The 272,058-nt window shown below is 41.4% G+C and overlaps 14 protein-coding genes across 36 annotated transcripts in view; 9 read left to right on the forward strand and 5 right to left on the reverse strand.

Annotated features, from left to right (window-relative positions):
- The first annotated feature begins 1,641 nt into the window (after positions 1–1,641).
- On the forward strand, positions 1,642–14,131 carry rrbp1a (ribosome binding protein 1a). Of its 5 annotated transcripts, none has more exons than XM_019266281.2 (28): positions 1,643–1,882; positions 3,887–4,650; positions 4,699–4,952; positions 5,931–6,085; positions 6,224–6,346; positions 6,843–6,995; positions 7,189–7,307; positions 7,480–7,633; positions 8,430–8,568; positions 8,718–8,899; positions 8,998–9,032; positions 9,122–9,197; positions 9,292–9,329; positions 9,428–9,494; positions 9,597–9,637; positions 9,738–9,816; positions 9,909–9,998; positions 10,123–10,209; positions 10,302–10,391; positions 10,480–10,572; positions 10,681–10,731; positions 10,823–10,903; positions 11,499–11,582; positions 11,792–11,869; positions 12,391–12,474; positions 12,590–12,688; positions 13,346–13,489; positions 13,598–14,131. In XM_019266281.2, exons 2-28 carry the CDS (start codon positions 3,905–3,907, stop codon positions 13,634–13,636), a joined length of 3,381 nt encoding a protein of 1,126 aa, XP_019121826.2. In that variant the 5' UTR covers positions 1,643–1,882; positions 3,887–3,904; the 3' UTR covers positions 13,637–14,131. The 5 variants fall into 5 exon arrangements, with proteins under 5 accessions (XP_010728326.3, XP_019121826.2, XP_027133224.1 ...); XM_027277423.1 differs by having other exon boundaries at positions 3,887–4,646; positions 4,695–4,952; XM_010730019.3 differs by having other exon boundaries at positions 3,887–4,952.
- Positions 14,132–15,807: 1,676 nt separating this feature from the next.
- cfl1l (cofilin 1 (non-muscle), like) lies at positions 15,808–18,088 on the reverse strand. Its single transcript, XM_010730036.3, has 4 exons — positions 17,945–18,088; positions 16,646–16,932; positions 16,484–16,560; positions 15,808–16,334 (listed from the first exon to the last, which is right to left on the reverse strand). Exons 1-4 carry the CDS (start codon positions 17,945–17,947, stop codon positions 16,213–16,215), a joined length of 489 nt encoding a protein of 162 aa, XP_010728338.1. The 5' UTR covers positions 17,948–18,088; the 3' UTR covers positions 15,808–16,212.
- Positions 18,089–21,769: 3,681 nt separating this feature from the next.
- On the reverse strand, positions 21,770–28,646 carry LOC104918337 (calpain-2 catalytic subunit). Its single transcript, XM_019266216.2, has 21 exons — positions 28,319–28,646; positions 27,736–27,805; positions 27,012–27,130; positions 26,791–26,924; positions 26,537–26,705; positions 26,358–26,441; positions 26,126–26,211; positions 25,115–25,189; positions 24,854–25,014; positions 24,572–24,741; positions 24,461–24,472; positions 24,157–24,368; positions 24,017–24,053; positions 23,861–23,926; positions 23,730–23,787; positions 23,563–23,627; positions 22,691–22,759; positions 22,508–22,586; positions 22,250–22,366; positions 22,104–22,162; positions 21,770–22,016 (listed from the first exon to the last, which is right to left on the reverse strand). Exons 1-21 carry the CDS (start codon positions 28,553–28,555, stop codon positions 21,993–21,995), a joined length of 2,103 nt encoding a protein of 700 aa, XP_019121761.1. The 5' UTR covers positions 28,556–28,646; the 3' UTR covers positions 21,770–21,992.
- Positions 28,647–28,981: 335 nt separating this feature from the next.
- LOC104918327 (calpain-2 catalytic subunit) lies at positions 28,982–37,889 on the reverse strand. 2 transcript variants are annotated; one of them, XM_010730048.3, is made up of 22 exons: positions 37,780–37,889; positions 34,443–34,862; positions 33,913–33,982; positions 33,562–33,680; positions 33,049–33,182; positions 32,788–32,956; positions 32,614–32,697; positions 32,254–32,339; positions 32,084–32,158; positions 31,760–31,920; positions 31,502–31,671; positions 31,397–31,408; positions 31,078–31,289; positions 30,868–30,904; positions 30,641–30,706; positions 30,491–30,548; positions 30,344–30,408; positions 30,149–30,217; positions 29,973–30,051; positions 29,497–29,613; positions 29,334–29,389; positions 28,982–29,239 (listed from the first exon to the last, which is right to left on the reverse strand). In XM_010730048.3, the coding sequence occupies exons 2-22, from the start codon at positions 34,677–34,679 to the stop codon at positions 29,216–29,218; spliced, it is 2,100 nt and encodes a 699-aa protein (XP_010728350.3). In that variant the 5' UTR covers positions 34,680–34,862; positions 37,780–37,889; the 3' UTR covers positions 28,982–29,215. The 2 variants fall into 2 exon arrangements, with proteins under 2 accessions (XP_010728350.3, XP_027133925.1); XM_027278124.1 differs by having other exon boundaries at positions 32,614–32,956.
- LOC104918347 (calpain-1 catalytic subunit) lies at positions 37,841–46,526 on the forward strand. 2 transcript variants are annotated; one of them, XM_019266301.2, is made up of 23 exons: positions 37,841–37,979; positions 39,205–39,222; positions 39,998–40,244; positions 40,760–40,829; positions 40,912–41,030; positions 41,130–41,263; positions 41,409–41,577; positions 41,727–41,810; positions 41,894–41,979; positions 42,102–42,176; positions 42,605–42,765; positions 43,678–43,847; positions 43,973–43,984; positions 44,095–44,306; positions 44,389–44,428; positions 44,554–44,619; positions 44,807–44,864; positions 44,972–45,036; positions 45,150–45,218; positions 45,311–45,389; positions 45,490–45,603; positions 45,694–45,752; positions 45,837–46,526. In XM_019266301.2, exons 3-23 carry the CDS (start codon positions 39,999–40,001, stop codon positions 45,861–45,863), a joined length of 2,115 nt encoding a protein of 704 aa, XP_019121846.2. In that variant the 5' UTR covers positions 37,841–37,979; positions 39,205–39,222; position 39,998; the 3' UTR covers positions 45,864–46,526. The 2 variants fall into 2 exon arrangements, with proteins under 2 accessions (XP_019121846.2, XP_019121845.2); XM_019266300.2 differs by lacking the exon at positions 39,205–39,222 and having other exon boundaries at positions 37,842–37,979.
- Positions 46,527–46,911: 385 nt separating this feature from the next.
- mrpl14 (mitochondrial ribosomal protein L14) lies at positions 46,912–49,265 on the reverse strand. 3 transcript variants are annotated; one of them, XM_010730098.3, is made up of 3 exons: positions 49,147–49,265; positions 48,623–48,716; positions 46,912–47,485 (listed from the first exon to the last, which is right to left on the reverse strand). In XM_010730098.3, exons 2-3 carry the CDS (start codon positions 48,700–48,702, stop codon positions 47,119–47,121), a joined length of 447 nt encoding a protein of 148 aa, XP_010728400.2. In that variant the 5' UTR covers positions 48,703–48,716; positions 49,147–49,265; the 3' UTR covers positions 46,912–47,118. The 3 variants fall into 3 exon arrangements, with proteins under 3 accessions (XP_010728400.2, XP_019121847.1, XP_027133927.1); XM_019266302.2 differs by lacking the exon at positions 49,147–49,265 and adding an exon at positions 48,943–49,140; XM_027278126.1 differs by lacking the exon at positions 49,147–49,265 and adding an exon at positions 48,803–48,925.
- A 101-nt stretch (positions 49,266–49,366) lies between these two features.
- On the forward strand, positions 49,367–70,451 carry tmem63ba (transmembrane protein 63Ba). Of its 4 annotated transcripts, XM_010730136.3 has the most exons (25): positions 49,367–49,651; positions 55,622–55,843; positions 56,043–56,122; positions 57,643–57,687; positions 58,884–58,974; positions 59,090–59,127; positions 59,237–59,379; positions 59,692–59,743; positions 59,851–59,959; positions 60,057–60,127; positions 60,693–60,773; positions 61,039–61,162; positions 61,801–61,934; positions 62,057–62,194; positions 62,515–62,668; positions 62,831–62,937; positions 63,073–63,159; positions 63,254–63,319; positions 63,586–63,748; positions 64,951–65,056; positions 65,234–65,401; positions 65,551–65,666; positions 65,784–65,855; positions 67,725–67,866; positions 68,125–70,451. In XM_010730136.3, exons 2-25 carry the CDS (start codon positions 55,646–55,648, stop codon positions 68,133–68,135), a joined length of 2,496 nt encoding a protein of 831 aa, XP_010728438.1. In that variant the 5' UTR covers positions 49,367–49,651; positions 55,622–55,645; the 3' UTR covers positions 68,136–70,451. The 4 variants fall into 4 exon arrangements, with proteins under 4 accessions (XP_010728438.1, XP_010728412.1, XP_010728429.1 ...); XM_010730110.3 differs by having other exon boundaries at positions 67,725–70,451; XM_010730127.3 differs by having other exon boundaries at positions 57,646–57,687; positions 67,725–70,451.
- A 389-nt stretch (positions 70,452–70,840) lies between these two features.
- On the forward strand, positions 70,841–74,376 carry LOC104918407 (zinc transporter ZIP9). The gene is made up of 7 exons (XM_010730156.3): positions 70,841–71,787; positions 72,024–72,129; positions 72,365–72,529; positions 72,639–72,695; positions 73,012–73,097; positions 73,189–73,323; positions 73,416–74,376. The coding sequence occupies exons 1-7, from the start codon at positions 71,692–71,694 to the stop codon at positions 73,686–73,688; spliced, it is 918 nt and encodes a 305-aa protein (XP_010728458.3). The 5' UTR covers positions 70,841–71,691; the 3' UTR covers positions 73,689–74,376.
- A 1,725-nt stretch (positions 74,377–76,101) lies between these two features.
- Positions 76,102–77,772, reverse strand: LOC104918783 (coiled-coil domain-containing protein 177). The gene is made up of 2 exons (XM_027278496.1): positions 76,834–77,772; positions 76,102–76,788 (listed from the first exon to the last, which is right to left on the reverse strand). Exons 1-2 carry the CDS (start codon positions 77,770–77,772, stop codon positions 76,102–76,104), a joined length of 1,626 nt encoding a protein of 541 aa, XP_027134297.1.
- A 1,016-nt stretch (positions 77,773–78,788) lies between these two features.
- On the forward strand, positions 78,789–83,739 carry nsmce4a (NSE4 homolog A, SMC5-SMC6 complex component). 4 transcript variants are annotated; one of them, XM_027273912.1, is made up of 12 exons: positions 78,789–78,941; positions 79,293–79,333; positions 80,100–80,326; positions 81,262–81,342; positions 81,610–81,740; positions 81,999–82,150; positions 82,328–82,427; positions 82,731–82,821; positions 82,907–83,001; positions 83,092–83,140; positions 83,238–83,323; positions 83,440–83,738. In XM_027273912.1, the coding sequence occupies exons 3-12, from the start codon at positions 80,122–80,124 to the stop codon at positions 83,503–83,505; spliced, it is 1,056 nt and encodes a 351-aa protein (XP_027129713.1). In that variant the 5' UTR covers positions 78,789–78,941; positions 79,293–79,333; positions 80,100–80,121; the 3' UTR covers positions 83,506–83,738. The 4 variants fall into 4 exon arrangements, with proteins under 4 accessions (XP_027129713.1, XP_010728469.1, XP_027129716.1 ...); XM_010730167.3 differs by lacking the exon at positions 78,789–78,941 and having other exon boundaries at positions 79,189–79,333; XM_027273915.1 differs by lacking the exons at positions 78,789–78,941; positions 79,293–79,333 and adding an exon at positions 79,578–79,601 and having other exon boundaries at positions 83,440–83,739.
- Positions 83,740–84,658: 919 nt separating this feature from the next.
- Positions 84,659–134,020, forward strand: tacc2 (transforming, acidic coiled-coil containing protein 2). 6 transcript variants are annotated; one of them, XM_027276809.1, is made up of 26 exons: positions 86,403–86,539; positions 88,081–88,281; positions 89,057–89,125; positions 93,065–93,312; positions 94,295–94,405; positions 96,280–102,636; positions 103,445–104,032; positions 108,182–108,484; positions 119,953–120,059; positions 120,673–122,086; positions 122,292–122,327; positions 123,689–123,746; positions 123,837–124,050; positions 124,477–124,526; positions 124,681–124,790; positions 125,050–125,203; positions 125,620–125,766; positions 126,137–126,229; positions 129,504–129,641; positions 129,725–129,801; positions 130,815–130,858; positions 131,457–131,465; positions 132,204–132,364; positions 132,478–132,584; positions 132,842–132,962; positions 133,063–134,020. In XM_027276809.1, exons 2-26 carry the CDS (start codon positions 88,249–88,251, stop codon positions 133,126–133,128), a joined length of 10,815 nt encoding a protein of 3,604 aa, XP_027132610.1. In that variant the 5' UTR covers positions 86,403–86,539; positions 88,081–88,248; the 3' UTR covers positions 133,129–134,020. The 6 variants fall into 6 exon arrangements, with proteins under 6 accessions (XP_019121805.2, XP_027132615.1, XP_027132610.1 ...); XM_019266260.2 differs by lacking the exons at positions 86,403–86,539; positions 88,081–88,281; positions 89,057–89,125 and adding an exon at positions 84,659–85,360 and having other exon boundaries at positions 94,298–94,405; XM_027276814.1 differs by lacking the exons at positions 86,403–86,539; positions 88,081–88,281; positions 89,057–89,125; positions 94,295–94,405; positions 96,280–102,636 and adding an exon at positions 84,666–85,360.
- Positions 134,021–135,303: 1,283 nt separating this feature from the next.
- ly6pge (lymphocyte antigen 6 family member pge) lies at positions 135,304–138,011 on the forward strand. Its single transcript, XM_010730217.3, has 3 exons — positions 135,304–135,379; positions 137,057–137,173; positions 137,759–138,011. Exons 1-3 carry the CDS (start codon positions 135,319–135,321, stop codon positions 137,947–137,949), a joined length of 369 nt encoding a protein of 122 aa, XP_010728519.1. The 5' UTR covers positions 135,304–135,318; the 3' UTR covers positions 137,950–138,011.
- A 77,945-nt stretch (positions 138,012–215,956) lies between these two features.
- On the forward strand, positions 215,957–261,895 carry unc5b (unc-5 netrin receptor B). 3 transcript variants are annotated; one of them, XM_019266230.2, is made up of 17 exons: positions 215,957–216,774; positions 246,832–247,062; positions 247,318–247,461; positions 247,863–247,966; positions 249,103–249,283; positions 250,645–250,812; positions 251,314–251,478; positions 253,455–253,487; positions 255,684–255,878; positions 256,305–256,643; positions 256,739–256,826; positions 257,188–257,362; positions 257,458–257,697; positions 258,388–258,537; positions 259,050–259,214; positions 259,332–259,510; positions 259,995–261,895. In XM_019266230.2, the coding sequence occupies exons 1-17, from the start codon at positions 216,687–216,689 to the stop codon at positions 260,158–260,160; spliced, it is 2,811 nt and encodes a 936-aa protein (XP_019121775.1). In that variant the 5' UTR covers positions 215,957–216,686; the 3' UTR covers positions 260,161–261,895. The 3 variants fall into 3 exon arrangements, with proteins under 3 accessions (XP_019121775.1, XP_019121774.1, XP_019121776.1); XM_019266229.2 differs by having other exon boundaries at positions 215,959–216,774; positions 256,278–256,643; XM_019266231.2 differs by lacking the exon at positions 253,455–253,487 and having other exon boundaries at positions 215,959–216,774; positions 256,278–256,643.
- A 3,331-nt stretch (positions 261,896–265,226) lies between these two features.
- Positions 265,227–272,058, forward strand: part of slc29a3 (solute carrier family 29 member 3) — an 11,744-nt gene continuing 4,912 nt past the window's right edge. The window contains exons 1-4 of one of the 2 annotated variants that reach the window (XM_010730228.3): positions 265,227–265,369; positions 266,265–266,384; positions 266,478–266,904; positions 267,902–267,984. In XM_010730228.3, coding sequence (XP_010728530.2) covers positions 266,581–266,904; positions 267,902–267,984 — 407 coding nt within the window. In that variant the 5' untranslated portion in view covers positions 265,227–265,369; positions 266,265–266,384; positions 266,478–266,580. The remainder of the gene's footprint in view (positions 265,370–266,264; positions 266,385–266,477; positions 266,905–267,901; positions 267,985–272,058) is intronic. The other variant, XM_019270224.2, reaches the window with a different exon arrangement.

Genomic DNA, 272,058 nt, shown 5'->3' on the forward strand with positions numbered 1-272,058 from the left:
CTGAGTGCAATTCATATTTCACTGCTGTTTATGCAGTGATGTTTGAGTAAGGTTAGTTACAAATACTGGAATGAGATGAGCAAATTTGACCATTGCTGAACTTCCTGTAGCAGCCAAACTGCAGAGGCAGTGTGAGAAAAGGGAGTGAAAATGCCACATGTCAGTTACAGCAGCAATGCAAAGTGAAGACAACATCTTTCACCTGAGTCTGGCTCATGTGCATCAGACAAAAAACACTAGCTGTAAGTTTTGCCTGTGGCCAGATAAGGAGTTCTATGGTTATTGGTAAGACATAAGTAATTTTCAGCAATAAATGATTAGACCTAAAGCACAAGCTGATAAGTATTGTGAGGTTTGCGTGATGTTCTTACAATACAGTTTGTTGCTGGCATACAAGGACACACTCACTAGACTTGAGCAACAAGTGCCTCCACTTAAGAAACTGTTTCATGAACTGGTTTGAGGAGAGGTTGTCTTAAGGATGCCTAAAAATATTCTCAAGTGTATGAGCTGAGGTGTGGACAGAGAAATGTTCTATTGTTAGTGCATAGGAGCCACATGTTTCATTGGCAATTATCTGACATATGTCATACAGAATGCATGTCTTAACAACGAATTAAGCCTTTAAATTGTGTTAATGTATCTGATTAGTACAATATCATTATCTCCCTGTGCTGGTTTTGTGACGCTGAAATAATATAAGGTGTGGTAAGGTTTCCAAGAAAGACTGTCAGAACTTCAACGTCACTAATTGCAACATTGTTATTGTGCAGGCGTTGCTAGGAACAATTCATTTCAGGAATGCCTGTAGCTTGAAAGTTTATTTTTGCATGATTAGTAGGAATAGGATTAGTAGGAGTAGAGAAGACGAAAATGTACTTATGGTAAAGCGGCAACACCATGATGCAGAATGAAAAAATAAAGTATAATAAAGTATGAGTCCTACTTTTAACATATGAATTGGTTAAAAAATAAAATGAGTATAGTATCAGAAAGTATACAGTGTATTTATGCATCAATTCTGCATTAAAATACTTATTGCAAATAACTCCCACCTAATGAGTGTTGCTCAAACGCACAGAGCTTATATTCAATTGAAGATACCAAACTGTCCCTGTCAGGATGCACTCTGGAGAAATGTGTAGTAAAAAAAAAAACTAATGATCTGTGTGAAAACATCATATAGCTTTAAGAACAGAACACACTGTTACATAATATACCTACATGATACAGTCACATAGAACAGTATGGTTTTAACAGCCTAATGACCTGAATATGGGACAGTTTTTTTTCTTCTTGCAAACAAACCTACTACTGTTACTACTAGCTGCAATGGAGCAAAGAAAAGTTCTCTTTGATGAAAGACGTCTCACAAAATATCTAAAAACACAAAATAAAAGCTCCTTAGCCGATGTGGAGAGATTTATTTCAGCACTTTACTCCAGTAAATGTACTTAGATACATTCCATTTCAAACAAACCACTTTTGTTTGACTAGGGGGAAAAAAAAAAAAAAAAACCTCTCGGTCTAAATGAGCCTTTTCATGTAGGTAAAAGACTACAATCCCAGCATGCTCATTTCCGGCTTGAGTGCATCTCAGCCAATCAGCAGCCTCCTAGGTTTATGGTAGCTATGTGGGGCACGGGGCCAGCACGTCTAGCCAGCTAGAAGTGCCACGACTTCACAGCGGACCACGGACTCTCCAGCGGAGTGAGGGGGAGCGCACTGGAAAAGAAGAAAAAAAAACGCTAGTTAGCCACATAGCTGGATAGATAGATAGCTTCGCGTAAAAGTCACTTCATCTACAAGTCCAAGCTTTTTTTTTTTTGCCCTCTTCTCCGCTCCCTTTGAAGCAAACAGGCGTCGCTCCATCCTCAGCGAGGTAAGACTGGGAATCCGGGAATTTCTTTATTCATTTAGCCAGCCGGAGCTAGCCTGGGAAGCTATCCACCGCTAACTCCCCTAGTCCAGAAAGACAGTCGGTTAAAGTTATCTGAAATGAATCAAATATTTTTACACCCCTCCGGCTATGTCGTTTGCAGTTTTATTGTCGCCGCTGAAGCGCAGTTTCGTAACGTAGACCGACACTTTATGTCATAATGTGCAGGAAGATAGCCAAGTTCATTGATTCACACTGTTAGCCACGACGCTAGCTCGCAAGTAATGATTTAAATAAAATAAAAAAAAAGACATGTCGTTAATTATAAAACAGCGGATTAAACTGCTCTTTATTCGTTTTCATGCATGTTTGAATGGAGATGGGTTTCTCTCTTAGAGCCCCCCCTTTTTTCCAGCTGGGATCATTTTAGTGTTAGTCTGATGATAGATAAAGTATGATGCAAGTTGTTGAAAGTTTGTGTTAAGGACGGTTCTTATTGATACAAACTTAATGAAATGTCTTAATAAAGTTACCAGAGGTTCAGTTCAGCTGAAGGTAAGTCTGTACTAATGAACTCTCTGCACGTAGTCTAATGCTCATGATTAGTCAGATATTTTTAATATTTTTAGACGTTCAGGGCATAAAGTTTGTGTTTAGTTGAAACTAAATTAACTTGATCTGACCGTCCTGAGGAGCGGAGATGTGCTTCAGTATTCAGAGACTAACTGTGCGTGAGTTTTTCTTCAAGTCCTCTTTTTCACTGACGTGTGACACCGCAGATCAGGAGGCAGTACAAACTCTCCCCTCTCGCCTCTAGCTTTCAGACCCTGCAATGAACGAGGACTCTGGACTCTTGTTGTTTCGATTACACTGAAGCAGCTCAGAGGTTTCACTCAAGCCATACACACTATAGTGTTTGTTTTAGTACAATAAATCTATTTTTTTATTTTGATACGAAAAGATTCCCATACTACATGGACATAAGTGCTGAAAGAGTACATGAAAGAGTTTTAATGTCCCAGAGCTGCTGCTCTCTGCCAACTTTCCTCCCCTGCAGGCTAAACATTCTGGTTTTGTGACAAGCGCCTTTAAGAGCCTTAAAGGGATAGTTAAAAGACCCTTTAAGGGATGTTATTTTTAATTAATTTATTTATTTTAAATACCAGGCAGGAAATGAACACTAACCACCAGCCAACTGCTGGACATGTTGTCTGTTGCTTTTTGTACTTTATCCACTTCCGTTTGCTTTTTGTTTCTACGGCTTGGGTTTCTATCCCTGCCTCAAACTCCTTATTCTCTATCTGTATCATGTGTCATAGTTACATTCCTCAACTCTTTGTCAATGGTTAAGTATGAGTATATTCGCAGGTCACGCTCACGCTATGATCTGTACGACACAGATAAATGTATCTTTTTTTGTAACTTGTAAAGCTTGTGTCTGCGACTCAAGATACAAATTGACATTTCCTGGTGTTTTTGTTTCTAAAAATATTTTCTCTTGTTTTTTAATAATGCACCCGGGGTAATGGATCTCTATTTTAGTTTATCTTGTTCCACCTATAACAGCAGTGTAATAATTCAAAATGATCTTAAAGTGATAACTATTACATGAGACACATTTGAAACAAAATAAAATAAATTCTTTTGAGCGGAATCATAGTTTATCATTGGGGGCGGTTAAATGGAAAGTGGGCTGTGAACAGCTGTTAAGTCTATTTGTCTCACAGCTGATAAGATTGCTGGTCTACATTATTTAGTCAGGCTTAAGTCAAGCGTTTATGGGGATAACAGTGACACCTTGAGGCCTTTGATGGTAAATGATGCAGTTGGTCTCCATAAGGCATTAATAAACAGCTCCTTTTATTACCGCTCCTGTCAGTTCAGTTTCGTTTTGCCAAGGCACAGAGACAGACGGTAACCTATGAAGTAGTATATGCACGTCATAAAAAATCCCTCGTCTTTGTAAGTAATTTATGTTGTTAACTGTCTGCCACTTTTTTTTTTTAGGTTAACTGAAATTGAACAATGGATATCTACGACCCCCAGACCCTTGGGATAATGGTGTTTGGTGGATTCATGGTGATCTCTGCTGTTGGGATTGCTCTTGTCTCCACCTTCTCCATGAAGGAGACCTCTTATGAGGAGGCCCTGGCTAAACAACGCAGAGAGCTGGGTAAGCCACAGTCTGCTCGCACAGACAAAAAGAAGAAGGACAAAGTATCTGAGAAGAAGAGCCGTGGGAAGAAGAAAGACGAAAAACCCAATGGAAAGATCCCAGAGTCTGAAAAAAATCAAGAGGAAGCTGAAGCTGAGATAGTCATTGAGCCTGCCGCTGCTGCCCCAGTTGTTGCTGCTGCCCCTGCCCCTGCCTCTGCCCCTGCCCCAGAGCCTGTCCCTGCTCTGGAGGTTAAACCAACTGCAGCCCCAGTGTCAGTAGATGCTCAGCCCAAGCCTGCAGCTGAACCAAGCCCTGCTCTGAGTGACCCATCGCCTGCACCCTCACCTAAAGAGAAAAAGAAGAAGAAGCAGGTGGCCAAGGTAGAGCCCGCCTCCGCGCAAACAGCTCCACCAGTGGCTGCCTCTGCACCAGTCAAGTCTTCCGCAGCCCCCGTGTCAACCCAGGCTCCTCCCCCAGCCAAGTCTGCCCCAACTAAAACCACAGCTCCATCCTCTGCACCTGCCCAAGCTAAGGCTGCTCCTGCATCCACCAAGTCTGCCCCTGCCCCTGCATCAGTTAAGTCTGCTCCTGCCCCTGCAGCCACTAAGTCTGCACCTGCATCAACTAAGTCTGCACCTGCACCTGTTAAGTCTGCCGCTGCCCCTGCATCTGCCAAATCTGCCCCCGCACCAGCAAAGACGGCCTCTGCACCGGCAAAGTCTGCTCCAGCCCCAGCAAAGTCTGCTGCAGCCCCTGGCAAGTCTTCGTCAGCTCCATCCAAGAGTGCCCCAGTGCTGGAGGCCGTCACTAAAGACGTCCCAGTGATGGCAGTGCCCCCAGTCGGATCTCAGCAGGCTCCTGCAGGAAAAGCCCAGGAGCCCAAGAAGAAGGCCTCCAAGAAGAAGACTGAGCCTGGTAAGCAGATGTGTTTTTAGATGCTTCTGACATATTTGTACATTTTATTTTTGTACATAATATTTAGATTATTTATATAGCCTTTAAGTGGTTATTTTCCAAAATGTTGTATTTGACATGTGAAGATGATACACAGAGCTCATCCATCTTGTCAAGGCTGACCAAGGCTCTGAAGGGTATCACATAACCTGCAGTTTCAAGTGTGGCCGCTATGCCAAAACCACAGCACAGCTCTACACTATGTTTAGGTGGTTGGTAACTTTCCCTCTGTGAAGTTTCAGTATACTCACACTGATCTTTGAGACTTATTATGCAACTAATGCAAGTGCACAATATTTATAAAATATCTCTCAAACCCTTCTCTGCATGTCAGGGATCAAAGCCACTGTGGTCTATCAATACGTTATTACACTTGAACCATCACTGTTAAAAATGAATCTTCTCATTTGTGCAGGAAATGGTTGGTTAGACATCAACTACATTAGCCATAACACTGGTGATAGTATCTGAATGTTTTGGAGGTGGCGTGGGGGCATGTCTGTACAGTTTAGTCGCACACTCAGTAATACCCTGTCAGTGCTGATGAACTTCTAGCTGTGTATCCGTGGAAAGTAGTGCCAATGACAGTTGTGGGTAATGTCTGGCACTCCGCTCTGAAGGGCATAGAGCACGCCAGTTTGTCCAAACACCACTGCCCTGTTTTGTTAGCTCACAAAGGCTCTCAGTGCCCTGACAATGGGTAGGGAGGGGGGGTGGAGTTCTCCTTTGCCTGAGGCTTGTCTCCGCCTGGTGCCACAGTGCCCCATCATTTTGCCATCCGAAGCTGCTCAGGGCTCCAGACCCAAAGGACAAGTCGCAACCTTGTCCCTTTCCTGAACCAGTGTTGGAATTCAATGAGCTATTTTTGTTTTATTAAACATGAAATAAATTCTGAAGTCCTTATCTCACTGTGCTATTGTGTGCCTTTTTCCTCTTTAGTGGCAGCGGTGGATTCTGCTGATGCTCCGCTGTACCTTCCCTACAAGGCTCTGGTGTCAACCATCAGCAGCATGGTGTTCAGTGAGGGAGAGGCTCATAGGCTCATCGAGATCCTGTCTGAGAAAGTTGGCATCATTCAGGACACCTGGCACATGGTATGAGACACCGCAGAAAACAATGTTTAAAAAAGACACCTGTTGACAGCCTGTAGCTGGGGCGTACAGGCACCTGATAGTTCACTGAATGCATGCCAAACTTGTTGGGAGACCCACTTTATTTTTGCTGTCTTTCAGGCCACTCAGAAAGGAGACCCAGTGGCCATTCTGAAAAAACAACTGGAGGAGAGGGAGAAACAGCTGGCAGCAGAACAAGAGGATGCTTCTGCAGTGAAGAACCGTCTCAGAGAACTCACCAAGGTTAGATTTACAAGTGTCTCTCAGGTCAATACATCCACATATGGTGCAAAACTCCTGCCTCAATACAGTTGTTGGATGTTTGCAATTTGTAGATCATTTCTGCTGTTGTGCAGTTTGGCCTGAAGATGGCAGCAGAGATAAACAAATGTTTTATAAAGGGTTAACTTTCTGAACCTGAACACGTACTGACAGTTGGACCACGTCTTCTTTAACCTTTGTCCTGAAGATGGCACTAGAGGAACGTTAACAAGGAGACACGAATACACAGCCCCCATGCATTCAGAAGTATAAACACTGAAGTGTTTTGTCATTTTGGTGGCACTAAAATAAATTAAATTAAATTAAATTGATCCTCTGGCGGTTGGTGTATGTCTCAAATTGAATTTCATGACGATAGTTGTGGAGATGATCCACTCCCAAATGGCTCTTTGCTCTTTTGCCACTGACCCAATACAGTAAATCTGAAAGTGCTCTCTTCCCACATTGTTTGTTACAGGAGCTGTCAACTGAGAAGTCCAAGGTGGCCAGTGTGGAGACGAGGCTGAGTTCCCAGCTGAGTAAGAGGGAGCAAGAAATGATTGCTCTTCAAGCTCGCATGCAGGCCAGTTACCAGGACCATGTGGCGCAGACCCAGGGGCTCAATGCAAAGGTCAGTTCTTTTACACAGATACTACAATTCAGATTACTCCTGTTGAGTTTGTGTATCTCCCTTTTTGAAAAGTGGTTTAATACAGCTGTGCAAAGTGCAACAGTCAACGTGGCTGTTTTTTTTTTTTTTACTTTTATTTTTTAAACATTAATAATAATTTTAATAATACAAAATTATAACAATAATTTTACAGATCCTCAGCCTGCAGGACCAGCTGGAAAAAGGCCCCAATGCTCAGCTGGCCCGTCTACAGCAGGAGAACTCTATTCTCCGTGACGCCCTCAACCAAGCCACAAGTCAGGCTGAGAGCAAGTGAGTGTCCAAGATCCAATGACCCATAATGACATGCATTTTACCTTTTTATGCTGTGACTATTTAGTACAGTGTGTATACATTCAAAGCCATGTCTGTACCTGACCTGAAGGTTGATGTGTCAGGTCCTGACTCTTTCTCCCTGTGTCTGCCTGTTTTATTCCGTCCTCAGACAAAATGCGGAGCTGGCAAAGCTGCGTCAGGAATGCACAAAGTTAACCAAGGAACTTGGAGAGAAGACAGAAAGTCTGCTTGCCGATGAGCACATCAGGAAAGGGCTGGAGGCCAAGATCTCCGCTACCGAGAAGCAGCTGTCCCTGCTGCAGGTTGGCCTGGCCTGTGGGAACACCACATAATCTCTACTTTAAATGGCAGTCAATGTGATCAAGCTTCCATGTGGAAACACACATTGACTCTAATTTTTTTTTTTACTTCTTCTGTAAATGCTGTTTGTAGTTTAAAGCAGCCAGTCTCTACAAAATGCGAGTCCAGACATTTTTCCCACCTACTCCCAACCCTCTAATGTTATGGGACGTTTAATTGCCTTGTAATCATAGAGCCCAGGGCAGAGCTGGAATGCAGCCATACAATAATGGTGCTGCAGGGAAAATGCTGCGAATGTGTGCGTACCCAAGCACCTCTCCTGGCCATCCATCTGTAACAGGCCGTAAAAGAGCAGGAACAGCAGTTTGATGCTATTTACAACGGGTGACTTACAGATAGCACATCTCTGTCTCACATGGTCACTCGCTGATGACATGTGGTTGGTCTAAACTATTATTGGTCATTCAGAGCATGTCAGCCATAAATTCCTGACCATCAGTGTTCATTTAGATTGGTTTTAAAAAATCCCCTGAAGTTCAAAGCACTTCCTTAAAACAAATTACATGCTGTTAAAATGTCTGTTTTTATTTTCCTGTTACACAGCCTCAAAGCATAGGGTACTCGGATTAACCCATATCAGTCAATATGCCATTATATCATTTGCTCTGAATGTGTAGACCTCTGAGAAATAAGACAGTCACCATGCGCTGCCTTGTGAATCAATGCTGCCGAGCAGGATCTTTTTGTGAACCTTTGCTGCCCCCTGTTGTTTGACACGTTTATCAATTCTGTTGCTAGGCCAGCCGTTCGGAAAGCGAGCAGGCGTCGCAGAGGAGACTGGAGGAGGTGTCCGAGGAGCTCAGAAAAACACAGAGCAAAAACAGCAGCCTGCAGGCCGCTTTGGACAAGACCCAGCAGGACAGCAGCGCACTGTCAGGTCAGAGAAAGGGGGAACAAGGTCTTAATGGTTGCCAGATGTTAAGGCCTAATGCTTGATCCTTGAGCTTTGGGAGTAGTTGCCACAGAATATAAATTATGGAATAAGTTATGAGTGCTGTATTTTGACAGTGGTTTTTGTCCCTGCAGAGTTTCAGGTGCGTATCGGGGGACTGGAGGCTGAGCTCAAGGAGCGCTCTGCTCAGGTGGATGCCCTCACTACCCAGCTGGAGGGGACACAGGCAGAGAAAAGCCAACTTGTACAGCAGGTGGCTTCCATCAACTCACTGTTGGAGGCCAGTCAGACCAAAAAAGAGGAAGATAACAATCAGGTAGGACCTACATCATCAGTTTGACTTCTCTAGTATGGCCAGATGCCTGACCACACACGATCACCTCTAAGAATGTTTATTGTGTCCTGGTTGGGCAGGTGAATACAGCGGAAGTGGAACAGCTTAAGCTCAGGTAAGTGTTTGAGCATCCTTTTGTATGACACAACATCAGACCCAGAGCTGTTCTGTTGATTGATTTGCAATGCTATGTCCCCGTTGCAGCCTTCAGGAGAGAGACAATCAGTTGAGCACACTTCATGATGAACTGAAGCAACTGCAGGTGAAGCAGGAAGCTGCTGTAAGTGTTGTAAACATCTGTTACCACATAGGACCACTCCTTGATTAATTCACACACAGATGTGCTAATCACAAATATTGTGCTGTTCTTACAGGAGAACACTATTGCTGAGCTAGAGCAAAAAAATAAGAGGTATTGTATTTTTTTTTCTGTACCATCTATCTGTTTGACTCAGATCTTTCTCCCATTTGTGGTTATTTACATTTAATCCAAATTGTGTGTCTCTTCAGTGTCACGTCACTTCAGGATGAACTTAAAAAACTCAAAGAAGAAATGGTGCAACTTAACAACGCACCAGTAAGTGCACTTCTTTATGTGCTGCGTGATTCTACTTCTAAAGTCGCCCTGCAGAACAAATCATTATCTCGGTGACTAATTTGCATGCGCACTCTGTTTCAGCAGTCAGATAACGCGGCAGAGCTCGGAGTACTACAGAACAGGTAAATGAGCCTTGACATATGGAAAAAAGGTCGGTATCACATCTTGTTAGGTCTGTTATAGATCTGTCTGACTGTTTTTTTTTTTGGTTCTTTGCCCTAGTCTGACTGAGAAGGATGCCCTTGTCACATCACTACAAGAGGAGCTGAGGGAAGTGAGAGAAAAGCAGAGCAATGATGCAGTAAGGCTCCATTAACACACTAGTGGCTTATCAGTTGAGACTGCTTTGCTCTGAATTGCCTTCCTGATTATGTCATCCATTGTTTTTTGCAGAGTGTTACGGCAGAACTGACAGCTTTTCAAACTGAAACCAAAGAAACTCTGCAGACACTCTTCCCACAGATACCCATAGAGACAGACCAGGTAAGAAATTTCACTGGTTGGACCTTTTTGTTTTGTTTTTTCATTCTGATGATTTTGGTCATCATTCCTTAAAAAGATGTGCACATTAAGTATTTTATTTATCTCTGCTTTTCTCCTCACTTAGTCCAACTGGTTACAAGTATTTACCCAGAAAGCTCAGGAGGCTCGTAGCCAGCAGAGCCAGGAGTCTCAGTCAAGCACAGCGTTGCCTGTAAGCCACAGCTTTATTCTGCTACCTGTTCGCATATACTTGTTTGAATTAGCCCAGCGTCAAAGTTCTAAATGTGTTTTTCTTTGTTTCAGGAGTTGCTCGAGAAACTGAAGGAGGCTGAGGAGAGCCATGGCTCACTGCAGGCTGAATGTGAACAGTACAGGACAGTCCTGGCTGAAACGGTACGTGACTGACATAAATAAATAAATGAATGTGAATATGGAGTAAATTTATGCAGCTCATCTCATCCTGTTTCCTTTCTTATTTTAGGAAGGAATGCTGAAGCATCTGCAGAAGAGTGTGGAGGAAGAAGAGCTGGTATGGAAGTCCAAGATGGCTAACTCAGAGGAACAGCTGAGGGTGGTAAGTTATGATACCTCCTTGAAATCATGCTAACTTTTTCACCATGTGTGGCTCCCCTTTCCTCGTGTCTCGAAAAACCTCACACTAGTCTCTCTCACTCGTTACTAGGCTTTGGAGAAGGCAAGCAAACTGGAGGCAGAAAACCAAAGTGTAGAACAGGTGAGGCCATTTCTACACTTATTTGAGGTAAACTAGCAGGTTAGAAATGTGTTCTGCCATGTAAAATTGTTCGTTGTGGTTCTCTCTCCAGTTGAAGGAGCAGATGATGCTTCTGGAAGCCCAGCTGGAGAAGCAGTCAGACAACCAGGAGGTCTCAGAGGAGATGGAGCAGGTACATGAGCAGGTCTAATCTACAGATGACTGGCACTGCTGTTAAATTATTGTGTTTTTATAAGTAAGTTCACCTGTTGGGGAACTAGCAGCTTCTTCTTCTTCTTCTTCTTCTTCTTCTTCTTCTTCTTCTTCTTCTTCTTCTTCTTCTTCTTCTTCTTCTTCTTCTTCTTCTTATTATTATTTATTATTATTTTTATTATTATTATTATTATTATTATTATTATTATTATTAGATTACTTATGTTTACATAGGTGGTAAATATAAGTATTTCTTATATTTGTTTGTTGGGTTAAACTCCTGGTTACTTTGGTACTTTTTGAGATAAATACCCAGATTCAGGCAACATTTCAGGACATATTTCTAGCTTTTTATTAATTATTGATTGAATAATATGATTAAAAACTTGTTTTTTCTTTTTTTCTGTGCTTAATTATGGACTATTTCAGTGGTCAGTGTAAATAATTAACAATCCATACTGTGTGTTAAGAGATTTTTATGAAATCCCAGAAACCTGTTTTAAAGGTACCGACCTTTTGATCATTTTAAAACCTGTCTAACATCTGTTCATTCCTTTGCCGTACTCTGTATTCAGCTGAAGCTGCAGCTGTCTGAGTGTCAGAGCCAGCTGGATTTGGCCCAGAAGGAGGCCCAGGCACACAAGGAGGAGCTTGCACAGGTGATTTCAATGGTTTTTAACCTGCTTCCCCAACGTCCAGAAAATATTTCCATTTATTTTATAATATTTAACTATAGAGAGAGTTGTTTATGAAGTGCAACTCAACCTCCTTTTAACCTACACGGCCGACCAAGTGACGTGTGAGACACAAAGTGGATTCATCGATGGGAGGTGATATAACTGGTGGTGTTGACGACTTCCTGTTTCAGGTCAGAGAGCAGCTGGGCGAGATCACGATGCGGGCTCACCAAGAACAGAATGGCCCAGCTGACGCTCAACCCAGCCAGGTCAGGGTGCAAACGTCACAGGGCACCCTTCACTTCCTGTCAGAGAGTACTGGACAGTCACTAGGATATTGTTTGTTTTTAAAAATACTTAATTAAACTTTCAATTTTTTTTTTATCTGGTTGTGGCTATGGTACACGGATACTGAGTAACACTAAAGAAGTATTTCCAGTCTGTCCAGTACTCTTTCAGCACAGCGGCTGTTTATGCTTATCACTGTTTGCATTGACTGAGTGGACATAACTCTAACCACTGCTTTTTCTCACCTTTCTCCGCATGCTCATTTCTCCTCCTTTTTAATTTCAGATTTTTCTATGTTTCTTAACAGCAACACAGTTTTTTTATTTTATTTTTTTGGTTGTTGTTGACTGTAGCTGTTCACCTGAAACAGTCTAAGAGGAAACTAACTTGGCATACAGGTCAAGCAGCTTTTTGTCTTTGTGTGTGTGCGTGTGTGCTACAAGAATGTTTGCATAGACACGCATGTGTGTATTTATCGTGTGTCATTTCTGTTTGCTTTCAGGTTCAGAACGACTTGAGTCAGACAAATGAGAAGCTGCACAGAGAGGTGGCTCAGAGGCAGCAGCTTTTGGAAGAGTTTGAGCAGGTAGCAGTCTTTGTCGACGCACTGTTCTGTTTTTTTTCCTTTTTGTGTCACACCGAAGGATGACTCACAAACTCTCAGTGGATAACATCAGTGTACGTGTCTTGTCACCCTCCAGGCCCAGAAGACTATAACAGATCTTCAGGCTCAGCTAGATCTTCTAAGTGTTCCTGCAGAGTCACCACAAGCTGATATAGAAGATGTCGCTCAGATCAAGGTGTGGTAACTGATGAATGCTTTTATTCATTTATTTTTGTCAGTCCTGGATGATTAACTGTTTCATACCCTGCAGAGTATCTCACAGCGACAGGTGGACCTGCTCTTAACAGGAATAAAACAGTATCCCTTGATTCAAAACAAGTTGTACCAATCACCTTTCTGGAGACTTAATTTATGGAGGCTCAAGTGTTCAATATTAAATGAAGAATGCAACTCTATAAGATAAATAATAATAAAGGTTTAAATTTAATTCAAGCTTATTTCAAATGTCCTCTTTCCGTCTGTTTTTTACCTCACATTGTTTTTCCTAATGACAGTTATATTTCATAATGCCACTTTGCTGTTGTGTCAGACTGAATGAGTCATTCACTTAACAGACTGATGAAGACTGTGATGACAAATGGTATGAAATAGAATGGTCTTTTGGGAAAATGGCACTGTGAAATAAACAGCCTTTTAATGACCTGCTATAAACTTTTATTGTGTGTGAAAGAACCAGGGAGAAGTAACACATAAGAGCTTGGAGTTTAAAAATGCTACTGAATTGTTTTGCCATTGTATGGGTACAGGATGTAGTTTGCATTCATTTCATGCCTGATTTTATTTGAACCATTATTGAATGGAAGTGAAGTAATTGTTACTGCTGTTGGAACAGGAGCGTCTGGAGAAGGAAAAGAAGCTGTCCAAAGACCTGGGCCAGGCTGCCACCAAGCTCCAGCAGCTTCTCAAAGCCACTCAGGAGCAACTGACCAAAGAGAGGGACACAGTGAGAACACTACAAGAGCACCTGGAAGGCAAGGTAAGACATGTCATGGTGAGATTACACATGCAGTACATTTCTGAGCACAAATAGTTTTAGTGTGCGTGTCGATTTTGATGCAATCTTTTTCTTATCTCTCTTTTCAAGGGAGAATACGTGGAGCTGAAGGAAGGAACATCCGTCTAAGAGGAAGTTCGCTGCAGACACTACAAAAAAAAAAAAACTGCCAAATATGCCTTATGATTACCATAGTTATGCATTCCAAAACTATTCTTTCTTGTACTGTAGTCGATTGCATTTGTTTCAACTGTAGGAATCAGATGTTTGATATTCATGAGCATTTCAAAGTAAGATTAGGAGGAGATAATCCTGATACAATCTTTATTGAAACCCACATTCCATCAACAATTCTGGCTATGTCAGAAGTTATTTATCCCCCTGCCTTTATATACCAAACATTTCCCCATAGTTCAGTGTTAAAAAGGGAAACCGATTGTACGTCAAACGTACATCAACCTGTGCAATTACTTTGTATGTCTTTTCTATGTGGTTGAATGATAGGAACATTTTATGGTTCAATGTTTCATTACATTTAGGGCCTGCTTTCCTCTGTAGCCGGCTGCCAATAACATGCATCGAATTTGTATGAATGAATAAACTACGGTGTAGCTCTATGTTTAATCCTGTTCCGTGTCTCTGTGGCATTTGCTGTACAACAATAATGGCAGGCAGGAAGCACAGTATAAATTTAGCTAATGTGAGCATGTGATATTGTGACACAGTTAAAGATGCAAAGAACCAAACCACAAATGTGTGCTCTACACTATTAAGTTAACAGAGTTGACTCAGGATGATTACACTGTCATTTCAAACTTGCACCATCTTTTAAAAAAACAAACCGTTCCTGACAGGAAGTATTACAATGTGGCATCATCCTCAGTATATCATCTAATATGGAGGGATAAGATTTATTTATTTTCTCCATTGCACACTACTCTGTCTAGTTATTCTTTTGAAAGTACGACTATTGTTTTGTAAGACTGACATCGCATTGCTAAATGCTCTGCAAAAGTAATATTCAGGTTACATCAGTGGGTATAAGATAAAGGAAGTGTATTACAAGATGGTGTTCGTTTGCGGGGTTTTTTTCTAACAGCCATGTATGGTTGTGTTTCGGGTATGATCTCTCCATCTGTCATGTTGTCATCCCCTCCCCCTTCTGCAACACGCCCACATGGCTGTCTCAGTAAAAAGACTGAACGGGTGTCATGAACAGATTCAGTGTCGGATGCGGAGTGCAAGGCGGGAATGACTTTCCTAATGCAGCAAACAGCCATATATGAAAGTAAAGTAAAATCAAAATACAAACCCAGTTCATATTTGATATAAATTGTATGTTTTTAATATAAAGCAGCAGCCAGTAAGCCTAGTTTTTCCTTAAGACAGGTAAAGAGCTACATAAACTTAGTTCCACCTTCCAGCACCCCTAAAGTTCACTAATTAACATGATTGTTTATTATCTTAAAATCAAAGTGTAACAATTCACTCTTTCATAAGGGGTGATATAAGCCGTAAGAATAAGATTTCATGCCCGGGTCCCTGCTGGTTGCCTGGACACTGGATTCTTCTACCTTTGGACAAAGCTGAGCGAGCTATTTCCACCATCTACCATCAGAAATGTATTAATGTTCTCATCTGACTCACTAAGAATGTGATTGTCACCAAAGCTTTATGGCTGCAGCAAGAGAAAATTAATAAAGACTGGAATGATTTTAATTAAACAATTTTATAATCCTAAAAAATATTTACCTTTTTTTGTATATACAGCTGTATTATGGACAGTATCACTTGCTGTTTGGTTTAATTCAGGCTACATCTTAAAACCTTTTAAATTAGAAGTCAACTAAATTAATACATGAATATTTTGAAGTTAAAAAAAAAAAAAAGTTCTGGCTAACCCAGTTAATCTGGCTTCCTGAGTCCAATGCTGACAGCCTATAGGGAGAGAGAATCCTTGTAGCATACATCCAGGTGCTAAGTCAGTCCCCAGCTGCATAATTAAAGCCTTCATCCATACTTGATTTTGAAAGGGTCCATTTACACCTAATAACTAGATACCAACAGTAAATATGGGCTATAATGTAAATGGCTGTTTTTCAAAGATTCTCATGGCACTGACAAAGGCCAGAATACTAGAAACATTTTGTCAGTCATGAAATAAACACTTTAAAAATTGAGATTTTGAAAGACTCAGAGAACTGATTAGTAAGCCAAAGTTGCCCAACAGTAAACAAATACTTTTATTCTAATTTTACTGGTAAATCAGAGAGAGAGAGAGAAAAAAAAAAAGCACACTGTTTTGGTTGCGCTGAAAATTTATTTGACAATACTCTGACAGTGCAACAATTGCTGCATTTTCAGTGAGACTAAAATTGTACTATTTATAGATGGCCATCAAAATGTAACAGTCTGGAAAAACATAATGTCCACATGTCATTAGTAATCAATCCAAAAAAGGAAGACAAATGGTTTATACTGGAGTATGATTGTTTTTTAAGCCACGTTTAAGTACATAAACACTTTAGAAATATACATGTACCTATATGTGAATGTATAGATAAGTCAAAGAATGAATACAAATCTGAACAAGCCTAGTTTCACAGCCAGACTGTTGTGACTGATTAGTTTATTAGAGCACAAACCCTTTGTTGAACCAATCCAAAACACAAAGTCTGCTTTAATTGTGATTGTCACACTGGGACTCAAGACATGGGATTAACTGCTGTGCCCTCAAGTAAGAGAATGTCTTTTGATAATTTTTCAGCAAAACAATCCCTGCTTTCGAAATCCGCAGGGTCATTCAGCTGCAGATCGTGCTTCACACCTAATGGAAACACAAAAGTGAATTAGAACACCAGTCAATTATCTTTTACTTTACTAGTTACTTTAATACTTACTCTACTGTTAAAGTTCTAAAAAAGTCTGATTAATGTGAAAAAAATAAATAAAAATGTAACAAATATGAAAACGTACCCGTAATGACCTTCTTAAGAGCAACCTTTGAGCTAGCGTAGGACATTTTTTCTTTGATTTTTGCAGTTTCTGGACACCTGATGAAGAGAAATCATTATCCAAAAGTGTCCCACAACAAATGCATTGACACAGACAGACAGACAGATGGACAGAAGGACCTACCACACCACTAAGACCAGTTCTTCCTTTTTGCTTGATTCCTTGGTTTCATAGTGGCAGTCATACAGCACGTAGCGGCAGCTATCGGGTGGCAGCATAGTCTGGAAAAACTTGAAGACATCCTGGCCCACCAGATCTTCCTCAAGGTAAACCTTCTCCACGTCAATGTCATTGTTGATGAAGCCAAATACCACCAATCGAATGCGTTTGTTCTGATCAGCATCATTTTTGACCACTTTCATTTCATTGTAGATCGATTTCACTCTGTCAGTGCATTTAGCTCCGGACGCCTGTTTTGAGAAAACACAAAACATAAATGTCATTATTTAGTACAAAAAAAAAACACAAAAAAAAACACAAAGGCAATCAGACCCACAGTCTCTGACTTGTTTTGTTGGCACAATGACATTTTATTGATGTACTTTTTTTAAAGTACTAATCCCAGATGTCACATGTGATGTTGGAGATCTAATGAATTCAAAATGCATCTTATGTTCCACCCATTTTAGGTTACATAATGCCTTAAGACAGAACAGGAGAGAGAAAGAGAGAACACACACCAAGACAAAAAAAAAAAAAAGGATGCTCTTACAATTGCTTTTGTAACTTCACGACCAAGACCAATTTGCCAGTTAAGTGTAAAAAGTCTTGTAAAATGCAAAAATGACTGTCACAGTATGAGCACTTTTGGTGAGATTTAGGCCTCATATATTGAGCATATGTTGTTCACTAGTACTTTGGTTTGATGACAGAAAGCAGAACTAAGATGTAGAAACAGGAAGTTGTTCAAAACTAGACATCGGCGAGAAGCGTTAACACTATTTAAGCAATTCAATGTGCAAATATTCCACCAGCTTTTAGGCAGTAACATGCTGTGGGTGTAGCCTACCCTATGAGCCTTTGGCACTGTCACATTCCAGTCATTGTGGAACAAGTTAGCACAAGAAAGACCGCCCTAAGGGATTCTTTCAGAACAAGTTTGAAGCACGAACAAAGCTCCCTCCATTTTGGAGGCAAAACCACACCTTGAGCAAGCCCTTTCAAACATGAAACTCCCTTTTCACTCAGCAAACTATTTCGTCAAAGAAACATCCAATGAAAACCTTATACTAAATATAATGACAACCAGGCTTCACTGAGTTCACCCATTTTTACACATGTTGTTAAAATGAGGATGTGGCACTTCAAAGTTTCTGCAATTTTAGATTACATTTCCTGTGGTGCACTCAAATCACAAAGAAGAAGTTGTTCACTGACAAAGCGTAAGTCAAACCAGCCAAATTCTTTGTTAAAGCTACTCACCATTTTGCTTTTGATGTGTGAAGGAAACAGGCAGCAGAGAAAAATGGCAGCAGCAGTTAAAGTGCTGAAGGGTCATAAGGAAGGAGAGCAGGTTGACTCATAGAGGAGGAGCTTGGGTAAATGAGCACACCTCCAAAAGTAGACCCACCCCTCTCTTCCCAGGTGTGACACAGTTTGATCTGCAACCTCAGTATTTGCATTTAATCACATGACATTTAAAACCTAAATCACAATGGATATATGTGCTTCATTGTCTGGTACAATGCGAAAAAAAAATGTTTTCTCACAATTCCCATCATATTACATTTAGTAAAGGTCAAGATCTTTCTTTTTAGGAAAACCCCCAGGTGAGCTTCAGCCAGTCATAAGTGGGAGCGGCACGTAACACCCTTATATGGACAACAAACCTGTCTGCATTTTCAACTCATCTGCTGCTGAGATCCCGTTCAGTGGCCTTATAAGGTAAGAAAATAGGATACGTGCATACATGTGTCAAAAGGATTTATCTACCCATGAGGTGAATGTTACACCACCTTCAGATTCCAGTAGTCATAGTCAATAGCTAAATGTACAAACACATTAGTTGCAATTCCCAGTATTTTATTTGATACCCACATATACCACCTAAAGAGGATCAATCTGGTCAATATGATCTTCAATTGTAAATTCTGTTTTGAACTATTTGGGTTTCTCTAGTCACGTTGTGAAGACTGATGAGTCAGTGCAGTTTATATGATTCATTAAAAAGTGACTCTGGTGTACTCAGAATTAGAGTGCAGCCCCGTTTTTCTCTCAACGTCACATGGGAGAGCACATACATGGAGCGTAATCATCCATACATGACACCAGGTGTTATGGAATTTTCTATCCTTAGGTTAGATGGGATCACGTGTGGGCCTTGGGGTCCTCGGCAGTAGTAGGTGTTTGGCTTTGCTTGAGAACAGTAGTTGCCAGCCTATCTCTTTGCAAAATGTATTTGCTGGAAAAACAAATCTAAATTGACTTACAGCTATGCAATACAATTTTCCAGTTTTTTACATTTTTTCCCCCTAAATCAAGGTGAACAGAGACAAAACAGACAGACAAACAAACAACAACAAAACAAAAACAAACAAACAAACAAGACAAACAAACAACAACAAAACAAAAACAAACAAACAAACAAAAAACCCAGTTGCCAGCGTCTCTCAACACTGTGGTGGCCAGGGTCGAAGAGACCTAATGTTGTCTTCCTTGACCTTTCTTTAACATAAACAGACAACAGTGTCTCCAGATTAGAATGTGCTGACGGTAACACTAACATGGGTAAATCCATTCTCTTTGACTATTTCTGGGCGCATAGTATTTGTGGTGTTATCTGTAGGGGTTTAAAGTCTGACCACCAGCATGACTTTCTTGCTTCTGATGTACTTTGAGAGTATCTCTAATCCTCCTTGGCGAAGCTTCAGTAGTTACCTGAACGCTTTCTTCCCTCCTGACCTCACCAGGCTACTGGAAAAGTACATCAATTCAAAGGATATACAAAATATGAATGATACCAAGCCTGTCTTTGGGATAATACAATTTGGAACTTCCTCTGTAAAATCCAGGGGTGTAGCTAGGAATTAGGGGCTCGGTTCACAGGAGGAGAACCAACATGGCCCCCTGCCACGTTCCTGTGATCTTACACCACAGCTTTTCCAGTGATAGAATGTACATTTACTCATGCATGCCATTTAGGTATGAAATCTTGTGAGCAATGATTTTGGAATATTTAGAGATTCACACGTCGCAAGCAGGCACACGTGATTTTCTCAGCACTTTTGTGAGTCTGTAATTTATCGCTGCTGTAGCATCATGCTTCTACTGTGGAGGCACTAAATGGAAAAATATTGCAACTAACAGTGACAATAAAGTTATTAGCTGTGTAAACTACTAAAGAAGCTTACTGGCAAATAAAAGAATCGTTTTTCAGGCATATTAGATCTTTGCTTCAGATGCTGTGCTTCAGCGTCACAGTGGCTTTGCTTCCTCTCTGTGGATTAGTGGTTTACAGAGACTCAGAGTCCCGCCCCACATCCGCACTAGCTTCTGTTCCAAATAGCAGGGTGCAGCACACGTCACAACTTGCCTGCCTTAACACTGTCTCACCCATTTATATGCGTGTATGTATATCTATCTCTGTATCTGCACATATACTGTATATTATACTGTACCTTACTTATATGATAAATGGTTGACAGTCTATTTGCAAAAGTATGATAAAATATGATAGAGTTAGGTACAGAAAGCTCTCTAGTGGCCTGGGGGTTGTTTCTTTTAAGGTTCGTTGTCATAACTGTGATAAGGTCTGCCGACCAGGCAGCAGAAACTTTTCAAAGTAGTAAAAAGGGAAATGCAACTCTGAACCACACAGAACAGGAAATGGCTGCTGCATAACTCTTTCAGTTGAAAACTTAATGCTGCTGCAAGCACATTGCAAGTTTGGCCACAGCCTAGTCAGTGACGTCAAAGCATCAAACCCCAAAACTTATGGGAACTCTGACATCTACTGGTAAATTACAGGCACTGGATAGGAACATCTGTGTTTGTGGAGAATGACACCACCTGCCACCAAAGGACGGTGCCAGTATATATGGAGAGTTCAGTTTGTGTATCAAAATTGTCAACGAAAGACAACACATAAAGAAACATTTGGCAAATTAAAGTGATTCGAAAGATCTCAAAAGTTGTAAACGTTGTACATTTTAATGAACATATTTTAGAGGACTTCCTCAGATTGCTCTTACTTAAAATGGTTTGATCTTTCTTTAACAAATTTAAGATTTATATGAATATTATTTCAGTTCAATTTATCTCAGAATCTTCCTCCTGATCATAGTTTAGATGTCTTTTAGGCAGGGTAGAACACCACCTATTGTACATTCACACTACTTAATCCTACACACTGGTCCTGTAAATAATATTAAGCAAATCAAGATGTTGTTGACATAACTTTGAGTGAAATAACCCATGTAAGCTCTCTTCTTGTATGCTAAAGCATATATAATTTGGACACATTTTATGATGGGTAGTCTTAATTATGTCATTGTTTGCATGAAGCTGCGATGCAGAGTAATCACTTCAAAGGCCAAGCATCGGAGCTTGAGGATGGCATTTTGGGTGCTTATTTTGAATGACTTACTCATTTAATTCACTTCAGTTGACATTTAAGGTCCACATTTAAACTTTACTGAAGTTGCTTTTAGCTTCTTAATACCTGTAGGCAAAAAGTCGTTTTCTACCAAGATACTACTTTTTGATTTATAAGTCAAAGTAAGACCATTCTTGAACTTTACCCATAGATGCGATGCTTCACATAGATTTGGGCTGCTCTGTAAAAAGAAACTGTTCACTAAGTATTGTATAGAAAAAAACAAACATTGTTGTGACCTTCAGAGTCAGTTGGATCACCGTTGGGTCTGATCAGCACACTTAAAAATACACAGAGGCGAGTTTAATCTTTATCTGCTTGCCAAAAAGTTGCTACCAAAGGAAAGGGACCACAAGCAGCTGGTTAGCTTGGTTTAGCTTAAAGCAGGATACTGGTAACAGGAAAACAAACTAGTCTGTTTTTTTCAAACATATAAAAATCTGCACCCGATTATAAATTCTTATGCCAAGCGAACTAGCTGCTGGCACTAGCTTCATATTTATGGTATATGAGAGTGGCAACAATGTTTCCGTGTACCTGTCCGCAAGAAAACAAATAAGCCTATTTCGCAAAATGTTGAACTACTCTTTGAAGTTAGTACTTGAAAAAAAACAGTGAGGAATATTCAGATTCAGATATCTGATGTATTGAATGCTAAATAAGAAGATCATTTGTGGGATATTGTAGCTTTATTATGTTTGTGGGCAATCAAACTCTTTATTAAAATCAGCAACCTTGATTAAAGCAACCTTGATTAAATTGATTAAATTGTACACAAGAGATAAAGTGACATTCCCTTGAAAACATACAGGATATTCAGATATGATGACTCTTCAACACAGGCCTGGATTCTTCAACTGATTCTTCAGTTCTTCACTACAACATCGCCACACTCAGCCACTGGATGACAACACAAGCACCAATCAATATGTGGTCCATAAACCATAGCTTTATATTTTTGCATCATTATCACATCTCTACTCTTACCTCCAGAAAACCCAACTCTATCTGACCAGAATCATCCTTGTCCAGGGTCTTGAAGGTTTCTGTAAATCAAAGAAAGTATTATAACTCTACATAATGCCTGCATGGCTGTATATGATAGAAATGTGGTCAAGAAGACACAAACTCACTGAACATTAACTCTAAGCGGATCAGGCTGCCCACAAAGTTGTCAAAGTCAATGCTGAGGTCTGATTCACTGTAGCGGGCCACAATTATCTGATGCAGAGGGTTGTTGAGAGAGAAGCCTGTCGAAATGCAAAAAGATGAACTCAGAGATAATATCGAACAGCATGCAATGGAAAAGATCAAACCAGCATCCTCAACCCCTTTGTCCCTCTAACTTTTTATGAGAGTCGTAGAAAAATATTGGGAAATGGACTCCTCACCAGCAGCCTCAACAGCCAGCCGCATCTCAGAGGCGCTCATACAGCCACTTTGGTCTACGTCTCTCTCTTTGTACAGATCCTAATGGAGAGCCCAACAAGTTAGTATGTGCTATCACCATTCATTACTAATAAACTATGTTACACATGGTATGTTACGTAATTATAAACAAATAAAGAACAGACCAGGAACTTCTCGATCTTTGTCCACAGGATCTTAAATTCTACCACTCCCAGCTTTCCGGTTCCATCTTTCTTTGAAGAGTACGTCAAGGAAAATTGTAACATGCTCCACACATAATAATGTGTGCCAGATTCTGGTCTTCTATTAGACATGACCTTGTTCATTGGTAAACTCATAATATGAAGCCAAACTTCATCTTACTTCATATACACAGAACACTGTAGTAAAGAGATCCAGAGATCTCAAATCTCCCATTTGATGGAAATAGATGTAAATAGAGTCTTTTATTTTTACCCAGTGTAAACATCATGTACTGCAGCATTGCTGAAAAGTTGCTAACATGCTAATTTCTAAAATCATCTAAATAAATCTATCTAAAATATTTTTCTGGCCTTACAGGAAATATGATCACATATGCTCACTTTCTTGCAGAGAGTTAGATATAAAATGATGCCACTTTCATTACTGTATGTTTTATATATATGGCTTCAGCAAGCCTGACTTATTAGCATATTGTATCTTATTGGTTTAACCCAAGTGTAAAAACAATAAATTGTGATTTTATTGGGGGTTATTTGTCTGAATATTTCTGAGAACACTTAGCGCATCACATAATCCCCTGCAAAACCACAACTTGTCATAGGTCTTGTATGGATTAAATAAACAAGATAGAATATGTTAATTATTGCCAGACAAGCTGTTTTTCCGTGTTTTCAGGCGTTATGTTAAGCTAAGCTAAACAGCTGTCAATAAAGTGCATTTCCCCAAAATGTCACACTATTCCTTTAAAACTCCTAATTGGAAATAAGAGGGGATTTCAAGAGGTTAATGGTAAATTTTCTTAGATTTCTACTGACATAACAAAGAAGGATACATCCAGCAGATTGATCATGTTGCGACAAGTCACCAGACTAAACCCATTGGTTTTGATGTCATCTCCTGAAAATGAATGAAACAAAATAAATGGCTGTGAGTGTCAGGATCACATACATGCACATGCTGCACTCGATGAGAAGAGAAGAAATAAATTATTTCTCTTACTTTTCACCACCACTCGGTTGAGGATTTTCTGCAGCTCAAACGCGGAAATCTCCACATCCTAATAAACACGACAGTTTTATACCAACTATTTGAGACAGTAAGACAGTTTACCAAATTTTGAGCATACTTACGTGTCCGGCAAGTTGTCCAAACAGTGCCTTGAATCTGTCACTGATGTCATCTTTATCGATATCAATCTAGAGATGACAAAGTAATCACTTTTCCTTCTTTGTTAAAATATCAAAATTAACCTTCAAATACATATATATCAAGGGATATGATGTTACCTCCTCAACATGGCAGTCTACAGGATCATCAATCTCTCTAAAGATAATGAGAAGTCACAGTTGTATGATCATTTTTGATGCTAGGATTATTAATACTGTTTGTCATCATGAAATGGCACAGATTTGCGAAAGGAACATACTGGAAATCCGTCTGTTTCTCAGAGAACACCCGCACATAAAAGTCTCCGTTCTTGTTGGGTTCAAAGGTGGAAGGGATGATGAGGTATTCTCCAGGGGGAAGACAGAAGTGGTTACACACTTCTCGCAGGTTGATGAAGGTCTCAGAACGCGCTGCTGAACAGTTGCGCAGGAAGAAGTCTCTCTTCAGGTGTACTTGCTTTAGGCCAGAGTACTGGAAAATGACACATGCAGTAAGGCTACATGAGGGTGCCCTACACCTTCCCTCTGATGTCCTATTCTGTGTCATCGTCTTTGTATACATACCTCCTCAGGCAGCTAGAAAAAGACAAAAACAAATCAAATGTCAGAATACGTGCAAATGTTGCAAATATGAGTATGAAAACTTACATTATCATCTTAAAGGGCAATCTTTACCTCATAGATGGCAAAGCCGATGGTCTCCATGTCCTGACCCATTTTCCTCATACGGCGCCTGTTCTTCTGCATCAAGCCCACAATGAAGGTGCAGCCCTCCTCACCATCATCAGGGTCATCATCCACCTCATGCAGCTTTATGACAAACTGAGGATTCATCCAGAAGGAATCTAAGAAGGGAAGCAAAGGTTAGCAAGCTGTGTGTTACTTTATTACACTCATACACCAGTAAATGTATGGATGGATGCACATCTGGAGGGAAGATTGTGAAACTGGGCGTACTTGGATAGTTTCTGCAGCCACCAGCTGACACGCCCCTTCTCCATGTGTCTTCAAACTCTGACTCTGCCCATTTCTTGAACTCATCGCCTGTGAGTGCATCAGGGGTGAGGTTGCAGATCTCAAGGCGAGAATATTGGCGCAGGAAGTCCGAAAATGACATCCTGTGGACAAAACAGTACGAGGAAAATAAAACTTTTCTGCTTGAGTATCATCATGAAATTCAAATTTCAGATTTTTTTTATTTTTTTTATCACGCTTTACCAGAACTCCCCATCCTCAGAACGGTTGGTCAGCCTTGCTCGATCATCACCACTCACATATCTCCACTCAGAAGAACTAGAAAAAAGTGCCAATACATTCTTAGTTAGTGTGATTTGGTTAAAACACAGCAGATATAAACTGCAGGCCTACACATAACTCACAAACACTCCACCCACACCTTAAGCTTTAAGCCAAGTCTGTGTAACAACCTTTTTATGACAGGATTTACCAGCTATTCCACTGGGTGTGTATGTCTCTGTGTGTTACATGCTTGACAGAAAAACATATACCCAAACAAAGGTGTTGATGTCCAAACAAAGGAGGGAGATATTTCAATTAGGTTGGGTCCTCTTATGAACAACACAAGGGGCGTAATTGGGAAAGCCCATTTATAAAAAACAAACAGTTGAAAACTATTTAATTAAACAATTGAGTGTTTTATAATCAGTCAACAGTGTCAGTTGTCTCTAGGCCATGGTTAGCATGATTAAAACCTTTAGATCATAACAACGATTACTGTGAGACTGTTGAGTTGTTCCAGTCTGGACCAAAAGTAACCTTTGTAGCTGTGAAGTAAAGCCAATGCAAAAATGCCAAAAACTGCAGTCCCTCAAATGGTCACTTGAGGCTGGCTACAGAACTATTAGATCTCCATAAGCCCCCATACTAAAATACTAAACTTCACAGCAGAAATAAACATGTTTAGTGTTAAGTTTTGGTCTCTCCGCTGATTTTCTGTCACATTCTGAGCTCCTCAGAATTTTATGGGTGACATTACGAATACTACATCCATGTTTTATACGGTTTATGGTCTGGACCAAAATAGTGGACTCACTGACCAACCTACATCTGCAACCTTAAAACCACATACAGCTATAACTTGACTACAAACTATAGCAGTACTCTGGAATATCTACCAAAAATAACTACTAGAGCTAATAACTTAAATGTATGACCAGCATATTTGTTGCATTTTCTGCCCTTAAAACTCCTCAGATGCACGGTACTCACTTGTCACTCCAGGCACCATTCCACTCCACCTGACCCCATGGGTTTCTAATCCTGATCAGCTGCACCGTGTCTCCGTTATGCTCCACCTGAAACAGTATAAGGAATCAATTACACAAAAAGGAGAGCCCTGAAAACGATATAAAAATAACAATACAAGGGGTAAAACTGGTAAATTGATATACAGCATGCATGGTAGTCTCTGCTGCTTCAAACTGTACAAACGTTTCCTTACCTGGTCTGCACCTGTCACAGAATAGGCATGGCCCTTCACCAGCTTGCGGTGTGTGACAGCTTCTGAGTCGGCCGAACTGGTAATCTGGGATGGAGAAAAAAAGCTTGTGAGGCAAAAATTACCAGATACTATGAGGATACCAATTTTATTAAATCAGAGCGAAACAAGCTTAAACAAACATCAATGGAGCAGCCCAGAAGAGAGCCTCTGTCCAAGGCCTTTCTAATGATTTTAAAGAGGTGGGGATCTGGGTTGCTGAGGTCATGTCTCTCTGCAATGCCTCCAGTGAAGTCCTCAAAACCTTCAGTGGTGCTGCCTCCAGAAAGAGCCTCATAGCATCCATTTATCCTAAAGGGAAAATAAGTTCCATTAAAACCAAAAAATGAGAGACCGAAACAAAAAGAAAGGTATCCAGATGTTCATTCCTCCATACTTGGCATAGGCCTTCTCCAGCAGTGCGCTCCAAAACTCTGAACCCTCTGCTGAGTGAACAAACAGCAACTCTCCATCTCTGGTAGGCAGGCGGTCATCAACCACCACATCCACCCACTCACCAAACTGCCAGAACTGATCGCCACAGGGAAGACACAATTAGTCAAATAAAACTTTAACTCCAAAAGATTGAGGCTGTGGTGTGTGTTAAATGTACTGTACCTCAAAGTGAAAGATGCCAGCATAGTTCTCCTCAAAGCTTTGGTCATGAGGGACAACACGAGCCAGAACCTCTTTGTTGAGAGTCAATGAGGCAATGGCTGCGAGGAGCCAGCAGTCACCTGAACACAAGTATTCAGTGTTAGGAAGATTATTTTGGCATTATGACACATCTTCAAAACATATGAAGTATGCAGGTCATGTGCACACGCCTCAGTTGTGTAAAGTCACGGTTATTGTCTCATCTCCAACTGCTCATCAGCTGCAGGCAACGGCTACAGTAACACCCACAAGGACATTCTGCCAGACAGGGTGTCGACAGAAAGGAGTTGTTACAAAACATTTTGTACACAGTGACAGCTGATGTCAATGCTTAGGCGTTCACTGGCAGTCATGTCATCTTTCTATATTTCAGTGGTGTGAGGTTACAAAAAACTAAGCAGGATGATATTGAAACACAGAATAACAGTGTCAGAGGAGTCAACATGAGCAGAGCTACATCAGTGTCATCGTTTCTTCACATCTTCTAACTGTGATATGGAAGAGCATGCAAAATCACTCATTCAAATGGCGGAAGATAAAAATATAATGCATGTTGAATATGATTCAACAGGAAAATAACAAAGATAAGTTATAGAAGTCAGTTTAAAAGGGTGATGAACAGACTGCTTGAAGAATGTATGAATGTCTGTGTGTGTGTGTGTTTGTGTGTGTGTGTGTGTCTCACCAAGTGCTCCTTGACAAATGTCAGTCCTGGTGGCATTTTCAAATATGAACTGTGGATTGTCGCATAATTCCTGAGAGGGAAAAAAAGAGAAAAAAAAAATATGCGTAAAATGTAGCTCTCCCGGCACACTGCAAAAAAACACTGTTGACTTTAGATGCAGACTCAATAAAAACAAACTGACTCACACCCATATTATGTCTCTAACATTGCAAACATTACACGCTGCAGTTTGAAGTTTCTTATCATCACTTTTTCATTATTGGTTAATAAGATCAAAATAAAACCTCAACAATTTAATGTGTGCAAACAGGCAGGAACAAGCATACATGAAACAAACAACAGCAATTATCTTTTAATTGTCTGTTAAAGTGTGCAGCCTACTGAGTGACTCATGTGGAAAGTATATGTATATGACAAAATATTATAAATAATACTTCTACAAGCCATTCAAATGAAATATATTCAGACATAAATTATGCAAATAGGGAACATTCCATCTTGAGTGTATTTTTAAGCATGTAAAGTAACTGCAGCCACAAGCCTGCACTTGCATCAGATGTTTCCATCTACCTACAGTTCTTACCGTCGGTCTTTTCCAGGTGACGCCCCGAACTTTGTATGAATTTGGTCCAAGTTCATTGAAGCCTAAAGACGAGGGAAGAGGCTCGAAGCATTCATCCTCAAACAGTCGTCCTCTCTCTAGACAGCTTGCCCTCAGCGATTCAAAGTCCTGGTTCATGTATTTTACAGCTTGAGAGTGGGATCCAATCCCATGGGATTTATCTCGGTTGTGCTGAAGTTTAGCTGCAATGCCAGACATTTTAAAAGATTGTAGGATTTTCTGTCTGTCTACAATTTCTATGTCTCCTCGTATGTGTGTGTGGTGAGACAGGCTCTGGGTTATATGTGCAGCTCAACTGTCTCCACGCCCTCTATTGTTCATGCTAGGCAGACCTGGCTCACCTGTTTCATCTACCCTACTCTTTATCTGTTTATTTGATTGATGGCCCATGATTAGCCCCAGATGTAGCCCACATGGATGGATGGGTAAACTGTATGCCACCTGGCCTTACTAAACATCACAGTTACTGCAATTGCATTAATAATTTTTTTTTTACCAACAATCATAACGAGTGAAAACAAACAGAGACTACAATACTTCTTCAGATATATCTCAGACCATTTAATTTGTGTGAAATGTGCAACATTTTATAAATACTGATAGTCCAGAAGTAAAACTTTTTTTATTTTCTTTATTTTCAATCATTTTACAGCTAAAAGAGCAAAAACACCAGCTAATAAGACCCTGTTACCTTTGAAACAAAAGGAAAATACATGTGATACAAAATATCGGCAAACATTTAGAAAAAATATTTTTTAGACATGTTTAGCAAATGTCATATTCTACCTAAACATTTTAGCACTTTGTATGGGTTTGGAATAATATGAAATGTCTTGGGTGCTTGTCTTGTCTCCAGAGTTAGTGGATTGCCAGGCACAGCCACTGGAAGAGAAAACACAATTATACAACAAGCTGTCTAAACTAGAAATGATGATGAATCAGCTTTTGGTTTTGCTTTTGTTATTTTCTCACACACCTGTTGCATATCCAGCGCGATTTTTCCGTCAGGTCTTTCCAAAGCCTTAAATATTTCTGGTTGAGAGGCAGATCAAATATAGTGGTAATGTAAACAGCTCTCAGATCACACAGATCAGTGTGAGATGTACTGAAGTGATACTGTAGTGTTTGCTGACACTTACTGAAGAGCGATTCCAGTTTTATGAGACAGCCTACAAAACTGTCAAAGTCTATGGCATACTGAGCGTCCGCATAACGACTGACAACGGCCTGCAGAACAGCACTGTTGACGCTGAAACCTGGGGAAGAAGAATAGCCTTCAATTATCAGCACCTGTTCTCTGGTAGTTTCATAGATGTGGATTATTCCTGATCCTGTGTTTTTAAAAGGTGCCTGATAATACAGAAGCAATGACAGACGTGTTATGTTACACTGCCTCACCCCTGCTTGTTTTGTTCCTGTAAGGTATACATGAACAAAATTCATCTGTAGGGGGAAGTCCTTAAACTGGCTTATCCAGTCTGCCAACTACCTTCGCGTGTTATAAACACAAAGAGTTGAATGTGGGTATTTTATTTTACTATGAGATATGAAGATTATAATTGTATCTGTATGATTATATGTGACAATTAAACTTAACTCGTAACTTGCATGTTACCTGCTTCGGTGGCGGCGCCTCTCATCTCGTGGGAGCTCATGGTGCCAGAGTTGTCTGAGTCATGATGTTTGAAGATCTCCTATACAGTCCAGGCGACAATGTGTTGCATTAATAGATACAGCCAGGCGTTTCTACATGACCAATACTCATTTTAAACCACATAAACCAAAACTTACCAGATATTTCTGGATTTTGTTCCAAAGCAAGTGAAATTCTATCAGTCCTAACTTGGCACTTTCATCTTTCTGGAGAATGTTAAGGTGAAAATCATATAAATCCTTTTATTATTATTCATTTAACTTATCATTCACAAGTTTCAAAACATCAACTGGGAGGCGTGAGGACAATTTTTCATTCTTTAAAGAGGATACGTCCAGCAGACTGACAATCTGGCGACCTGTCTCAAGGCTGAAGCCATTGGTTTTGATATCACCCCCTGCAGGAATGTGACAAAAATAAAGCTATCGCCAACTGTTAAGTCAAAGAAAATATGTCAACATGTCAATATATGTACTCACGGTGAGAGACAACATTGTTCAGAATTCTAACCAGTTCAAAGACCGACACCTCCATGTCCTGTTTGAATATAAAAAGAAATGCAGACATTTAAATTTTAATCTAGGTTAAGAGTTCTTTATGTGCTGTCAGCGCTCATGTTATCTACTTACATCTCCAGCAATCTGCTTGAAGAGATGCTTGAAATGAGGATCCACATCACTCTCAGATACCTCCTCCTGTGAGAGAAAGACATAGATAACACATAATGTATAGTATGTATTAAGCAACATGCATTTAAAATGTAATGTGACATATTTACTTCAATCTCACTACAAAGAAGTATCTATTTCACATCAGTGCATCCAAAATTGTCTTATCACTCTGTAGACTTTCTTACCTCCTCTATTTGAGCATCAATGTCCTCCTCCAGTGGACTAAAAAAATAAAAATACATAGCTTGAGCACATCCTAGTGGCATGCAGGGAAATGGCATTTACAATAAGTTTTGACTGTGACTCTTCCGTCAAAAGAAGGAGCTGGCTACTTGTCCACTAGATGGCTGTATAATCTCAAGCTGGAGACATACATGAGCATGAGTATCAGATACCTTGTTGCAGCCTGTTTCTCTGAGAACACCCTGAGAATGAAGCTGCCATTCTTGTGAGGCTGGAAGGTCGAGGGAATAATGGCATATTCTCCTGGAGGAAGTCTGAAGCGGTCACACACCTCCCGTGTGTTGATGAAGTTGCTGCTCATGGCCACAGCTCTCTGTCGCAGCAGGACATCCGGGCCAAGGTGGACATTGCTGCGGCCTTTGTACTGAAGATTAATATATGATTACTGGCATGTTTAACAATAGAAATTCACAAGACAATCAAGCGATATTTGTGACGTTTACTACATTTTTATTAAAGGATCATACAGACCTGATCTGGAACCTGGAAAAAAGGAAACAGATGACATATTTTAGAATATCGGTCAAATTATTTAAAAACTCAATAACTAGGATATATAAAATAGTTTGGACACACCTCATAAATGGCAAAACCAATAGTCTCAAGGTCACGGGCAAGCCTCTTCTTCTGCCGTCCACCCTTTTGCATCAGCCCCACCAGAAAGGTGCACCCATCTTCCCCATCCATAGGGTCATCATCCACATCTTCCAAACGCACCACAAACTGAGGGTTGGATGAAAATGTGGCTGGAACACAGCAAAGTATAATCCTTTATATGAAGTAGTGTAACAGGACTTCTTGTTGAGACATACAGTACATATGGTTTCTCTGTACCTGCATGATTGCGGCAGCCACCTGCCGTGGAGCCGACCCTCCACATGCCTTCAAACTGGTAGCTGTTCCAGTGGCCAACATCATCACTCAAGAGCGTGTCTGGGGTTAAGTTGCAGATCTCTAGTCTGGAGAATTGCCTGATGAAATCTGAAAAGGACATCCTGAGCAGAGGAACAACTCGTGATCAATTTCAGTCTGAGCCTTAATTTGTTTTAGTTGAGTTGTCTTAGTGATGTCGGAGATTCATATTGCAGCTTTAATTATATGTATACAATTATTACCTTTATTGTAATATGAATAAAAAGTTAAAGACAATAGGTTTACCAGAACTCTCCATCTTCAGCTACATGGTTCAACTTTGATTTTTCATCATCACTGACATAGTCCCATTCATTGGATCTAATTGTAATCAAAGAAAATCATGCTTTTAGGAATAATCATGGAAATAACCAAAAGTAGCTGATGGTGCACAGATAAAGAACATCATTATTTACCCATCACTCCACGGACCAGTCCACTCCACCTGGCCCCATGGGTTCCTGATGCGGACCAGCTGAACGAGCCTGCCTCGAAAATTAACCTGATTGAGAGGGAAACAGTGTGTAATGTAAATTGCATGCAGTAAAAGAACAACAAATGCTAGGCAGCCATTTCGATCAGTGGTTTAGGACACCGGGGGGGAGGCAGTTTTGGTCACAGAGGAAGTGGTTTGAAGCAGTTGCATGCAAGCAGTTAGCAGCAGTTATTTACATAGCACTGATGTGCATTTTACTCAATAAATAAAAATGGGTCTGTGATCCAATTTGAGTCCTGACTATAAGTTTTGGACACACTGTTTTGGCTGAATCGTTTACCTCTGTTGCACCAGTGACTGAGTATGCATGTCCTTTGACAAGTTTGCGAGCTGTCACTGCCTCTGTCTCATAGGAACTGGTGATCTGAAAGCAAGAACAAACAACAAAGTATTCAGACACACTGCCAGCGTGTCTGCAGCTCTGCATGCAAAGCAGTATGAAAATAATACTCACATCAATAGAACAACCTAGCAGCGAGCCCAGGTGCAGGGCCTTCTGCATGACTTGGAAGAGGTTTGGTGGAGCCTTGTCTAAGACGTATACTTCTGAGATTCCTCCTGTGAAATCCTCAAAACCCTCAATAGTGCTTCCACCTGAAAGGGCTTCATAGCAGCCATGAACCCTGTCAGGCACAGAGGTAAGTGAACAGGATGACTAACTATAAATTGTACATTTTCACTGCATTAATGTTTTAGGAAGAGGAATGATCCACACTTTGCATAGGCCTTCTCCAGCAGTGCACTCCAAAACTCAGAGCCCTCAGCTGAGTGAACAAACAGTAGCTTTCCATCTCTGGTGGGTAGACGGTCATCGACCACCACGTCCACCCACTCACCAAACTGCCAGAACTGAGAAGAAAATACTCCCATCAGTAAACTTAAATACTTCTTAAACAGTAGAACAAGGAGATACTTTTGACCTAACTCATTTATGATTTAATTAATTGACCACAATATATTACTAGAACATGTACTGATGTGAGGAATTTAGCAATAGAGGTTCAGCAGTTCTTAAAACAAGTTCTGCTTTGAGCTTTTGTCTGATGGTGGATTGAAGTATTGGTGTCTCGAGTTCCCTTGTTTTTCCTTTACTAGTGTGCATGCATTCATTAAAATAACTCATTAATATCATGTTACTGTCTGACATAGCAGGAAAAAAGAAAACACAAGAGGAGAAAAGAAAAAAGGTCCATAGTGGAATATCAGGTGACAAAGGCCTTTTTCTGACCTGGAAGTGAAATATCCCGGCATAATTTTCAGTGAAACTCTGTCCTTGAGGCACGACACGAGCCAGGATCCGCTGATCAAGAGTCAGAGAGGCTATTGCAGCCAGTAGCCAGCAGTCACCTGCACAGAAGTTGCACAGAGATTGAGAAATACGTGTTTGCCACAGTATAGCAAGGATGTAAATAACATGTGCAACAAACTCCCTCCATGATAATTCCTTCTTACAAGACGAAAGGGTGGAGGGTTTCCACACAGGGATGTTTGTGGTTCCTTTCCTAAAACCAAAAGACCCACCCATTCATCCACCTGTCTGTTCCTGCAACCATGTCCCCACCCTCTTAGCCTCACTCACCTAGAGCTCCTTGGCAAATGTCCGTCCTTGTCGCTCCGTCATCAATGAACTTTGGTTCTGAGCACAGCTCCTATAAAGAGCACCAGACAATCACACGGTGATGGTATGGCAAACACCATTTAAATTATTTTGAATTGATGTATGATGATGTTAGAGTCACACATACAGCAGTATTGGTATGATCCAACACATTATTGCCCATATACTAAGTCAGAAACCTGTGCAACCAGTGTGTCTGATCTCTAGTAGGCAAATCAGCTTGTTTCATTTACACAGCTGTGTAGGTCAAAGTCAGAAGAGGAAGAATAAATCCTCACAGACATATTGTATTAATAACATTCATAGCTTGTTTGATTACCTTGATCATTACTATAGTAAATGAAGTCTGATCCAGATGCAATTGGAAAGTAACTTGTTACAGCTACTACTTTTTAAAAGTATTATCTTTTAAGACGAAATAATTGCAGCCATATACAAGTTTAGTAACAGTTTAATATTACAGTATTGTGTGTTTCTTTTCAGTCTCTTACCTTTGGTCTTTTCCAGACAACACCCCGGGTCTTAGATGAGTATGGTCCCAGCTCATTGTAGCCCAGTGATTTGCTCTCAGCTGGAAAGCAGTTGTCCTCAAACAGGTGTCCATTCATCAGACACTGTTGATGCAGAGTCTCATACTCCTGGTTTGAGAACTTCACTGCACGCTCATTGCTGCCAATGCCTTCTTCACCCTTCTGCTGATGGGCCAGTCGACCTGCCGTGGATGTCATCCTTAACTATCAAGAGTAAAGACTCCCTTGGTGATGATTTCCCTGTTTGTGAGCTGAGCTGGTGTCGACTTGTGAGCTGATCTTCCACCTGGTGAACACAATCCAGGAGTGTCTTTGTCTCATCCTCCTTTATAGCTGCAGCAGGTGAGGGGAAACAGGGTGGGTGCACAGACAGGGAGGGGCCTGCAGTGAAACAATAGCAACACTAAGCAAATGACCAAGAGATGGCTGCGTGACTACAGGAGGAATACAAACAGGGACACACCTAGAAGCAACTGGAAGCACTCTCATTGCATCATTTTAATTTTGTGTTTCTGATGATTTATTGCAATTCATTGTCCACTTACTGATGGGTGCATGTCAAAAGCAGGTTTAACAAACTCTTTGCTTGATTTTCTCCAGAGTTATTAGCAAAGGATTACATGTAGAACATATAACTGAGTGTTGTGAAAGGGAAGCTTAAACATGTGTTCAACTGAGCAAGGATAAAATGGGATATGACTAACATTGCAACACTGAGCCTGGAGGGACGTCCAGTCAGTATCCTGTAGTTACGTCCTCCATGCTAAATTGAGCTCATCCTTAGTCAAACAGTTTTCAGTCAGTGGTTTGGTCAGGACATTAGTGTTTCAGCTGTTTGTTTTAAAAGAATATGATTAATATGAGCTGCAAAAGTACCGCTTATATTTATGTTCAACATGGATATGCATAAAAGGTAGTTAATGGTGGTGAATCCACCCTTGTTTTACGTCAGAAAGGAACTAGACACACAAAAAACAGAAAAGACAATTACTGTAACTGTCACTAAACTACGTGATGAGCTGCAGGTGTAGTGTGTTACTGCTCAAAGTAAAGAAACTGTTACTATCTATGTTACACAGTCTTACAGTATATGGACACGAAAAGATAACAAGAGCATTATGCAGAGAAATCCTTTGTTTTCAGCAGATTTTTCTTGGTTTTAGGTCTAAAGTAGATGTATCTGTACAACACATGAGCCACATTATCGAATGTCAACCTTCCACACCCAGGGTACATATGAGTATCCTCTTAAAAACAATGCTGAGGTTATCCATACTGCCTCCAGCACCAGGTGTCTTAACTTTTGTGGAGATATAGAAGAAGGGCGTGTACACTGTGTGTGTTTTGTGAACAAACAAGCACCAATAAAGCATACCGCTCTGCTTTTAATCTTTAGATTCAATACGTCTTTTTATTTTCACAAAGGAGAATACCTACAGGATGTGCACTGTGACCACTGAACTGTGCACGAGACACAAAAAGGACATGATTCGTTTCATTTGTAGTACACATTCAAGTAACTTTATTCTAACATACAGGCCAAGCAGGAAAAACATTCTTGGTTATCGATCTTTGGAGGCAGTTTGCTGACGTACTGCACAACAACTACTATCAGTCAGTGATTGATCAGCATTAGAAAACATCAGTAATGCTCTAATGAAAGCTTATAATGAGTTGTAACAGCCCTATTACAATTTATGCCTCCTCTTAATCTAAGCTATTATGTAGTATTGATAAACAATATATCATTACTGGGCTTAATACGGTAATAAATGATGTATGTACCAATGTTTTTATCAGATATCTAACAGACATCACCCATTGTCATTATGTACATAAGTAAAAGCTATTGTTAGCCTGAAGTAACACTGTGTTGACTGCTACATTTCCCACCTACTCTGAGTAGATTAGATAAATCAGCAGCTTTGTATTCAGATAGTTTGAAGATGTAGCACTATTCTTTTGGAAATAAAATCCTTTGTCTACAATGTTAGATGCATCAGTTAATAAACGTGGCTCTAAACATTGACAGAGGTTAAAATGTCATTTTTTTGTTTTAATTTTAGGGTGTACATTTGACATTACATTAAATTACAAGATTACAAGATGTTTTTAGGTAATTGGGCAGATTGATAAACTTCAACTGATTCCCGTGACAAGCCAATGCTAATATTTATTCTTTTGGATAGTGGGCCACATCAATCATTCAATCATCAGTCAGTTGAATCATCTGCAAACATTGTGACAGTGGGAGGGTCACTTTTCTTCTAATTCAATCAACTCATACGCTGAATTTGAATGACTTAAAGACATGCTCTATTCAACTTTTAAACAAATATTTAATATAGCATCTAAATGCATAATCAAACAATGGATTGTAACATCTGCAGCTTTGTCTCTCCTCAGAGACTGGTAGATGTGGTAGCTGGTGACCTTTAACCTTTGCAGTTCTTTACTGCACATTATCTCTCAGGTGACACGCAATTGTTTCAGTTTGCAGGGATAATCAAGAGGATTGACATAGATTAGAGTTGATTTTTACCCCTGTGGCAATAATATATGACTATATGATTCATTTTTATAGTGATCATATTTTATACCGATCCTGTCAAAGGTATAGTTTCTAATGCTTTTATTGGTTTTGTTTGTTCTATGAGAACTGAAGACAAAATACTTTTTAGTCTGTTCCACTGTATCTTATTAAGACAAATATTTGCAGTCGTAACACATAAATAAGAAGAATTCAGCCACCTCTTTGGATTGAGGTGGAATTTATCTGCTATCCCAAATACAATACATACAGTATGTGATATTGGGACAGCCCTCTGGCTCGCTTGGATGCTTACCTGGCAAACATCAGCATGAGACATAGGACATGGGAATGGTGTCAACTTATTAAACTCACTGTCTTTGGGTTTGTGTTGAGTCAATAAATGACTCTTCTGTTTCATCTTAAATATTTAGCTTGGACTCCCTGCTTGTCACGTTCTTATTTATTCACTATGTACATACATAACCCCAGATATTCTAAAACATAGCTACAGTAGTATATTGCATATGGTATTAGTTCATTTAATATATCAGTTATTCATATATTTATTGCAGTATTTAGTTTATGCATTCAGGACTACTGTACAAAAATGCTGGTTCAACATGGGGAACTCTGTTGATGAGGACCTGTAACATCTGTGGCTCACTCTTATGGAACAAAACATGATGATTGTTATTTTTAGTTATGAATATTATATTCCATTTCTGGCATATTGTGTAAGAGCCCCTTAAATCTCACACACTGGACCTTTGACAGGGTGATCCTTTGCAGTCTTCAGCACCTCTAGTGGTGCAGCGTGGAGCCTGTGCGCGGTGGCCACTCCTCCGATAGGGGCTGGTCTGTTCTGCAGTGAAAGAGGGCTTGACGTGCCCCCCTTGTAACAGATTTACCCGATTATCACAATCCAACTCATTTTGAAGGAGCTGCAAGTCGCTTTTAAATCGTCGGTGAGTCGATTTCTTTCTTTTTTTTTTATTTCACTGCATGTTTTTAAATTTTCACAGCTTGAGGTTAACGGTGTTTTTTTTTAAATCTTATTGTAGTGTGTAGGCCAGCGTGCTGTTCATTTGATTTAACGTAATCCACGCTGTTGCCCTAATAATAGTCAGCAAAGTTACAGCTGTCACATTCAGACACACAGATTTAAATTCAGATCTTAGATCAGGTGTTGTTGTTAAACGTCTATTGTTGTTAAGAAATCTTTGGAGCAGACTGCAGGCCATAAAAAGGCAGGCCTGCCTGTACTGATGAACAGGTGCTGTAAACAATCTGCGCCTGCATTACATGCCTGCATTACACACTGTGGCTTTCTGATGGTAACAGATCTATGGATTCACAAAGCAACCAACAAATGTGCAGCAGTATTCAGTCTGTTTGGAGTGGAGGGTACCTCAGTGACAGAGAGGCTTGGTTTGGGTTGTTTTACGTGTGACAACATCATCACAGGAATAGCTGGATCAGCTTTTCTCTGTTGTGGGGGTGAATACAGACATCCTTTTGATCAATAGCAAGCAGTAACCTCTCTTTAGGCAAACAGACGGACATTCCTGCACATTTCACAGGCATATGGGGGCCTCAGTGTGGGGAGCTGTCCCTGTAAACAATGCCCTTGCCTGCAGAAATGTTTCTACCAAAAGCATCGTCTGTTTTCCATACATTGGAACCTGTTTTGTTTTCTAGCTCATTACAAAGATTCAACTCAAGCCTTTTTCCCGCAGTCCCCCCACCACTGCAGCTCCAGCCACTCTCCCCTCTTACTTTCAGTGTCTGCTGAACTGAGCTCAACAAGATTCCTTTCCCGTGGAGCACAGTGGTATAAAGGATCGTGCCGTGTCCCAGTTTTTCCAACACTGATTCAGAAAGACAAGTAATAGCTTTAAATCTACCAGCCAGCCTTTTTACTGATATTAAATTAGTTTTCTCACTAAGCTATTATGTTCTCCCTGGGGACTGAAAGTTGTGAAGTTGTACGGCATAGAAAGGCATTCAGGAAGGGGAAAAAGACCATCCCCACTGAGCCGTAAACACTAAGGTCCATTAGGGCCTCCTTTCATGGCTGCAACTCAGGGTGATTCAAATTATTTGAAAGGGAAAACACTTTAGCAGTGCCAAAACTTGAGTGAATGACCTTTCTCTCACTTTTTTTTTGTCTCATTCTCCCTCTCTTCTCAGCCCGCCCGTACACACAAGGTATCATATTCCTAAGTTTTGTTTTGTTCTTCTCATGTTGCTGGGTTGTCTCGCTGTTTTTCTCAGTGATTTGCTTTTAGTTCTGTCAATGCTTACTATAATGACTGCTGGGCTTTTCTTTATTAAGTTAAGATCAAGTTTCCATAGCAGCACATTTATTTTACTTTATTTACATATACTTAACCGTTATGTTGGTGTGACCTGTTACATGTTATTTACTCAGTTAACACTCATTTATATTTGTCATTTCCAAGCATGAGGATGAAAGTCTCCACACTGTCAGGAACAAGATTCAAATGCAGAATCCTCTGTTCATTTATGGTTTTGTTGGCCTAAAAGTAGTTAGATATAAACATATAATACATAATAATAATAATAATAATAATAATAATAATAATGTATCACCTTACAAAATACCTATTATGTGTGAGTTTGTAATTCTAGATTGTAAAATACCTTCAGGTTGCTAAACCTACAAACATAACAGTACCTGACCTCAGTTTGGTGACTTTTTGTTATTTTGGGTTTCCTTTAAAGCTAACAGCATAATGTAGCATCTGTGTGGAATCAAACATGTGCTTCAGGCTAATCAGTTTAAGGCGGATTCAGTCTAACCGGCAATAAAAAAATCTGTCTTTATCACTACTTTCTGCCACACCCGATTGCTGTGCTGTAAACCTTAGACAAGTGTTTGCCGCTGAAAAGCTTCCTGCTATTTATAGACATAACATGTGCATGCATACCCAACCAGCTCCATATTTTTATCTTGCACCAGTATGTATCCAGTTGGAGGGATCTCCGAAAGCATATACGCCAACAGGCTACGGGCAGAGGGCATGGGCTCCAAAGAGCAGGCCGTGCACTTCTCCAACCAGGACTATGAGGCACTGAAGCAGCAATGTGTTGAGTCGGGCTGTCTGTTTGAAGACCCATGTTACCCCGCTGAGCCTCCATCCCTGGGCTTCAAGGAGCTCGCCCCTTATTCCTCCAAAACTAGAGATGTGGAGTGGAAAAGGCCCACGGTAAGAAAACTTGAGAGGGAAAGTGAATTATAAGCATATTCAGGGATTTGTTAATGACTTACAAACTATAAGACAGAGTCCAGACTTAATGCTACACATCAAGCAATTAAGAAATACCTCACTTATGATTCTTCGGACTACTTCCTCTGTCATATTTCGCAACAGCCATATGGTTTTGACTCCTGCCGGTGATGACTGGCACTCAACAGACAAACATATAAACAAACATATCAATGACGCTGTCTTGTCCGTGTCTGGAAACTCAGACAGAAAAGGACAAGTAAAGGCAGGAACTTCTCAGGCCACTGCAGCTGTTGGCATGGTATGGCATTCTCTGACTGCTCCCTGGCGTCAACATTTATTTACAGTGCTTCATTAAAACACAGGAAGTTCACACATAGATGCAAGGCTAGCTGTGGTTTGAAAGAGGTGTCGCCATAAAGGAGATCGTAACATGTGTTACTAGTGTGAATTCTTAGAATATGTCTTCAACCAGACGTTTATTTGTTCCATAGGAACTGACAGACGACCCTCAGTTTATTGTGGGTGGTGCCACCAGAACGGACATCTGCCAGGGAGCTCTGGGTGAGCCTTTGTTGTTATTGAAAATGTTAATAAGAAGACAGAATTAGATAAAAGTTGCTAAATGCTTCTTTTCCCCTTCAAGGTGACTGCTGGCTCTTAGCGGCCATCGGCTCTCTTACTCTGAATGACAAGCTTCTTCATCGGGTTGTTCCACATGGGCAGTCTTTCCAAGATGACTATGCTGGAATCTTTCACTTTCAGGTTCTTTGTTCTTATCTTCTACCCTTTGCCCTTCTGCCATAAAGTCAAAGTCAAGCAATTTAGATAGATGGCGTTCTTGTTTATTGCTCTGTGTTGCAGTTCTGGCAGTTCGGCGAATGGGTGGACGTTGTGATAGATGACAGATTGCCTGTCAAAGACGGGGAGCTGATGTTTGTCCATTCTGCTGAAGGCAATGAATTTTGGAGTGCACTACTGGAGAAGGCTTATGCCAAGTAGGTTTTGAAAACCCTTCTCAACCGCTAAATAATTCAGCATCGGTCTACTTAGCAGGAAGTTGTAAACCGCATTCTCAAGTGCTGATGTTGATGGCAATCAAACTGAAGTGTTTTTTTTGTTTGTTTTTTTATGTGAAATCAGGCTGAATGGCTCCTACGAGGCTCTGTCTGGAGGTAGCACCACAGAAGGGTTTGAGGACTTTACGGGTGGTGTGTCTGAGATGTACGAGCTCCGCAGCGCTCCCAGAGATCTTCACAGGATAATCAGCAAGGCTCTGGAAAGAGGCTCGCTGCTGGGCTGCTCTATTGATGTAAGCGCTGAACACACACTAGCATACCACCAAGACAGACAGATCAATGTTGCACCGTCTCGAGAAAGCCAATAATATTAAAAGCATTTCTATTTATTTCTGCGCTTGACAATTCATACTGCAGTAATCTTGTTTTCATTTTAATACAGATCACCAGTGCCTTCGACATGGAGGCTGTTACATTCAAGAAGCTTGTGAAGGGTCACGCCTACTCAGTCACTGGATTAAAGGAGGTCTGTCTCTGTGTGTTGTCTTTAATTGGTGACCAATATGAATGATATTAAAAGTATTTACCATCACTCTGCTTGTTATGTAGGTTGATTTTCGTGGCAACATGGAACGTCTAATCCGAGTACGTAACCCTTGGGGCCAGGTGGAGTGGACTGGTGCCTGGAGTGACAAGTGAGTGTATCAGAGCATCATAAATGTCCCTGTGTACACGATTTCCATCCCTAGTTTTATTTGGTTAATATCTTATTTTATTATATCTCACTCTGGATGTTTATTTTGGGCTATTTGTGTAGTTCCCCTGAATGGGATGAGATTGACCCTTCTGAAAGAGGAGACCTGCATCTTCAGATGGAAGATGGGGAGTTTTGGTAAGATGTCCTGTGTGCTATAATACTGGATGGCAGTTTTATGTACTGTAGGCATTTTAAAAGTTAAGTTAATAGTTCTGCATTTTGGGAAACTCACATTCACTTTCAGATGAGAAGATTTATAGCTTGCATACAGAGGAACTATTTGCTATGTGGTATCTTATAAGTTTCCTTTAGTGAAGTCACCTGAGCAGGATCAGTAAGGGCTGAATTTGAGAGTGAAAAAATCTGGTAATGTGGAGGTAGCCTCATCTCTCAGTTTGAGGCAACGTGGGTAATGTCAGTGCAGTGCACAATTACGGTCATAAAGACTACACTGTTTTCAGTTTATATTTTAAGCTAAGCTTGACTACTGGCTTAAACTTTTAAACTATTTTTAAAAATCTGCATTTGGGTTCCTGCCCTAAAACTTCATTTTATTCTTCCAGGATGTCCTTCAATGAGTTTAAGAGGCAGTTTTCTCGACTAGAGATCTGTAACCTGACCCCTGATGCTCTGAACGATGACAGTCTCAGCCACTGGAACACCATGAACTTTTACGGCTCGTGGAGGAGAGGCAGCACAGCTGGAGGCTGCAGAAACCATCCCAGTGAGTCTAAACCATATATTCACAGGAAAAATGCCTTTTATGTAAAAGTACACACACTGACATAGATAAATATATCAATAATCAAGTGATAACATTTCTCTTTTAAAGCAGCATTATGTAGTTTCACAGTGCCATACCGCTGTCGTAAACATGGACAGATGTACACGTGCATTTGTTATGATTATATTACTTAGAAATTAAAAACTAGTTTGTGAACAACTTTGCTAAAAATAAACAACAACACGACATAGTGGCTTGCTAATATTACTGACTCGTCCAACAGCAAGAAGCCCAGCTTGGTGTCTGTCTGTCAGACTTTTATTTCACAACAGTCTCGCCAACTACTAAAACTCAGTCTCAGATTTACTCTTGTCCGGTGGCTTCTTGTTCAGCCATTCTCTTTTTAGCTCACTCCATCAACGTCTCTTTTGGTTTCTTAGCCTCTGCCATAATGTCCATAGAGGCTCAGTTACATTGTCCATTTACCCAGCTCTGATTCTGATTCCTCACTGGTTCTGCTCCCCATTAGCATTTTCCTCCGCCCTCGGTCTGAAAATCTTTTTAGTAGTCCAAAACATCTGTGGTACTAATATAAATGCTGACTCTTCCCCGGTGCTCTGAGCTCACAGTCTGGGCAACCTGGCAAACAAACTGAGCTAACATTACCTAACAGCAGCTATAGTTTGCAGCAGTTTAGTTAATAAATCACAGAATGTAATTTCGGAGCGGTCAGAGGAAATCATAGGAAAAACCTTTACTTATTGTAAAGTGTGACATAGTTTTCAAGTTCTCAACTGCAGCAGCATCAGAAATACTTTAATTCTAATTTAAAATCTGTTATTTTATGGTAGAAAAGTTGTGTTGCGTAATCTTACAGTGCAGCAGTCTAACACAAATGCACCATCTCTGTAGACACATTTTGGATCAACCCTCAGTATAAGATCACGTTGCTAGAGGAGGATGATGACCCAGAAGACGATGAGGTGGCATGCAGTTTTTTAGTAGCTCTCATGCAGAAGGACCGCCGCAGATATCGCCGCCAAGGTCAGGACATGCACACCATTGGCTTTGCTATCTATGAGGTGAGAACAGGAATGTAAAATATTGTCCCGTTGCCCTTCTTATAATTTGACATGTAAATATTACTATTATTTTGAAGAATTATGTCTCATTAATTTTATTTTTTCCCTTATCTTATTTTATGCAGATTCCAGAAGAGGTAGGCTTTTAATTTTTTGGCAGTGATGTAAAGTATATATGATTTCAATTAAATTGATCTAAAACCTGCAAATGCATCTCAACCCATGTATTGTTTCTTAATGCCCTTAGTACAAAGGCTGCCAAAATGTCCACTTGAAGAAAAATTTCTTTTTGAGCCATTCATCGTGCGCTCGCTCAGAGACCTTCATTAACCTGCGAGAGGTGAGCACACGGCTTCGTCTGCCTCCTGGAGAGTACCTCATCGTCCCCTCCACCTTTGAGCCCAGCAAAGAGGCTGACTTTGTCCTCAGAGTCTTCACTGAGAAGCAATCAGAAACAGAGTATGTATGCTTTGCATGCAATTTTAATGTCAGTTTCTGAAATTGAAATCTCATGCTAATGTGATAATTGTGTCCATTGCAGAGAACTGGATGATGAAATATCTGCCGATTTCGGAGAAGAAGTATGTATCAGTGACGTGATTAACACCGCAGGAAAAATTAAAATATTATAGTATATAAATAGCAGGATATAACTAGGATCCTGATTATAAACCATTATCTTTTTAATATTTGTGTTTTCCTACAGGAAGAAATAACTGAAGACGACATTGATGACTCTTTTAAGTCCATGTTCGCTCAGCTCGCAGGAGACGTAAGACCTATTTTACTGTTTGGAATCTTTTGAACTACTGCTTAAATCATTTAAGAGAATATTGGTAATAGTAATTGTTGTATTATTTTGGTATTTTCATCATCTAAACAACATCTAAAGCTTAAGAAATTCAAAATGGTATCACCTATGTTACGGTGGAGACAATAAATTCTCTTTTCTTCTCTAGGACATGGAGATCTCTGTTCGGGAACTTCAGACCATCTTAAACAGAGTCGTCACCCGGCGTGAGTTTTATATTAGTAATACATCTCCCATTGCTGTATCAGCCATCCATTTCCTGGTCTGTGAAACTACGTCGACCTGTTTCAGATGAGTGTTTTTGCTATTTCAGACAAAGATCTGAAGACCGATGGCTTCAGTATGGAATCGTGTAGGACCATGGTCAACCTGATGGATGTATCCTCTTGAGTAATCAGCCATGAATAGATCACAATCCATTAAACAGAAAGAACATTTCTGTGCCAGTGTTGTCTCTGTGTAGTTTCACTCCTTGACTCAGTGTTTACCAGAAAGATGGCAGTGCCCGTTTAGGAATAGTGGAGTTTCAGATCCTCTGGAACAAGATACGAAATTTGCTGGTAAGACGAGGAATTGCTTTACGAAGAAAAAGTAAAATAATGACGTCAAAGAAACATATAAATATATTTAAATATCTGTCCCTGTCTTCCAGGTCATTTTTAGACAATTTGACCTTGACAAGTCAGGAGCCATGAGCTCATACGAGATGCGTCTCGCTGTGGAGGCAGCAGGTATAATACTCCTGATGATCACTCTCAATTATTTACAGAATGCACACTCACGGGTGGAAAATGTGACCCTTTCTTTTATTTTGATTGTCTTCCTGTGTAGGTTTTAAACTGAATAACAGATTGAATCAGATTCTGGTCGCCCGGTATGCAGAGAATGAGATGATTGACTTTGACAACTTCATCTGCTGCTTGGTCAAGCTTGAATCCATGTTCAGTGAGTATTATTATGATAGACGTCATTCTATATGTATGCTGTATGTTTTTAGGCTATTAAGCATTGATAAATTGTCTAACCGTTTTACAGGGTATTTCCAGCAGTTTGACAAGGAGGGGTCAGGACAGGCTGAGATGAATATCACAGAGGTGAGTTTTGCTTTTAAAAAGAAAATCTCCGTACACTGCGTCAATCATTTTTCTACATCTAATTTTTGTTTCTCGTATGGCTAGTGGCTTTACCTGACAATGTGTGGTTGAAGTGGACCATCTTTACTGGAAGAGGGTAAAGTGCCTGCAGACTGCAATAAACCTGTAGCCCTGAAGATCCCTCAGCCTTAGTTGACCCGCTGATCTTTTAACACATCCCACCTCAAAGTACCTAGAGTAGCAAAAGAGCTGTGTAACAGAAAACCAAACCAACCCAGTTAAGTGTCTCCCGGCTAAATTTGCTACGCGACTATGCAAAACCTACAGTATGAAGCAGTCACTGTGCCACGAAAACAAGGCCTCTCTGTAAAAACTGCATGTGTTTGTGCACGACGAAAATAAATAGTTGTAACTTGCACTGTAAATTGATTTTACAGTCGTGGCCAATATCTATCTACTATGTCATCTACTGGCTCCTTCAAAATCCAGACCTCAAAAGCCTGACCTCACCTAAAAAGGTCAATATTTTCCAGGTATTATAATAATTCTGGCCCCGACTGTATATTTCTACATTTTAGTTTTGCTAGCTGTATGAATGTCAACTTATTAACAAACATTAATTTTTACCATTTTTTGTTTTGAAATCTCTAAGTAACACAAAAGATAGATGGAGGAATATGAAGAAGTCTTTTAATGTAAGTTCTTATAGTTTTACTGTTATTTGATTATTTTACCTCTAGGTGGCGGTACAGACCTGCTCTAACGTCAGTGTTTTTTTTAAACATTTGATACTGAAGTTTATCCTGTTTTTACACCAACCTTTTTCTTTTAGCTTAAGTTAAGCAACTGAGCTTTTAGCTCTTTAGCGTTTTGCACTGACATTTTAGTTTAAGGAAGCTGCCAAGTGAAGTCACCTCAACTTAGTGAGAAATACTGTATGAGTCCATTCAATGGACGTTTACAGGGATCACAATTATGCCTTATACATGACACCATGACCTGAATAACTGCTATTAAAATGTGCTAGTCTTGTTGTTGTCTTGTGAATGTATGTTGTGCCTTCAATAAATACTTCCCGGATACTGTGTGTGTTCATGATAACATGAAAATGACCCACATTTGAATGCTCAAGGTGCACCAGGAACTCCTATGCTGTACGCTTTAGGAAAAGGTTATGTTTATTGTAAGCATAGAGGCCTCAGTAAAATGTCAAACATGTTGACGACTTGAGTCCTACATAGATTTAGTAACAAAGGAATATTGTATAGAGACAATCAAAGCTTACTGAAGAACATAAAAGTTCATATATCCCCAGCAGATGTAAAATTTACAGTAAATCTCAAATCACAGTTGAATGATGCTGTTATTAAACAAATGAACTAGCAATTGCTAGGACTTTAGAGTAATCTCCCTCCATTTTACGTAGATGCGTAGGTAAAGGGACCTTAATCCTTGTTCCTGTAGGGTTCCCATTGTCCTCAATCAGAACAACATTGTTCGAATCAAAGCGTGGACTCATGCGTTTTCCAGGCATTTTGTGTCCAACGATAAGTGCTTTCTTCTTCTGCCCTTTGAGGGCAAGCAACACTTTGTCACCAACTTTTCCTATGCCATTCTTGGTGTAGACGTGGATCACTCTTGGCGCGCGATGATACGGTGTATTCCCAAGAGAGCTGTTGTCGACCACTCGCACTCTCGTCATTTTTTGAATGGCTGCTGCAACGGCGGATACACTGACGAGACAAAAGAGGGAAATTTGTCATCTTCAACCTATGGTAGTCTAAAGTACGGCTCTCCTCCACTTACCCCTCAGTCAGCAGTCATCCAAGAAATTAACTTTTGGGGCCAAGTTTAAAGCAAAGCACTCTTTAATAGAATAGATTTGCTGCTGAAGCTGAATATCAGAGACTGTGGTCATGATCATGTCATATGGAGACAAATGCGAAAGTAAATTATGGAATAATTTGAGGACATGGAATTTCATTAACACCAATAACGTTATTAGATTAAATCAGGAAATTAAATTGTATCATATGTCATGTGTGCAGAGAGAGAGAGAGAGAGAGAATTACTGCTGAAGATACCACTTAAAAGAAACTAAATATACTTGGCTTTAATCTACAGTTCAGCTCTAAGACTGGGCTGAAATAACTCAAAAATGGTGACTTTACTGGGATACAGAATATATATATATATATAATATATATAGATATATATATAATATATATATAATATATGATTATATATAAGTATATATATAATATATAAATAAATAATTAATAAATAATGAGTGTGAAGTGATAAACAGTTTTCCATATCATGAATATAAATCCTAGAGATCAAAAATTTGGTCATGATATGAAATTAAAAAAACACATTTAAATACTGTTGAAAGCACATCTACTCATTCTCCCTTCCATAATCTATAAACATACAAGTTTGTTGTTTATTTAAAAAAGTTTAACTACTGAATGCATTGACGTGCACTGGAGGCTTCAGGGTGTTTATGTTACATCTTGGACCCACAAACTAGTAATGATGTTATCTGGTTGGTGCATCCCATGGAGGGATTAAGTAAAAGATCCACGTCTTAGAGTCAGACTTAATGTGACCACAGAGAAACTTTACCCATGTGGAAACAGACTTCTGGTGTCAAACTCGCTTTTGTATGATTTTTTGCACAGTGAAGGTCAAACATTAATTTTAAGCTCCACAAGGGCGATTTTAATAGATGGCTGAGAAATCCTGCAGCGTGTCACTTCTTAAAACATGTTGGTTTAGTCACTTGAATTAATCAAATTGACACATTTCTGTCCAGTCTTGACTTGTCACAACATTGAGCTCTACGTTTGACAGACAAATCATCTTACCTAAAGGCCCTCTGATGAATTATGGACGACGTCTCTACGAAGAGCCCAGTCAGGGATCTTGCCAGTTGAGGAAGAGCCATAACTATAGCGAATACTGTGAGAGAGAAGAAATAAACAATGTTAGCAGCTATTAAGATGAAGGGTCTGCTAATGATACCGCTAGCATATGCTAACAATCACATGGCGGGGCGTGCGAGTCCCAACACGAGCCGGATCATGCTGGTTTGTAGTCATGACGCAAATACAACAATGTTTCCATTAGACAGAGTTTAACATTAAATCAGGGGTTGATATTAAAGCGTCTATCTTGCTCGTGTTACCCTTCTGTCGCGGTCCATGCCAATGTCAAAAGTAAACGCGTCAGCAACAGGCGACCGACCGCCTTTAGCCGGGACAGCTGACGATAAACACGACACGCATTAAGCTACGCGAAGCAAACATTCGTCTTTGTAAACAAGAAGGCGCACTTTGATTTAACCACCAGTGTTATATATCAACGTGTGTGCTCGCAGACGCTAAAGTACCTAAAGAAACCGTGAAAACCGGCTACCGGGTCCCGGTTAGCTTTTGTTGCTCTCTCTCGACGTCAGGCAAAACGCGCCGGAGACACATAGAAATATGAGCGCATAGAAGCGACGCCGCGAAGATGCGGATGGCACAGAGCGCGGCGCCGCCTCTCTATGTGCCGTACGTCTATTTACGTCACGCAGTAATCCCAACGGGCATCGCCGCCTCCCGTTGGACTGGTCGGGTTAGCGAGAGTTGTCCAACTGGCTGACAGGCGCAGCCGGAGCAGCTTAAAGACTTTGTCTGTCTTTACTTTAAACAGCCCGACAGTTTGACAAGGACAGGCCCCTCACCTGGTTAGCTTTGGCGCTGTGGCCAGGGAGGGTGGTGGAGGAGGTGTAAGTGTAATTTAACCAGGTTGAATAGTCTCCACCTGTTATTCAGCACATCGAGCGGCTAAAGTCGGCTAGCTCGCGTTAGCCGCTTGTGTCAGTTGGTGCCGCCGCTGCGTATCATAGCGAGGTAAGTTGTTTTTCTCCCTCTCGTCTCTTATCAGCTCCGACCCGCTCTGCGTGTGTCGGCCTATCAACACGTATGTGTGTGGCTGTTTTTGTACAGTTAAGTCTCTCTCTGTGGTGAACTCGGTAACTCGCTGTCACGGACAATAAAGCGGTAAACACTTTTCCGTTATCATTAGCGTCGGGGCTAACTGACTGAAAGTTGACGAGCTCCAGCAACAGTGTGGTTAAAGGGTAATGTGGGAATAGTATCACCTAATTGGTGAAAGTTATGAACCAAAAAAACAGTCGAGTTAATATCTAGTTTTTATTTTAAAATAGGGTGACTGTTACACATGGATATTCTACCCGAGCCCCACATTACGTTAGCCTGCTGCTCCTGTTTGGATGTTTGTTTGTTTGTTCCTGTTTGCGGATCATGTTCTGCTGCTGCTAATAACGAGGTGTCCGAATATTTAAATTCAAATAATCTCCAACTGTTTGGACCTTTTTTATATGTCTTCTGGGAGATTGTGCATGAACGCAGAGGAGATATTAGACAATTATCATGGTTTAATGTCTGCCTATTTAGCCAACGTGATATGACTCAGGCCTCCAAGTCTGACTTTTTATTTTTTTAGATAACAAGCAGGAGATCAGGTATCCAAGTCAGCAGTTAAGCAATGCTGTTATCCAGAGATCTAGGTTAAACTGTGCTGGATTCACTGACATGAGCTTCATCATGGGCTGATGACTAGTTAATTCTCTAAGTGTTTCCTTGAGCATAGCCCAAAAAGAGACGAGCAGTCTTAATGTTTTGTTCATGAGCCATGCTATGCTTCAGTGACATCAATGAATATTGATGGAAAGCCTTCCAAGAAGAGTCATCTGACATACTTCTGGTCATAGTCATTACAAACAAACAAACAAAGTGTCCCACTTGCTTGCCTTCTTACCGAATGCTGAGGGTATTTGTGCTTTTCCTACATGGATAATGTTTTTACATTTTTGGCTGAGAGCATCCGATTTGAATATTTATTTATTTTTTGCAGCATCACTCACTATTAATATGAACCACAATTCTGAATTCTCATCACAAGCTGAGTGCAAAGTGATGTCCGAACAGTCTGAGCGGCCGCCCGAGTCTTTTGAATTTATAATGACCATGAAACAGATGATAGAAAGCCGCTCCTCGTGTTACACTTAGCGTCACATTCATTAGACTGCAACCACACAGTTTGCGGTATTATGACTTTATAAATCACTTATTGATCAGTTCAACTTTTCCTGGTCTTTTAGATTTGAAAGAGCTCAGGCTTCCCTTCCCCAACCCCCCAATCAAAGGATTGGATGGATCACACGCAGCTTAGTCTTTTTGAAAGGTAGAATTAAGTTACAGTAGGAAGTTACTTTTACAGAGATACAAAGATTGATTGGATTTATATAAAATCTTGTGTTGTTTTGTTGATTTTAGATGGGAAGTGATGCTAATTTTAGCTCTCCTCTCTGTCCATTTGAGCATTTTTTTTTTTAAGAAATGCTGAGCACGAATCTGACTCAGCAGAAGAGATATTAGCCCAGATATTTTAACACTAATGAATGTTTGCGGTGAAATTAGTTTGAAACCCCTCTCTGACATCATCACAATCAGTGATTTTTCAAGCTCGGACTCTGAGCAGTGGTTAATGATTCACAGGCTAATATGACCAATCAAATCTGCGTTATGAGTCATCAGGATTGTTTGAGAAATCTCAAGCTTATGTGACAAAATGTAAAGCAGCTGGCTGAATTCACAAGCACGACAGTCCTCATAATGGATAAAAACAGTGTTTATATAAAGTATTAATCATTTTAGATGCACAAATAGTACAAGAGCACAGTTTGATTACGTTTAAACAAATCTATGTGGATATGTGTAATTATTGTACACATAGATCAGGTGTTGTTTGGACCGTCCTTTTTACGGTGTCCGCTAATTCACAGTTGTTTTCACGTTGCTGATAAGTTTATCACCAACCCTTTATTCGCTGATGATGTGTGTTGTGAAAAGAACGTACAATCTGTCTATCTAAAGGTTTTATGAGCTGATTGTTTCGAACCAACACTCAACACTTGTTAATATCTGTCACTGAGTTGTTTTTGTTTTTGTTTAGTACAAGTGGTGAGAGGTGAAACCTTTAACGGTTGCATCTTTAATATAGGGATTACACACACGTTTTCTATGTAAAGGGAGTGGCTGGTTTTCATTTATTATCTGGATTATAGGCGAGTGCAAAAAAAAAACAAAAACATAACAATTCAACTTACCGTTGGCAACTAGTGCGAGTCCCTCCTTTGTCAAATTTGGTTATTATAATTATTTGGTTGGGACAACAAGATTGAGCATGTCAAGTTGGTGGTGCTTGACTGCGAACCTAATTCCTAACCCATTTTTTAAGCATTGAAGAAAGCCTGTTCAAATATTTATATGATGAAGATTAAAGCAATGACTCACACACTGAAGAAACAATGTAGATTTAAATGCACAAGGTCATGAATATGTGAGCTGTTTCCTGATTGTAGACAAAAAGTATTTTCAGAGGCAGATTTCTCAACGGTTTGCTTCTGTATTAGTAAAATGTAATGAAAATACAGATGCATGGATTTGGATGAGGCACAATGCTCTCACCGAACTTTAAAAAACAAAACGTATCATTCCAGACAATAAGACAATCCACATTGTTTTGCCTGCCTGAGCTGTAAAGCAAACAGCAGACTCACTCTGGATCGAGTTTCAAATGGACAAGCATGAGATTTTCTCCCCCACCGCCTTCATCCTTTTAATGTTTATTTGTATTTTGAGAATGTGTGCCAGACTGATGGTACCATAGCAACTCGCATCAGGTGGAAAGGTGGCACAGTATTTCTGTGCCGCTGAGTCATGCTGTAATTCCACAGTGCTGCTGGAAATTGCTCTAGGTGGCTGCAAATTATGATCAAATCAAAATGAGTTTTAGTCTCAGACATTGTTGTTGGCTGTTACACTGAAGTCAGTTACATACAGACTGAGTGACAAAAACAACACTGAGCGTCTTAGTAAGGCAATGGGCCACTGTGTGCCTCCAAGGCAGCTTTAATGTGCCATGAAGGGTTGAACAGCATTCTTCCCTCATGTGGTGAACTTAATGGTAGTGGTGATGGAGAATGTTGTCTAGCTTTTCAGTCCAAAATCTGCCAGAGGAAGAGATTACTTCCATCAAGATAGAAATGTTTCATCACAGACCCTTCCCTCTATGGCAGGGCCCACTGGTAGGTCATTTAGCTGCTGCAGGTGGCTTTTTGTTTTTTTAAATGCTGTTCTCCTGACCTTTAATTCACTAAGATTCAACTTGGATCCCCTCTGATCCATTTTGCTTCCTCCATAATTGTTAATGATTGATAAATGTGTCACTTTTTTACACATCTCTGTACACATCCTCTCTACATAACTGTTCTGCGTCCTGCATTCATTCATTCAACATTCAGAGTTGCTGTTTTTCCTTACATATCGCACTAATGCACGAGCATCACTGTCATCAACCGTTACTGATATCTTTCCTGTCGATCTAATTGCAGAAGTCGCTTCAGTCACTGTTCCAATTGAAACATGAGCCAGTATTTGTGACCGAAGCTCCCGACATCCGTGCCCCATCAATGACCCCAAAGTCACTTAGATGTTTTCCTCTCACTATCTTGATACAAAAATCAGAAACAACTGGGCCTGTTCAGCATTTTTAACATGCCACACAGCATGATTGGATACTAATTGCTGTAACTGTACCATACAGCGCAGCTGTGTGTTATGGCAACAAAGTTAAGAAATAATCATAATAATACTGGAAAATAATTTTGGTGTGCAGCCCACAATAGCTGTTGAGCAATCCACACTGGATTGTGTGTGTGCTTTTGCCTGAGATGGTTAAAAATACCAAGAAGTTTGTTGAAATACCTCCATTTGTTGTTACAATCTTTTTTTGGATCTCCTCCACCGTGGAGTCAGTAGCAATGTTTCCTCTGCTTTCAGCCATGCATGTTGTTGCTGGGAGTAACATTATTACATCAACAAGCGGGAATCTTTCTATTACCATGTTATGTTTTACACACCCAGTTGCTTTGATTGCTTGGATCATGCATGTACATGTGGACATGACAGGGACGCTAAATATCACCATATAACCAGAATCCTGACATTTATAGATGCACATGCATTTCAAAGATCATCTACGTCACTGAAGAAGACACACAATACTCGACCTGTTTCGCTATACTCATGACACTGACTTTGCAGCCATGCATGTGCTGAATCATCTTTAAGATTAGATGTTAAATCTTTTTCTTTTTTTTAAAAATGTGCTTAAGTCCTTTTCAAGATGTCGCTGTTGAATGTTGAACAGTCCAAACTGTGGCAATGGCTCCAGGATGTGCAGCAGTGTTGCTGAAGGCACAGGGGGGTATGTTGTGCCCTCCTTGGGTTGAGACCGGTCCATTTGAACCCTGCAGTCTCTATTGGCTTATTGTTCAGCTCTGGCTGCGTCCCTCTGCAGTGATGTCACAGCATTCCAGGGAGCGGATAAATGAGTTAGTGTTAGGGCAGATGAGCAGCGTTGTGAATGCTGCTGGTAATAGTGGGTCGAAGGGCACAAGTATAGCAGTTCAACTGTGCAAACACACTCGCCAGCACTCACCAGAACACCTACGCGCCTTGTCCAAGCCCTTCACTCAGTTTGAGTGAAATATAAAATATGTGATAGCCCGTAGATGAGGATAGAGACATTTTTTGTATACTACTGTGTAGTAGTATAGTATAACCCTAAGCTTATGTTGATGTGTTGTCAGACTGAGATGACTACAAGTATTGATTGGATGGCTAGTGCCCCTCATATTTTATGTACCGTAAATGGTCATTAAGTCAATTTCCTGACCATGAGCATCCCTGTCTGAGTGAATGAATGTGGACCTTTTATAATGTTGAGTGGTCTGGTGTATCACACATCATTTTTGCAGGACTATTCAGATTTACTGTAATTCTGGGACTATTTTTACAACTAGTTTGAATCCTTACAGTCAGGACTAAACTGCAAAGATCATTGGGTTTCTCACTTTAGTGTTGGGACCAGGATGTTATTGTTAAGATACATTTCTCCTAGGATTTATTACACCTCATACACTATTCATGTTTTGCCAGCGTTTTCCATCATTAGCCTGTTGGGTCGCCTTTTCCTGCCATTTACTGAAATCCATCGGAGACTAGAAGGAGCAGTGAAAAGTAACAGAACATAAAGGTCACCAATATGAAGGTTATCCAAAAAGCCACATCTGTTGAGCCTGATGTGTCAGGGTTAGACACCCTAATCCTAAAGATGCATTCAATGTGGTATAAAGTCCTTATGGCAGTGACCTTGGTTCGGTTTGCACCTGGCTCCTTTGCTGGATGTCATCTCCTCTCTCTCTCTTGCATAAAAAGGCCAAAAATATCTATAACATTTCGTTATGCAACAGTGTAAACAAGCTTATACCACCTGCCTAAGACAAAGTGAAAGATACATCAGTGACTGCTGAAGAAAGCTGAACTTGTTGCACGCTTAAAGACCCAGATCTTTATTTCAGGTGTTGGAGTTTGGAAGTAGCAGCAGTGTCGTTCTCTGTTTACTGGATTGGGGAGAGAAGCTAGTCACTACTGAACGCCTCACAAATGCAAACAAGGAATAGAAAGTGTAGAAGCGTCAAAACATTGTCTCACTTGTCATGCATGTGGTCAAATGCAACAGCATGTGACCAGTGATGAGAAAAAAATGTCTGTCTCGGTAGAACAGCAGAACATGAAAAATCTCGTGATGTGCTGTTTCCATAATTTGTCTCTGAAGCACTTAATGTACTCTCTTTGTCCTGGATAGACTGTGTTATCGGTTTGCTTGAACGCAACATTAATCAGCAGACATAATGTTGTGTCATAACAATTATGTCTTTCTCTTCACAGGTTGTCAACATGCTGCAGTGAGTGATGCACAGAGTTTTGATATTAATTATGGCCGTCATGGGGGTGCAAGCATGCTCCAATTCAGCGGGCTGCCCGACGTTGCAGCCCAATTCCACCTCCAGGGATTATTGTTACACGGCCCGAATTCGCAGTACAGTGCTCCAAGGCTTGCCTTTCGGAGGGGTGCCTACTGTCCTTGCCCTTGACTTTATGTGCTTCTTGGTGAGTCCCAAATGGGAATGCCCAGTTACTATAGCTGATGAGTTCCATTTGCACCATTCAAAACCCTAAGTCCTGCTGTTTTTTCTGTTTTCTTCTTATCCTTCAAAATTCAAGCAGTTATGTAACTTTTTTTTCTTAGGTCTCTGTAATGTAAATAAAGGGACTAGAGGTGTTTACAGCCACTCTTTTGTACTTCTAGGGGCTGCTGTTTGTGTTCTCCTTCTTGAGAAAAGTAGCATGGGACTACGGGCGTCTGGCTCTGGTGACTGACGCTGACAGGTAATTCTAACACATTGGTCCAGACTAGAAGGTCCAGTACCAAACCTCTCTGACCTAAAGTGGAAAATCATGGCCAACATGTACTGACATATCAACTGTGGTTGAAATTTGATATGCTAACAGCAAAGCCTCTCATGTAACAAGTGTTTAATACACATTAGATGTTCATAATAAATATTTTGTAGATACTATTGTCTAAATGTAACTGTTGCCTTCCAAAATATATATTTTACTAGCTGAAATAATAAATTGCACACCTTTCACAGAAATGTCACTTTGTAATGTGTTTTAACCCTAACTTTGCTCCCTCTCTTATATGTCACTTTGCAATCAGCCGTGCAGCACAAAAGAATTTGTCTTGCAAGAGAATATTGACAAACATAGTTCAACATCTTGATAATTGACCCTGGAGTTATTTGAGGCTAGGTAATGTTTACCTATGTTAGTGTCTCACTGGGTTTATAACTGGTGACTCTTATTGATTAATCTGTCGAAAGACACATTTTATCAGTATTTGGCACTCGCTGTTTGTTCTCTGAGTGGTGGTAGTTTTCTGACATTACAGAGATGTTACTCCAGACAGGAAGTCAGTGTCAGCTGTTTCCCTTTTGACAGCCATATTGCACTCCCACATTGTCATGTTTTGTCACTTGTGACATAGTTTGTTCACTTTGAGCTAGAAAGCCCGTTCAGATCCATTTCCCAGACTACTTAGAATCCACTGTCTGCTTCTAAGCCCCGTGGACTATAGTTCCATGGAGCTTAGATCCATACAGTGGTTTACTTTATGATATACTGCTAGATATATCGGCATAATTTGAGACTGATGCCTGCGCACTGATCGAATAATGATGATTGTCATAGAAGCAAAGAGGCGCCTGTAAACAAGGACTGTTTCCACTGCTTCTTTTCAAACTGCTTTACCGTGAGGTGAAACAAGAGAACCGATCGAGTTGGGGAGAGAGGGAGATCAGATCATTGCTACAGATATCTTTGACTGTGAACCCTGGACAGTACATGACTCAGTGCTCCATCACCTACATCCCCCTGCTGCGTTTGAGTGATCTTGCAGCTTCACTATTTTTGCAGCTGCGTGTCAGCAGAGAATGGGGCTGCAGTGTGATGGGAGGGGGGCGGCAACATGGGACACTTTTGTAACAGACAGGAAATGTAGTTTGTTGTCTCATGACACTACTGACTATTGAGATCAGTGTCTGTCTTTTTAAGTTCTTGTAAAGGGAAGCTTGCTTAATCATCAAAACTGGGATATAAATGGTGTCTGTTGTTGTCTCAGCTACATAAGCCAAGACTCTCAACCTAAATGAATGAAAGTGTTATCATACTGCAGGACATAAATTGATTTATATGCCTGGATAATGTAGAACGAACAGAAACCTTCATTGGTATGCCTGTGGTGTGATATGCTTCCCCAGTTTGTCTCTGAACCAGCACTCTTACTGGCCAACAGAGTCATTTCCTTTTAATTAAGCTGAATGGCTTTGTTTTGCTTCTCTTTTCAGCAGAAGAATGGATCAGCGATACAGTCGCCTGGATGATCGGGAATAGTATGTTATCTCTCATAATTGTAGCCTCTCTGCCGTTTTCTTCTCTCCTTTCCCCTCTCTCTAGTTAACCTAACTCATAACTCTTGTCCACTCTGCCCAGGCCGCTGTGGGTTTCAGCCTGTGCTTCACTCTTGATGGGTTTTTTTCCCCTCTCCTCCTCCAGGCGTTTCCCAGTGCCAGGCTCCTAATTATGCTCCCCCTCCTTGTCACTCTTGTATTTCTGCTGTTGGGTGTCCCTGTCCTCTCTCACTGTCCTAATCAGATCTGTGTGTGCTAATCTGTGTATTGACCTCTTTATGAAGCATGGACTTCTCCTCTGTGAGTGTGCCGCCTGAGCTGCGCAGACAGGATGCTTACAGGGAGAGGTAATGCTTCCCCAAGCTGCTGCTGTTCATAGACAGGCCCTAACATGGTGCACCTCCTGTATATCCTGTCTACTAGAGCTGAGATGAGCCATTCCGACTTCTCAGAGGAATGTGCGAGAGGAGGACTGGCGGTGGATTACAGCCGCAGGCTCTCCCCTTGTTCCATTAGTGATCTCTTAGAGCCCTGTCTGACGTCATTTTTCATGTAGTACTGAACACTGAACCGATGTTGGAATTCCAGCAGAGCACAGGTTTTCCCCATATTTTCCAGTTATATATAAATTCACCTGGAATGACCTGCCTGGTGTGCACAATCAGATTTGTATAGCACGTAAGGTCTTGATGCTGTTGTGTAATTGAGAGGATCTACAGCTCTGCTGGACAAACTCCATCAATCTGCCACTTAATGATCGCAGAGTTTGTGTTGTTTCGTCTGTATGCTCTTTTTTGCAGAGTTTAGCCTTCTAACCTTTTTATCACAACCTTTCCTCTGACAGTGATGGTGTACTCAACCTGTGTAAAGTAGGCTCTGTGCTCCTAATGCTGCCTGAAATGTGGCTGCAGAGATTGTTCATGTGGTTGACTGGTTAACCAACCTGAATCCTGTGTTCAGCCCGCACAGGATACACAGGGGTGAATCTCTTCAGCCCATTTCAGGCCATGTTTTTTTTGTGCGTGTTTGTTTTGTGTTTCTTTTCCGTACTGATGGTAATCCCACTGTCCCGCAACACAAAGAACTAACACCCCCCCGCCCCCCTTATGGTACGTGTTGATGTCGAGGTTGTTGTGTAACATCATGCAAATGCCATGTGTTGTGTTTTCTGCATACAGTGTGGCCTCTGCCCTGACATCAGATACATCAGAACGCTATGAGCGCCTCACTTCAGTTTCCAGCTCTGTGGACATTGATCAGAGAGACACAGTATGTATGCCAGTGTTCTTACAGGATGAAATTTAGTGTCTCATCTATGATATGTGAGAACTGGTACAACACCTTCAGTTCTCTGCTCTTTTTTTTTCTTTCTTTTTTTTTTTAGGGCTTCTGCTCCTGGCTAACTGCCATCTTCCGCATCAAGTGAGTCAACTTGCTCATGGCATATTTGAAAAAAAGAAACATCTAGTTGAACGCTGTTTTGAATTGCTCTTAAATGGTATTTGACTTTGTTGCTGTGTTCTCTCTGTAGGGATGAAGAAATAAGGGAGAAGTGTGGCGAGGATGCAGTGCATTACTTGTCCTTTCAGCGCCACATCATTGGCCTGCTAGTAGTAGTGGGCGTGCTCTCTGTGGGCATTATCTTGCCCGTCAACTTCTCGGGAAACCTACTTGGTGAGTCATTTGGAATTTAGAAATTGAGACAATAGCTCTTTTATTTTCTGTTTCGCTGTCAGTGTTTGACTAAATGATTCTGTCATCACCATCACATTTGTTTTTTGTTGGTTTATTTTTATTATTTTTTTCTTCTTGCAAAAAAAGTGTACACTTTGAGACACGTACAAGTTTGTACCAAGTAAATACACTAAATGAAATAGTCTTTTGAGAAATTTGATAATGTGTTATGTGTGCTATAATAAGCTGCATGTGTGTAGAACTCCTGTTGATTGGCAAGTGATTGTCTTGTTTGTTTTACTTTTTTCACAGAAAACGATGCCTATAGTTTTGGGCGAACCACTATAGCAAATTTGGATGCAAAGTGAGTAATTCATATACCCCCACTTGATTATGCATGTATTTTATATTCTGTAATTTGAAACCGTAAGCCTTCGTTATATAATGTCACTCAGTCTCTTTATTTTCCAGAAATACACTACTGTGGCTCCACACTATCTTTGCATTTCTCTACCTGTTACTGACGGTGTACAGCATGAGACGACACACCTCCAAGATGCACTACAAGGAGGATGACCTAGTGGGTGGCATGTTTCATAAAATGGCTGTTTTATACACACATACAGTAGGTCTGAATTCTGGTTGGTAATTACTTGCCTGTCTTCGTGTCCATGCAGGTGAAACGCACTTTATTTGTCAACGGAATCTCCAAATATGCAGAGGAGTCTGAGATAAAGCAACACTTTGAGTAAGCACTTTTCAGGATTACTCATACACTGCACCCACAGTTAAAATCTCTCTCCTGCTTCTGCGCCTGTCAACGCTGGCAGTAAACTGCGCAGTAACTGTGTTAAGTTGTATGAGAGCCATGCCTTTTCCTGTTAAAAGCAGCTGTCTTGTCCAGGCCCATATGACTGGGATCAGACAATGAAAGGCCTATATGTGTAATTGTCCATAATAGGAGCCAGATGAGCAGGATCATGCAAGTCATGTGTCACAATGGTCAAAGACTGAGGAGGGGGTGTTTGGCTAAACTATTACAGCACTAAAGAGCATTAAGCAAAATGGTATCTTTGCTCTCCCGCATGCTTCAGTACAAAAAAAGGGGTAGGGCTTTCAGTAAAAGAAAAATGCTGAAAGCCTTTTACTCTTCCTCTCCTGATGCATTATTACCTATCAAAGCTATGTTATATCTGCTATAAATACAGTTTTCTGTTGGTGTAAAGAATGTGCAAATACTGCAGTATGTCTACATGTGTGCTTTGTTAACTCTTCAGTCCTTGATTTTCTTCCTCCCTGCCTTTCTTTCATAGGCACGCGTATGAGAACTGCGTTGTACTGGAAGCTCGTATCTGTTACGATGTGGCCAAACTGATGTATCTCAACTCTGAGAGGTAACAATGCTTTAACTACCAAGTGTTTGTGTGTGGGTTTAGCCCTTTCAGAGCTTTTTTCGTGTACTTGTGTAATGTCAGATTAGAACTAGCACCACCTTCTGCTTATCTTGTGAACCCGCTCCTGATATTTTCATAGTGGTAGAGGAAGGAAACAAACATTGATTTTGCATTTTCTTTTGCTGAATTACTTCGGATTCGGTTTAAATTTCTGATCCATTCGAATGGAAACACAGCCATGACACAGCTAATGTTTTGCATGCAGGAAGAAGACGGAGCGCAGCAAGAAATTCTTCATTGACCAGCAGAGCAGGGACCATATTACCACCATGATCAATCCAAAACCCTGTGGACACCTTTGCTGTTGCGTCATCAAAGGCTGCGAACAGGTAACACTGATATATCTACTTAGCTTTATCTCAAAACAAAACACTCCTGATACTTATTTACAGGCTGATACTTGCGAAGGAATTTTCCTTCTTCAGTCACTTAAGTCAGCTCTCAAGATTAGATTCCCAATGCAAACAGCATATTTGAGGGCAAGATAAACGAGACATCTATCATTGATTTCATAGATTCAGTTGGAGAATTAGGGCTAAGCAGGAAGGAACATAAACAGTGAAACATGGTGTTACCTGCTCATAGACTAGCCACCATACAACGTATTTTTAGATTATTAGTTAACCATATTTGAATATAGTTTTTTATATTGTGGTCTGAATGTCGCAATATTCTTTGTGCTTACAAGTTGTGTTCACTTTTGGATTGTTGGCATGTATCATGTGACACATGCTAAATGGTTGGATGAGGAAAACAGATTAGCATAAATACGATGATAAATAATTTAGTTAATAAATAATTCACTAAAGATATAATTCCACCTACAACCCAAATCCAACAGACTCCGATCATCACCAGCTATAGTGGCTAATTTAAAAGCGGTTTCCTCATTTTAATCAGTGTATTGTCATTTATGCAATTATGACATCTAAAAACAGACTGACTTAGATTTGCACATCCTTCAAAGGAAGAGGCAGTGGGCTACTATACCAAGCTGGAGGCACAACTAAAAGATGACTACAGGAAGGAGAGGGAAAAGGTCAACAGGAAGCCCTTAGGAATGGCTTTTGTCACCTTCCAGAATGAGTCCATAACTGCCATGTAAGTACATTAAGTAACATTTATGAATGCGTATCTGTGACATTTGTTTTAAATTTACTAATTATTTAGCTCTTGACCCACTGTAACATCTGTTCTTTGCTTGGCTGGTTGGCTCTTTTCAGAATCTTGAAAGACTTTAATGCTTGCAAGTGTCAGGGCTGTCACTGTCGTCGGGAGCCCAAGAGCTCTCTACTCGCTGGCAAACTCCACACAAACAACTGGACAGTCAGCTATGCCCCTGATCCACAAAATGTCTACTGGTAAGAACCCATTCAGATCATGTAGTCTGTCTGTTTTTTATTATTATCTATTACATAACTGCAATGATTTATAAGGGTGGTTTCATTTTGACAGAATAATAGCACTTGCAAATACCCAAAGGGAATTCTACAAACACAGACTTGTGTCTTGATATGACACTGAGGAATAACTAGACTTCAGTACACTTTGAAGAGACTTTCTCACTCCAGATGACAAGCTGGATTTTGAGCTGCAGTATCAATTTACTGGCCAGCTGTGTCCATAACTGCAGGCCATCGCCCAGTGTCAGTCTAACCGCTACATAACCTTTTTCCCACAGGGAGCATCTGTCAGTGGGAGGATTCTCCTGGTGGATCCGCTGTTTGATCATCAACATTGTCCTCTTCCTCCTCCTCTTCTTCCTCACCACCCCGGCCATCATCATCTCCACCATGGACAAGTTCAATGTTACCAAACCAGTGGAGTACCTAAATGTGAGTGTTGGAAATTTTAAAGGTGCTTCCTGTCCGATTTAAGGCATCTTGATCACTGCCGCACTGAGTGTTCAGCTCCAAGTATCTTCATACTGTCACAGAGGCACAGGAATTCACTACTCAATTTCCTGACACAACATATCTCTCTGATCTCTCCACCAGAATCCAATCATCACCCAGTTCTTCCCCACCCTCCTTCTGTGGTCCTTCTCTGCCTTACTTCCTACCATTGTCTACTACTCTGCTTTTTTCGAAGCCCACTGGACCCGGTATGGTTAACGCTTTCTGTAGTCATATTCACAATCCTGTTGTCTTTTTTTTCTTATTTCAGATTTAGGTTATTTGAGTTTGTTTTTGTATATATGTATATACACATGTGTAAAAGCTTCCTTTGGTCTTTACAGGTCAGGAGAGAACAGGACCACAATGCATAAATGCTACACATTCTTGATCTTTATGGTCCTGTTGCTGCCCTCCCTTGGACTAAGCAGGTATGTGCCCTGCTACACAAAATATCAAGCCATACATTCATTTATTATGTCAGCCTCTATATTAAAGATGATTTCTTCCCTCACGTCTTTGCAGTCTGGATCTTTTCTTCCGTTGGCTTTTTGACAAAAGATTCTTGGCAGATGTGTCAGTGAGATTTGAGTAAGTAGAAGAACCTGATGCACATTCCATACAGCTCTGTAGCGTTCAGAACAAAGCAGAGCAGGGTGAAATGTTTAAATATACAGCTTAAACAGCCCATAACTTGTCGTAACGTAAAATATATTGTGAAAAAAGAATTATGTTAAACTTAATTCAGTCATTTAGGAATACCCCAACCAGATCTCATTCCTAATTAAACTTGGCTTCTGTAAAAATACCTTTTCAGACTTAAATGTGAGTCTGACTTTTTTTCCCTTTCTCTTGAGGTGTGTGTTCCTTCCTGACAACGGAGCCTTCTTCGTAAACTATGTCATTGCGTCTGCATTCATTGGTAATGCCATGGACCTGCTGAGGATCCCCGGTCTACTTATGTACATGATCCGCCTCTGCTTGGCACGCTCTGCAGCAGATAGGAGGAATGTCAAGAGGGTTAGTGTGTCCCCTGCTTACCAAATTGAAATTATCTATGGTGATTGTTAAGTTTAAGAATTAATAAGTGAGTATAATTTATCTCTGACATGAACATCTGCTGTAAAACTGAAAGAAGAGTAGATAGTTTTGTTGTTGTCATGCCAGTTGAGCAGCTAAAGTTAGTACATAATAAATGGGGATCTTTACTATTTCCTATTGTTTAAATCGGCTTCATATGATAAAGATATCGAAGTTAGGATGTAGGATTTTCTTTAAGTCGCCGTCCGTGGCCAGCATAACTGTCTTTCAGAGGCTGTACAGGCTCAGTTTTAACTGGATACTGGTATCACATGGCATCCTTTGGTACATGTCATACTAGTTTGTTAGAAGGGTGTTAAATAGCACTCCAAAGTTAGGCAGAACTTTAGCATTTTAAAAACTAAACTCAAAGGGGTCCCATGACCTCTCACCACAAGTTATCTGAATGAAAATGGGTTCTATGGGTACCTAAAAGTCTCCCCTTTAAGACATGCCCAGTATATGCTTTTTTACAATATAAATGTCTTAATATAGCCTAATATATGAATACTTCTGCATACTGGGATCCTAAACAGTGTTGGAATTGCCTGAATTGTCTATGACTGCAACGCACATACTCAATGTTTGATTCAGCGTGCCCAATTGTACTCCTGTGTTCATCTTAGTCCCCATAGTAGACAATTTGTTGTAGTGAGCCCATTTTTTTGGAAACTTGATCTCAATGTAAAAAAATGACCTATTGTGACATCTAGGATAATCACAGCCTCGTGAAACAGTACAGCCACAAACTAGAGCATTCAGAGGAAGTACAGCTTTCCAAAGTATATTGACAATAAGGTTGGGTTTTTTTTGCAGTTTTGAGAAGGGAAGTGCTCCCAGTCCAACTGCCGAAAATGCAGTTCTTACAGAAGTTCCAAATGTCAAAAGTTTTTGATATCAAATCACAGCAAATTTTTTTTTTTTGTGGTGACAAACATTGCTCTGGTGCATCTCAAATTCTGGTTCCCTGCTTTCAGATGATGTATATTACTTCTCTGTGGTATATACAGTTAACCTGCTGTCTCCCCCTAAGACACCCCCCCCCCCCCCAAAAAAAAAAAAAAAAAAAAAAAAGACAAAATATATTTTATAGGGAGGACTGAATTGGAAGAGTTTAATATTGTATTATTGTGTCTCCATAGCACCAAGCCTATGAGTTCCAGTTCGGGGCAGCATATGCCTGGATGATGTGTGTCTTCACCGTGGTTATGACCTACAGCATCACCTGCCCAATCATCGTTCCTTTTGGTGAGTTCTGCCAGGTCCCTCCTGTTTTGCATCAAGATACTGTGCTTATTAAATAACTGAAGGGTAAACACACAGAGGGCAGGGAGCATTTAGTGTTTCTGTTCTTTACACGGAAGCTTATCAACAGGTCTAACTGGATTAGTTCCACTAATTGTTTTATCTCCCTTCTCTGTGCAGGGCTGATGTACATGCTGTTGAAACACTTAGCAGACAGGTATAACATGTACTACGCTTATCTGCCATCCAAACTGGACAAGAAGATCCATTCTGGTGCCGTTAACCAAGTGGTGGCCGCTCCTATTCTCTGTCTCTTTTGGCTTCTGTTCTTTTCCACTGTTCGCTCGGGTAAGATGAGGGCTCCATCTACAGGCCACTAATGTCCTAGCACATGCCTAAATTTAATTACAGTACATCTGCCACTTATGTCTGAAGCATTATAAAGCACAAGCACCTGTTAACACAAATGTATGTCCCTCCCTTTTTTTCCCCCCCAGGGTTTTCAGCCGCAACGTCCATGTTCACGTTCATAGTTTTGATCATCACAATCATTATCTGCCTCTCTCACGTCTGCTTCGGACATTTTAAATATCTTAGCGCTCACAACTACAAGGTAACATGATAGTCACCCTTGTATGCATATTAATTGTGTGTTTTTTCTCAATTTTTCAGTATTTCAGATGAGTATTATTCTCAACTGCTTGTGTTAAATATGTGTTTTCTGTCCTAGATTGACACCCAGGATGTGGACGGGTTGGAGAATGGACGTCCAGTAAGAGCTTCTGCCACCAACAAGGCAACAGTATGTGTTCAGTCATGTTTATTTTTTAACAGTGGAAAAAGATGGAACATACTGCTAAAGCTTGCAGTAAAAGTCAAAATGGTTTGTTCACTTGTAGTTAAAGTTACAGTGAAACTTTATTTAGTATTTACTATTTAGTCAGAGATTGACCACAAGGTCTGTTGTTGTTTTTGTTGTTGTTGTTGTTGTTGGTTGACCTAACAAATACAAATTGACATTTTAATGATGACATGACAACCCAACCTAGGACCCAATTCAGCAGAAACATGGGGAAGAAATCAAGAACACAAACCTAATTTTTACTAATATCGATAAATAAGGATGTAGCAAAAAGATGGAGGTTCCTGTTTTTGTATCTTCAGGAAATACAACATGGTCCAGTTTATTAGACATTTTAGACAACCATGAATCATTTTTTCTGTTTAATAACTTAAAATGGCTGTGAGGTAAACTGTTGTGTGTACAGAAACCTGCTATTAAAGAAATGTTTGTGTTTTCATTATAATTAATTTTGAATTTCAAATTCAAATATTCAGTCTCTTCAGTCATATGTTTCCTTCATATAAAGAGATAATGTCATCAACATACTTCTTGTCTAACAATATGTTATGAAAAAGATGATTAGCAGTGCCATTGAGAGTTCTGGTTTGACCTTAATAGGCCGACAACCTAGCACAACTGCAGTATGTTAGACTTCATAAGGCAAGGCAAGTTTATTTGTATAGCACAATTCGTACACAAGGCAATTCATAGTGCTTTACAGAGGCAAGGAAAAACATTTGACATTAAGACAAGCAATAGCAATAGAAATAAAAAATTAAAAAGAGAAGAAAATTTAATTAAAAACATCAGAATGTCATTTAAAATCATTAAAATAGCAAATTTGAAAACAATTTAAAACCATAAACGAATCACTGGATTATGATTAAAAATTCTTTAAAAGTTCTTTAAAAGAGCTCAGCCATAAGCACGTGAAAATAGAAAAGTTTTTAACCTGGATTTAAAAGTGCTAAGAGTTGGGGCTGATTTCAGTCCTGCTGGTAGTTTGTTCCAGTTGTGAGCAGCATAACTGCTAAATGCTGCTTCACCGTGTCTGGTTTGAACTCTGTGCTCCACTATCTGACCTGAGTCAGTAGATCTCAGAGCCCTACTGGGTCTATATTCTACTAACATTTCATTTATGTATTGTGGGCCTAAACCATTCAGTGATTTGTAAACTAGTAGCAGAACTTTAAAATCTATTCTGTGGCTAACTGGGAGCCAGTGTAAAGACTTAAGAACTGGGGTGATGTGTTCTGATCTCTTTGTTCTGGTCAAAACTCGAGCTGCTGCGTTCTGAATGAGCTGCAGCTGTTTGATACTTTTTTGGGGGAGTCCAGTCAAAAGACCATTACAGTAGTCAAGTCTACTGGAGATGAAAGCATGGATCAGCTTCTCCTGATCTGTTTGGGACATAAAGCCCTTAACTCTGGATATGTTCTTAAGTTGGTAGAAGGCTGTTTTGGTGACTGATTTTATGTGACTGTTGAAGGTCAGATCTGAGTCTATCAACACGCCAAGGTTTCGGACTTGGTCTTTAGTTTTTAGAGACAGTAACTCAAGGTGTTTACTGACAGCAACCCTCTTCTCTTTATTGCCAAAAACAATTACCTCAGTTTTTTCTTGATTTAACTGAAGAAAATTTTGGTTCATCCAATTTTTGACTTGCTCTAGACAGTTACACAATGACTCTATAGGACTGCAGTCATCTGGGGACAGCGCAAGATATATGTGTGTGCGTCATCTGCATAACTGTGATAGTTGACATTAGAATAAGACAATATTTGTTTTGAGGATTAACAGACACGTGTTTCATTTTCCTCCCCACAGCAAATGTACATTGCTCAGGTACTCCAAGACCCAAATTCAGAGGAGGCTGGTTCAGGGAGTGGCGAGGATGACGGCCAGGGGTCCTCGCAGGACGAGGAAATAATCAATGTGGAAAATGGCCTGAATGAGGACTTCCAGTCTGGTGAGGACAGCCTCATTGATAATGAAGTGCGGCACTGACACTGCTTGGAACAGAGTAAAATCCCCTAAGTTTAACTAGAGGAGTGCACTGAATATGTGAATTAAACCAGGAACTGAAACAACAGTTCTCCAAAGCATCTCAACCTCTGCAGAGGGACTTTACACTAACATAAGCACACTGTCTACTAAGGATTAAATGGATTGTCGCTCAGGGACCCTTCACTGGGTCTCATCAAACATCTTCTGTCTATACCTGCAGAGGGAATCTGACAACGCAAGGGCAGCAACATCCTTCTGCTCCGATATAACTGAGGCACACCCCCAGACACTGCATAAGGACCCATGGAAAAAAAATAAAAAAAGACACTAATGCACAAATGAAGAATACTTTGCCTTGTCTTGTTAGGGGAGTGATGTTCTGTCTGTATTTCCTTAACATTATTGCACTTGAAAGAGAGGACCTGTCCTATAAGCTCGAGTTTCACTAAGGTACTGTAGTACAGCATGCCTTCAAGTTCAAAGGGTGGTGGGATTTATCTGTAATCCTTGGACAGCATCTCTAATTGTCTGCACTACTCTAGATGCTTCTCCTGAATAAGCGGCTGGCATGAGAAGAGAACACACCACCGGATAGCCTGGTGTGTTCCGATGTAATGTTCTCAAAATGGTTCTTCCAATTCCATAAAAGCCTTTCAAAAGAAAAGAGGAAAAAAAATCATTGCTACTAACACTCCTGGATGCTTTGACACTGTATGACTACAAAAATTTATAAATAGCCTTTTCTGACGTGGTATTTATTTGTAGGCATTGAATTTTAAATGCTATCGAGCGCAATATACCCCTAAACTGTGGAAGAAGATGAATCTCTATCTTGGAACACTACACTTATGATCTTTAGACATTCAGTCTCTGAGCCTTTGTTGGGACTTGGTGTTGGACTGCTGCTACTGATGCAGGAGGACTGAAGGCCAGGAGCCTGCTGATCCTTTTGTGTTGCTCAGAGGATGGAGAGAAAGGCCTTTTGAGGTTTTTCTGGGTCAGTTTCACATGATACTCATTATAACTGGTCCTCTTTATCTGTTTTCATTTGTATGTTTTTGTTCATATGTTTACGTCTTCATGTAGGGATTTTGAATTCAGCATTCAGTTTAGGTGGCTACTGTTTTACGAATGAGATAAAATATATCACTCAGCTCTCTGTCAGGTCTTCTTCAGTGTAACACTTCATCATGTAGGTAGCATATTGTAAGTTCCAGTGGGTCATTGTTACAGTTTCCCATTTGCCAGCACTCTGTGCCGAGTTGTACATTGTTTAGTTAAAATTACACAATTTTGTGATAGCATATCAAATCTTAGGCAAGGCCACTCAAGAGTTGTATCAGTGGATGAGGTCCAGATCTATTTATAATCACTCATTTAAACCTTAACCTTATGCAAATGAACACTATTATTCCCTAAACCACTGACAACAAAATGGAAGTGTACGGTGTATTCATTATGTTACTTCTGTGGATTGTTATAAAGTAATCATCTCCCCACAATTGTACATTTTCATTTGCAGATCCAGTTACTAGCTTTGGAAGACCTCTGCCAGACCATTAGTAATGTACTCCACACGTGATTGTGAAACACGCAGGTTAAATGTTCCTGATCTGCCTCAGCCATATTAAGCAGCTTCTTTTCAGGCATCAGGAAGACAGAAATACACACATTAACAACACAAACATCAAGTAACAGACTATAATGTGAAACACAGCGCCCACACAGCTACGACCTTACTCAGGATTTATCAAGCTTCTTGTTTCTGTCGTCTTCCTCCGTAGTCAAGTCAACACTATAAACTGCCCCATTAAACACAAAGATTGTTGGTATAGCAAGGCAGTGCTGCAGACACAGTACCACTACAGTCTGCCACTATGGACCAATTATTACTGTGATTATTGGACCATAATATAAAACCTGTGTTATCCAGCTGCTCAGAGAACCATTGTGGGAAATGTGCACTAATCTTACTTTCACTTAAATGATTGACAGAGAAGGGCACGCATGATAATCCATAATTTGTCCATGGGTATATTAGCACCACATATGGGTATATTATTATGGTACTAACAAGAGAATTGTTTGACACCACTGAGTCTTGTGCTCTTCTAGTCATGATAAAGTGATTTTATATTTTATACCTCTTCATTTCTTTTTTTATACCTCTGAGATGTCTTGAACTCTCTGAATGTGTCCTGTCAAAATAACACATACTGTCCAGGTCTGAAGGAGATGCTTCAAAATGTCATCTTGTCTAACAACTCCAGTGCTTAAACGCTGAATGTAGGTTAATCCCACAAAGAACAGTTCACTAGCTAACCAGAAATTGTACATTTTCTACTATGACAAAACTTGGTGTTCATTCCCATGTAAAGGCATTTCGTTTGAATACAGATCTACATTTGTCAGTCTGAGGATCGCAATGTTTTCCAGTAGTCTTGTGCTAAAATGTGCAATGTTCTTGTGCAAGGAAACTTTTATTTTAAGTTCTCTTCATAAGGTCTGTATGGAGAGCGGGAATCACTGGAAATAAATGGATTGTTTTTTTGTAAACAGCCAAGCACCCTCTAATGGAAGTTCTCAGCTTGTTTCTACAATGTATTCAGAAAGGGTAGTAACACGTGTCTGCGTCTCAAAAACTGTGCACAATTAGACTTATGTTTTTGTGTGCTTTGCCTTTTTTTCTGTTTTTTTTTTTTTTAGTTTTACATTTTTCTAGATAGGAAGAATAATAATAGCAGATCTTTTTATTATTCTTTCCAAAGGGCCGTCTGTATAACAGATATATACTGTATATATATCTGTACTTTTCCCCCCAGCTCTTTGAACAATAAATCTGTATTTAATCAAGTTTGTCCACAATAACTTTTGGCTTTTAATGCAATAGCTGTGTTTCAAATTCATACTAATTCTATACAACACTATTTTCAAGGTCTACTGTTACAAAACAAACAACACACTCTTAACACTTTTACAGGAACGCTACATCCAACATCAGATGTCAATCAAAGTGCCAAAGAGAAATCACATAATCACATCATAATGTTCGATTTTTATTTACTTGTTTAATTTTGTGTTCCATTTGGGAGCAGTGCTTCCATGTCCTCCATGCATTGTATTGTGTGAGAATAGTATTTAGTAGCAGCATGTATTTACTATGCACTCTCCCAGTGGTGACATGTAATAGTATGTGGTATGAATCTGACACAAACACCTAATATCTACTTGTTTTCTGGTTTGGTGTGTCTACACCACAAACCATTTTAATGTTAGTCCTTCACACTAACACACAGTTTGCTCAGGCTTGAGTCTGAACACATGTTACTCAGAGGAAACATGAAAATAATTGTATTATTCTAACCACAAACACACAATGCTTTTTATGTATCTTTAGAAATCTGAAGCTGTAAAGTACTATGATACTTCACGGAAAATAAGAACTTTGACCTGCAGCTGACTTGTGTTTTTTTTTGTTGGCCAACACGCGTTTGGAAGCAGCTGATTGGAGAGCCAGAGGTTTGACGTGGGGCGAGAGGGGGTGGCTGCAGTTCTCAGTGTCCGACACTGGGTGCTGCTGGTCGGGAGGGACGTGCTGCTGCTGCGGTGCCAAAGAGCACGCAGACCGAGGCGCGACGTGGAATGGCACTTAAAGTGTTTCACGATCCAACATTTGAGATCCAACCACACAATGAGGGCAGAGTGTCGGCTTTGACCTGGATCTGACGCTGAAATATAATTCATCATTTAACACTTGTGTGAAGAAGAAGCAGCAGCAGTGTTCGTCATGGACGGCGGGTTGACTATCACTTTTATATCTGTTGCGATGTTTGTGGGCTCTTTTATACTTGGATTCATCCCGCTGTTGTTCAGACTCACTGAGGTAAGTGCTCTCTTTTTATTAATTCATTATTTAGTCACGACGATATTAATCTGCACTGTTGAGTATGCTTAAAACCCGTGGATCTTGTGGATTTGTCTCCATGACTGACCCTCACTGCATTATTTGCTTTTAGTCATAGCAGTGTAAGAAATCACTCCAGCTCTTTTGTCAGTCACGAAAATCACTGTGGGAAAAAGAATCCCATAGATCAGCTGAAATCATGTGTCCACCCCCAGAAAAGCCTCCAGTTTGTCTCCATCCTCGGTGCAGGACTCCTGTGTGGGACAGCGCTGTCAATAGTCATCCCTGAAGGAGTGGGCTTGCTGGAAAGGTCATGGAGTGGTGAGTAAACTCTAAATACAAACATCACAGTTGGATCTTTTTGCTATCTGATCACACACAAACACCACCATCCTCACCCACCAAACCTACACCTGTGTTTGACGGTAACCCCTTGAGATGAAGCACATGGGGATGAAAGCAGGCTCAGCTGTCTAAATGTGTGCTGCTCTGCCTTTTTGTTCCTTTATTTGGATTTGATCAAAAGCTTTCCCCGTCCTTCATCTTTTCTCCTCAGCATCCTCCTCCCCTGATGTGCAATTGAGACAGAATGCAAGTGAGAAAAACGCTACGTCTACGGAGATAGGCTCTCCACCTCAGTTCTTCATCGGAGTGGCTTTAACTTTCGGGTTTACCCTCATGTTTGTGGTGGATCAGATTGGAAGTTACTTTTCCATGCGGGGCAAGTTGGCAGAACTCTGACACCAGCTTCATTTTACAGAATGTCACGTCCACACACATCTTCTTTTTTTAAATTTTTTTATTTCTCACCATGATGTGTCTTATTTCAGATCAAGCGAACAGTGCCGGCATCACTGCGACTTTGGGACTTGTTATTCACGCTGCAGGTACTGCACAGCACAACACATACTGTATATTTTTATTGATGCTGTGGTGATATGCTGTCCCAAGGTACATAAAAAAAATTCCAGGCCCCAGACATGGAAATTTCCAACAAAGCACTGGAGCTGTTCTTTTCCTCATGTGACTCAGCATGTGATCCCTTCAATGTTTATCTGCTATAGACTAGCACAGCCCAAAGGGAGCATGCCCTATATTTCAAAGCAGGTTCATCCATCATGCTGTAATATTATAGAAACACAAACATGCACTAAAGAAGTAGTTTGCTGTGACTCTCTGTGATTCTTGTATGTTTGCATATAGCTGATGGATTTGCTCTGGGTGCAGCTGTGGCCACAGGACAAGTGTCAGTGCAAGTGATAGTATTTTTTGCTGTGATTCTACACAAGGTGAGAGCTAATTATTATACAGCAGTATTGGTCACAAGCATGATGTAACAAAGCTGATAATAAGACCTTACTCATCCTTATAATCTCCTAGGCGCCGGCAGCTTTTGGTTTGGTCTCCTTTCTGATGCACGCAGGCCTCGACAGGAAGTACATCATGGGACATTTACTGGCCTTTTCAGCTGCAGCACCTATAGTTGCCATCACAACTTACTTCATATTACACGCAGTAAGAAAGCACACGTCAGCCATGTTGTGTCTGATTACACAGTTTCAGCTGGTGGTTCGGTATTATCTCACTGGATGTGTTTATGTCTGCAGTCGGGCAGTTCATCTCAGAGCCAGCTCAGTGCGACAGGTGTAGGAATGCTCTTCTCGGCAGGGACTTTCCTCTACGTGGCCACAGTGCACATTCTCCCAGAGGTCAGCAGCAGGACAGGCCAATCATCTTCTGACCTCCAGCAGAATACTGAACATGAGCAACCACACCACCATCACCACCATCAGCGACACCTGGGGCTCCTGGGGAGCCTCACCTTCATTCTCGGGGTTGGGCTTCCGATGGTGCTGGCTCTTGGGCTGCAGGACGACTGAGAAACGTCAATTTAGTGGAAAAGCGCGTTGCCAAAACTGAGATTATCTGTCGAATAGATAGTACAGGGTAAACTGAACAGATGGCTCAACGATGGAGTAGACAGAATGAACCTTTGAACAGAGTTTACCTTGGGTCAGCTATTGTTTGTGTGTAACAATTGCTCTCCAGTGTGTACAAAGAATCTGATAGCTAATATATTGTCCTTGTTGGACTGAGAAAAAGGGTAGAATTTTTTTATCACGTCTCATTTACTTTATTCTTTTTGTGGTCCTTTTATAATGCCTGGCATAGATATGCAGGGCATGGCATGTTCAGTGGGGAAGTCACAGTAACTGGATCAATTTACAGGAAGAATGAAATAATCCGATACTCTCTCTTACAAAACAATGGTGTGTCTTTTATTTGTTATTCAGCCCAGAACTTGAAAACAGGTTCAGACTTTCAGTCTATTAATGTGCAATAGTGCAGTTTGAGACAGGAAGTGGCACTTTTGTAGTTGTATAATTTGATATGTATATATGGTATATTTGTTATATGTAGACCGTCCAGCAGCTCTTTATGCCTGTTGAACATGTGAGTCAGACACAGGGTACTGTAACTTTTACATCCTGATTTTGGGGTCATTAATCTATTTCTGTTCTAAGTCTGTGTGAAATAAAAACGTGCCTGCTCATGTTATGATGGTTATTCCACTGTTTAATGTCTTGCTGTTTTTAGTCCTCCTTTTAGTTTGTGATGCAGTCGTAAACTATCTGATACTAATTCATTTTTAATGACAAAAGTGTCACATGGCACCTTTCTGCCATCAGTTGGCCCGCAGAGCTGGACTTGGGTGTGCTTGGTAGAAACAGGCCAGTTTTAAACAACAAGATGTCACACTTTGAAGTATGATTTATTAATCAAGATGCACAGTAATAGAACATTCAAAAACTATAAAGTAATCATCAAACCGCTAAATTCAACACTGCTTTATAGTTATATAGTGCAGAAACAGCTTTGATGCTTTTACTCTATGTTTACAATTTTTATTTAATTCGAGTCCAACTATGGTTCTGCTTTTATGTTAAAAGGGATAGTTCAGGATTTTTGAAGTATGACATTACGCATAGTCAGTGTGTTATCTACAACAGACATGCTCCAAGTTTGGAGAAGCAAACAAAAGTCCTGGCATGGAACACTGTTGTGGGCAGGATCAGCATAAAAAAAACAAAGCTAAAAAATCTATTTCCCTTTAAGTGTACGCCATAAAGAACATATCCTCACCACCTTACCTTTCTGTCAGACAGCCCTTTCCCTTGGTGCCACATTGTCTCAACCAAAGAACTTACATGTTCCTACGCCTAAGCCCAACTGTGCCATGCAGAGCGTGTTATGCTGACCACAACAGTGCTTTGCTCTATGTCTGACTTCTGTTTACTGATAATGCAAAGGTACCTCATACATACACACAAAAATGAGCTGTCCCTCTTTCTACTTAATACATAGTAAACATTAAAAGCATTAAAAATGCCTCTAGTGAGACATATAGGGCGATATAGGAAAACTGACCAAAGTCAGAGGACCAGAAAAACACTGTTAACCACCAGTCTAGCCTCATCATCCTCGTCCACAACCTCCATGAACTTTCCCATAATTCCTCTTATCTGCACTCCTCTGGCTGTTAATGGTGACTCGTATCAAATTAAAAACACTGATGTCAACCTTCAAGCACCCCAATGTCTACAAGCCAACAATTTAATTCTTCACTCTCTGGTCTGCAGTCAACTTTCTGCAGGCTGATCCTTCACACATCCAACCATTGTACGGGTGTAGGACTACATTGTGTCATGCTGTATCACAAAGGGATTCCATGCATGTGTTGTAACAAATAAAAACATCACACGTGTTGTCTTTATGTATCTATCTGTATGTAGATAATGCAGCGCTGTGCCTCACAGAGCAGAGATGTTTTCTGTTACTATATATGGAAGCTTTGGTCAAAACCTTTTTTTCCTAAGCAGGGGGTTCACAGAGAAATCACAGGGTTTACATGATGATTAACACAATCCAAAAAAAGACTGTAAAGCACTGCTGTCCTGATGGCAAACCACTACAAGGTTACCTCCAATTTAATTCCAAACTTTTACACATGACATTTGAATGAATTGTAAACTTTTCAAATAGTAAATGTATGGCATAATCTCATAGATTCCTTGTACAAAATGAAACTATGACTTTGAGTCATTACACTCCCATACTTATATGGCACGCCCTATGCTGCTACATTCCTAGATTGCTGATAGGAGAGATTTACTCCTGTCTGATTTATTTTAATGCAGCTACTATTCTAGGCAGCTCTGGGTGAGTTAATGAATGTATGAACTGTGCCTGGAGCCTGAGAGGAGGTTCAGATGTGGAGAGTCTTCATTTCTATCACAGTTTCACGCGGCTCATGTAGGCAGTCAGCTGAGCCTCCAGAGCCATCTGATCAAAGGTTCGACTGTGCGTCTGCTGCCTCACTCTCTCCCTCATGAGAAAGGAGGCCCGAGCCAGCCTGTGCGCTTCCTCCTGTATCTGCTCCCGCTGTCTCTGCAGTCTCTCCCTCCTCCACTCCTTCATGGTGATGCAGCTCTCTCTGACCTTCCTCATGGCCTCCTCCTCTCTCTGCAGCCTCTCTCTGAGCCTCCGATGGCAGAGCTGCCTGTGTTTGTTGTGTTGGTGTGTCTGCTGAGCTCTGACCCTGTGCTGGGTCGAGGCGTGCAGTGCGGCTCTCTCCATGCGCCTCTGGCTCAGCTGGACCAGGATCTGTTTGTGCGTGAGCTGCTGGAAACTCTGCAGCTCGGCCCTCAGCCTCGCTCTCTGAATCTGCTCCTCCTCCCGTGCAGCTCGCTCCTGCAGCTCCTTCAGCCGCGCCTCCACAGCCTGGGCGTGTTTCTCGCAGGAGTGCTGCAGCTTCTTCTCAAGCATGCTCCTCATCTTCACCCCCTCTTCCTCCACCTGTTGCTCCACCTTCTGTTTGAGCAGGATGTGCCGTAGCAGCTCCCTGCGATTCTCCTCCTCCAGCCTCTTCTTCTCCTTCCTCTCCTGCACCACCTTTCTCCTCCTGGCCTTCTGCTCCCTCTCCTCCACTAAATGCCTCTCCTTCTCTCGCTCCCTTTCCTTCACCTCCTCCTTCTCTCTTAGCAGCTTCTCCTGGTAGTGTTTGCGCTCCTCTGCCTCTTTCTGAGCAGCCTCTATCTTTTCTCTGCGTTGCTCCTCAACCTCCTCTTTCAGCCTCTTCCACCTGTCTTCCTGCAGGAGCACCTCCTGCTCAAGTTGCCCTGATTTCTCTTTCTCCTGCTGCTCCCTCAGCCTCCTGCGGGCCTCCAGCTCCTCATGCCAGTGTTGCATGCTCTGCTTGAGTTTCTTCCTCCTCTTTTTCTCTGCCTGAGCACGCATGACCACCTCCTGCCTGCGGGCCTCCTGCCGCTCCTCTTCCTCTTGTTGACGGTGCTTCAGGGATTCCTGCTCCTCCTGGTGCTTCACCAGCATGAGAGCTGCTATCTTGCGGTCTCTTTCTGACACAGTGACACACATCTCCTTCCTGATGTCCTTGGTGAGCCTCTCCAGTTTCATCTCAGTCGCTATGGAGTGCCTGAGGTCTCCCAGGCTGAAGCTGCACACTGTGCTCCTGTCTGGACAGGATGACCTGCTCACAGATTTCCCTTTAATGCACAGATCTGCATACGGGATGGGCCCATGGTGATCTTTCAGTTTGGTCTCAGGCTCCACTTGCAGGTCTGAGGCTTTACTTCCTGGACACCCATCTTCTGTCGCCTGCACAATCTTCCCCCTCTCCTCCCGACACATTCGTAAAAGCTTCTTTCTCTCCTTTTCGTAGGATTCATGCATGACCCTCACCGCCTCAAAGGGCGCGTCCCTCTGTTCGGCAATCAACTCGTTCAGGGATTTAATCAGAAGTGCAACAGGTTTGGCACCGAGTCGTGCGCAGGACTGAAGCGAGCGGGGGCTCGTTAAAACATACGGACTCCTCTGTGCATCCACCGAGGCAAAGTTGATCAGGTCCAAACGGGGCTCGGGAGAGGTGGACCTCCGGTCGGCCATTATTAAACTGATTTAAAGTTAAATTACCTGGATGCGAAATTTCAGGTGTTCAGAATCGTTTCTGCTCTCGCTCTCCTGCACAGGCTCTCGAGCTTTCCAGCACGGAGAGGTCATGACAGGATTATCTGCGGCTTTTTCCAGACAAGAAGAGCTCAGTGCCTCAGCTGGAAGTGACAGACAGACAGACAGACAGACAGACAGACAGACAGAGATGTGTGTTTCCAGGCAGCTTTATTTATACAAATGTGAGGAAACACTTTACATGTAGCATATTATAATGAGTATATAGTAGAACAGAATAGAATAGAATAGAAAGCTTTTATTGTCATTGTACAACATACTGTAAGCACAACGAAATGACAGGGGGCTTCAACGAGGTGCTGGTCCTGATATAGGTAGTATAGCATCAGTATAGACAAAGATAAAACCAAAATCAAAAACAAAGAAAACAGTGTGTATTCATACAAAGTGAATGCTGCACCTTGCTTGTATTTGCATAGCAAATGGTAAAAGCAAATTACACATGAGGTTATTGCTTGTGACACACAGGTAAGATATTGCACAGGAAGTTATGGATGATTATGGCTTTGTGGAAGAAACTGTTCTTGAGTCTGTTTGTCAGGTCAACAGGTCAAACAGGTGGTGGACGGGATGGGTGTTGTCTCTCACAATGGTCTGCGCTCTGCTGAGGCAGCGAGATGTGTGAATGTCTTTCAGTGCAGAGGGAGAACGTGTGATATAATATATAATGTAATAATAATAATAATAATAATAATAATATAAAAGAAATATAAGAGATTAAACATGTACAGAGAAATTAAACGTCTTAAGAAATTAAATCCATGTTTGAAAATAATACATGTTTTATCCCATTTCAGAATCAGAATCATCTTTTTAATAAAAATGTTAAATAAAATGTGAAAAAAGAAAACATGAGTAAACTCGTGCCAGTATACAGAAACAGCTGGCCGTGACGTGACCACGCAGGGGGACGCTTGTGGTTACCGTGACAACAAGAACAACGAAATCCCAGCATTAAGAGCGGCTCCCGCTCGTGTCGGATATTTATTAGTGCTCGGTGATTATTGGCGCGCCACCTGCCGGTGACACCGACAAACAACCCGTTGATGACGCGTCCCACCACGCCCTCCACGTCGGCGGTGCCTGAAGTTGGTTTCACATTGGTTGAACGTTTAACATTAGAGGAAGAAAATCGACGTTAGAGAAGAAACGTTTGTGCGTGTTTTGATTTTGAATCATGTGTACAAAAGGGAATATTACAAATCCATTTATATTATATTTATTTGAAGAATAATTCATATTTGAGTTGTCAGTATTTAAGAATAAACATATGAATAATAACGACGAGGACACCTTAAAACGTACTAACCAAACTAATTTTATTTCCCTTGATATTATTGCATTCATGTTTTTTTATTTTTAAAAATGTTGATATTTTTACGTTCCTGCGTTTCGCCTCTCGGTCTCCAACACAACACGGACTTCATTCACGTCAACAGTGATGAACTGCTGCTGGCGCGTCTTCTGTGTGGTTTCACAGGTATGTTGAAGTTACCTGAGGAAAAACAAATATACCTGTTTAACTATCACCAGAGCGTGCTACGGGTTTGCTTTTAATGTGACCTTCGCTGGGGCAGGAGAGTCTACAGTCTCAACACTCGTCTTAGTTGCGAACAAGCTGATTTCGGAGCTAACATGGCTATCGTAGACCAACGATAGCAAAGAGGCAGATGACAGCTGTTAGTACACTGCCCGGTACTTCCGGGTTTGGTTAGCCGCTAGCCCGGCGGGAATTTGGTTCTGGTTTGGTTGGTAGTCGACGCGAGTTTGTTTTTTAAAATATATTTTATCTGCTTTAGGATGTTCGTTGTCTGCGTTTTAACCCATTCGCAGTACTGCCAAGGCTGTGCTTCTCAGATATTTAATGTAACATTGGGGCTAATTGTAGTGATATAATTTTTTTCAGAAGCTAACGTTAACTATTAATAAGATATGATGAGCAGGTATGCAGAGTACGGTATCAGCAGGTCGATTGCTTTATATCAATCACATTGCTGATTCGACTTTTATTTAATCGGACAATTGCAACATTTCTCACTTGACCTACTTTGTAAGTGAGCAAGAGCAGCGGATTTCTATCTTGACTATTGTAAAGTCTTTGTCTATGTTCGGGTTAACAACTTGAAAACTCGCCCTACAATTATAGCGCCTTTATTCTGCTTCAAGAACCGGCGTCACAAGGTAGTTACGTTGTTATAACATTTACAGACACACATTTATATTGGTTTCCCTCTCTCAACACACAGCTCGTTCACTAACTAACCAAACATGAAGAGAACCAGAGGCGGCGGAGATGAGGAAGCTCCCCGGCAGAATGGCTCTGTCGGCCGAAAGAAAGGAGATCCGCAGCAAAGTGAGGCGGACGACGGGGGCTCTACCCTCGGTCCAGCTGACCTGCAAGACGACGACAATGACCCGGGACTCAGGAGAGAAATACGGAGCAAGTACAGAGACCTCATCAACTCGGTGCAACGTGAGTAAAGGCGTACAGGTTGTTTATGGCAGACCACATTGTTGTTATTTATTAATGTGCTGTTTTTTTGTTTTGTTTTGTTTTTTAAATGGCTTAAAATTGAACATAGACACTTTATGGACAGAATGTTGGTGAGTGAGTGATATGAATGAATACACGCAAAACTGCTGAAGCTGTTTGAGGCTTGTGGGATAGTTTTGCGTCAGGTGCACCCACCACCTGCCATTAACCCCCATATTAACTGATAGTAGATATTTTTGGAGACAACCATCTTTTTTGCCTCACTCTGTTGATCACAGTTTTCACGTCACCTTTACAAATAATGCACGTAAGCATTCAGGGAAATCTCAGGGTTGTTACCGCCCAGTGTGACCTGGCGGCCTGTCGTTTGAGGTGTACTTTACCTCTCCTGGCAGTTTGATCTGGCAGTAACAGCTGCTGTTTCTCACTCTGATGTGATTGGTGGACTGTTATGAAGCTCACTTAATTGAAGTCTCTGTCTAATATCCACAACTGTCATTGTAAAGTTCGATGCCAGCCATTTTGTCCTTCTCTTTCCAGGACAGACAGACACACACACACACACACACATTACTCATTGTATGTTAAACAGGTTGAGTTCAGGTAGACACACCTTTCTAAATCTTTCCCACACATTTCCAAAATGTTCTCAACACTTGCCATAACCTGTAACATGTCCTTTCATGTCCCTTATTTATAAGGTGAACAAGTCTTTTCACTGTCTGTCAATTCGGCCTCCTCTCTCTCACTGACACTGTGTGTGGCCTATGAACATCAGTGATAAATAAATTACACATTCATAAACACTGCATTGTATTATTGAATAGGCGAGACACATTAAGCATCAGGCAACCTCAAAATTTCTTAAGAAATGTTCTGGTTTGTTGACAAGTGTTTCCTTCTTCTGTTTTCAGAGAATAGGGAAGATATGCTCAGTCCCTCCAACAACAAACTCACAGAAGTTTTAGAAGAGGCAAACAAACTTTTTAAAGATGGTAGGTATTGCACGACCACAGAAATGTCTGGATTCAAGCCTCTCTAGTAGCAGGTTCTCCCAGTACCTGATTGTGTTTCCTCTGTGTGTTCCCGTTCTCTCCCACAGTCCAAAGACATACAGTTTAGGTTCATAGATGACTATATATGCCTGAAATTATGTACTTGTTGTATCCAGAGTAAAAATTCACACCTGAATCACGTACTGTCATCATCATGACACAACCTCCACAGTTTGGTCATTTTGATTTCGCTGTGTTCCTCTGCAGTCCGACAGGCGAGGGAAGCAGCTCTAGATGCTCAGCTCCTCGTTGTGGCCACAGATCTGGGAAAGGAGAAAGCCAGCCAACTGTTTGCTGAGGGCACGGCTTTCGATCATATAGCTTTTGCTGAGCGCCTTGTGAGTGAGTTTATTGTGTATACACATTATAACTGCATACATAAAGTGTTTGTTCAGGAATATTGAGCACACACAAACATGCACCGCTGAGATGACCTAATGTCCTGTTACGGGCCATAACAGATATTATCTTATTGCAGGTATTTGTAATCGTTGTATCTTCTTGTGTTCTCAAGTTCCCCCTCCAAGTGACCAAAAAACACCACCAGTTTCCATCTTTCTTTACAGCATTACAGTATCTCTCTGCTTCTCCAACAGTTGTCCTTCATGGGTCTCAACCGACTAGAAGATGGGGAGGACGACCAGCAGAACAGAGGTGGAATTGACGGCTACCTGCCCAAAGATGCTTGGCACAGAGTGGCTAGGAGAGCAGAGTCCTGTTTCATGACGGCACCGGCCTTCCACTACATGTAAGTGCCTCAGTGTGTTATGTTCCAGCCAGCCTGGCAATCATGTTTCCAAATAACAACATATATTTATTGATTTTTATTATTAATGTTATCATTATCTGTAGGTTTATTATTGCGTTATCCCTGGTCTATTATTGCCCTAATTAGTATTTTTAATCCTATGTTTTTTGTCATCAGGATGGGTTCGTTCCACGCAGAGCCACCTCCACCAAAGCAAAAGATAGAACGGCAGAGGAAGGCACCCAGCAAGGAAGCCGCGAGGATAATGCCTACTCAGGTAGCTAAACTCACATTTCCATGGCTCCAATTATCTACATGCATTTGACTTTGCAAGCAGTTTTAGAGTGTAGCCTTAAATAAATATAGCACCTTCTCATCACTCACAAAAGTGACAGAAAACGTATCCTTTCTGATTATGTAATGATAAGTAACAATTTAACTTTCTAAAAGCACAAATGCTCTTCAAATGCTATTTTGATTTTATAAGTGAGTAATTTTAAGATGGTGTTTGCATATATTCACATTGAGAGGCTTTTGATGTCCCCGACACTTACTGTATCACGTTAATGTTGTCTGTCAGCTGAAGAAAATGGAAGGCTCCCACCAAGAAGCGACAGAGAAAGAGGTGGAAAGGATCCTGGGATACCTGAAGAGTTATTACCAAGATGATCGTGAGTTTAAAGTCGACCATACAGACATTAAATTTGTACCGTTGTGTATTTATTATTTGATCACGTGTCTCTGTTTCTACCACAGCAACATCCCCAATATCTTATTACGAGTTTGTCATCGACCCCAACTCATTTTCCCGAACAGTAGAAAACATTTTCCACACGTCTTTTCTCATCAGGGTGAGTTGCCTGTGCTCAAGTTTGTTTCAGTTGATCTTTTCTGCCCTCTAGTGACTGTTAGCAGGTGTGACAGTGTTGTTTGTCTTTCAGGATGGGCTGGCACGGATGTATCTAGATGATGACAAATTGCCCTGTATAGGTGAGAACATTTTGTCGTATTATTTTGACTGGGGAATAACAAAGGAAATGTCTTTAGGTGAATTAGTTGACCAGTGTTGTGTGTGTTTGTGTCTCAGCGCCTGTAGAGGAGGGGGAGGTGGAAGCTGGAGGATCATGGAGCCGGAAACAGTGCATCATCTCTATCAGCCCAAAGATATGGAGGGTCAGTAAGGATTTAATCTAGAAACAAGGCAAATGGACTCTAAAATAAATCTTGTTTTATGTCTTAATTAATAATTTTATTGTTACAAAAGTCTCACTTTTCTTTTCTTTTCCCAGGAGCTCATAGACGCCTTTGACATCAGAGACACGTTGATTCAGCCTCAGAACACACAGACTGAGTGATGGACGCTGCCACTTTTTGTTCGCTGAAACTGAGCATTGTTTTTAGGTGTGTTACGTTTTTTTTTTAAACATATATATAAATTCTAAATAATAAAATGCCATTGCAAAGTCATGTATAAACTGTGTATGTCACACGTGTTAATTGTGACTAGTGACATTTTGTTTTAATTTTTTACTGTTTTTAAAAGTTTGAATAATAAAAGAGAAAGAAGAGAAAAATGGTACTGTTTTAATTTACAGAATGCGTAAATCGCAGGTGTTGAATATTGATATCCAACCTGATTCTGTAGAATATGTTAACATAATTTGCTGTATTCATAAATTATATTTATATTTTTGTATCAAATAGTTGATTCATAAGATTGTTTAGCCTTTTATATATATTTTTTGTGTGAATAATAAAAATGTAAAAGTTATTTTTTAAGTTATTAAAACACTTATTTTCTCCTACGTCATTTTCTGTATTAAGTAAATTGACTTAATTATGACAATTAAGGCAGTGGTGGGAGCTGGAGCCAGTATTGTAGTTTTTTTTTTTTTTTTTTTTTTTGGAGCCATAAAAATATTCAATAGGTATGTGTTGCTTCTACGGAGGCCTTTAGGAATATTTATAAACTACAGAAGACTGATAAAAAAAGATTTCTAGAATACAGTATAAACATTAATTAATGATTGATTGATTAATCAGTCTACTCACTAAAACAATATAGCTGTGGTTCCTAATGTGGTGTTGAGACACAAAAAAACCCCAAAACAATACATTCTAATCTCTGCTTTTCTCTAAAGAATAATATGATGAATTACACAACCTCTCCAGGCCTCCTGAAATTATTCAAACAGAGCAGGGGTGTAGAATCAGTCTGCAACAGATGACAATAGGTCTCAAGTACTGATTGTCTCACAAACTTGGTTGGGAACCACAGCATTTTTAGTAACTCTGGAATCGTTTTGCTCAAGATAAACTATACTTATGAAACCAATCAACATATTTTGTCCAGGTTTAAGCTTTCTTAAACCTGGACAAAGCCATTTCATCATTTTGCTACTAAATGAAAATAACAAATGGTAGAGGCAGAGGGAGCCAAAACATGGAGGCATTTATTCATGTACGTAATTGTATAAAATAAATTTCCAAGAAAACACAATAGTGGGCGGTTAAAGTGAGTTATGTGGTACGTTGGAAAAATGTATGAGGAGGGTCCATGTTTCTGCTCTCATTGTACAAATATGTTGGGAAGAAAAGAACAAACAAATCAAAAAAATCATCATTCTGTTTTTGCTGTAATGCTTCCTCCTGCTCCATTTTGGTTGAGTGAACTTCACTATGATCAGATGTACTGGTATCTTTGTGCGTTTTCATCATCACAGTGTACCACCGTCATCCTTGCTATCTCCTGGATCTTTTAAAGGGACAGGCACTCTTTATGCTGCCTCCCATCTCTTCCTCTCTCCCTCTCTGAGCATTTTTTCCCTCCACAGCAGTGCTTCGGTCTGCTCACCCGTGCAGTGATGTGAGGCTGGAGAGAGAAGCTCCCTTTTTCACACTCATTTGATTAGGTTCCTTACGTAATGTAGATTTTTATATAACAATGGCTTGAAAATATGTCAGGCGCACCATGGGCAATGCAATGCAGAGCATTTATTAGTCACTGAGGCACACACACATGCGACAGGGGAGTGTACACACACTGTAGCTCCAGTACAGATCTGCCTGCTTTGGCAATGCTGAGTCTGACTGATAACGATGCAGTTCTGCAGAAGGGTGCTCTGCCAGCCGTGTAGTGCCAGAGTCACTTCACCAGAGGAGGACATGGAATACAAGATGGGGAGCTGCATTGGAATCTCACGCCGCCAGGTAAACAGAGGAGAGGGAGTGTGCTGAACAGAGGCTGTCTGCAGTGTGGCATCAATGCCTGTGTGACTAGGAGTGTGCAAGACGAGCTGGTTTGGATTTTACTGGTCAAGAGCTGAGTCTTTATTCAGGCAAAGGCAGAGAGAGAGAAGGTGTACTCTAGTGCTGGAGGAGGGGCGACTCCAGCGAAGAAAAAGGAGCTGTGGAGATGGAGAGCAGGGGGATAAAGAAGGGAGGGGTGTAAAAGTGAGAGGATGATGCTGTTCGTAGTGGAGGAAGCTGAAAGGCAGGTTGACAGTGGATAGTGTATGTAGTACAGTCATTCAGACAGAAGACAGTCGAGATCGGAGGAACCTGTGAGGCAGAATGGGAGGGAGTCAGAATGTGTTTAGAGTATGATGTGATGTCTGTCAGAAACAGAGCTGATTAAATCAGTGTTATTTATAGAAATGATAATAAGCCTACTGTTCTTACAGGCATGTCACTCAGCAGGAGATGGCCTGTGATGATGGCAGATGAAATAGAAACCTAAAATACATTTCAAACCTCTGTTTGCATGGTTCCTTTGTTATTTGTGCCATCGCTTTATTACAGCAGAAGTGTGGCTGTGCAAGTGTGTCAACCACTGCCAAATCTAGACAGATACTGCGGACAGAAGAGAGGCACTGAAACAGGCATCACCACATTGAAGTGAAGAAGATGCATAATGTAAACGAAGAAGAGAGATGAATGAAAGCTACAGGTGGAATGAATATCATAACAGCTTCTGCAGGGAGGAGGTCTGGCACCTCATCCTCCTGTTTGTTTACAGTGTTGCCTTAGAACTGGTGACCCCCACCAGCTGACTGCAAGGCCTCCTGAGCCAGTCAGAGCAGGTGACCCCCCCCCCCACCACCACCACTTCACTACCACCCAAAGCAGACATGGCTCCCCCAGCTCCAGTTCGATCTCCTCCCCTCCCTCCCCCTGGTCCTGTCCACTGTCCTGTCCCTGTGTCCACCCTCCGTCCCAATCCTCACACTCAGCATGCAATGCAAAAATAGCAACAGAAGTACTGGGGCTCCTCAGGAGAGAGCACAGAAACAAACAACGGCCTTGAGTCCGACAGTAAACACAGATTGGAGGGGTTTGTGAAAAGCTCGGTGCAGACGCTGTGTGTGGAAAAGTCTCTTGTTTGCAGTGGTGAGTAGTTTGTGAGTTGCAGGACTGGTGCTGATTTTGGATTATTTGTTCAGTTTATTGTATTTCTTTAGATTGAGGAGAGTCAATATATGAAAATGGAGGGACAAAGTTTAAATGTTGGGGATTTTAAGCTTTTATTGACATTTGTGTGACAATAATATATATTTATTATATTTGCCTTGGCCAGGAGCATGAACATAGTAATCTATTCTGTAGTGTTCACCTCTTTCCTCTTACTTCTCTTACTTATACATATTATCTGTGATATACAACATTCTATTGTGTTAAAGTTATTTTAGAAATACAGCATTCTGTCTAGTTTGAAGTTTGTGTTGCCTGCTTGTTTTTTGTGCCAGCTGAGGGGTCAGGCATGGGCCAGGAAACAGTAACCTCATACTGTAGACATCTAAGGCAAAGACATACGGTGCTCATCCAAACACAAGAGCTTAAAAGATGGCTCACGTTGAGTGACTGATAGGCCAACAGCGAGGTGAGAGGTAGATCTGGCAACAGTCTGATCATATGATTTCCCCCAGTGCTTTCTGTGCTGCCAAAAAAACCCTGAAACACTGCCGGCAGTTAAAGTGCACGGGCGTCTGCAGTGTGGGGGCTGAAATTACACCCCATTCGCACAAATAGCAAGCAGGCAGCCATGGGAGAAGGCTCGCCACATCACACAATTAAGATGTAAGCCACAGATATTCATTTTCCTGTGGAATAATCATGGGAAATATATAGGATGAGTGTGCTTAACAATTGTGCATAAGACTGGAATAAAGTCTAACAGCAGTGGACATGGCAGAACTCTATTTATAAAGTCTTACATATTCAGGTCAGTGCTTTCTGACTATGCACAGAGCTACCGTACAGTCCCTGCAGTCATGAGGAATGCACAAACAACCTTCCTGTGGCACGAGTGTTTACTGCACAGCTGCATTTCATACAACCAAGAAATTCTCTTGTGAGAGACAGAAAGATGGATGACCGAGAAGAGAAGTTGAGCGAGTGAGAGAGATTCTATATCTCTACAATATCTATACTCCTTATATAGTGGTGACAAACTGTATTAAAGGTGCTCCTGGATCTGTTAAATAACCACAACCCTACCACGTGTTGGTTAACAGACCTAACACTGCTGGAAGCCAAGAGACAACACAATCTGTTATTTACCACAGGAGGATCACCTTACAGAATTACCCAGCATCCGTCACTGTATCACTATGCTGCAGTCACATCACAAGCTCAGAGTGACAGACTGCATGTGAAGATGTTTCATTCTAGCAGGCAATGCCATTTGTTTGACGTAATTTAGACAAGATGGGGTCCGCTGGTCATAGGAACTTATAGCAGCAGGACTTACTGCGCACTCTCCAATCAACCTCTATAATTATAAAAAGTTATTCCATCAAAGAGGATACAGTTCCTGCTTTTAAGCTCATATCAGCAGACGTAAAAACCTGCACTTTGATCTGGGAGGGACGTCTTGTATCACAAGTCCCTAATCTCTAAAACAACACACACACACTCTCCCTTCCTGCTAGTTCAACCTACTCCTGGAGCCCTTTAATCCTGAGGAGCACGTCTGTGACTACTGGGGGACCACAAATTCCTACTCATATGCCGATGGTCCTTCTGTGCTGGTGTCTTTCAGCCAGCTGATGCGAGAGGCAGTTGGTTTGGGCAGTTGTGGCCCTGCAGCTGGCTGAACCATGGGGAATGAGAACAGCACAACTGAAGCGTTGGTAAGGGCAAGCTTGTTGGCTTTGGATGGCTGGAATTGGTACTTGGCGCCTCCGTGCTGCTGTACATACCTTGAACTCTTTCATGCACGGAGGACTAACACTAAAACTAACACTTACTGGCATGATTACTAACTGCTGGCTTTGGTAAAACACATGGGATGTGCATGGAGCTCTAGTCTTTGTGTACATTCCCATGCTTAATTGAGGCTTGTCTAATAAGCACTTAGATGACATGCCTTGTTTTATTCTGTGGTTAACTACTGTAAAACAGAGAGATAACGAGAAAAATGTTTATATTGTGCCTCTCAGAATGTGCCTTGATCTGTGTTTAATGCTGCACACTGCGATACATCCAAGCTTGCTTTGCATCTTATAAAGTCCATCATTCATGTGATGGTTGGAGGGCCATTACTATACGTATGCCTCCAGTTAGTTACTGTTACTGTTGCACTTGAACCAGTTTTTTATTTTTTTTGCTGTAGTTGTGTACTTTACAACAGCAATTAGAAATACAGACAGCTATAGAAAAATGTCCACATGTGAAGGAGTTCAGCAGTGGAATTCAGGATTATTCTAATAGGATTATCATAAACATTTGTCTCATGAGCTATAGACTCTACAAATCCATGTGCAAGGATGTGATTGCAGTCTGGGGTTTAACATTCTTACTTTTGCCGTACAAAAGTAAGTTTTCAGTGCATACCAGTACGCCTACACTGTGTACGAGAGGTTTATCTAAAGATGTCTTGTTGAACAATTTCATTCCCCATTGCAGCCAGAAGAGGGTGCTCCAGAAAATGTTCTTCTGTTTCCACCTCAGGAAAATCAAAATGACTCCCTACAGGTACAATCTGTGTATGTGTTTGAGTGTGAAAGCCTGAGGGAATCTAATCTTGTGTGTACTGGTGCTCGAGAATTTGCATCTGTTCACAGTGAACATAAAGCTCTATAAATCGTCTTCCTGATTTTGTTATAGTGCTCAGTATTACCCTCTAAAATACCCAAACTGCATGCTATGTCTTTAAATTTACCTTAAAGGGGCCCAGACACAATGCCACAGGCTGACATCTGATTACAAATTTCATGATGAAAAGCAATCGTACTTCTCAAGTTCTCACTTTAAAAGTGGCAGACGATGAAAAAGAGCAGATTTCAAACCTCTTATAGCGTCCACATGTTTATCATTTGTTATACAGGTGTGCTGTGATTAAACACTGGAAAATGTGTCCTCCTGATACTTGTGATTCCTTGTGACTGCAACACTCTTCACTACCCTTATCTGGTTTTGTAACCTGGTGATGCAGTTATATATTTGTAATGAGCTAAAAAGTAGAAAGGGTCACAGAAAATCCACAGGCGGTAATAATTATTTCGTGGTTTGCTTAATATCCAGTGAAAATAAGCCACAGGAGACATTACTAAGCAGCTGAAAACACGGACAGATGTTTGGCAAATGGACCACAGGGTGTTTAAATGTCAATTAAGTGTCCATGTTGATGATGACTAATGATGTCAAACCTTAGCAGCACTGTACTGTCAGGTCAGAGTCGGATGGCTTTTATAATGCAGGAAGATGTTGTGTGTCTCTGTGTATATGTGCCCATGTGTGTATGTAACCAAAGCCTCATGGAGTGTAACCTGATCCTCTCTCAGGGGGTCACCGCAGGCCCGACCCTTGGCCTAATTTGCAGCATTCACCTGCAGAGGCACTGTCAGTCAGATAGAAGACACAGCAGCAAGAGAAGGGGGGGCTGGGGAGGCGGCAACAGAGGTGGATAAGGAAGGAGGAAAAGAATGAAGGGAGACAGAGGAGGAGGAGGAGGGAATAGAGGGCAGCTGAGTGGAAAGAGTGTACAGTAGAGGGGGAGGAGTGTTTTCAGCACTTCCCTGTGGCCAGCCCTAGTCAAGTCAGACAGTCCCAGCAGCAAGCACTGTGTTTGTGTGTGGTAGTGTAGTGTTTCTAGACTCTCTCTCTCTCTCACACACACACACACACAGAGTGAGAGCCTGAGGAGGCTCATGGAAATTTAACAGGGGAGCGGCAGCAGCAGCAGCAGCAGAAGACAGGACAGGATACTGTGGATACGAAGGAGGAGGAGGAGGAAGTTAGCTGAGTCAGTACAAGATAGGAGAGGGAGCGTCAGCAGCATGTGTTGCAGCATGTTTCTGTCGTCCTCTGCTCCCTTCAAAACACAGAGCCCTGCAGAGGCTGCCTGTACAGCAAGGTAGCAGAGGAGCTGCACTGCACTGTAGAGTCACCTTCAGCACAGTGGAGCACACTGCTGGGTAAGTGCAACAGAGGGAGAGAGATGTGGGATGAAACTTGTTGGGTGTGTAATGAAAGAAGAGGACAGGAGAGAAAGTGTTGGATCTGTTTAATCTTTCTCTTTATGTAAGAGACTCCTGTTCCTGCTTTAACACTGTCTTCTCACTGTTTACACCAGTCATGTGTAAAGCATTAAAGTTGTGTCAGCACATGGGCACTGACACTTTGAATTAGTGAGTATTACTTACTCACTCTTGGACAAGTAGCAGTTCCCAAGGCAACCCTCAGCTTGCTTTCTGTTTTGTTCCTGTGTGTTAATTAATAACAGACAGTGCTTTCTGTCTCAAACTAACACAGGCTGTGGCTTTTTCACCTCACCGCTCTTCCAACATCTTCACACAATGGCCAATAATACGGTTAATGTGTTGGCTGTAAACCTGGACATGCTGTGCCACATGGCGCTGTTCCTTGCTTCTCTGTTATTAGTGTTCTGAGTTGATATCAGGGAGGTGGAAGGGGTTAGTCTGTTTCCACTGTGACATTAGCTGGCCTTGATAACAAGGTGAGAAACAGGAAACAGGAAACCCAAGACACAGTCAACATAGAGCTATCTCATGACAGAACTGTGTTCGGCTCTGCTTGCGTGACTTTTGGGGTCTGTACAATTTATTTTAATCTTATTATGTAACAATATAGAGAATAACAGCAGCAGGCAGATCAGAGGCATTCAGGTTGACTGTGTTGGGTTCAGTTTCTTTCACTCTGTTGTTCTTTAATGTTTTATGTTATTCTTCTTTTCTCCTGCCACCAAATGTGTGGCCAGGTTTCTTTTTGAAAATCTAAATAAAGTACATTTATAAATAGCCCAGTATAGAGGCTACATTATTGGACAACAGTCTTGACAGTTTGAAAGAAAGTTGAGATTTTGGAACGACTTTTATTCTCGTGTTTGTGTGAGCAACACAAGAGATCTTCCATCTGTGCTTGATGTGTCACACAAAGGAGGCTCTTTGTGGTGGTGACACAGGTGAGGGCAGTGACTCAGAGCCTCCCTAGTACACACACAGCTTTACTTGTTCATCTGTCTCCTGTATCCACATCCAGAAAGTACACCAAAATAGACTAAACTAAAGCAAGATGTGACATTTTGTAGTTTGTCTTGAAGGAGGACATTTTGCTAGGAAATGTCATAGTAACCTAAATGATACGTACAAAAAACTAAACGTGTCTCCTTGAAGAATTGATTCATCATTTCAGCTTTTCACCTCTGCTTGTCTGCAGCCATGCTGTCTACTAGCAGTTCATATATAATGAATGAACAGATTCAATTATGAATCTCAGCAGTGGAGATCATTACCACAGTTGTTCTGTTTCCTTCTGTAATCACACTGTTAAAACAACTCACATCCTAATTCACATAAACAGCATCTCTCTGTAAGAAACAGGCATATTGAATGTCACATATGTTTCCGTGTGTCTAAGCAAGTGCACATTTGTTTGCCTGCACCTGCACACCTCAGTTTATACGTGAGTGGGGGGGAAATAAGGGAAACTTTTCCCTCTGTAAACTGAGGCAGGCTATGCGGGAGAAATTCCATCACATTGTGGGTTCACAGTTGAGTGTTGTGTGTTGTGACGGCAATGTTGCTGCAACGTGATGCCACAGCCAAGTGTTGTGGTGTGTGGCTGCGGTTGGACTCTGTCAAACAGACAGACAGGGAGAAACAGACAAGGCAAAGTTCTCCATGTATTGTCCGAGCATGAGATGAAGTCACACTTTGAATGCAAATCTTTTCCGGCTGTTTTGGAAAGTGATCGGTTGTGTTTAAGCAACATCTACACAAATATCATCATCTCATCAAATTATTTACTCAAGATCTAGGAACAAATTACAGACTGAAAATGTCATCCAAATACTCTAGACAATGATTAAACCATGGTTGACTGTGCCTGCTACAGTCCAGACAGACAGGTTCGTCTTTGATGATTGTAAATATTCATACTCACAAGGTACAATGTGTTTGACACCTTTGGAAGAAAATTACAGCATACATCCTTGTGAGGTGTTTCTAAGGTGAACACAACTGTAATGACCATACAGTACATTTAATAAGTTGTGTTTTTCTTCACAAATAGTAGTTATGTGCATAATGTAAACAAAGCTGAAGAAATTGGGCTCATGCGCTAAGCCTAATCATAAATGCTTGAAATAATCCTTCAGTCTCAGTAACAGTATAAGAAAAGCAGGCTGAAAGACAAAGATGTTTGAGTGTAAGGCAATTCTTCAGTTAATGTGACCTATGAATTACTATGCAAACAACTCTTCAGTTAACAGTTACTTAGCATATGGGTGGAATTATTTGTTCATGATGTTTGGCCTTGAGAATTACGTCTATATTTGTTCCCGTGTTTGCCCGCAACATGCTCACACTTGTTTACACTCTATCATGCATAGTGCCATAGTTTAAAGAAACACCAGTATGTAGCTCACTAAGATTATGTGTCACTGTCCCACAGGCTGAAGCTCACAAGGAGAGTTTGGCCCAGAGGGACGATAAAGCGCTGTTAACGGAAGCCTCCACCAGCCAGCAGAGTTTGCTGTCTCTACCAGTTCTCCCAGACGTCCCAGTCGTCACTGGAGTAGAAGAGAGCAGAGGTGCAGCTGGAGACCAGGTGGACAAGGAGGACGAGCTTGAGTTTCCTCATGACCTACTGCCCAGTCTAGACTTCAGCAGTGAGCTCAACATCTGGGAGTCCTCGCTGGGGTAAGTCAAGGGGATTTACACACACACACACACACACACACACACACACACACACACATACACACATACAACCATAAAAAGTTGTGCAGACAATAACTATCACAGTTACGTCAAGATAAAACTGAAAGAAGAGAGGCATGTTTTTGCTTGTCTTTTGGTGGCTGGTACAGTTCTGTGGAAATGTAAATCGTGTAAAGAACTACATTTTTCATTACGCCTTTAATTTCTGGGAAAAGAAAATACACCGGGGGAGTAAAAGCACGCTGTGTAGCATAACTAATTTTAAAGGCCTTGAACATTTTTTTCCCAATAAGCTTCTGAGCAAAGAGCCCACTGTTTTTTATTTATTTATTTAGGTTTTTTTGTTTTGTTTTTACCACAGTTTTATTTTTTAGGTGACATCATATTTCTGTGAGTCAATCAAAAACAGCAACTGCTTGTCAATCAAACAACTACCTTTAACACCTTTTCACTTTAAGTTGCAACATTTCAGAAATATACTCAAATATATCCTGTGAGACAGCAGCCTATCCCATCATGCATAGTGTGAGAGGCAAAGTAAGACCCTGGACAGGTTGCCTATAAATTGCAGGGCTAACACATACACATATAATAACAGTGTGATTAACTTTAGCTTTAGTTTCTACAGGTATTATAATTCTTAAACCTTCCCACACACTGTTGTGTGTCTTGCAAAAAGCATTCAGTCATGCCTAATGTTTCTATTATCAAGGTTATTTTCCAAAGTTAAGAAAAATATTAGATCCGCCAGCTTTCAAGATGCAGGTACATCATTTAAAAATCATACTATTATTTCATTACTGTATGATAACATATTGGATATTCATTTAGGTTGATTTATGGTTGGAAGGGGACAGATTTGTACAGATTATTCACCCAAGGTGAAAGGTAATGTGATATTGATTTGTTGCATGTGTGAATGTGTGTGTACGTGACTGTGTGTGTGTTTGTGTGTGCTTAGCAGAACTCAGACTAGCTCAGGTGAGAGGAAATGTGAGCAGGTGAACCCCCTGCTGGCGGGCCTGCAGCATCACATGGAAATCAGTCGACCACTGGTGTCTCTAGACACAAGGTACCACCTAGACTGAGCATGATGGGCGATAGGGGGGTGTTTGCTGTGGGAGAGCGATGATACAGAGTGAAACCAGGGAGCATGGAGTGGAACGAAGAGATGGCAGGATGATTGAATGTTTCTAACTTATACTCGGGTGTAATGTATACTGCGGATGTTAAGCCTTGGCTTGAGGTGTGGTTTGTTGTTTCTTTTCATGCTTGGCTGAATTATCTGCAGACTGACTTGATGTTCTGCCTCAAGTGTTATCTGGCATTCTGCTTATGTGAGTGAGTTGAGTGCTGAGGTTAACTGTGCTTATTTGTCTAATGTGCTCTGACAACCTGACTCCTACCTCATGCCTGTAGTATAATAATTATTATTGCTTGACGTCAGTGTGTAAAGCTACTAAGAGAAACACAGGAGCTAATTGTGATTTCCTTGGTAAAAACTCATTGTGCACTCTTAAGTCTTGTATGATGATGCTTTACTTAACTTTGGGACATACATGGCCTAAAATGCAGGAGCACATGTTCCATTCATCCTCAGATAGATATGACAGGCAACAACTTGTTGCCATCTTGCAAACAATTTTAGTTTATTTTGCTGCTCTGCCCTTTAATAGGGAGTGCCAACATGTGAATTAGATACAGGCTTGAGTGTCAGGTCGGTGAGGTGAGTAAGCAACATGTTGTCAGGCCAGAGGTCGTGTTTAGAAGGAAATTGAGCCATCACATGAGCCTGTTTTAACCAGTCACATGCAGTGATGTTTAGTGACGTCATATCTCACCTTATTTATTTATATCTAGACATAAATAATGACTCTTGTTATAGTGAGTGCTGCTTGTATTAGAATAATAAATAAGCACTTGGGGCAGATTTCAGGATGGCAGCTGATGACATGAGGAAGAGTGTAGGGCATCTTATAACTAAATAATGACGGTGGATTTATTCACTCAGTGGGGATTTAAAATATAGAGCCAAGAGCAGTTTCCTGTACTGCTGGCTAATGGCTAAGCAGTGACTCAGCAGTTACAACTGAATGGCACAAAGCTAGCATAATTGCTGAAGGCATGTACTCCAAGCTCTCTACCATGATGATTCCAGCTTTGTATTGTAGGGTGTGTTTTGCAAAGCACTGCTTTGATATCTGATTTATGAGGTGGTTTGTTGTTTTGGTGCACAAGTATGAGCATGTGTAAGGTTGTTTATTACCTTCCCATATTTGTGTAACATTCATGTGGCATTTACAGTTACAGTTTAATAAACTCTTATCTCTCTTTATATAAAAAAGTAATCAAAAATTAACCAAAAGAGTATTGATGGAATAGACTGTATTTCTCAGTATACACAATCACAGCCTGACTGGATCTGAATGCTGCTACAGTTCTTAGTAGTTTCTACTAGTAGTATTTTTACATTCATGCTTCTATGAATGTCTCGGTTAAACATTTGCATGAGAAATATGAGGCATCGATAACCGACTATTACCAAATGATCTTTATAAAACTAGTTTTTATTGTTAAGATTTGGTACAATTAGGAATTGAGACATAAAAATAGGGAAATAATGTTTGGGTTGTTTCTGGGGTTCTACTTAGTGTAATGCCTAATAAAAAACACTTGTTTTAGTGTGTATGAACAGACCTGCATGTTAACAACAACATTAACAACCATATGCTTATAAACAGCTGGTATTATACTTTTAGGGGAATGAACATTTCAGAATAGGCATCCTGAGCACAGTTGTGTGTAGTGTGTGCATATCGCATCGATTGCAGTGTCTGAGCATGGGCCTCTGTTCTGCCAATAGCAGCGCTCTGTGACATCGTGGAATGACCAGCTGTCTGCCTGCCAGTCCAGACTCTTAACTCTGTCACCCTACCCTCGTCTCAGGCCTCATGACAGCGACCCAGTTCTCACAGATGCCCAGCAGTCACCATGGCCCTCTGCCACACCTTACCCGGATGTCCGACCCCCGACCCCTCCCCCATCCTTGCTCCTAGACCGGGAACTCCAAGAAGCCTTCCAGGAATGTGAAGAGCAAATGGCCTCACTGGGCATACTGAATTCCACAGAGCCACCCAGCACCATGTCTGAGACGGTTAATGATGTAGGGAAAAAAACTGGAGAAGTGATGGTTAATAAGTGCAATGAGTCATCGCCTCTGCCTCCAATCGTAGTCCAACCAGGACATAGCAACGGGGGCCATGGAAACAAGAGTACACACGGAAACAGTAAGGCAGCAAACAGTCAGAAGGATATAGTTGTGTTTAGTTTTAGGAGTTACATACTGGGTGCTGAGAATAGTGACGGGCCAGCAGAGATGGAGAGTGAAATTAAAGCTAAACAGAGCCTGGATAAATGTCTAGAGATCAAACCAGAAAAAAAAACAGAGATAGATGAGCAAAAGGAAACACCCACACATACGCAATTAGAAACAGCAACAAATTCATTTAAAGAAACTCAGAAAGACGTTGCATTCACTGAGCAGAGCGACAATCGTAGAGAGGAACATGTTGACTCTAATGCAGCTACTGAGGAAAATGGCATTATTGGACGTAAGACACTAATTAAGGAGGAAGATACAAAGGCAATAACAGAGACTGTAGACATAAAGGAAGAAAATTATAGTGATGAGTCTAGTATTAACATTTGTATAGCTGAAACTGTAAAGAAAGATGATTCAGTATGTGAAACACTGGACTGTAGTAATCTTCAGTTAGAAGATGAAGATGCATTTTCAGAGATGCAGTCAGAGACACAGATGGGAGCAAACAGTCACACTGAGGAGGGCCGGGAGTCAAAAACAGACAAATGGATGAATTTGCCAAGTGACAAAGAGGCTGAGCAAGACAAAAAGGCACAGAGGAAAGAAAAAAAGAAACAAAGGAAGAAGAAAAAGAACACAGAGGCTGAACAGAAAGGAAAGACAGAAAAGCAACCTGACAATGATTTACAGGTGCTATCACTTATGAATGCGGGGAATCACACAGATTATGTGGCAAATGTAGAATCAGTGTCTCAGGGAGATACTCAGGCTGTGATATTAGGGGAACAGCCAGATAATGGATTTGACGACAAGCAACATCTGAGTCCCGGGGGAAAACCCAGCTCCAGTCCTCCACTATCATCCTCTCCAAGCAGGCTGGATCATTTTACAGACTTGGCCTGTTCGCCTGTGTCCAGCCAAAATCTTTCACAGCCTCATCAATCAAATAATCACAGCCATGTGGATACCCCATGTGGCACGGATCACTGTTCAGATGATAGCCCACAGCGGGAGCAACATGCAACCGGGGGTGTCATCAACAACCAAAATACACCCATGACATGTGTCCAAACTACAGTTATCAATCCAGCTGCTTCTGCTGATAAGAGTTCAGATGCACAAACACAAGAGGGTATAGTTGCCTCAGAAGGAGTGATACTCACACAGGAAAATCGAAGCCCACTCTCCAACAGTCGAACTTGTGTAGGAGAGAGTGGCGTGGAGAGTGCCCTTGAAGAGGCTTTAGTGGTGGTTGCTGCGTTGCCACTGACAACACCCACGATGCCAGAAGTGATAGAAAGCAAGGGAGAGGGAGAAAGCGTGAGGCGTGATTCATTGGAGAGACTAGCTACTGTAGCAATCGTAATTGAGAGTGAGAAAGCAGTAGGAGAGAAGCATTCGGGAGGAATAGAAAAGTGCCTCAGCTCTGCAGAGGGAGTGAAAGAAGGACTCCTGGACAGCCTTCCTCAGCTCTCATTAATCTGTTCACAGGAAAAACGCTCACTTGCATTCTCAGCCAAAGAGGGACAGACTGCATCTGAAGAAAGCTGCAGCAGTAAAATGCCACACAACTCGGCTGAGACTGAAATGAAGGGACCGGGAGAGGCAACCGTTCGCAGTGCAGACACAGAGATCTCGCCAGCTGAAGAGGGAGCCAGAGAAAATGAGCCACTCCGGTTAGAAGCCTATATCAATACATCTCCCCTTGGACTACTCACTGGTCCTGATTGTCAGGATCACAGTGCTGCGGGATTGGAGGGAGCAGGAGAGGGAGGAGGAGGAAGAGGAGGAGGAGGGGGAGAGGAGGTGGAAAAGAAAGGAGGGCTGGCTAGAGAGCACAGTTCATTCAGCCAGCCAGAAGGCTCTGCTAGTGGGGTGTCATCAGCCGAGACTGAGACGTGTCCGCCCATCGATGTTGCCGAGTCACAGCTGAAGTCACAGGGCTGGAGTGAGCCTATTGCTACCATCACTGAGAGCATCTGTACTGAAAAGGACCTTCTCTCTCACCCCTGCCAGGAGCAGCATGGCGCAGCATTTTCACCTCTCTCCACTCTTCCTGAGCAGAGCTCCAGCAATACAATCGGAGTGGTAAGGGCTGATCTGAAACTGAATTTGATTTCAGACGAAGCACTGTCTTTGGGACACACTTTGGAACAATCCAGCACAGAGACAAAGGGAATCAACAGCCAAGTCTTCCTGTCTTTAAACTCACCTCAGCCTTTGACTACTTCGCAACAAATCCCAGCCGAGCAACAAGTGAGCAACTATCAACAGGTCCAACCTGAAAGTAGCACATCAGAAGCCAGGACAGCCCAAAGTGCATCTGAGTTCCAAGTCCAAGCCCAGCCTCAGAGCAATAGAGGTAACCCTGCAATGTCTGAAGTGGGTGTGTACGTGTGTGACAGCAGTGTACGAAACAACAGAGTTCACTTTGCGGACACTGTGAAACAAGAGGGCAGTTCCTCTGTGGATCTCAGGAACATGTCGATGACGACCATGGACTGCGCCTCTTTGCCTCCATTAACTGTACATGAGAGTTTGCACCATCCTGTTGTCGAAGCCAGCTACACCTTCCCAGACTTCCTCAACTCAAAGAAGCCAGAAATCCTCACAAATGCAGCTCCTACAAAGGACGGACCAGCAAAATGCCCAGCTGACTTAACAAAGCCCCAGAAAGATGTCCAGTTGGATAAAGGAGACACGGTGACTAAAGCTATTAAGGAAAACATCAACATAGATGAGTCAGCTACCTTGGAAACAAACACTGTGGATTTACAGTCAGTGACCAAGCAGCCTCCTTGTCCTACTGAGAAGAATCAGACTGGTAATGAAGAATGTTTTGACCTTTTACAAACAGCACAAAGTGCCATCTCTAATTCTGATCATCTAACAGTTGAACAAGTGACAGCAAAGGAGATAAAGCAAGTAGAGGTGGAGAGCACTGCTGTAAACCTTTGTTTGTCAAAAGAAAAAGAGATAGTTAAGTCACAAGTTGAGTCTTGCCAGCCTCAGGAGACACCTTTAATAAGTCATGCTACTGTCATTGTTGAAGAAAAAGAAGGTAACCAACCAACTTCCTTATGTTCAGTGTTGCCAGCTGGCGATGTTACCTGCAAGCCTTTAAAAGATGTCACTGAGTTACCTGTTGAGCAGCTCTCTACTGACCTCGACACCAGTTCAAAACCTGAAACTGTGACCTTGACCTGCACAGCCTCTCTTCAGGCGAAGCCTAGTGACCCCAGTTGTCAGCCTCCCGCCCAATCCGATCAAGCACCTCCTTGTGGAGCAGTTACCACAGATCCCGTGAAGGCTAGTGAAGGGTCCACAATACCCTCTGTTGATTTGACAAAGGATGAATCAATTCCAGAAGTGACAGCGCCTGACCAGTCAATTCCTGTTATCGAGCAATGTGCCAGTAATCCTACTTTCACGCTGCTGCCTCCTGGCCCAATGTTGAGTCACTTGGAGTTCATTACTGACTGTGATATCTCGCTTCCTGAGCAGACAGATAACCGCAGTGCTGACGGTGACAGCACCAAAGTCTCTGGGGAAGCAGAAATGACACAGATGTCTTTAGTACAGGAGGCAAAGGACAGTGAATTTAATGTTAAAGCAGATGAGACTTGTCCAAAACTGGAGGACAGAAATGATGCTATGGAATCTGATGCTGAACGTACAAATTCTGCGGTCAATAATGTAAATATTCCATTTTCACAAGAGAAAAATTTGTCTCCTCCATTTCAGCCTGGTGGTGCATTATGTGTACCGGCAAAGGGTGGATCTAATAATATAATTTCTCTATCTCACACCGAGCCAGACTCCACTGGCAATAAACCTGGAGTTTTTGAAGCATCCATTAAGGATGACCTCAATAATGTCAGCTGTCCACTCAGCTCTGATCTGCCTACCAACAAGGCATATGATGAAATTAAACGAGACAATGTAAAAGAGAAACACAAGATTGGAGATCAAACCTTTGCGCTGTTTGAAAAGGAAAAGAAACAAATTGAAGAGCCAACAATGGATAATAAAAAGGAAACAGCAGACAGCAGCAAGCTGCAGACAGGGGAGACAGTGACAACACCACAGCAGAGTAATGGGCTAGATAAAGTGGCTGTAGAGGAAATCGGAGACCTGCAGCCACCACATGAACATAAAGTACAAAAGACTGAATTACCAATAGGAGATAAGAAGGAAGGAGAAAAGAAAAGTGGTATTGCATCTAAAAGCCTGAAAGAGACAACTGCCTTATCGTCTGACAGACCTGTCGGGTCATCTGAGGACATGCTAAGTGCTGAGGTAGAGTCTGGTAGTGAACTTCAGACTGTTTATGACCTGAGTTTGCGCCAAACTACGACAGCAACACTGGAACGCAGCTTTGACAGTGACACGGCACCAGATTTAAGTGTGGCTCTTAGCCAATCACAGTCCACAACAGATCCAAAGTGTTTTGCTCAGCAACAGGAGCAACAGCAGCAACGTCTGGGATCCAGACATCCCACAGAGGAATTGTCAGGTGGCTGTCTAGAGGGGGAAGAAAAGACTAATAGTCAGGTCAGGCAGACCCAAGCACTGGTTTCAGATGTACAAGTGGTAGCAGAGGAAGGAGATGGCTCTGTTGGGAGTTTGTGTCAGTCAGGAAGCAGGGATGACTTGACAGGTGATGACAGCAGTGCCAATGAACGAGTGATAGGTCTAGAAAAAGGCGAGGGAGATGGAGAACGAGCTGCACCGGGAGCTGACAGGGTTTATGTGCTGTCTCACCTTGCCAATGATTTAAATGAGAGTGGAAGGGCTGCTGAGAGAAATGCCTCAGCGGACACGGGGATAGTAACAGTGTGCTCTCATGTAGGTGAGAAAAGACAGGGGATGGATGAGGATAAAAGCCCCAGGTTAGGGATAGTTGGGTCAGCTACAGATTTAATGCTAGACAGTGATCTGCATGGTAAAGGTCAGAAAAAAAGCAATCTATCAGCTGCCTGTCAAGACCAACATGGAGAACCTGAGACCTTAAAAAACATTGCTGTGCCTGTTAAGTCTGCATTGCAGGAATGTGAGACATCACCTTTCCCAAACTCTGTTTCAAAGGTCAGTACAGATAGTGTTGACATTCATACAAACATTTTTCCGAAAGCAAACCAGGCTGAAGAAATTCATACAAAAACATCGAGTACTCTGCCAGATCCTGTTGGGCAACCAGAAACTGTGGAAATGGATTTCAGTTCTGTCACGGCTGTGAAAAGCAAAGGTAGTGATATTCAGGATACAGTGTGCAACTCTCTTGAGCTACAAAGCTCCAATATAACCTCAGCCACACAAGGCAGGCCAGTAGCACAAACAGCCATAAAAGGCTCTGATGTAGAGGAGATCATAAAGGGAGATAAAGCAGCTTTGGTCGAAGAGAAAGCTAGCAGCCAGGGGAAGGGACAAAATGAGACAAAAGAGCCAAACAATGAAACAACGGAAAAACAGAGGGTCGTAAATCTAAGCAGGAGTGCTAACAACAGTGGCTTGGAATCAATTAACGTTTCAGACATCTGTGAAAGTGGCCTGTTACACAGCAGCACCGAGACTACTGTTTGTCACTCTGAGGGGAACAATGGTTTTTCAAAGGCAACAGAAAATGACATTGATATAACTCCTGGCGTTACCATAGTCCCATCTGTTATTTCTGCAAAATGCCCAGAAGATTCTGCACTGACTGCTCCCACAGCCCCTACCCAGACCGAGAAACCACATGATCAGATGCCCCAAGATGACATTTTGATCAACCCCATCGCTGCTGCCTCCCAGTTTGAGGGGAGATCACTTGAAAAAGCTCCTACCTGCATCTCACCTGTTGAACAAGTGTCTGTGAATACAGAGGCTGCCGATGTGTCAGAGGGTCCAGCCCGAGAGCCAGATACAGACTGGATAAGAGCACTAAAAGAAGCTGCATCCCATTCTCAGAGTAAAGAAAAGAATACAGTGGAAACCTCAAGGTAAACACAAAAGCATGTGTGTGTTATTAAAAATTATTATATGAGAAAATGTCTTAAGAGATTAGAGGAGCACACAGGGTGATTAAACCATGATGAGGGCAATAAATGTCTTGTGTCGACACAGGTTAGTGGAGGTCATCACAGGCTCCCCCCTTAGTGTGTTACACAAAGTAGCATGTTAGCATGCTGTCACATGTCATCTGCTCAAGTACATCACGGACACAAAGAGAAAAGCACATGTGCAGCCTGTTTTGGGTTTGTGTCACCAGCCTCAACAATCTGAGCTACGACTAAAGCTAAACAGACAAATCTGTTCATTTATATGAATATTTCCATGGGTTGTAAGCATGTTCTCTCAGTTGTTGAATATTCGTAGCTTTCTGCAGTTTCTGGACTAGTTTGGAGTGATATTACAGAGAGCAGTGTGACAATGAATATGAATGAGGAGGTAAACACAGAGCTGCACTTTGTGTTGACTCGAGCTTGGGTCAGATGACTCTGCCTGTTGAAGTCTAATGGAAGTAATGCAGGCCTTTATATTCAAAGGATGACATCAGCTGTGACATCGTTCCTGTTCTCCAGGGCAAGAATGAGTCTTTTCTCACATTACTCAACAACAACAACAACAACAACAACACACACATACCTACAGTAAACACACACACAAGCACACACACACCCATGTTGCGACACAAGCCCCAAGCCCCAATACCCACACAAACACACACATTTGTCATTACTTGTGCATGTGCTGTAAACTAAACAACAAATCCCCCAACCCCCTTCTTCTCTTGCATTGTTTTTCCAGACCCCTCCCATCTCTGGAGTCCCCTCAACTAGAGTTTCTTACTCCGACTGAGGAGATAGCTGCTCCTCTGAAACAGGAGGAGATCCCATCACTGGAGCAAGCAGCAGAGAAGGCAACAGAGATACCACCTCGAAATCTTGTGACGAAGCCAGTGGATCTTCCTGAGCCTTTAAAGAAGACTGCAGATCTCCTAGATCCAACACAGTCAACAGTAGAGCACCGAGAACCAACACAGAGCACAAAAGTAGAGCTCCCAGAGGAAACGAAGAAAGTAGAGCTCCCAGAACCAACCAAGAAAGAAGAAGAGCGTCCAGAAGAGCTTCCTGAACCAAAAAGACAGCCAGTAGCTTCTTCAGAATTAACAGAGGAGCCAGCCAAGCTCCTAGAACCAACAAAAAGCACATTACAGCTCCCAGAACCACTGAAAAATGAAGAACCAGGACCAACAAAAACAACAACAGAGTCTGTAGAACCAGAGAAGAAGCTGCCAGAGGAGCCAGTGGAGAAACCCGAGGAGCCATTTAAAGTGCCAGCTGAGAAAACTGCTGAAACAATCCAGGATCCTGTTGAGGAGCTACAGGACAGCTGGTGAGTATATTTGTAAAACGTTTAGATTAATACACAATCATTTGCATTTGACAGTGATATTGGTTAATCTTTACATCTCAGAATCATTTTGGTTTTCATGAATATGATCTGTGGGCTGTGTAATTTTCATTGACAGATCATTTGTCTGTGTGATATGGGGCAGGTTATGAACTGATGTCTACAGTTTCCAGTGAAAGCCTACTTTACCAGTTTGAATAAATCATGAAGTAATGTCTCCCTTTAAGACTGTTGCCAAGGGACTGTTGTCTTTTAGGGTCTGGATTTAAAAAAACATGTCCTCGTAATCCTCAATTGACTAAAGTCTAAGGATTGTAGCCTTTTACCATTAAGAACAACAGGTTTATGGGGAAAGTGGCAATTTTGTGGTTGTCTGGTTTTCCAACAGGAAACCAGAATGATCAGAATGATTTGTATGTGACCTTTTAGACCTGGTAGTTTTCTTAAAATCATAACTTTTCCATCACATTGATGTATCCGAGACATTTTATTACAGCTAACTTATTTGTAAAACGGGGACTCCCAGTGGGGCATGTGCTTTACAGCTCAGCAGCTCTGCCTGTCACACGTTTAAAATGGATTTCCATGCGCACAGATAGTCCCCTTGGTGGCTTTGTTTGGCTTTCAGACACCTCGAGGGCGTCAAGTCAGTTCAACAGTCTCTCATTGGATGAATGACTCTCACATATTTATGCTGCTTGATGTAATGGCAGTGAACCCTTTATGTTGTTAAAGCTCCTGACTAAGTTAAATACACATAGTAAAATAGTGTGACGTTTACTTTCGACCTCCACGTGAGCAGTATTTATTTAAGCTTTTTCTAGCTCTAGCTAGACTAACTTTCCTTGTATGTCGTTATTTTACTGAAAAACTTGTTGGAGCGTTCATGGTGTATAAGTATATATTGTATATATATATATATATATATATATATATATATATATATATTCACTCAGCTTTAGCTTTAGATAACTTCCTCAGTTATCTCTTTTATTTGTCACTCTCTCCTGACTCCTCTCCTGCTGTTTGCTGCGTGCCCAGGAGTCATCCCACATGCCAGAGTAGCACTTGCCGCCTGTCAGTCACAACACTTGTCTCATCACTGCTGTTGGAGACATAAAGGTTTGTTCAGAGTAGGGGAGGAGTAGAGGAGGAGTGATAGTGCTATTTCTACTATAGGATTCATCAATAGATAAAGTTACACTTGCATATGTGTGGCAGGGACAAAAATGTGACTGCATGGTCGATGATGTGTGTATGTGTGTGTGCATGTGTTTTTCTCCCCGCCCTCCCAGAGGCTGTCCTAGCTGTCTGTCCTGCTCAGTCTGTGCGGCTTTGTGAACTGAAGCCTGTAGTGGGAGGAATTTGGGCAGGCACTCCAGCCCCACTGAAGTCATTTGCACAGACCAGACAGAGTGGAACAAAAGCCAGAGTTCAGAGAAACAGTTGAGCATGTGCTGCGGCATGAGTGTGTATGACAGAGTCAGTCAGAGTCACAGACGGCGGAAAGGACTGGGACGTACACTTACTGTCTGTGGTGTTTTGGAGTGCTGCAGCAAAAATCTTTTCCATCACTTGGAGTAGTTAGATCTGAAGTTGTATGATGGATTCCTCCATGGCTGAAATCTGGGTGAGTTGACAAGTAGCTGCCCTATATTTTTGTGTCTGTGTCTTCAGTAGGTGTGTGCTTGTGTTTAAATCCCTTCAGGTAGATGCAGCAGATGGTCAGTAGGTAACTAGTGCTAATTACGCTCTGCTTCTGCTGACCTCACCAGATGGGCTAAGGGGAGGGACAAACAGAAAGATGAAGAGACAGAAGGTGGAAACGAAGGAGCAAAGTTGCGAAATGTTGTATGTTGTACTTTAAAAAATGTAACAGGTTAGAGCATGTTGTGCCTTCCCTCCCCTACTTGATGTGGAGGCTGCATGTCTTCCAAAAATCTTGTTGGCATGGTAGACTCTTAAAATTACCAAAATTGGCTTAAAAGTTCTATGAAAAATATTTCTTCTGAAAACACAATTAGTTACAATAAAAACATTTTTTTGTAAAGCCAAATATACTCATGGGAATGTCTGTGAATCTTTAGCTTGGTATGTTTGGATAGTTCTCATCCATCTTTCTGGAGTAAAAAGGAAGTAGGATGTGTTATAGCCCACACTGTACTGTAAATAGATTAGTTGCCATGGTGATGGTAAATTCATATGACTTTGCTGGCGCAAGTGAAGTGGATAATCTCGTGTCTGTCATTTATTCGACCACACTAGACTGCCTTTAAATGATAATCCTGTCTAATCTCAGTAGTGGCAGTGGAGAACTGGTGGCTAATTTTTGGAGTATGCTGTTTTAATACACAGTGTGGTCTGTGTGTGTGAGCGTCGGGGCAGTATGAACTAGCTGCTGGTTGCAGAACAGAAATGGTCCTCCCATCATTACAGCGTTAACAGAAACACTTCTCAGTACCTTCAGCTGGTTTTGTTTACGACCTTCTGTTTATCATTAAACACCCTGCCTGGACTTGCTGTCTTTCGTGTCCAGCTGGTTCCCGTAGATTACACTAAATGTGTATGCCCTGAGTACAGTACAGGCAAAGTCAGCTTTGTTTACTTAATACTCACTAATGAAAGTGGACATTAGAAAATCGAGTATTGTTATCTAGACTGTGATAGAAAATGACTACTATGTTTTGCTTGACCGGCTTTGTAAAATCTGGATTCTGGATTTCAGAACTGCTTATGAGCTGCCCTTGAGTAACGCCCTGCAAACTGCTGAATTACCAACAATAAAAAACTGTACTGGATGGCCTCCAGGTGTTAATGCCAAGAGTAAAACCACACTGACGTGTAGAGCACATGTGCCCTCTCTAACTTGTTGCATTCATCCTGTTTTGGTAATGAAGCTTCTTGCTTGTTCATACGCATCATATCTTGAAGAAGGGCCAAGTTGGAAAGGTCCAGCTGTTAATCTGAGTGTCAGCTGATATTATCTCTACATAAAGGCCACTGAACTAGTAAACACTCCACACTCCCCTAGTGTCCAGAGTAATCTTATTATCTGTGATCTGTCTCTAGCCTGATTTGTTTTTCTTTATGCTGCAGAGCAGCTTTTGTCCATCATTGGAGGCCGCAGCGAGTCGTATGACAGTTTGCTCAGACTATGTTGTGACTTGGTTGTTTCTATTTCCAGGCTGCATGTGCCAAGTTGGCCACAGATGCTGACATATGTATAGCTTTAGCCTGTGGGTGTAAGGCATTGACTGAGGATTTGTAATGAGAGGAATGGGACCATATAAAAATTCAGATATGGAATTATAGGACATTTTCTCATCATACAACCATCCTGCACCACTTCTACAATTCTTTACTTTTCTAATGTAATGACAGAAAGCAGACCCGTGCTAGATGTAAACTTTTACTTGCTACGCCCTTAAGAAAAGCACACGCCCTCATTAAATGTTATTAAGCTGTGACTTTACTGGAGAGAGAGAGAGAGAGAGATGAAGAATAACAGCTCATTTTCAGTATGAAATGAGCTGGAAGAGACATTAGGAAAGCGCAGCTCAGCAGACAAGTTGACTTTGAATACCATGAGTGTGCTTTAGCTGATGGAGGTATTGTAAATGTCTACTCTGCAGAAGAAGCTACTGGGGGTATTTTTAGAGCTAAACAGGAGGCATGCCCCAAGTGGGGAACAGCTGCATGGGCGTCCATCGCATTGCCTGTCAGATTAGAGAAGCCTACTGCTCCTGATAAGACGGGCCTGGATCTAGGCCAAATCCACTCCACCAGGTGGCCAATGATGACAGAGCCAGACACCCTCAGACAGACAACTTCATCACAGAGGGCAGAGAGAGGTTTACATGTAAGGGGACTGAAGAGAGCAGGTACATGTGATTTAAATGAAGCGTTCTTAGAATGGTCGACGTGAGCACTTTAATTTTCAAGTCACCACTGGGTTTAGGTGACTGCACAGAGCTCAGTCCGACATATTTCTCTGCTCTGAGGTAAGTCTCCATCATGGTTCATTCATATAGAGGAAAATAGAGTCTGTCTTCAGATGAAATGAGGTTTTCGCCATACTTGGCCTTCTCGTTTTGTACTGTCTGTTGATGTTTTGCGTTCCTTCCCCTACAGGCCCTCCCACGCTGAGCAGGCAGAGAGAGGTGACCGTGATCCTTCCTCTCTCCCGCCTCCTACTTCCGAATACCACTTCCTGCCTGCCCTCCCTCCTCACCTCCACGACACCACCGAGTTCCCCACTCCTCCTCCCACACCCCCGGGGAGGCACACACCTGAAGCTGTACCTACCCCACCTGCATCTCCCCATCTCCCTCCACCCCCTCCTCCTCATACAGCCCTTGCCCCATCCCCTGTACCTTCTACTAACCAGCGTGAGGACCACTGCCCTGCTTCTGCACCCTGTCACCCCCCTTTAAGGTATGAACTCTACCTGACTGTCACTGTTCCTGAACCTATTCATTTGACCATTTCACTGAAACACTCATCCTTTTTGTTTGGTTGTGTTTAAAAAAAACATAATGAATTGTGAGTTGTGCTTTGTGCCTCTGCTCTGCTAGGTTAGTAAAACATTTCAGTAGATGTATCCAGTGTTGACACTAGTCCCTTTAGCCTGCTTGAAGAAAAGTAGCCCTGTCCTTATCCTTTCAACCCCAGTTCAGGTCAGCATTAAATCGACATCTGGCGCGCTGAATTACCTTGTTGATGTCGATTCTCAGAGCTCCTGAACAGAGAGAGGAACCCGTGTAAATGCAGTCATCCATGCTGCTTAAATTAATAGTTTGATCTGTTTTTTTTCTTGCATGAAAAGGGTAACAAGGTTGATATAATTCTCCATTTACATGGTAAATATGTAACTGAGGCGGGCAGGTAGTTAGCTTAGCTTAGCTTAGCTTATCTTAGCTTAGCATAAAAAAACTGGAAACAGAGGCTCTGTCCAAAAAACAAACAAACAAACAAACAAACAAACAAACAAACAAAAACAAAAAACAGACGAAATCTGCCTACCTCTATGTGCTGGACGATTTCTTGGCTGGTTGCAGTAACGTCTCTGCTGCTCTTCTCTTACACACACAACATAATGTGTTAATTTGTGAGCTTTATCTGTGCTGGTAAGTGGATTTTGGACCAGGCTAGCTGTTTCCCTCTGTTTCCAGTCTTTGTGCTAAGCTAACCAGCTGCTGGCTCGTGCTTCATATTTAGCGTATTGAGATGAGAGTGGTATCGACCTCAGCCTATTAAATGTATTTAAACTCTTCCTATAAGGAACTGACAGCGTTCACCATAGACAGATACATCACATACAGCATTGTTGCATTTTTTGTGAAATCCAGAGCAACTGTCTGCAACTAATTATAACTGCTATGCACATCTACCACATGAACTCATAGGAAACAAGATTTGCTAATGTATGGACTTAGAGGTCATGGAAACTCAAACACATACTGTATAATTGTGGCTTGTTAATGGTGCATACAGCAAAGGCATCAGGGTAAAATGCTCATGTGTGGATCTTTTGAACATTACAGGATAAAGTAGTAGCCTTTTCACAATTAGCCCACAATGCTCCATCACAACCACTTGGTTTATTATGGCTCATTTCTTGCCATTTGAGCTGGGTGTGTACCGCCTTAGTTATGGCATGAACACAATAATTTTCATTCACAGCGCTGATTAGATTTAAATGCTCCTCTTCCATTATTTTGCTATCAGCACAGCTTCCCCACTGATAATGCTTAACATTCCTCTGCAGTCCTTCCTGGCTTTGCAATTTATTTCATAGACTTGTAAGAGGGAATGACTCAGCCACTTTCACAGTGTACTGTTGTTTACAGCCAGCAGAGGGTGTTTTCCCTTCACAGAGTCCAGTGTTCATGTTTTACTGCCAGCCTGTGTCTGCACTCTGCACTCTGCTGTCTGAATGCTGCAGGTATATGAAAGAAAAACACACCATATTCCATGTATGTCACTATGCATCAACGTCAAACAGAAAAAATCTATTGTACTCTACTAGTCTATATTCATGTGTGGAATTATACAAATGTGCTCATGACTTGATCATATCTACCTGTCTAAACAACTCCCTTGCTCAGAGAAGACCAGATTTTGAGACAGCTATGTTAGTGTAGTGTTGTTATATTATTTATAATATCAAAGAGGATAGCAGTGGTGCACCAACACAATAATATGGTCTAAATATTCTCACTGGATAGCACAGATTGTCTCTTTTGCCTGCAGACACACAGAGGTACAGCTCTGCTAACATATGTGCAGGTATATGTATCGGTATATGTAACTATACTCAAACATTCAAACATCAATCTTCTACTGGGAATAAAGTGATGATGTATCAATCCCTGCAGGGACAAAGCAACTCCCTCAGAGGTGCTAGACATTAAATAATTGGCCTGCGTCATCCAAAACTGAACAGATTTTATCTTTTACTGCATGAGTAATAATTAAATCCTTCTGTGGAAAAAAAAAGCAAATTAAGGCAGGCTTCCGTTTTGGAAAAAATACTAATTAAAAATAATCAATCTTTCAGTGACTCCCACACATTTTTATATACAGACTTTATGTCATGAAGACAAATCCCTGACAGTTGAAAAGTAAGGCGTGCCTTGTTTTTTTGTCTCCCATGTCTTCTTAATTCGGGATTTTTCTAGTAACTATTTTTCTTCTCTTTGAGGCTGTGCAGAAAGCTAGATAGAGCAGCTTACCTTTATTTACCTGTATTTGTTAAATAGTTGTACTCCTCATTATTTCCCACATCACATATTTGCAATTGAGATGGGTTGATGGGTATCTGAGCCTTTGTTTCATCGGATATATCTTTGTGAGGTTCCCCTGATTACTCCACTGATTGCTTTTGTCACCGACTTTCATGATACAAAGAGAATGCTACTGATCCTCGAAATATGCAGACAGATGAGGTCTGAGAGTGGATGTTTTGCAGACACAGCCTCTGGAAATTAGTCCCATGAGTGACTGTTTACAGGAGCGATGCAGCCTTTCCTTGGCAGGTGAGAAACGAAGCTCCAGGCTCTTACCCTGCATGATCAGCAGAAGGAACAGAGGAGCAGAGTATCCTGTCACAAATATCTAAAACCAGGATTCCCCAAAACACATCTTTCTTGGCACTTGCAGAGTTGCTTTGTTAGTTGAAGAAGGTGGCCCACTTTGTCGTAACTGTGTCAGCAGTGATGTTTGACTTAAATATAGCAACAGTAATTTCATGTTTTACTAAAAGTCTATATCCTATATATAACTGTGTTTGACTTTCAGAAATAGAACCACATTTTCAGTTTAGCCTCAGGACTTTTTGACATGTATTGTATATTATTTGGTGTTGTTCTCGTCAGAAACTTTCTCAGACTTTTTACTGGATTTTTCATGAACCATTGAGTTTTGGCTCTGATCAGCCACACTGTCATTGTGTGTCTTTCATTTTCTATTTTGTTATCACACTAAGTCAGCACCTATAATTTGCTGTAGAACTTGGTCCCCTCTTTTGTGGTCTATACTGAGGTTTGTTTTTTTTTTTTTCTTGCTCAGGGTTGTTTGAATAATCTTGGATCTTTGAGGTTTTCTGTGCCGAAGGGGCACAGTGTTTGTTCTCCTTGAGTAATATAAGCCTTTGGCAATCTTTGAGACCGGACCCATCAAAATCTTAAATTGAAACTCTTCCATTCAATATTCAGTTTGTCACTATCTCTGACTAGCATTTTCAAGACCAACGACAAAAAGCTACTAAAAATCACCCTTTCTATAAATAATGTTTTGGAACCAAAGCTCATTTCACAGGTACGTTGAGATTTTTTCCACTCCCATGTTCTGAACTAAAAAATGTTTTACAAACCTTCCCACTAAGCTTCAACTCACACCCATGAAACCACAATTTGTTCTGCACCATTGCAATCTGTGTAGAGGTATGTGCTATTACATTGAAACCCTCTTGTAGGCTAGGCATGTGGATCGCAGTGACCCTGATTTCTCTTGAGCACCGTTATGAATCTTTCAGAAAAAAACTGCCACATCCACATCTTCCAGTGCCTGAGTTTGTTAAATTTTTTATCTCTGCTTTTTCTTCAGGCCAGAGTCTTAAATTAGCAACACAGAGAAGATGTTTGTCGGCCATTCAATAAAATAGGAAGTTGCACTTTGCATATACATGCTTTGCTGCCCTAGACACATCTTTGAACTGGTAGGAGGTTGTGGAGTAGCAGCAGCAATCAATATTTTGCTTTAGCAGGGGGCTGTGTTGGGAGTTGTGAGTGGGCAGCATTTTTACTTGTCCCCTCGGGGTGTGACTCATCGACCAACAGGCCCATCCGACACTGGATCACATTAAAATTCCTTGTGAACATCAGTTAATGGACTTCATGTTTACATGCAAACACTCCCCTTTTTCAAATGTGGTGTTAGGTTGGATACAGGGTTTTATGTTCTACATTTCATTCAGTGTTTTTAGTTCCCATAGGCAAAGATACGACACCTGAAACCTACAGCAAAAGTTTGTGTAAGTACAAGTGCTTCAGGCTGGGATTGCTATTGTAGTGAGCCCCACTTTCCCATGACTGCACAATAGATTTATTCTTCTCATATTCCCCACGCCTCTCTTTCCCATTGCTCCTTGACAATCAATGGGAAATTTGTAGAACCTGTTCCTGCTCCTCTTTCCATCCCACAGGACAGATACTCCGTGTGTGTCACACACAGATGACTAAAAGAATAGAGAAGCTGGAAGTCACGTCGAGACAGAATATCGTTAATGCAATTCAAGGTTTGATGAGAGTGCCAGTAAATTAGATCACCAACCCGGCCTGCTGCCCAGGGACTCAACACAAAGACCAAATTAATTTAGAAATGTAGACAGTCTTAAGCTGGGCACTGTCTGTACAGCAAAGAGAGAGAGATATCGAATAGATCTGATATATCTATCGATAGAGAGCGAGAGAGTATATATATTATATATCTAGTAATATCTATATTAACCTTCCGTGTGAAGATAGATCAGCTAGAAATAAATATAGATATTATTTAATATAATATATTGTATTATATATATTTATTGGATGCCGAAAAGATAATCTGACATGATATTCTTGTTTTTTTTCTTGGTTGCTGGTACAGAGTTTGAAAGGAAGAGAATATAATAGAGTCAAAGTTGAAGAATACACACACATACTCGTCTATTGTTTACCTCAGGCATCGCTCTGGTTGGCCACGTTGAGTGCTGGAAGCTTCCATTGTGTGAAAAGGAGGCAAAAAAACACCCAGTCATTTTCACGATACAACTCACCGTGTGAGAGAGGGGCATCATGGCGAGAGAAAGGCAGAGTGGAGATGTATGGTTTCTGTGAGAGGGATGGTCAGAGTGGAAAGAATGAAGGAGAAAACGCCTGTTAATCAGAGGGGTTCTGGGGGTCTGCTATTGTTTGGCTCCCCTGCATAGGACGAGAAAAAGCTGCTTGTCTTTTTAAAGGCACAGGAGGCTGGAGTCAGGGGAGAGAGTGCAGGAGTGAGGGGGGAGGAGGCAGTGAGAGCAGCAACACAGCTCAGCGATATCAGCAGCCAAACAGGAGGTACTTCAGACACTCATGCAAGACAGCAAGAAAGCAGGATTATTGTTTTGTCCTGTTGGTTTTGGATTATTTTCTTCCAGACATTTTGCTGTTGGAGATTTTACTCCTCCCCGTGTTGCATCATTTTACCACCAGATGAGAAGCAGGAATATCCACAATCCGTAGAGGAGCAGAGGCTCAGGGATGCCGTGCATAAAGTCAGGAGCCCTGAATCATCCACTGCTTTCCTCCTGATGCGCGCAGGACTCGCTCATCCTCTGCACTGCAGCACAGTAAGCTCAGCCAGTGCTCACCTCCTCTGCAAGGATCAGGGAGAAAGGAGAAGGCGTTTTTGTGGGGAGAGCAGGTGGATGTGGAGGGTGGCTGGAGAACAGGAGCAGGCAGGGGGGGGCAGAGGGGGCAGAGCTAGCCGAGGATGGGAGCCAACGAGTCCATGGAGCAAGGACAGACCCCCTGTCCCTCTCAAGAACACATGTGAGTTTGACTTAACCTGCGTTCCTGCTCAGTGTTCAGAGTTGTGACAAAACAGATGAAAATGAAGGCAATCACTTTATTTAAAAGCTGCACATCTGGAGTACAGCTCCAGCTGCTTCTGCTTTGCAGTTATATGTTGTTCTTTATTTATTCATGGCTTCAAAGTGGCCTCCTGTGTGACATAAATGTTCATTGTGGGTGCAGGGTGATTTATTTTGCAGAATCCCATCACGTATAAGTAATATTATGGGTATGCTTGATGTTTACTGCTGCCGAATGAAGCCTGACAAACACCTCTGTGAGACATTGTGTTCTGTTACATCCCTCAGCTTTTGATCAGTTTTTTTCCTTCAATCCATGTTTTGAGCCATAAAGCCTTCATCATCACACTGTAAAATCCAAGTGATGAGCGTGTCATCACTGTTATTGTTTGGTTTTGTGATGTAAATAAGGATGAGAGATTTGGCGCATGTGCGCAGGCACATGTGCTTCAGCGTGTCTCGACTACAGTACAGTATGTGTGAATCACAATAGTGCTACAGGAGAGCCTATGGGAACCAGAATTAGGCAATGAGTGCAGTAGGTGCCTCTGGGAGGCTGGTGGGGTGATGTTTTGTTTCGTGTGAAGGAGGACGAGACTGACGCGCTGGGAGCAGGAGCTGGTGACGCTGTTGAAATAGAACACGCTGGAAGAAGATAACTCAGGAATATCAGTGGATGAGACAAAGCGTGAGTTAGAGAGGGAGAGAGAGGGAGCAAGAGTGCTCCACTTTGCTGTCTTTTATTTATATCTCAGACACACGACTGCACAGGGGAACAAGAAGCTGGGGAAAAACAGAGGAGAGGGATAAGGGAAATGGAGTGGATGCATCTGTGTATGTGTCATCTGTAATTTAGAAATGAATGATTTATAGGATGAAGCAGTTTTCAGACCTCAGAGGGCTTTTATAAAAATACCAGCAGGAAAGTATGTGCTCTTACTAAAGGACGGTTGAGATAGTAGCTGTTTTTACCTACAGGTGTGCAGAATAAGAAGCACTGTGTCCACCATCCAGACCATTACAAGTAGGATTTTTACTGAGTTCACTCCCTGTCAAAAGCATTCACACATCAAAGCACTGTAGGGCTCTAATATGGAAGTGTTAAGTGTTGGTCATGGACTGAATTATTGTAATGCTCAAGGGACTGCTTATTTTATTATTTATTAGGTTGTGTTGTTGTCTCCTTCTCCTTCTGAATCTGAATGAACCTAGCATCTCATCTCATCATCAAAATGGAGAAATATTTAACCCCCTCCTTGCTGCTCTGACTCACAGCCCTGGCCTGTTGTTGTATAATGTGCCATCTGCTTGCAGTCAAAGTCTCAGATTAGGCTAGATGAGGTATTACACATATAGATTATCGTAGTCTGACACCCTTTTTTTTCTCAGTCTTTGTTTTTGAGACCGAGCGGCTTTTCTTGGACAAAGGGAGAGCAAATTCAGAGGGGGGTGGGAGGTTTGTCCTGATTGGAGCTGACATCAAAAACTGCAAGACATCCGCGGTTGGAGAAAAACGCTCTTCTCTGTTTATATGACCTGCAGAAGGTGCAGAGTGATTCTCCATGAAGATTTCCTGAGGTTGAAGAATCATTTGCAGAGGACAGAGCTGCTTTGTACTCTTTTCTCATCTAGACGTCACTCCCTGTCCACCACATAACATCTGTATGGAAACTGGAGAGGCTCTTGTGAAATGAAAATAGGTTGTTGTGGTGTTTCTTATGGTGTACAGTGGATATGATGTAATGCTTTATATCCAGACGCTCATTCACCAGGGGGATAAAGGCACAGGAGCTCCCTCTGTTGGACTCATTATTTCTACCTTAGAGGAGTCACCATAGACTGCATACAATAAAGGACAGACACAGATTAACTCCTGTTTTATTATTATATGATTTGACTCACTTTCGTTATTATATTAGTCAGTCCCTGTCACAAAACCATGACGATAAAATCTAATTTAACTGATACAGTTTATTCATTCATCATTGATTTGTTACTGGCATTTGGTAATGGAGAGTACCTGATAGATTTATAGTGTATTGAACTGCCCCATAGTGCACTTTATCTAAGCTGCTGGTATTTATCTTTTTGTCAGACAGACAGATTGTTTAATTCCCCTAAATGGACATCACAACCTGATACTTCAAAACAGTCAAGAGGGAAGGGATGGCTAAGAAAACATGGAAAGTGAAAGATAATATGTGTCCAAATAGAGAGGGTGTTAGCAGAGAGGTGACAGGGGGAGTATGCAGCACTGAGGCTAATCACACAGCTGCTTGGAGACCAGCAGCCAGCAGCCTGCCTCCATTCATCCCTCCCTTCGTCTTCTTTTTTCCACCAGCTTTCATCTAATCCCAGTTGCCACTTATCACTCCTTAATGGTGACATCACATTTAGCCTCATTCGTTTTGAAGAATATGTATATGTCGGACAGACAGGTGGTGTTAGGTTTATGTGTCGGTGTAGCTCGGTTTCGCCCTCTCCCCCCAGGGCTGGGGATGGCGCTCCCTCCAGCTGTTTAGACAGGCTGAGTTAGAGCTGGCTGGAAGCAGAGACACGTCTGGCTGTCTGAGATGCAGCGTCTCTGTGCCTCGTCCTGCAGAGTTTCTATCTCCAGGCAGTCATCTCAGCCTGTGAAAGGCTGCTATTAACTGCTGCTCTCTTTGTTTCTATTCATTACCATACCCTGACTGCTCACCCACATGCTGCTTTTCCCTTATGTTTTGTCTGCAGCTAGGTAACATAAGAAGTCCTAAAGATTAAAGCATTCAGCTTATTAATTACTTTCATTACAGCACCCCTTTCAGTGTATGATTTCATGTCTATTAGATGCCTTTTATTTAAATGTGATGATCAATATTAAACATACTGGGAGGAATAGAAGTATAGAATAAACAAAAAATGATGCTGCTTTTCCAACCACTTCATGGGCTGTGAGCAGCACGATGCTGATGCAGCAGCTCATAAATCTGCGATGTGCCTTTATTTTCTATATTATGTAAAACAGCTAACTAGACCTTGATGCTCAGGCAAGCCTCAGTTGTGTGTGTGTGTGTGTGTGTGTGTGTGTGTTGGACTGTGTGCATCCAGCCATTCTGTTTTTACTTCCGCTGTGGTGGAACATATGGCGGCAACAGCCTCCAGTTACCATAGCAACACAGTGTTTGCAGTCACATGAAAAACATCCTCTGCAAGGACATAATCAGGACACTGAAATGAGCCCTAATTACCATATTGTTTCATTGTTTTCAGTTTTATTTCCATTTATTCTCAAAGAAGCAGCTTTTATGCACTAAAGCTAAACATCAAATCAAAATGTATTATAGGTCTTTGTGGATGAATTTGTCCATGTATTAAACTTGGTGTGGTATATACATACATTACACTCTGTATTTGGGGCCTGTCCTTGGAGCTGTCTGCATCACTGCCTGTCTGACCATCTGACACTATGATCCTGGTTCCCAGTGACTGATCCAGATGGATTTCCAGGCAGACCAGTCTTATCCTGCTGGGACACACTGGGCCCTCACAGAGATTACAGCTCGGCCATGTGCTGTCTCATTTTGAATCACACACCCCTGAAAGTAATGAAGTTGTTTTTGAGGTTTTTGATCTGAAGAAGAGTCAGACTTATGTATAAAAAGGTGATAAATAGGTAACACTTTTCATTTAGTTTGTTAATGTAGTACATTGCACTGTAAGAAGAATGTGTTACTCCTGCCATATTGCTGGCTAAGTGGAGCCTCCATCTCTTCTGTCATTTGACCCCAGGGATAGTGAACATATTGACTATGACAGCAAAAGATATTCATCACCAGGCTTCTCAAAACATTCATGTCTCAGCTCAGATTTTTTCTTGCATTGGCCATATTGATGGTTAGGTGGTGTTTCAGGCCCTTATGTATTTCATGCTTCAGGCTTTTATTTGATCCATGTTTCCATGTGTCTGTGATGAAGGACCCCCACAGGATTCTCAATATCTTCAGCAATGCCTCGAGGTGAAGCCCTATAGACTGGACAGATCAATATAGTGTATAGACTTGAAGGTGTCATATAACCGTGAGTGTCCTCATCTCTTCTCCTGTCTCCCGTCTATGCTCTTGTATTTGTGTGTGTTGGTGGTCCAGAGTAATGGCACAGTTTGCTTTAGGCGTTGCATTTTTCATTACTGTTTTATATTGTTATTGTGAAAGACTCATTTAATTTTACTGCCCTGGAATGTGTTGGAGAAGCAAATAATATCTTTTTATCAGTAGTTATCAAAAGACATGTGTGTGTAGAACAAAATCTGGGTGTGTCTTTGCATTGACTAAAAAGTATGTCAATTGTCTTAATGCATTCAGGCAGAAATGACACTAGGACCGAGATAAAGAGACAAAATATATCAGATGCAATGGTGATGCAGGAACTAGCTTTATCAGAACAGGTTTAGCTGGTGGGAAATAGATTTCCTTTTCTTCTGTGTGGATACAGCAAGAGAGAGAGAGAGGTAGAGGGAGTGAGGAAGGTAGAGGGATGAAGGCTAGGAGAGAGGGAGGGAGGGGAGAGAGTGCCAGAATATACAGCATGCAGGCGGTGGGCTTCTGCAGCCGGTCTCATTTAGATTGGGAGGCATCATTTTCTACCTGAGAGGGGTGAAGACGGACTGATATGGCTACAGATGACAAAGAGGAGCAACGTGAAAGGACTGAGATTGTAAGATTGGAAACAAAGAGAGGATATTAAACTGTAGAGAAAAAGAGAGAAGGCAGAGGAAACATTGGATCTGGTGGTCTTAGTCATTACCAGAGGAAGAGGCGGTGGGCGTCTACTGTGTGTCAGACAGCAGCATTGTGGTGCGGAGAGGTGCAGCCCGCCGGCAGCCATGGCAGTGAGTGCGTGGCAGGCTCTGTCTCCACTGCAGTGGGCTCGCTGGGGATGGGACACACTGCTAGGAGGGGCAGGAGATGGGGACAGCCCAGGCTCAGATCCGGCTTTTGGGCTCCTACGGCGTCTCTCCTGGGGCTCACGTCATGACAACATGATCAGGGCTGCTGAGGGGCCGGTCAGACAGAGGTGAGACAGGACGGGAGGCTGGGGCCACAAACCGTAAGACAATACATTGATTAATGGAACATGGACCTTGGAAGTCAGGTTGTCTGGTGAGCTTGGCTATGTGGATGTGTGAATGGTGCTGAGGAAGACCAATCAATATTACTTATGCTTAGGATGACAACATTGTGATTTTTTATTTACAGCCTTTTGCTATGCAGAAATTGATCATTCTGTTTTTGGCTGAGTGCTCCCTCAGTCTATTTCATAGCGGTGATCTCGGGGTGGTCTTGTGTGTGTATGGGTGTTGCATGTGTGTCGAGGTGGGGTAATTCTGTGTCTCAGAGGTGCCATTATCTGTCACCTCACTGCAGATTCAGAGTTTCATTTGTAGCCATAAAGGTTTATATGAAATGAAAACAGAAACACACACCAGCCTGGGGATTTTTAAAACGCATACACCCCTCAGGAAATAGCACTCCTACATGAAACCCACATAAAATACTGCTCCTACTGAATCTGTATATATATATTTTTTATATAATCTGTATATTTGCACTATAAATCCCACTGATAATATCAGAACTGCTTACTTGGGAAATAAATGTATGCTGTGTCTGAAGGAGAGAGGTTTAACTCACCCTCACATGATGTCAATGTCAGTTATCCTGATACGGTCACTACAGTCATTACAGTTAAAGTAAACAGTCTGATGAACAGCAGTGTTGACTTAATGTGTTTTTATCTTTTGTTGTAGGAGCTCAGATTCTGATGGAGCATTTGAAACCCCTGAATCCACAACTCCAGTGAAAGCCGTTTCTCCTACAGAACCCCAAACTCAGCAACTACTGTCCGATAACAAAGGTATTCTTCTTCTTCTTCTTCTTCTTCTTCTTCTTCTTCTTCTTCTCCTTCTTCTTCTCCTTCTTCTTCTCCTTCTCCTTATAATAATAATTAATACTAATACTAATACTATCATTCCTAATTAACAAAAAAATTAATATTTTTAAAGGGATTATTCCATGATGTGTGCTTAGCTCTTACACAGTGAGGACCCTCTGTTACATCATAAAGAAGCAGGTGAAAGAAAGTCTTGTTGCACCATCTAGTGGAAGAAAGCCATATTTCCCATCTAACTTCGTTGCTGTTTGCTGAGACAAGCATCTCCACTGCATAAAACTGAACCTTTTAGGATATCTAGGAAAGGCTGACCAATCAGTTCATTCTCTCTGGTGTGGTTATTTTTTGTATGGCTTTCTGTCCAACCGAGAGGTTCTTCTTGAATTATTTATAGCACATTCATCTCTGTAATTGGATGTGTCAGAAAACAGCTGCAGCTTTTATCTCCATGCAGGCTTCCTTGATTGCACCAGCATCTCACCCCACAGCAGCTAAAATACATAATAATCCAAATTTCATTTCACTTTGATTGTGCCTTTTAGCGGCTGAATTAAACCTGTCTTTCCATGTTTTGCAGTAACAGATCCCTCAGTCAGTGATTCCATCCCTGACTTGACTTCAGCTGATGCACCACGCCGCTCCCCGTCTATTGTTTTTGATGAGGACAAGCCCATTGCAGCCAGTGGCACCTACAATATTGAGATTTTGGCTACAGATTCAACAAGTCATACTCTGACCCGTTCACTCAGCCTCCAGGGAGGAGAATTAGACACTACTGGCCTGTCAGACGGTTCAGCAGCCGGAGGTTTCCGTCCACATTCTGAATCCTTCAGTGTGGGCACTGAGAGTGCACCAGGGACACTCCACAGGCCGAAGAAAGTCCGTCCTGGGTCTGTGAAGAAGAAGCCTCTTCTTAGACAAAACTCCAACCCAGAGAGTGCAAGGCCAGCCTCATCTAGCAGCACTCCAGAGATCAAGAAAAGGGCAAAGCCACGTACTGCTAATCCACTCCAGGCTCAGGAGGAAGCAGAGGGAGGATCTACAACCCCGAGTCCTGGAGGAACCCTCCGAAGGACCAGGAAGAGCCGCGTGGAGACTCCTCCTCCTCTGCTAGAGGAGACCAATCATACCAGCCCAGAGGAGAGTGTTGCCATCCCAGCCCTACCCTTGTGCCACGAGGAGACCCCTGTTTGTGGTAGTCCAACAGGCAAAGACGAATCGCCCATCCCCCCTAGTTCCTCCTACAAATGGGATCCGGATAACTTTGAGAACATAGACCCTTTCAACACTGGAGGTAGTAAAATTGCCAATTCCCCTGTTCTGGATCGTAAAGGTCCTGTGTGTGCTCCAATTGCCACTCCTCCAGAGAGTGCCTGTCTCTCTGCTGTGGAGCCGTGTCCTCCAGCTCCTCTTGTAGAGGAAATAACCAACCCGGAAGAGCAACCCATTATACCCAAACGTCAGTCAGTAAGGCTGGAGTTTGACTACTCTGAGGAGAGCAGTGAGGCATCACACCAGGCCTCTCCCCCACCCAAGAAAGTGGGCAAGAAGCCCGGTGGCAAGATGCCTCTCAGGAAACCAAAGCTGGGTATCAAGAAGGCCCCTCCAGCACAGACGGAGCAGCTGGACAATGATCCTCCATCAACCCAAAATGGCAATGCAGAGGAAATCCCTGTTCATAAAGCATCTTACAACTTTGAACCTGACAAGTGGGATGATCCGAACTTCAATCCATTTACTTCTAAAAAAGCGATCTCCAACTCACCCAAACTTCCCAGGCCATCTTATACCTTTGACCCCAGTAACTTAGATGACTCCATAGACCCTTTCAAATCCTCCAATAAGATGGCCAACTCACCTCCTAAGGCCTCTGCCTCCTTTGAACTGTCATCCAATGACTATGACAATGAGAATGACAATGATAACATTGGGGAACTGGAGGACCAAAACCAGAACAAACCTACGAAGAAGAAGAAAACTCCTATCAAATCGTAAGTTCACAGTCTATTACCACAGGACCATACATTCAAGGGAGAGTCACTTATTCATGTGTAGGAATGTCTGTGTCTCTGTTGGTATTTGTTGGTGAGGTTTTATAGGGTAGTCTATGTTTGTTCGTGGTCCTCTTGTTTATTATGCCAGTGTCCTCTGTCTGTCTCTCTGTCACCTGTGTCTGTGTATTCCCGTATGTCACAGGAAGTCCAGGGGTGTGTCTTCTCTATGTTGTCTGTTGTAAGTACAGGGACAACACCCATTTCGACCTTTAAAACCCACGTGGCTCCTTTTAAAGCAGCACGTTGCCCTGTTGTCCCTCTTCCTATTAACAGAAACATCACAATCCCTTATACCCACTATCAAACTATTCATTTAAACATGTTTAATTCTGCCCATTTTAACTGGAAAGCACGTTTTCAGTTTTATTTTACATCTACAATCCTGTCGGTGAAAGTGCTACATTTTCATGGTATACTTATGATGCTGAAATAGGTTTAAAATTTACAAAGAGTGTTTAAACATACTGTTCTGTACTTGTTGAAACATCAAGTGCAATACAGCACCGTGTACAAAGGTGCAGCATTAACTCATGGTGGGCTTGATACCCTCTACCAATAGATGTCAGTGCTACACTGTTCAGTGAGGTACCCTTCAATAGACAAAATGAACACATGGCATTGTGCTTTTGATGTTGTTGTGTTGCTGCCTTAAGCAGCCGCTCTTTAAAACATTTTCACCAGATTCTACTAGCTTTTCATCAGCACAGTGTGTTTACATATTAGACACACTGTCTCCTGCAAGTGTGTAATAAATGAGGTGCTTTTGTGCCCTCTTGTGGTCATTTTTGGCTGTTGTGGAAAAGGTAAATAATGATATATTTATGTACATACATATAGGGTTTTTTTTGTTTTTATTTTGCAAGGGCATTGTCTCATTTGTGTCCTGTCAGGCATCTAAAAATGTTTGTTAATGACAAAGTACAGAAATTGTACAGATTAAAGTGAGAATCAGCTCAGCGCTATCAGATATATCTTTGAGATTAGAGGATAAAATAGGATAATGCATCTAGAAAACTGACGTAAATTGCCATGCAAGGATTTTTTTCCATCCATAAATTAAAAACTGAGTAACAAAAGTAAAACCCTTCCACTAACAGTAAATATACAGTCCTAACTAACCAACTACATTGCCAAATAAATTCATGTCTAGGTTATGTGTTATTTGTCTATATGTGTGAAAAGTAAACTATTCATAACATAACATTCATTTACCACTACTCGTCACTGTGCAGTTACTAACCATAGATTCAACCCTCGCCACAAACATTTCACTGTTTTATGTCAGCTACACACATGTAGGCTACAGTAAGTACAGTGGTTCTGTTACACGTATGGTAATGTTGCTCTATGCAAAGTATGTTGTCATTTTATTCAAAAGCGGATGTGCCAAACCAGTTTTACATTTTTGCATTTGGGACTCTACACGTTTGTGTTATAAAGCAAATACCGACAGTTAATGTTGGATCTAAAGATGAGTTGTGTACTGAAGAAGCTAAGTGACTCTGGATGTTTATGATCTACTGTTTTTCTTTTTCTCAGTAATACTTTCAGAGTGAAGAGGTCGCCAAAGAAATCCCCGTTGTCTGACACATCCCAGGTGTGTACCTAATTCTTTATATCTGTACATCCTTCTCAATTTTGTCTGCCTGTATTTATCCCTCTGACCACCACCTCTTTTGTGTTGCAGGATCCTACGCCCACAGATGAACCTTCCTCCCTCCACCCACAGGATGACCACGCCACAGATGAGGAGAAGCTGGCTTCCTCCACCAGTCATAAGTCTTGGCAGGCAGCTCTGCATGACATGGATGCAGATTTGAACTCAGACCAACAAGACTTTCCCCAGCCATGCGACCTTACATCCTTTGTTAATGAGAACAGTCTTCCTCATCAGGCTCCAGGTGAGGCTTAGCTTTTATGGCTCTCTTGGGTCATTCTTTGTACCTCCAGCCACCTGTGTCCAAATAAAAGCGAACAGAGATCAAAGCATACCACAGACAGGCAGTGCCCAAAGGAAATTCAAAGCTTGTGTTTGGATAAACCATCATGTATAAAAATCAGCCATTTTACTCTTCATTCATCCAACAACGTTATTGATGATGTGGTTGTGAAATAAGCCTGTTGGCCCAGTTCTCTACTGCCCTGTGACCTCCAGAAGGGCCACCTCTTCCCAGAGGCTGTGTGGCTCAACTCATCTGGGTCAAACATGAAATAACCAACAGACAGCCCTGCCTCTGCTTCTGACCAGTACAGAGTTCAACACTGGCTGAAATGTCTCTCCATTTTTTCTTCTGCATCTAAAACTTTGTTTTGGCTTTCTGTTTCAGCACAAGACTATGAGATTGAGTACATGGAGAAGATTGGCTCCTCTTCGCCTGTGAGTAGTTTGTGTTATTCAAAGAACTGGTCAAATGTTTGCTGCTTTCTTTCTTTATATTGATATGTTTTACATGTGATATGTTATATTAGCCACTAAAAAGTAAAATTAGATTAGATTTAGATTCTTTATTTTTCTCTTGTGTGTCTTGTAGCCTCTGTCTGTGAAGAAGCCATCTTTGTACCTGAAGCTGGACTCTGTATCTGACAACTTAACCAAGAATACACATGCACATGGATCTGAGCCCAGCTCCCCCTGTACAGGGTACACTCCTCTTCTAATTTACTGCACTATTTTTAATGTTATATAGAGTGAAATTACTTATATTATGAATTTCATACATTGTCTGGAAGTCTAGATAGTTTGCTAAATGCTAAATGTAAACACTAATGAGTTGGAGTGCAAACGGCATGAAGAGCAGCTGCTCCAGCAATGTTTTTCATTAACAGTCTCATTCATCATTTACAATACATTACATGCCATGCCCCTCTCTCTCTCTTCTGCCCTCTCTCACTCTGTGTAGGAGCTTTGAGGAGATGGAGGCCCAGATAACAGCGGGTATGAAGACACCGGTGTTGAGCTCCCGGCCTGGTCCCGAGGGCTCTGCTGGGGACAAGGGCAGAAAGAGAGAAAGCGAGGCACTCAGCCGAACACAGAGCTCAGAGAGGGATGAGCAGGTGAGCCGAATGCCTTTGTAAAGATTCAGTGAGCATTTATCACATATGTTATGTTGTGGGGGAAAAATATCACTGCCATCTTTGTGTCTTGTCACCATCATGTAGGGAGAATTTGTCAGTTTTTATGTTGTCACATTCACATTATGTCATTGTTTAGTCGCAAGGTTGCCACACTTACATACATGCTTTATTGTAGGCCATGATTTGGCCCTCCAACATGACCACCATCAGTCATACTGATTCTCATTAAATCCTTGTCACTGATAACACATAGCCAGTTTGCCACATTAGGTTCCAAGCTTGAACTCAGTGACTCAGCTCCCAATGCTACCACTCAAACACTCAGCGCTTGCTTTGCCATGCTGATCCCTGCCCCCCTCCCTGCCCTCTGCCTACTCCTCCCGGTGCCCCTGTAGCCCCCTAGCCAGGGCCCTGTGGAGGCCCCTGCTCCAGCCCTGGCCATGCCCCTGTTAGACAGGCTGTCTGAGTGCGAGGACCCCCTGCAGTACCTGGAGCCTGACCTGGCTGAGACCAACCCCACTGCATTCGCCCAAAAACTACAGGTGTGTTGACAGACCACACATTGACCCCTCTTGATAACCCTTATAGGCCTTGCCTCTGGTGGCCCAATTGTGTCCCTGATATGTGATTGTGTGTGTGTTTGTCTAAACGTTATTTCCATTGTGTCACCTTACCACACCCTGCCTTTTCATTTTCACCTTCTTTTCCTCCTCATGTCTAAGTTGCAGTTTTTTTAGCTTGTTGTGTGAAATAGATTGATGGAGTGTGAAATATAGACAGCACCAAGTGTGTGTGCTCAACTCAAGTTTTTTTCCCTTTGCTCTCTCATCCTTGGGCCGCAACCCCCCCTCCCTTCCGCCCAAAATCCATCAATCCCCAACCCTCTCCCTACCCACCATGTGTGCGGCCCAGGAGGAGCTGGTGCTTGCTGCCCTGAGGATAGAGGCTCTGCAGGTAGCCAAAAACATCTCTCAGTGTCCCTCCTTCTCTACTGTAACTCCCCAGGTACTGCGTTGAGTCCTGCACCTGCTGTACGCAAGAGTGTGTGGTTGTGTGTGTGTGTCTAAAAGAGGAGAGATGCTTAAATGAGTGATTGCGGAAAAGCAGGTGTGTGTGAAATGCACGTGCGCGTGCATGAGTGTGTCTCAGCCTGCCTATCCCTCCCCCTAAACACACCATTCTGAGTGTGACTGTGAACTCATGGCCTTATCAACATGGTGGCTGCACCACTACATCCGCAGTCCCACCACCTCTTCAGTCCCCACATTTGAAATCTCTAACATGGCTTAATGCGACCAGCTCCTGTCCCAACTAGCAGCAAGCTCTTCCAGGTTGACTTCTCAGGAAGTGAAGGAGTGTTGTGCCTTTTTAGTCCCCTGCCTTTATTGTGCATGTTGGGCAACATGCATGTTGCCTGTTCACGAGAGGCTTACATGAGCATGAATGTGACTGGGAATATCCCACACTAGACTTAATATCTGAAGAGTTATAAGAATATAACTCTCCAAGATGATGTTGAGGCTTTGCTATCATCACCCAAAGTCCCAGTCACATTCTTGTTTTGTGATTTGGTCCTTTTCCCAGACTAACAGCACTAACAAACAGATACATCAGGTAGGTGTCAGTGTTCAGTTTGGTTTTGATTTTTAGGTAGGTTTTAGTAGTTTGCTGGTTGGAGGGCTGGTGCTGATTTCGAAGATCAGAGGTTAATCTGCATTTGAATGGTCAGTGGTACAACTTTTCATAAGAGTTGGAGTAGGGCAGGCTCTTCCCGGTCCTCATGCTGTTGTCCAACACACTTTACAGTCTCAACTCAAGAAACCAAGCACTCGGCGGTGGAATATCAACGGTTCACCCTTACTAAAAGTAAGAGTAACATTATACCCCCTGTGATCTGTCCAGATCTTAATCCAACTACAGAGCAGTCCAAGTATTTGGACATAAACAGGCTTTTTATTGGGGTTTTTTGGCTCAGTGCACCAGCGCATTGCAAAATGAAAGTATGAGGCTAAAGTTCAGTCTTTGAGCCTTAAAAGTTATTGCATGCGTTCATATATACATTGGTTAAGACTGTAGGAATCACAGCTCTTTAATGCATAGCACTCCCACAGTGCAGCAAATGATAGGGCTATAACTCCTACACCTCTTACCCAATTTGGATGTAAATGCCTTCAAATTAGAGCTGAAATTCAGTACTTTACCCTCTCGCCAAACCAATTATCTGAATACCTACAGACTGCACTGTATACTCCTGTAGAACCCAGAAGTCCACAAGTCGGTTTAGGGTCTGTATATTTGCTGTCATCCATAGCTGTCCCTGTGATCGACTTTGTCCGAGTTGTGTTTTCTGCAGTTATATCTAGTATCTTTCGTCTTTATGCATCTACTACTGTTTTATACTTGTGTTTTAGTGTTTGTATTGTGGCTCCAACTCGTGTCTTCAATTTGACCTTGTTCTGTTCTCATTAGGTTGTTTATCCTTGTCACTGTGATTTTTGCCTATAGCATTCTTGTGAGCGATGCTAAAATTTTTAGTTTACTTGACATGTGATCGAAGATGATCTGATAAGGGTGTTTTTTTTTGTGCAAGGTTGAATTACCAACCAGGCAAAGCGGGGAACTGCCTCAAGGCCCAAGACTCAGTGGCCACAAATGCCCCAGGCTATTTGTGTGGCAATTTCTCAGCGGTAATTTCATTCATACAAAATTATAAAATAAATTTTAAAAACAACATGAGAAAGACCAATTTTGAAGCACTTCTTATAAAGGGGCCTTGTGTTTCATCATATTATTTACACATAAAAGATCCAGACATACAGCAAACCTGGGTCATGGTAATGAGTATTTCAGAAACATTGTTGCCTTCTGGGACTCCTTTTTGCCCCAAGCCCGCTAAAGCAGCAGCAGCAACATACACACAGTAAGGATAGGGCATTATTATTCAGCATAGCATGTTGTTTTATTATACTCACACATATGTTTCTTGCACAGGGTGTGAATTGTTGTCTGTAAATAATATTACAAAGAGTGAGGTTAGACCTGCTCTATGTGAAAAGCGGTCCCGAGATAAGGTCTGTTATGATTTTTAAATTTTATATATTAATTATTAAAATTTATTGTGCTGACATTTTAGGTGGATTTCTTGGGGATTGTCTTTAAGACAGAGCTTTAAGTAAGAGTCATTATGAGTCATACCACCACAGGAAAGGTTTAGGTTGCTTAAAGTTTCAGTTTAAACCTCACTGAAGAGGGAAGGAAAGCAAATCAATCAGTCAATATCTGACTAAAAACTAGGTCCAACAGGTCCATGGTGACCTAAACTTGACCAGCCTTTACTTCAAGTGGATTAATGGAATTACTGCTTCAGCCAGACCAGACACTTCACTCTCTTTTCGACGTATTAGTGGATTTCAGTCTACTTGTTCCCTGTGAGCCCCACCATCTCATCAAATCCAACACACTGTAATCTCTCAAGAGATGACTAAATCCTCTTCAGAGCAGAGTTTTGGATAAAAGAACGATGATTGTTTTTGCATTTTGTATGAGGATCTGTTATTGCTAAAGTATTGTCATAGGTTGCAATGGTCACATGAACACATGCATAAATACTTTGGTTTGTAGTGCCTCAGTACACATCAACACTATATCTGAAGTCAAACCCTTTCTGATGATAAATCCTGTGAATGTTCTGGTTCACCACACATCATAGTCTTTGTAATTGTTGAAAAAATTGACAAACGCTGCAACAAGTTACTGATTCTAGCCACAACAGGTAAGACCAGTTTACAATGTTGTAATATGCTTTAACATTAGACTAACCCCTAATTCCAATGCTGCCCAGTCTGCTACCCTTTCCTTCCCCCTTTGTATATGATGCAGTCCTTGCTGTATCAGTTGCTGCCCTCCTTTCCCTCTGCCTTGCCTGGACCCAATCACATTCAAGCTACTGTGATGAGCAGGTGATCATGACCGCTCAGCTGGGGGCAGCATCAGCCAAACCACTTGGCTAATACTGTGACAATGAAGACTGTTTCATCCAATCATGTGGCGGCTGACCAAGTCTTCAGGAACATCATCAGCCTGCCTCATTTACATATTAATTTTGCTGTGCGGTACATTTTGATGTAGTTTGATGCTGCCTTGCGATTTGGTTCAGGGATCCTGTTGAGAATGTGTGCGTGGGCCCGAGGGTGAGGGTGTCCCGTTAGTAGTTCCGTCAGGTTTCTAACTCGTTATGTTTCCTTTCCTCTCCCTTTTCTCCGTTGATTCCTGGAAGCAGCACAGAGACTTGTCCTCTCCCATAGAGAGTGCCGTGTCCAAGAACTCACTGTACACCAGGACCACCAACTACATCGAAGGGGAGAGTCCCCACCTGCCCAGAGAGCTGGACCACTCGCTGGGGATTGCACGAGAGGAGGTGCCCCAAACAAACTTCTTGTTATTCTATAAGCCATTAATGTCACTTCACATTTCACTTAATGGTTTTGTTGCCCTCCTCAGATTGTGACCAAGGAGAAAGAAGTGCTGGAGTGGCAGAGGAAGTATGAAGACAGCCGACAGGAAGTGGTGGAGATGAGGTAAGAAGAAACACATTGGCTGGACATCACAGTGAGGTCCCATCCAAACTACAACTACTACTAAAGCACCTCTCTGTGGTTCTGTTAAATGGGAAGGTGTCACGATAATTAGTGTCTTGTTTTCAGACTCCCCCCACTATGACCATTTAACCTGTCAATCGGTTTATCTCACTTAAACTGTCAACCAAAGCCACGGTTAACTGTAGGGTGGCGAGCCAGTTAAAGATGTCCAGCTGAGTCCTACTACCAGTGTGAGTCATAGTGGTGGAGAAAAGAGGAATAAACAGAGTTGATATGATATACGTAAACCTAAAAAATACAGAGATATGAGATGAGATTTGTTAGGATTTGTTAGGAGCTCTAAGCAGCTGTTATTGAGATTACACACTATCAAATGCCTGGCAACAAGTCAAACGTGGGATGAACTACACTATGAAATATTTACATCTACAGATGCTCCATCTATGTCTGACGAATGGCTGCTAATTGGGCTTCAAGGAGATAGATATATGCAGGACTGGAGGCAGGTGGTGGTTGCGCGTCCAGCTGGCTATAGTTCAGTTAGTGTGGATAAGACAGAGCTTACTTCATTTGACTGATTGGGTTTAGGATAAGGAGGGGGTAAGAGGCTAAGGGGGAGGCTTGGCTAATCAATCCTCTTACCTCTGACAACCTGTTTTTTTTCCTAAAACAAGACTTCCTAGAAGTGTGCAGTGAATCTCAGATAGAATGTGGATTCACAGCACAGATAAATGAAAACATATAAAGGATACTGAAGGATAGTTTAGGGCACCTAAAACTCTGCCATTACTCAGTAAGCCAATATTTCAGCATTGTTTTTATAATATGAGATTTTCCCAGCAGCATATGAGCCACAACTGTCGGATTAATATCCACCCAGTTCCAGCTATATAATATATATGTACTCTTTTGTACTCATGTGTACTGAAATTATTTATCGTGCTGATATAACCCAATTCATATGCTAATGATCTATAATTTCTCATTTATAGGAGAATTGTTGCTGAGTATGAGAAGACGATTGCACAGATGATTGGTGAGTTTAATGTTAAAATAAAAGTTTTCAGTTGTTTACAAACCCAAGAATTCATAACAGGTTACAGAACTCGCTATGTTTTCAGCACACATGAATTTTATTTTAAAGCATTTTGTCCCATAACCTGCCACTACTTTTTTCTGCACTTTTATTTGCAAACTGAGCAAAACATAATATATAAGGTCTTTGTGTGCCCTGTTCTATTCTCACTGATTTCAGATCATGATCTTCCGACACAATTTAGCTTGTTTAATTGATATGAACTAAATTCTGACATCATTCGATGGGGCACTAACCTTTAGCCGTCCGTGTCCAGCTTCTCTGGACTCATTAAATGCTGCCGCAGGTTCACTTCTCTGCATTATTCCTGCTCTCACCTCTCATCTTCACCACCTCTGGACATTTCTGAAAATTTGATTTTGCTGTCTAATTTCATTTCTGACTCTCATTAAAGCACTGTCACAAAAAAGGAACAATCTGTCTCTGCTTCTGTCTCGGCTCTCTCACGTGTCTTGCCCTCCCAGCTTGACTTAACACAGTCCCTTTCTTTTCTGTTTTGCTCCCATCTTTGCCCCTCACTGTTTGATAACTCTGACAGGCATGCCAGGTGAGTAGCGCGGGATTGTCGTTCACATATTAGTTTCAGCTCACATCTCTCCATGCGTCCGTCAGAGAGGGGAGCCAATGTGCTCACTTCCTTCATCTCATCCAGTGACGTTTGTTTGTCTATTTTGTTGCATTTCATCCTGTGGGTTTGAGACACTGTATATTGTTTTTAATGGGTGAAAAAGACAGAATCTCCTGGTATTTTTCATTCAGCTGCCCGTTGCTGATGTGAAATACAACATTATACAAGTGATTCATAAGTACATACACACAAGAAACATTTATATGCATATCTGCATTTTGCTTTTGTGCTGTAGATGGTTATGAAAGGGATTCATGCTGATTTAGTGAGCTAAGAAGGTTGTTTATCTAAACGTGTGACAGGAAAGGAAAGGGAAAGCTGGGAGGGTGCTGAAATACTGTGGGAACTTTGTCATTTAGAAGCACTCAAAGCAAACCAGCTGCCGGCTCCGTCTCTGGTTTACAGGTCTCTTTGATTTCTTCATTGTTCAGTGTTTTTGTTTGCATGCTACACTGGTCTATCAGATATACTCATGTAGTGTAGTCTAAAATGCTATTAAATCATACTAACCCACATATTCATTGTGATATATTGTCAAAAGTGTTTGTTTCTATGTGTTGGTGTAGGTATTTAAACATTATATGTGGCCAGTGCACCAGACTCTTCAGTACATAGACTCATGATCTAATCTATAGTATATGTGTGTGTGTCTATCAGAGGATGACCAGAAAGAGAAGTCTCTCTCCCACCACACCATCCAGCAGCTTATCATGGAGAAGGACCAGGCGTTGTCCGACCTCAACTCTGTGGAAAAGTCTCTGGCCGACCTCTTCCGGCGTTACGAGAAGATGAAAGATGTACTGGAGGGCTTCCGCAAGGTGGCTAACAAACAAGTTTTTCACAACTAATCACTGTTTTCAGCATGAACGGATTTGTAAGTCATATCAAATTTAGCTCATGACAACTAATTAATATTTTCCACTCCGTTCAGAATGAAGAGGTCCTGAAGAAGTGCGCTCAGGAGTATCTGTCCAGGGTCCGCAAGGAGGAACAGCGCTATCAAGCCCTGAAGATTCATGCAGAAGAGAAACTAGACAAGTGAGTCTATATATACACTCTCATTATCACTTGTTTATTCCACCATGACAGTGTTATTTTCCCCAAAGGGAAAACACAACAATTCACTAACTACACAATGCCTCAATGCTAATTTGGATATATTATCTGTTTTTATAGATAGTTTTTATTCCATCCTGTATTGGCTTTGCTTTGTGAGGTTATACTTACTATGCTTTCTAAGCTTTTGGGAGTCGTGAGGTGACTCGTTTCTCAATGTATCACTTGTGTGTTTCCAGGGCTAATTCAGAAATAGCTCAGGTGCGAGCCAAGGCCAAGCAGGAGCAGGCTGCCTACCAGGCCAGTCTGAGGAAGGAGCAGATGAAGGTGGACTCCCTGGAGCGCACTTTGGAGCAAAAAGTCAGTCAAAATTCCTCACTAATAAAATCCTTGGATATGAAATCATTAAATAATATCCATGCAAGCAAGTATATATATTTATATAACAATTGTTCTACAGAACAAAGAGATCGAGGAGTTGACAAAGATCTGTGATGAGCTGATCGCCAAGATGGGGAAGAGTTAGCGAACACCTCCGCACCCAAGCCAAATCTCACAGAGGAGCGGTGGTGGAAAATGAAGCGGATCAGTAATATTTACCTCTCTTCCGGGGACTGATGGACATCAATGGCCAAAATGGTCTTGGAGTTAAATTTCCTACTGACTTTGTGTATACAGGATCCACAGGAATGGCTTCCTTTAAATCACTCTGTACATTTTTGATGTGTCAGTGTATCGTACTGTATCGGGGGTCTGGTTTAACGTTTTAGAATATGTATCATATCACTAATGAGTGTGTCTGAGTGTGTGAGAGTGTGTGTATGATAATGAGAAAAGTGAGAGCATTGTTTGTGGGTTAAATTATCTATAATGATGTTGCCATGACAGCCACTGAGGGAGAAGACTGTTTAACCGCTCCTGTTGTTGTCTCCTCTTAATACAAGAGAAAGATAGACTTTGAAAAAGAGTAACAGAGACTTAGATTATAATTCATAAAATGTTGATACACCACTATGAGATCACAAACTATCACAATAGTTTACTGCATGTGAGAGAAAGAAGAACTTGTAATGTTAATGTTTTTTATATACTGTAGGAAATTCCAAATATGAAAAAGACTCATCTGCATTTTTGATAGTTACTCCGTCATCCTCAGCCCGCTTCCGTCATGTAACCTTGTAGATATTTGTCATACTTGTCATAGCTTTCTCGATGAAATTGTGGGACTATTTTTTGGATTTTATTTTGATATAAAGCAAACTAATCGTGACTGTATTCAGTTGTGACCAGGAGTTATTTAATTTTGGATGGATATGTCCTAGTCCTGCTATGGTTGTTGTGTCACACTGAGGAATAACTTCTCTGCACAGCTACTGTACAGCATCTGCTTACAACGTGCAATAAAAGATGGCAATACAGCACACTGGTTTCACTCTGGTTCTTTCCTTACGTAACTGAAAGTTAGAAGGTCTATGTGAGATACCACACATCATCTGCATTTGTGTTTTGTTTAAAATTTGTGGAAGAGTGTCATAAATCAGGGTTAAAATGTGATTATGATGATTATGATGATGATGCACAGATGCATAAGACCTTTGTTTTTCTCTTACTTTAGTTATTCCCATGCAGGGGTACCACAGGGGGTACTTATGCAGTTGCCAAGATGTATGCGGAAAGATGTTTATCCGAGAAAAAAAAAAGAATTTGGGAAAATATGAATTTTTATGGACATTATTGTCCCTAGAAGAAAAATAAACACACAAATAGAAACAAAAATTGCTGTGAGGCTGATCTTTGTCATTTTGTTTTGCTACAATAACCAGTAATAAATAATAATCAGCCAACTGCGCAGGAAATACCTTCAAATCAAGTGTGCGTGACTGAGTGTGTGAAAACTAATTAAAAATAGATCACTGAAAGTAATGGATTGTTGAAAATCAAGCTTCTGCCACTTGAAGTGGTAGTATGAAACCTCCAGAACGACCCTCCATTAACAATTTCAGGATAACAGTTAATATAATAATGATGATGATAATAATAATAATAATAATAATAAGAAGAAGAAATATCTCAATTTTTACATAATAGGTAGTGTTTGGTAACATTCTGTTTAAAATGAGTTTGAAAGAACAGATTTGGAACAGGATGAGTGGGCTCTGAGAGTATATGAGATAGAAAGGAAAAGGTTAGGAACAAAAGCTTTAGATGATTGCAATGTTCAATGAACTTTTTCACATACACAGCAGTTTTTTCTTGGCAGCAGCTAGTGTAACATATTTACAAAAGCAATGTCACTGAGGCAGATGACAGCAAACCTGAAATGATTTGCTACAATTCATGAAACGGTAATGTAGAATTGATTGGTTTTGTAACTGGATAACTTTAACTGTCATATATGCCTGTAGTGATCAGTCCTGGTACAGCAGGGTGATCTAAGGACTGGACCAGGTGAAATAGGGAAGTTTCAGACTCGGGATAAATGTGGCTAGAACATAAAAGCCCCTGAGGTTAAAGGTGCAGAATGAATCTACTGCTCTGGTCTCCTGGTGTCTCCCAAACTGAAAAAAGCATCTATTGACACTCAACACTGAGCTGTGGGCCCTTGCAGGAGGCGGATATTAGCTCATCTGATTGCTCAGATTAAGCTCAGGGGGCTTTAGGAGCAAACAACCTGCTTTTCATTGTGTGATCAGGACGGCTGAGGACGACCAGCACCATGAGAGCTCTCCAGTACTGTCCTCTGCTCCTGCTATCTCTAATTCTGCTACCAACCAACAGTAAGAACTAGGTTTTTATTTTAATAACCTTCCTTTTCTTATCCCCACCTTCATCCTTCACCCCTCCTGCCTTTAGAGATGTGCTCTACCTTCTGTTTACCTGTCATTTGGATTTGGTTGGTGTCTCCCTCGAGGTACTCTTCTCTCTTTTCTAAGAATAGATGTTTGTCTGTATTTCCTGAGAGGCTGGAAACTGTACAGTGTATAACTGCCCAAAATAGCTTTCAGAACAGGAAATGTTGGACACAACAAGTCTACATTATCTTTATTTTTCAGAAAACGCTCTACATGTTTTCTAGCTCTAATACAACTATTTTATAATGAGACCTTAGTGACACTTTAATTTACGTCAAGCTTGCTAATTGCTCGTCATATCTCCTGTAATTCTCACGAGTTTTGCCTCTGTTCAGTCTGTCAACCTCCTCTGTTAACTAGTGTGCCATCTCAGCAGATAATCTCTTAATAAGCCTGGAGGCTAAGACTAATAGCATGTGTGTAGAGCGGCTGTGCAGGGGGCATTTACCATGTCATGTCAGCATACAGAGGGGTACACAAGAAGCAAAGCAAAAGAGGGAAATCAAATTCATCATCTAAGCAATCGTGGTTTGCTGTTTAAGTTCTGCTTTTTTCAGTTAAATGTCTAGTAATTTGTTGATTAGAACATTTCACCTCGCTGATCTTTACTACTTTATGTCTCTGAGCAACCTCTCTGTCTGCCAGCCAGCACAACTGAATGATGAAAGACAAGTATGGGGTAGAATGAGGTTATGCTGAATGCCTAGACAAGAGATGTGCTGCTACAAAGGCTGTTTGAAGCCTATAAGTCTAGCCCTGTTTGATCCTTTTAGAAAGCAGCACTGAAGGCTGTTTCTGAAGGGCCATTCCAGAATTTAGTAGACGGATGAAGGTTTTTTCAAAAGGAAGCGTTAAAGTGATATTTCAAAGGTCAGCTAGTTCTCAAATAACCACTCTTTCCTCTGGAGAGACATTTGAGTATTTTGTGTAGTGAAGTAGGGATCTGAAGCTTTACCTGAAAATAAGGTAGTACCTGTACAATTCTTTGCTTGATGTTGGGATGATTTGCATAAAGATAGTTAGTAATTACTGTTCTCTCTTGACTTTATGCTCACTGTCACCCAGATACTCATCAAACACATAGATCCTGTGTTGCTAAAGGATAAAAAAATATCCAGAGTTGAGACTGTTGTATACACAGCTTGATCTTAACAAGACAGTGTGTCACGATGTCTGTGTGTCAGCTGGCTGTCTTAAAAATTGCTTGGACCAATGTCTAAATATGAGTTTTTACAAAGCAGCAACATTATCAGCATTTAACTGCTTTGAAAGAAGTCATTACATGTGACACAGGGCTGAGATATTTGGTGGAAAATCCTGCATTAGCATCATAAAGCACTCCCATCAACTGATCAAAAACAAAAACATCAGGTCAGTCTTAAAATAACACAGGGCTGCATTTAAAAAAGTATTTTCCCTTAAATGTGCTTCAGTAGCTTAGTCTGGTTTGTAATATTTCCCTGCTATGCTATGTCAACTGACTGTAGGAGCACAGTTTCTTAAATTGTAATTATATAGTTTCAAAATTAAGTTATTCACATATTCCTGATATTTGATTATATTATGCATTATTATTCTGTGTTTGTTTTCTGTTTCCTCCAGGTGAGGCTCTGAAGTGTTATACCTGTATGGGCTCTAATAATGACGACTGCAACCGGCAAGGCTCCAAATCTTGTCCCAGCTATTCTGATGCCTGTGCTGTGGTGTTGGGCCATGACAGTGAGTCCAACAGTCACAGTGTAGTAACCTTTCTCTTACTAGCTATGTTTCTACCCTTTGTCTACAGATACATAAAACTGTGTTTGTATCTGTGTGTGTGTGTGTGTTTTAACGGAGGACAGGTTGCTGTCTGGAGACACATATCAGTCAGCATGGGGTCTGAGGCTTTTAAGGAAATGAAGAGCTTTGCTAGTCCGGCTCGATCAATATCCTTAATGAGGACACCATGTGTTTCTGGGTTCCTGTGTTACTGAAACAATACCTCTTCATGAGATGAAGTTAACTCACTTGACTAATATATATCTTATTAATTATCAAAAAGTGGGGCAACAGCAGAGGCCATCGTCCTGTCTGTAAATTACACACTGTTGGTGCACCAGTTTTCTCGATCACACACATAGTGTGTACTGGAGTGGACGCCCACAGACAAAGTGACAAAAATCACAATTAAGTTTGAAGAGGAAAGCTTTATAACCTGACCTAATCTGTCAGCCAGGGCAGTTTTATTATTAGAACTAGAAGGTTATCTTTGTAAGACAGCTGCGAAACCAGTGTAACTAACTTTTATCTGTGTCTTTTTGTCAGGTGGGGTGATGAAGTCATGCTCCTACAAGTCGTTCTGTAGTCAAGCCAACAGCCAAGGCTACAGAGCACCAGGTGTCAAAGTTCATTGCTGCTACAGTAATGACTGCAATGTGACGAACTTCACCTCCCGCCTGCCAGGACTCAACTATCTGCTGCTGTTTCTGCCTCTGTTCTGGTGTTTCTTTAAGTAGACATACTGTTCATGTCATCTGCAGCACACACGCCAACTATTATTTTTCTCATTTACTTCAAAAATGCCAAATAACAATGCCTAATTTAGCACTACATAAGAGGTACAAGGCTTGTTTACTTTCTAGCTGAAGTCCTTTTATGCTACTCACAAAACAAAATATGCAAACAGATGAATAAGTGATATGTCATAAAAATATACTTTTTCTTATGTTGGAGTGCAGAGGATGAATTGAGGAGCTATGACAGCAGATACCTCTGATGCATGCTGTCCTACTTACTACCATTCCCCTCTGCTTTGATTTACCTTGTTTATCTGAACAGAAGTCTTGACATAAGGGAGTTACTATACATAAAAGAGATTGGAATCCTAGGTATGACTGCGTGGATTATATGCAGCATGTTGACTTGAAGACATTAAGCAGTACTCAAGTAGATTTGGCTTTCAATGGATTTTATTAAGCTAATAACTAGATGATCCTAAGGGAAGTGGGTTCATGTGTTTCATCTCGCAGCACACAATCTGTGAAACTACATGAAACCTATTCACCTTACTGCATTTATCTTTAATTTATCTTTTTTTACCAACGCTCCGAGTATTTCAGCATAGCTTGTGTTGCAGCATATGTTCCTGTGGCTTAATATGGCATTAGAAGTTCAATCAGCTGGTGTGTTGTTACATCATTAGCTTCCTACCTGTCAATCACACATCTGAACTGTGCAAGATATTTTGGGAGGCGGTGAGAAAACGCTTCTCAAACACAGTAAATCCACATAAGCCTTCTACACCCACTGAGGTTAATCCACTGCGTTTGAAGTCACTTAAACAATTGTTGTGCTTATAAGCAGAGTGTAAGCGCACATCACTGGAGGATGGCCTATAAGTAGAGGCTACTGTATATACTGTATATATATATAAAACAAAATGTATAATGTCCAGCTGGTAAGTCCTATAATTCAATTATTATTTGACTTATTCTATCTACATTTCTTATTATGTATGAAAATAAAATAAAATTTAAATGTAATTTAATCTAATGAAACCCATGAATATGGATGCCCATACTGTGAGGAAATACTAAAACTGAATATAAAAGCTAATTCTGGGTGTATAAGAAACATGTTGTCATTCATAATCTAGTATAAACAGAAGTTAATAAATAAGTCTTTTTTTGTTACTGCCTCTGTATGTATGTAATTATTTCTACAGAATGATGTGAGGTCACCGTGGTTCTTGTCAGCATAGTTCTGGGGATGGTGATTTTAATGGTTGGTCGGTCGACCACTCTGGTCTATTCTGAAATATCTCTACAACTACTGGATGGGTCAATGGATGAATACAATTCATCTTTTTTTCAGCTTTTCAGCAAGTAGCATCACCAGGTCAACATTTACTTTAGTCGTGCTAACATGTTAAACTCCATGAGAAAATCAATATCATACTTTCTAAACATCAGGATGTTATCATTATCGTTGTAAACATATTACAGTAGCATGCCCAACAAGGAAAATTGGATTTACTTAACCTCATTGGCAGAATCAGTTCTTGAAATGAATTGATTGCATACTTCATGCATGCATATTCACAGTATGAACGTGACAAACCAATAAGTAAAGCGAGCAACTGGAAATCTTGAGTGTATGTATGTTCTGTCCAAAGAATATGAGGTACAGTATCATAGAAGACATATCATTTCTAATACCATAGAGCCAAAAATACATTAAATAGATGAGATCAGGAAAATGTTAACATTTTTGAGCCGAAGTACTAAAATTAAATACAAATTAGATGTTTTATGTAAAACAAAGTCAATGTTTGAACCAACGTGTTTATATGCAGACTCTTGACACTATCACAATATTTGCAAATATTACAGCTGGGGGTACAACAGCTGCTCTGAGGTTGAAGGATGTTAGCATATTATGATCACATCCAGAGAAGATATAATACGGACATCTGTTGGACTGATGTCATTTACTGCTTACAGAACAGCTTAGTTTGACACATTGGTGAACAGGGTATAAATATACATAAACTGCCAGTGTAATAAAAATAAATATGAGACTATGAATGTAACTAAACATGGTTTTATAATTATGAGTGCAATCTGAGATGATGTATAACAATGCACAACACTCCCTATGCATTTATGTGTGAGAATGAACACCTACAGCAGCATCTATTTCCCAGCATGTCTGCTCTTGTAGTTGTCCCCGCCTCCACTGTGAGGCAGTCTAGCCACACTTTTGACTTCACCGGATGAAGTCAAATCTACAAGACTGTTGCAATTCATATTGACCAACCACGCCTCAAGGGTGCTGCTGAGATTGGCTTGAGTCAATAGTGATAATAATTGTTCTGTTTTATTGCTGTCTGCTGGGGATTGTACTTTATTTAAAAATGTGAAAACTCTCTCCCTTGCTTTGAGTGACTCTCTTTCTGTGCCGCTCTGCGGATGTCTTGCTGCTCTCTCCTTTGACAGGCAGGTGTGAGAGTGTGAACGTACTGCCCTGGAGGGGGACAGACACTGACCCCAAACCGTGAGTCTCAAGGCCTGTTCAACCAGAGTCTGTTTTGGGTGCTCACGTCCACAGACAGCCAAGAGAGCGACCCCAAGTCAGCCCTCATCAGTTTTATTTGAAAGACTTCTTTCACCTTAATTGGGGTGGGAGGGGGAAAGCTTGCATAAACTTAAGTTCAATTCAGACTGTTCAACACAGTTACGATCATGATTCACTTAAGTATGGAAAGCCAAGTGGGACTATTTGTGCACTGTGCAATTTCCCCTTCACACGGCTGTTGTGTGAAATGTCACTTGCTCTTTTCACCAATAGACATCATCCTAGGACAGAGTTCATAATTTGATGAAGGATTTAAAAGTGCAATCATGGCCAAAGCCCCTGCTGAATTGGAGCGTCTCTGGACAACAACACCAGTCACCAGTATTCCCCAAGTGTATGCTATCTGAGCTAAAAACTGAAGGTCATCGCCATGGTAACTTTGCTGTTTAAATTGAAGTATGTTTAATCCCAATCCTCTGGCACCTCAAGACGTTATCATTGCAAATCCCACCGTCAGTCATCAAAGGGATGAGCTGGCTGCCCTTTAAGAGAGAATGTGCGGAAAGCAACAAGGCTGCAGAAAACTTGTGTCTACAGTCGTTTCTAAAGTAAACCAGACAGGTTTCACGCCTTGTGAATGTCACTGAAAGTCCTGCACAGTGACATATCCGTGATTATTTTGTGTGTGTGTGTGTGTGTGTGTGTGTGTTGTTATGTGTTTTGATGTTATCAGAGAGGATTATCAATCGAGTGTGTTTTGATTTGGCAGACAAAGATTGACGTCTTCCTGAGAAACTCACCTGTTGTCACAGTCCTGCATTCATCTTTTTACTGTTAGATTGTCTATTAAAGCCTTGGTTGCGTAATTTCTAATATTTATTTGCCCGGAGTATTGATTGTATAACCTGTTTGTACTTACAGCAGCTGCAGCAGGACTGATTAGACTGGTCAATACTAGAATTGTGTTTTTCAGTAATGATCTTTTTTTTTTTCTTTCTTGTGCTCAAATCATGTGTAAATTGGGATGGGGATATCAGGCAGATGGTTCTGTTTGGAGACTCCTCCCAAATGAGAAAATGAACTTGTGAACCATCAGTGGAATCCAGGTCCGGCCCACATAAGCAAACCTGTTCATCTAGGACAGTCCCCCCCTGGAGAAAGAGCAGCTTCCAGTTGTCACAGGACGGGTCAGACAGTCTTGGATGCAGTCCCTCAAAATAACCAACTGAGAAAAACTAACTTAATGAGTTGTGTGTCCACAGTGGCAATCTTCCATCAAATCATCGATCAGCTGCTCTCAGCCAAGCGACAGTCAATATCACAGACTAGAATGTACATGGTGACCATGGTTGCAAAAACAAACAAACATGTTTGAGGTAAAAGAACACACGCTGCTCAACATCAAATGCTTGTACTATTGTGGGGAGGGAATATAAGAGCCTGGGGGGAATGGGAGCGTGTGAGATGTTGGCTGTGTTTACAAGCGCCCAGGTCCTGGCTGGTCCATCCAGGTTCACCCAACGGTCACTGGTTCTGAGGTCTTCGGGTTTTGGGTCTTTTTGAAAAAGATCTGTGAAGCAGAATTAAAGTGATCTACCTCCGGACCCCGGACGGAGGACCATGAGGGCTTTTGGTCTTTGAAACAGGGAAGAGGAGAGATACAGAGAGGGGGAGAATGGGGGAGGACTGAAGAGGGGCCAATGGGGAAAGAGGAGAAGAAGAATTATGTGTAATGAATGTGTTCCCCTGCCTGAGCTACTTTGAAATGTGACTAAATGGCCCACCTTCTGTGAGGCAGGTCCCTGGCTTGAGGGCAGCAATGAGCCCACAGAGAGCCTGAAGCTGAAAGGAAACACACTGCATAGACTCCAAGTGTACAGCATGTTTATAATATTCATTCTAAACATTTTCAAGGAATTTAAAACAAAGTGATTAGCATGGAAATGATGTGCTCGAGATGAAAGAAAATTAAGCCGTTCTATTTAATTAAATTTACTACAATAACTACAAGAATTTCTATCAGTGAAACAGTTTCTCTGTGTTTGCTTTAAGTTCCTGCAGTAATTAGCTCAATTCACAAGTTGCAGCATTGACTTTTATATGTCTAACATAGTGCTCAGATTGTACATGATAATTATTTGGCCTTTCAATACTTTTAATTGAAAGCAAATCAGTGGCACAAAGAACACTGTTCCGCAAACAGATTTCATGAGCAATTTTCCACATAAACAACATATTTCAGATGTCATAGCTGTTCATTAGTGGATAAATTCCAAGTAAACATGCTTTGAGCCAATATACAGCATCTAGCTTCTCCACCATATGTTCTCTGCAGTTTTCACCTCCTCCCTAGTTTCTTCTCTTGAGAAGACAGTGTTCGCACCATTTGTGTTTCAGCTATAGCTGTGTGGTAAAGGCTGTCTATTTTTGTTATCCCCCACAGGATAAACAAAGCAGCAGGATTATATAGAGAGAGAGCTCCCGTGATGAGCTTTTTTGTAGAATTACCACACTTCTGCTAATTCTATATGTTTTACAGGAGCAAGATCTGGAGCCATATGCATGGGCTCTTTGGTTTTTGTGGGAAAAATGGATAACATAAGCCTAACAAATCTTCATGAACAAACATGAACAAAAAACACACAGCGGGTCAACAAATATTTTCGAGAACTGCTGAAAGGGAAGGGGCTATTCTGGTGGGGTTGATTGTGTTGATTGAGTATAGAGGGAAAAGAGGATAACAAAATAGAGCAGAGGAAAGCAGACCTTGGAGCCAAAACCAAATCACATCAGTAACCGCTGCACCCCGGGGTGAGGGCAAGCTCAGTCAGCCGTACCATTCAACTGGGATAATTAGTTCTGGAAAGGAATATCAACTGATATAATTGAGCATTCTCCACTAATGAAGATCCTCTGTGTTGTCACTAGTGAGGCGCTAATTGACGAGAGAGGGATGGATTGGGTGGGTGCAGAGAGGGGGTGAAGCGCTGTGCAGGATATGATGGTGGAAGTGCTGCCAGCGCTGGCAAACAAAAAAAAAAAAAAGTTTTTCAGCTTCATTGGTCTCTATTAGACAGGTTTTATTTAGTAGTTGGTGACTCACTGTCTGCTTTCATTCACAGAAAAGCCTGTTAGTGTGTGCATGATGGTCTCATTCACCACTGTTGGCATCACGGAGATGAAAGAAAAGTTGCAGCAGAATTTAGACAGTTAAGAGTGGTACTAAAGAAATCACAGGAGTCCACGGAGATGGGGGGAGGAGGGAGATTAGGGGTTGAACAGGTCGCGTTGGGAGTTTCAACTGAGGGAAGCAGAGGGTCGAGGATTTGTGGAGGGAGGGCTGTGAGGAGGGGTCATGGTGAAATCAGTTGAGGGAATAATAGGAAAGCAAATTGGTTTTGACAAGTTTGGGGAGCTGGAAGTAATGCAGTCCTTTTTAAAGGGGAGATGGGGGAATATCCAACAAAACTATGAGATAATCAGGGGTACTATTCAGGAGCGGGGTGAGGGGGAAGAACCCGAGCCAAAACACGGGGTCTGCTGATGACCCCAAAGGGCTAGTGGAAAAGGGTCAGTGTTCATGTGCGGCCTATAGGGGGCGACAGCTAGAAAGAAGAGTTGAATATTTATGGCCAAATAAAAGTTATGTTGAAGGTTTCACAGTGCGTGTATTCTTCAGTAAAGGATTTGATAACCTTCTGGAAACCTTCAGTCCTCTAAGAGAAAAAAAAAACCCAGGATGATTTTTTTTTTATTGATTAGGCATATTTTTAGTCATGAATAAATCAAATAAAGAAAAGCTTGCCAAGGGAATAATGTGTTTTATGAAGATGTTTAAGACATCCTTGGTAACACAGAGACCGGCAGGCTGGCAGATGGAGAGACAGAAAAGTAGACATGCACAGTAAGAGACAGACAGATACATAGAAAGGCAGGCAGCAGGGCAGACAGACAATACCGATCCACTATCTGCTATCACACATCTCTGGAATCAGGCATTGCCCTCAACAGCAGGCTGCCTGCCAGATCAGCTCCACTGGCAGCCAGCGAGACAGACTGCTCACAGCAGCCAGCATGGAGACAGACTGACGCAAAGCAACCGGCTAAGGTGTTTGAACACAAACAGAGGATTAACAGGGTTCTGGGCATGGAGGTGACGGTAAATAAAACACCAAACAGGCAAACTCCACAGGACAGCAGTTCCAAATGAAAAAATGATTTCACACTCATTTCAAATTAATGTTGGTAGGTAATGGAGTCATGGTTCAGCTTTATGCTGTCCAATTTGCTGGATCTGATTTAATATGGAGGGCGAGAAGGAATGCATCCAGTTAGGATTCTGCTTTTAAAAAAGGAAATATTGTACTTTCCCCAGTGACAAGGGAAGGGCGGAGGGGGGATCTTTTGTTGAGCGTAAATTGAAAATTCCTGATGGTGTCAACATAGAAGTAAACCGCTGCGATAAAGTCAAATATTCTCCCTGTGCCTGCTGACACCTGCATGGTTTGATCTCACTTTTCTGATAACATCACTTATATACAGCAAGAGAAAAAGACACGCGGGTTTGATGCAAGACTGCTGCCTCAACCCTTCAACCCCTAAGTGTCTGACTCAGAATGCAATTTGCTGTTGATCGTCAACCTCGACATTCTCTGAATTCAACTAAAACACAAACACACATCTTCTTAACATTGTGCTTCATCTTTTTACAAATTTGCAAAAAAGTGTATTGAGTTCTCAAGGTAGGTAAGTCATTAAGCAGATGGTGTTAATTTTCTTTTTTCTTTTTTTATTCATTGATTAGAGCCTCAGCCATTTAATATGCCAGGTCAGCATGTCAGCTCAGCTCAATACAGTACCATGTGGTTGAAGCCGAGATTTTTCTTTTGAAATGTACCAACGGATTGAGTCTTTCTTTAAAAGGTATTTTCATAAGGTTAGAGGATATAGTAGAGAACAGTGACAGGAGATATTTGCCCCTCACTTTCAGTACACGAGCCTCATTCTCCGTGTTTTCCATGTGACTCCATATCCCTTCACATTAGTGCAGTCCGCCGCAAAGTAGCTGCAAGAATCAGCACGCGGTCAACTGTGGCAGGGGAAAAAAGAAGGGAAGAAAGAGAAAATATTTAAGGCCTTGCTCCCTCCGTCAGCTTTCACCTCTTTCCCCTTCTTGTTCTTGTTTTCACAGCCCTTAATCCTGGCGGCTCCAACGCGGAGCGGTCACAGGTTTTGACAGCAGACTGTAATGACCTAAACTGTTCTCCGCGGGGGGTGAAGAGGGTAGTTGGGGTAGGTAGCTGGGGAGGGGGAGTGTGGAGGGACAGAGGAATGTTTAATGAGAAGTTACTTGCCATTTATTTTTAGGTGTAAGAGAGTTTCACGTCTTTGCCACCAGGGGCTGATCAGAAACATGTGCTGTACATGAAACCTGTTGAAACAATCCACAGTCCATAAGAGGGTACATAACAGTAGGGTACTGATGTAGCATATAGTTAACTGATTTGTATTACATGAGTACAGAACTTTTACCCATACCCATGTTGATTGGCAGGTATTTTAATGCACCGACTAATAATGAGCGTTGGCCATTGTTTATCAGTTGTAATTTATTGTGAACCTGAATCAATGTATGAATTTTCTCTACATTCTTAAAGCTTCATTAACCTGTTTAGGACCACTAGGAGGCAGGAAGAAACACAGCTCCAATATTAAACAACATTGGCTGAAGTGACTAATATTTCAGAAAACAGAAAAGCTCAGGGGGAAAAATTGTGCACTTGTATCTTCATAAACCATTTGTTTACTATTCTCATATTTGATAATGGGCAGGCAGAATGAGTTTGGGGCTGTGTGTTGGATTTAGTGGCATCTATTGGCATAGTTATTTACTTACTGCCTTGCCTTACCCTCATCTTGCTAGCATCCTAGGAGAAACTGCACTGGCCACGAAATGTGTCTACTCTGGGCCACTGTATAGGCTCAACATGGCTGACTGATTCTGTGGAAGAGGAACTGCTGCATTTGTAGATATAAAAGACTCATTGTAATTTTCTGGTGAAAACATAGTTATGCATATTGTTGCTGCAATATTATGTAAATAGAGCCCCCTAAATATGGCACACTGGACCTTTAAAAAAAGGCTAAAACCTGTATTGTGAATAATATAAATGAATATTATTAAATGAAAAGAGTAAAGTTATACTGAAACATTCACAGTTTGTGTCCTTACCATATGAAAGTCTTGATAACCTTCTGTCTTTTAAGAAACTTTCAGAAGATGAATTTTGCACTTACTAAATATTCCAGTCATAAATAAATTGAATAATCAGAGTCTGCAAAATAAGCTTTTTTTTCTCTATAAAGATCTTTATTAATTGACAGGCAGGCAGACAGAGACTGAAAAGAAGCCGTACACATTAGCAGATGAACAGATATTTAGAGATACACACACAAAGGCAGGATTTAATTCAAGGTTAATAAAGGTTGCGACTGAGTTTTCTGATTCTGTTTAAGGTCTATCGGTTATTTTTCTAAACAAAGCAGTTAAACATTCCTGTATTTTGAAAAACAACCAACTGAAACATGTACAAATTTGTTATGTGTTTATGCAATCTTCCTGAAACAATTGTCTAATATACCTATATATAGATATAATAAACTGTATTTTCCCCCCCTGTACAACAACAGAAATGTAATTTGGCAGCCACAAAATAACATCTTGTAACAAGTATAATATACACGTGCTGATCCACTGTGGGGGTGTCATGTTTTTAATACTGTGATCAAGCTGGCAACGATAAATATGTGACATCCGGATAGACTTATTAAAAAGCTTGCTGAGAATTGTTACATTATAAACCTCACGTAATACAAAACTTAAAATAACTCAGTGTTGACTTTTGGTTTCTCACAGGACTCAAACAGCAGCCTCCTTGGTGAAAGTCCTGCATTTGTCTGACCTACTCCTTAAGCGGACTTTGTCACTTTTTATACTGTACCTTTATACATGCTGTCCTTTTCATGTCGAGGTGAGGCAAAATGTGAGACGGTATTCTCTAGTGGATTGGTTGGTCTATTACACACAGATGAGACTGAGCTGCATCTCGTCAAGATTATTTGATATATGTAATTTATTAGAAAATAGAAAGAAATGCAGAAATTACATATAATTACTTTCCATATACAGTATGTCAGCCCTATCATGAACTGGCAACCTATCCAAGGTGTACCCCGCCTCTCACCCAATGTCAGCTGGGATCGGCTCCAGCTCCCCACCCTGATAAGGATAAGTGGTTAACAGATGTATGGATGGATTTATCTGCAAACATTGTAGTCACTGATTTATGGTGAGTCCTGTTCCTCAAATCAGTCAGTATTATTGCTCTTACATTAACTTAGTTCTAAAATGTTGAAATTAGTTTAAAGAAAGGGACAAACGGATTAGTAAAACCGGCTGCAACATGAAAATACATCTTAGATTTTACGGCTGTGAACATGCAGGACTGAAATTTCCATACTGCTCAGATGCAAGGTGAAACTGTGAATGTCACTGGTAACCCTGACAGCCTAATTGGTACATAGAGCACTTGGTTGCCATGCAACTATGGATGGAACATTAACATTAAGAGTATTTTAAAAAGAATAGCCCCCACTCCATACATGGGATCAAGTTGCTACTGTGATGCTCGTGATGTTTCCATGAGCTGCGAATGCAAAACTATACGCCGGTTGAGTTGGTATACCAAAAAGCCACTTGTGATCATGTGAAGACAGAGTGCACGTCATGCAGTCTATTCCTTCTATATTCATGCACTTGAAGCAGCTGATAGCAGGTCAGTTTTGCTCACCACTTGTAGCCTTAAGAGTTGGTGCCTTATTATTTATCCACCAGAGGTTGTATTATCTGTTTCTTTCACAAGGACAGTTGTGATCTTGCTGTTACAGTGGTTGGTTAGTGCTTAAGCCGAAGTTAAGAACCAGTGGGCGATCAGGGTCATATTTACATGAAACACGGGTGTTTTTGCCTTTGTTGTTGTTTGTTAAAGTTAAAAGTACTGTAAAATATCTTTGTTTAGAGCGTTTGAGGCATGCTTTGACATGGACATGATTGGCCTATATTAAGTGTAGGGCAGCGGCACAGTGTTTCTGTGGTGACCAACTTACATTGTAAAGACTGTACAATATTGTAAGATATTTGTGGATGCTTGTTAAGTTTGAACATAGTTAATAGTAACAACCTGGCTGTACAATAGTTCAGCCTCTTTGCCCCCCCTCCAAACAGATGATGTGGATAGAGACACAGCCTCCTGGGCCTCGGATGCTTTGTCTCAGGTGTCTGATGGTGGGTCACTGCATGGATCAGAAGCTGGTCATGACACAATCGAGCCAGCACTTAAGCACACCTGGGGCTTGATGAAACTCACTATTCTGGGCACTATGATTAGCACCGCTATCCTACCCAGGTGCCTTTTCAGGTGCCAAGAGAACCAGTCTCTGGTGGTCTCCCCCCCTAAAGGCTTTAGGGAGTGTGGGTGTCAGGCCTGGCACCCAAGGGGCTAGTGTTGGATGCTTCTCTCAGCAGGACCTCAGATACTCAGAGGGAGACTACAGATCCTTGGGTGGTGTCCATGCTCTACAAGGGATACAGTTCCAATGCCGGTTGCCCACTTTCTGCAGGGGCAGAAAGTCTGTGGTCAGAGATCCTGCAAAATAACTGTCCTTGAGCCACGAACTAGCAGTCCTCTTGGAAAAGATACCATCAACCCTTTAGAGTGGCATACATGGCTCAGTGGCATGGCAAAACAGAGGCTTTCTAATTGGATTGTGGATGTGATTCTACACGCTTATAGGTCACAGGGCCTGCCTACATCTAGAAATATGAGGTATCATTATACTCGGAGTGTGTCCACATCAAGAGCAACATTAAAAGGTCTCTCTGCTAGACATCTGTGCTGCTGCAAACTGGGTGTCATTATGTAACTTCACTCACTATTACCATGTCAGTGTGGCTGCTCTCCATGCTGTAGCAATGGGTGCCCTGTCGACAGCTTCTGTTGTTAGTTAGGTAAGTATTCCTCAAGACCTTGCAAGACTTTGTTGGTACATAACTCAACCTGTGCATATTCGAATTGGAGATATCCAGCGCTGAAGTACCACCCTCTGGCAACCATCCAGAATTCATAGAACCGTAGTTACATTTGGAACTTGTTTTTAAGCTTCAGCTCACAGAGACCACTGCAGCAGCAGTTTTCTTTCTTTCTTTCTTTCTTTTTTTTTTGCTCTATGGGATCAATGTTGGTTTAACCTTTAAAGTTTAACCTTTAAATTACTCACCAAAGTTTCTCCCATTAGATTCAGTTACTTTTCTCCATGTCAGACTGATGTTGTGTTACTGGAGATTGCTGTAAAGTGGCCAAAAAAACAAACAAACTACTATCTTTGAAATAGTTAGTAAAGTAACAGGCTAAACTATTGTGCTCGAACCCCTCACTGCCCTCTTTGGAATTTTGACCTCACTCAATGTGCCCATGCCCACTCGCAGAATCATTACATTTTCCACCTTACTTGCTCGAAGACTTCTAAAATGATCTCACTCTTCTCCTCCAACTCATAATGAATGGATTCAGGATGTTCTACATTGCATTACGTTGGAGGAAATTAGGTTCTCCTTGAAGGGTATGGCACCTTCTACAAAATATGGCAGCTTTTCCTAACATACATGGACTCTCTGACTATTGTTTCAGAAAGTACCTGAGCCCCTACAAACAGGAGTACCTGAGTACCTCCTGTTTGTACTATTAATATTTTTGATTATTGTTATTTTATATTATTTTCTTATTTGTTATTGTGTCTATTGATTACTTTTTTCTTTGGCACATTTGGGGTGGGTGGGCCTGGGATGGGGGTTAAGAACTTCTCATGGAACTATTGTCTCTTTTTATTACTGAACAATTGCACTTGCATTCTTCTTTTTTCTGTTCTGTGCAAAAACACGAAAGAAAGAAAGAAAGAAAGAAAGAAAGAAAGAAAGAAAGAAAGAAAGAAAGAAAGAAAGAAAGTCTGGATAAAAAAACAAAAAACAAAAAAACAAAACATTAATAAGTCCAAAGTGCCAGACACATAGTTTGAACAGCATGTCATCACCAAGCAATTAATATCAACAGACAAACGTATCCAAAAGCATCTTTTATATAGTCAAGACCTAATTCAACAATTCACCTTTTTAACAGCAGCTACTTTGACATGAAATTGTACCGTAAACACCAATGATACTCATTAAGGTTCTGCTCCATTAATTGCAGCAGAGGCTTTCCAGTGAGCCAACATGCACAACAGCAGCACCCTGACTCTGTTTGACCTGAATAGAAACTAATTAGTATCACTGGTAACACCTGTGTTTACTCAACTATTTAAAGTCCAAAAGGATGCTGTGAAAAAGGTCTATAAACCTACTTAGTACAATGAGTACATTTAAGGTTTAAGTATATTTTAAATCTTCTTAGTCAATATTTTTTGGGTAACAATGGGTCAGACAAATGTTGTAATACAAAAAGAATCGCTTGTTGTGAGGAAGCCACAGAAATGTATCACCTGACTGCACTCTATTGAGCATATTGGTGCCTTTTAGCCCATTGTTTTTTTTTGTTTTGGTTTTAAGGCAGACAAAAAAAAAATTCTAATTTACCCACTGGATGAAATTAGCAATTATCTGGTGAACATATTGGAATAAAGGTCAGATATTTCTTTCGGGAGTTGGCAGAAACCAAAAGAGAGCAACAATATTATCTTATTAAATATGTCTTAAATATGTCTACATAAATTATGTTGCCCCATGACTGCTGGATGTACAAATAGTGTGTTACAGTACATGTAAGTAATAAATAATAAGTGTTTGCTTACACCATTAGCCATTTCAATTTCATGAATGCTGAAATTAAACATAAATTAAAGCAGTTTTAAGGCAAATGTTTAGTAGTTTGAATACAGGACTTGTATCATAGGACTCTGCTGCTTTGATTTTTGTTTATGCATTTGGTTTGGCCATTTTGTAGAAGATTTACATTCTGCTGTAAAGTTTGAGAAAAGCGGTTACCCACCACTGATGGCCAAGCTGAAATAAATTGGGTTGAAATTTGACAAACAAATTCAGTGTTGTTCACCTTCAAAAGATTTGTTCTTCACTGATGTTATTGTAATTACTACCTGGCCTCCAGTCACTGAAATAAAATGTCCAAGGCAATGGTTTGCTTTTCTTCCATAGAATGCAAGTTTGAAGGAACCATGATTCAGCCTCAGACAGATGCACTTTTGCCCTATTTCATCCAATAGGTAAAAATATGAGACTCTTTATGAGGTCTGAGTTGCTCTGTTTTGTTTATCATTTTCATTCCACCTTCTGTTCCTCAGTTCTATCTTTACTCCCTTCTCCGCTTCCCAAACGGCATCTCATTAGTTTCCACCCCTCCACAGGATGACTGGCTGTCTCACCTCCTTATTATTAAGCCCCTAGTTTACACGCCTATGCAAACTATAGCACTCTGCGGGCCTGATGTTCAGATGATAAAGACCTATTCCCTCAGGATGAAACCAGTCAAGTCCCAATATGAGATAAAGAATGGCAGACTTAACCTGGTCCCCTCTTATATACCAATCAAGTAGATAAATAAAGGTTTAATTAAGAAATGCTCCTCAATGGCGCTTGAGACTTGGCGATTGAATGGGGGAGGGGGATATGAAAGGCATGAGAGGCTTGAGCTTCACCTATGGAAGAAAGCACAATAAAGGGATATTTATTAAATATCTCGGAACCCACAGGCTATTGAACATCACGGACAACACAGGCCATTCATAATGGAAAAAAACCCATTACAGTTAGGTCATTACGAGAATAAAATATATTAAATAATCAATTCAATTATTTTGTGTTTTATCACCTCTCCCTAAGAGCAGAATGCATCTTATAGGTGAGGCATCAAGATTAATTGCTGTGGAAATTAATTTGCAGAGTAATTCTCATCATAAACAAAATTACATTTTGCTTTATCGGGATGAGTCAGAGCAGCGGTGTTTGTTGTGCGGATGTCCTCTCTGCGCTGCTGCTACTCTGTGGGCAGAAAGACAGAATCCAATCTGTTATAAGCTTTCTATTAATTTTGGTGCTTTGAAATGCCTGGATGAAAAATTCATCTCAGTCAGTCATGCACATTTAGTGAAAAATGCAGAAAAGCAAACAAGCCAAAAATGCAAACAAACATTTTTTTTGTTTATAAGAAAAAAACAAGTAATGAAGGAAACAAATCACATGTATATCTACTTGTTAAAGGTAAACCACTTCACACTAAACACAGTGAATTTAGATAGTTTGCATGGTTATAAAAGGTGTTGCTCTCTAGAGGGACATGACTGACAACTAAGAAAATCTTCAGACATCAATGTCTGCAAAACATCTTAATAAAGTTCTCTTTATGTATATATCAGATCAACATGACATGAAGCTTCTGTTCTCCATAAAATATATATCAGAGTTCTGACTTTTTTTTCTTTTCAAGGGGTTAGCATGGCAACCATCTTTTTAAAGCTTAATGGCATACTTTGCCAATGTCTCAGCAATTACAGTATATTGTACTTTCCTTAAGTGGAGACTCACTGTTGCATTGTGCTCAGTGATTACAGTGCTTGTGCATTGATCCGCAGTTTGAAAGTACTTGAGTAGTTTGGACTACAGCTCTAAATTGCAACAAAAAAAAGGTAGTTTTCAAAATATTTCTAGGTATACTGTCGTCTAACCTGTGATGCACACATCAGAAGTCTGATCTGGTATGGATCTATCTCTGTATCCAAGGTGAGAATAACTTTGTCTTGCATCATCACACATCTAAGCGTTCTCGCCCATTTCCAATCTGTTGGCTATTGGAAAATATACCGAGTGAACCCGAAGGTGACAATACAAAGCAAGTCAAACGGGGTAGCCATGCTAGCAAATGCATTCACACCTTAAAGAACGTCTGTCTGTCTGCCTCGTTCTCTCTCCCTCCATATGTTCAACTCACACACACACACACAGGCGCACACACACCTCCCACCGTAGTCACTCAAAATATTGTGTGGTCAGATCCCACTGCTGTGTGTCACGCAGTTTATGGGCCTGCTAGCTTTTAAGTGGCCTTTTAAGATGTTCTGCTGAGCCATTAGTAGCGCTTCACCATAAAACAAGATCATTTAGGGAGCTGAATCGCTGAGTTGTGCCTGTGCCCTTAAAGACTGGGGTTACTAGTAGGACTAAAAGTAGGTCTGTCCTTTCTGAAGTCAGTTTGTGCCTGTGCACGCACACTTGTTTCTGCATTTGTGTACTGTATGTGTGTCTACGCCTGTGAGTGTGAAAGTGTGTAACAGATACAGCAGGATATATTTTATTTATATATTTAAGAGTAGAGGAAGTGAACAAATGGCCTGGGCGGCCTTTGCCTGAGGTAACTATGGACCTCCATATGTAGCATGCCCATCTCTTGGCCCTCAGTCCCCGCATCATCTCCACCAGGGGCCCCTGGGGTCCAACTGACCCACCTCCATCCTCCAACCTCCGTCCCTCCATCTCCGTCCACAGCCACGCTACGCGAAGCATACTGCCGCCTGAGGCCATGGCTGACTTTCTCTGCAGTTTGCCATGATATAGCACACAGTGCAGACAAGCCCTCTCCTCCTCTCCTCCGTCCCCTCAGAGAGAGAGGGGGGGGGGGTGTGTGCTAAGGTTGACCGATTTAACAGCTGCTGGGTAATACACAGAAAGTCATTTGTTAAAATCTAATTGATCGCTCCATTTCCACCTCTACACTCCGCGGATGTTCTATCCGCTGTATGAGCGTGGCTGAACAACAGATGCTGTCTGTCCTATGGAGGCAGGAAAAAAAGAGTGCAGAGGTGGTAGAGAAGCAGGATGAGATGAGATGAGACACTGTGTACATTGTAATCCTGCGTGGCTTCATAACATCGAAAGCCCACAAGTATGAACTTGTTTTTATGAATGCAATAATGTAGCTGCTGTTGAACAGTTCGGAACAAAAGGCTTGTAGAACCTATAGTTAATGTTAAAAACAATAAAAATAAAACAATAAAAACAGAAAAGTATCATAGTGGCACTCTGAAGTTTGCTGTATTACCCTACACCCTGTTATATCTTGTACTATTTAATGTACTTCATTTAATTCATGTATCTAACAGTCTTTCTTTTGCTTTATTCACTGACATTGGAGGGACATTTCCTTCAGGGACTGAAGTGCCCTTGCTAACCCTTTTTATAGAGACTTTTTCTCCCTGTTTCATTTTCACCTCCTTGCCAAGACCTGGCACTTTTATCTTGAGGTATTACCTCAAGATGCAACCAGCAGCTGAGATGTCACTCTTCCAAGATACATACGTACCAACAGCTACACCTTCCCCCAACCCACTGGACCCTTAGGGAGCTGGTGGGGTGGCTATCCTAAGCCTTACTGACCATGTGACAACAAGACCACGACCATGCCTGCGGTCTGTGCACCTCGGAGCCACATAAAATGCAGTCATTTTACATCAAAGCAATCAGCCACCAGCCCCAGGCACAATTCTCACCTGCTGAGCGGTGACACAACGAGCCCAATCTACACAAACGATCGCAGTGCCGCCCACCTCCGTCTCTCACCTCGCTCCAGCTTGTCACTGTGACCTCAGTCAACATTTACCATCATACACCTACATATATATCATCAGCGTTGGCTTGCACATGTTGAGTGCCTGCCAACTATATACACTCAGAAGGAGACTTTTGCTCCATGTACTTTAGAGGCAGAGAGCAAGTAGCTAATTATAAAACCACTCTGGGTGCCTGGTTGTTCCTAGGCATTGCTGCTGTGCTGCTCCATGCAGAGTGGGGAAAATGAGCCTGTCAGCCCAGTCCCAAGTTGCTGTGATGAGTGCAAATGAGGTAAGGCCCTGGAAGCCTCTTGGGGAGCTCTGTGAAGGAAGGTGGTGCTGGAGGGCATGTAAATACATACGCAGACACACACATCACACACGGAGCGCACAGACTGATGGCTCTGATTTGTAAGCTGTCAGGCAAAGTGGGTCAATATGTGACAAACAAGAGGGACTTTCAGATCTTCATGCCAGCCTGCGCAGTGTGATCGACCAACAGGTCTGTGGCACACTGGGGTTGGGTTCAGACACTCATATATACCCACAGAATATCATATAGTTTTTAGACTGCGATGAGATATTAACATCCCTGCTGAACTCCTCCATTGTTCTACGCTGTTAAAAAAAAAGAAAGACCGTCTGAGGGACCTGATTAAAAAAAATACAGCAATTAGTCTAAGTTCCTGTGTGAACAGCGCTGTGTAATGATGATCAGGTGCAGCTTGTCATTATGGAAAAACGCAGGAAGTCACAACATTGTCCCGAGGAGTACTTTTAACTGGTGACGAGAGGCAGTCTGTGATGATGACGAATGTCCTGGCACCCCAGCCCGTCCTATCATTAACACACGCCAGTGTCTGAGCTTATTTTAACACGGACTGCCTGAATGCCATGATCATAGCCTCACATGTGCGCAGACCAGCCGGCTTTGATTTCCACACTGCTTTCATTTATCCTCTCTTTACTTCGCTTTTCTCTGTCTTTCTTCATCTGCATTCCTCTACCCCCCCCTCCCTCTGGCGAGGTATTATAAGCGGCTGTACAGAATTTTTTATTTCATTTTGGTGATTGACAGCCAAGGTGATGCCTTCCCTTCATTTGCATAGTATGCCGTTTACTCTCTATACCTGCCACTAATGGTGGTGATTCCCAGACTGCCTTCCTGAATTAGTATGCTTCAGCCTGGGAGTCAGGGCTGCTAATCAGAGACTGTGGTGAGGGGAGAAGGACGGCTTCAAATTACATCCTTCACAGTCAACAGGAGGTGCACATGAAAGTGCGACATCCCGCCGTTTTTCTCCGAGCAGAGGAAGTTTGCAGATCGACAGTGACAGCACCCCGCTTACCTCTGAGACACCCACTAGAGCATCTCCAATTAAAAGCCTCCTATGATTTCCTCTATTAATAATAAATGCCTCTGAGCTTGACAGAGCTGTGATTGGTATCTGTCCGTGAGGCTTTTCAATACATGTAGACACTCGTGTGAGCTTTATATTTTCCCGTCTCTGTGGTTGCAAGTGTGCACGTTCCTGTTTTTTTTTGTTTTTTTTACAGGCGGGCATCCATATGCCTTGCCTTTTCATGTACAGTCACTGCAGTGTTGAGTTTCATGTGGTCTCCACCTCCCGTCTGTGGTGGTGGTTACCTCATAATCACGACTAAAAAGCCATAACGCGCCTCTCTGGAAACTGAAGATGCCACATTGGATTTCAGCAGGAAATCCGAAGAGGTGCCTCTCTCTTCACTGCTGGGGTAGATGCCGGGAAGCCAGAGACAGGTTTCCAGGAAAAATGTGTTGCTGCAAACACTGTCCCCGTGACTTCTGCACAAACATTGGTCTAGTTCCAGAACACCTGGAGTGCTGCAGCCCTATATTAAAGGCATGACTTCGCTATTGTTACAATGATTACATATTATGAGCTTCACAACCACCTCAGACTTGAATAAAAAGGGCATCATCCAGTAGGTGGGAGCACACCAATAGCTGCAGCGCACCACTCCTCATCATAATGACAATAATTGAAGAGACACTGTCATCTAAGTGGAGGGCAAGCCTTAAATTCTTTCAGGGTAATTTGCAAAAATGAAGCGAGCCAATGAAGTGGATAGAAACTTCCCCATAAATAAGTCTAGAAAATGTTTTCACAGAGGACAATGAGGCCGTCTGGTGAGGGCATGACTTCGAAATGACTCATCCACCTGGTTGCACTGTTTCTCATTTAACAAACACAGTCCATCACCAGCGGTGTTTCGTAGCTACTCAGGCTGAAGTTAATGCAGTGTGATTGCTGGTTTATTTACATCTCCTATCACTACAGCACAGCCCTTTGTATTCAAATGTCTTTTAATGTCTTTCACTCACTGTTGCGACAGCATTCTCTCCACCTCACCATTCTGCAGATTCAACTGATTTTGCTAATGCCTCCAGGACTTAATCAATATGCATGACTTAAGGTGTCAGTTATCAACACACGAGTGGTTTTTCAGGAAACATTATCCTTCTCCGGCTCCTGATTTGTACCTGAATAATGTTGTTTATGGATCGGTGGTGAGTGCATGTGGCGGGTAATCAACAGACATTCACTGAGGCTGTCATGCAATGGGAGAAATCCGTCCCAGAGGCACAGGGGGCAAGATGCACACTCGTGACCATTGCCTGCTACATGGGGACCACTGCGACAAACACCGGTGATGAATGGAAAGGGTATGACCTTGGAGGAGATCTTTCTCTCTTTGCCCTTCTCTTTTCTCTGTAGTGGCCAGTAAAAAAATATCCTTTCCCTCTCATACCATTTGTGTACATAAATACCATATTTACACAAATACCTGGACATATAACAGCCACAGAGACACTCGAGTGCAGACAGTCTTTCATCTATAACACAAATATCTCCAACCCAGAAAAATTATACTTCCATTTTGCCAACATTCATGCTCAGTTTTTCATAGAGATGCAATTTGAAGAAATGTGACTTCTCAGACCTCAATTACTGGCAGATGTTTCAAGAGGAGCTGGATTTAAACAGGGAAGTGAAGAAATTGCAGATCACACATTGTTGCTTGTGTTTATTACCAGACGGCGTGTGTATATAGACCATGGACAGATTTAATCCTAAGTGTCAGTGCTGATCAGTGTTAACAGGAAAACACTCTTAGCAGTGTGATGCCACAGTCAGCGGGGATCTTGGCTGTGTTGTGCAAACCAGGCTGGTCAAACAGCCATATGTGGACATTACACATGGTTGAATAGCAGAGTGGATTGCACAAAAAAGAAGATACTGAAGCAAATGAACCGACACTACAGATAAGGGACAGTGTTGCTGTTTTCTTGGTAGACATGCTTTGTGTCTACAGATTAAGATGTTTGAAAATAAACCAAACCAAAGGTTTGAAACAAAACTGAATATGTATCTTAACATGATCAGATTTGTTTCAATACATCTTCACGGCAACATGACACATCTCCAATTAAGGCACCATGATTGATTAATGTCATTCCTCAAAATCTTTGGTGACAAATGTCCTGCCGTGGCTGTCAACAACTAATTACGCCCTACTTAAATCATTAGCTAGGAAACTGAGCCTGAAGTTTTCATGGCTCTGTTAGGGCATTATTGAACAGGAACACTAATGACTTCTTACCCTTACTTTTGTTACTCAGCACAGCTTCATCAAAGGTGTGTGACAAGCCCACACTCACATGTAAAATATTCTGAATTTAGCACTCGAAAAGAACTAGAAAATGATATAGTGGTGGTTTAACAAGCAGCCAGTCTGCAGTCTGTCAACAGCTAGTTTAAATGTAGGCTCAGCAGGGGCTTATATTAGCAAACCAGCTAACTCATATAAATTGGACGAGAAGAAGCTGCCCACTGCTCCACACCACCAGTCCCTTGTTAACACATACTGGACCAGTCTGTCACGCACAAAGATCTGGTAAAACCTGGCATTAAACTTAAGTAAGCAGATAGTGTAACTAGTTTCCAAGTAATCTATCATTGCTAAATTTGGTTCTGAAGAAAGATCATGTGCCCATGTTAGGATACCTGACTATATTTTTTCCAGTCTCCCATTTTGCTGCAAGGTTTTCATCTTTGAGAGCTGTTGACATGTGAAGCTCAAGCATGTGTGTGTTTAGGTCATTTCCCTGACATTGTATTGTGTAGTGGAATCAATCATTTCATGGTCAATATTAACACTAAACATTAAAACACACTACTAACATTAAAGAATTAGCACTGCTGATGTTGTGAAATCACATTTACATTTACATTCATTTCCTCATTTAGCAGATGCTTTTATCCAAAGCGACTACTAGAGAGATAGATTTAGCATGTCCACTTTTGGTAGTGCTAGCAGAAGATGTACTCTCTGAAGAGCTGGGTCCTTAGGGGGGTTTAAAGGTAGAGAGGGACGCCCGTGATCTGGTAGGAACTGGTAGTGCATTCCACCAACAGAGAATAACAGACGAGTAAAGTCTGGATTGCCTTGATGGAACGGAAGGTAGAGCCAGGTGTCGTTCATTGGAGGAGTGCATTGGACGTGAGGTAACATATGCCTGTATAAGGGCATCCAAGTAGGTGGGTGCAGAACCGAAGGCTTCTTTGTCAGCGAGCATTAGCAATTTGAATTTAATGCAGGCTGCTACAGGTAGCCAGTAGAGCTCAATGAGCAGCGGCGTAACGTGTCCTTTTGGGTTGGATTGGAAAGCAGGTGCGCCCTTGCATTTCACTGTGCAGGCTGGGAGGCCCATCAGGAGGGCGTTACAGTAATCAAATTGTGAGATGACCACAGCCTGTATTAGTAGTTGGGGAGCATGTTGAGTCAGGTAAGGCCTGATTTTAGTTATGATCTGAAGTGCAAAGCGGTACGACCGGGCAACTGAGGTGACACGATTAAGATATTTCACATTAAGATATTTATGAAAATATTTAAGCCTTTTCCACAGTTAAACATAAGAACCGTGTGAGCTGGAGGTTTTCATAACTGTGCATGACAATGAAAGTCATTTCAAAATTGCACAAATTTTTAATAATAATATAGGCAGTCTATTGTAGAAGAGGAAGATACATTTTCTCAGCTTACAGGACCTCAATTGGCAAAGAACATAAAGGGCACTTGAGGGCAACAGCTCTCACAGCTGCTCTAACTATAGAAAAAATATATCTTCACACCTACGATGCTGAATATATGAGGTTCATACTCCCTTGTCTGGGATTACTGAATTTACTTGTCCACCACTAATTTCAGGGAAAGAGGGCACTCCGGAGTAGTAAATTATAACACTCATCATGGAATATTTCCTGCAATGTACTGAACCCAAACAATTGATAACAAGGATAATATCTACACAGGACAGGCTTTCCCTGTAAGGCTCTCCTAAAAGTTCTATAAGCTCATATTTTTTGCCTCTTCACAGCACTAAAAGCAATTTAGCAATTAAAAATGACAGAGCTTTATCGTTTTCTTCCATAACATAATAACGAAAGAAAAACATCTCTGACATAAGGTCAATTGAGTGTTTTCAGTGTTAAACCACACAAATACATTGCCACATACATAGGCTTTATTTGGATGACTGAGCCTTCACAATGCTGCCGGGTTCCCACAATAGATTAATTAAATTCATTTCATTTCTTAATTAGCTCCATTTTTCTTCCTGCCCCGATACAGTAAAATGTAAATGTCAAAAATGAAAGCGCTCAGATAACTCTCATACTGCTCTGTGTCATACAGTAAAATGTTTTGGACTAATGTTATTTTCATTACATGATCATTTCACCTTTACATATGTACACTTGACAGTAATCAAAAACATGCAGTCTCAAACAAGTGAGCAGAATAAATTCATAAGCTCTGTCACATATGCACATATACAACATACACTTTCAAACTTCAGTTCATCAAGAAAATGTGCAGCTAAATAAATTTGCATGACCCTTCAATTCAGGTACTTAAAACAGTGCATGATGGATGGTCACTTTGTCTTGAATTACATGTTTAGTATGTGTTACAGTGTTTTTCAAAAATCAAAGCACTTAAAAGAACAATTACAATATGGGATGTTGAAGGAAAGTGCAAAAGTATAGTTACAGCCAATCAATTTAGTCATTAATGGTGAAAACTGTTCACCCCTTTTTCTTTTAAAAGATTTATTGTCACATGAGCAATGAATGAAAAAAAGAAGTGAAGTGAAGAAAATCAGAAGTAACAGCCACTCAGTGGTACCTAGGCACTCATAGCATTTTATACTTTTGTTAACATTATCTTGTATTTGGCAGGTATTCAAAAAGAAAAACAGCATGATTTACTTTCTATAAAAATACAGGAATGATTTAAAGGCACTGCAGCAGATTGCAATCATTTAGTAAAAGGCTGCACAGGAATTCAGAGCTACTCCTTGAGCTGCGGTGGTTTTAATCATTTCAGCGGCTGTAGGACAAACCTTTATATCTGCAGAACTCACTGTTGAGAGAACTTGCTGTGAATTTAACAGCATGTAGTATAATAGAAGTGTCCGCTCATGTGGCCCATGTTAGATGAAGAATGGTCCCCTCCACACAGAGCCCTTTGCCATCTTTTTGTCTGCAGGAGAGTATGATGTGACCTTTAATGGCTGGCAGGCCAGAGGAGAGCACAGGACTTATAAGAAATGGCAGATCTGCAGCTGACCTTTAAAAAACCCTCATATTGCATTAAGACCCTTTGATCACTTGGATTATTCACTGCTGTCTGGGACTACACTGGCTCATTCTGACCAGCCAGCCTCCATCAAGGTACTAATAAAAAGAAAATTACACATGTCATAAAAAGGACACACACGCTTATCTAAAAGCATAATTTATAATCTATAATGTGCATGATATGTACGTTTCTAAGTCTATATAAAATGCATCAGAGACCTCAGCAATATGTATATGTATTTTGACAATTATAAAGCTTCTGTCTTGCCTAGGTAAATGGGCAGTTCCCAGGATTAAAGCTGCCTATTTCAAGATGTTTCTTGGGTGTCTTTGTTCTCATGCATCAGTTGAAGTTGTGACAGAGACAGATGATCCAGTCTGATCACACTACAAAAAACAGCTGCATGAGCCCTGTCAGAGCAGACTGAGAATATAATAGACTATTATGTAAAAATATAGCTAAAGTTCACTGTCAATGACGTTTATGTCAGCCACTCAAATTTCATATAACTGAATCAATTAACTTGAAATCTGCCTCGTCTCCTTTTATTAGAGGAAAATGTGTCAACCTTGTCAGTCGGCTCCAGTTGCCATACTGAAATTTATCCCATAGATTTTATACAAGGACTAACACATTTTTCTTTTTAATGTACATAAAAATATAATAAACTTTTACAGTCCTTTGTAGAACTTCCACTATATTTATAATTACTTTACTATATTGGGATTAATTACTTTAAGTATGTGATCAAACAAATAAGAAGTGCATCACTTTGTTATATAATTCCAGTTAAACGTGCAGTGCAGGATAGTCATTCTCCAGGTTCCTTATAACTTGACATGTGCCGTTAGTCATTTTAGCTGTTTGCGTCTCATATATAAGATGATGGATATATCACATTTTTGGAGTGAAACCCTTGACAAGCATCCCTAATGTCCTCAAATAAATCAGCTGTTGCATTACCTTATGTACCTGCAATGTACAGGACATCTTAAACCTGCAATAATGATGATTGTTTGACCACTCAGGGGCAGCAGATACAAGCTGTGAACACTGATATTATCACATCCTAATGGAACAAAATGAACATTCATTTGTTCACCTCATGAATTTACGTCACTTTTTGCTCTATTTTAGTCTCCACCAGCTCCTGAAGGAAATATCTGACTCTCTAATAATAATATTAACTGGCTAGATGCTAACTTTTCTGTTGTCCGTTTGTATGAGTCATGCATGGGTGGTTTTTAAAAGCTTTATGAGAGGGAACCAAAACTGAAAAGTTGCAAGCTCCAAAACCAAAGCTGAAGTATCACTAGAGGAAGGAGAGGGTGATGTTAGAGGTTGCCATCAGCAACTACACTAGATGGCACTAAATCATAGACACTGGTCCTTTTGTCTCATTTTTTAAAATCCTTAATTTTTCATGTCACATTTTCTTGTCTCATTATATTAAATCCTACTACTTAAGTTGCTATGCCATCACAATCATAATATTTCTTTGGCACTATTGCATGTGAATATATATTTTAAAACATTAACTATGGCTGTTATCAGACACAACAGTGTTTCCAAAAGGTGCTATGATGTGAATCTGGTGCTAATTATAAGAATCCCTGGAGATGTTCACGGGTGTTCTTGGACCAGGTGCTTCATCTTCCATCTCATCTCAAACTACTAACGCTGCCAAAGCTATCGCAACCAACGCAGCCTTGAATCAGAATCAGTCAGGTGTTCATAAGTATAGCCCTAAGGGACACAAGATAGCTTGGGGAGACCTCTTTGATACAGCCCCTCCACTTTCAAGCCTGCCTGTCTTTAGTATACAAATCACTGCTGTCCCATATGGACGACGTAATTGACTCAGTGATTTAAAGGCAACCTGACCACCTCCGTTCTCTGCATGCGTCTTGCAGATAAAACATAAAAGATTGTCCTGTTAATCTGTTCACAGACCTCTTCCCTCTTACCGTCTAAATCCAGCGACCCGTCAGCAATTCTAGATGACTGTAATGTGAAAATCTTCCCATCTGCTATAATTACCATGTTACAAAGGGCTGTCTTAAATTACACCAGGAATAATGGCTTTGTGCAATGGGATTTAGAACCAGCTACCTGTCTGTGTGTTAATGTGTGTGTGCGTAATTCGGTGGTCACAGACACACAGTATGTGTACACAATGATGGATGATTTGGCCAGGATGGGTTCAAAATAACTGAGGTTTGCATCGACTTGCACTTTTAAAATATTTTGAAAAAGAGAGGCCAGAAATAGCACATGGGAGGTTTAATCATCAGTTTGTTGAATTCATGGAAATGATTCATGGAAGATTTCAATGAAAGGAAATTAAAAAGTGAAAATGTAGTGGCACAATTTATTACCCATTCACAGGGTCGTGAGTGCCAGATTTGAAATGTCGAAACACAGCAGAGAAGGCTGTAATTTTTCTACCTTTTTCTGAGAATCGGATCAATAGCATGTGACATATTGGGTATCATGTACAGTGCAGACAATGCCCTTTTTCACAATACCTTTTTGAAATTACGACTCTTGGGAGACCTTGAATGGCATCCAGCCAGGCTATTGTTTGACAGATAGACAGACAGATGGACAGATGGTGCGGTGATTCACAGTTGTCCATTTCATTATGGGGGAACAATGAGGTCTGTCAGGTCTGATGTACAGAAAGACATATTTTGGAAATCCAGTTAAGAAAATCCTCTGTCTCAACTAACAACAACTAACAACAACTAAGCTTTTTGACTGCAAAAGAGTGACATCTGCCACTCACCTCTGTCAGATTTGAATAAAAATCGTTCATATGATTAGAAATTCCCTTTCCCTCGTTCGTTCTCCTCCAATGATTTATGTGCTTCCTGTTTGATTGTAGATTTGGGAAATGCCCAGTGCTCGTGGCAGTTGGCATATTCTGGCCTGGACAGAAATTACAGCCATTCAAAAGCAATGAATTTCAATCACCTTTCTTGTCCGCTCTCTAGATTGGCTCTGCGTCAAACTGTCATTAGGCTCACCCAAACATTTAAAAAAAATGGGTTTTGATATGATTCATGTGGACCTGATTAATCAATCATTTAATAGCGAGTAATAGAACTGTAGCACTGACATGATTCTTTTTGGAAAGACACACACTAACCATAAATGTATATGCGTATATGTTTGTATGCATATTGTTTCTTGAAGCAAGATGAGGCACAATGCAGTAAAAAAGAAAACATGTTTATTTTTGACAGCAGTCTTATATAATGATTCATAAAACATGATGAATTAAATCATGCAGTGATATTCTATTCTATTATCTCATTTATAGTAGACAGCTGTAAACAGGTATGCAGCTGGGCAGAAATGACAATGACAGAAGAATAAGAAGTGCTAATATTGCTAATGTAAAGTTAGATGTACCTCATCTTTTTAGTTTATATGTCCTTAGTCAATATGTGGTCTAATGACATAATGTATATTTCCAGCAGCTACAACACAGTTTACTGAAACAGGAAACGATTCAATTATCTAAAACAAATAAAATGGGGTTTTAATAGTTTCATAATTATGTACCAATGTTCAAGAATCATAAAAGTCTGTCGTAAAAAAAAATCTTTTTTAGTACCTTCATTTGATAGTATTAAATGCAGCCAAGAGACATGCCGTGTTCGGATATAGGTATATTATGCTTCACTCGCTGCTTTGCACTTACTGTGCTAGCTTTATCACTCTAGTCATCATTCTTTCTACAGAAACATGCACTACAAACTGCTGCAACAAATGACAAGATGTGCCCAGCTCAATTCCAGCTCAGGGGACCGTTTTGTTTTATGTTTTCTAAAAGAGAGAAGGCAATCATGAGTTTCTACTTCAAATATGTTTTCCTTGATTAAAGAAGTTGCAGATTTAGTTGAAAGCAGTCTTAATTTCCATGACAACACAGTAAATTGCCCAACATCTTGGAGGAACTGACATTGTGTACAGTATTTTTAAAGTATGTTCCATGAAACCATAGTAACTGTGGATTCAACTAGCATTCATGGCTTTAAATGTGTGCCCATTGTGCTTCCACTCAGCCGGGTTTCTCAGGGAGAAAATGACAGTCTAGCAGCTTCTGACTTGCGCTGTTTATGCTGACCCCCCCACCTGCGAGATTCTGCCGAACAAGACAGGATAAAGCTACCTCTGAGCTCTAATATGTCCCTCTTGCTCACAGATGTGTCTGGAACGGATGACCCTCGGTGCACAGTGGGCAGTAAAGCCAGGAGGAGATCTCTGCCTCGACTGTTAATGGCACTGCTTGCATCAATTCCCTACAGAGCTCTGTATTTTTCTCTCTTGTTCTAAGACTGTCTTCCCTCCATCACCTGATTTCTTGTCTTCGTGCAACACGCTACAAAAATGTGTTCCAACTGAAGATATCGTGTTGACCCGTGCTGTCCTCTTTGCTGTTTGCAGTTCCTTACAATTACACTGGGTCTGTCTCCAGACAAATTGAATGGGCCAGCTTGTCTCTGACTGTGTGCAGTGCTGACCGATCGATGGGCATCACAGTTAATACCCTCTCTTGTTTTTGTCGAGTTGTGAAATGATTGTTGCTGATGGACACGCCCATCAGCTGCTTTCCTCGTCGCCAGATCAAGGCTTCGCTCTGCCTGGGGACGGCTTGTCGATCTCAGGCTGTTCAAAGTGATCATAGTCACTGTCCACAAAATCAATATGCAACTCCTACTCCCCCTCCTTCCCCTGTTTACTACCTCCGAACGGCAGCGTGCAAACTTTTCCTGTATGTCCTAATGGAAAGAACATTGGTTTGGATCAATAAATCTAATAATCAATGGGCTCAGGGGAGCAGGCAAAACAGAGTCTCAGGGAGGAACAACCCAAGTGGCCCGAAAGATCAAGTTCTGTGGCTGGAAAGGCCTCAGGATGGCAGGCCATTAGAGACAACAAGATCATTATTGGTCTGTGTTTGCTGGAAAATAATAAGTCAGAGTTACCCACTTACTGAAATTCATAATAATTAATTAGCTTAAAAACTGAAAAACGCAAAACAAAACAAAATCACATATTTTATGTGACTCTCTATGTGTGTTCTCATGCTGCATGCTGTGTAAACTGCCAATTTGAAACAAATATATAGTAACCACCTTGTAGCAGGTATTTATTCTTTTTTTGTTGAAAAATAAACAGCATTGAATAGCACTGCCCAGTTTCACATATATATTAGACAAATCGTCTTACCAAGATTCTAATTAAAGTTTTGAAAGACAATCCATTAGCCGGTGTTGATGTCAACAATATTTGAGGCATATATTATCTCACCATAACCCGATCACACAAACACACACGCACACACTCATGCAGTTATCTGTTTAAGGACAGGGTCTGTGAGGCAGGGAGAAATATAATGGCCCATACAAATGTGATATCGAATGAAAATGTGCAGAGGTGGTGTAACCTCTTCTCTTATGGCACGACAGCAAGAGATCCGCAGTCCTACAGTAGCCTTCACTATAGAGGCGTGAGTTTGTTCAAACACAGAAAGATAACTGTGCAGCACTTAATCTCATTTTGTACAATGCCTGGAATGCCTGCAGAAAGGTCGATTATATTACTGTATGTGGTTGTTTGGTATGTAAATTGTTGCAAAGAGTATTTTGTTTAGTTTTCTAACTGACCTCATACTGCAGTAGTGCACCAGCAAAACTCAACGTGTAGGAAGTGGTAGAAAATAACTAAGTACGTTTACTGAAGTACTGAACTTGCACTTTACTTAAGTTTTTCCATTTTATGCTACTTTATACTTTTATTTCAATAAAGTTGAGTCAGACAGGAAAATGGTCAATTGTATTGTAGTATGACATTTCATTGTGTGTGAAATGTGCCATTCTGCATAATAAGAACTTCAACTTTTTATACTTTATGTATATTTTGATGTTGATACCTTTGTACTTTTAACTAAATAAAGGTATTTTTTTCTCCAGAATATATCTGTGGTACTAATACTTTTACTTAAAGTTGTGAGCCACCACTGACAGTGTATGTGTTGCAGAATAAATAGCAGAATAAATGGTAAATGTAAGGTTGAAAGGTACTTCAGAAAAGAATAGGTTTAAGTAATAACATGTATTTATTTTATTGGAAATGTAGGTGTTTTTGCAATTATCTTCCATCACCTGTCGGTAATAACAATTGATGTGACAGCTGTCTGTGTGCTTTTAAAACTAAGGATTAACTAGGTGACCTTTTCAATGTAACTACCTTTAATAAAGCGCTAATAAAAAGTCCCATTAGGACCTCTAAGCTTCCCAATCAATAGGGCCACACATTTAGGTCTTTGGCGAAAGACTCAGTAATCATCATGGGGGGCCAGTGACAGCTCAGCAGAGAAAAGGCATGCTATTTTTACTCTGAGGAAAGAAAGTATTGTCTTACAGAGAAACAGCCAACAAACCTGAAGTATCTTTGAGCACTGCGGCTTAGACTATCAGAAGGTATCTGGAAACTGGGGCGAACTCAGATCAAAAAAGGTCTCGCAAACCTGCTGTATATTTACAATCCTGAAGAGGCCACGGCTTCCGTTATACAAATAGTTTAAAACATGGAAAGTTGGACTTTACGATTGATACAAAACAGATAATAAATGTAATCATCGGATTATAAGAGTTTCTTTCTCTGAGGATTCTGCACGTAAGTATACTGTACCTTTTTAAAGTTTTTTCAAAAGAAGATGTTACAGAAAAGGCCCAGAAATACAAAGGGTTATTACGAGTTTTTCCAGTATCAAGGACTAATATATTGGATGGATGACCAGACCTCAATAATGAAAAAAGTCAAAATCATTTTTATTTAATTATTTTTTGTCAACCTTCATGCAAATTATTGTTACACAGCAACTGCAATTACCTTGGATTACTGGATGATTCCTGATGATCGCCTAGATGGACAAACTAACCGACCAACTAACAAACCAGTTAACTGAATACCCAACAACACCTTCTTCCTCTTCAGGCCTCACCACTAGTGGGACAAAAACATGTAGATAATACTTAGAACAGTTGTAAAGCAAACACACAGGATGCTGTCTGCTGAATGGGCCTCATTAAAGTGATCAATATCCAGGCCATTTCCATACGGCATAAAATAGACAGTCTTTAAAATTTCCTAGTTCACTTATTGTGATGGCCCTTTGTCTACAGGCTGGCCTGCTTTCTGTCTCTGGCTGTTCTCCATTTTGAACTAAAACCCAGTTAAATTAAGTGCAGGTGTCAGGTATGAAGGTCAACCATTAGCAGCCGATAATGAAATGGCAGCAAGTGGTAGAAATGCTGTAGATTTTTACCTTTTCACAGCTTTTAAGTGCTGTTAAAATCGTTTCTGTTCAGATTTATGATGCTGTTAGTACACGTGGTATTTTGTGTACTTTTGTGTACTTGCTGCACAGAGCCATTGATTCAGCACTAGTTATGTGTTGTTTTGTAGAGTGGACTGAAATGTAGTGAAAACCATGCCCAACTGCCACATGCTAGCACTGCGTTGGTTGGGTCTTGGAGTGCAGCCACTCTCTGCAGGAGTCTGCAGGGTGGAGTCGAAGGTTATCACTGAGACATCTGCTCACCTGGTCTGAAATAAACTGCTGTTAGACAGGTAGCTTTACCCTTTTACCATGGACTATTTTTTGAGTTTGAGTGCAACAGTACATCTTTCTCTCATTCGTGTGTCGCTATGGGGTTATTATTAGTAGCAATATTATTTTTAAATGTGTGTGGAGAGTTGTGAAAGTGTACCTCAATCCATATGTGTGTACTCCCTGAGGGTGTACTGACACCTGTGAATGTGTAAAACATCAAAAAATATATATTAATAATTAAAAATTAATAGTTCTTTAATTATTCATTTTTCTGCAAATAAGACCTGCAAATGTGTGGTGTGTAACAGGAGCAGACTTGAGTTTATGTGGCACTGCGCAGCCTGAAACATCAAGTGGCACTTACTAGCTGACATACACTTATTAGATGAAAAGGACGCCAATCACTGTGCTTGAATGACAACGACAAAGTATGAAGTAAGTTCTACCATACACAAACTTGTAAATTAGTGTCTATTTTATTTTGTTTTCTGTAGCTTTGTGAATCACACAAACAACATCAGTCAATGATGATTAACACCTTCCTGTGACAAATGACTTGCTTCCCTCACCTTTGACATCTGTCTTCATGTTAATGGTCTTGACATGGAAAATGATATGTCACCAGATGTGTGAGTTAATTATTTATCAGCACACATGTAGTGCAGCGTGTGCCTCTTGGAAGCTATACACTGCTTTGGAGTATGTACACCACTTATCTGCCTGCTTGTTCTGCACTGTGTATTGCAGATTATATTAAGTGAATAGAGGTGCTGTAATGTAAAGGGCTGGAAAAGTCTTATGAGTGTGAGCGGGTTGACAACAACACAAGACCTCTATGTCCTTGTTGGAATGAAGTATGGGCCGCTAATGCACCAGATTAAAGAAACCAGCGGAGCCTGCAAATGCTCAGGGATTTAGGGCACATACTGAACTCTTTACTCTGCAAATGCATTATACTTCGGCAAACAAACAGGGAAACAACATCATTCCCATCAGTCTTCCCCACAGGATTTTTTTCCTGCAGTAATTCTTTCATCTCATTATTGGAGTCTTACATCTGAGCAACTTCATTCATAGTGTAAAAAGTGGAATCCGTGGATGTGAAAAGCAATACGGCTCACGCTCATGCAGCTTACCTTGTCGTTACCTTTTCCACAATAAAACATTACTCTTGCTAAAAGCAGCTTAGAGAAATTAAATCACAATGTGCCCTGACAGCTCAATAGATCTGCATCTCCACTTGGATACACAAGAAGACAAGATTAATCCTCTGGTGTTTGGACACAGCACAGAACTCTAAATCACAGTAATTACTACCATCTATGCCAATTTGCACATGACAAGAGGAATCTCAAAAAAACCTAAACAAGCGAGGTAATTACACAACACATAACACTTCTGTGCGTAATGTCACACCATGCACAGAAGTTTTATGTGTTGCCATGCATAGGCCTGTGTTTGCAGTCCCTCCTAGTGTCTGTAGTATGTTAAGGTTTATGTGTTTGTGTTCATGTGTCTGTTTCTTGTGTGTATGGTCAGTCACCCACTCTTAGTGGCATTCTCAGTGTCAGTGCTGTAGTCATTCTGGCTACAGGCATCCTGTCGCTGCGGTGGATTTACTGGCAACATGCCCCCCTCCCTCCCTGGCCAGCTCTTTAATTACCCTGGCCTATTGATCGTCCCAGGGACACGGCACTCTGGAGCTGAAGCTGGGCCTGCACCAGTTAATGACTGATTATTCCACCGTGGGCCCTTGGGAGCAGGCAGGCGGCGTGGGGACAGAGGGAGCCTGAGAGCACCCGGCCTGTTCTGCTCTGCAGCAGCATTCGCACTTTTCACCAGCTCACCTGATTGCAGAACCGGCTCAAAATAGCAGTTTGTACTTCTTGCTCTGCCAGCTTTCGGGATTTTTCCGAAAAGGACGATGAATTGCAAAAGTTTATACAATCATGACTATTTATTTGTGAGTTAAGATAACTCTGTATCTGCACTGTGAGTGAGCTTGGGAAGACATATAAGTTTTTCCAAACTTCAAACATTTGTTCTTATTTACCTGCTATGGCACAGACCTTGTTATGATATCATATAGGTTTAATAGTATTATCATAGTGTGGGGCATCACAATTATGCTCGATAAGTAACAGATAAGAAAATTGACAAACACTTTCTGCTGCTGCAATCCCACAGAGAAACAAAGGGAGACATAAACATGGAAATAGATGATGAGAGGCGAGCATGTGAAAGGAAGGAAAGAGGGTTGTGAGACAGCGAGGTGTTGCTGTAAATGTAAAGTATCCTGCGAGGCCATAATGTTAATTTATTTTTTCCATAATCACCTCACACTGCATTCACACTCTGACACCTCCACGTCATGCTTGTTTCCCAGCTCACTGTGCATCTCACAGACTACATTTGAAACCAGAGAGAGTAACTAATAATTGGTATCTTCAATACTCGGCTTTCACTTTATGTTCACTTACTTGCCCATTTTCTCCTCTTGACAAGTTGTATCAGCTTGATGTCTCCAAAAATGGTTGGAGTGGTAAAATGAAAGGATTGGAGAATTCCTGGCTCTCTTTAATGAGGGTTGATAGTTGATGGGGCTCTCTGTCACTTTGAGACACATCTTCAGAGGAGACAGTACATGACGTATTAGATGAGAAAGACCCTCCTTTTTGCTTTCTCCAATGTCCTATAACTCATTCATATCTTCTTTTTTCCCCCTTAGAGTCCAACAGTCATCTTTATTCAGCATCGTATTCTTTTTCTTTCCCTCTGAGAGATCACCTGAGGGGCAATAAGTTAGTGTTCATGAGGAGTGATCTTTACCCATCACTCCTCTGGGACTGACACATGAGTCTAAAAGATGAAGGGATGAGTGCTGAATATTTCAGAGGAGAAGAAAGAGAAAGTGACATACCAGAGTTAGAGGAGGGGAGGTTGGGATGAGCCTGTGAGCTGACCTGATCTCATTCTCTGTAACCCCAACCATTATTATAATTCCAGACTTGAATTCTTGAATGATAAAACCTGGGGGCTTGTTTCAGACCCGCATCAAATTAATTTTGTGGACCATCATCATTTCATTTTTTTTTCTTTTTTTTTTTCAGTGCCTTGACATTCAAACTAAAATTCTATTGAAAATCCTCATCACAAAAAGAAGAACATATAATTTTATTTGTTTTTCTGTAGTGACCCTCTACGTTGGTGTTCTCTCTGGGAATTTCTGGTGTAGATTTTGATTTATAGTTGGGAGTCGGATTTCACCCATTAATACCGCTGCAACACTAGACCAATGTATTGTATCTGTTTCTGACCCTGTTGTGCTTTAATTATATTCCCCGTAGTAAGTGTATACATTTTTTCATTTCCTTTGTGCTACAGAGTGACAGTGGGCTACACACACAGGCTATTGAGAATTGACATCCAGGTAACTTATGATTTCACATTGTCTCATTACTGAAAAGCAGACTAACGCCATGCAGACGCAGTGTTTTACTACAATTTTACAGCAGGAGGCACAGTGAACAGGTCTGCAATGTAATAGCTTTGATAGATGTGCATTGCCTTAAAGATGTAAAGGCAGGCAGTGGAGGGTGGGTTACACCTGTGTTCGAAGAACTCACTTGAAATTTAAAATGGTGCCATTTGTTAGACTGTATATGCCCCTTTTTTGATTTTTTTTACTGAATATGATCTGCAACTATGAATAAACTATACAAACTATTCAATTAAATGAATAATTTCAAGGATTGCTGGGTAATATACTGTATATATGATATATTTGAGGTTCAGTTCAGTTTAGTTTTATTTATATAGCGCCAAATCATAAGTTATCTCATGACACTTTCCATATAATGCAGGTCTAGACCGTACTCTTTAGAATACTATATACATAGACCCAACAATTCCTACCATGAGCAAGCACTTGGCAACGTTGTCCAATATCAAGTCTCTGACCTGTCATAACTACCTAATGCCACTGTACGGTGTTTGCGCATGTTGCCATTATATGGGATATCCTCCTAACACAAACATACAACATGAAGCTCAGCATACAGCGTGCCAAAGTTAAAGGACATCCCGTTGCTGTGACCAAAGCTAGACTCATAAAATAGAGACACCAGACACAACTGTTGTGTGTATGTGCAGGACAGGCAACTCAGCAGTTGTGTTGTGTGTTGAAATAACATGAACGTAAAAGTAGCATTAAATATAATGTAACACAGCACAGTGCATCGTCCCAAATGTTAAATGTTGTTTAGGGATTTTTTCATTGATATTATGTATTTGTATATTATGTAGCTGATAGCTGTACTATCATTTCAGTTTTTCCTCGAACAAAGATCAGAATAAATTCAAATGTCTGTTTAGCTTTAACAACCTCACTGGCCTGTCCATCACAAGGCTAAAACAACTATAGTGACCTGAATTCTTGCTGACAATTTAAAGTCTCCAATCTATATGACTTTGGGCTGCGAGAGGAAACCGGAGCACAGACACCAGCAAGATATCATCAAGTTATTGATCATGGTGTCTTGCTGAGAGGCAGCAGTGTGGCTATATGTAAGAGGCATCAGTTAGAAGCCACAAAGATGGTCTCCTGGGGTTTCGATACCATGAAGATGTCAAAGTTAACCCAGGTCAGCAGGTCCAAGGTGGCAGGGAGCCAGATTACTAAGACTGTTCCCAGCATGGGTGAGAAGTCAGGGTGGGCAGTTGTGGATATCCAAGCATGCAGTCTATCTATCTAGAAAAACAGTTCTAACCAAAGTTTAGCTCTATGGATATGTACAACCAAATGTTGCACAAAAGTGTTGGCCAAAAGGCAGGAGCTCGGAGTTTTCTTCAGATCACTTGAATGTGTACACTTGAATTTTAATTTAGTTAGCTAGTTGCTGACTCTGTACCATGTTGCCCTTGTTTCATTGTACCTCTGCTTGTCTGTGACTAAGAAGCAAAAGTAAGGCAGGCATAGCAGCCCGGTGGCACAAACAAAAGGAGAGCATTTTGCAACCACATGCATATGATTAATGTTCCTACACATATCATCCATCCCTGCCTCCTGCTGCTGTATGCTATATTACCAAAAAAAACCAAGGCCTCACAAGATGGAGCGTTCTGTAGAGGATATACATCTTTGACTCTCACACTGAGGGAACATTATTAGAATAACGAATTAACAAGCTTTAATAATTACTTAAACACTCAATAAATTCTCAACTTTTTCATTTAGTCATAACACATAAGGATATTAAGTGCGTGTTCTTTTTCCATCAGCCAACACAGTTTGTTACCAGTGCATTTGGTAACAATGTGAATTATGTGATAAGAAAACAGGGATTTGCTGTGCTGTTAATTGTTGATTACAAGATATGCGCTGCTGTGTTAGTACAGTTTGTTTGCTCCCATGTCTATGAATTTGTAATTATTGTGCTCTATTCCTAATCATCATTAGTCACAGAACAATAGAGATTAAATAATTAGCTGTCTAATTTTGCTTTTCTCCTCTATCTCTTACTTTCTCTGTTTCAATCTCTCTTATGTATTCTCACTCGCTCGCTTTGTCTCCTGATTGTATTAAATATTCATCAGAACAACGCATCTACCATCAATATAGCTGACTAATTTAGATATTTATTCATACAACCCCCTGGATATGGTAACGTCTTTGTTTAGCTGTAAGAGCAAAGTGAATAACGCAGTCTCTAAATTAAACAAGCTGCTGATCAACTTGTCATGACATGTTTGGCTAGGTGACTCATAAATTCTCTAAGCAATCAGTGAAAAAATGTCACAGTGTTTTATTTGCATTAAACCATCTATAACCATTTCTAAACAAACCTGTAATCCATCTGACAGATGTATAAACAAAGAAAACGATAAGTGGATTTGTCACAAATTCGGTGTAACAGTGACACCGTGCACACATAATGAGTTTTAATTGAATTTAAAATAATCCTAAAGCAGGCTTAATCACTCATTTTCTTCAGAATAATTAAAACATGAAATTTAAAGAATTAGACACACGGGGACAATGACATGTTTGATGGCTCGACTAAATCATTTATATAAAGTAATAACATAACTGTAAAGATAAAGGTAGATTAACTTATGAAACCCTGTTTTAAATTCTCACAAGAAAAATTATGTAGTAGTATGTTCATTTTTTACACAGTACTTCTCTGTTGCTGGCACTCTCTTCTTCCTCAGTGATTCATAATGGCCCGTGGGGGAAGCAATAGAGACAGTCTGTGCAGATGGATGAACTTTTAATAATGCTGAGTGTCTGAGGAGTGACGTGCAGTCTTGACAGTGTGTGCAGATGACCTTACTGAGTCTAACTGAACTGGCCTGGGTCACAGTCTCTGGCAGAGTAAAAGTAGAACTACTGTGTTATATAAGTAGTTCTAGTTTGGTTTTCCCTGAAAATTGGTATTTGGATTTTTTTTACTGCATTAAGAAAAATATACTTCACATATTATATGTCCTATTCCTTCGAGAGCCTTCTTTCAGTCTCTCTAATTAGAAAAAAGAAACTTACAACACTAGGACCCTGAAACTGAATCAGTTAATGGAATTCAACCATCATTCATTGTATTAATTACCCCTGTGCTTTCTAATTATGCTATATCAAAATGTCTTCTTTCTTATTCATGAACTTTTAGTCAAGATTCTATCAGGACTCTTTCAAAAGCATTATACACATACTGTATGTATAAGGTGGCCAACCAGTGGATTCAAACTTTGTCTGTACTGACCCTGACTGAGTCATACAGTAGCTAAAAAGAGACTAAGACAAAAAAACAAGCACCATCAAGACCCTAAAATTGAAGCAGTTCAATTGATTTCAGTCATCACTTATTTCATTAATTATACCTGTGCTATTGTTCCTACTGTGGCATATCAAAATGTCTCATGTAAAACAGACTCTCAAGACTCTTTCCTTTATGAATTTTTCACAAGTCTGTGCTAACTTTGTTTCTATTAATAAAGTAAAGACTTTACAAAAAAAATCAATGCTGTTTTATTCTAATTATAGTAGGAATATCATTTTCTGCATCCGAGAAATAGTGACACTGTGAAGGAGTTAATATTAAAGTTGTATACTGCAGAAGAGTTTATATAAAACAGGACAGATGAGAGATTGAGACGATATACAAGGCCAAGAGTGTGCTTTTTTTTATATGTGTGGGCCCTGTAATCTATTATCTTAAATTGAAAGATTTCAGTTCATTCATTAAAATCAAGGCCATTTTCAGGACAGCAGATACGAATATTAAAAGAATTCAAAGAGAGCTATAAAGTAGCTCAAAGAAGTCTTCAGTAAAGTAAATAAAGGGCCCTAGAAGTTGCATCGTTGCAATGTATGTGGTTTTTCATAAAGTGGGTGTGTTTTTTCCTTCTTTCCAAAAGCCTGTTTGTTTGTTTACAATGCACAGAGCTGCCCATATCACATTTGATCTTAATCTGAAAATGCTACATTTGTAATAAGACCTAATTCGGAATATCCAAACAGAATATACTGTTAATCAAATTAGTGTGCAAGTACATGCAGCAACTGTCACACAGAACAAAGATTGACATTGCAGGAGGATATTAAAGAGACATATCGAAGATTAATGAAGATAAGACGAGCATGAGTGAGCCTCTTTGGCAGCACATGCTACTTTAAAAGAAGAATGAGGTCCAAGCAGTCTGAACAACCTGTTCAAGAGAGAAAAACTTCTTTCTAAAAACGATGGTACAAGGTTGAACTGTCTTAAACTGTCTTGCCAAAATTTCATCAAATATGTTCCGAACACTTGAAGCTCACCAGCAAAGGTAGACTGACACTTAATAAGGTAGCTCTTAAACACTGCAGTACTGCAGCCTCAAATATTACCACAGTAAACACAGCTGTGACATGGTGAGTTTCACAGAGCTGGTACTCAGGCTGCTGTGGGAAAGCACACTGTACCCAAGGCCAAAGAATAAAGGTATATAACCCACTGTATATGTGAACCCTAAGCAACAGCAAGAAGCAATAACAACTAATGAGTCATCTTTCATCCTCTTTAGATTCTGAGGAAAGCTAAACGATGCTTTCAACCCACAATGTCTGTTGCCGACTGTTAAACATGGCAGCAGAGCTGTAATAGTATGGGCAGCCATCTACTGGGGATCATTAGGTCTGATGATTGCTCTGCATGATTGCATAACAGCCAAGGAATATGAAGCTATTTTACAGAACCAAGTGCACCTTGTGGTGCAAATGCTCCCTCTTGATGTTCGCATATACCAAGATGGTTATCCTGCGATGCATGCTGCTAAATAAATTAAAAAGTGGTTTCATGAACACCAGGAAGAAGTCGCACATCTTTTAATTTAAAAGATCTAAACATCATTGTTGGACCTGTGGGATTATTTCAAAGAGCAGTAGATTTGAAACCTGTCACTGTTGAAGAATGGTTTAATATTACACTATACGCAGAGTAGGACGCAGAATTACACATGTGGTTTTAGCTGCTCTGAAGGCTAGCTGCCCTCCTTAAAGCTACTGTACTTTTTTTTACACTATTTGGTGTTTTATTTCAACCTTGTATATATATGTCTGAGGCATGTTGTAAGTTTTAGTCTGTTATTGAGTGATGGCAGCTTATTCCATAAACAGTCTTCCTGTGCTCTCACGGTATGCATCTGCCCCCAGAGTCTAAATATGAGTAGGTACCTGTCTACTATAGGTGCATGATTTATGATAGTGAAGTCTCATTTGTGCTCTCTATGCAGAACAGGTGCGCTTTGTTTGTAGCTCTATACCCGGACTTGTCACTTGGCAGTTCTATTCTTTCCCATATTTTCCATTAAGCCGCCACTCTGTGTATGGAAAGCTGCAAGTCACCAAGCCGATTCATATTTCTGTCTCTCTCTCTCTGTTATTATGAGCAAAAACTCTTCTTTTATTGGCATTGCTTACTCAAACTTGTAGTAAGTAATCTTTAAAGATAAATGTTTAAAAGCGATTAAAATCATTCACCACATCTGCAAGCTAAATGTCTCTAAACAGCAGTAACTCAATTGTCCTGCTGTTCCCATTTGAAAGTGAATTACGTGTAAAAAGCCATCCAACCAATGAGGAATCTGAAGCACAAGGTCTGACTGCTACTATCAATCACTCCCAGCCAGATGTCTTGGGGAATGGAGCTATATAGGAGGAACAAGAGGCGTCATTATTTGTCTCAGTTTGAATTTTTTATGCCTTTTCTTTTTAGAAATGACCAAGCATGATCAAGAGATCATTTAGATTTGGACGGTTGTTTCTTACATTATATATTTTACATTTTTGTTACTTTCCAAAACCACTGTGTTAGTCCTTATCTTTCCATGTCCCTATCCTGTCATTCACAACCCAAAGTCTATTTGTCCCAACTGAACTGAACCTAGATAATTTTGGGAGTGATTATTTTCAGCTGTGGATTAATGCACAGTTGGTGCTTGACCATTAACATCTGCAGGGTGGTGTCTGTGTGATTGAGTCAAAATAAACTATGGTTCATTAATTAATTTATTGAATGACTGCCATATGTATTTAAGGTCATTGTGTGTCTGTCCTGAGCACCCAGAGGTGAACTTCAAGCACCGTAACAAACCCTGAATTGAGAATGTTGATTCATAAGTAATTGTGTGACTGTCACACAAAGCACTGCTATCCAGGCACCTGAGGTTGCTTTGAAATATGGGGTTGCTTTTTAGAGGTCTAAGCTTCTGTACATTGCAGGGGGCATGGGCTCTACCATGGCAGCACTGCCTCTCAACAGGAACTTATCATGTTCAGACAAAGTGTTGCTGACAGGCAGTTCAGGGTTTAGCAGCAGCCTTGCTGTGCCAGGTCTCCCCTGGGGTATTTCATCAATGCCTCCCATAGAGACACCCAGCGCCACACAGCCGATCATACTCTAATGATGCCACACACCTCTCCCTGATTGGCTACAAGGAGGCTGAGGTGAGCTTGCCAAGGTCCAAGATAGAGGAGCGTGGGCGCGGTATAGGGTTTGGAGGGGGAGGGGGATGATGTTGGGAGTGGGCATAATTAGACTGTTGGGAGCCATGGTGATAATGGCCATGCTCAGAGCAAGGGAGCACAGGGAGAGCACTTTAATTGAGATATAAAAGACTTGGTTCCAAGGGCACTTCACAGGAAAAAGAGATGCCAGCTACAAACGCTTGCTCAGTGTAAATACTAAACAATGACGCACAGCCCTTTGGTCTGTATTTAGAACACTGTTTACAAGACAGTATGTAATTAATTCCTAATTGATGTTAACAACAAATGATAGCTTTCTTAATGTTTCAGTTGCACAAGGAAGCAAACAGGATTCATCAGAGACTGTTTGCATAAGCGCATTTGCCTGCATTTTCATTTAAAAGGATTGGTGCCAATTGTGCATGACCACACTCCCAAAACCAGCTCTGTATTTGACTGAGAAAGTCATAAGAAGTGTCTGGTGTCTGGTGTTGTGTACTGTAGGTGTATGCGAAAGTGGCAGATTGGCTCTGCTTGGTACAGTGGGTGGTTGGGGTGCGGGGTGTAGTTTGTAATCCTCCTCCTCCAGACAACAACAGCTACAGTCTGTGACAATGAGAGAGCTAAGAAACCTTAGGCAGGTACATCTTCAAGTTTAGTCAATCTGTAATTCATCCAATCCAAATGAAATGATTTTGCAAATACCAATGAGAAATATTTGCTTGCTAAGCCGGAGAAGTTTGCATTTGTCTTCAGGCTGGGTGAAAAGAATCATTACTGTGTCCTTGTTTAACATTTTCAGCCAGTGCAGTTTTGTTTTTCTGAATTTGCATACAAATATTGTCTTGTCCTGTCTGGGCACACTTCTTTGTAATCAAAGCCTAATATTACTTAATTTATGAAATAAATGTGTGATGTCTAATGTATTCTAGCTGACTTAATTTGGATATCAGAAAACAACAGGCAATGCAGCTGAATGCAGTGTTAGCAGACAGATATTTACATAGAGGGCACATGTTGCTTAAATACAAACACGGAGGTTTGGTAGGTTTCCAAGCTAATATTAGAAGATCAACTCTTGTAAGTATTCTCTGTTTCTTTCTGTATACACACACAAACGCCCACACCCTGAACACACTAAAAAACAAGCCCTTTGAAACACGAATTAACGCTCGCAATCAGAAACTCCCTCTTACTTTCCATCTCTCTCTTTCACAAACACGTGCACACACTTACCCTCCCTGTTCTCTGAGTCACTTTGGTTCAGGACTGCTGTTGTTCCATTGATTGAACAAGGCCATCAATAGCTTTCAAATACAGCTACCTGTCTGAAGAGGAGCTATGGAGCATGAACAGCGGCACCTCAAAAGATTTCCTACTAATACCCTCTTTCCCCAGGTACTGAAGGCGCTCCGCTATTATTTCCAGCCTTTTGCCTTTGGCGATTTCTCTCTGTTCTGAGGTGAGAGGGCTTTGTCGCCACACAAATGCAGAGCCACCAAGACACCTCGCAAAGTCAGGGTAGAAATGTTTCCATGGTACCCCGCTCAAGGTCATCTGGCCAACAATATAAAATTAGACCCCATGGGACTGAACCTCCTCTGACACCTCCGCTTACGAGTCCCATTTTGCCACCAGTGCTCTTTCACATCCCTCTTCCACTCCCCACGACACACACAAACAGGAGAATAGAGTTGACTGGATGGATTTTTTCCATGTGCTTCAGTGGGATCTGGCTGAGCAGAAGAGTTGGCACCTGCAGGGGGAAGAGAAGAGGAGGGGTTGGTGGTGGCTGAGGTGGGCAGAGTAGTCTGAAGCTTGAAGGAGAGTGGAGCAGCTTGGCAGTGGTGGCTGCACGGGTCTCCCAGGTTTGGTCTAATGGCCCCACTTGGCCCAACCTACTGCTGGTGGTCAGATGGCCTGCTCTAGTACGAGGCAACAAGGCCAGGGGCACGCTTTCACATTCACTTCAGCCTGTCTTTGTCAAAGACTCTCAATGACTTTCCAAAAATAGGCAAGTGGGAATTCAACAGAGGGGGAGCAGAGTGTGCAATTGAGGGAAAAAGGGTGAAATAAAAGCCAGCCTTAAGTGTGGAGGTGCGAGGGAGCAGCATATGTTGTTTTAATGCTCTCATTACAGAACCCTTTTTCTCTCCCCAATGCCCTCAGAAGGGTCCTTCAATTTACAACTGGCTCCAAAATGACAAAAGAGGCCCCGCTTTTGTGTGGGAGGCAAAAAGGGAGCATTTACCTACAACACTTACAGCAGCAGCATCAGCGACTGGTGTTGTGGCCAAGGATGCAGAATGAAACAAAAGGAGATAAGCAGCAGGGTATTCTTAAGCCAGTCAGATGAAACAAAATAGTCGATGCCATGTCTCAAACTGTGCTTTTAACATTGCGTTTGAGACATCTGATGTTTTAGTAACACAATTGCCTGGCAGGCGCTGTTTATCTCAATGTGGCAGACCAGTGCTCAAGATGAAGACATTACCCTCGCAACAACTAATGCCTGGCTGCCCCCTCATCTGCCTCAGGACTCCCTTTCCCCCATCGGTCACAGATCCCAGGAGTACAAGGCTGATAATTGTTAGAATTCTCAGCAGGCAATGGTGGTGGTTTAATCTAGTGTGGATGTAATCCTTATGCCCTATCTGGTACTGAAAGGCCCTCACCACACCTGCAGCACCTCAGAGCTTTTGCAAAGAAGCACAGGAGGGAGGCGGCTTTCAAGTAAGACAGGAGGGGGAATCCACTTTGTGCCAATGTGTGTTTGAGTGAGTGGAGAAGAGAAAGAGCAGAAAATAGTAATAAATGTAGTCGTAAGAGAAAAAGGTGCTCACGCTGGTGATATGTGGAATCGCTTGAAATAAGGATACCAGTTTTGCCTAAGGGTATAGAAGATGGGATGTGACCTGTGTTAACTCCATATTGCAGCCGGCTTGGAGCCAACCCCCCCCTAGGGTCTGCCCTAAGGGCTGGATAAATGTTGGCTTTTGTGGGCTCAGTGGATAGAATTATTTTGGGAATCACCAGATAATGAATGGCTTGTTAGAATAGCTGCACTTTTTCCTAATCTATGTCAAATATTCTGTACTTTTCGTGTGCGTGTTACAGTGCAGGGCCCCCACTGTGTGGATAAATTGACTGCTGGCATGGAAATCCCACAAGCTTCACTTGGATACACATGCATACACAGTCACCTCAATCAGCATGTCTGTTTCCTTCTGCAGTCACAACCAGTTAGCGTTAACAAGCATGAGGGAACACATCTCCACTCCCCTTAAGCTCATTCTGCACCAGCACAAGAGATTCTGTAAATGTAAATGTAAATGTTTTTACAGGCCTCAATTTGCTATCTATTACAACCTGTTTTTCTTGTTGACCTTCAAATCTCCTGTGGAGACCCTGCACCATCATTGTGTCAGTGTGGGCAGGCATTAGTTGGACTCTTTCCTGGATCCTGCTTTTCTAATGAGGGATATCAGCACTTTGGCACAGCTTACTGGCAGCATGCATAAAAATGGATGGGGATGGGGTGCAGCTCAACAGAACTGTCCCACAGTCTTGGTCCAAGAAAATGGTGCCCAGAAGGATTGGGTTGCATTATCAAATTTTAAAATATGCCCATTATTTTCGCAGTTATATTTAATCCAAAAGCACCTTCGGGATTCTGGTTATTTGTAGATAATAGGGGCCACATTGTTTGCAGAGAGGTATTTTTTCCAGTGTCACGGTATGCTGTAGGTATCATTTTCTGTTCATTTTTTTTTTTCTCCTCCTGTGTTAGTTGGTAAGAATTGCATCTAAAATAGAACTTTCTTTAAATGGACATTTGGTGACATTTTTCACTGTGAATTTTAAGAAGGAATACAGTAACCCTGACCTCCTCCACAGAAAAGATACACAGGGATAATGCACCCATGGGAGATATTTTCAGGGGTGCTAGAGACTCATTATCTTGTCACGTATCATAAAAAAGACAGCAAAGGCAGACATCAGGGGGCCTCTGTGAGCGTGTGTCCACGCTCTCCTGGCTATTCCTCAGCCTGGCTCGCCTCCCTCGACGCACGTAACAAGAGAGTGCTGTAGCCTCACACCTTGCTGAGCAGTATCGATTGTCTCCCCAGCATCTTCTGCTGAGAGGTCTCATTCTGTCTGTCACACTCCCACACAGGCGAAGTGCACGCACACACACACAAACAATCCTGCACACACGTAGGCGCTCACAGTCAAACCCATGCACACACTTAACTTAGACAACATATGCCACCCTGGAGGGCTCTGCTGTCTGACATCTCGCTCACCGGGTGCTCAATTAAAGTGTGAAAGTGTGGCGTTAATGCCTTAAACCATTAACAACAGTAGATTCTGTCAGTGAAGGATCACTCTCAAAAACCCCCACTCACTGTCCTGTATGACTTTGTGACTTTCTAGCAGGCCTCCCTGGTGCCCAATCTTTGTCAACACTGAGCAGGGACGCCGTAAAACACCGTGGCTTTACTGGTCTCTGCCACTCAGAGCGAATGCAAAATATCCCCCTGTTAAATAGGAAAGAATGGAGATGATGGAAAGTTTACCACCCATTTTCTCTCACTCTCATTTCATTGGTCATGGGACGGTGCATATGCGTAGGGGTGCTCTCAACTAATGATAACTGAATCACTGGGAATATTTTTTTTATTAAATCCTCATTTCACCATTGAGCTTCCTTATAGTTTTCCATCAGCAACAGTGTAACCTCTCAAATTAAGCTTTACTGCTTTTGTGGCCTCATAATTCCAAAGCACAAACACACACCGGTCCTCTTGGTCTGATATACTAATATCTGGCTGTGTGATTTGCATTTCTCTAATGCACGCTGACTAAATCATGCAAAAGAAAGAAATTAACACCTTTCTGAGCTACTATATAGAGGTACAATATAAACATGTGCATGCGAATTCAAACACGTGTGGGGGAAAAGTGTTAATTGACCAACCTGCCAGGCAATTATTGTCGGTTGACCTCATAACCAAAATGTGTTTCTGATTATCATGCTTCAGAGGATCTGTTATCAAGGAAGCCATGTTTTAAACTGTTTAGACAGCACCTTCCACAGCCTGTAGGGGATTGTTCTCAATCAGGCGCAAATGTAATCTAAGCTTCAAACTAATGAAAAATGAATATTTTTTTAATACTTTTTTTGTATTTGAATTTGATTACAGAATTCTAATTATATAAAGCTTAGAGAATGAAGAGATGGTTTGCTTGGAACCAAATCATTTGCCTAGCAGACCACAAACCTCTCCAGGACTCAAAGATATCATATCCAGCTTCTTATGCAGAGCATTTCACCCAACTGTGAACTGATTATTGAATTTTTCACAAGTCTGTGTAAATGTCTAAACAACGGCGTGGTAAAAGTGAAAGAGATATGACTCAATCAAGAAATGAAACTGATGGCTCTGTCTTTATACTTTCAGGGGTAATTTATTTCCAGTGTAAAAGGTTTTGGGGTGGTGGCTCACCAGCATGAGCAGAAATGTCAGCGGCCAGACAGACTAGGGTTGAGCTTTGTGAGATGAAGATAGCTCTAGCGAGTGTGCGGGGGGGGTTACGGTATGTTTGTCCAGGAGATTATTATCCACACATACACACTGCCCAGGGATAAACACAGCCGTGACAGCGTTCTAATAATGTTTCACCTTTATCTGGATCCACAAATGTGCACTTTGTGTCAGTTTGCTTTCCGAAGCACAAGTCATACCACAAACGAAGACAAACATCAAGTGGTGCAGTAAATTGGAAATTCTTTTTCCCCCGTATCTAAATCCTTTGAATTCTCCAGGTCCCCAAAGTAATTAGAGTCTCAGGCGAGTGGGGCTCATAGGGGTGCCCAGAGTCCCTCTACTCAAATAGAGGGAATGCCCTATGCCTGGCCATAAGAAAATGATGTCCCAGCCCTTCTCCATCAATTACCTCCTCACAGCTCAAATTTACATTAGGCACTACTCACCACAGCAAAAATTTGCAGTCCTGCACCTGCCTTCAGGCGTTCAACTAAGTCAACAAAATGCATGGCTGTATATTTTATTACCCTTGCTTTGCAGATAGCTTATAAGCAATATTACCGGTGATAAGCCCCATAGAGCCGTAGGCTCAGTGTAAGTGATCTGTCCAGACTGGGAAGACAGTGGCCAAAACCAAGATGCCCGCAAGGTCAGTGTTATCTGCTGGGCAGGAGGCGGTTGTTTAACAGGACCCCGATAGCCTGTGCTCACCTGGCCTAAGGCACGGCATCAAACTCCCTGTCTAAGGAAGATGAAGTCAACATGGGCAGTCTGGCATGGGTTAATAGCACTAAAAGTAAGGGTCAGTACTTCTATTATGGACTAGTGCCTTATCAAACTCAAAGCAGTCACCTGTCAATCACCTGACTTACCTGCTATCCATCTGGCCGAGTCTTCAATTAAGAATGACATGTGTGCACAAAGGAACACTATATCTGTAAATTGCAGCTGGTCATTTTTCACTTTCATACAGATGCAGTGGTGCAGACCAAAGCTGACAGATGAAATGGACAAATGTCTTTCAGGGAGGGATGTTTGGCCAACCTGTCAGAAATAGAATTAAATAATAAAAACACCAATATAGGTAAAAGTAAAGAGCTTTCCTTTTTTAGCATTTCTTCTTAGGAGTGTTCTCTACTCGAACCCCAGCCACTTCACCCCTCTTCATCCCCTTGTTTCTCCATTGATCACCCTGTTATTAACTCATTGTTACGTCCCTTTGTTCTTATACACCCTCATATCTCTTATTATCCCCATCTGCTTTTCTTTCTTTAAGAAAAAGCTCAATATACATTCAAGTGGACCATGAGCATATTTGCTTTCTTCCATCTGTTTCATCCCTCATCCAATCTCTATAACCACTCCTCACTCCTTTGCCTCTTTGTTCTTGTTTTCAATTCTTTCTTGGCCCCATCCCTCTTTTCCTATTTTTCCTGTCAATGGACTGATTCCTTTTTATCCAGGAGCGCAGCAGATTAACAGATATTGTATCATGGCCAAGACAGGCAAAGCCCCTCTCTGTCCCTGACATCTAATTAATGGTAATCCTTTAATCTGCTGCTTGTAGTGCAGACCCCTTGGTCGCTGTCCCATTCGCAGCAACAGAGGCGAGTCTGAGGAAGGGACAGAGATAGAGTGGGGAGAGAGTTGGTTTGCTCACTCAGCAGGTCGAACTACTGGGCTGCTTCGGACAAAGACGTATGAAACACAATGAGGGACAATGTCTTTTTTCATTTTTAGGGATTATACATATTTCATTTCTAATCTATAACTCAGAAGCCTATTAACCCAGCTATACTTATGTAAAAAGAGAGAAATTTTGCCATATATGCCACGATAAGCATATAGACATCTTGCACCATCTACTCATGATAGTGACATTTAAACCTGTCCCCATACACATGCATACTAACATGCAAATGCAAACAAATGATGACGTTTATCATCAACACTGGCTGTGCAGAGATGACATCTGTATTTACGGCATCAACTTTGAGCTGTAGACACAGATGTAATTAACAACGGGGGCGAGGGAAGCAAATCCTCCCATCTTAATTAACTTAATTAATAGATATAAATAATCACCTTCAGACTGTCTTCATTTGTTAAGCAATAAAACCGGGTATTAAAATCTCATCTTGGTTCTGTCATAAACAATATGCAGCCTTTCTCTCTGACAGTGACACCACAGATGGTGTTTGGATGTCATATAACGAATTTGTAGTGTAGCTGTAATGCGGTGGCACTGTGTTGGACTTCCAAAAAAAGATGCTCCTAACAGCCAAGTTCATGTGACAAACTTATGTATAACCAGACTGGAATGAGTAATCGGCTGCAGAGAAGTCTCTTACAAAGATAAATATATAACACTTGTACCATCTGCATTGTATTATTCATTTGCTGAGCAGACAGGGCAAGCCCTTCCAAGATGGAACACCGTTTTTAGTTTAGTGTCTGGTGTTCACTTGTTATCAGCCAGGTTTGATTAATCAATTAACACCAAAAGGTAATGATCAGCCGGAGAACAGCTTCTTGTTTTTATGCCAAGTCCGAGCAGTGTCTTTTACTGGCAGAGCCACAAAGGTGGTGGACCGTATCCAAGGGCAAACACAAAAAGGACAGTAGCACCTTTTCCATGTATGCTGCTTCTATTTCCCTAACACATGCACAGACACCTAGACATGAAGAGCACTCTGTAGGAGTGTCTGTATGCACAAACACACACGTGAGCAACAGGAATGCTTGCACACATACATACACAGCAACAGAGAGGGTTGAGATACCCGCAGACAGTGGCTGTGATTAATGCATCAGGCTCGGGGCCCTGCTGTAGTAGGTGTCTGTGTCTTAATCACTCTCTCAGTGTGTTTCATTAGCTCCTGATGGTCTCTGATGAATGAACTTGCCCTGGGTATCCTGGCGTCTCTGGTGGTGCTGTCACCCAACAGAGAACACTTCAGAGGTGCTGATCGATGCCCCCCCCCTTCACCTAAACCACCTTAACCACCTTCCTCCCCTTCAGAGAGCACTACCACAGATTGGCAGGTGTGTGTGTCAGATTGTTAAAGATATGATGGTCATGAACACAGCCTGCTCCTGAATTCATTAACCTACATTTGAAGGATAATTCAGGCACCAGTCGCCAGCCATATGCGCCTTGATTGCTGGAATCTTTCCCACCTTTGGGATTTAGTGCAAGACGATGGGCACTTCACTAACACATGCAGATGGCCTCTGGTGTTTCTTCATTCTTACTACTAGTCTCTTATCCAAATCTCATCTGGGAATGCTGAACTTATAGTGCACTTGGAAATTGCTGCACTAGCGTCATCTGTAATATAGTGTAAATCCCTACGAATACCAGTTATTCTAATGAAGCCATTCTCCTAATTATACAGCACGTCTTACATTCCTGCAGTTCACTTCCTGTCCATTATGTGGTTATGTAATTGGAGTAAGACGTGATTGTTAATCTGCTCCATGTGCATAGCATGTAAAGATCATTTTTGAGGGTAGAAATGCAATTATTTTGTCATATTTAATTCCACCTGAAAAGGCTACATCCTTATATAGCATTGCATTTGTTTCCTACTCATACTTGATTGTAAATATAGGACCTGAGGACTACAGAGGCTGTGTCAGCTAAGGAACATATGGACCTTAGGGCAATACTCTAGCAGCAGAGATCTGCTGGATATTAGGCGCCAAATGACGGGTATTTTCAAATCTGGAAGAAAGAGATGTGTTGCTGTTTCATTCAAATTCGCCTTCATTATGTGAATAACTGCAGTGTCAGGGTATGTTGTGGGCTATTACCTCCTGTTCTAAATGCTGTTGCAGAGATTGTTGCTGAGGCAGGCAGTGCAGTGTCGAGCCTTGGTGTTGGCACATGGGCGGCAGAGTTTGCCAAGTCTTTCTCTCTTAACGCACTCTCAGGGCAAGTTGGGAATGTGAGCAGCCAGGGCAAGGATGGAGGAGAGAGTTAGCTGCCAGCTGGGGCTACAAGAGGCTGTCTGGACTGTGACGCTTCCAACATGTTTCAAATGAACCCTGTTCTGCATCCAGCTCCGCCCTCATCCCCTCCAACCACAGTAGAGCCAAAACTGTGGATTAGAACAAAATTCAGACAAACAGTAAACAAGCGACTGTAGTGTAGTATTAGTTAAATCAATCCGCCTAAAAAAGTCATTTTTTCCTCGGGCGATGATGTGAGGTATAGAGACAAAGTCATAGATAGATCTCAGTTCCTTACAAGGAGAGACTTAGTGCCTCCTGGTCCGTATCAAATATATTTCATATACTTATCAGCATTTTTGTTGAGTCAGTGGTTGAACATGCAGGTTGTGTGAGATGCGCACTTGATGTCTAGTGGACACCACGATCCGACTGTACTTTCTTGTCTTGATGGAAGCCAGAGTGCTATTATTGATTGAACTATAAAAACTGATTTACTGAAGTTACGACATATATTCAAGACTTTGTATATTTATGTAGAAAAAAATTCTTATTGTTCTTTGTTTTTCTGGGGAATGACCTCCAGTCTAATTGTGCCTTGGCGTGTTAATTACTTAAACAAGTTTTAATTATTTTACTGAACAATATTATGTAGTCTACGAGCTCAAAGTGTGGTCTGTGGTTCTAGAAATCATGTGTGCATGTATGGAGGCGGGGCCTCAATAGCCTTGCAGTAAGCAGTGTGCTATGCACGTGATTGAGGAATAGCAGATATTCAAGTGTACCTGCATGAAATCTGGTTGTTGTAGTCAAGATTATACTAGAATAAATTTTAACATTTAACATTTTAAGTTAGCAGTTAAGGGCCAACCTTCCCATGGAAAGTTTCCAACTTTGAACATTTCTGGATTTTTGCTACCTTAATCACAAGACAGGCTTAAAGCTGAAGATTTGGCCACTAGTTGCTCTGAGGAGCAGATTGTTCAGTATTGTTTGCCAATTCACAATCTTACCAATGGATACAATTCTTTTTCAGCCAATACAATAGCCAATAATTACCTGCATCTCATGGCTGATACTGATTATTCTGACTCTTTAAATGCTCTTTTGTTTTATCCCAAAACACTATTTAGCTTTAATAAAATATAAAACCTATTAAATGTTTTGCATAAGAATTTATGCTTTATTTACTGAAAGCAAACATAACCTTTGTTTGTTTACAAGAAAAAAAGTGGACAATAAGTCGATACTGTACGATAAGCAACGTCATAAATTGTAGATAATTTTCAGTGCTGAACCCATAATGCATGTTTTCTTAGTCTTATAAGGTTAAAAAACATCTTAAGTTGTTACACCTCATGAAAACACAAAACAAAGCACGCACATTCCAGTTTTAGTTATGGCAGCACGCAGGCTAACAATTTTTGATGTCAGTTATTACTAAACGATACAAAACGTTGGTTACGAAGGTCATTTGTCCATGCGAATGATGATCCAGCATCAAAACGTGCTTTGATTTAATTATGAAATGTCCAGAGCTTGCACTCTTGGCTGTTTTTGGCTCTCTCTACTTGTGCAAAACTATCAGTTTTGCAGCTGGTCCAATAATTATGTCAGACAGTTGAATACAATTAATTTCAATGCCATCCTTGAATGAAACAACAAATGACCATTAAACAGCAATCTTGTTTATGAGCGATCAGGAGTATTGTACATTAGAGCGCAGATATACATAGTGAGGAAGGATAGGCTGCTGAAACAGAGTCATGTAACATGTTCTACCCTGCCACCCCCCATGCATTTCATGTTCTCCCTGCTTTCTCAGCCACATCCTCTCTGTTCATTTGCTTTCTCCTTTTCTTCTCCGCTCCCCTCCCCTCCTCTACCCTCCTTCTGTGCACTCTCTTCCTCTTGGAGTCTTACCAATCCCTCGTGTTGTTTCACACCAGACTGTGTTGAAAAGACTAAAAATATATGTGTTTGGTCCTGGCTGTCCCAAAAGGCAACTTTATAGAGAACAAAGGAGATAGCAGGGCAGCTCAAATAACTCATGGAGAGAGAGAGGATGCTGCTCTTGGGGCTCTGTTGCCCCATTGAAGAACATTATTACTGGATTATTGATTTACAGCACAAAATGGATGGAACATAAGTAGCGTTAAGCTCATTAATCCCTCTCCCTCCTTTTTTATGAAAATGGACTTGTTATCAGTGATTATTCTAATGGATTGTTATGATCGAACACTTACTGTGCTGTACCTGAGCAAATACACAGAGCACTGGGACAGCAGAGGTGAGGTTTGGGGACACTCAGATAGTATGAGAGAATCATTGCTGAGGCAAACAACGGAGGTATCTGCTCAAATGAATGCACCAAAATAAAGGCTGGAAACTCAGACAGTGGAATTGCTGACATTCTGGTGACATTTGGTGCGTCAGTGGCATTTCGCAAGACATACGAGCAGGTAGCTCAGTTCACATCACTCCTAGTGTGTGATGGGGCCGCACACCCTCTAAAACATTCAAGCTGCCACACAGGAGTGCTCATTAACATATCTAAAATGATGACTTTTTTACTTCAAGCACAGTTTGTACGACAAAATGATCTTCATTATCTATTATTTTGATATGACTTTTTCTCTTATGAAGCCCAACGAGTAGTTTAATTTACAGTAATGAAAACTGTGAGACACCCCGACCTCAATCTTTGTCTTCCCGACTCTCCCTGCCTCCCTCTTACTCTCTCTCTCTCCTCTCCAGGCTCCATGTACATCCATCAGGGAGTGCTTCAATGGAGCGAGGCGGGCCCGACGATTGTCCTCATAAATTGTGTGTGTGTCGGGGTGCAGAGGGGCTAAGTGAGCAGTAAATAACAAAGGGTCCTGACGCCATCCGCTCACCATCGGCACGTTTCCGGGCCACGCAAGATTACCCAGGATGCCCCTGGAGGGGTGTCTTCTTCCTATGTATGATGAATGGACAAGAGTAGGGGAGGAACACACCTTCACCACCTTAGCGTCTGACAGAGAAAAGGTGAGGTCCAAGAGCCCTGCCGATTTAAATTGATGAGTGTCTTTATTTCGCTGTAAAAAAAGAAAGAAGCTGTTTGTCTCCCTCCTTCTGTAATAACAGATTGTTCGGCAGATATCTTTAACTGCGTCCATTCTTCACTGTCAGTGCCTTTTCTCTCTATCCCACTCACTTTCTCCTGCTCTCTTGTGCCCTTTTCGATTTTTCCTCTCCTGCCTATTCTCTGTCCCCCTATTGAATGTGCATTCATAACTGCTTCTGGTCACTTTTTACTCTTTCCCAGTATCTCTCTGCCTACCCACATCATTTTCAAATCGTGCTCCCTCCTGTGATGTTCTTCTTAACTTCCCCTGGCCTAATGGTCCAATGGGCTATCAAAAACACCATCAAACCTGGGAGTGCCACTCACAGCCTTCTTAGTCGAAATCCTTGTTTTAATAGATAAAACTACTTTTTTCACCTCTGATTGATGCAACTATCTCTGGATCCCTTCTTGTTTTGTTTTTTTTTACTGTTCACACCCATAATCATGAAGCTATATAACACTTTATGATCTGTAACATCTGTAACCACCAGCTGACTTTTTCTGGCACCTGATTTTTTTGCCTCACCTTGCATTTTCCTCTCTCTCTGTGCTTTTGCATGCTGTACAGTTCACCTTGATGCTCAATATCACCCCATCCATCCATCTTGGTCAGCCATTCCTCTCTCATTCTGCTTTATCTCCCATTTTTTCCGATTTACACTTGGAAAAATAAATTCTGATTTTTGCCACCTGTTTTTGTCTTTTAATTCCCAATTCCTCTGCTAATACATATTGTGACAGATTTATTGGACATTTTGTAGTTTTGATGCAGCTGCTCCGTTTAGTCGAATGACATGCGGCTGGTGTGGGGAAAAAAAAAAAAGTTAATGTTTTGAGATATTTAGGTTTGATGAGAAAGATGCTTTGACTGTCTCAGCCCCTCAGCTAGAGGAGTTTTCTTTCCAAATGTTGACAGCCGTTAAGAAAGAAGATGAATAGGTTGAAAATGGGATGTTCAGTCTGCTTTCTGAGATATTCTTAACATAGCTTATGTAAGGGCTGAGTTAAAGGTAGCCCGTTAAATGTCGCCTTCCCTCTTTCTGTTTTTGTATGGGAGAGAACATCATGTCAAACTACGTGCTGGAAACGTTAAACTGTCACATTTTGGCATTGAGTTTAACTGGATGTTCTCAAAAGAGGAAGGACAGCAGTTATCAAGGCATGCGGCCAACTGAATAAGAATTATTTGCCTCTCTCCCACACCTACTCTGCCACGTGATACTGTAAAAAATCTAAATAATGAGATACTGCTTCCTCCTTAGCTATAGCACAGGGATAACATATCTATACATTTCTACATAAGCGCTACATATTGCATATGGATCAATAAAGTATTTAATAGTTTGACGTGTAACCTTTTTAAGAATATTGATTTGTGCAGTTCTGCATGAGGGCTCAATTTGGACTGTATTGACTGTGGTGTTGTTGTGATATGGCGAGGGAGGGCCTCGGGCTCCGGGCAGACGCTCTCAACGCCACAGTTATTGACCCTCTTGACCTTCTCCCTACAAGAAGGCAATATACGAATGTCTATAGTAGTCCCAGTATATTGTATCAACCCTGCAGTTATATAAACAGAACCAGTCAGTCTACACTTATTAGGACCAGGAATACTTCCCACTCATAACCACTTAAATAGTGTTCCCAACAGAGCTGTGTATTGATCATCAGTACTTTTTAATACCGTCAAGTAAGTACCATTTCACAGAATGCTTGGTCAGCATCTTCTTTCACATATTCTTTAACTAAATACAGCCTGATAAATAAATATGACCTCATTGGTATAATTATACGCTGTGTTTCATTTAGGCCTGGCTAAAGCGCTCGTTGGCTGTACTGGCACAAATCTTTAAAACAACTGCGGACTAAAGTGTCATCCCACGACACGAAAATCCAAACACAACAGGTTACAACTTGCTATGATTTTCAAATTATCACTCAATTATCACTCACAAATCTTTTAACACCGTGACTAACACTGTAAAGAAATCTACGTCATCTAAGGTGAAGTTTTCTGAAGCTGATAAATGTTTAAACAGTAGTAAATCAACGAAGGGATATGTTGAGTCTTTTGTCAGATTTCAAAAAGTCCAACTCAACTTGATGCAACAAGAATACATTTTTTTGTTTTGTTTGTTTTTGTTTTGGGAAAAATGATTTGCTTTCTTGGCGAGTTAGATATAAAAATATTCTGGCTCTGCACGCTGTTTCTCCACGCTCCCTCTCTGATGCCTGACCTTCCTCTCACTTTTTTCCTGATAGTTTCACATCTAGTCTAACTGTGAATTAAGGGTTTATTTTGCCCAGAGTTAGAACAGTTTAGAGAGTTTTCTCTTGTTTCTGTCAAGTTTGAAAGAAGTTACAATGTTACAAGGTAAAATTACTGTTTTTGCCAATGATGTCTGGTGGCGTTGAATGCAGCAATGTAACTGCCTGTGTCTGGTTAAACAGAAAGGACCTTACTCTTTAACAAAAAGGTCTATCTTTGTCGGGTCCTTTACATACAAATTAGGGTCAATAAGAGGATGGTTGCCCACAAGGATCGCTGGCTGTAGTGTTCTCTCTAAATATTTCCAATTTTCAAAAATTGCTAGTATATTATTATTATACATTCTTACCATTTTAGTCACTTAGACACAAAAACATGCAAAATGCCAGTTACCCTTTAAGACAGTGGCTCCCTTTAGGGGTTGTGCCAAAGATCTCAGGGGGTGAACAAGGCTTTGTCTGCACATTGTCAAAACTAGATTTGCCCATCATGTGAACTAAAATCATAATAACACAGTGGATAACTTATATAGAAGTCTGTATAAAAAAATATTTAAAAACAAGGTCAGGTCAGCTAGCTAGCTCATCCTTTTTCTCACTGCAGTTAGAGCATCACTATTTTATGAACAAAACAACATGTCTGAAGAATGTGAAAGCGCTAGTGACTCAGCAGTACCAAAAAAGAAACTATGGTTATATCTGGAGACTTATTCAGTCTTCATTTTGGTTTTTGTTGAAGGATAGGACAGGTCTCGACCAGAATGTGTTATTTGTGGCGAATAGCAAGCTAATGACAACAGTGACTGTGTGTGTGTGTGTGTGTGTGTGTGTGTGTGTGTGTGTGTGTGGTTGGGGGTAGGTGTTGGGAACCACTGCTTTAGGGACCTACAGTGTTTGCCAAGTGTGTGTGTCTCGTGTCTCGTAGTGTGGTACTGCACTGTCGTAACCAGCTACACACATGATAAATATAGTCTATTAACATTCTGTTTTTGTATCAGTGAAGGCAAAATCTAATGTAACAATTGTCAGTGCTTTGTCCTTTCATTAAGCTATTCCTTTTGACCTTTTTCCAAATTTATTTTAGACTATTTTCATACAAGGCTTTGAGATATTTTGTAAATATGTAAAAAAAATGTCTACAAAAGCAGTTTATATTTAGAGCTTTAGCCTTTCCACACAGCTTCATTGTAAAATCCTTCTGGAAAATACTCATATTTTTATGACATTTATTTTTAAAACATCCACATAACTACAGAATAAGACTTGAATGTCAATATTGATATACAGTGAGGTATATTAGGGTTCAAATCCAACCTGTGGCCCTTTGCTGCATGTTATTCCCCCATCTCTCTCTCCCCACATTCCTGTTGCTACTTGTCATAATCATGAGGTAATGAGGGACTAGTAACTACTCAGTATGATCTATTACTTTATTTATGGGGGCGCAAAAAGAGTAACTAATGATCAAGTGATTAGTAATTAATGAGTCGTTACCAGTTTCACCATATATATGCACTAATCATCATGATTCATTAATATACTATCTTGTAATTCATCATCTATTAGTCCTCAAATCTCGATGCAGGAATTACGTTAATGATTTATTATTTATCAGGTCATCATGATTCATTCCTCACTCATTCTTTAGTAACCACTCATGTTTTTGTGTACTGTGTATAAAGAGTTACCCCGTTTTACTGATGATTACAGTTTTTAGATTTTATTTTATTTTTTTCATTTATTCAAATTAGAATTTGTCAAAAAGCTGAAGTAAAAGAGTGCAGCAGGTTAGCTAACAGCTTAAATGCATTTTACTCTTTGCTGTAGAGAGTTTTACTAATTTTCCAAGGACAGACCCTCACCCTGCAGGTCGTAGCTGTCTGCGGATGGAAGGAGAGGCTGACAGCTAGTCTGGCTAAAGATCACTGAACTAACATGTTACATTTTTGTTTGTGTATACAAACAAAGAAGTTGTGAAATTTTAATTAGTGAGCTTTAGAGGTGCTGGTATATGGGCTGGTAGGATTTAAAAAAATTTGAATAGAAACAGACTAGCTTTTTTCCCCTGTTTCCAATCCCAATGCGAAGATAAGTCTTTGACATCGCCTAGTTTTAGCTTCACTTTTAACTGACATATGTAAGAGTGGTATCAGTTTTCTAATCTAACTATCAAAAGGAACAGACAAGCATGTTAAACAATAATTTACATTAGTACAGACACATTTCCCTGTAATTCAGCCTGACATATTTGATGTCTCTTAAAATTTTTTACTTTTTTTGTTTTCTGTAGGTTTTAATAGTTCTTGTCCAAAAATCATAAGGCTGTAATAATGGACTCCCCAAGATATCTGTGTGGTTGTGGCACATTTCTGCTTCTATTTCACCAGCATACCTTGTTTAATCCATACAAGCTGTGAAACCACATAACAATTACTTTTAAGCGATGACCTGCTGGACTAGGTGGGATCGGTGAGCAATATCATATCTCTTCAACTCTCTTATCGCCTGACCTCACATCTCTCTCTCTGTCTGTCAGCCTTCATGTTCTCCCTTCGCCCTTTCATTGCTGACTTGAGCATCAGTACAGAGGTAAGCAGCCTCCCTTGGCTAGAGGTGACCCCCTGGACCCTATTAACATCACACACACTCTGAGTGGCCAAAACACACTCCCTAAATGAACTCTCGTTCTCCCCCTCAGCCACCATCATTGCTAGAGCCCACCACTGGGTGAATTAGATTGCAGGCTTTTTAATACGGCTCTTAATGGTTTATAAATTGCACGTAATGATTCCTCCTTTCCTCTCTCTTGCGGTGCTTTTTATGGCCCCTCAGCTCTCCAAGAGAGTGGGTGGGATTTAATATATGGTGGAGGAGGCAGAATGAGGAGGTGAAACTAGCCCTGGACGGCTTTCTGCCTGCCCTTAACGCTTCCCCTGGCTACAAAGAAGGGAGTCTCGGAAATAATGCTGGACACTGATGCTATCTGGCTGTAGTGTATAACGGCTGAGACATGACAGTGCTGCATGATGAAACAGTCACCAGAGAAGTGCGAATAATCAGGAGTCGTGTTCGGTGCGAGGTAGAGAGCGGGATGAGAGGTACGATTTGTAGAAGAAGCCGCACCTTGGGGAAAAACAAAAATATGCACATCCCCACCAGGTGCACAATCATAATATGAACAATGAAAGGAGTAGCACACTCAGAATATCACCCCAGTGTAAATGTGAATGTATTTTTACACTTTGCTAGTGCAATTCAGACATTGCACCTTAAGCCTGAATAAAAACACCCGGTAGTACAAAGTCATCTGTCTTTGTGTACCTTCTCTTCAGTGATGTAACCAGCAAACCTGAACTCCCACTGGCACTGAGATGGGACAGTGGACACGCTTCAGCTACACTTTCTTTCCCACATTTTCTTTGCAGCTCAATATTTTTATATTGCAGCATCTGAAAGGTCACTGTGTACCGTTGATATTGCTATAACTCTGGAGGAATGATGGCATATGTACCTAAAAATCAAAAGATAACAAACATGCAATGCAACATACTGTGATCACAGCACAATGTATGAGTAGGTTGTGATAAATATAATAAAACATTTATCGAGTTTATTAGACAGACAGTTTCTTCTAACTGTAAATTTATCCCAACACCTCTTTCATTCAATAGCCAACACTGTGCCTCCCTAACTGTCTAGAGACTGGTAATTAGAGCAGTGTGGGAGGTTTTCAATTCCTAATGCGGCACAATATGAACAGTGGCCAGCCTAAACCCAGTGCCTTACTTGATAGTTTGTTGGCACTAAGTGAAATTCCAATTAACTGACCCAAATGTCTACAGGGAGTGTTTGTCTGAGAATGTGATGAGAATGCAATTATGTTTTCCATCTTGCGCTTGGACATCATCTGTGTAGGTTAGTGACCAACAGCAGCAGCAGCAGCAGCAGCAGCAGCAGCTAGTGGGTCCATGTGTTGTAAAGGCGGTTTTGTATTGCCTTAGCTTCCACCTCTCCACTCTTCCACTGTGGAAGTGTAAAATGTGACTCATTACGTGCTTCCAGCGGTCCACTGGACAAGGGAGCATAAGAGAGGAATCATTTACATTGTGCACAGTGATGCTTTTTAGGTAGCAAGACTCAGCTAGACTTAGTCATAGCAAGGAGCAACATTATCACTTCTGTCTCTTAAAATACCTGCTACCAAACTCATCCGGCCAACTGAGAACAGGTGGAGAAGCAAGGCTATGTAACTGCCCCACACTGTGCTTTAAAGAACGGTTCAAACTATTTAGTTTGTCAAAGAGGGACTCCTGCCCTACTTTCCCCAGCTTTCTGTGGTTCTGCAGCTATTCTGGCTGCCTCCAGAACTGAGCTGAGATCTCCAGAGACAGAAATTTGTCTTTTATAAATAAATACCTCTGCGTTTAAATACCCTGTTGTTTGGCTGATTAGTTTAAAAAGAAAACACACACACACACACACACACACACACACACACACACACACACACACACATACTGCGGGTGCACAGGAGACAGGAGAGGAAGAGGAGAAGAATAAACCAATAGCAAAAGGGGATGTGGTTTCCGAAGGGCAGACAGTAGGGAAAGGTTAAGAAAATAAGAAAGACATAAACACTTACAGGTACACACACACAGAAACACAAAGCGATAAGGAGTGGTGAAAAAAAAATGCTGATCCATGGTCCCTGTCTGAAAAGACAAAAACAGTGCATTGATTCTGCAAGATCCACAAATGAAAAATCCATGGGGGTAAGGAGCTCTTCGGCCCTGCGGCAGAGACAGGTCAGCGGTGGTCAGGTTCTCGTATCGCAACTGACATGGAGCCCGGGTCTCTCCCTGGGTGGCAGTGGTCATGTGCTGGATCAGCTGGACAGTGGCCAAAACCAACCCAACCAGCCCGGAAGCTCAGTGAGAGCAAAATAGAAAGGTGAACATTTCTTTTTCGGCTTAGGAAAGAAATAAAAGCTTGTCTATTTGTTGGAATAAAATGTGCACATGATGTGGACAGACTACAGTTAAAGCCATGAAGAAAGTTTGTGCCTGATATTTTCTACAATATTCCCAATTTTGTTGCCTGGCACTTTAATCACATTAATCCCTAACAGTGCCTCTGACCATTGCGTCTAAAATGGAAGGAAACATGGTCAGTGTGTCTACCTGTAAAAAGCTGATAAAGAGGCTGTAGGTCTCTATCTGTGGTTTCATTTGAACTCCCTCTGTTTAAGCAAGGGATGAGATTCCGGCTGGGGGAGGGAGGTCCTTTTATTCTCATTACCACCCTCTGTCAGTACATGTACACACCACAGAGCACTAATCTTTACCCCTGATATGCTAATCCCTCCACCCCCCCCAACCCCCCCATTCCTTTTAGATGGCAGTCACACCTAAATACAGAGAGGGGAAAGCGAGAGGAAGTCATTAAAGCATGCCCTGCAGGAACCTGCCTGGGCCCTGGCTGGATGAGATGGGACAGCAGCAGCACTTTGGGTGTGCATGCACTGGGGGAAGAGAAAAAGGGTCTCTAGGGAGCAGCAGATCGGTTTAGTCACTGGCTATACTCTGGTTCCCCCTGGGGTAGCCCTGGTCCCCAGCAGACAGGATAGCAATCAGACATGCAGGGTGTGGAGCAGAGAAAATAATGTAGCGCCAGTGGTGGTGGGAGTATTTGTGTGTGTGTGTGTTTGTGTGTGTGTGTGTGTGTGTGTGTGTGTGTGTGTGTGTGTGTGTGCATGTGTGTGGATTTGTGAGATTAAAGGTGACAGTCGCCGCTTTGCTTGGACCTGCTCACCTGCCACAATCTGTCAGTAACTAAAGCTGCTCAGTGATGCATACTGCAGCTGTCATCAGTGAGTGTGTGTCACAGTGTGTACACACTTTGCGTGTGCATGTCTCACTCTTTCTGTCATTCCACCTGCATTTGTATTGATAGACATAGTACACTCTCAAAAGCAGCACTTGTGGTGTTCCTGTGCAGCTTTTGGAGTCACAGACTTCCATCTGCTGTGCTTATTTTACACAGTACTACAGCAAAAGCAATCATCCCTGCATTATCATTTCAACTGAATCTACAAATTAACATGCTTTTGAAAACCTCATTCTGACTGGATATGTATGTGTGTGCGTGTGACTCAGACACACAAAGACATTTATATATAAGAGAGAGAACAATTGATGACATTGTTTGCAGCATTCTCTCCTCCAAAACTTCAAAAACTGCAGATTAACATAATTCAAAAAAATACAAATGTATCTATCTTCTGCATCAGAATGAGAGAGAATGATAGAAGGAGGGGGAAAGAGACAGGGGCAGACCGCATTTCTCTGCCTGAAGCAACTTAACTGATCATATATGTCTCCTATCAAAAGCTATGAGCTGTTTAATAGTTTGAATATAACCTCTTCATTTGTCACAGGCAATAATCACATTGTAACTCAGCTTTAATGGCAATGTGCAAAACCATAATGTGAAATCATACTGATTACTGTGTGTGCATGTGTGCGTGCATGCGTGGGTGGATTTCTGGGAGACAAGGATCTCTGCACATCCTTTATTAAAGTTGGATATTATGACAACTCAGTTTCTGACACATATTAAAGACTGTATCTCATCTTTAAAGGCCCTCTGTGTTTCTAGTTGTTTTTTCCTGGAACAAAGCTACTGTTTCTGACAATCTTAATCTAAGAGAGGATCCTGGGAGGTTCAAAATTGCAGTCATGAAGACAAAAAGAAAAAAAAATGTTCAAATGAAAGCTATGCAATACATTCTAATGAGCTAACAGGAGATGAGCGTTGCATTTATATGCCCACTGCATTCACATCCGTACCTCATAACTGCATTCGTTGTAAATAAATATGAGCAATCAGCTAAGATCGGCAATAAAGGGCCCATAAAGAGCTGCAAACAGTGAGATGGGAGGAAATTGCATTTCTGCACAGACAGACAGACAAATGGACTAGTAGACATAGAGAGAGAGAAGAAGGCAGATAAAAAAAAATACAAAAGAGAAGAGCTACAGTCTTTTTCTTTGACCTCCATATCTCAAGACTCCATGGAAGGTCAGGAAAAAATAAAAAGTTCATGGTATTTAGACTATATGAGCACAACCCCGGTAACAAAGAGCTAACAACAGGCAGCAGAAGTGGTCCTGGAAACAGAGAAAAAGAGAGTCAGAGAGAGGTTAAAAAGAAGTGTTGTATCCTCGGCTCCCTCAGCCCCGCGGCGTGGGGTCACCTCAGAGATTGGAGACTGAATTACCCAGCAGCCCCGGCCGCTCGCAGGATCAGGCGGACAAGGGGAGAGGACGAGAGGAGTTAATGAAGGGAAGAGACAGTTCAGGTCCCCTGAGGGCCTCTAGGCACCTGCCTGGCAAGCTCCCACCACCCAGCCCACTCTGATTGGCTAATTATCAACATGGATTTAGCCCAGAGTCAAATCACTGATTGATTGGAGTGTTTTAAATCTGTCTTTGGTCTCTCGCTGCCTCTCCTTCCTATCTCATTCTCTCTTTGTGGAAACTCGCGGTCGCTGGAGTCCCACTGTGGGGACTCGCTCAGCACAGCGACAGCACAGTAGCAACAGCAGGTGACTGGTCCTTCTGCACAATGTGGACACACGGCCTCAGCTGTGGTGACTTCGTCTCTCACCGGACATATAATTCATTAGTTAAGTGCTCAAAAAGAAATGATTTGAATCTACAGATAATTACTAATTACAGCCTATTAAGTGACAGAACATTTTTCAAATGGGAGCAAGGGGAGAAAGGCCGTGGTCTCACACATATTGGGTCAACATAATTCCAGTAATAGATGTTATTTGCCTTGACCATGGAGGATGTGAAGGTGTGATTAAAAAAGTGTTGCTATGTTTGCTTATATTCATTCATCAGCGATTAAGTAGCTCCGGGTCCAGTAGGAATCTCATGCCTGGTTCATTAGACTTTACATTAAAATCCAAAGGGAATGAATGCTGTGCAATTTATGATTGTTAGTATTAGTCATGACTGTTTGTCTATGAGAGTTTTTTTTCTTTCCCACAGATCCGAGGGAACTTGTTGGATTCTGCTTACTCATTCTATAGGTGATATGCCTTACAGCATTTTCTCCTCTGTTAGAATTAATTGCTGGATATTCAAGGTGGATTCAAATACATTACTATGTGGGAGTGCACAAGAAAAGCTTTTGTTTTCTTATCTGCCTCCAGTTCAAACTGAGTGCATGAGACGTTGTGTTACTCCACTGAAAGAATAAGAGATGAAAAAGCAGCCAAAACAGGCTGAGAACATGTTGCTTGTAAAAATATGCCTCCTTATTTAGCTTCAGATCAGTCAAAATTCATTCTCTCTGCTTGCAAAGGGTGCAGGTGCTGAATGTTTCTCGCAGTAGGAGAGAAACACTTTGCCCGTACACAACCCCAGCTGAGAGCTTTACTAGGAAGCTGCAATCCTAAATCCCAACCTATATAAAGAAGGAGAACGAAGTGAGGCCTCCTAAAAGAACAGATTTAGCTCTGTGCTTACGGTCCGCACAACTGTTCAGGATGTCTCCCTATATTTTTGCTGCCGTGCATCCTGGGACAGGACATCTATAGCAGTCCCGGGAAGCCCCAGGGGAGGCTGGGGGATTAGCGCTGGCCTATCTCTTTAGAGCTGGGAATTAATTAAGTAATTATGAAAACCAGGCAGGGGGGATGAAATATGCATGAGCCCTGATTGGGACGTTTGTGATTGTGTAATCTAATTTCAACTGACAGACCGTCTCTGCCAACCAGGTAGAACACACACACACACACACACAGGCATGTACGCACACAACAATAATGCTTTCAGATTGCACAAAACATAACCAAAGATCACACACACTGTTGGCAGAATGGGTATTTTGAGTATCTCATTATGTTAATTAAAATTAGGTAATCAGTGTGGATTAATCACCATAGTAATGAGGATTGAACAGCAGATTATGTCTTCTTACCTAATCCATATAATTGTATTTGCGGAAGCATGAGACTAATATGCTAGCAACTAATTAATGATGAAACGATGAAGCGTTGTGTTCACTTTTCTTTTGGAGTGTGAAAAGTGGAGTTTTGCTCTTGTCTCAAACATCATCTTTATTGTTGTAGGTGTTTGCGGATTCCGATTCGAGTTTTCTGTGCTTCTGCTGTTTCTTTACTGGTCTCTCTTTCTTTTTTATTGACGGACTTAAAGGGCTGTTTGCAGCAAAGAGCTCCTGTTCTCCTGAAAAATACTTCCTGTAGAAGACTCGAACAGAGTCGATACCAAACAAGAGCTCAGTATAGCCACGAGATATGCCACAAGAAAGACTGTCACACTCTCAATACACATGTGCAGTAAAACCCTGCAATAGAGGTCTAAAGCCTAACCACAAACGTACACACAGTGTAAACACACACAGACACACACGCGCACGCAAAGCACAACAAGGCTCACATTTCCTCTCAATCACCTGCAAGTCTATCGACCCAGGTGCATCTTCCTTCCTTTCATTTATTTTGCCTTTTTTCCCCCCCCATGTATTGATTTGTACATCTGTGTATTTGGAAGGCTGCATCACATAGTCCTGGAATATCATCTTCTAGATTTGACCATTTATGTCCTTTTGTATCCACCCGGGCTTTAATAGCATTGTCTTAAAGCTTAACATTCAGTGTAACACTGTCGTTATTATACTTTAATTAAAAGAAGGGGGAGACTATTCATATAAATGTGTGGCTAACAATGCAGAAAAAAGGGGAGGGGGTGGTTGGGGCAAAAGCCTGAGCTTTTTATGTTTCACTATATGCTCTAGTTCACTGGAGCACTGCAGTGGGAAACTCCAGTATTTAAACTGGTCCCCAGTGTTTGAACTCTGCTCAGAAAGCAGAACATAAAGCAGAGAGATGAGAGGATAGATACAGAGAGGGGAGCAGAGATGAAAGGCTGCGGTGCGCCCTCCAAAGGGAACGTGTGAGCCCGGGAGCACGCTTACTCACAGTGTCTGATTGTTCCTTTGTCTCTTTTAGTCGCAGAAGTAGCTTTTTTAAAACCTGAACACAAGAAATATGACGGGAGAAGGACTGCAGGTTTGCTGTTTTAAGGTCACACCCATGCTGCTCTACACATCGAGGGATTGCCTTCTATAAGACTTTATAAGAGAGCACAAAGACTTCAGAGAGGATGGAGTTTTTGTCCAACTAACACCCTCAGCTTTGTGATTTTTAAAAAAATAAAAATAATGTAGAAGATGAGAGGAGCAGGTGTGTCTCCGGCATCAGATGTCCACCTTTTCAACCCGTCTGTTCCTTGTAAGCAGGTGCGATACTCGCTCATTAATTCCATCTTGGGTTATGACCTCCCTAACAGTACAGTGGTGTCCTATTTGTTCTACCTCCTACACCATTTCTTAGAGTTGTTTTTTCTCCCATTTAAGACACAAAAAACTACACTTTAAAAATCAATTTTTTGATGTTTTAGTAAAATAACATATAATGTCACACTCATTTTTGCTACAGCACTTTCCTCTCTTTGTGATTCTCTTCAAGTGGCTCATATTTCATGCTTTTATTTTGATGTTTATTAGTAAAAATTCTGTCCTATGTGCACTGTGTGGTTTAACCCTATTGTTTAAACACCTGCTTTGTTTTTTGATCATTTACATTAGGTACTGTAACAAAAAAAAAAATCTAAACTTCGTTTTATTTCAGTCAAATCACAGGCACAATGGTTTTAAGTGACTCTGCACCCATTTTTTTCTCCTTATTATTTTTATAACTTACCATCACAACAATATGACCTTATTCCTAGGAGCATAAGCTACGCTTCCTGATTTGAGGCTTCTGTGAATTCAACCTCAACTGACTGCTTTGCATAGATTTGACTGGTAAGATGGATTTGCATCCTTTTGAAGGAAAAAGCACCTCAACTGCCAGAGCACAAAGGTCAGAGATAAAAACTAATACATGGAAACAAGATAAACTCATGGTTGTTGCTCTAGACTCTGGTTACTTCAAGAACTTCAATAGTATTGATTATCCCTATTTTCAGATGTCCAATGCAATTTGTGGAAAGGTTCTGTGCTCATAGTGCTCCATTGTTATAGAAACTTCTTCTCAAAGCTAATCTATATTTAATTTCATTTAATAGCAAACATAGCACGCTTTATCATTGTTGAGTGTAATTTCTTGGAGATGTTACATGTAGCCATTTAGTTCTGAAAAAGGGCTTCTCCTCTTACTATTTTCTCTTTTCTCTCTTTGTCTCCCTCACGCTGCCAGTATTGGCTCCCACTTCCAGAAATGAGGTGATATTGGCATGATGAGAGACCATGTCCAGGCAAACAAAGCACGCCCACACCTGAGCTTTTTATAGGTTAATAAGATGACCGCTGGCTGGCTGTATTGCAGGGTCAGCTCCTGTGTTATCCGTCTTTGTCTGCAGGAAACCAACCTACTATTATCAATTTGATTGTCTGTCTGGTCAGACATCTAATAATAGTGTCCATTCAGCTTGCATGAGAAATGTGGAAAAATTGTCACTCTCCTCTATTGACTTTCTCCGCCTGCAAAAGTAAAGTGTAATATTAAATCATTTCGACTGGCTGTAAACCATGGTGCCAGCCCTCAGTGCTATGTTGCGTCATAGGATGCCATCTTATCAAGGCTGACCACACGTGTGGTGAATCAAACAATTCAGCAGGCATCCAGTAGACAACTATATTAACAATTTATAGCTGTGATATTTGAGCAGAGGCATTACTTCCTGTTGTATCCAAAGTGTGAAGCGCTGCTTTTGTTTTGTATCGCTGGTGAGAAACCACTCAAATGTTTAAGAGATAGCTTTATGAATCTGAATGTTATTGAGACCATAAATGCTGTTGTTGCTGTTGCTGTTGGGCAGTCGACTGCTATAATGAATATGTGTTAAGACATGACACCAATGTAACATATCAAATCAAACCATCATTTTCACACATATCTAAATATTAAGCACTACTGCACTGTCTCAGTAACAATATGTTGTAATCTGTGCAATTATGTTAATTAGAAATAAGACACATTTCAAGTCAACACAGTCATTTTGTAAGCAGAAGTGCCAGTGCAGAAACTCTGAGTATTATTTCTATCCAGACCTGTCAGTGTTTCCCACCAGATCAAGGCTGTGATTAATAAAATGGGGCTCTTGGTCCCCTCCAGCCTATTCTCACCTTCTCCCTTTACACTGCCTTTGCAGCACATGCTTGTCTCTGAGTGTCTGCACCTCTGTCAATTTCTCTCCATACTCTCATTTTCTCCTTCTGAATATCGCTGTGGCTCCCTTTCAGCCTTCCCACCTGCATGAATAGAGAATTTCTTTCTTTTTTACTCCCCTTTTTTTTTCTTCTTTGCTTCTCCCTCTCTTGTCGACTCTCTGGAGCTCCTGGTAAATGATGCATGGTAGACTCACAGCCGCTGAGCAATCATTAGTGAGGTGGCACAGGTGAACAGGAGCGATGGATGATGAAGAGAGGGAGGGATGGAGGGAGTAACGGAGGACAGCAAAAGTCATGTTTCCACCCCGAGGCGTTTCCCTATATCGTCACAAAACTAGAAGTTGTTTGTGTAAAACGCTAGTCGGTGGCATTTCTTATGCCAGTGGTCATTAATCTAGACACATAAACACCGAAACACACACACACACACACACACACACACACACAGATAGTGTACATACAGAAATGAAGCCATAATGTTGCTCTCACGGATGAAACCCTGTCTTACAGTGTCCTAAAGCCCTTTGCTACCATAAAAAAAACAAGTCTGGACTGGACTAGTAGGCAAATGTGCTGAGCAGTCAATATTATGAAGTGTACATAATGCTTCCCTGATGTAATATCATCACTCAAGAATGCCCTGCCGCCCCTTATCATAAACAAAATTTGGGTTTATAGTTCATATCAGGACTAATAAACTGAGAGATTACCTGACAAAGGCCCACAGTGGGTAGCAAACTCCCACATGTGAAGCTTACTGGAGGCAAGACTCAGCACACAGGATGTTTTGTTGGGTTTTTTTTTTCTCCCTGCGATCAATCAATTAAATGTATTTAGTTTGATATAAAATGACAGTAACATTGTGGTTTCTAATAGCTGAGTATTTGATTGCGAGATTCGTAGCTGCCAGAGTGTCTACTTCCAACAGATGTTATGTTTAATTAGTGCTCACACCCACTCCTCCCACCACCTCACAAACACTTTGATTCACACTCATCTTTCCCTTTCTCTGTTTTTTACAGCTCAAACGATATAAACACTTACAGTATTTCACACTTTTTTCCTTTGTGTATCTCAATAAGACAGTTATGATTGTAGGTGAGACCAGTGGTGGAAATAAGTAAATACATTCAAGTACTGTAGTTAAATACAATATTGAGTATTTCCAATTTACTCAATACTTCTGCACATTTCAGAGTGAAATATTGTACGATTTGCTCCGCTACATTTTTCTGACAACATTGGTCACTTTCATACAACATTGGTTTAAATTCTTCATAAAAAATATAAGGTAAGTATAAAAGCCAAGAACGGCCATTCTCGCAATTATTTCTTTAATTCTCTTATCTCAAGAACACAAGTTAATTATTTTGCTGTGAGAACAGGCTTTGTTATTCTCAATTCTCAGAGATCAGGAGAACTGTAGCAATTGGTTTAAGCTGTGCAACATGAAATCTCTATGATGAAGTTGTTGCAGCAGTTTTTGTGTTGAGTTTGTTGATGCAAAATGAATCATTTATGACCACCTGGAATTGATGAAATAAATGCTTGAAAATACAACATAAAGACACCAAGACACAATTGAAAAAAATCATGCAATGTTTCTAAGGATTGTCATTTTGTGGTAGATGATAAGCAGGGCTTAAACTGGGATATGTTATGTGGGGAGGTGTGATTTCAGGGTTGTCATGTGCTCATGTGTGTGCATAGACTACAAAATATCACTGATATCATTTGACAAGCTATTAATGAAACATAACAAGCTGCTCTGAACCCTGAAACACAAATTAAATACATTCTAGATATCGATGGCAGTGTACCAAACTACAGCTGCTGACAAATCTTTCAAACTGTCTCCTAAATGTAATTAGTACAGTCCACATAATTTTTTATCAAAATATATTCTACTATTTATATATAGATTGCTCCTGTCCTTGAAAACCGCTCTATAAACACACCTATGCCGGCTTTATATCAGTATTACTGCAACAAACAGACTGCTGCAACATGTCAGATTTTGTTTTTGATTTACTCGGTGGATTAAGTGTGGATGAGTGGATGGATGATATGGACAGGATGGAGGAAGATAAAAAAGAAAGAAGACAATTAATTAATGACAGGAATATTAAGAGCTTAAAATGAAGCCAGGACCATTAAAATGAGAAGGAAAAAACACAGAGATGCTGCTGAAAACAATAAAGAGAGCCTTCAGGGATTTACATTTGAGCAACCAAGTAACCCACAGTTTCCTCTCACTTTGTAGGAGAAATTCCTCTTCCCCCTGATCCACTGGTCTTTTATCTCTATCCAAAGAAAACAATATATGCCAACAATCTGTGGTAAGTTAATGATGTAATGATGACCCATCTTTTCAAATGGTAAGCAATTGACACGCCTCGTAATTCCTTTTAATGAGAGGCAAGCAGACAGGTAAGGACACATGGACAATCTGACATGCAGAGCGACACACACACACTCGCTGCCTGAGTTTAATTGTCTTTTTTTTTTACAGGACATGCAGTAACTTCTGTCAAGCACCCGCTGAAGGTTGAGGCAACTGAACTAGATTAGTTTCTTGAAGATGTTTCCCCTCTCATCCAAGAGGCTTTTTCAGAACATGAATGAGAATCTTCACAGATATCCAGACTTATACTAAATAACAGTCTGTGGTTGTCATCAAAGACAGGATTTTCATTATGCGTCAACAAATCAACCTGTGATTTAATTTTTCACTTCACACTAGTCAATATATATCTGTGTCACTTCCATGGTTACCACACGTAGAGTGCAAGGCATTGCCTTGGTGGAGCGCTTGTCTGCAGACAGAGTCGCATCCTATCTAGGCTGTATGACAGCAAGGTAAGTGGTGAGAATATGCTCACTATAGCGTACACCTTATCAGATATAGATTTTTTTTTTTTTAGCCACAAAGTCACAAAGCACAGCCCACATAGACAGACGAAGAGATGTCCAGCCTGGTTAGCAAGACAGAGTATGCACTGCAAGATAGCACATCAATTTTTGTGATCAGAAGAATAATTCGCTTCATCCTCTCATTGAGGTTGTAAACATTTAGAGGCTGAGAGGCGGGACCCCTGCCTAATTTGCAGAGCTCTACCTAACTTGTGTACTGAGTGCATAGGGCTGCCTGGTACATAATGACAAAAGAGCATAGACTTATGTGCTAGGGCTGGGCCCTGGACATACAGTCCCGGCCCAATTTAACCCCCTGATGGCAAGTACTTCTCTCCTGGAAATTGCTCAGAAACTCCTTTATTGTCAGTATGCCTAGGAAAGCCATTCATCCTCTGAATACCCTGGGTACAGTGACAGAGTGGGCATCTGAAAATTGGGCAAATTCCAGAAGGGCCACTTGAATCACTTTGAATGGTCATCGGCCCACTTTGATTATGCACCAGTCCACATCCACCTCCTCAAGTCTCACAATAATAGTTCGACTGTTAGTCAAGATTTGCTGTAAAAGACAAGAAGGAAAAGGTATGCAAGGTTGGAGTCTGTTAGTGTCTTTTGTTGAAACATCTTTTCATAAAGTCAATGTTCATCAATGTCATTTTTTCGTGGTGTGCCTGTCTCGGTCAAAACGTCCAGAGTCATTGTTCCCAGTCCATTCCTGTCTCTGTCTCTCATTTGTGGCTGTACACAAATGTTGTGTGTTTAAGGCTGTGAGTATCCTCAATAGGTCTAGGTTTTATACAGTGAGCTCAAGGTTTAAAAAAAATGGTCTCACTAAAATGAAATGGCTATGGGAAAGTCATCACAAATGAAAACAATTGGTCACTGAAAGTCATTGAGTCCAGAAAACACAAATTTTATGCATTTCCAATAATGTTGAGCTACGCCAGTAGGCAAAGGTTGTACTAGGGCGGGGTGGAGTTTTGAAAATGTTTCAATTCTTTCGTTTCACAGGGTTTTACAGCTGCTTCTTCCACAGTGTAAGCTTATGGTCTTTTTGGGGCATTGCTGTTTGGCCATTATTTCAAATTGGCTTCAAATCCTGGCGCTTTTTCTGTGACAACTAACTGCTCCTCGGGAAGCTTCCAGAAAGTTGGCCAATCAGAAGAAAATGAGCTTTTAGAGACAGTGGCCTTATGGAGATAAGTAGGGGGTCCTTATAGAGACAGGCGGTTGGTATGGATTTAAAAAAGAAAAAAAAAAGAATCATGCAAAGTTACTCTAGAGGAGAGAATAAAAATATAGAGCTGGAAATTAGCTTTCTCTGTCATATTAATCTAGTGACTAATATAGCACAAGCCCTAACAGCCTGCTATAATACTGAAATCCTGTTTACACACTGATGCATCAGTATTAATAATCTAACACTATTATGTAATGTATCATATTAGTCTTAGGGGTTACTTTTAATTAAGTAAAGGATGTGAGGACTTATTTCCCTTCTAGGTGAGATACAGCATATCTAGTGTCCTAATAATTCATACTTCTAAATGTAAATCACTCACTTTCTACTGTAGGGTCCTTCAGCTGTGTACATTACAGTTACAGCCCTTATCGTAACAGAGTGGAGATACAAGATACTTGTAATCTCCTCTGGGACTGGCCTCTCTCTTTCTACACTCTTGCCCAAGTATTCAGCGCAAACGACCAGCATGTTTCTGCTCGGTCTGCTGTTTACTAATGATGTCCGTGTACGGCTGAGAGGAGAGCTCAATCTGATCATGGCCATTAGAGAATAAGATGAGCATTAAGCTTCCTATCTTTCCTGAATATCAACAAATACAATTTGTGCATGAAGGTAAATCTGACGGAGCAATCATATCGACTGTGGTATGGTGTTTGTGGCTGATGAAATCTCTACTTAGAAATATGCTTTTATGGTTCCATATGAGGGTGAGAGAACGGGTCCACATTTGAGTCAGCTCACCTCAGTTTAAATAAACTCTGATGAAAAGTTTTGAATTCATTAGTAACTGAACTGACCTTTCTGTATATGAAAACCATTTCGATTTGTTTGTCAAGGTGCTGTTTCTCTACAGTGCGTTTCAGATAGATGTATATTAAAAGCAGCTTGCGGATATATTCTTTCATTTTGCACATTGTTCTGTCACCTTTAATTTTATTAACTTTTTTACCCACAGAAGCAGAGGGAGAGCAGAGTTTCTAGGGCAACAATCAGTGTAATTGTCCTAAGTCTGACACATGCAATCTGCTAAAAGCCCTGAAGCCCAAAGGCCCAGGTGTACCAAGGGATTACAACGGTGGAGGACAGGTGAAGTCAATGCTCACTGACAGGGACACACACACACACACTCACACACACACACACACACACACACACACACACACACACTCTGTCTTACTTTTAAACATACACACACACAAACGCACTCCAATGACAGGCATGGACATGAAAAAAGACTATTAACAGCATAACCAATCTGGTTATCTGCCCGTGATGTATAACTAAATATTGAAGTATTGACAGGCTGAATAAAGCACAGAATCGTTGTAAAAAAAAAAACAAAAACAAACTTTAACAGTAAACAGTTTTCATTGGGAAATACTTTTTGAAATAAAGTATTTCCAGTTCCAGTTATATACTGGCCTGTAGATTAACTGAAGCAGCAGTTAAAGGAGCATTAAATCCTTTAATTAAGTAAAATGAAAATACCAGTATGTGAAAATACAAAATACAAGTCTTTTATTCAAATTTTTACTAAAATAAAAGCCACTCAAAAATGTACTGAATATAATTATAACAAGTAACAAGGACACTGCTTGAGCAGCACGAAGGAAGGTTAATTCACTTCCATTGCATCGGGGTGAATTTCTCAAATCATGGCGCATTTAACCAAAACATTTTGTATGGCTTAAAAAAAAAGTTTGTTTTTCTTAAACTTGGATGACCTGGAACTTTGAACACATCCATACACAATGTCAGTGGACACTGCTCTAAAATACAGAAACATCTGTGAACATCCCCCAAGCCAAACTCTAATGATGGATATTATTCATTTTGCCACAGATGATGTTTTCTTGGTTAACAGAATGCCTGCAGATTGGCCGCTTTATTTTGCTTTATTCACTGCTACCAAAATCTATTAAACAAGTTCTCCTCTGGCCTGCAAGAAATAATTAGTCTACGGGATAGGTCAACTTAATCATTCCTGAAAATAATATTCAATTATCTCTACAGTAACTTCTAGAGCATGTCTCCTATTTTTAGACCCCCTCTGTTTTACAGAGATAGGCAGTTTGATCCTTTTTATGTCAAGCCTGCAACACAAAGCAACGGAGAGTCAGCGGTGCTAAACAGTCCTCGGCGGATAACCTATTATGCCTTAATAATAGCCCTAGCTTTCTCATTGTCTCTTTCCTCTGTATGGTGCACCGCATATGAGTTTCATCACACTCGATTATGGCTCTTTTTTCCCCCAGCTTTCCTGACCAGTTTTCCATTGGGTGCCCTTGACTTATATCTTCAATTAGTCTTAGCAAAGGATAGGACAAAATAACAACGTGTGGCAATTTCAACATTATAATCATCTCTGCAATAATTGGGTATGTGTGTTGGAGAGAGAAGAAAGAGAGGGGAAATTGAGAGCTTGCAAAGCGTTAACATCCTGCATGACCTCATCAAAGTAAAGCGATGTGAGTCAGTCACACAAAAACTACTGAATGAGTTCTTCACCCCAAAGTGCTCCACACGCAGCAAGAAACACGGCTAAGTGACGAGATTTAAAAAAAGATTGTGGATAATGTCATATAAGTATACTCATTATAAAGAGCTCAGAGCTATTATATGAAAGAACAGGGCAGAAAGAGTGGCAGAGAAACACAATCAGAAACTATGGCATGCACAGACATGTAAACAGAAAACGCATTTGCAGCTCCAGCAGGCAAAGCTGTCTCAAACACAACTTGCAAACTCCATTTCATGCATAACCTCTCTCGCTCTCACTGTCTCTGTCAGCGTCTCTCTTTCTCGCTCTCTCTCTCCGTCCACGTCCCTGTCACTCTCCTCCTCCCTCTCTCACTCGCTCTCGCTCTCTCATCGGTCACAATACAGACTTAGAGAATAAATAAATAATCCAGAGTGTATTCTGTGCTCCAGGAAACAGAATAATTGTCATCAGAGGAGGGAGGCACTGGGAGTCATCACTTGTCCAGGCGAATTATAACCTTTGAAGTTGGATTTTTAGCAAAGAACGGCAATGTTGTTCTGTTGCCAGATACTGTCACGTCTTAGAGAAGGGCCTCGCTTTAAGCTCAGTGGCATGCGTGGTTACATATCGGCTCTCTGTCTGCCTCGCCCCATGCTTAAAACTCTGAGCTTAGCTCTGTTTTACTCTTATTTCATCTTGAGCATTTGACACTACAGTGTTAATCCAATCTCGGGGTACAAGTCATGCAAGGATAAACCTTTCTCTCACTGACCATCAATGTGACTCAGCAACAGAAGGAATGGATGTTTTTTTCAATATGATTCAGTATGAACCAAAGAGTTATAATGTCTATAGAGAGCTATGTTGAAGAAAGGCATGGAGTGACATTTTGATAACAGAAAATAGATGTTTTAATGCTCCTCATCATCAAATCATACAGCAGCTGGGAAAACAACATTCTCAGACACACTGTTATTAAATCTCTTATAGGTGTTCAACTGGGATGACCATAACATATGACCCACATCATTTTCATCTCCATCAAACTGTTCCACTGTATGGAAACATTTATTATGTTCATTTATTCAGATCAAGTGTTCCAACAATTAGATGGACTAATTGATTAGTTGATGAACATAAAATAAGAAATTGTTAGGATAGAGGGTTTGCCTCTTCCTTCCTCAGTGTTTTTCCCTGTTGTTTCCCCTTTTACCTGTGTGTGCCCTGTCTGTCTCTGTGTGTGCTGCTTGGTGTGGTCGCCAGTTTTCCCTCACACCTGCCTATTCACTACCACACTGGCATTCCATCGTCCAATTAGCCTACACAGGATAAAAGACTGGCTCGACTCTGCCAGATCGTTCAGTCTCCCAAGAGTTAACCCGTGCTACGGCCAACCTCTGTGAGGCCAGCTTCTACGGCCAAACCCTGTGTGTTTTTTACTTGCCTACCACGTCCGAGCCAGTCTCGCCATCCTCTTCACTTTTTGGACTCTTAGCCACCACCAGCCCTGCACCTCCTTAGACACCCCACCACATCACACACCCACAGCCTCCCTGTCCCGCAATTCCACCTTTTTCCAACTGTTTCACTGGTCTCCTGGCTTGTGTTTGCATTTCCATATTCGTGTTTTACAAATATGGAGATTTCTCTGTTTTTTATCATTTGACTAAATATTTTGGGGTTGTTAACTGACAAAATAAGACATGTTGGACATTTTTTATTACCTTCTCAAATTGATTAATCCATTATGAACATAATGATTAGTTCCTTTAATTTCTCACCTATTTGTTCAACAAATGTCCAACCGAAGAAAACAATTTGTTGTTCAAAAAGTAAATGTTGTGTGGGCATCTCGCAGAAAACCCTTAAGCAGAAGAAGCACTGACAACAGGGATGTCTTTATAATGTAATTACCTGAAGAGGAAATTAGTGGTTAGCAAGCTAAAGAAACCCAAACCTCAAGAGGAGAATCCTCAAAGACGATGACATGAGAAACAGAAAAACAAGTCTTTGCCAATATTAAAAATAAAACACCCCCACTTTAAGTTCTTCCACTTCCCACTGCTGTAAAAAAACAGGCAGCATTAAAGCAGCTTCAGTGCCAAAGCAGAGGCTCACCTTCTTCATCATGCTCCCTGTGGTGTCTGCTCACCAATCAGACACTATCAGCACCATCCAGTCACACAGGAAACCACTGATAATGAAGAGTTCTGCTGAAGATCCAGTCAGGTGTCATCCTCATAGGCTCATTTATGAAAGGGTGCTCTCTTGTGGCCACCGAGAGAAATATAGGACCCAGAGATGATGCAGGAGGGAGGATTGACAAGCAATAATGTGCTCTCATAAAACAAGGACTTCTTTTATAGACTCCACATAGCTCTCCACAGATTAGGGGGGGCTGCAAAGAAATTGTATTGTCTATGTAATTACATTTAAAATTAGACTTGCAAACAGATAGATAGATAGATAGATAGATAGATAGATAGATAGATAGATAGTTAGATAGATAAAAACTCATTCTCACTTGTTTGCAGTCAGATTTTAGTTCAGCTTGAATCCACAGCGGTTTTACCCGCTCTAGGGTCCGGGTTTTCTATCTCTCCCCTCCCATCTAGTTCCTCCTCGCTTGCCACTAGTTTACCTTCACTTGTTCAGCCTTCACTCTGAGAGGAAGAGGAGGAGGATGGTATATGATTGGCCAGGCGGGGACTGGTAGTCCGGAGGCTGGCATTGTGCTCCAGCGTAGATCCCCGTGTTCTTGTTTACACCTTGCGGACGGGGGACAAGACAAGACACCCAGGGACCCAGAGCAGACTCGGGAGTCCAGTCTGCAGCGGACGCCAGGAATCTTGACAGCATCTACCACCCCCGTGGTAGTTATTATACACTGGCGCAAAAAAAAAAACAAGTTTGTCTTTGCAGGGAATCGGACTCTCTCGTGTAATTTCAGTTCTCCATTCAGAGCAGAAATGCGTCAAACTTTTTAGTGACTTTTTTGGCACCTCTGCAGGTAGCGGTGTTCAAGTGCTGCTGGACATGAAATCTACCAGGAATAGTCCCAACAGATTGTTCCTCTATACACACAGGGTGTGATTCATCCACGGACCTCTTCAAACTTTGATTGCGGACGGAAAATACCCCCTTTCAGTCTTTTCTCAGACATCACAAGCTGCGCGTGATGGATTTGTTTTGAGCGTTGCAGTGCGTTTGCGTCAACAGTCAACAACTATTTCCCAAAACATCCAACACCCTTGGTGTTTCGCTCTTTCCCTGAGAGATCTTTCAAAGGGGTAAAGACTTTGTTGGGCTAGAGCCACTTTGGTGTGTCAAAAGCACCGCAGCTTACGCTGTGTGGACAACACGGGACGTTTCGCAACGGCGTAGCCGGAAAAGATGCTCTCTGTTCGGATGCAGCGTGACCAATGTGTCGCTCCTCTGGTTCTTCTCCTCCTGGTTGGGAGATGTGTCGTTTCGGGCACTGGTAAGTTTTGAAATTTAGGATCAGTTTTTACAATAATCATGTGACACTGCGCAGAGAGATTGCTTTTATTATTATTATTATTATTATTATTAATTATTATTATTATTATTAAAAAAAAAAAATTTATTTGTTGTTGTTGTTGTGAACAGATGAAGCCAAACAACGACTTTTTTTCCGACCACAAAACCTCCATCAGACCGTAACTTTGTGTCCGGTTTAAAATAGATGTCTTTGACTGTAAGTACACCTGACAGTGCAGGTGTGTAGGCTGGCAAACATTTTTATTTTACCTACAGAAAACTCTTCAAGATTACAGTAAACTCGAGCTCAGAGCTCTCTTTTACTTGGAGCGGAAAAATCAAACTCCCCCGGTGCGCAGGGAGTAATTAAGGTTTTACTCCATGCCTTCATGGCCTCTCCAAAAAGAAAAAAAAGCTTTGTGAAAAGTCACACAAGACACTTGGAGATTATTATTTGTTTTTCTGACATACAAAGTCTAAATTTAATGACACTTGTTTTAAGCTTCGGTGTAGCTACGAGTTGTTTTCTGTGATCCTCTCATCTTTACCATTCGCATTATTATTTCATTAGACATAGTATTTTTCAGTGTGAACAGAAGCATGCTTTGATCAGTGGATTGCCCACAGTTAATGCTGTCAAAGACCGCAGCAGCTCTCATGGAGATGAAATCGCTTGGTACACAGAGCAGCTCAATGAGGTGATCTGACAAACGTGGACACCAAGGTGATGCTGCCCATCTCCAGTGTTAGATTAATGATTCCACTCAGTGTGGGAGGTGAGGGTAGACTTTTTCCCCCCTTCCCTTTACCAGATCAGGCTGAAATACAAGGCAGAAATCTGAGGGTTTAGTGGATTGTGGATTAAGCTTGGTTTACAGTAGGGAGAGAAAAAAAAAAGAACAATGAGTTCAAAATCTGCACAAGCTTTGCTAAAAGACCACTCCAAGAAATAAATCTGAGTCCCTAGTGAAGAAATTATTTTTGCTACTTAATGACAGCAGTAATCTTCTGGAGGCCACACTGACTGTCTGTCCAGGTCTGTGGATACTTCTTTGAATGCCAATAAGAACCCCCTGCTGTACATCCCAAGGTCCTTATGTGTGTATTATTCCCTGAACAGGCGGAGCAGAAAAGCAGCTTACGTTTATTAAAATTGTGGACCATTCTGAAATCCTTGCATGAGAAATGAGAAAGGTTGATATAAACAAGTTGAGGATTGCAGTGAGGTCCTGTTAGGGGAGCATAGCCGGGAGGAGGGGGACACCAGGGGACAATAGCACAGTGTGCCCCAGTAAAGTTTCTGTCTAGTAGAGAGGAAGGCAGAGATATATTTAGGGAATGCATGATGGGACAGACAGATTGCATTTATCTTCTCTCCCATTGTGTGTGTACCTTTCCTCTGCCGCCTCCCCTCAGATCCCTTCTGTCTCGGTCTCTGCCTGCATTGTGGATGTGCTGAGCTCACATTTCTGCTACGGTGCTCCTCTTTCTGTGTTGACATACACATTAATTACCCAGACTGCCAGGAACACTTGTCTGGAGCAACTATCCTGCTGTCCACTGTGCCTCTGTGTGTATGTGTGTGTGTCATTATTAATGACTTCATCAGTATTAGAAAACCGACATACGGGAAGTGTGTTGTGACACATCGGGATTAAATGGAGACGACCAGTAAGCCATGGAGAAAGGGGGGTTCTGGAGACCAGTGTCCAGTCTGGGAGGTCAAGACAGGAGGAGAGCGAGGGTGAGGGTAGCGGAGGAGCAGTCGAGTGTTCAGAGTTAGGAAGCGTAGCATGTCAGACACTCCCATAGAGGCCTGGATGAATAGTGACACTCTTCTAGGATGTGCTGTCTCATTTGTGTTAAGGGTGGGAATCCTCTGGTTCCTAGAAACCAGTGCAGCGGCTGCAAGGACTCTCACATTTCTTAACACTCTACACACATACATGTATCTATTAAAAAGGCGACAAAAATATTGGTTTAAAGTATGAATTTAAAATGCATAAAAAGACAGGAATGTGACAACAAAGAGAACCTCCAACAAACACCAAAGTAGACTTGGCTTCAAAGACGCTCAACAGATTGAGATGTCAGATTAGATTAAAGTGTCTCTGAAACATTAGTCATAACAAAAATGCTGCCAGGCTGTTGCATCTGCAGAGATTTGGACAGGTGGTTGGGCACTGTGATAAATAAACAGACAGACAACTCTCTTTGGGCCAGGCCACAGGCCATACTAGTACCTGAGGCAAGTCCTTCTGGCAGACCAGACCAGGCCACATTCTGTCCCGGTGCAGTGCATTAGTTTTATGGCCGCCAGGCGGCAGGGGATGGGATCGCTGGCCAGCCACTGGCCTCTCTGCTGTATTATTCATATGTGCAAAGTGGTCTTTGTTAATATTTAAAATGTGCTTATGATGCTCAAATTCTTGACATCAGAGACAGCAAAGGAGAAAGAAGTGGGAGGAGAACAGCTGCTTGCCTCTCATAGGCTTAACTGACCCGGATGACTACAGGGGGCAGTGAAGGATTTTAGGGTACCAATAGGCATTTATAGACTAGATAAAAGAGTGGCAGTTTGAGCAAGTGTGCCAATTGCAAGCCGGGGCTGTTGCACAGGATGTGTTTGAACTAAACAAGGTGAGGGGTTACACAGGGTAATGCTATCCATCTGAAAGTGAGAAGGAAAAAAACAGAAAGAGGAGATGGAAGAGAAATGAATCTGTGAGAGACACATTGAGATAGATTGATCTCAGGGCATAGCTTTTAAATATCCTTTATGAGAAAAGAGCGAAGAAGAAAACTCCATAGCAGTGGCATTCAAGCGTCATTAAACCTCTGGCACAGGCCAGGGAAAGAGACGATGAGTGGGGTGAGAAATAGGTGGAAAAGAATAAGAGGAAGACAAGTGATGTGCAGCAGAACCAGGTTAAAGCTAGCAAAGCAGCACAAGAAACAGTGGTTAAGAGAGGAGGATATTGTCGAGGAGGGAGGCGGAGGGTGGAAAGTGAAAAAGAGACACACAAATCCACTAGGGGATGTTTTTATTAAGGCTCTTATCGATGGAGAGAGCTCACAGTATTAAGAGTAGACATGTTTAATGCTTTGCCAATAGTGTGCATGTTAGACTGGACCATAAATCTGCAGCAAACAGCAAGGGCTCTGTTGAAGAGGGAAACAGCGAGGTAAATGGAAGACGGAGCTGACTATAAAGAACGGAAAGAGGAATTAGCAGCAGAAGAAAGTTTCGAGCAGAGATTGGCAGACTTGAGATAAATATAGTTTTAAGCACAGGCCATTATTTTCTTCTGCAAAGACAATATGTTCCCAAAGTATTTAGAATCTGGGGTGATAATGATTTAATCAATATTGCTGAGCCTGCCAACTATTTCAAACTGTTATTTAAAAAAATACTGTAGATAATAATCACCATGTGGAGTTATTTAAATATTGCATGTTACACCTTCTTAGATTCTGCCTTGTTTATCTCACACCAGATGGTCTTACCTCTGTGCCTTCACATGATGAAATGCAGGAATGTTTTAATTCAATCCGAACATTAAAAGCCACTGATGTTTGAAATTTAAAAATGTTTTTGACCAAGCTATTTTTTTCCCCCAAGGTCGAACTAGTTTTTTTCTTTACTAATAGTTATCACAAAATTCATTTTATTCTGTCCCTGACTTTCAAATTCACGGATTTCGGCACACCTTAAAATAACCAGCGAGTTGAGTAAAACAAGTTGAGGCTGGAGTGAGAGAGGGGGATGAATGGATGGATGGATGATGGGCGGTGGAGGGGGGTGAGTTTCGGTGGCAGATGGGAGCTGAGTTGCTGCCGGGCCGGCAGGACAGGGTACCCCCTGCCCCTCCATCCTGCCCTGTGGGGGGAGATGGGTGGGGCAGACAGGGAAATGGGAAGAAAACCTCTGCGGGGTTCCATTGTGCTTTAGATGAATAGGAGACTCCAGAGAGCTTTTTCTACCCCCTTTGTGTGGGGTAAAGGGGGGGCGGAGGCAGAACACATACACACTCGGAACTCATTCACAACTTCAACAGGAGCTATACTTGCATTTCTGTGTGTGTGTGTGTGTGCGTGTGTGTGTGTGTGTGGGTGTGTGTTCATGCACCCTTTTTAGAGCTGTGTTACGCCCCCCCCCCAATCAGGTAAAGATCACACCTGCTTGTTTGTTTTGTTAAAAACCTCTGATACTGATTGACAATTGATATGCTAAGACATGCTCAGTGACATCTGACATCAAAAGTACAACACCCACCCACACACACATACACCCACATATGCAAAACCGAGCCACATCCTGTGATGAAGAGGTAGCATTAATGTCTATAATGGCAGAAGACCTGCTGGGTCGCTTGGGAGGAGTGAGTGAGTGTGTGCAGGAATTTTCATTTAAGATCTCAGCAGCACTCTGGGCATCGTGACCAATAGGATCAAGATTCACTGCGGGGGGTCACGCCAGATCCTGAGCAACCCCCTTACCCTAAGATGTAGACACACACACACACACACACACACACGGTAAAAGTGGTTGCACTGAGGTCCATAGATCAGAGGCAGCACCAATGTTTGATTGGCTGTGCTGTGGTCCAACACTCTGCGTGTGTTCTCATCTAGAGGAGAGTTGTTTTATGCCATGTAGATTCCCCCCATCTTCTTAGCAGAGGCTTTTTTGTCTACAAAAGGCAGTTGAGCCAAGTCCACTCAGAGCTTAGACCACAGCCAATCTGTTAATGCTTGTGTTTGTGTCTGTTTGTATTTGAGTGTGCCATGTGGGCTTGGCAAACTGGAGGAACATTCTGCTTAAAAAGTGTTAATAATACACTTTCCATCAGGATAGGGAAATGTGCTGCATTAAAGAAAGCAGCAGCAGTGTTATTCTGACTTCCTTTTATGAATTTGGCATATAAAGCTACAGTACATTCCCCCACACCCACCATTAATAAATCACCTCCACTTGTCCCCATTTCCTCTTCCTATTCCTTCAATCTCTTGATAGTCTCATCAGGCGTATTTATAGCTTTATAGTCTCACATATACCAACCTCTGTCATCCATATCTCTCTCACTCGCTACATCTTTTTTTTTTTTTTTTTTCCCCCCCATGAGCTCACTGGTGGAGTTTGGGAATTGCTCTTTAGAAGGCACTGTGAAGAATCCCATTTCTATGAATGTAACGCTTATTAGGGTCCCATCTGCCCTCAGGGTACTTATGAATGTGGGGGGTGTTTGAGTTGTCATGGGGTAGGTAAAGGAGGGGAGCTTTGTCATACATGTGTGTAAGTGGATGTGGGTGCCACTGGGGTCTTGTGCGAGGTGGGAAGGGGCTCTTAACACTGCAAAGCACACACTGAGCAGCTGGTGTGTCTAAAGTGGGGGAATGACACACAGACCTCCCCGGAGAGCCGGGCGTATTGAGTGAACGTGTGCATATCTCCGGCTGAGAGAGGGAACGGAAATGATCCTGCCTCCTTCTGTCTGCATGGCAGGCAGCTAGGCAACAGCAGGACTTTCAAACAACTTACAATTTTTTTTTCCTCCCTTGTGTTTTAAATCAAGGCAAATGATGTTCGCTGAGTGTATTTGTGTGTGTAGAGGGGGCCAGAAGGGAATTGAGGGCTTGGTGGGTTTTGTGTGATTGGCTGCACGTCCACAGTGTGCTGCTGTGTTATTTAATATAGTGACTGACATGGAGTTAAAGCACCATGTTTGCTCTTAAGCTCATTGCCTCTGTCAGTTATAGAGCTGTGATTGGCACTTAATCAGAGGTCAGTAAGGGCACATCCTGACCTTTCCTTTCTGTCCTGTCTTCTTATCCTTCTCCTTTGCTTTGCTTTTCTTTCCTTTCCATGTCCTGTTTTGTCTCGCAGTACCTGGTTTCATCCTCAAATCATATGCATACACATACAAGCACACACACACAGAAGGAGCAATAATCCCTGTGTCTACTCAGACACTCTTGGATCACGACCATAGTGAAGAGGAAGAGTGAAAGAATGAGATCTGTCCTCATCCACCCTTTAATTCCACCAGCCCTTCTTCAGCTCTGCGACTTAATTCGTACTTTGACTTGGAGCCTCTAAACACACAGTAAAGATTCTGTTCTCGCTTTGGATGCAGGTCTTAATCAAGAGCTGACAGGCTCTTCTTGGCTCGGGTTTGTGTGTTTGGCGTGAGTGTGTGTATGTGTGTTGGGTGCGCACTGATGGGAATCCAGCCGTATTACTTAGGTATTACTCCCTTTTCTGCATGGGTCACAGTGGGGTCACACTTCCAGTCTCAATCAGCACATCGCTCGCGCACACACCCATTTTTCTCGCTCTGGCAGCCGTTCTGATTGCACAGGAGGAAACCTGGTTTATCCTCCTGGTTCATTCACCATGCCAGGTGCACGCGGCATACGCTACAAAATGCCACCAGGCATCCGTCACTGAAGAGTTAGGAATCATTTTAAATGAGCGCCATGTGTAAAGTAGTGTCACAAGGTCTGGTCTAATGTGGCAGATGTACCTGCATGTAATTAAGGTTAGATTTAAGTGTATGAGCTCAGACTCGCATCAAGTGTGTCAGCGGGTGTGTGTTTCAAGCCTCTTACCTGCTGCTGACCAGATGGGCTCTGCAGCCAACCTCATGCTCACCTCTCCTCACCACTTCGCTTAGATTAGCTGGTGAGCTGAGCTAAGGCACACAAGCATTATAAATGGGCACATCAGACCAATACCCCCCACCCACCACCCCCTGCAAACACTCAATCCTACGCACACATAAAGCACATATACAGACCTCATTCTTCACATAGGATATTTAGGATGACAATATGCTGTGTGTGTGTGTGTGTGCGCGTGTGTGTAGCTGGTTGGGCAGTGCCCGTGGCCTGCTGTTTATAGGGATTATGAAAGCAGATGGACAGCCATGCTGACTGGTGAGGGTTCATTAACTCTGGGTGTCTCTGCACTGCCGCTGCTGTTGCTCAGCTTCACTTGCTTCCTATGCTCTCAGCAACAAGAGTTGGTGTGTGTGCATTTCTGTGTGTGTGTGTGTGTGTAGGTACAGCAGGTAAAGAAAGCACCTCATGCAGGCAAAGGAAAGCCATATAGATGTTTATCGATCAGGGATATGAGCTCCAACTTTCTGCTTGATAGGTGGAAGTATTGCAGCGACTGGCACACTTTGGTTTTTGCGAAGTCTGACATCAAACTGTTACTAGATTAATCTGTACTGAAGCATTTCTTCTGTCGTTTTGTGTCAAAGGAAGCTTTTTATGCATGAAAAGCAGCAGGAAAAACATGTTTCAGGTAATCATACGAGTGCCAGCTGAAGAGTTATGATTTAGCATGACGCAATATCTTGAGCAGAGCACCATTTCCATGACATTTCAGTGCTCTGCCGGGAGAGATGAATTGGTATAGTTATAGAGGGCCATTAAACACTGAGCGGTGTCTCTCTCGTCTATAGCTTCAACCTTCACGCTGCAGCCAGCCCCTGCCCTCTCACTTCCACGACTTAATAAAAGAAACATGCATCATGCAGGGACAGATAGACATACCTGTGGAGAGCCAGACAGACAGACAGACGGACTGGCAGATTCCTGGGCAGATGGGTTGTTTGGAACCCCTCAGAGGCCTCGGCGCCATCGGTGAGACAGGCAGACACAGGAGTACTCAGTCACCCAGTCTCATGCAGGCTTTGCAGAAATGTGATCAGGAGTTAGAAAACAAAAAGTTTAAAACCATATGAATACAGTAACGGCCATTTTTGTAAGATCTACTGTAAGTCTTAAATACCAGAAGATAGTGAAAAATGCTCACTGCAGTTCTTTTCAAGGTGTTTCAACATTTTAAGAAATACACTCATTCACTCTTACCGAGAGTTTGGTGAGAAGATTGATACCACTTTGGAGACTGTACAGTAAATATGTCGATTCAGCCAGCAGTCAGTTAGAAATAGGCACAAAAAGTAGTTCAGAATAAAACTACCTGTAGAATCACAACGTGTTTCTTACACTAAGCTCTTTGTATGAACAAAGGACAAATTAAATATGTTAATCAATGAGCTTTACAGATACTGGTTGGTGGATTTTTTTTCCAGTCTTTGTGACAAGCTAGCCAACCAACTGCTGACTGTAGCTCAATATTTAGTGTACAGATATGAGTCTTATTAATCTATTCAGCAAGAAAGCAAAAAGTATATTTTCAAAAATGTTCCTTTAAATAATAATAATAATTATGGTTGCTTAATTTTCTATCAATACTTCTGTATCTTGTGATGTCCTTGGTATGATTCCTGCCTGATGATTTTTGCCAATGTTTTATCATCCCCCCTTTTCTCACATTATTCTCAATTGTATGGTGAGCACTTTGCTGTTTCCAAACAACAGATGTTGCCGAACTATTAAAAAACAACACAAAGATCCCTCAGATTACCAGCTCGGCTTAACCTCTGAAGCAAAGGGAGATCATTAACAGGTGCCTTCCCGGTGTTTTGCCCCCTGTGTCCTTTAGAGTAAATAAAGGCTGTAATGGAAAAATATTGGAGTTTTACAGTGGAACAGGGACATATTGGAACTTCACTGCTGCTCTTAAGCTCTTTGTGATGAGATGTGATGTCTTCTTGTCAAACTTATGGAGAGTATGAATGGCAAAAGGAAATAGAGCATTTAAGTGTGCATGTCAATGTCCACCCACGTCTCCGTCAGTACCAGAATGTGTGTGTATGTGTGTACGTACGCCCGCATGTGTGCCTATGGTCTGGTGGGTGTGTTGAGTGTTTGTGCTGAAATGCTGTCGCTTACGGCGTCCTTCTTTATGCTCTTGTGAGTGCGAGTATGTGAGTGACAGTTATACTGTGGTGTGGAGTCTGTAAATCTACTTCTCTCTAAAGCTCTCAGCAGTGGGCCTTACATTAGCACAACAATTTACACATCTGTCCTGAGGCGAAGAACGAACAACTCTGAGAATAATGAAAGACTCAGTCAAAGATAGCCTCTGTGCATGTGTGTGTGTGTGTGTGTGAGTGTGTGTGAGTGAGAGAGGGAGATAGAGGTAGGAGAGACTCTGTAAACAAGAGACAGAAGAGGTTTATTAAAACCCCACCACCACTCACCATCCTTTTGTCCTTCTATTCTCTGTGTCCCTCACCTCCTCTCCCCCTCTTTCAGTCAGAGGAGCGATTACATGCCCCTGTCTCTCTCGTCTTTCATCTCTCTCTCTGTGAAGAGAGAGAGGAATGAAGGTCTTCTGTGGCGTGTAATTACACAGAGAGATCCTGGATGAGGGCGTCTGTCTCCACAAACAAAAAAGCAGCCCCTCTCCCCCTAAATACCTCTTGATAGGTGGAGATCTAAAAAGAGACATTTAACTGCCTTTGATCCACCACTGGGCCCTTGTCTTTACCTGCCACTTATGGGTGCCTAATAAGTACTACCACAAGTCTATTTATTTCATTAGACGCTCTGACACTAGCATATGCATGGCTCAGCTCCAGCACCGTGGGAATGAAATACACAGCTCCTCCATTCATTTTAAGCACGGAATCATAATCGTGACACATTTACAGGCCGGTGTTCCAATCTTGCCCATGAGTCATATTGCTGAATGATTATGGAAGGGCGCGTTTTTATGGCCTTACATTGGTATTGGCTCAACCTCTAATTGGCCCAAAGCACATTTGCATTCTGGGAAGGTAATAATGGGGCTCTTTGGAGGCACTTTAAACGAAAAAGTCATTGCACTCTGACTTAATTCTGCTCATAGAAGTGCTGATGCCTCCAGATGGCTTTTTTACTAAGTGTGATATGGCCATTTTGTGTGCATGATCATACACTTACCCAATACTTTGGGAATAGCTAACTTGCTAGCAATGTCACTGGTCTCTTGTTATCCATTTTCCATTATAATGTTTTTATTGCTTCTTATTTCATACACACAACAGAGGAGAAATGCAAATAAAGCTAGCTGACATGACATGTTTACAGGAATACACAACAGGTGTTGCCACTAAAGGTTATTTGTCATGGATCTAGTAAACAAGTGTTGGATGAAATTGACATTTCTTTTCTTCAGCCCCTCTTCTCTGTTTGTATCTAAATGAATATGTGAGTGTTGAGGGAAGCAAACAGAGGTCATACAGTGTGGTCTGACATTCTGGAAAGGTCACGTGAGGTCAAGCAGCTCTCTGTTTGAGCTGGAGTTGGTCTGAATGTGTTTAACGTGTCTTTTTACTTGTGTAAATCCGCCCCCATTCGTTGAAACTTAACTGTGTCTCTGAACTCACTGGGAGATGAAGTGAGCATTCTGGTGCAGCTCAAACAGACTTGGCGTCAGACAATAGACCAGGTTCTTCTATTGCACTTAGCTGAAGCTGCTGAATAGACTCTGAATAGACCTGGAGTGGTGCGCCCATGCAGCTGCTGAACAATAGTCTGCGCAGCAGAAAGGCAGCCGGTGACCTCGAGGTCTGCCCTGGCTCTGTCCACTCTGATCCCTGAACCTCTCACGACACAGAATCAGCACTGAAAAAGCCAGAGCAGAGACCCAGGAGTAAATAAGCAAAAATCACAGTTGGGAGCTGTGAAACGTGTAGTGTCTCTAGCGGTTGGTATTAAAGAAATAGCTCATTTTGGGAAACACAATCATTTACTTTCTTGCAGAGAGTTAGATGAGAAGATCAATACCACTCTGTGACATGTACACAAAATATGAAGCAAGAGTCAGCTGTGGTTAGCTTAGCTTGACACAAACACTGAAGATAGTCTATATCCAAAGTTTAAAAAATCCACCCACAAACACCTTTAAATTTTACAAATGAACATATATATATATATATATGGGGAGTGAACGGTAATTTCTCATCTCATAAGTCATAGTGACTGACTAGAGTCTTGTCATCACAATTTTGGACTGCATCCTCTTCACAGAGCATAACATAGTGTGACACTGTTATGAAGTAAAACTTTACCCTGTACTCAGAAAATTTTGAAAATTGTTAGCCTTTTTTTTTTTTTTTTTCTTTCTTGTTTCAAGAAGGCTGGGCCGTGATGTTTGCACTGTTAAAACTGTGTTACACCCAGAATGGATAATGAGTTTAATGGTTTTGATGGGTTTCTGTCTAACTGAGTGGAGATATGTTTTAATAAATCTGAATCTGAATGTACTCCATCTGGCTTTGTCACTGAAGATGTTCAGGATTCTGTCACACTGGGGGAATCTCTTTTTGTTTGAGCAGGCAGTAGGAAGCATTTTATTCTACTTTAATAATAGCAACTCTCTGAGCCTCAGACATACTCTCATTTCCCAAAATAAATACCCACACCACTCATACGCCCCAAATCAGACACAACTTTACACAAATCCCACCACGAGGAATAAAAACACACAGGCAATGCCGGTCCCCTCCCCGCATTTGATCACAAGCGGCCTCCCCTCCTCCCCTTTTATGTTTATTCTGGGGATTACTCTGACCTAATCTCTTTAGGCCATAATTCAGATTAGATTTTGTGTTATTATTATTGCTATGTCCATTCCCTACTGTCCTACTGAGATTTCCTGCCTGCCGTAGCGATCCTGTGTTTGGAAAATTGATTAAAACTGTTGACCACTGCCCTAGATAGCACAGGCTCTGGAAAGTGGATGAAAAAAAAAAAAGCAAACACAAATGATACAGTATTGCATATTTAAAAAACATGCAGTTTTTAATAAAACTTTACTGAGTGCACACTCAGCACAGTGGCAGCACGTGTAGAAATCCCCCTTTCATCTATTTATCCTGCATTGATCTTCCATTAGAACAGAAGGGGTATTGTAATTCATAAATGTTAAACAGTATACTGAAACGCATTTTTTGCCTTTGCCAACCATTTAGAGTTTTATCTGCTAATTACCTGAAGCAAAAGTCTGCATGTGTACAACTAAATCTGGGGCTCCATCTGTATTGGATCTGCCATATTGGCTTGAAAGTTTCTCAACAATTTGGTATTCAGATGTCATATTTATTCTGAATTTTCAAGATAGTGTTTAAACGCCATCTGCCTTTTTACCTCTGTCTCTGAGCTTGGTAATCTGAACCAAAGAACCCCTGAATAAATTACAGTACATGCGTAAAAATCGAGTGAGGGAGTACAGAAAATAAAAATACATTCCGTTTGAAGCACAGATGGCCTTATTTTCAGTGTTTTTCACTCCATTCCCTTATTGCCTCTTATCATTTATTTAGCCATTGTGACATTTCAACTAAATGACAACTGAATCAATACATAAAGTCAACTCCGGTTTTATATGTATGTTACTGCTTTGTTTTCAAGCCCATTAATTACCCTCTAATAAGTAAATCTTCACCAAGAAGGGAGATAGGTGAACACATTTTTTGCCACGGTAAGCACCTATGTTCACCTTTCACAGACACAAAACATACATTGAGTCCCTCATTCCCAGTATATACACACCTTTCAGTGCTGCGCTTTGCATGCTTGTTTTTCTCAATTAAGATGAATTATAGAATTGCAATGGGGAGGAGGGACAAGGAGTGCTTGTATGTTACCCAAAGGCACTCAGTCAATGAGTTGGAGAGAGAGACAGAGTGCTGGGGATATTTTGGTCTCTGTGCCACACACTCTTCAGATTCCTAATGGACCATCATGGTATGCAATTTTAGCCAGATCTTTGTGGCTGGGCATGTGTGTAAGAAGGAGCAAAGACGGGAGGAGGAGGTGAAGCTTTATTGTTCATATGTGGAGGTGGAGGAGATGAAGAAAGTAAGGCATGGGGGCTGTGTTTGTGCTAGCTGTTGGAAACTTGAAGATGGACCAGGCCTACAGTGTACATTTCATTACTCCGTTCTCCTCTAGAGGCCCATGTGTATGTTGCAGCTCCTTCTGTGGACAGCTGAGTGCCAAATGATTAGATGAGCTGCTCCTCAGTAAATGGATGCTATTGATCTTCACAGCTTGTTATACGGACCACCTCAGAACATGATGAGTCTAAGACAAGACGGCATGATGAATTTCATGCAGTCCAAAATTGCCTCTTCTGCTCAGCTAACTTTCTCTCTTTTTCATCTTCACATTCATTAAGTACACAGGTAGCCACACTTCACCTTGTCCGCTTTGCTTCCCTGTATCTTTGTGCCCCTCTTTCCTGCTTTTTATGTGCTTCACTGATCATTTTCAGTGTCTCCACAGCCGTTAAAAATGATCAGAGGCTGTGTAATGTATATTAATGTGCTTGTACTTTTAGTAGTTTAGTAGTTTGGCTGTGCATGCTATAATATTTCATGGGGAGAAAACACTAGCGAATCTCAGTGTCGGGTAATTAAATTGGGATCGTGATCTGTTGTTTTTCTACTCATGTATGCAGAATAATTTTGCTCTCTCTGGATTAGAGTGGGGACACCTGTGAGGAGCGTGTCACAGATGGAGGTGGTGGTGAGGTTGAGGGTCACAAAAAGGTGAGGCCGTGGCAAAGGGCAAGAGACGTTTTATAGGCGTGTGCATTCAGCCCTGATACCTGTGCTTGTTTTATCAGTGTAGCGTGAGGTCTTGGCACAGCAAAACCATCTAGGAATTATAATATATGCAGTGAAGCCTGGGATATGGAGTTAACAGAGGGCTGTGACCTCTGACCTACCAATTTCCACTGGATAGATGTTATGAGGGCAGTAGTGTGAGATATTATATCAGAAACCCCAACATGAATACCAAATGTTATTAACTCAGTATGCTGTGTAGCTGTGTTGTCTGACATAAACGTATTTGCAGAGAAGCGGCGCACACAGAGTCTCATTTTATTCACATCAATCATTTGCTGTTTGCTTTTTAGTCTGGTGCTAGCGTGTTAACTATTCAAACGGGCCTAATAGCGTTGTGTATCTTACATGATTTCTGTAATCTGGTTGGCCACCCAAACACTACTCACCTGTATGTTCTCCAGTACATTCTTTTCGCCTGCTGCACACACTGACTCACACTAAAAGCTGGTTCTTTGTTGTTGTGGAAAATGGAAGTTGTGAAGTCAGTCATGCTGAATAGATTGTAAATTGCGGGAAAGATATAAACACCTTTATGTTTGCAGCCTGCCATTGTGCTTCACAAAAGACCTAAGTGACCGCAGCCATATGAGGGTCAAACAGTTCTATTCTGACGCTTTCCAGCACAGTAAGACCATTCAAGGCTGCACTGTTGTTGCTCTGGGAAATCGTTATTATTATTAAGGCTGAACCAATAGACATCTCAAGGAAGAAATAAGAACATTTAGTCTTGTTATTTTTTCAACACCTGCATACTTTGAACTCTATAAATGTGTTTGTATTGCTCGTTAGGATAAGTCACCTGTGGTGTCAAGTTAATTAGTCAGTACTTTTATAAGAACTGAAAATTAGACGTAGAAGCAGCAACAAAGCAGCTGAGAAAAACAGAATGCTGACATATTTATAAGGGTACTCATATGTAAAATTACACAGTGGTTAAAATGAATAAGGTAAGTTCAACTTGGCCAACCATCTATTCTTCTAGATGTTCACTAAAGGAATATAACTTTGTGTTGTTGTGGAGAAATTGCTGAAGTCAAAGGTCAATGGTGGGGCAAGGAAGGAAGAAAGTGTTCAGTAGCCTCTGATGTCTTACACTGTATTTTTTATTGACACTTGATCAAGGAGAATTAGAGACACTCTCAGAGTTCATACTTCTCTCAGAAGTGCCTGCGTCGGTCTCACATTCTGCCCAACTCATCCTGGTGGATAGACTTTAAACCCCAAAATAACACCACAAATACTATACGCCCAGAATTAGTCAAAGAGAATGTTTTTACTCACGGAGGTGTTATTGTCAGAATATTTTAGTCTGGAGACACAATGTCTGTTTACGCAGATTGGAATGTCAGCGGCAAGCTGTCTATTATGTCTAGGAAGACAGCAATAGGCCTCTCCGACCCTGGCCACCACAGTGTTGAGATAGACTGGCACCTACTGTTCCCAGTCAAAGCTGAACAACTAATACTGCTGAGGACCTCAAGGCCCACACATGAGTAACCTAACCTTCTGTAACCTAAGGATAGAAAATTCCATAACATATGTGACCTGTTACCTTCTCCTCTTAAGCTAAACCCAGACATTGAACATTTTAAGGACCCAGTGAGTGAATACAGTTGCTGAATAAGGTAGCACATGCCAGTGCTAACACTAATGCTAGGTGAGCAGGAACACAGTTTTGTTCCAGAGTCTGGAAATGATAACTTGATTTACTGAGGGGAGCCAGGGCAGCTGCAGCCTCAGTATGCTTAAAAGACACTGCGCTACCGACCCAGAACCAAACTGCAGACAGACAAAGTTACTTATGAGCTGATGAACATATTGGAGTATTTAGAGGCTAATAAGCATGGTGGTGGAGACCAAAACCGAGATATAATTATATTTTGATCAGGTTGCTAGGAATGTGACTCAAAACTAATTCTAATGTTGTTGGTTTTGGTGTTTGTCACTGTGGTGTTTTGCTGATTACTGACAGTAAAACATAGATATCATTTCTACACCATTTCAAAGTTTTTGTAATTTTGCAGGGCAATTATCTGAAATGGAAAGAAGCATAAGCACTGGTACTTTTGGGAAAAACACTTAGCCTATGTGGAGCTGAGGAGAGCATACTGTTTGGTGTTTATGTGCTACCTGTGTTTCATTTTATTATACCATAAGTCTTTGACGATGCATCTTTGTGTGGCATCAGCGCTTTAAGCTCAGAATTCTCAAAGCGATTATACAAAATTAATCTAGGCTACATGAAGCAAAGTAATCCAGTCTACAAATTGGAGGTTTGGGTATAGCCTGTTTGCATGTGTGTGTGCTTTCAAACCCCCATACATCATCTGTGCACATTCCATAGATTGCCCCATAAATCCCACGCAGAGTAAAATCTAATCAGATCATGTAGTCTCCCATATGCTGCATGAGTGCTTTTGTTAATGCTGTTTGTGTGGAGCCTACCTGTCATACTTCTTTATCTGTCAGACTGTATTATCCGTCATAGCAATGGATTAGGCAGCCGACTTACTTCCACCTTGTCAGATTTAAGGCAAAGCAGCAATAATAGTAAGACTCCAGGTGTGTGCATTTTGTTTGTTACTTTCACCCAGTTCTGTCTTTCCATTTCTCTGTGTGAGTTCATTTATCTAGTCTCTAAGCAGAGCTCTTTCTTTGGCTTTTCATCCTCAAGTAATCAATACTGGTCCTATGAATCCAGGTCATCTTGGCTCCTGTGGCTTCTCTGTCTCCTGTTCTCTCTCCTGCTCCGTCTTTATCAATCTTTGTCTCTCTTATTCACTCTTTTCCTCTCTCACTTGTACCCCCCCTCTATCTTTGTCTTCTTCCTCTCTATTCCTGTCTCCTTTTCCTCTTCTGTCCTCATGTTCTGTCTTCTTCCTCCCACTCCCCCCCCTCCTGAAAAATTACTTTGCCCATCTGGACGGAGCCCTGCACGGCCGTTACACTATTAGTCCTTGTGTGGCACTGATTAAAAATAGATCAGAGTACCGAGTCAGAATTAGTCAAGACCTTTATTCTTCTCCAGCCTCCTCTTGTCTCCCCTCCTAGTACACTGAACTCTATTGGCTATTGTTAGAAATGGATATAAGATTGAAAGTGAAAAGTTAGCAACAAAATGTCCCAGTCTTCCTTTTTCTCTTTGCTCAGAGTCTGTGTGTGTGTATTGTGCAAGAAGCAGTGATGTTTGTCAGTGAGTATGTGTACCGCCTGCGGACCTCTTTGGTGGGTGCTGTCTCATGTCGAGCGGTGTGTTTGAGAGGCTTGTCGAAGTAAAGCTCCTGTCAGCGCCTGGCCGGAGGGAGCGTACTGATGAAAGGCCTCTTCATCATCCTAATGGGATACACAAACCTCTTAACCAGTACTGCTGCCATGGCTTCGGCTGGGTGAAGCCAGAGAGAGAGAGAGAGAAGGAGAGAGAGCACTGAGTGACTAGTCGGGCCACACACACCAAGGACCACACTGAAAACATACACGAGTGCACGGGTCAAAAAAATGTACAATGTAAACACAACAATTCTGTTGGGAGGCAGTGCAGGGGAGGAGTCGTGACTCGGGCTGCCTTGGGTTTGCCAGAGGTTCAGTGGGCCAAAGCCATTAGGATCTGGGACAGAGTTAATGTCCTGCTGTCCACTGGAGCCGTGGCCATGTGCCCCACTGGCACAGACCCAGGGTAAGGGGACAAGGACCAGAAATATGTGACATTACACTTTTGCTAATGTGAATCCATTGATTTCTACCACATTTGGCCCAGAATATTTCAATATTCCAATACAACTATTGGGTAGATTTTCATGAGCACAAGCACACACATTTATGTACATCCAGGATGAATTGTAATACCCAACTTTTCATCCAGCCATCAATGTATCAAACTCTTTTTATAACCAAATACCTGCGAAACTAATGACGTTCCAATATTAGGATGCTGATGTTTGCATTCAGCTCAACACCTCAGTTCAACCTCAGTCACAAGCATACCTATAGACTCTGTTATAATGTGCTGGAACTTGCTTATACTTATTTTCTTTCTGTCTCTTTACAACATGGATGTATCTCTACTATTTTGTCCTTGCCACACCTTACACCCAAACAGCTTTTTTAGATGACTGTACTTATGTAGAAAAGTGCACTGCTTTGTAGAGTGTAGATCTTCACCAGGCAGCACATGGTGAAGCACTTACTGCAGTGCCACCATATCTGCAATGTGAAAAAAATGTACTGTAAGCAGTCAATAAAATATATTTTTCAAGGTTTGTCAGAAAATGTGTATCACTGCAACCAGGAGAGGTCCTTGAGCATACAGTTATAAACGTGCACAAATAATCTATGGCTGATAGTTCCAGTAGTATGCTAGGACCGATCGATACAAGGATACAGACACACCCCATGCTTATGCCTGGTGGAGTTGATAAAAACCTGCAAAACATCGCTTTTTCTTTTGATGACTTTATGAATATTTGTACACTAGGAGAGAAAATATGACTTTTTTCTGACTTCCACATGAGTGGAGTTTGAAGGATTGTGAGATATTGCGTGCCAATGCAATTTTTGACCCTGGCCAGAGGAGGACACACGTAGAGGGTAGGGATCAAAGCATCAGCTCTCTGCAGGGGGTGACACAAGGAAAAGAGAGGGAGAAGGCGAAGAAGAAGCCTGAGAGATCAAGAAAGAGTCTCTCATCATTATTGTCACAGTGTCATACACTGCGGCCACTCAGTGTCACCATCAGTCTGTGTTGTCCCTGGGCGTCTGGCGGGTGACACTCGGCCTCTCCTTCGATCCATCCATCCATCCATCCATCTCTCCCTGCTTCATCTTATTCCCACATACACAAGCACGTTTTCTCTCTCATTCACACAAGCTTTTTTTAATTTGTCTACGCCAAGGGGATTTTCGTCATGCTCTCTTCATCAGGGCTCTCCATCAACGCCATTCCTGCCAGTCCAGTCATACTGGTTCTGGCCTGAGGCTCTGGGATGTCCTCTTTTTCCGTTCCAGCCCAATCCCCATCCTGTCCCCGGGTCAAGGACACGTTCCAGTAGCTGCAGTGAAGAACAGTGAAAAACTTTGACATCAGTCAGGAACCAAAGCCTCATGAATGATTGATGTACGAGTGCTGACTCATCACACAGGAGATAGAAATGAATATTTTGACCTAAAACATAACAAGATTTAATTCTGTAGAGCAGAGCGGAGATACAAGAGCTGTCCAGGTTGCAGATAAGTTTACAGCGGTGCTACCAGTGGCTTTGTGCAATGCAGCGATACCAGTTCTCACTGTTTCACAATCTGTTAGCACCTGAGATTTCGTGATAAAGAAAAAAAGTTGGCCCGGCCTGAAGTGATAGTCTGTGAGATGCTTGTGCTCTTAGTACTTTTATGTTTTGGTGCTGCACTGCACTGAGGTTATGTGGCAGTCAAACACTGTGATGTGTTTCTAGTTCCTATCTGAAACTGCACATTTCATTCCAAAGTTTGACTTCCTCTGGGTATCGATTTTTGTTTTGCTTGTTGGTGGAATGGAAAAAACAAAAATGAACCCCTGTTTTTGAAAATGTAAAGATTTGTGCCTTATAATCGAAATAGGATAACAAACACGCAGATGAGATTCAGATTTGCTTCACTGAAACAAAAGGTTTGGATGAAAACGTCTTCTTTCTCTTTTGGCCTGATTTGAACAAGTGTGTCCGAGTTGAGGCAGGAAGGGAAATTTATTTTGAGAGAATGATGAAGCGAGGTATAAAGGGAGTGAAGGAAAAAGATCAAAAGGATAAAACAGCCATTAGCTTCTGCACAGGACTACTTTTGCTTACAAGACCCCGACATTCTGCAGGGTGAGGAGATTAAATCTCACCTCTATTTTCTGCCTCTCCATTTGTCCTCCTCTGCTATCGCCACATCACCTCTCGTCATCTATCTCTTCCAACATGGATTTTCTGCCTATTAGTGCCCTAATCTTTTCTGTGCCTTGTCTGCCTCTCTGTCTCTCCTCCCTATCTGTCTATTTCTTTCTCTATCTCTCTCATTTTTAGTTTAGAATATCTAGTTAAGATCAGGCTTGTTTATAAAGTGTTCCCATTAACACTGTTATCCACGCTTTGTTTATTTATTTCAAGAATTTGATATAATTATCGTTATTTTTGACAATTCTCTAGGAAGTTAGAGAATTTTTCTTGCTTGCAGCCTCTATTTGGAATAGCAGTGGATCGTTTCAAATGTTCCATCATTGAATGCTTGAATGCTCTATTTCACATTTTTTTGGACCAAATTTACAAAACAGCCCATATCTCCCTCACACACACACATACAGAGGCTGGCCTACAGCATGTTGCTTGTTGTGTACTGCATATCTAGGGATTTCTCTGATGCAAGGGGACGCAATGAAGGAACAGAGTGACGCCAACCCCCGCTGTGTTTGTGTGAGGCCTGATCATGCGTCTCTGCATGCACGTGTGTTGTTTTTTTATTGTTGTTTGTCCATGTGTTGTTACCTCTGTCACACTGGCTTGGTAGCTTTCTTGCGAGTGGGAATGTCTGCATCGGTGTGTCATGTGACGTGCAAATTCATGACAGTGAGGTCTGCTCTTGTCTTCGTACACACTGTCTAACCCTCTGTTTGAGGATTGCCTGTGTATGAGAAGTCATGCACGCAGCCCGTCGATTCCGCTGTCAATCCGGCTCATCTCCTCATCTGTTCATTAGCATGACAGAGGAGCTCTCCTGCCAAAGCAGTTAGTCACAAGAATCAGCCCCTGTCACAACACATTACAACAGCAGGCATCTCTAATAGCGCTGGCAATCGTGGCAACCATAGCCAATGCCCACAGTACTCACACACACATACACACACACACATACTCGGGCCAATCATGAGTTGCGCTTGATCTGCACCCAGGGAGTGTTTCTCTGTCTCCATCTCTTTCTCCCCTGCTCTTTCCACACACACATCCTCCTTCCTTGCTTACTTCCGCTCCAGCATGGCTACCCACTTACAGTGGAGCTTAGAGCCTTGTCATTAATCTCCCTCCTCCTCCCCGTCTCCCTCCATCATCACCTTACATTAGCTAGGTTACCTGTACTTACCCCTCTGTCTCTTCCATTTTCTTGCCTCCCCCGACTAGCTCTATTTCTGTCTCCCGTCCTCCTGCTCTCTGTCTTCATAATGCTGGAAGAGATCAGGACTTTTTATTTTTAATCCATCTGTCATCCCCGTGTGATGTTTTAGTTCTCTCTTTTTCTTCAGCGCATAACTCCCCCAACATTCTCCTTCTTCGTTATCACCTGCTCAGGGTGTCTGATGTGATTTGTACAGGAAGTTTGATCCGGTCGCCTCCCTGCCACCGGGGAGCCATAGTTGTCATATCAAATAATAGAAAAACACATATGTTGTGACGCCTTTTGCTGACTCTTCTCACAGTTGCAGTTCGTGCCTCTTGACTCGACACTTTATCACATGAAAGTACCAAGAGACAATGTCACCAACAACAGGGAATGTTTTAAACAAAGAGAGCGTCTTGGAGTTTTGAAATCTTTAATAGACAAACTGTAAATGAGCACCACACTGAATATGTGCTTGAACACAAATGACAGGGTAGCAGGGACTCAGACTGTTGGTTTGTGCAACAATTAAGGGTGTTTGGGGGGAGGACATGTAATTTGACTGTCTGTGTGTCTCCAGTGTTACCGGAATCCCTGACTGGGGTGGACTTACTGGTTTTGTTGAGGTTTGTGTGAGGTCATGTACGCAACCCCACCCTTACTTTGTGTGTCTGTGTTTGTGAGAAGGAGACAGAAAGTGGGGTAGGAGTAAGCAGGGATTTACCTCTAAGGCAGGAGCTGTCAAGTCTTGTCGCCAGGAGTGGCCATCAGTATTGAATGGCATGTGACGGCAACAATCATACCTACAAACCTTTACACATACATAAATACACCTGCAGTTGTAGTAGGAGCAGTCAACATCAAGAACTTTGCTGAAAGTACATTATGCATCATATGCGTAATCCAGAAACCTGTCCTGTTTTTTAGGAATTCAAAGAAAAGATTCATAATACAATTTAATGTCTCTTAATAAGAGATCTTTAGAGAAAACATGAAGGCAGAGTGCACTATGTGCGTGACGCCACATCTGCTATTTGTCCTCCGAGTGGTCTCTAAGTATGAGTCTGTGCGTGCGTGTGTGAGTAGCAATCAGTTCGAGGAGCAATGAGAGAGGACAGAAGAGTGACCTGGTGAGGGGAAGGGGAGGTGGAGTGTTGCAGAAGTTGGGAGAGAGGTGGATCAGAGGACAGGAGGAGGGGGGCCAAACTCGTCTGTAGCCCGCTGTAACAGAGCGCAGCCGATGCTTGTACAGTGGGATGGAGGGTGAGGCATGGGGGTGAGGAGTGGGGTGGGAGGGAGGGGGGGCAGGGTAGAGTGGGGTAATTACAGGGGCCCAGAGAGGAGAGGCCTGTAATCAGCCTGCCCTCAGGAAGGAATGCAGCTCATCTTCTCATGTAATTACTGCCATTTAAACGGCCCCAGCTTCCAAACACTCGTCCCACTGTACTGCTCACCTATTCACTATACGTACACACACACACACACACACTCACACACACAGTCACAGTCACAGTGAGACAATCAGTGATGGAGAAGGACACATTTTCAACAAGACTTCCAAATGGAGGAAGTGAGATGGCAAAAGAAGAAACGATACAGAGACGGAGACAGACTACAGACAAGATGCATGTGTGCATGCACCATAGTTAACGGCTGTGTAGACTTCAGGCCTCTAGAGGAGCCGGCTCCATGTGAATACCCACCATGGCAACCAGCCACTCTGGGAAGATTTGCGCAACTCTCACCAAGCAGCTGCGCAGTGGCGGAGCAGACAAGCAGTGGCGCCTTACGCTCAACACATACACACACACACAGGAAGGGGAAGAGGCTCTCTCTACCATATGAGTTTGACCTCCAAGTAATAGTTGTGACATTGGTCTGTAATTTCGAGAGGATAATAGGAAAACAACGTTGTCTCACCCACTCCCGTCTCCTCTCCCAACCTCCCTTCCTCTCTCTCTCTCTCTCCCTGTATCCTCACCCCTCTCTCGCCCTCTCTCTCTCCACCTCTGATAGTGATTGATAGTGCTGCTTGTGTACGCCTGTGTTCCCATGCAGTAGGTGGTCGTCGGGGCACACACAAACAGTACAGGGCCACTTTTTGATGGGCTATGATTAATGAGCTCTGTGGGGGGTGGCGCCCCCTAGCTGTGATAGAGCACACTTTCAGCCACGATGCAGGTCCCCCCCCCCCCCCCCTTTCTCCACTTCTGTCTATTCAAATGCACCAGTAGCAGCAGTGGGCTCACAGCAGCTACAACATAAGCGCAAATCCTCTTAGCGCTCCCACTCTCGCAGTCACACTCACCCACACATTCAAAAACAGTCACAGAATCACACTTTGTGTAGGCTGTCCCTTACATACACACGGTGGGTAAATATAATCCATAGTCTGTTACAAACACGCCTGCCACACCTCTCACGCACACAGTTTGGGTTCATGTGAAACAGACAGAGAATTCTGCAACATTCAACCAGTAATCAGTAAAAACACTGCTGAATGGCATTCTGTCATTGGGCTAGGATATTTACTATCTGAAATCATGTGTTTAGGTAACATGTTTACATGTGTGTTTCCCCCATGGCATACCCTCCAACCCAGCTGATTAAGTTTCATTGTAACACCTAGGGCTTATGGGGAAAAAGCAACAGAAGGTGAGTTTCTAAGAAGGGCAGGTCACGCTTCATTTACAGGGTTTTAGGGTAACACACCTTGCAGCTATGAGTGTGGGATAACACTCTATTTACAAGAAGATCTGTAAATGAGGTCTTGCAAGCCTCTGCATTTTCTGTCTGTGCATGTGTGTGTGTGTGTCTGTGAGTGTGAGTGTGAGTGTGACCGTGTCCTCAGGCGTGCACTCTCTCTCCTGCCACACGGACATGCTGGATGGACAAGCGAAGCATTTCTGTCACTCTGTATCTCCATCACCTACCCGGCCTTCCCCTTCTGCCAATCTGCTTTTCAGCCTCCCGTCACCTCCTTCTTTTTCACACAGTCACACACACACGCACACATTTTTTTTATCCGTCTTTGTCTTGCTCACACAGGTTCTTTTTTTTTTTTTTTTTTTTTTTTACTTGCACACGCTTGCATACAGGCCTTGGACAATCAATTACACGCATACGCTGGTGTCTTGATGAAACAGGGGAGGGAGGCTTCACACGTCACAGAAATAACCAGCCTGCAGGCGTCCTCATTAACATGTTGGAAGCAATCAAAGGTGTGACATTTCCACTGCTATGATGAACTTCCAACAAGACGCAGCTCACAAGTGTTATGTTGATTTGTTGTTGTTTGGTACATTTACCTAAAGATTTCTTTAGTTATGGAGACTACTTCAACATTTTGGACTGTTGTGGCCAAAGTTAACGTTGGGATGTCAGCAATTCATCAATAAAAGACATGGTAGCCTTAAGTCACAATTAAGAGAAGGAACTAAAAAAAACAACCTCAGAATACTGTCTTGAAACAGATTACAAAATGTTTTTTCAAGAGAAATCTAGCTTCCTTCTGTTTCCAATGTAAGTTTTAAATTAGGCTAACACATCTTGGACCTGTTGGTGGACACACATCAATGACAATGATATTGCTTTTTTTTATCTGACTGTGTGTATTTTTCAGATATCACTCTGTTGCGTCGTTGTATAAAATAAAATAAAAACCTTGTTAATTTTGTTAGTTATAGAGGTGCCTGCCTGTCTGACAGGTAAAGTCTATTAGTTAGAGAAACACCATGGTGAGTACAAAGGCTTTAGAGCCATGCTGAGCCACTGCATGTGCACATCTTGGTGGTAGCATCAAAATACCCAAACAAGAATTTTCAAGGCCAGCGTGTCGATGGCTTTACGAGATAGCACGCGGATGGATCTGTGTCCCTCTTAGCAGGACGTCAAATTGTGTTTCCTGCCTCCTGTTGCCTCACAGCTACCCTGATGAAATGAAAATAACGGCGTGTCTGTTAGTCACTGGTGAATTAACGGCATATCCTATTAAAAGATGACCAATTTTCCCCCCTGTCTGCGCTGAAAAGAGTTGCTTATGCTGTAAGTGTTTGTGCGACTATGTGTGTTTGTGCGTGTTCAGTCAGATGGGTGAACTGCATGACTCCTCACACCCCGTCTGGCTTTGTTGATGTGAGAAGTGATGCTGTGTCGCTCCAACCTGCATTCATGTCGCCTCATGCCCGGCCTGATGCCAACACACTTACATACACACACAAAAACACCCCCACATACACACACACACACACACACACACATACTGAGACTGTCCCACTGACACCTTTGGTGATTTTTCCATTAATTCCGTCTTCTAAATCTCGACACTTGCTTTTTCCAGTCTTCATGTCTCCTTGCTGGTTCCTTCTCTTTCCTCCTGTAGTGAGTTGTTTTCAGGCTGATGAGGATGAGGTCAGTCTGAATATCAATCACTCAGTGTAATTGTCCTTTAAGAAAGGCAAGGAGAGACAGTCTCCCTCCATCCATCTCTGTCTCTTTCAACCTGCCTCTGTGTGTGTGGTGCTCGATTCCACCTCAGAGCTTCCTCGCAAGAATGATGATAATGAGGTAGATTGGGTGAGGATGATGGATATGGTTAGCCAGTCAATGTTACATAATGACTACTGATCGCACTATTTATTGGCCTTGTTTCCTCTGTCACCAGCAGTGTTGTCATATTTGACTGTCTGTCTTTACAGCTGTTTGTCCTTAGTGGGCTCAGCGAACCGGTTGAGCTTCAGAGCCGTGGGCTATGGTTCTTTCTCTATGTGCATGTTTGTGTTTAAGGCTGTAGGATGTCATTTTGAAGTCTACTGGCGCTGCGCAAAGTGCTTTGAATCCAGCAGGCAGAAGGTAAAGAGGACTTGAGTCAGGGGAAGACCAAAAGAAGAAAGACACTCCTAATGTCGGATACCAAACTGAAAAGCGGATGTGTCTTTCATAGTGTTTCTCTGTTGTTTGGCTATTCCCCTTCCTATACTTTATTCTTTCTCGCCCTCTTTACCCCCACTTCTGAGTGCAGTGTTGGGATAGCGAGGGCACTGGAGGGCACAGTAATGACTAACTCTGTAAAGGTAATGATAAAGTACAGACATTTTAGACTCCACTCTAGCTAGAGGCGCTGAGACTAAGAAAATTACAGTTGTCCGTGCGCACGCGCGCGTGTGTGTATGTGTGTGTGTGTGTGTGTGTGTGTGTGTGTGTGTGAGGAAGAGAGAATGAAAGGAGAGAGAAAAGAGAGGGTGGAGAAAGACAGAGGGCAGAAAGAACAACAGAGGCAGTGTCACAATCAGACTGAAACAAAGACAGAAATTGCTGTGATTCATTCCGGTTATTATAGAAGTCCAGCATTGCGCATGTATCTATGTGTGTGCGCGCACTCTGTGTGTACTCTATCGTCTCTCTCCTCTCCACTTGTCTTTTAGTATCTCTTGACCTGTCTTTGGCCAGCCTCCCCGTCTTCCCATCTTGTCACCTCTGTCCAGATTTCTCCTATCTCTCTCCCACGCAGTCCTGCCTTCTAGTTGTAGCCTTGTTCATCCACTGTCACTCCGCGTTACGGTTACATTGCTGTACTGACGCTCTTTGCTCTGCAACACAGTCATCGGAGGGGACTTACTTACACCATTTGAGTTTAGCATATATGAGCAAGAGTGGGTGAGGATGTATTGTATAAGCATAGGTTGTCATCTAGTGTCTGGGTCTACGTGTGTGTGTGTCTTTGTGCGATTGTATGCTCTAGAAAAGAATACCCAGAAGCCTGTGTTTGCTTTCTAGCTGTCTGCTGTCTGTCATTAGAGTAATAAAAGACTTGCTGTGTTGCACGGTGAGGCGTTATTGTCTTTAAGATTCCTCCATTCCGCACAAATTGCCAGCTGCTGGGCTCTGATGGATGTTTGTATGCTGGCCCAAAAACACAGGTTCTACTTTGAACCCCCAGCTCCATTATCCCAGAGAGAGACAGGGGTAGAGAAAGAAGCTGTCTATCTGTCTCCTATCTCTGTCATCCAAAAGTGTTTTAATTAAACTGTGTGACTCTACAGGCCCCAGAACACACACACACACACACAGACACACATATGCACACACATTACACAGAGAGAGTTTAACCAAATACGCAGGGCTGTTCCTCCCATTCTGTCTCCCATCTCATCTGTTTGTCTCTGCTGCCATTCTTCCTCTTCAGCCGTCCTCTTTTTCGCTATGCGTGCCCCCTCTCATCGCGCCTGAAGAGTGACAGGCTGTGTTTTTCAGCCGCTGTTTGAACACCGAGCGATCAATGCCGGACAAAGGGAAAGAGCGGGGGTGAGGGGCAGGGAGGGGTAACACAATTGGTTATTGACAGTGAATTTAAAGTCTGAAAGACTCGAGGCGATGGCTTAGTAAGAGGAGAGCAAGAGGATGTGCGGAGAGAAAACAGAGTAGAGAGGATTGGGAGAACGTGATTCATGATCATGGTTAAACATCACTTTGGAATGTGTGTGTGTCTGCCCGCATGTGTTCCTGCTCGTGGTATTGAACCTGTTTAATTTAGTGTGTATAGGTGACATGTAAGTGTACCCTGTGTGAGCAGAAAGAAGTCTGTGAGTGCACGTTTATGTGCTTGTTCCTCACACTACTCATCTGCTCAACGTTTTAAGAGAGTGGCCAGACCTATCCTCCAAACTTTGCTGCATTTGTTATGTCTGTGCATCTGCAATTGAAGTGGCAGATCATCTGTAAGACTGGGCTGGTGTTTCTACTGTATGGCTGTTGGAATGGATATAATGAGGCTGGACAATTATTTACAGAAAATATAAAAGTATGATAAAATGTTTTTCCATTTCGATTCTCATGGTAGTTCCAGTGTGGTATATCACTTGCATCATACAATGTCCAATACTGATCTGTGAATTTCTTAATCCAGCAGCTCTGGTGGGGTTAAAGATGGTGTAAAGTGATATATACCACAAGTAAAAGTAAAAGAGTCGATGTTATAAATGGAAATGGTCAAAAGAAGTCTGAAAACATTTCATTATTTTTATTTCAATGTCTGTTATTTTAATTGGTGGTTGACTCTTTAACCAGCTGATGATAAGTGATTAGTTTTCCTAGAAGTAGCCATGTATGACAAATCTATTAATATGTCTATATTTATTGATAATATAAAATGTCCTTCTTTTCTAAAACCTACAAGTGATCATGATCTTTATATTTGTGATCACACGTGATGAATAGTTTACTGTGCAGCTCTGGGGTAAAGTGTAAATGCGTGCAGTGGTGAGGGTTCAGTTTGGGGTCACAGGTTAGTGAATAAACATAGTTAGTGGAATGTCTTTATAGAAAAAGCCACTAGAGAAGAACGAGGATGTGTTTACGGTAGAGGCAGGCGGAGACAGATTAAGGATGACGAGTCTGTCCTGGATGGCTGTTGGACCTGGAGCAGCTGTTGCCCTTTTTGCCTGTCCTGTGGACACAGCACTGCTGCAGCTCTGAGCTATGAGTAGTGCTGCTTCAGCTTCTTTCTGGAGTGGAGATTTGGGTCGAAAGATGGTACCATCAATGGTATCATTCTCTTGAATCCCATGACTTTCCGCCGGCTTTGGTTTGAATCATACCACAACTTTGTCTTCCACTTCCTTCATGCTCCATGTTCTTCTTTACTCCCCCTTAATGTTTCAGACAGACTGTCAAGGGGAACAGTGCGAGAGGGACGGAGTGCTTACTTTCCTAAAATAGGAAATGGTCTTAAGTAGTTTCTCTTGTTCCCTGGTTGTGGAATAACTGATCAGGGTCGTCTCGATACATTTAGAAAACTGAATGCTGCAAATTTGTCTGGTTTAAGTCTCATTGTGGAAAAGCGGTGCATCTGGCCTTTCTTAAACCACTGAATGTAGAGAATTAGATTTAGAAACTGTGTCGCTGTGAGACTGCTGTGTAAGAAAAGCACAATTACTTATGCCTGCATGTTTGTGTGTATGTTAAGGGAAGCTACTTCTCTGGGGTGGAAGGTTTTTTTTCTCCTGGCTGGAGCCGACCCTGTCAATCCCCTGCACTTTGCTTAAGTCTTCTATTTAATGCTTATTGAATTTAGATCTTTTTCTTAAGCAGAACAAGGTTTTCTATTGGAAGGTCAGACTCATTAACAATTTATGAGAACCTGGATTACCCGAAAGGCAAAGTCAGAAAGTAATGAGAGTTTGATCGTAGCTGATTGCGTACAAAGAGACCTCTGGCACCTGCTGACCTATAGTGGCTTTTGAAAAGTATTCTAACAAAGTGTGTCATTGTGTTGGTGTATTTCATGTGTCAGTTTTCAGACAGACCATCAGAAATTGCCTGTGGTCAGGTTATTCCTTATGGCAGAGTCTACTGCAGTCCTGATGTTTGCAAATATGTCACAAGCGTTTTGCTGTACATAAATAAGTACATAAGGACACAATGCAGTCGAGTTGTGACAACGGTTGAACTTGCATTGTGAATGTTTGAGTCTGGTTCCAGTGCATACAGCTGGAGAAAAACATTAATAATAAGTGATACGATGTGTTTGACAATTTATCATAATGCATCATCATGATATTCTTGGAACTGTCAAGTCAGTTTTTTGACTAAAACACAAAATTGCTTCCTGAAATGGCTTTAAAATCTGTACAGCAAACACACTGACCTTTGAAATTGAATAACCAAAGTAGTACATAGATTCCATGTACCTAAATCTGTCCGCTGCTGTGAAAACCTGTATCGTAGCCAATAACATTGCAGGGTTGATATACTGCCTGGGATCCACCCATCATTATTAAAGTAACACATCGTAGTGAAGAGGTCAGAGATACTGTGTCCTTCCTGCCAGGAGAAGCTCTTGGCAGCATTGCCAGGAGCAAAGTGTCACATCAGAAATGTCATGGGATAATGTGCGATCAACAGGACCTGTCTGTGGAAGGTCAGCAGCTCTCTTCCCCAGCTGAAAAAGCATGGCAGAAGACCTGCATTTACTAGATTACTGACTGAATACAAGAAGGCGAAAATGTCACAGCAACCTTCCCATTTACAGTGCAAACCATCAACACCTTTAATATCTTTTTGACACACACTAATAGGTTAGCCTTAATGTATACAGTGAAACACTGCCCACAAAATCGTCTACACATGCCCTAAAGCTGGACTGAGACACACAAGATGAGCTGTCACACACACACATATGTGACAGCTCATCTTGTGTCTCCAGGTATGAGATAGCTCATTATCCCTGTGGGACATATGTTATTTTGGTTATTTCTTACCCCCGAGTCCTCAACATGGAGTTCTAATGCAGGATGGAGACTGATGGAGACTCTCTGCACTGCTTGAGTATGCCTCTTTAACTCAGGTCTTTCCACTGAATTTACAGTCATCTTCATCACGTCTGTGCCCTGTGTTTTCAGAGAGCAGCGACTACAGCGAGGCCGAGGTTCTCCCCGACTCCTTCCCGTCAGCACCGGCAGAACCTCTCCCAGAATTCCTGCTGGAACCGGAGGACGCTTTCATCGTGAAGAATCGGCCGGTTCAGCTACGGTGCCGGGCGTCACCAGCCACCCAGATCTACTTCAAATGTAACGGAGAATGGGTCAATCAAAATGATCACGTCACCAGAGAGAGCCTTGACCAGATCACAGGTAATACACACACACACACACAGAGGTGTACTGTAAGCACACACATAGTAATGTCATATTTCACAGACATAAACATCATACTCAATTACAAACATCATTTTCAACTACATAATCCATTAGCTCCCATAGGCTTTTATGTGCACGTTAACTGCATTTGGCCTGCAGCCAATGCATTATTTATATGCACTGTGAAAAACATGCCCCTCTTATATCTCTCTCTTACTCTCTCTCTGTCTCGCTCACTTTCTTTCTCAGGTCTGGTGGTGCGGGAGGTGGACATCTCGGTGTCAAGAACCCAGGTGGAGGAGCTGTTTGGGCTGGAGGACTACTGGTGCCAGTGTGTGGCCTGGAGCTCGGCTGGCACCACCAAAAGCAACCGTGCCTACGTTCGCATTGCATGTCAGTACTGAGGCTGTGTGTGTGTGTCTGTGTATGTGTGAGAGAGAAAGCAAAGAAGGAAGAGAGACAGCAGAAGGGCAAATGTTTCCCTCTTTTTGCTTGTCATATATGTCAGTTTAAGTATTTATGCAAATGAATTTGCTGTAGCACTCCATCATAGTCCCCCATGGTAATGTGTGGTGTAGTGTGATTGACACACTGCATGTTTATGAGGGTATGAAGTAAAAAAAAAAACAAGACACAGTGACAGAGGCTTTTAGGGGCTTTGTCTGGTGTGTTCATGTGTGTGTTTGTGTGTGCGTATGTGACAGGCAGTGTCACTCAGATAAACAGAGTGTCACTGCTGTCACAGGGCAGTCTTCACTAACTGCTGACTACATATGTGCTCCCCCGCCCTGTAGATCTGAGGAAGAATTTTGAGCAAGAACCGCTGGGGCGGGAGGTGCGACTCGAACAGGAGGTGTTGCTGCAGTGTCGCCCCCCAGAAGGGATGCCCGCTGCCGAGGTAGATCTCATTTCCGTTCACACTGCTTTTTCCATCTTTTGTTTTTGGGGGTTTTTGATACCTAAGGGATCAAGATCATTTATATTTTTATAGCTCGAGCAGAGATAGCAAAGCCGAGTTTTAAATAATCAATGAAGTCACACCATAAACATAATACACACAAGGGAGAACCGTCTGAAGCTTGAGAGATTTAAGTCTTTCCAGCTATGAACTTCCCAAAACAATGAAAGTATGCTCTGATATTTAAGCAACAAAGCAAAGAAGCTGCACTTAAATCCGCTTTGTGTCATGTTTTTAACACTAAGCTGCTTTAACTGTACAGCGTTATATCAGTTTTATTCCTCTCATAAAAACAGAAGTACAATATATTTAAAAAGAAAACAAAGATTCATAAATGTAGATTTTTATGACTCAAGTAAATATTTATGCTGTGCCAAGTTTTATTGTTCTTTTTAGTGGCCAAATAACACATTACTACGTGACATAAAAAGCACATTGCATAAAAGTGTAAAAGCTCATCTTAGCTGAATACATGAGAGCATTTTACTATAATTTCAGAATGTGTTTTATGATAAATACTAACTGTATTGCGTATGGTTGTTTGCCAGTATATTATGTTTAATTATTAGTCAGGAGGATGTGTCAAAACTAAGAGTGAGCTTTGCCAAAAGAAGCCACAGATTCTATATTTCCTGAGATAATCAAATATTGACAGCGTTTGATCAATACCACATGTAGCAGTGAAGCGTGTCGTGATGGCTTAATACTCTGCAGATTTATTATGTTTACTAAATAGGCCTGTGTGTGTGCTGTGCTGACTCATGTTTATGCATACACACCTGCTGATTTTTTCAATGATTTATGTGAAGATTTATCTGCCAAAAGAATTAACAGAGTCCATTATTCAAAATTGCTGCGACACAGAGGTTTCAGGGTATGGATGTTTTTCAAGATCCTCATCTAAAATCTTGGCTGCTATGGTTACTTACTTTTTTTCAAGTAGTACTTTTTTGTTGCTTTTTCTATTTAAATGAAATTCATCCAGTTTTTTCTTGTGATTACTGAAGATTTTCTTTCAGTTCAACAAAGATCAGCGTGGTGTGTAACTGTGTCTGTGTGTGCCGGCCTCACTATAGGTGGACTGGCTGAAGAACGAGGATGTCATAGATCCATCGCAGGACTCCAACTTCCTGATCACCATCGATCATGATCTGATCATAAAACAGGCCAGACTCTCAGACACGGCCAACTACACCTGTGTGGCTCGTAACGTGGTGGCTAAAAGACGAAGCAGCACAGCTACTCTTATTGTTTATGGTAAGACACACACTTTTTTCACAAACACAAACAACTTTTGGGAGTTTTTGGGTGATTAGTTTACGAATCATGACATAGTTGTCAAATTATCTATGTGTTCCTAGTCGGTCTGTTTTGACAGCTCTATACCTAAATGCAAATCTTAAAAAACTGAATGAACTTTATGCTTTTGCACTGACAGTGGTCAACATTTGAAGGAAATATGATTTGGAAGCTACCACACTCTTTTTATTAGAACTATTAATACGTAGAAAGTACTTTCTTTCAGCTGGAGAATGGTTGACAAACTGAAGGTTCATGCTATAAATGGATGTTTCTGAAACTACAGTCACTTTTGACTCTCCCAAATAAAAATTTTAATTTAAAAAAAGCCTCTATTCATTTTAATTTTAACCATCAGTGTCTGTAACACATATAAACATGTACAGAACATTTCAAATAGTCATAAAAATATTTAGTCTGGAACATTCTTTTTCATTTTTATATTTGATTTGCATGAATTTGTCATTACTGCAACACAAGCCGTATGACATTTGTGTTAATATTGCAGCTAAATGTCCTCTTGTAAGAGTTAGTCAGTTAGTTTTGGGTCTTAGCACCTAATATATACATGCATTTAACAGTAACATTAATTCATTTTTAAAATTTTGTTCAAAACACACAAGCACTACGCACAAGAAAATAAGATCTTTCCTTTTTTTTTATGTTGAGAGCCACCTAGTGTGGGTGACCCAACCTGTCATCCATATGCTAACTTCTGTTTCTATAGAAACCAGATTAGTTCCTGTGGCATTTTGTTCAGTGTCGTGGTAAGGACAGCAGGTATAAGTGACAGTAAGTGAGGGACAGGCACATTTAGATATAAATATATATCCATATTCATTTTGAGTAAAAAAAAAATTTATAATATTTTGATATGGCTTGAAGTAATATTTCTATGAAACAATTTCATTTGAAATGATGTCTCATTATAACTGAATAAGCTCATTTTATGTATCTCAACACTGAAATCGCAGTTGAGGGACGTGAATAAAAGTGTTTTTTGGACCAATGTCTCATAATTTGTATTAAATCACATCATTTACTAATTATTTTTATGTCCAAATGTGTAAAACCACTGTGTATCTGCAGTATTTATGGAACATCATATGGCAAATGAATCCAAAATTTCACTTCCAGGAGAAAATGCCATTAGTTGCAAAAACACCCAAATACACCTGATTACATCACAAATATTTAGTGCGACTGAAAAAAATCAGACATGATTTTTTATTATCATCAGGGGGAATAAACTCATTACTGTTTAAGTTGAGCAAGGTATTAACTGCCACACCCATCTGTTGTGTCTGTTACTCTGTCAGTGAGCGGAGGCTGGTCTTCTTGGACCTCATGGACAGAGTGTAACGCTCGGTGCGGGCGCGGGTGGCAGCGACGAACACGTAGCTGTACCAATCCCGCCCCTCTGAATGGAGGAGCCTTCTGCGAGGGGCCACCCTTCCAGAGAGTGACCTGCACCACAATGTGCCCAGGTGAAGATGACATATACTCATCTGCATTATTTATAACATCTTCAGATAGTCGTTATTCACTAGAATGTCAGGAAATTTCCCAAATGGGCCATTTTTCAGGAAGAACTTCGCAGGATGAATTTTAAAAATAAATCGGATGGTGGAGTTCAGCTGTGTTCCTCCACGTGAGGTTTAACTTTAGATAAAACAGCAGGACAGAACAGCATTTAATCATTTAACTGCTCTGATGTCATCATGAAACATCTACACCAGGAACAAAGTGTTATCTGATTTATCATCACACAAGGTTCTAACACTTATTGCTCTGCCCCAGGTGTCAGACCACGCTGACTCCGAAGTTATTTGAAACAAACCACAGAATACATTTAGCAAATTGCTAAATTATGCCATTACAACTGCATCATGCCACATAATAACGTCACATACCAGTTCCCCACTTCCTGGACTGATTAGCTGTCGGTTAGTTGAAAAATGACTCACATCTCTGCTGTCTCATTCCAGTGGACGGAGGCTGGACAGAATGGGCAAAGTGGTCTGCCTGTGGGACAGAGTGTACCCACTGGCGTAGTCGTGAGTGCCAAGCCCCTCCACCCAGGAACGGAGGAAAGCACTGCAGCGGCAGCATGATGGAGAGCAAAAACTGCACCGAGGGGCTGTGTGCGCGCAGTAAGTCACCTGGGCAAAGTGTTTGAACAGCAGTGGTTGTTAAATGTCAAAAGAGAGTCAATATTTGGCTCGTATATATTTTTTGATGTAATGTGATGCTTCAGTTGGCTCTTTAATACAGATCGGCATCTGCTGAGTTTAGCTGAGATAGTTCACATTCTTCATCCTATATCTGAAAGACTAAGGTGTTTCTGAGGTACCTATAGGGTCAGTTCCCTAACAGCATACTACTGTATATTTGCTGCTTCAGGAGGTTGTTGAATTGATAATAGTCTTGCAGACAGTGATTTCTTTGCTCATATCTCAGTTTTACAAGGTGTATTGCATTTCAAAGGTATTTTGTATAGAACTGTATTCCCAAGGTGTTTAGCCAGCATGGTGAGAGTGCGGATGATGTAGAGAGAGATGAAAGTGAAAACGGCTAAATCGCAGACAGATGTTTCATGAGGCAAAATTTAGGTTCACAAATAGAGAAGACAAGTGAGCCACATCTAAAGAGCACAGATGGAGGGAGAGGGAGAAAGAGTGAGTGAGCGAGAAAGATAGAGCAAGTGCAGGCTGAGGGAGCGCATGGAGTGGGAAGCGAGCATGACACGGCCAAGTTGAAAAATTAGCACAGGGAAGAGCATATGAGAGTGAGTCAGACTCACACTGACACCCAATGTGCAGCCCGTGATGCGCTGGAAGGAATCTAGCTGACAGCGCATTATGATCTTAGAGACAGACTTCCAGAGAGGAAGTGAGACACATTTAAGCACACAGTAAAAAAAATTAAAAAAAGTTCACTAACCAAACACACCCAGCGCATGCGGATGAAAGTCATAAAATACACGTGCAACAGGGTGGGGGATCATACAAACACTCTGATGCGAGTCCTCACATAAACAGGCTTCCATGGAGCAGCCAGATTAGACAAATACCCTGTCTGATTTGGCTGTGCAGAGCGAGGATTCTCAGGGGGGCTGTCAGGAAAAACATGCACTCAAGTGGCTCTGACAGAGCGGGAAGATGGAAAGCACTCTGCTGCAGAAAATCTGTAAATGTGTCATTTGGCAAATACAGGTTGCTGACTGACGTATTTATTTACCCTAGCTCGTAAATCCGTTTATTCTATGGTCTCAAATTGTCCTGATGACATTATGGCAATTTGCGTTCCTAACATGCTTCACATAAGCAAACAATAGAAGCCGACTGCAATGTCTCACTCATTGTTAATCCCTCTGAGGATCCGCTAAATACTCCGGTCATAAATGTAAAATGCTATGAGACACCGCAAACCATCATCTTCGCTGCCTCTTAGTAGATTCTAATTGTTATTGAATGATTGGGATAGTTGGGGAATCCATTTGGTGTTTTGATGATGCTTGGGAGAGAAGGTTATACGGTTTGAGATATAATAAGTGACTCGATCCTGAAAGATGGTTTCGATATTCATCAGATCGCTCAGGCATGATTCAAGTTGGTGTCATGCTGGAAAAAAAAAAATTCCCATTAGGATAGAGATGGGGTCTATTTTTTTTTTTCATGGGATGAAGGTGATAACATAGCCTGTGGGATGTACAAAGAGACAATTTCAATCTACGGTCTCCCTCATGTGCCACACAACACCAGTGTCCTTGTTCATTTTCAGAACTGTCCATAACTTTGCCACTCCCCTCTGTATGATCTTAATCTCCTTCACAGTTATTTCTAATAGGCTTTTATTCTTTGTGCATTATGTAAACACTTCCACACATTCACATACATTTCTCAAAGAGGTTATTATTTCTTAGTATAATATGCTTTCTTGCTTGCAGTGTGCCTTTTTATGTTTACATTTCTATTTTCATATTGATGAGCTATTGTTTACTCTCCCGTTTCTGCTTTGTATTTTGTTATTGTATCTTTCATTTGCATAACGACTAGTCCATCCATTTTTATGTTGTTGTGTTTTTTTTTCTTTTCTTCTTCTCTTGTTTTTTCTCCTGTTCAAACAGATAAAAAGATTTCTATTGAACATTCAAGCCATCGTAAGTTCACCTTCCCATGACTTCACTCTTTCACTGCTTCACACTGTTTCTGTTTGTACTGCATACGTGTGTGTGTGTGTGTGTGTGTGTGTGTGTGTGTGTGTGTGTGTGTGTGTGTGTGTGTGTGTGCGTGTCCTAACATCTGTCTTAGCACATGGAGCTGAAATGCATGGAGCATTTTGTGTTGAGCCCGTCTGTCCACACATCGTTGTCATTTCAAATCAAGTTCAGTGAAGACGCTCCTCACCTTCTTGTCCAGCCTGCTCATGAGTGTTGTTATTCCGTCTTGTCGAGCACGTTGACTACGCGTGGCGCAGGTTTCTTAGCTGGCTCTATGTTAATATCACTTCATATCATGACAGCTTTTAACAGCTGCAGTTTGAAAAAAAGAAGACATGATTACAACTAATGGATTCATAGATGTTGGTGTAATTAAACAAACTGCCTCGAAACTAGCTCTAACCCAACAAGTCAGGAAGAGGAAAAAAATCTGCAAGCTGTGTTCTGATGGGAGTAAAATGACAGGCCTCTAGGCTGAGACTCTTTGATCCATAGGCTATGAGGTGGAAGCATAGCACTTGCTGTAGTAAAAAATAGATGATTTCTATCTGACTTTCAGTTAATCTGTGATTTATAGTTTACATTTGAAGTGATGGTAATTCCTCTAGCACGATGCGACATGGGCTGAGGGGAGAGCAGCCGCAGTAATGCACCTAATTCGCCATTGTTCCATTTGTGGTAATAAGCGTGGACGGCTGTCGGATTCGGTTCCATTGCGCCACGTGAGCACGGGAGCTCTCCTCTGCCAGCCCATCTGCCTCCGGCTTTCCTATCCTCCACTCTTTCTTCAACTCACACTGCTGCTCTGTAGTGTCTGCGGTTTCCTCCCAACTTCTTCCTCACTCTCTCCTGCCCTTTTAACATGAGCACAGCTATCCTTATCTCCACTCTCCTCCTCACCACACTTATAATCCGTCTGTCCTCTGAACAAATCACAACCTTATCTAACTCCTTCCTATCCTTTTTGCCAAATTGCCCCCCTTACAGCTCTCTCCCGCTCTGTTTATCCCGTCTGTCTGCTTCTTTTTTTTCTCTCTCTCTCTTCATTGTCTCCCACCAACCTTGCTCCTTGTCTTCTCTTCTTTTTTTCTGCTGTGGTGTGACTGGCTCACGTGTCTGAGCTGGGTATAGTTCTGCTAAAGCAGCCTGTGCTAGACCTGCTGACTAGTCACAATCACCAACCAACTCAGCCCATCTGGGAGCAGCTGTAGTGATGCCATTCCTAACTTTTAATACTGTATAGCCCTTTGCATGGAAGGTAACTTGCAGCCCTGACTAAATTAATGTCACCCATAGCAGAAACAGTGAAGTTTCATCAAGACATTAACAAAAAAACTTAATGTGGATCGGTCACATCATGGCCTGATCCCTGATACCTGATCTAACTATAAGGTCAGTATCTGCACCAAAACTGATCTAGCATTTCATATACATATATATATTTCATATATACAGTTTACAGTTACATTTTTTGGTGCTTAATTACCACTTTTTGTTGCTGAGCAGTGATAGTGTGAAAATAAAATAAAGAGGAAATTAAGCCCTAAAAATACTGTCACTTATAGAGTTGACTGAGTCAGACTGCTGGAGCCTCACATTAGCTTCAGTTGAACAACCCTGACACCAAAAAGGTTGGGATGCTGTGTAAAACTAATTCAAACTGAATGTAATGATTTGCAAATCCTTTTCAACCTTTAGTCAGTTGAATGCAGTACAAAGATTTCTTTTTTTTAAATCAGTGGTTGTAGGTGAAATAAATTTCAGTTTCAATTAATGATGTACTCTCCCATAGCCCAAGGTGGCATTTTCAATTTAGCTTGTTTTGTCTGGTCAAAAATAGAAACATATTGTATTTACAATGGACGAAAGAGAGAGAAAAGCTCTGAGTCATCACATTTGGAAGCGTGAACCAGCAAATGTTTGGAATTTTATCATGATAAATGAGTTATTGTTAATGGTCAACTTATTATTTATCAACTAATCGCTTCAGCACTAATTAATTTCTGGTACAACAGTGAATATGTACTAAATCAGATGGTATCTCCCAAATATTTTTTCTTCTTTCTCATGCATCCTTTGCATTTGTATCTTAGTGTTTTCATGTCTTGACCGTCTGACTTTCTGTCTCTTTTGCAGCACTGGCCCCAGGTATGGGTGTAGCAGTCTATGCTGGTCTGGTGGGGGCCCTGCTGCTTTGTGTGATACTGGTACTGTGCGTGGGAGTGCTCGCATATCGCCGTAGATGCCGCCATCTCCACGGAGACATCACTGACTCTTCATCTGCTCTCACCGCCGCATTCCACCCTGGCAACTACAAGCCTCCCAGACAGGGTAAGTTCACCGCCACAGTCTCACACACATCAGTCAGTCACACAGTTCATCATTGTGTTTGTTCACAACTTCTCTTATTTTTACTCATCTTCATAGAAGTGCTTCTTCACAGTTCTTTCTGTTATCACACTGCTATTTATATCATCCCATTAAATTAGTTTTCTTTAAGCCATTATCTCCTCACTCATAGTCGGTTCTCGATTCTTTACAAGCATTACTTTTTTTTTTTTTTTTTTACATTTCAAGCATTTGTCAGGGTACTCCTTCTCTTGTACTTGCCATCAAATATTAATTAGCAACATTAATCCATTTCATTCGCATCACTTTTAGCTCTTTCAGCCCTGCCTGTGTCATTTCTGGTGATAAGAGAACAGCTCCTCTCTCCTCCTGCGTCCACAGATAACCCTCACCCTCTGCATCCCTCAGCTCCCCCGGATCTGACAGCCACAGCGGGGGCTTTCCGTGGGCCGCTCTTCTCCCTGCAGCAGGGGGTCAACGACAGTCCCCATAAAATCCCCATGACCACCTCTCCGCTGTTGGACCCGTTGCCCAGTCTCAAAATCAAGGTGTATAATTCCTCCACTCTCTCCTCGCTGGAGCTCCCTGCGGACATGTGCTCAGATGGTGAGATCCTCAGCCTGAAGTCGGTGGGTACGATGGGTAGAGAGCGAGACTACTACAGCCACACCCTGTCCAGAGAGCCTGGGCTGAGCACCAGCGCCACCCTAGGTAATCTGGGTGGACGCCTTACCATCCCCAATACAGGTAATATACTGTATATCGTGTGAATTCATGTTCACCAGTGATCTTTAATTAATAACCCGTAAGACAAGATAAGTCATGACATTTTCCTCCATTAGGTGTGAGTCTGCTGGTCCCTCCTGGCACAATCCCCCAGGGGAAGTTCTATGAGATGTATCTCATTATCAACAAATGGGACAAAACAACGTGAGTGCCCTTCATCTTTTTTCCTCTATTTCACTCATCTGTTTCTTACCACGAGGCAGAACAGACCTCATTCTCACCTCAATCAGAAGTTTTTACATGTAAGGCTCACCTACTGCGAACCACTTCAAGTGTATTTGGGAGTTCTATCACTTTCTCCAAGGATAAAAAATGGATAATCTTCTCTCAACTTCAATGCTAAAATTGGAATGGATTAATGTCTTGCCTATTTTCTGCAAGTTTGATTTTCTGTGTGCCTCAAATACATCGACACCAGCATGTTCCAATCACAGTCATGATGTTCCTTTATAAATGAAGTGTGATGTTTTGTTCTTGTGTGTATGTGTGTGTATGTCATTTACAGGCTACCCTCTGAGGGCAGTCAGACTGTGCTAAGTCCTGTAGTGAGCTGTGGCCCTTCAGGTATGCTGCTGAATCGCCCTGTGGTTCTTACTTTGCCACACTGTGCCCAGCTAGACACACCTACACCTGACTGGACTCTCACACTCAAGACACAGACACACCAGGGGGCATGGGAGGTAAGACAACCTGGTACCAAACAATGGATATCCCGCCGTGTGGTTGTGTGTCATCCATGTGGCATCACTGAAACCTACTCTGACCTTTTTTTCAGGAGGTGCTGACAGTGGGAGAGGAGACTTTGTCGTCTCCGTGCTATCTGCAGCTGGAGGAGGAGTGTTGTCATGTTCTCATGGAGCAGCTAGGAACGTACGGTCTAGTGGGCCAGTCCTGCCCGCCACAGCCTGCCTGCAAACGCCTGCAGCTGGCACTGTTTGCCCCCCGAGCACCCTGCCTCTCCCTGGACTACAGCCTCCGGATCTACTGTATCCATGACACCCCACATGCACTCAAAGTAATGCTCGTTTGTTTTAACGTGGCAATACAATACTTATAGTGTGAATAATAATAAGTGCATTACCAGATGTTTATTTTTAAAAATATATAAATACATCCATCTTGTCAGCTTTAGTTAAAGCTATAATAGAGCTAATGAAACCAAAAGATTTAATCCAACATGGGACCTGGACATGCAAAGACAAAAAATATACTATAAAATAATGAACTATGAGGTATGACACAGGATAATAACTCTGAAAGTTAATATAACATATTTCAAGAAGAGTCCTGGGCAATAAAGGAGTCCCATCCACTCAACTAAATCAAATTCTGCTGCCACATATTGAATCTTGAACCTCGCCCACTAGAAGCAGTGACTCAAAATAGCACAGCACAATACAAACCTCATACTAAACAGCAAGCGAGCACTCCTTCCAAACAAAGTTGGACTGGCTGGCGTTAAATGTTTTTCCTCTTTCAGTCCCTTTTGTGTAAAGTGTTCACAGACCAGCCGGGGTAGTAAACATGAGCGTGCTGCTTGCAGCTTATTGGCATCACATTACATGATTTCTGGCTGCTAAAGTTCAAGCAGTTTTCAAACTGTTAGCTTTTATACATTTCTATATTCTATTCTATTCTTCTAATATGTCTGATAAAATAAACATGTCCCCTAAGCTTTTCTTCTTTCTCTCTCTGCTCTATGCAGGAGGTGCTGGATTTGGAAAGGAGTCTAGGTGGAGTTTTGCTGGAGGATCCCAAGCCGCTGCTCTTCAAAGACAGCTACCACAACTTGCGCCTGTCCATCCACGACATTCCTCACACTCACTGGAGAAGTAAACTGCTGGCAAAGTATCAGGTGAGACACATTTTAGCAGATAGCAGATAACAGCCTGTTAATATGTGTAGTGTTTATAGATGTTACTGCCTACAGAGTGCAAAACATCAGCAGATAAATTGTCAGCCTTAATTAAAATAACTCCCAAACAGAAACTGTGGTTTGACTACAGTAGAACGGCTGTTTCCTCAGGAAATACAGCTGGTGGACTTCACTGCTGTTGTAAACATCCAAACCCTCTGCCGCAGCACCAAGATTGAAGTCTGCACACACTCTGAATAAACAAACAGGAAATCTGATAGTAGTCCTAATTTATGGACGGTGCTCTTTAGAAATAAATTGTCCTCTGATACACGGATACCGAGTTGGTGGAAACCCAATATCAAAATAAAGCATATTGCACTTTCCCTGAATGGAAACCATTCCTATCATATTCCTTCCTGATTGTGCTGCTCAGGATAAAGACACTTTACTCACAGTGTAGAGAGCGTCTTTTACAGCATTCCTCCTTTAAATCATTTCATTGTTAACAGGAGATTCCGTTCTATCACATCTGGAGCGGGAGTCAAAGACCCCTGCACTGCGCCTTCAGCCTGGAGAGAGGCAGCCTGGCCGTGTCACAGCTCGCCTGCAAGATCTGTGTTCGACAGGTGGAAGGGGAAGGACAGATTTTCCAGCTGCACACGGATATTCAGGAGGTGACAAATGAAATAATGCTTGTGCTAACACAGATAAAGTTGTTTCGAAATCCACACAGCTGTGGCAAAAAGTACAAAGGTTGGCCTCAATGCTTGTCATCTTCTCTGTCAATCCAGACTCTACCACCGCACTCGCCCCTCCCCTCAGGAGGCACCTGCCTGCCTTCCTCTCAAGTGGGACCCTATGCCTTTCGCTTGCCTGACTCCATCCGGCAGAAGATCTGTGCCAGTTTGGATGCACCCAGTGCTCGCGGATGTGACTGGAGACTACTGGCACGCAGTCTGGGCTTTGACAGGTCAGATCTGACTCATATTTATGTCTGAAAGGCAGCTTTGGTCACGCTTTAGCTGTAGAGTCCAGTGTTCATACTCAGAATCCTACTGTCAAGTGATAACTCAGAATTGTGTAGAAGGTGTCATGTGTAGATTTTCACTGCTTGAGGTTATATACAGGTTTTATGATTTCAAGAGGGCTGAGGCTGAGAATTTCAAGGTGAGTTTAGGTCAACATAAGTGCAAGAATTTAACAACTGTGAAAACATTATTCTATACTTGAATATTGAGTACGTGAATATGATTCAGCCATGCATTTCATAAGATATTTCTTTCCATATAGCTAATCCCGCATTGTAAAATATGATAGTTAACTGAGTGTCAGTATGTCAAAATCAAGTGGTAGCTGCAGTATTTGTAACCGTATTGATGACTTAGTGTAAGTATAACATTGTGCTTCCTTTATTGTGTCCTTCTTCTTACCTTCTTTCCTCTTTCCTCCCTCAGGTACTTGAACTACTTTGCAACAAAGCCCAGCCCCACAGGTGTTCTTCTGGACTTATGGGAAGCTTGTCACCAAGCTGACGCAGACCTGGTCTCTCTGGCGACCGCACTGGAAGAGATGGGCAAGAGTGAGGTGCTAGTTGTCATGACAACAGATGGGGATTGTTGATTGGTCAAGGAACCGAGAGAGCAAGCAAGATTTCTTTTTTTGTTTTTGTTTTTTTTACCACTATGAAGAAAATAATACCTGCCTAAGAATATGCATATCCAGGCACAAATTGCAAGCTTATGGTTCCTTCACATGTACTTTATTACCTCTGCCCCCTGATCAGCCACTGTAGCTCCATACTAACCATTCCCGTGCAGGCCATCCCATGTTAACTGCTAACCTGATTCAGCTTGAATCCTCCCTCCAAAGCATTGTCACATCTGCGAGATGTGAAACCAATTTTAGGGTATGAAGGTGAAAAATGGGTGTTAAATCATCTGTCATATGCGGTGTGGACTGTCTTCTTCAAGGATTGAAAACGATACTATTCTTGTGTATAAATCGTGAAGCTTTGGGACATATAAAAAAAAATAAAAAATCAATTTATTCAACACACAAACGCTAACACAGGATTACCCATGTGTCAGTAGCAGCATGAAAGTGCATGATTTAACACCATCTCACCTCATGGCAGGGGCTTTTGTTTTTTCCATTTTCATTTTGTGTGTGCAGTGAATGACAGGCAGCAACGACCTGTCTGCAACCTCCTCAGGCTACAGACACACATAGACCAACACACACAGACGCACGCACACACACACACACACACACTCACACACATGGACAAATTGGTCATTAACTGGCTCAGAATCAGACAGGCTAGGATTTCTTGTCTAACAGCTTCAACTGTCGACAAATCATATGAGGACCGAACCTTCAAGGTTTGAGGGCTGAAAATAAACGCTGCCTCTTCTTTGTGATAGGAGGGTGAATTGTGAAGTTTGTTTAAGATTGACTCTTTATATTGTACCAACAAACGCCTCAAAGCCTTGGCATATCATTCTAACTCACAGGGGTGTTTCTCTTTCATCTGTCCCTGCATTCCTCTATCGCTCTGCCACACTCCTCCAATCTGTTGAGAATAAGCTGCAGGAGAGCTCTCTGGTCATCCCTTAAAAGTTTCCTTTGGGGAACGCTCTTTATGTTATTATCCATATTTGTGGATTGTTTTTTTTTTGTTGTTGTGTTGTTTGTTTTTTTCTGATGCCATTGCTGTTTACGATCATATAGAACCTGTTCTATCATCTGTGCTTGTTTAGGCTACTGAGCTGCTGTGTTTTATTTTTTAATTCTAGTAGAGCAGGCCAAATGAGAGAGTTAGGTGCACAGTGTCTCAGTTGTGAATAACAGAACCATGTTCATTTGTTATTTTTAATACTGTGTATCTATAAAAAAAATGTATAATCTGTAAAACGTGATTAGAGGTGGTCAAATGTCCAGGTGAAAATACTGTAGGCATTTTGCTGTGCTGCGACTGAGGACAGTTTCCAATGTTCATGAGATGAATATTACAAAATAGATTAGCCTTGCCTTGAATCAGCTAGGCAGAAAGGGACCATCAGATTTACCTCAAAATTAACCATTTCAAACTCTCTGTCCACCATTTACCAATGTGTCCATCTGTCCATCCATCGCCCTGTAAATCATCTCCCCTCTCTCGTTTTGATAACATATTGTTAATCTTTTTACTAAGCCGCCTGCTTTGTGGTCAGGGTCCTCAAGCTATTTGCATTATCAATATTGTTCTGTCAGTTATTGTTCGACGGAAATTGAAATGCTGTCATCTGCAACGTTGTCATTACTTAAGTTCTGTGTGTTACTATGTCTTTTTTTCTCCCTTAACGCAAAAAAAAAAGAAAAGTGTTCCTATCTTTGAAAACTACAGAAACCAAAACACAGGCAGTATCCCTCCTCTTTAGCAGTGAGTCATGCCACTGTTTGGTGTGAATGAACTAAAAACACAAGTGCGTATGTGATGAGTGAGTGTGTGTATGTGTTGAGTGAGTGGGTATGTTTGGGCAGGTGGGTGTGCAATAAGTATGTGCACACGCTTAAGATCTGTCATTTCTCTTTGTAAGTGCTATGCAAGTACAAAAGCAAAGCGAAGCATTTTGACTTCTTTTGTTTCCTGGAAGAGTAATTCTATTTTTTCAGATCAGGGCATTGACAGGGTTTTGTTTTTGTATCCTAAAGTGGTTTAAGAGTGGTTTAGCATTTTTGGTGAAGGTGTTCTCCATCTGGATCGGAAGAATTGGATCACTGACCCAGGAAGCTATTACTGAAAAAGCACATATGAGAGAACAAAACAAAGTATGGCGTAATGGCTACAAAACTTGTGACTGACATCATGAACTTGTGCCCTGCAGGTCTAGGGTTAAAACCTAACCCTAACCCCTGTAAGGAAATATCTGAACACGACCAGTTCAGTACTTTGGATCCCTGAACACTGCAGGACTTGTTTTCTTTCCTCAAATCTTGTTACAGACACTGGCTAGCTGTAGAATACAGTGTTTATTCATCCAGATTTCTTGAGTATCTGTAGGATCTTTGGCCATAGCTCTGGATCATTTATGCTGGAGCTGGACAAGATTCCTCGTCGCTCCCATCAAAGAGAACAATTTAGCCGTTGTTCAAGAAGACAGACATTTTTACGAAAAAAACAAAATGGATTCAGTAACATTATTTTATCTCTCTGTAAAGTACAATTGTAAATAAACGTCTAGCCTTCTTACCTGTAACTAAATATAATTTTTATGCAATAAATTATATTTCTTAGTTTAACAATTGTGTGTGTTTTGTTGTTATTGAATTGTAATGTGTTTTGGCAAAACCATACAATATTGAAGCAGTGTGCATAAAATCCATAGACCAAATTGCATGCTTTGTTTGGGGACAAGAATCACTGTTAAACAGCATCTGTGTTTTTATCAGTTACACCCAATTTTCACACACAAAAAATGCAGACCTTCTCATCCTGTCCCTCTTTTCATCACACCTCAATGGAAATTCCCTTTAGGTCCACTTAGCTTTGGAAGCTTTTAACTGGCAGGCTCTCCGGCCTTCAAATTAACAAGGTTTTAGAGACACTAATGGTGGTCTTCAAGGATTGACTCTGGGCATTTAGATCCAGCGCTCTAACCTCAGTTTTTTTTTTTTTTACGAGAGCAGGATGTGCAGGGATTCGTCAGATTAGGCTCTTACAATGAGAACAAATATCCCGGTGAGTCATCTGTGGTGAGTGTGCACTGCAGTATGGTCTAAATGGCAGGCAACACTTTGCACCTGTTTCATTAGATGCACTTCTAATTGAGGGCTGATATGTCACCCTTCAGTGCATGAGTTAATCGAACCTTTTATAATACACAAAGTGGTGAAAGAAGTATAAAAGCTGATTGCGGCTTCAACCCAACCCCTCACATCTACAAAGGATGGTTTTGTTACTTTTTAGCGAATAAATAACCAGTGAGAATTATATTATTTTGAAGGCGTGTAAAACCTATTTTAAGAAGAAACTCCATGTCATGCCAGTTCATGCATGATCGACAGCTTTCATAACACATAATCTTCTTTTTGATTATGAAGTGATGATAGTAATTTCTGAGTGTGACCATATGTGTGACATACAGTATCAAAGGCTTACACTACAAAGCTAGTTTTCTTTCATGAAAACATACAAACCTATGCACCTTTCTTAAAAACAAATTGAAAAAAATGGGAATCTAATGAATGCTTAGAATTATGTTCAGCATAATGAGTACATGGAGAGTGTGAGATCTGATTTTAGGCTCACAGTGAAATGAATAAAATGTTCAAGTGTATTATTTGTGCAGATTTGTCCTGCACAATTAGATCTGTTGTCGGCAAGGAGGAGACAGCAGGTCAGCAGCTGTGAGTTGGATAAGCTTCACATTTATTGAGTGATTCATTTGACAATGATTTGTTTAGTCCAGCGGTGTCTACTCACGTGTTATAGAGAGCCAAGAGTCTGCAAATTTACAGTCTAGTTGAAGACATAAAATCACCTGGTGTCATGTTTGACTTTTAAAAGGATTTGTAGTCATTTTTTAAATTATCATTCTTACAGGTATTGTTTTCATATTCCAGAGGGCTGTAATAAACTGCTACTGAATATGCTGTCCTGTGGTGCCCTCTCCTGGTAAAGACTCATGCTTTTCAAGAAAAGGTTGAATCTTTATTTAATAAAAAGGAGATTTTTACAATATGACAGAAGTATGCATATTTATGAATATGAATTTATAAATAAACAAACTATTTCAGTGTGCTACAATGGGAAAAATGTAAATTTAAGGATATATTTCCTGTTAAACATTTCTTTGTCCACAACAACATAGTATTCATATTTCTGAGCCAATAAGTCTGTTGATGGTGTAATGATTTGCATGTGATATTTAAAAGATTCACGAACGTTGTACATATAAATAGTATTATGTATTTGGAAACATAATACAATACACCTATTTATGAACAATTAAAATGTAGCTTTCAATACCAGGCAATGTTCCACATGGACATAGCTGTCTGCTACAAATTGTATGATCTAAAGGTTAAGTACTGAGAAATGGTTTGTAGGTTTTCTAGTATTTTTTTCTGAAGAAGCGAAAAAACTCTGTTCAGGTTTCAAGTTTCAAATTGTACATTTGAATGTGGTAAGTACAATTACATTACAGACTTGCTATAATATAAACATATACAGATTGTTATCATTCAGACTTTCACATTGCACCAATTTGTGCTTTTATTTATTTATTTTGCTTATTTGTTTGCGTTTTAAGTATTTAGTAATTAGTAGCATCTGTCAGAAAAACAGGGTATCACTTAATGCTGTATTATTTGGCAAGTTATGTCATGTCATATGTCATATATAAGTCATTCTAATTCAATTCAATTAAATCAAAATTCTAAATATGGGCTTTTATTTTGTACAAGCTGTACCGGAAAAGAAGGCTGCCGTGTATATCAGGAACAAGTGTGTCGGTTGGCCTTCAGAATAAAAGCATAGATTACTTTTTACTCTAATGATTTAATATTGACGTCCAGCGTACTTTTTGAATTATGCTCTGGCTTCGTCTAGAATATTGTTTCTTACATTTATCAAACACTTGGAGTGAGTCTGGTTTAGAATTTATGTCGATAACATTTTTATTCTGAAGGATTCCTGCCGGAAGTGTCATTGTTGTTGCTAGTTTCGGCTGAATAATTGTTTGTCAGCTGACAGAAACGCTTGCGGTTTGTGAAATGGGTTTTTTCGTTTCAGCGCAACACTTGTACAAAAAACAGGAGCGACAGGCAGTGAGTGTCCAGCAGTGAGGTATGTTTGTATTTTATTTAAACAGGTAACATGTCAGACGGCTACCTACCACTGCGGGTACTTTAGCAACACCCTCTCTTAACTTACAGGTAGTGTTAGTTTACGCGTTTGACTGCACGCAGCGAACAAAAGACTAATAAATCTTTACATGTCTCGCCTGAAGACCTTAATGAAGAAGACTAATGGCTGGTTACTGAGCAGCTGTGTGAGGGTTTTGCAGTCAACCTTTGAAGAAAGCAGCTGTCCTCAGACACCACGGACACATTGTTCACTGTTGTCTGAAGTGTAATTGACTCCTCTTGGGCAAACATCATGTGAATACTGGTTCCTCATTAGTGGTACACATGATACTTTAGGATGCAAGATCAGCTTTGTTACTGTCACGTCAGACTTCCTTTAACCTCCTTAAATAGTTAAAGTAACAACCTCATATTGTGTAAGCAAGTGGTGCTGGTGGAAGTCTATTTCTGTCCAAGTGCAGCAGCTCTCTCCATCTCATGACTGTTTCCTCCATGCATCATTCACAACCTTTTCTCACGCGTGAGCTTTCAGTATGCAGAAAAGTTGCAGACGTGAGATGACACGGTCAGCACAATGAGTCAAACAATCACATGCCTCGAGAGAAAATGCTGTCTCCCTGAGAGAAAATGTGTGTCAAATGCTGGTGTGTGGCTTTATCCAATGGAGCATTTACCACAGAAGAATCCCACAGTGTGGAAATTGCCACGCCGTGACTCGTATTGATTCCAGCACTGCATTAATATTGTTGTTAAAGCTTTCAGAGTACAGCTTCTCCATTTTTGTTCTTATAAGACATTATTAGGAAAATACCTGTCACTATGTCCAGATTTGAATGATCATTTTCAAGGTTATATGTGACTCCTTGCACTTGCAGCATCACAGGATCTGGACAACTGGACTGATCTCCACCCACTACAGCACAGATATCCCTGCAGACTATGGCTGCACAGCATACACAGTCTGTTTTTTACTCTCTGGACAAGCACACGTAAATGTAAGAATCTTAAAACTTATTGCAATAACATTATTTCGTAGCGTTGTTTTTTTTCCTCCTTTTAACTCATGTTTTTCTTCTTCTCCTTCACAGCTTTCTGCTTTTGGCTTTCTGTCAACACTTCCTGTCTTCCACTTTCTCAACCTTCCCTTTTTCCTCTCGTCTTCACTCTGTGAGAATCCTGTACTCTGTGAAAATGGATGACACAGAGCCGGTGCAGCCCAGCCTCAATTCCTCCTATATTCCAACTGGTCTTGGCAACCACCAAACATCGGAGGATGAGGAGAGCGAGGACCAGAGTCCCACTACATCACTCCTGCCAAAGCATTCCTCAGTGCCTCTGGTGGTGCGCTACAATCCAGAAGACTCTTACTGTTTGGTGTACATCATCTTTTTTCTGATGGGCATCGGCTCCCTGCTGCCCTGGAACTTCTTTATAACAGCTAAACACTACTGGCTCTACAAACTGAGTAACAACACTGACCACAGCAGCAATAAGGAGCAACGTTCAGACCTCAGTGTGAGTGAGAGGGACATAAAATACAACTGCAGCTATGCTTGTTGTGTGTGTGAGTGTGCACACTCAGGAAGATTTTGTGTGCTTTTTATAGTACTGTGACAATCCTGTGACCGATGAGAACAATGAGTGTCCTTTCACGTCTGACAGAGAACCCTTACAACGTAATTAGAAATGCCAAGAGGCTTCTTGAGGTTCAAACAAAGATGATGTTTAAGTCAGGGTGGTCAAATAGATCTGCCTGCAAAACATGTGGAATTTTTCTTTATTTGTTTTGAATGTTGTGGAGGCAGGCTGTATCTGTACACACACTTAGAAAGACTAGCCTTTGTCGATGCGGTGTGTTGTGATTATGGTTCCCACAGATCCTTGAAAGTATACAGATTTAGGTGAGAAATAAACCAGGGCCTTGAAAGATCTTGATAATAGACATAAATAGACATGGGTCATTAAAAGTGCTTCAGGTTATATATTTTGTGCAAGACTAGATGTTACATTTTAAAAACTATTTTTTCAAAATTAGTATAGGCTACATTCTCCTAGTGTTGAAACAGTAATTACCCATGATCCTTGTCTCAAGCTATGCTGTGTTGGGTCATTGAATTTGAGGGAGCTGTGCCTTGACAAGTCCTTGAATTCAATGGTTAAGAAGGTGTAGAGAACCCATGTGATAGTCAAGTAAGCACTAAAGAATGTTGTTGAGATTCTCAACAAAGGACTGTCTTTGAATGAATTGTGTACTTGCCAATGCCAGGTTGTTATTTTAGACAAGACAAACAGCTGATAGTAGTCCATGAACCGGTCAGGATGGATCTGAGAAAAATGCTTGATTGACCTCATTTGATTTTATTACAAATCCATAGCAGAGATAAGGAAGAAACAATATCGGTTTCATCAGATATTTTTGAGTTTCTCTCCTCTATTTTCACTTCCTCTTACTTTTCTTGAGACACTGTGTGAAGCACATTCAAATGTTTTGTCTTTCTCTAACTGTTCGCAGGACTACTTTGAAAGTTACCTGTCCATTGCCTCCACGGTGCCCTCGGTGCTGTGTCTGGTTCTCAACTATCTCCTAGTTAACAGGTTTATTCTCCACGCTTACACACACACACACACACACACACACACACACACACACACACACATATCTCTTATCTCTTATCTCTGGATGTTAAAACATCACATTTATCCAATCTATGGACTCTTTATTACAATAATGTAATGAACTCTGTGTCCTTTATCTGTTTCGTGTCTCTTTACATTTTTTGAGTCTGAGATAACATGGAGCAAAGGGGATGTTCTGTTATCTTGCCTGTACTCAAACCAAATGTTTGACTTGTTCCAACAAAACAACACTGAGACAACCCCCTTTAGCAGCATTTATCACTAGTTGTTTTGAGTAGTTCCGACTGTTCTAATTAAGGATATCTACTATCCAAATGGTGAATTACTTGTGGAAATGTTCATTCTTGAGATCTATTAATCATTAACACGTCAACTTATTTTGATATGTAGAATATTCATTTCCACTATGAAAACTGAATAGATACTTTCATTCCTCCTCAGTGGTGTAGTGCAGAGTATACAGGTATACTTCTGGCTTACCACTTTTAAATCCCCTCAGAATCTTTCGTAGTGTTTGTTTTTTTCTTAGGATGGTGAAGGTGTGACAGATATTTTCATAGTAGTTACTCTTTTGCAGCTAATGTTTATTTCAGAATGTCCCTTACTCTCTGAAGTCACACTGCAGAAGTTAATTACGATATGCAAATACTACTGGCACATACATGTGTTGTTATTAAACACAGGATGTTGATGCTTTTCTAGACGGGTTGCTTAAAAAAAGATTGAGTAGGCACTTACAGCACAAAACATCTGCTTCATTTTGTTTTGTGATCAGCTGATCTTGCAATCTGCTATCAGAACTCTGTGTGTGTCCATAGGTTGTCTCCAAATGGTCGGATCCTGTCGTCTTTTTTATCATCCTGCTTGTGTTTGTGGTGACCACGGTGCTGGTGAAGGTGGACGTGTCACTGCAGGACGGAGTTCTTTATTGGCACGCTAGCCAGTGTGGCGTTTGTGAGTGGAGCCTCCAACCTCTTCTCCGGCAGCGTGTTTGGCACCAGTGGGCATTTCCCCATGAGGATTTCTCAGGCCCTTATATCAGGTACAGTTAACACAATTAATCATTTTCTGCTACAGTGTGCACTATTTAGCAGCTTATAAAGGGTTATGCTACTAGTGTGTGGACCTGCCCTGTTTGTGGGCACACTCTGGTGAAATCAACAGGACAGACAGAAACACAATAGAAATGGGGAACTTCTGACAGTTCCATAGAACATATGGCGTACATCATTTTGGAGCACATATATTGGGATATTTGTATGAGCTGTTATTCCCATAGCTGAGGTTTTATTTCCATCTCAGGCCAGGCAATGGGAGCACTCTGAGTGCAGTAGCATCAATAGCGGACCTGGCATTGGCGAAGGTGTGACAGAAGCGCTCGGCCTACTTCCTGACAGCTGATTTTATCATTGCTCTGGCATCATCTCATATCTGCTGCTGCCCAAGTGGCATACTCAGGTCAGTCCAGTCAGCCAGACATTCTGGTTTCCCATACAGATACATCCACTGCCTAGTATCCAATATCAGACCTGTATTTTATTTATAATATATGTGATAACATCCCCCCTTGTCCTGTAAAGTTTACTTGAATCTGAATTTGGATGCCATAGATTAGGTTAAGCAGTATGTATTATTATCTGACACCCGGTCAATACTTCATATTACCACCAGATGGTGCCATTACTGAATTTCTTCAAAATAACTAAAAAAATGTGCTGCAACTGATTGATTCGGTAGCAATGCGCTTATAACCTAATAAAGAAATTTTATTATTAAATCATTGAATCATCATTATTTCATAGCTGGACCAATTAAATAAAGGTTAACTAAATCTAAAACATGTTGCATTTTCTTCTTTTCTCTAGACCATACATTGGCAGCAACTGCACGAGTCCAGGTTGATGAGGAGGGAGGAGCAGCAACAGGCACAGGGAGCACAGTCTCTGTCCCACCACTGCAGCCTATCCTCAGAAAGACGTGGGTGCTCGGCCTGAGCGTCTTCTACGTCTTCTGCGTCTCTATCATGGTGTTCCCTGCTGTGTCCTCTGGGATCCAGTCTGTCCACAAAGACAGCGGGAGCATCTGGCCAACACTTACTTTGTGCCCCTCACTAGTTTCCTCCGTTACATGTAGCAGACTTCTGCGGCAGGCAGGCCACAGCGTGGCTGCAGATACCTGGTCCACCAGCCGATTCCTGCCTGTACTGGTGCTGTGTCGTTCCATCATGGTGCCACTTTTAATTTTCTGTAACTACCAGCCAAGGGACCATCTCCACACTGTGCTTTTCAACCATGACTTGTATCCCGTAGTATTTAACTGCCTGCTAGGTCTTCTAATGGCTACCTAGGCACTCTGCCAATGATTTATGGGCCTAAGGTGGTACCACGGGAGCTGGCAGAGGCCACAGGAGTGGTCATGTCCTTTTTCCTCACTCTGGGATTGGCTGTTGGATCAGCTTTCTCTGTGCTTCTCGTGCATTTCATCTGAACAGTTAAGCAATGACCTCGTCATTTTGCAGTGGTATGTTCCAGCTACGGGGCAGACAGTAGCTGGACAGTGTGAATACTGGAACTACAAAGTGCACTAGTAAGCCTTGTCTGCCATGAGGGAAAAGTGCTGCTCATTTCCACTCTAATAAGCCTTAACTCCTTCCATACCTCAGATTTTAAAAGGTGTGTTTATGTTTACACTGCTGTAAGTCACGATGTGCTCGTCTTCCATGATGTCCTCTACATATTTAAGATCTGGAAGTGACCTTCAGAAACATTCAGTGCAGTCCATGAGGGACACTGTTTAACAATAAAGCTGTGTATTTTCATTACACAATTGATTTGGTCTAATGGGTTAAAAATTATGATAAATGAGGGTATTAACGGTTTTAGTTCATCTAATAGAAATATGCAGATGAGTAAGATGCAACACATTTTACTGAGGGATAGTTTGAAAAGTCGATTTGTGTCTATGTAGAAAATGTACAGAGCATGGTCAGACTCTAAACTCAACATTTCCACTATCATTTCAAATCTGCATTTGTTTCCACTGTATACTTGTTTAATATTTAGTAAAAATTCAACCACAGGCCTTTGTCTCTATTTATAATTAAGTTAAGTATGCATTTTTGCTATCTGGGATGTTAAAAAAACAAACAAAAAGCAGTCCTTTTTCCATCCCTCTCAGAAACTACATGATTTACTACATTACTGCTCACCATTTTTACATTACCTGAGGTAACTTTGCAATGCTTCACTGTTTTTAATCTCGAGAGAGCGAGATTGATTAAAGCAAATACCTCAGAGGAATTAAGACTTGTTTCTGTCCTTTTAAGAAATGGTTGGCAGCCATTATGCAATCTGCAGATTATAGGCTAAAATCACCACTCTCATACAAGCCTTCAATATCAAAAGTTATGTGTAGTTTTGAATCTTAACCCAGGCATGATTGCAGAAATGATCACCTTGTAATTATCAAGGAGCCTATATGACAGAAACAAGTTACATTCAGTTGGCAGAAAAAAAAAAGAAATTAAACTGAGGGATTGGGATCATTTTAATTGTTAAAAATGTACAGCTCAGCCACAGTTGGCTCAGGGTTTAAGCAGACAACAATTGAATTCAAAATGTTTAGAAATGCAGTGATTTACAAACAGTAGGAAGAGTGCAAACACTGGGAGGTAAGCGGGAGGCACAGAATAATTACCTCTATATCAGCTCCTTAAAACAACACCACGAAACTTTTTTCTACAAAATAAGTTTTGTTTTAAGGATCAGACATACTGCTAAAAGTAATGCCAGTCATTCTTAGCACAGTGCAGTCAGGAATCACATGTAGCTGAGGGGAGGGGGGGCATCAAACACCCACCATGTTGTCTACATTATACAACATGTGAGGCTTTAGTATCACTGCACCCATCAAGCAATCCAACACCCACGTGATGCAAATTTGCAATTACTGACAGTGAAGCTCTGAGAATTCTGCTCAGTGAAGCAGTAACAGGCCAAGATACACATAACCACTCCTTCCCCTACCCCCCCC

Source organism: Larimichthys crocea, chromosome III (assembly GCF_000972845.2).
Source record: "Larimichthys crocea isolate SSNF chromosome III, L_crocea_2.0, whole genome shotgun sequence".
Lineage (NCBI taxonomy): Eukaryota > Metazoa > Chordata > Actinopteri > Sciaenidae > Larimichthys > Larimichthys crocea.

Excerpts from the sequence above, each read along its gene's own strand:
- rrbp1a (XM_010730019.3), top strand. The coding sequence starts at position 3,905 with ATGGATATCTACGACCCCCAGACCCTTGGGATAATGGTGTTTGGTGGA. Across the intron at positions 6,086-6,223 it reads TTCAGGACACCTGGCACATG|GCCACTCAGAAAGGAGACCC; the intron begins GTATGAGACACC and ends GCTGTCTTTCAG. Across the intron at positions 11,870-12,390 it reads CTGACGCTCAACCCAGCCAG|GTTCAGAACGACTTGAGTCA; the intron begins GTCAGGGTGCAA and ends GTTTGCTTTCAG.
- cfl1l (XM_010730036.3), bottom strand. Across the intron at positions 16,561-16,645 it reads GAACTGGTCTTAGTGGTGTG|GTGTCCAGAAACTGCAAAAA; the intron begins GTAGGTCCTTCT and ends TCTCTTCATCAG. Across the intron at positions 16,335-16,483 it reads TCTTAAGAAGGTCATTACGG|GTGTGAAGCACGATCTGCAG; the intron begins GTACGTTTTCAT and ends TGTTTCCATTAG.
- LOC104918337 (XM_019266216.2), bottom strand. The coding sequence starts at position 28,555 with ATGTCTGGCATTGCAGCTAAACTTCAGCACAACCGAGATAAATCCCAT. Across the intron at positions 27,806-28,318 it reads TCACCTGGAAAAGACCGACG|GAATTATGCGACAATCCACA; the intron begins GTAAGAACTGTA and ends TTTCCCTCTCAG. Across the intron at positions 22,163-22,249 it reads CCGCTTAGAGTTAATGTTCA|AAACCTTCAAGACCCTGGAC; the intron begins GTGAGTTTGTGT and ends TTTGATTTACAG.
- LOC104918327 (XM_027278124.1), bottom strand. The coding sequence starts at position 34,679 with ATGACATCCACGGCAGGTCGACTGGCCCATCAGCAGAAGGGTGAAGAA. Across the intron at positions 30,707-30,867 it reads TTGATGCTCAAATAGAGGAG|GAGGAGGTATCTGAGAGTGA; the intron begins GTAAGAAAGTCT and ends TTTCTCTCACAG. Across the intron at positions 30,052-30,148 it reads ACAAAATCCAGAAATATCTG|GAGATCTTCAAACATCATGA; the intron begins GTAAGTTTTGGT and ends TGGACTGTATAG.
- LOC104918347 (XM_019266301.2), top strand. The coding sequence starts at position 39,999 with ATGTATCCAGTTGGAGGGATCTCCGAAAGCATATACGCCAACAGGCTA. Across the intron at positions 40,830-40,911 it reads CATCTGCCAGGGAGCTCTGG|GTGACTGCTGGCTCTTAGCG; the intron begins GTGAGCCTTTGT and ends TTCCCCTTCAAG. Across the intron at positions 45,390-45,489 it reads TCTCGCTGTGGAGGCAGCAG|GTTTTAAACTGAATAACAGA; the intron begins GTATAATACTCC and ends CTTCCTGTGTAG.
- mrpl14 (XM_010730098.3), bottom strand. The coding sequence starts at position 48,702 with ATGGCTCTTCCTCAACTGGCAAGATCCCTGACTGGGCTCTTCGTAGAG. Across the intron at positions 47,486-48,622 it reads ATTCATCAGAGGGCCTTTAG|TGTATCCGCCGTTGCAGCAG; the intron begins GTAAGATGATTT and ends TTGTCTCGTCAG.
- tmem63ba (XM_010730110.3), top strand. The coding sequence starts at position 55,646 with ATGCACAGAGTTTTGATATTAATTATGGCCGTCATGGGGGTGCAAGCA. Across the intron at positions 58,975-59,089 it reads ACATTGATCAGAGAGACACA|GGCTTCTGCTCCTGGCTAAC; the intron begins GTATGTATGCCA and ends TTTTTTTTTTAG. Across the intron at positions 63,749-64,950 it reads ATAGGAGGAATGTCAAGAGG|CACCAAGCCTATGAGTTCCA; the intron begins GTTAGTGTGTCC and ends GTGTCTCCATAG.
- LOC104918407 (XM_010730156.3), top strand. The coding sequence starts at position 71,692 with ATGGACGGCGGGTTGACTATCACTTTTATATCTGTTGCGATGTTTGTG. Across the intron at positions 71,788-72,023 it reads TGTTGTTCAGACTCACTGAG|AAAAGCCTCCAGTTTGTCTC; the intron begins GTAAGTGCTCTC and ends GTCCACCCCCAG. Across the intron at positions 72,130-72,364 it reads GCTGGAAAGGTCATGGAGTG|CATCCTCCTCCCCTGATGTG; the intron begins GTGAGTAAACTC and ends TTTTCTCCTCAG.
- LOC104918783 (XM_027278496.1), bottom strand. The coding sequence starts at position 77,772 with ATGGCCGACCGGAGGTCCACCTCTCCCGAGCCCCGTTTGGACCTGATC. Across the intron at positions 76,789-76,833 it reads TGCTAAGAGAGAAGGAGGAG|AGGGAGCAGAAGGCCAGGAG; the intron begins GTGAAGGAAAGG and ends TTAGTGGAGGAG.
- nsmce4a (XM_027273912.1), top strand. The coding sequence starts at position 80,122 with ATGAAGAGAACCAGAGGCGGCGGAGATGAGGAAGCTCCCCGGCAGAAT. Across the intron at positions 82,428-82,730 it reads CGAGGATAATGCCTACTCAG|CTGAAGAAAATGGAAGGCTC; the intron begins GTAGCTAAACTC and ends GTTGTCTGTCAG. Across the intron at positions 83,141-83,237 it reads TGACAAATTGCCCTGTATAG|CGCCTGTAGAGGAGGGGGAG; the intron begins GTGAGAACATTT and ends TTTGTGTCTCAG.
- tacc2 (XM_019266260.2), top strand. The coding sequence starts at position 85,250 with ATGCAGTTCTGCAGAAGGGTGCTCTGCCAGCCGTGTAGTGCCAGAGTC. Across the intron at positions 124,527-124,680 it reads AGATTGGCTCCTCTTCGCCT|CCTCTGTCTGTGAAGAAGCC; the intron begins GTGAGTAGTTTG and ends TGTGTCTTGTAG. Across the intron at positions 132,963-133,062 it reads AGCGCACTTTGGAGCAAAAA|AACAAAGAGATCGAGGAGTT; the intron begins GTCAGTCAAAAT and ends ATTGTTCTACAG.
- ly6pge (XM_010730217.3), top strand. The coding sequence starts at position 135,319 with ATGAGAGCTCTCCAGTACTGTCCTCTGCTCCTGCTATCTCTAATTCTG. Across the intron at positions 135,380-137,056 it reads AATTCTGCTACCAACCAACA|GTGAGGCTCTGAAGTGTTAT; the intron begins GTAAGAACTAGG and ends TGTTTCCTCCAG. Across the intron at positions 137,174-137,758 it reads TGTGGTGTTGGGCCATGACA|GTGGGGTGATGAAGTCATGC; the intron begins GTGAGTCCAACA and ends TCTTTTTGTCAG.
- unc5b (XM_019266229.2), top strand. The coding sequence starts at position 216,687 with ATGCTCTCTGTTCGGATGCAGCGTGACCAATGTGTCGCTCCTCTGGTT. Across the intron at positions 255,879-256,277 it reads CTACAAGCCTCCCAGACAGG|ATAACCCTCACCCTCTGCAT; the intron begins GTAAGTTCACCG and ends CTGCGTCCACAG. Across the intron at positions 258,538-259,049 it reads AACTGCTGGCAAAGTATCAG|GAGATTCCGTTCTATCACAT; the intron begins GTGAGACACATT and ends CATTGTTAACAG.